Source organism: Acomys minous (assembly GCF_964271855.1).
Source record: "Acomys minous genome assembly, chromosome: 16".
In the NCBI taxonomy this organism is placed as follows: Eukaryota; Metazoa; Chordata; class Mammalia; order Rodentia; family Muridae; genus Acomys; species Acomys minous.
In genome coordinates, this window is record NC_140498.1 from 37,054,529 (window position 1) to 37,341,559 (window position 287,031).

The window sequence follows — 287,031 nt, forward strand, 5'->3', positions numbered from 1 at the left end:
CAGTTTTGAAAAGGGGTTTGTGTTTCTGATTCAAGCTCTTTCCCTAGTCAGTGGATGGCCTGAAACTCTGAAAGTGGATGAAGAAAAAAAAAAGGGGGTGGGAGGGAAACACTTAAAAATACAAACATAAGAAAGAATGTTCTCAATGTAGGCGCCGCCAGGCTCACACCTTTAATCCCAGCACTCGAAGGCAGAGGCAGGGGGAACCAGGCCAGCCTGGTCTACAAAGCAAGCCCAAGACAGCCAAGACTACACAGAGAAACCCTGTCTCAAAACAAACAAACAAACCCAAAATAAACCAAACTAAATGTAGGCACATATACAACACAAACCTAAGACAAATGTCCGTGGTGAACATTACCACAAAAGTTCTCAATAAAATACCTGCAAGTGTAGGGGGCTGGAGAGATGGCTCTGAGGATCCAGCTTTGACTCTCAGGACCTATGTGGGCTCTTGCCATTTGTGACTCCAGTTCGGGGGACATAATGTATTTTCTGGCATCCATCGGCACCAGGCATCCACATGGGCCACAGACATACATGCAGCCAAAAATAACCATCACACAATAGAAAATATATTTTCAAAATACTTTCCAGCTGAATTTCATGACACATTAAAAAGATCATTTACTATAACTGTGTTGGTTTCATTCCAGGGACATAAGGGTGGTTTAACACACATAAATTGATAAATGTAATCCAGCATTATGTCCCATGATATGACTCATGGGACACAAGTCATAGCATCTCAGCAGTTGCAGAAAAGGCCTTCAACAAAGCCCATCACCTGTTTGTGAGAAAATCTTTACAGAAAGCAGGAGCAGAAGGAACACTCCTCAACATAAGCAAGGCTATTGGCATAAAACCTAACCCAGCATCATGCCTAATGGAGGAAGGCTGGGAGTGGTCCCTCTAAAACCGGAAGTGAGCGATGAGCATCCATTCTCTCAACTCTTATTAATACAGGAGAGGAGGAAAATCTAATGCTCCCGGGTTCCTTCTTGGTTGAGAGCCTTTAACTGCTGAGCCAGCTCTCCAGGCCCGATTATCAAACATGATCTTATACTTAAATGACAGTAAAGACTCCAAGAGCCAGGAAAATGGCTCATCAGTAAAAGGCATCAGTCATTCTTTTTTATAAAAATAAAATCTAGCAGTGCATGGTGGTACATACAGACAGGCCTGACTTTGAGGCTAGCCTGGTCTATATAGTGAGTTCCATGCCAGCCAAAGCTATACAGTGAGACCCCATCTCAAACAAAACAAAACAAAACAAAAAAATTATTAAAAACTTTTTAGACCTGGTAAACACAGACATCAAAGTACCAGGAATCAAAGCAACATATAGCCAGGTGGTAGTGGTGCACCCTTAACCCCAGCAAACAGGAGGCAAGGGAGGCAGATCTATGTGAGTTCGAGGCCAGCCTGGTCTGCAGAGCCAGTTCCAAGATAACCAAGGCTACAAAAGAAACCCTGTCCTGAAAGAACAAAAACCACAAAGTAAAACAAACAAAACAAAACAAAAAGCCTAACATATCAAAATGACATACATCAATAATAAGCTTGTTGAGACATAAATAGTAGGAGGTGTCCCATTTACAATAGCAACAAATAAAATACATTTGACCCAAAACTGGCATTTCTCATTTCTCTCTCTCTCTCTCTGTCTCTCTCTCTCTCTCTCTGTCTGTCTCTCTCCTCTTCCTTTTCACTCCCCCTCCCCCCACCCTCAGAGCTGAGCTAAATCCCCAGCCCCCAGCTCTCATTTCAAAGGGAATAAGAAACAGGTTATTCTGGAACTAAACATGAGTGATCATGATCTGGGAACACAGATTCAGGTTACCTCAAACAGCTGCTGCTAGCTGACCACATGCTCCAGCCATGGCTGGTCCTCTACCTGTGACCCTGCTCAGCAGGCTGTGCAAAAGGACAGAGAGGAGAGAGAAGATAAAGAGGCAAAGAGGCAGTGTCTCTTCCTCCCAATGGATTTGTACTCTTTGGCCGTCATCTCTCCAGTGTCCTCTTTCCCAGGTCTGTTGTAGATCCCACCCACAAAAGAATATGCAGCATTTGTTTTTGGATACCTATCTCAGCAATCCCATCTATGTTGAGGGACTCTCTCCCTTTTCAGGGCTGAATAGTATTCCATTGTGTATCCAGACCGCCTTTTCTCTCTCCATCTATCTATTGATGGGCACGTATGTTGGCTCCTATTGTGGAAGAAATGTGATAAGCGTAAGAGTGTGGACACCGTTTTGACAAACTGATGTCAACTCTTTTGGGTCAATACCAAAGTGGGATTACTATATTCACGGCAGTCTTTTTAAAACTGCTGAGGAGGCCTTTTCAGTTCTACAGCTTGCCTTAAATTGGTGATTGTCTCACCTGAGCCGGTTTTGTTTTGTTTTCTCTCTTGCAAAAAATAAAAAATAAAACCAATAATACCCCACAACAGCGAATTAACTCTGTAGTCCTTTAATTCGCTGCTTCCTGTGCACAAGCCAGAGGGACGCCTTCCAGCCACAGCAAAGTCTACTTTACCATAAGGCATTTATACTCCTGCCGCAGCATCCAGGTGTGATGAGCCCCTCTGACCACGCCCCCCTGACCACGCCCCTCTGACCATCAGTGACTGCTCCTGCTGCCACCTGGCCGGCGTGCTCCCATTCTAAAACCCCACCCACCCAGAGTCCATCCCTTCGACGTACCAGCTCCACGTGTCTTAAGTAGTCCTCGGAGAGCTGGGTGCAGGTGACCTGCTAAGGAAACTCTCCCAAGAGAGACTGGAAACTGAGCTGGAGCCAGAGAGGAAGGGAGAAGACAGAGCACGGAGTGGGGGCAGCCGCAGCCTGATCCCACAGGGAGCTTTAGAGTGCGGACCACGCCTTGGGGTTTGTCCTGACTTGTTGCCTTTCAAACTCCCACTCCACTGGGTCCCTGGCTGAGCCCCATCTCACGGTGGGTGGATGTCAGTTCCCAGGCACTGTTACCTCTTGGTGTCTGTGGGCAAAGTGGCCTTGGTAGCCGCAAAGCAGCCTTTTGAAGAGAGTCTGCTGGGGACTGCTAAGACAAAAGCCACAGAAAGGGAATCTGGGCTGCAGTGGATGGGGTGGGGGTGGGGCTCAGTAACAGGACCTGTGCCTGAGGCTCTGGGTTCTCTGTCCTGCACCACGAGTGGGGAAGCACACACAGCGGCTACCACATGCTCTTTTCTTTCCTTCCCTCCTTAACTGCCTCTCTCATCTGCAGTCACAGGGGAGCCCCAGGTGCAACCTAGTGAGGGGGAGGGGGGGAAGGACTGTTATCCTGATGGGCTGGGCACCCTGAGACCTCCACAGCTGGAAGGTCGGGCCTCATGTTCTTGGTAAGTCTCAGGGGGCTATGCTCTCTGAGGTCAGGAGGTGGAAGAGAACTCGCTGGAAGATCTACTGTCTTGGAACGCGGCCTCCTCCGAGGTTGCTCATTAGAAAGGGAGGACCATATGTTCGCTCTGATGTGTGCTTCCACACAGGTGGAGTAGTCGAATGCCATCAGGCGGATAGGCAGCCTGTTCTGCCCAGTGACTAGAGGGGGTCCAAACGGTAGGTTTAGTTGAATATTGTTGGGCCATGCTTTTCTTTTATTTATTTATTTTTTTCTCTCCCAGAGACAGGGTTTCTCTGTGTAGCCTTGGCTGTCCTGGACTTGTTTTGTAAACCAGGGTGGCCTCGAGCTCACAGCGATCCACCTGCCTCTGCCTCCGAAGTGCTGGGATTAAAGGTGTGCGCCACCAACACGCGACTTGAGCTATGCTTTTCTTTAAGGGGAAAAAAAAAATCAGTACAGGGATAGAACTCAGGGCTGCACACATGCTAGGACAGCATCCTACCACTGAGCTCCCTCGCACATAATAGGACCGCACTCCGTCCTGGCCCGTGCTTTCCTTTCACACTACAAGCTTCCCGTTGTAACTCAAGCTTGAACTGGGTATAGAAAAGTTTCAAATACAAAGGTAAAATCTGGAAACTGGATTTGACTATTATCACCATCATAGTTTACGACACTTGGTTCTTTTAAAAATCTTTTGGTTTCAGCTTTCTGCTGAAATTTTCAAGTCATCTCCTGTCTCCTGGAACACAGCGAGGAGCACAGCACTGTGGTGTGAGGCGGGGCCAGTCCAGTATCGAGAACTCCTATTGGCCTGTATTTTCCCCGCCCCTCTCCGCTAGTCCCTCCCCCTCCCCCTACTTCTCTTCCTTTCCCCTGCTTGGATGAACTTCCACCACCAAACGCCAGCCCCAGCCGTTTGAGTTCAGGAAATGGCTTCACAGAGCTGAAGAGACGGCTCGGTGTTTAAGAGCACTTCTTGCTCTTGCAAGGGGACCTGGGTTCATTTCCCGGCCCCACACGATGGCTCACAGTCATCAGTGACTCCAGTTCCAGGGCATCCGACGCCCTCTTCCGACCTTGGTGGCCATCACACACGCACGCACGTGATACACTTGTAAGCGTGCAGGCAAAATACTCGTGCACACTCAGATGCGCTCGACAGGCCTGGGGTTCCTCTCCTTGCGCTTATAGGCCTGGAGACCTGTCAAAAGCTCAGCTCTGCATTTCTGTTGCTCTTTCTAGGCTTGGGAACCCATACAAGGTGAACCACCAACCCCCTCATGGGCCCCCATCCCTGCTTGAATCCTGGCCAGCAAGCCCTTCGTTGTTGGTGATCTGCATACGCCTTCAAGTAGAATTGTTCATTTTACCCAGCAAAACCCGCCCCCCCCCCCTTTCTGTCTCTGTGTGTGTGTTTTTGCAAGACAGGGCTTCTCTGTGTAGCCCCGGCTGTCCTGGAACTCACTCTGTAGACCAGACTATCCTTGAGCTCAAGAGATCTGCCTTCCTCTGCCTCCTCCTGAGGGCTGGGATTAGATTGATGTGGATGCTAAGAACTAAACTCAGGTCCTCTGAAAGGGGGAAGTGCTTTTAGCCACTGAGCCATCTCTCCAGCCCCTTGCCTAGACTCTAATTGTCCTCGGTCCTAGGACTGGTCTGAACCACCACCTTTTATGCCATTGCTGCCACACAATGTTCTGTTTTGATGGTTGTTAGCCAGACCTAATGGACACGTTGGGTACCACAGCTATATGGTGCCTCTGTATGCTGCATTCCAGGCTCTGCTTAAAACAACAACAACAACAACTCATTAATCATTAATTGCCTCAGGATCCTGCAATCTTTCCTTTCCTTCAGGTCTCAAAGCTCTGTGGGCCTGTACAGGTGTTTCAGGCTCTTCTTTCCCACTCTTCTGTAGCTCTTAGGCAAAGGCTATCTTGGCCTGGCATTCTGGGTTGGCCTTATGCTTCTAGGCCATTTGCTCCAGCCAGCCTTAGTGCATGTTATTTTGGAATATACCCATTTGTCCTCCAAGACAGTGTGGCTCTTCTAGAGGGTTCCCCGATTCTCCCGGGCAGTGTCAGCCAATGCTCTGCTTTCCCAAGCCTCTGTCTCCGCTAGGGTGAACACGCTAAGGGCAGTGTCCAGGAATCACTCAGTCCAGTATCTCTGGCACTGGGTGTTGTATGAGGGGCCAATTAACATAGGATTATTTCATTGCCCACGTCATCCACATCCCCTAATGCACTGGGAGGTTTTACCAGGCTCCTGAATTCTTGGAACTTGACTTTTCTGGCCCTTGATGGCAAGCATTAAGATGCCTGTTCATTTACACCCCCCCAGACAGTAAGCAAGAGATGCTGTGTTCCACACCAACAGCATGAGCTCAGAGGTTGTTGTTGCTTTGTTTGTTTCTGGTACTGTGAAATCCTTTGGTATTCCACCACAAATATAAAGTCCTTCTCAAAGTAATATTTTAAAATGTACAATGATGTAATCCCAGCACTCAGGAGGCAGAGACAGGCGGATCTCTGTGAGATTGAGGCCAGCCAGGTCTACAAAGAGAGTCCAGACCAACCAAGGTTGCACAGAGAAACCATGCCTTGGAAAACCAATAAATAAATAAATAAATATAATAAAATAAAAGTTTAAAGTGAGGAAAACGGTGCAGTATGGAGTGTCCGTAGCCTCCGCTGGTGACAATCACAAGCCCCGCTGCCAACTCTGGGTTGTTGCCCACCTCCACAAAGAAGGGAAATAATTTAAGACAGGAAAACTACAGACCACATCTTTTGACAACCAAAAGCAGAGCTGCCGAGAATTCTACCTATGGGTCCCAGAGTAAGAATACAAGTGATATTTTAAGAGGCATGGGCAGACAAATATAAACCAGATTTCTATTTGTCCTCCTAGAATTAGAGATGGGTCCCAGAGCCTTGCATGTGTCACCAAGCTAAATCTTTCCTGATAAACTTTTAAAGTACCGCAGACAGGGCAAGAAGTCAGGGCCAGTCGGAAAGAGGTGTGGCAGAGCCAGTGGCTGGGAGTCTACAGGTGTCACTCAGCAGCATTCCTGAGATTAGCCTGAAGCTGGCTCTACCCAAAATTCCCTTCCTCATCTTAGTTATGGAAAGAATTCAGTGCATTAAATGGAAACCGGGGGTGTTTGTCAATCAATGTTTGGCTTTAGATTAGAATGATATTGAATGGCCAGAGAGAATATGGCCTCCCTCCTCTCTTAACTTAAAACAGAAAGCCCAAAGCCTGACCTGATGGAGGAGCCATCTCCATACTCAGAGGATAAACCATTGCTGGGCAGACATGCGAAGCACACCTGTTTTCCCCTCCAGCCAGAAAGAACAACAACATACACAAATTATCTTGTTATTTTTATTAGAAGCATATTTACATTTTTTTGTTTGCAGAGAACAGTTTACAAAAATTATATATGACAGTTGGAAATGACATACACATTACTTCTATCCTTCATGAAGGGAAATATAAGTTAGTTATATTTACTCTGCTAAAAACATTTCTGCCAGTCCCTATACAGAAAATGTTAGCACAGAGCATGAGGAATACTGTGTGGGCCTTGTCAGCGGCAGGCATTGCACATGTGCTAAATTATGAGCCTGGGAGACTAGGCTAGACCCCCACCCAAAAAGGCACAGCAGAGCTACCACGGCTCAGGTGGCACTCGACATGGAAGCGACAGTCACACAAAGGACCAGGACAACATGAATGATGGGATGTCAGGAATGGTCCAAGATTTTCACCTGAACCACAAAACAGGCATTTTGCCTAATAGCCACCGTCAAGTTCCCTGGATGCAAAAAAAGAAAAAGAAAAAAAAAAAAAGCAGAGATTGTAAACAATGGCAGAAGCAGCCCTGCCCGGCCACTTGCAGGTGTGGCTCGCCCCCTTGCCATCTGTGGGCCCTACAGGTGCACTCTGCCAGTTTCTGTTTCCCAGCCCCCCTGTGCACCAGAGAAAAGAAGTCAATTGTTCCTGGAGACTGCTTGGTGTGAGACCCGAAGGCAAGCTGATGCTCGCTACCCTGAGAAACGATCATCTTCTGGAGGCTCTGTGAGCTTCTTTACTGCACGCAAGACCTGTTTTCCCAACTTTTAAGGCCCCTCCCTCCTAAACACCCGTTATCATCTGGGTAATTTTCCAGGGAATTGCCTCAGCATTGGGCAGTGATGTAGAGACCATGCTGAGGTCTCACCAGACTCAATGCCTGAGTACCCCACCCACCCCCTCCTCCATGCGCTCCCTGCCCCCATCATCGCAGGGAAGATGGCATCTTCATGAAGCATCTACTTTAACGGAGCACTTAGGCATCAGAGTCAAAAAAGATTTTGCTTTATCAGTGAACACAGCTGGGTGGAATAGCTGCTTTTCTGTATGGTAGCCTGGGGAGGGGGGCTCAGCACCTTGGGTGGCCACCTGAGCAACCCAAAGGCCCAGAGCCATGGAGGCTCAGCATTTGTTCCTGAGGGCAGGAAGCACGTCTTCCTGAAGACAGCAGTCCAATGGACCACCAGGCTTAGTTGGAAAGTACAGTGTGGACTCTAGGACAGGACAAGGGCAAAGGTCAAGGGCCTTCCCAAGGGTGCCTGCAAACAAGTGGGCGAGGGTGAGATTGGCACCTGTTAGGCAGCAGAAGTCAAGTGTGTGTGGGGGGGGGGGCAGTTTACCTTGCAACGCAGGACCCTGTGTGCAGCCAAATGAGTTGCAGGCTGACAAGTACACCCTGTGCGTCCTCAGGGCTGTGGTGCCAACGCGCAGCATGCTGCCACCAGCTGCTCCGCCTGACGTGCTCAGTGGCCCAGGCTCAGGCTCAGGAGGCAGCAAGCAGGTTCCAGGCCCCCTGGTTATAGGAGGCCAGGGCAGCAGAGGCAGCCTGGGCGGTGTCAAAGGGGCCAAGGTGTGTGTGTGTGTGTGTGTGTGTTTGTACATGCATACACACGCAGAGAGAGAAAGGGAAATGAGACAGGATAAGATGCCGGAAAACAGCAGACTGAACATTTCTGGGCCCCCTCTTCCCATTCCCTACCCCCACATACACGGCGTCTGTCATCAAGCACATAGGAAGCTTGGTAAAGCAGCGGAGGGAGGGTGCCCCTGAGAGTTAGCTGCGGAGAACCGAGGTGGCTGCTAGGGATGTTTCCAACACTGTGGGGAGTTGGTGGGAGTGAAACGAAACAAAACAAAAGCCCCACGAGGATTGCAATAAGGATGCGCTCTCAGTGACGTCATCGGTAGGACTTGTGCCCACAGACAGTAGAGCTGGTATTTTGGCAAACAAGAGGGGCACACTCATCCCGCCTGACCCCTGACCCCAACAGGCCAAATCACTTCCAGGTGATGGAAATCTGAATCTTGATGAGGTCATCCATCAGAGGCACTGGGGTGCTGCTGTGGACCATGGGGGCAGGGGGGGAGCACTGCAGGCTGGGAGGTGGTTCGGTGGTTCGAGCTGGCACAGAAACAAGAGGAAGAGGTCCTGAGTCACTTGTTCATAAAGGCTCGGAGGCCCTAGTGGCCATGCTGCCACCACAGCCCAGGGATGCGGGGTGTTAGGAAGTGTCCCCAGTGCTGTAAGGGAAGAACTTGCTGGCTCTGTTGGGTGTGGTGGGTCTGGGCTCTGCTTCCTCACTTAGTTTGAAAAACATTTCCTGTTCTCGCTTCTTCTGGTTCAAATCCTCTTCCAGGGCCTGTGGAAGAGAGGGCAGACGGTGGTCAGTGGGACGTCAGTCATTCAGTCACAGAGCAACAAGGCCTCCTCTGGACAGCTCCCACGCAGGCTTCAGGGACCGGGTGGAAGGTCTCTCCTTCCTCACTCTGAGGCAGGCAACCCCTCCGCCTGCCACGTGCCTTCTGAAGTGCTCCCAGGCCGAGGGCAAACCCTGAGGAAAGGCTTGTTAAGGGGTCTGGGCAGACTCTCCTGGTGGGAAAAGAGCCTGGTGAATAAAGAGAAGCCAGGGGAGAAGATGTAAAAGCAGGAAAGAGATGACAGGAGGACAACACGCTCCCCGCATCAGGACACTGCCTGCTGGTGTGCCTCTGCCCCTCTGAGGGTTTGACCCTAGGATATGGGAGGGCGTGGCTAAGCTCCTTAGGTAAATGGGGCGGGGGTGGGGGTGGGGGGGGTGGGTGGGGTGCTTTCCAGCTGGCAGGCAGCACAGGAGCTCCCCTTGGGCACATGCTTATTCATCCAGACAAACAAAAACCTACCAGAAAGACGTTCCAAGGGTGCTCACACAGGCGCACCAGCCCAGAAAGGAAGTGGGAAAGGCCTGGAGAGCAGGCGACTTGTTGGAGGGGAAACTGGATTTATGTAAAATCACCACTTAAAGGCTAGCAATTAGGACACAACTAAACAGGAGAGATGGCTCAGTGGGTAAGAGTGCTGTCTGTTCTTCCAGACGTCCTGAGTTCAATTCCCAGCAACCACATGGTGGCTCACAACCAGCTATACAGGGATCTGATGCCCTCTTCTGGCCTGTGGGCAGAGCAATCATGTATATATATATAAAGAAAGAAACAAAATCTCCTTTAAAAAAAGAAAGAATAGCCGGGCAGTGGTGGCGCATGCCTTTAATCCCAGCCCTCAGGAGGCAGAGGCAGGTGGATCGATGTGAGTTCAAGGCCAGCCTGGTCTACAAAGCAAGTCCAGGACAGCCAAGGCTACACAAAGAGACCCTGTCTCAGAAAAAAGAAAAAAAGAAAGAAAGAAAGAAAGAAAGAAAGAAAGAAAGAAAGAAAGAAAACAGGCAATGAAGGTGCATGCTTTAGTCCCAGCACTAGGGAGACAGAGAAAGGCATATCTCTGAGTTCGAAGCCACCCTGGTCTGCAAAGTGAGTTCCAAGACAGCCAAGGCTACACAGAAAAACATGGTCTTGAAAAACAAAAAACAAAGACAAAACCTCCTGAAAAATATCACTGTATTGGCTCAATGTTGCATTTGTAAGCCACAGAGCCCAGTAGCGCGTGAGCCTCCCAGTGGTGCAGCGTGTGAGCCTCCCAGGGGTATACCGCATGAGCCTGTTGGAGGCAGCACCCAGGGTTCTGCTGCTCTTTAGGTACGAGGTGGTTCAGTGCACACCCCAATTTCAAAGCTAGGAATAGCTGAGCGGCTGCACCCCAAAACTGCAAGATGTTCCAAAACTTGAAAACTCTGAAGTGCCAGTTTGATGTCATAGTGAAAAACACGGTTCTGACCTCACAGAATGAGTCTTGATCAAAAGGTAGGTATACGAAAAAATACCTTTTGGCTGTGTGTAAGGACCTAGGGGATACAGCCGAGTTTGTCTAGACTTGGGTCTTGCTATGGCGTGTGTGTGAAATGTCAGCAGAGGCTCCTGTGCCTAAACATTCACTCCCCTCAAGCTGGTGGGGTGAAAGGCGTGGCCGGTGAAGCTGGGGTCATTTCTGTCATCTGCCTCTATAATGCGACCAGCGCCTCAAACTCCAGTGTAGCCAAAACAACCCTTCTGTCCGGTGTTCTACCACAGGAGTCAAGCCAAGTAACTAACGGGCCTTGTGAGAAGTCTCGTTATACATATGCAAATACCCCAAACTCTGGAGAAACATCTGAAACCCCAAAACACCCTGGCTCCCTGCTGAAGGGGTGCGCAGCTTGTGGTGCTGAGCAGGGATCGAAGGCTGCGTCTCAAGCCCTGCTGTCCCCTGCCCACCACAAGCATTCTTCCTCCAAAGCATTCGAAAGCCACCGGCAGCAGCCTGCCTCCTGCTGTGTGCCAGATAATAAGCACTTAAACATCTTTTTTGAGCATATCGTACATGAGTACTGTATTTCCCTCATTTCTTCCATGTCCCCCATGTGGTCCCCTCTACTTCCTCTCACACCATGGCCTCTTTAGTTATCACTGTTACATACGTACACACACGTCTGTAAATGCTGCCTGTTGAACCCACTTACCGTTGCCCATATGTAGACAGAGTAGAGACAACTGCCTGGGGTTAGACAGCTTCTCAGGGGGGCTCGTGCCTGGAGAAGACTCATTCTCAGCAGCCATTTAGTCACCTCTATCTCTTCGTCTAGACTGAGGCCCTGTGAGATGTCCCCCCTCCCCCCATGCTGGAATGTCAACTGGTGCCAAGTCTTGGGGGGGGGGGGGAGCGGCTTCCCCGTCCAATATGGGAGGCACTATGCTATGCAAGCCAGAGTTCCTACTGCAATCCACAACTGCTGTCCTAGGGCAAGATGGGCCCTAGGGTAAAGAACGGGTGCTTTCTAGTCACACTCACTTACACATGGGTAATGAGGCAGACGTAGCCCACAGGCAGCAACCTGCTAACGCTAGCTTCTACAGACACACTTTAAGACGCAGGTGCGATTTCTGCATTTTATAGACTAGAGAGGCAAGTTGAGGAGGGAGGGCAGACAAGCCCTGAGGCCTCGCTCTGCCCTCACACTGACCCTAGCAAATCAGGAAGTCTGCACTCACTTAAAAGGAAGCCGGCTGAATTCCGCTAAAAATACTCCATAGGGCATGGTATAAAGGGGGAGACAGAGCTCAAGGCTGCTGAACTTAGCTGAGAGCACAAAGGACTATGACCTCTGGGCCACCACGCCAGCAGCAAGTCAGGCAGCTGTGATGGAATCCTGCCCCCAGGCAGAGTGTAGAGCCAGCTCTCTAAGCACACGCCTGAGAGATCACCTAAAGTCACAGGCAGCGGCTAGGGGAGGTGACTGCTCACTTCAGACCCTTAGGATGTAGCCAGGAAACAGCCGCCCAGAGGCTGTTCAGGCAGGTGCGTGTTCACTCCCTACGGGTTTAGAGTCAGAAGTTCCAGCAGGCCACAGCTTGCCTCCTGTCTAGGTACAAAAACCCTCAGGATGCCAGGCCACATGGGGCACAAGGGCACCTCTCTCCTCAGAGTTAAAGGATGACTATACTGGGCCAGGAAGTGGTGACACATGCCTTTCTGCCCCCCCCCCCCCGTTTGTTTGTTTGTTTTGTTTTTCAAGACAAGGTTTCTCTGTGTAGCCTTGGCTGTCCTACCAGGCTGGCTTCGAACTTACAGCAATCCACCTGCCTCTGCCTCCCAAGTGCTGGGATTAAAGGCGTGCACCACCACACCTGGCCTGGTGGACCAGCCTGTTCTACAGGACTACACAGATACCTCTTGTCTAAAGAAAGACAGAAAGACAGACAGACTGACTGAACGAATGATTGAATGAGTAATGTGACTCTGCCTTTGAGATGTGCTGTGAGCTGATGACTCTACAATCTCAGCGCTGCTGTGACCACACTGAGGCCTGAGGCCTGCAATGATTAGCTGTGTTAGTTATTTTCTCATTGCTGCAGACGAGAGCAACTAAAGAAAGAGGAGCTTCCTTTTGGCTCCGTTGGAGGGTACAGCCCATCATGAGAAGGCACGTTGGCAGGAGCACCAGGCACCTGGTTATCCTGTGTCTGCAGTGAGGGCTCTGTATAGACCTCAATGTCCCAGGAAGGCTTCCTTCTTCAGAGCCACAGCTTAAGAGAGCCCAGCCCAGCCTGACTCGGGCCTTGTGAGAACCTGGAGAGACCCCCAACTTTTGAATCCTATTCCTATAGCATTTGATAAAGAATGCAGTTTAAACCGCTCTGAGTATGGCTGTGATTATGGCTTTGGTGCTGGGGACACAACCCAGAGCATCATGCATGCTAGGCAGGTGCTCCCCCCCCTCCCCCATACCCCCTCCCCCAGAGCTCCACCCCAGCCTCAGCACAGTGATTTACACATTAGGAAACCAATTCAGAAAGTAAACTAGCTGACTGGCACTGGCCCTGGACCTCACAGAGTGACTTCCTGAGAGAAACTGCCAGCCTGGTGCCGTGACTGACTGAGGCTCACGGCCTGCCCTCTGCTTCCACAGGGCAGGGTCCTCCGCCTCAGGTGCATAGGGACCAGTGTAGAGGGCTGCCAGTGTCCGGCACAATGGGTAGCTGGGTTCCCCGTCTCTCAGGAACAGACCAACTTTAGGGGTGCCACGAAGCACGGGTGCAGAAGCAGGAGGCTTCAGGTGTCCTAGGCAGGTTCCCGTGGTGTGTCACCCAGCAGCCCAGTGCAGTACCTTTTTGCGAGGCCGAAGCTTGTCCCGCCATTCCTTCAGGCTCTGGTTATGGCTCTCATCCAGGGCCTTCAGCTTCTGGGTTTCATGTTCCACCAACAGGTGACACTTTTCGTTCTGGAACAGGCAGGATAGGGGTGAAAGTAAGGAGGCGGCAAAAAGCCTGGGTGGCCAGACCCACTGCCCCTTTGAGGGCGCTGCCACCACAGGCTTGTTCCGCCTTTGCCATTATCCACGGGCCTGCAGGTGGTAAGACACCTGCACCAAGCAATGCCTGGAGGACTGTTCCAGAAAACTACTGGGAGCAGCATCCATGGGTGGGCACACATGCCGTGGTGGAGGCCAAAGGACAACTGTGTGGAGTCGGTTTTCTCTTTTCACCTTTGCGCAGGTTCTGGGGATCAAACTCAGACTGTTAGGCCTGGGCAAGCACTCTGGTCAGTGAGCTTCTGTGAACTTTTGACATCGCCTAAGTTGTCTGGGCTTGTAGAAAAGTTCTAGGCTGGTAAGATGGCTCCGTGGGCAAAGCCTGACAAGTCGAGCCCAGTCCCCAGAACCTACTGTGGAAGGCCGACAGAACTGGCCCCCAAAGGTTGTCCTACAAGCAGCACATGTGCGCCGGGCATGAACTTGCCCAAACTCACACACGCACACAAACATATCATAAGTAAATAGATTAAACTACAGCCTGGAACTGCTGGTCCCAAGCCATCGCCCACTGACAGTTTTCAAATAGCAAGACTGTAGGTGTGTGGCACCGTATCTAGCTACACTGGGGCTTTTTTTTTTAAGGCAGCCCAAGCAGACTAAATCTGAGTATATAATTACTGACCTACAGAAATTATATGTATAACTGTGCACCGTGTCTAATTACATATCACATGACATGTGCAACTTACATGTGGTATCTCTGGCCTTGTGTCATTTCTTCAGGAGACATCACTGGTGGGGAACATGGCTGAGGCTCTCCCCACCTCTGTTATAGGCTCAAAGTCATCTGCTTTATACATTTTACCTCAAATCTATGTAGTAGGTACGTGTTGAATTCCTGCAAGGACTCAGTCCTGTTACAGGAACGTCTAAGGCCTTTTTTATTTGGCTACTACAGGCCTGCAGGTGGGGAAGAAGAACGTCCCCTCAGAGGGGTTTTATTTGGGGCCTCAAGCTGAAAGCTCCTGGGAGTTTATAGATTAGTCTCGTCAGGAATACTTAGGGCAGCGCTGTGTTCCTGTGACCATGGTGTCCCTCTCTGTGGGTCTCTGCCTTGGGGAAACTGAGGCATGGGGTTGCGTACCTGCAGCTGCTGCAGCTCGTTCATGTTGCTCTCGCACTGCGCCATCATGTCTCGCATCTGGTTCTCGTGTTTCTGCTGCTGCTGGAGCCTCTCCGCCTTCTGCCTCTTCTCCTCCTGCTGGGAGAACTGCAGAGAGGGGACGCTACCGCGGGTGCTCACCTGCACGGCTGGGCGGGGTGGGGGGGGCAGGGGGAGGGGGAGGAGAGGGGGACCTTGGCCTCCCTCAGCCTCAGCCACAGAGGCCCAACCTAGGGGAAGCCCAGCCCGCCTCAGGCTATGATCTCACTACTGAAACTCTTGTCCTGAGTGGAGACCCAGCCTCTGTCCTCACACTGGCAGGGACCTGACACGATGTGACATGTGTGAGGGCAGTACGTACAGAAACCACAGGGGCCTACGCCACGCAGGAGACGTGGATGGGGCACGGAGAATGCTGTGCATGGGATCGTGGAAGGGGCTAGCGCTAGACAAACTTGAACAAGGCTCCGTCTACCAGGGGAGGATTCTCCCGGGCTATCGAAACTTCCAGGACACGAGTGGCTTACACACTGGGCTGTGTCTAATATGCTTACTCCCTCCCACGCTGTATGAGGGCGGTCCTTACCAAGTTCGCCCACGCCCACTGCCCACGGCGCACCAGACGCGGCCCCACCTGCTTGATTTTCTCGCGCTGCTCCGAGGCACTGCCTGCGCCGCTGATGTGCAGACTCTTCTTGTACATGGCCATGCGCGTCTTGCCATCGCTCCTCTGGATCTTGGGTAGCCGCGCCTTCTCCTGCTGCTGTCTGATCTTCAGCTGTTCCACCATACGCTGGTTGTAGCGCTGCATCTGTTCCCGCTCCTGGAGGGACAACGAGCAGAGGTTGGGGGAGCTCGAGGCATGGAGGGCGCGCGGGAGCCGAAGGCCACCATGCTCGACACTGGAGCCCAGGTGCCAGCACGGAAGAGCTGTAGTTCAATTCTACAGTTCAATCAATGACATCCGTTCTTTACGTTTTTGTTTTTTTTTTAATTTTAAAGATTTATTTATTTATTATGTATACAGTGCTCTGCCTGCTTATACCCATGCAGGCCAGAAGAGGGCACCAGATCTCTTTAGAGATGGTTATGAGCCACCATGTGGTTTCTGGGAATTGAACTCAGGACCCTTGGAAGAACGGATAGCAGTCTTAGCCTCTGAGCCATCTCTCCAGCCCCCTTTTTTTCTTTTTACATGTATTTGTTTTATTGGGTGTGGGAGGGCCAAACATGAGACAAATTGAGGGAACTCGCTCTCTTCTTCCACTATGAGGGTTCTGGGAATCGAACCCAGGTCATCAGGCTTGGTGGCAAGTTCCCTTAACCACTGAGCCATTTCACCAGCAATGGTTTTTCTGTTCTTTTGACATTATAGTGTCTCTGACTTCTAATGCTTGAGTCACAGCTTTCTGACGTTGCAGTGGTGTGAAAACACGGCCATGCACCTGAACCCAAACTTGGAACTTGGATTGTTTCCTGAGTGAACAAAATCTACTACACTATTCTGAACACTGAGCAGTGGCAGTGAGCCACAGCTGTTTGTTTGTTTGTTTGAGACAGGGTCTCTCTGTGTAGCCCTGGCTGTCCTGGACTCGCTTTGTACACCAGGCTGGCCTTCAACTCACAGTGATCTGCCTGCCTCTGCCTCCCAAGTGCTGGGATTCAAGGCGTGCACCACCACCGCCAGCTGAGCCACAGCTCTGGTTGGCCACACGCTCCTGGGAGGAAATGCCCTACAGTGGGCGACTTTAGACCTGTGCTATTAAGCTAGGAGGCCCGCAGGGCATGTGGCAGAGGAGCATTTGTAATACGTTATTTGTCAATTAAGGACTGCTGCTGGGGATGGAAGTCCCCAACAAGTCAAGAAGCAGCATCTTTGAACTGAGGGTATTGGTGTGAGCGAGGGAGCTGCCTGCCTCACCCCACCCCTGCCCCGCCTGGGCCCTCACCGTGGCTGCTGCGGGCCCTGCTGGGTGCTGACATCAAGCTGCCCAGGCTCCCACCCGGCCTCACCTTCTCGTGCTTGCGCAGCAGTTCATGCCGCTGCAGGAAGTACTGGTCCTTAAGCTGCTGCTTCACCAGCTGATGGCGCTCCTGCAGCTGGTGCTCCTCCATCTCCCACAGGGCTGCCTCGCGGTCTGCGGAGGACAAGTCGCCCACACGGTGAGGAGAGCCGGAAGACAGAACAAGTCTCCCACCCCCACCCCACCCCGCCTGGATTCCTGCTAGGACTGAGAACCAACCTGCTGGGCTCAGAGCACCTCGGCTACCTCGCTAGGCCATATTGGCTGGTCTGAGGACAGCCATAGAAACTGAGAGCCAAAGACTTAAAGAGAGGGCAAGCCCCAGCAGCCCGGGAGCAGTGGGCTGCGGCTGGACTGACACTCCCACCCCCAGCTTCTTCCTCCACCGAGTGGCACGGGCACACCCCAAAGAGAGAATGTTCTTAGGAGACATCGCTAAGGAAAATCAATATAACACCCCTTCTTTTTGGAGGGGCAGAGGAGAAGGGTTCTGAGGAGAGCCTGTGTGGAGATGACTGGGGTGAGAAATCCCATGAGGAGGCAGGTCCTCACGGACACTGCGGCTGGAGGAGCCATGGCCTGGGGCATCACTGCCTTTCTGTTGCCTCTAAGTCGTTCGGGCTGTGGGAGCCACTTAAGCAGCATCAAGAGACCAAGAAGCTCAGTACCTGTCTCCCGAGCGGTTGCCTATTCTATGCACTAGGATCATAGGAGGAGCTGTCTCGCAGGGAGAAGGTGAGGACGTGAGGTGTGGCAGCCAGCACGCAGTGGGGCAAGCGGTGGCCACACAAGCTGTTGCATCTGCCTGCCACGCCTGCTGTGGTAAGTGGTACCCTTCCCTCATTGCTGACTTCCCTGGGAGGGCTGCCTCTAGTCCCACCATTCAGGGTGACTCTGGACCCCACCTCGGAGGAGCTCTTGCTTCCTGCTGAGGCACTCTCGCTCCTTGTCACAGATCTCCCGCCTGTTTTCTGTGGTGAGCTTCTTCATGGCCAGCTCCAGGTCGTTCTTCTGCTTGGCTACAAAGTCCCGGTCCTACAGCAAAGGGACAGTGAGGCCTTACACAGACATGCCTGGGTGACTCAGTTCTCTTCCTCTCTCTGGGAAGATGAGGGCCCTGTCGGCCTCTCCTCACCAGCCTTGGTTGGTTTGATTACATTGTTTCTGTGTGTGAGTGTTGTCTGGCGTGGGTGTATATGCATCACATGTGCCTGTGGAGGGCCGCCTGGGACTGGCGTTATCGGTGGTTGGGGGCTGCACGGCATGGTTGCTGGGAACCAAACCCAGGCCTCCTGCGAGAGCAGAAAATGCTCTGAGCTGCTGAGCCATCTCCCCAGCCCCAAGCCCTGTGTTTTAAAAAGTTATCTGCTCATACTAATTGTATGTGTGCACAGGTACAGTGTGCCATTTCCGCACACGTGTGCCTGGTGTACTGAGTTTGGGGGATTCATATGCCCATCACCTCAGGTAGTTATCAATTTTGTTGGTGGTAAAACATTGAAGACCCCCCCAAAAGAAAAAAAACACATTGAAGACCCTCTTCTTCTTGTTATGTCACCCTTCTGTGCTACTGAACACAAAACCTGTTTCTTCCACTAACGATCAACCCCACCCGGTGGGAAGAGACAGGTTATGAGGTGCACTGCCAAGAACAGGAAGTCCCGCCCCCCTGCTATCAACTCTGCAGCATGCCCTTTCCGAGCTTTGATTTCTTCTGAAAATGGAAAACCAAAGAACTCCTACCCTAAGGTACAAGGTACCCCAAACACTTGATCATACCATGTCAAGCACCTGTAGACCTGGGCTACCACTGTTTGCACCCAGGGCTGAGGAGACAGACTGCGCAAAGACCCCACAGTGAAGAAAATGGGAACATTCCAGTGATGGGGAGAGGCTGGACCAAAGGTTATGGCCAAGCTGGGAGGGGCCAAAAGGGCTGGGCAGCAGCAGGCAGAGTCAGGAGGTGGGCCTCAGCGTATGCATGAAGGGGGAATGATCTGAGGGAAGAAAGGGTGACAGCCAGATTTGGATTTCATATCCACAATACCCGCTGGCTCCGAAATAAAGAAGTGCAGGGAGAAGCAGAGGGAGTAGCTCTGAAGCGGGGAGAAGCAGGGGGAGCAGTTGTGAAGCTGGGAGGAGCAGGGAGAGCAGCTGTGAAGCTGGGAGGAGCAGGGAGAGCAGCTGTGAAATTGGGAGAAGCAGGGAGAGCAGCTGTGAAGCTGGGAGGAGCAGGGAGAGCAGCTGTGAAGCTGGGAGGAGCAGGGAGAGCAGCTGTAAAGTTGGAAGGAGCAGGGGGAGCAGCTGTGAAGCTGGGAGGAGCAGGGAGAGCAGCTGTGAAGTTGGGAGAAGCAGGGAGAGCAGCTGTGAAGTTGGGAGGAGCAGGGGGAGCAGCTGTGAAGCTGGGAGGAGCAGGGGGAGCAGCTGTGAAGCTGGGAGGAGCGCTACAACAACGGTGGGACCCAGCAACACTGAAAGATTCACAGGTCCAAAGACTGGAGAAATATGGGTGCCTAGATGGATGGAAATGTGCAGTGTGTGTATATGTATAGCTGTAGTGTGTGTTTAGGATGCATGTATGTATATTGTATGCTATGTGTCAGGGTGTGTGGGTGTTGTGTGTGTTTAGTGTGCTATGGGGAGGATGTGTGTGTTATGTGTATGTCTGGTCAGTGTGTGTGTTTGTGTGTGCATGTGTGTGCATCATGCTTCAGGAAGATATGAAGGAGTGGAGGGAAACAAGAATGACAAAGGGGGGGGGGCTGGAGAGATGGCTCAGAGGTTAAGAGCACTGCCCGTTTTTCCAAAGGTCCTCAGTTCAGTTCCCAGCAACCACATGGTGGCTCACAACCATCTATAACGAGATCTGGTGCCCTCTTCTGGCCTGCAGGCTCACATGCAGGCAAAGTACTGTATAAGCAAACAAACAAACAAAAAGAATGACAAAGGTTCTGGCCTCTCAACAGGGCAGAGGCAAGTTCCTCCTCAGGACCTAAGAGCAAAGCCACCTCTGGGAGTTCAAGGCCTTGATGTCTTTTAGATATCAAGGCAAGCAGGTGACATCATTGAATTGACAGGGGATGTGACATCCGATCAACCTTGCAGTAAGGCAGGCAGGACTAAGGTGCAGGATGCAGTGGCCAGAGAAGACAGGGTTCACTCAGAGAGAGCACTGGCAAGCAAGCAGAGAGGACCAGACAACGATGGGCTGGACGTAAGCACTCAAAACAGAAGGCGATATTCAAGCAGCAGGCGGGCAGGCGGTAAGAGGGGGCCAGGCGCCGTCGGGGGTTCCCGAGGCTCAGTGAGCGAGGCTGGGGACTCACGAGCAGCTGCTTCTTCTGTGAGTGTTCTTCCATCTTGTGCTTCATGCTCTCCTTCCGCTGCTGCCGGGGCAGTTTCTCCACCTCGCTCTTCACCTGCAGCAGACACGGCAGAGGGCGGCTCACACCGCGGCCCTTCCCACCCTAGCAGCACCGTAAGCATCGACCGCACAGATTCGCTGTCAGTATCTAAGCTCTCCAGTGTCAGTATCAGTTTCAATTCCTGAGATGTTTCTGCTTCTGTGGGAGCCCTGTCCGTCTGCTATGATGCTGTAGTCCCTAAGGTGTAGGTGGGCTCGCTCCTTCAAGCCACCCCTCTCCCCCTGCCCTGACGCAGGGCTCTAGGCTGGAGCAGGACCTAGTGCATTCTACACGTACTTGGCCAACAGGGATTGGCTCAGGGGGAGCACGTTGCAGGGGCCATTGCTGAATTGCTGGGGGAAACTGGTCTCTTCCCTAGGAGAGGATGTAAATCTCTCCAGAGTGGGGTCTGCCCAAGATGACAGCAACACAGGGAAGGAGCCGCGCTTTTAGCCTCTTCCTAGCATCGCGCTAGCCCCAGACCCGCACAGTGGAGTAAGAGAAAAGACATCCATAACTCCCCCAGGGGCCTCGAGTTTCTGGCCTGAGAACCAGGAAATGGATGGCAGGCAGGCCCAAGGCTGGGGGTCAGTATCACAAGGAGAACACAGGAAAATGGAAATCCTTATTTATAGGAATGAGTGTCCCAAAAGCCTCAGGTCAGTCCTGCGTTGAACAGCACCGGGACAAAGCCAGAGGACGTGAGAAAGGTAGGGCGGGTCTTAAGTGAACCTAAGAAGGCTGTGTACCGACTGAAACAAGAAGAAACGTACAGGGTTGCGGGCCCTGTGTAACTTAAGCGCGCGGCACCATACCTATTCCAAAGGGACTGCTGAGTGGTAAGGCATGCACATTGCATTACATGCTGGGAGAAACCGCTACACAGATTACACAAACAGGCAAATATTTAAACCGACTATGAATTAAAGTGGAGTGCTAAAAATATCCAAGCACTCCAAAAGAAATTAGGCAAGAAAAGGGAAAATAGAGGAACAAAAACAAGAGGAAGAAGCCGAACACAATTCCTCACATGTAAACAGCAGAAATGGCCCATGTACAGGAACAGAGACCTGCAGGCTGCATTTTGGAAAAACAGGCCAACTACATACAGTCAGCAAGAGACCAGTGTTACTCAACAAGTTAGAAGGGGAAACGATGTCTTTAAACTTAATGTTTACAAATGGGGTGTACTTGTGTGTGGTCTGTGTGGGGGCGTGCTCTTACACACTTGTCTACACAGTACCTTCCTGTACTACTTCTCTATCCGGCAAGGCCAGATGTGAGTTCTGGGGTCCCCTACAAGAGCAGTGTTTTCAACAGTTGTATTATTTCTCCAGCCCCACAAAATCTATTCTATGGAAACCCTAGTTAAGAAAAGGCAGGGACTGGGCAGTGGCGGCGCACGCCTTTAATCCCTGCTCTTGGGAGGCAGAGGCAGATGGATCTCAGTGAGTTTGAGTCTAGCCTGGTCTACAAAGCAAACCCATAACAACCAGGGCTCTGTTACAGAAGAAACCCTGTCTCAAAAAACAAAACAAACTAGCAACAACAAAAAAAGTCAGCGCCAAATCAACGCTCTTGTGCCAATATCAGGCTTAGTGAGGAAACACTGCACATGTTCCTCTTTTTTTTTTTTTTTTTTTTTTTTAATTTTTGAGACAGGGTCTCTCTGTAGCCTTGGCTGTTCTGGACTCACTTTGTGGCCCTGGCTGGCCTTGAACTCACAGCGATCCACCTGCCTCTGCCTCAGCCTCTGAGTGCTGAGATTAAAGGCGTGCGCTACCACGCCCAGCGAACATGTTCCTCTTGAGACTAGGAACAAGGAGGAGCTATTTCTGCTATTTCTATCCAACTTCCTGCTGGAACCGGAGCCAGCATAATAGGGCAGTAAGAGGCACATCAAGTGAATAGAAGAAACGAAACTGTTTCTGTCCATACAGAAGACCACAAAGAATCTACCAAAAAAAGAAAAAAAAATCCTATTATAAGACAATAAGGCTAGACATAAGACCACTGCACAAACACAATATATCTCTACCCCCTGAATAATTAGCTAAATTGATACTTTTTAATTTTTTATTATTGGTGTTTTGCTTGCATGCATATCTATGCACGGATTATGTGCCTGGTACCAACAAAGGCCAGAAGAGAGAATTGGGATCCCCCCAGAAGTACAGTTACAGACGGTTGTGGGCCACCATGTGAGTGCTGGGGGAACTGAACCCAGGTCCTCTGGAAGTACAGCAACTGCTCTTAACTGTGAGCCATGTCTCCAACCTCCTAAAGAGATAATTTTAAAGTATCTTATGAAAGCACCCCCAAAGTATAATTCTAACAAAACAAGGATGGACATGTGTACTAAAAATTAAATGTCATTAACAAAGAGAAAGTAGGGACTGGGCAGTGGTGGCGCACGCCTTTAATCCCTGCTCTTGGGAGGCAGAGGCAGATGGATCTCAGTGAGTTTGAGTTTAACCTGGTCTACAAAGGCTTTTAGGTAGCTATTAATGGCTTATTTCCAGTGAGAACCAAACGTAGTTTTGACCTAGGAAGTTGTTTTAAGAGTTCTCTAACTTGAGCCTGGAGAGATGGCTCAGAGGTTAAGAGCACTGTCTGCTCTTTCCAAAGGTCCTGAGTTCAATTCCCAGCAACCACATGGTGGCTCACAACCATCTATAATGAGATCTGGTGCTCTCTTCGGGCATACAGGAGTACATGCAGATAAAAAAAAAATAAATATTAAAAAAAAAGTTCTCTAACTCAGGCTGGGCGTGGTGGTGCATGCCTTTAATCCCAGCACTTGTGAGGCAGAGGCAGGCGGATCACTGTGAATTCGAAGACAGCCTGGTCTACAAGGTGAGGCCAGGACAGCCAGGACTACAAGAGAAAACAAAAAACAAACAAAAACAAAAGTCACTAACAAAAGTTATCAAAGAATATATATGTATATAAAATGTCTGTGGGTAGAAGTTTCAGTGTTGTTCAAATGGTCATGCTACCCAAATTGACCCAAAATCCTGGTAAGGTTTCTTTACAGGATCGGCAGGGTGATGCTACACTGTGTATGGAAAGCACAGGGTGATGCCACACTGTGTATGGAAAGCACAGGGTGATGCCGCACTGTGTATGGAAAGCACAGGGTGATGCCGCACTGTGTATGGAAAGGACAGGGTGATGCCGCACTGTGTATGGAAAGCACAGGGTGATGCCGCACTGTGTATGGAAAGGACAGGGTGATGCCGCACTGTGTATGGAAAGCACAGGGTGATGCCGCACTGTGTGTGGAAAGCAGAGAGGTGGCTCTGGCAGCGGCTTCAGGACACAGGACCATGGATGTCAAGGTTTACTAGAGCCTAGCTTCACAGACATGAAGTCCTGGTGAGGGACAGACAGATGAACCCGTACGCCATACGGAGCCAAAGAGCACCAGACCAGATCTGTTTCTATACAGTCAACTCCTTTTCTACAAAGACAACTTAGCAGAGGAAGGTGGGTATTTCCAACACACAATGCTGGGACGGACATCTCAAAGCAAACGCTGAGACCATCCACACCTTATCCCTTACAGAAATGCAACTCAAAATGCTCTCATGAGGATATACAAAGCCCAACATGGTAAACTGCTAAGACACTGCATCCCATAGGGCTGTGGGAGGATTTCTTGGCTTCCTAAAAGGCGCATGCCTTTAATCCCAGCACTGGGGGTGGGGGGGGGTGGGGGGGGTGGGAGAAGGGGACAGGAGGAGTAGGCACAGAGACAGTCGGATCACTGTGAGTTTGAGGCCAGCCTGGTCTACAAAGGAAGTCCAGGACAGCCAAGGCTACACAGAGAAATCCTGTCTCCAAAACAAAACAAAACAAAACAACAACAACAAAAAGAATCACCCCTAAAAAACTATTAGGCTTGCAGGATAAGCCTTGGGCTGAGAACAAATATTTGCAAAACAATAACTCACTAAGTAACTGTCGGAATTCAGAAAAACAAACAAAAAAGCAAACCAATTTCCCAGCCAAATAAAGGAGCAAAAAAAAAAAAATTTTTTTTTTAACAAGGAGGCAAATGAAGAGATGCGTGTCAATAGTTACTAGTTATTAGTGACATGCAAACCCAAAGAAACAGTGAGAAGACGCCACCTCATACCCATCAGGGTGCCTAAAATAAAACAGTGAAGTTGACAAGACCAAGTTCTGGGAGAAGTGAGCAACTGGACTGCTCATGTGTCATTGTGGAGACAGACAGGATCCAGAGCATCTGTTGGGGTGCTTAGTGTGTCTCACACTCTCTTCCACTTGCTAGGTCTCTGCACAATGGTCTTGGGTGTTGCAGGCTGAGTCCGGTCCCATGTTTTCCGGCCTCTCTGCTTTAGGTAGAATTCCTATCTGCAGTGTTACTGACTCAGGGGACGTGAGAGAGACGAGGTACTGTCCTGTGCATTTACAGGATGTCAATAGTGTCACAGCTGTGAGAGCAACAAACTGCCCTACTCCATCCCCCAGCTGAGACACCCCCTAAAATGTGTGTAGACCCTGCCGATTTCCCAGAGAGCTGGGAACAGTAGACTGCTGGCTCAGAATCACAGGGTTACATAAAATTCCTAAAGGAATAGTTTATCTGTGCACCTCTGTATTAGGTATGGCTTCCAGTCCCAGCTCAGCGGCCATGAGTGCCCCCAATGCAACTTAAGAGCTAGACCCAAAACTGTGCTTTTACAGACTGATTGCTTTGTGGGGCCGGAAGGTTAAAAGTGGCAATTGAGCACAGGGTCTGAGTTTTCTGTTAGAGGCATGGAAGACACTAGAGACATTTTTACATCTGGGGATGGAGGGAAGAGGCAAAAGAAGAAGAAGAAAAGCAGAGCCCTGTGGGGCCATTTGGCAAAGAGGCAGGCCCAAGGACTCATGGGACCATTTACACACCAGCGGGACCATTTATACGCCAGCGGGACCTTTTATATGCCAGTGGGACCATTTACACACCAGCACCGCTCTATGGCAGGCACGGCAGAGCAGAGCAGGAGAAGGAGTTCCACCAGGCGGCAGATAAGCTACATTCCAGGGCAGTGAAGTTACCGACTGTGCTGGCATCTCATTTTCCCAACCAGAAAAACAATCTCGTTTTCACCTAAGAAGTCCCCAGGGCTTGTGCAGGGCTAGGGAACTCTGAACCATTTAATAAGCCGAGCTTTATGACAGGGACACTTTCTGAGAAACAAGCCATTGTACAGTTTCATTAACTTGCAGACCAAGTAAAAACCTTCAGGGAAAACCTAACGAAGCGGCTTTCCCTTCATCGCAGCTCCCTGGGCCAGCACCAGCAACAGCAGGTGCATTGCACTGGAAATTACCAATGCCCCAGAGGGGAGCTGAGGGTGCTCGGCATGGCGTGTGCGGGTTAAACGCAGAGCACACCGCCATATGGAAGCCCTAGACCTGTGGGAGCCCCTGAGTGAGGGGGATGTCTACGTGGCTCGCTAAACTCACTGCTGGAACCCCATGGAACTCTGGGAAAGAGACAGTAAATGTGAGTCCACACTCCCCAGGCCACGGCAATCAAGTCTCTGACCTGGAAGAACAGTGCCAGGGACACGAGCTTACTAAACGGCAGTGGCCTCCTGAGAAGCTAAAACCACGTAGCAGTCAGGCTGCTGCTTCTTCTTCCCAGGAAAGCTTCCAGATAAAACAGCCAAGGAAAACAAAACGAAACATGTACAATGAAACCAGGAACTTCAGTGTAACTCAGAACTGTACAGCATGCACAAGGGGTTTCCTCCGCAGCGAGGCAGGGAGTCACAGCGCAGCCTGCCTCTGCACAGGACACCGGGTCTCAAGAGCGGCCCACAGCTCCTGATGCTGAGGAAGCTAAGGGCTGGACACCCTTCTGTAGACCCCCAGGAGGCAGGGAGGCGGGTAAGCAGCCGGCAGCACCAGTGCTCCAGCAGAGAGCAGCCTGCCAGGGCAAAGAGTCTGGGAACCCAGGTCCTGTCATCTCAGGGTCAGGCATCTGGGTACCTCCTCCCCTTACAACTGAGGGGAAGAAGACACCCCAAAGAGGGCAGAGCACAGGGGATGGAGTGTACTGGGCTTCCCACCTCCAATTTCAGGGGCCACTATCGCTTTCATTTTCCCATGCGCACTCTCTCTCTCTCTCTTTCTCTCTCTTTTGGTTTTTCGAGACGGGGGTCTCTCTGTGTTAGCCTTGGATGTCCTGGACTTGCTTTGTAGACCAGGCTGGCCTCAAACTCACAGCAATCCTCCTGCCTCTGCCTCTCCAGTGCTGGGATTAAAGGCGTGTGCCACCACATGCAGCTCCCATGCTCTCTTTCAGCTAAGAAGATGTAAAAAGCAAGTCAGGCCAGGCGGTGGTGGCGCACGCCTTTAATCCCAGCACTCGGGAGGCAGACACAGACAGATCTCTGAGTTTGAGGCCAGCCTGGTCTACAGAATGAATTCCAGGGCAGGATATCCAAGGCTACACAGAGAAACCCTGTCTTGATGAAAACGAACAAACAAAAAAAGAAGCTGACAGAAACCACTTACAAAGGACCCAATGGGGGCTGGGGGTGGAGGGAAGCTAACACAGGAAGGCGGCACCCCTCCCCCCCCCCAAAAAAAAACAGAGAAAGGACAACTGTCATGGCTTCGTGCCTGGGGCACTAGGCCCGCAGTGTGGGCTGCCCCAAGGACTTGGGATCAAGGACTTTATGCAGCCCCTCTCTTAGGAAGGGGGGCAGTGAGGGCTAGTTTTATGTCTTTGACGCAGCCGGAGCTATTTGGGAAGCAGGGACCTCAAATGGGGAAAACGCCTGCCCCACCAGAGCGGCCTGTGGAATAGCAGGTGGGACCTGTGGAATAGCAGGTGGGACGTTTTCTTGATTGATGACTGATGTGGGAGGGGAGGGCCCGAGGGAGGGCCTAGCTCACCGTGCTTGGTTCTACCCCTGGGTCTGTGACCCTGGGCTCTATGAGCAAACAGGCTGGGCAAGCCACGAACCAGCCAGTAAGCAGCACTCCTCCACAGCCTCTGCATCCGCCCTGCCTCCGGTCACTGTGCTTTGCCACAGCTGCAGAACCCTAATCTGAGGGGCCAATCCTTAGAGCAGCTAGTCCCTGACGCGGCCCTGCCCCGCCCCCAGCCAGGTCCCGCCCCAGTCCTGCCCCGCCCCCAGCTCGGCCCTGCCCCGCCCCCAGCCCTTCGCCACCTCCTTCTTCATCTGCTTGAGCTGCTCTTGGAACTTGGTGTAGTCCCGCTCCTGTTCCAGGCGGATCCGCTTGGCTTCCTCTCTGCGGCGCAGGCTGTGGTCCTGCTCCATCTTCTCCACCTGCTGCTTCTGCTGCCGCTCCAGGTTCTCCAGCTCCATGTCATAGAATTTCTTCTTGGCCTGGAAGGCGCACAGACTCAGGCCTAAGTCCCAGCCCTGCCACCCTTTGCTGTGTGACCCTGGGCAAGTTACTTAACTTCTCTGTTTCCTTGTCCAACCTTGCAGGGCTATGGTGTGGCACTCCACAGAGGGGATTTTCTCTAGAGGTGATCCTATGGTACTCAGGTTCACTGTGATTTACCCAGCCTTCTACAACACTCTCCCACCCACATTAAACGCTTCTGGTCTCCTCTCACTCACGTTGATTTCTTGTTCAAAGCGTTTGTGCATTTGCTCCAGCTGCAGCTCGTGCTTGCTGCTCAGCTGCGTCTGGTTCCGATGTTCTTCTTTCTGCAGAAGCCGAAGCTCCCGGAGTTCCTGGCGCCTGAGGATTAACAGGCACAAACATTTCCCAGTAAGAAGGGAGCCTCTGAGACCACAATATTCACAGCCTGGGCCATGGAATTATGGAGCAGGATCCCACTGACTCAAGCAGAGACATAAGCAGGATCCCACTGATTCAAGCAGAGACATGATCAGGATTCACTGACAGCATCCTTCATATATAAAGAGCATTTGCAGATCAATAAGAAGGAAGGAAATCACCACCACCCTCAAAAGTAGTACATACCATGAACAGACATAGAACAAACAAGTGCAAAAACAAGAAGAAACTTTACAGTTATCTATGATATGAAATGAAGATATAAAAGAAAATATTTCATTAAATGGACATGCATATAGGGGAATGTGCTACTCATATTAATTAGTAGAACACGTTGGAAAATGCTGGCAACCCCTTTATGCCTTTTGGCACCCTAGTTTCACTTCTGGACTTAATGGGGATTTTAAAAAATATTTATTTATTTGTTTTGTATACAGGCCAGAAGAGGACATCAGATCCCAGTATAGATGGTTGTGAGCCACCATGTGGTTACTGGGAACTGAACTCAAGACCTCTGGAAGAGCTGTCAGTACCTTTAACTTCTGAGCCATCTCTCTAGCCCCCCCTTAAGAGGATGTTTTTAACAATGTCATTTATGGTTAATTTCATTCCACTGCCTCAAGATGAAGGAAATGTCTTTAGGACATCCCAAACTATTTCTATTATGGAGGGCTAGACGCTTCCTCTAAAGCAGTGATGACGTCTGCACAGCCCTGGCCTCAGGTGCTCTGAGCCTCCTCAGCGCCCGGCAACCAGCGGTCCCAGGAAGCCACAGCGCACACTGACTCTCTGCTGTGCTCCTTGTCAACTGTAGACTCAGCACTTGCAGCTCATCTGCCAAGAAACACTGTTTCCTCACGTGCACGTGAAGACTAGGGTGGCCCAGCGGGGGCTGTTTGAGACACTAGAGTGTGTGAAGCCGCGCGGGGCAAACGGCCTTGCCGTATACCTTCCCTCTCTGTCCACTACCTCTCCTTCTCATGGACATCCTATCCCTGCTCCCTGCTGGAGGGAGGGGCCGCAGCCCGAGCCTGAGCCTGGTGGCCTCGGACTGTCTCTCACCTCCAAGCCAGTGTTTCCCTTCTACAGCCAAGACGTACACTGTGGCCAGAGAAACTGCCCTGACGGGACATCAGGGCCCGTCACTATGTGTCATTTCCTTTTCTGCTGTGCCTAGAATCTTCCACTCTTCCCTTGCAGCTAACACACCTCCGTAGCCTGGGTCCTGCCCCCCTCCCCTTCTGGCCTGGCATTCCAAACTAAAGTTTTCTAAGACCCTGATACAAACCAAGAGGTCACCCGTCAGGGCCTCAGCAACTACTGATTCCCTCAGCAGCCTCCTAGCTCTGGGGTGTTCACCTCATCTTTCAAGCTCACCTCGGGGTGGGGATGGTGAGGTCCCTAACAACAGCCTTTGCTCAGCGCAGGCACTCACTACTGCGTCACCCCCTCCTCCCCTCACAGCGTGCAGCACAGCAGAGAATTAGCCTGAGTGTTGTGTTTGGGAGCCATAGGTAGAAATTCAACCTGGAGGGCAGCTTCATGTATCTGGATTTCTATTCCGTCCCACCTGGAAGATGACGCATGCGTGGATAATTGGGCGGAATGAGGATAAATGGTAAGTGAAGAGGCGGGTGGATGGATGGGACTAAATAGGTGATAGACAGACAGGCAGGCAGGCAGGCAGGCAGACAGACAGACAGACAGACAGATGGGTAGATGATGGGTAGGTGGACTGTTGGTAAAAATTGAACCATTGAGATTTTGTTACAAACAGTGGACGGACGGATGGCTAACTGGGTGGACAGGCAGAAGGGCAGGTAAATATAAGGGTGGGTGGATGGATGAACGCATTGATATGTGGAAGGAGAAAGTAGGTGAGCGGGTAGGCGGCTGTGGATCGATGGGTAGGCCAGTGAGTGCACGGCTAGGGATTAGGTGGCTAGGCAGAGGCAGAGGCCTGGAGACGTGGGACTCTAGGTGGGTCACTGGGCATGTGGAGGAGCGAGCAGATGGACAGAAGAAAACGGGTGACAGACAGACGTGCACAGATGGATGTGTGAGTAGATGAATGCAGGGGAAGGGGTCTCAGACAGCCCCCCCCCCGCAGGGCCAGTGTCTAGCGCCTGCGGGGCACCCACCCAGCCCCACACCGGTGCGCCCCTGGACTTGCCTGAGAAATCGCATCTCCTCGTCTTTCTTCTCATCTTCGCTGATGATCTTGGAGGTGGTGATGCTCACCTCCACGCCATCCACCACAAACCGGCGCGTCCGCTTCAGGGTCTTGTTGTGTAGTTTGGAGCCCTGGCAAGGAGAAATGTGCCCCAAACTCAGCTAGAACCCCACAGTGGAGAGACAGGGTGAGGTCCACAGCCTGAGCTCACGAAGGATGTGGCCAGCCGCTGTCCCCCTTCTGCAAGCTTCCCAAACGAAGCCTAAACGGCTGGACTTTGACCACCTTCTTTCTGCTGGTCTCAGACTGCAGACGCCACTCAAGGCTCTTGACCCCGCCTGCCCCCCAAGGCCTTCTTGCAAAACACAACTGGATATCAAAAGGAGCCGTGTGGTCATCCTCACTGGCCACTGCTGGCTTTGCGACCCTGGGAAAGACCCTCGTCTTGCCTGAAGCTCAGCTTTCTCCACTGTCCAGGGAGTATTAAACCACCTTGCCTCCCAGATAGCCATGATGGCCGGATGAGGCACACGGCAGCACCAGCTCGTGGCATGGACTTATGTCTGCCAGTCATGATTGCAGACCGCAATCCTTATGGCATTTGGTGGCCTCTGCTGACATAGCTGAAGTCCTTAGGCAGCTGTGCTTGTCTGGAGCTGTGTGGGACCATCTCGGCCTAAGGTGATGGCATATGGAGGTCCTTGGAAGTGCTTGGCTTACATGAGGGCTTAGGGAAGGGCCTGCAGTGGTTTTCTGACAGCTTCTGTTCTGCTCACTTCCTCTGAACTTTCTACGAGCTCCAAAGGCCCTTCCTACTAGAACCTCATCCTCTAACATGGCTCGAAGGTCTTCCAGCCCCTTCAAGAGAGCGGGCATGCCAGGGTGGCTAAGAGGTGGTTCCTGGCTCTGCATGCTTATGCCCAGCATGCCTCGCCTGGGCTCTGGGCACTTGGTGCCTTTAAAAAATTTTTTTTTCCTCTAATGGTGCTGGGGACTGAGTCCAGGGCCATGTGCACGTAAGGCAAGCACTGTACCATTGAACATCTCCGGCCTCACTTTGTGCTTTTTAAGGAAGAAGTACAAGACCCTGTTCTAAATAAGATGGTGCTTCTACATAAAAGCCCCTCCCACAGGCGGGCAACTACAGCTGATGAGACTCTGTGTCACTTCTGAGGAAACAAGAAACTGCCTTGGACACTACTGCCTGGCCGAGCTGCCTCCGCCTCCCAAGTGCTGGGATTAAAGGCATGCGTCACCACGCCCCGCCCTAGGCCGAGTTGCTTTCTCCTCTAGCGGCTACTGTGGGGCTCTTGGCCGCTTCCACCTTCACCGCCTTGCTCTTAGCAGATATGTGAGTTTCTACTGTGTGTTTTACACTGAGTAAATCTTGGAAGACAACAGAGAAATGCAGTCACCCCCTCTGTCTGATCTCCTAAATCGACCTGTTTGGGGGTTCAGGTAGCCAATAGTAAGTTAAGCAGTATCGCAGAACTGCTGGGGCAGACAAGGGGGCAGCTAGACCCATCCTAGCTGGCGGAGGATGAGAGGCCTAAAGGACACAAGCCAGGAGCCCAGCCTGAGTCTCACTACTTCCCTGCTTCCACTCCACACAGCCTTGTGCCAGCTGCCAACTTCTGTGAGTCTCTGCTGCCCATCTGGAAACTGTGGGGGAGGGACAGCCCTTCAGTTCTGTGTAAAGAACTTTGCACAGAGTGGCTATAGCCACTTGGTGTCACCCACTGCCAGACAGGAGGCCAGAGAGGACTGGGAAGGTACGATCAATGAATCTACCTGTCAGCCACTGAGCACAAAGCTGACCCCCAAGCAAGGGAACTTCCACTTCTGGAATGTTCTTTCTCCAATTTTACTAGCCCCTTTAACTAAACTTCAAAATTTAAACCCAAACAAACCACATAACATTACTGTCTTACATGACCAAAAATATATGGGGGGGGGTTAAGTTATGAAGTGAGCTAATTTTTTTTTTTTCTCGAGACAGAGTTTCTCTGTGTAGCCTTGGCTGTCCTGAACTCACTTTGAAGACCAGGCTGGTCGCGAACTCAACAGCCATCTGCCTGCTTCTGCCTCTCAAGGGATGGGATTAAAGGCGTGTGCCATCATGCTCGGCTAACCAAAATCTTAAAGATTCAAACTCATGAGCCATTTAAAATAAGAAGTAAAGAGACTGAGGTGTGTGTGAGGGGTGTGAGGGTGATGGTGTGTGTGTGTAGTATGTGTGTACATGTATGTGTGTGTGTGTGTGCGCGTGCGTGTGTGTAGTGCTTACCATTCACCAGGATCTGTGTTCACCCCTAACACCTCTCACCAATAAATACTCAAATCAACACAATGTTAAGCAGCTTTTGAGAATGGAAACAGGAGTATGGCACACTGGCCAACATGCCTGCTCTAACCCTCAGGGTGACAGGTGACCTTACCTTGAGAGACAGTGAGCCCGTTTCTTTGTTCAGTGACAGGTCAGCAGACAGGGAGGTGCCATAGTCCCCGCTTTCCGAGGTAGACAGGTTGCTGCAGTCCGAAGCCCTCTTAGAATGGCACGGAGCCACAGAGCTGGGGAGCTCCAGGCCACCATTGGCCATCTTCTCCCCACCCAAGGTCTCCAGGGCACTGCTGTTAGGCCGGCTGGGGTTTGCCTTTGGGGACTTGCTAGCTGCAGGACCAGGGCTCTCAGCCTCGTCAGTGACTTGTTTCTCTTCGGCCACCTGGATTCTGGCATCCATGGACAGTGGCCGGGACTTCCGGAGAGGAACAGGCACCTTTAAGTCATTGTCACTCGTGGGCACCACGTCTGCGGGGCTGGTGGTTTGGAGGGCTCCATCCTCTGGGGGTTGGCTGCAAGGCCCGTTCACAGGCTCCTGAGGCTGGCTGGGAGGCAGCGGGGCAGAGGGAGCCTGGAGAAGCTTGTCGGAGTTGAGGCTTGGCTGAGATGCGTCAGCAGATTCCTGAGTGTGGTTGACCAGGGGCTAGGAGAGAGTCAAGGCTGAGCTGCTGGGGCTCCAAGGCAGTAGTTAGGGCCCACTGGTGACAGGCCAGCAGAGAGGGACAGGGGCCACAGAGCCTAGTCCCCACTCCCCCACAGCCTCTCTTAAACAGGCTACTGGCAGGGTGAGGACTCTCCTAGTTGCAATTTGACCTAATCGCTGCTCCTGTCCTGTGAGGCAAACAGGCTGCGGCCAGCTATAAAGAGGCCCAGCCAACTGTCACAGCATGGGGAAAATCCCCCTTTCTCACCTGAGGCCAGGTCAGGCCCCCTAATTTCTCAACACACACTGGCAATCTGATTTTTCTGGTTTTTTGTTTGTTTGCTTGTTTGTTTGTTTTGAGACAGGGTCTCATGGAACTCAGGCTAGCCTCGAATCTGCAGTGTAGCTGAGGACAGCCGTGACCTTCTGATCTTCCTACTCCATCCCCAAGTGCTGAGGTCCCAGGTGTGCACCACATACCAGTTTTATGTGGTGCTGAGAAAGACCCCAGGCGTGTCAGGCAGCACTCTACTGACTGAGCCACATGCCTGTCTCAGTAATTTGAATTTTCACATGGTATCCTGATGAGTTCTAGACGGCAGCTTACTCACATTAAGGAATTACATAAAGTGCCAAGCAATCCCACCTAGGGGCTGGATTCAGCCAGCTGCGCCTTGTATTTTCGTTTTTTGTCAAGGCACTGGAGTACTGCTATAACGAAACCAAACACTCATTTCTTGTGAATAGAAAATAAACGCCTACAGGAAGGTGGGAAGGAGGCTATGGGACCTCCTCCATCTGAGTGAGAACCAAAAACAGATTTGCTTTTGTTTTTGTTTAAAATTTTTACAACGAAGCCTAATTCTAATTAAATTTTTAAATTAAAAAATAAACAGAGCCACTGGGTGTGGGGGTGCACGCCTTTAATCCCGGCACTTGGGAGGCAGAGGCAGGTGGATCTCTGTGAGTTCAAGGCCAGCCTGGTCTACAAAGTGAGTCTAGGACAGCCAAGGCTACACAGAGAAACTCTGCCTTGAAAAACCAAACCAACCAACCAAATAAATAAATAGAGCCAGGTACAGCAGTGCACACCTGTAATCCCAGCACTCAGGAGGCAGAGATAGGCAGGTCTCTGAGTTCAAAGCCAGCCTAGTCTACCTAGTGAGTTCCAGGCCAGCCAAGGACATATACTAATACCTTGTCTCGAAACCCAAAGATAAATAAATAAAAAGACAATAAATGTGGAAGGCCTGGCGTTCCGCTCCATGAAAATGCAGCCCTGACATACTGGGATCCCTTTAGGGTGAGCAATCCCCCAGCAGAAGCTCCTGGATTGACCTGTGAGGCCAGGGGCCCTAGGGCAGCTCTAGGTCCTGCACCCTGGAGAACCTGAATCTGGCCAACATTTGCTCAGCCTCACCTGGGCGTGGGTGTTGGGGACTCCCAGCCAGTTGGCCCCGGGAGGCAGAAACGAATCCTTGCCCAGCCTCTCTCCCGGGGCGGGGCGGCTGTGGCCCATCCTCCTCAGCCCCCAGACTTACTGCAGCAGCATCCACAGCCTCCTCCTCTTCTCCATCCTCCTTGGCATCCTCCCTGGCATCTTCGATCTCCTCCATCACCTCGGCCTTTGCCTCGGCCACCAATTCCCGAAGAGCCTTGTTACTGGTGACGCCACTGACAAAGGGATGCTGAGGAGAAGACACACTCGTGTTAGAGCCGTTTGGGGCCAGTTGTGGGACAGGAGTGGCAGCGGGATCTGATCCCGAGAGGACCAACTGGGGTCCCAAGGCAACAAGTGAACCTGAAGCTGGAAGCGGAGCTCAGGAAGTCCTGCAGGTAGAGGGAAGAGAGGAGTGGCCCCCAACTCCATGACTCAAGCCCAGTGACCCTCAGCATGCCACGCCTCCTCTCTGAACCACAGCCCCTCCAGTTCCAAAGGACAGACAGACAGATGGTCATGTGGAAACCACGGGGAACCACGAAGACGGAAGGAGACAATTCACGTGAAAGAGCCTTGTAAAGTCAGGGTCCAGCCCATGTTTTTCCTTGGGGTGGAGGCGGTGCCATTTGTGTGTTTGTCATGTTCTTTTTGACCCATGCTTCCACTCTGCTAACCCTCGGTTGCTTTGTTCCATCCAGTTCTGTTCTTTTTTTTTTTTCCCAGTTTTTTGAGACAAGGTTCCTCTGTGTAGCCTTGGCTGTCCTGGACTCACTTTGTAGACCAGGCTGGCCTCAAACTCACAGCGATCTGCCTGCCTCTGCCTCCATAGTGCTGGGATTAAAGGCGTGCGTCACCATGCCGGGCCCTTGGGGGACCTTTCTAAGAGGGGAGGAATTACATTCCAGCTGGGACCCAGGAGATGTGGCGGGGGAAAGTTAGGGGAAACTCCAGGCACAGAGTGTTAGGCATAGGCACAGCTTTCAGAGCCCCTGAGCTGGGCCTGGGCTTGGAAGGTGGAGGAAGCGCTGGAGATCAGAGGCTGTGTCTCATAGACAGGCAGAGGGTGCAGGGAGGGAGCTGGGGCAGCATGCACAGCCCTGGGCAGTGGGGAGCCATTCCCTGTTCATGCTCAGAAGCTCTTACTCAGTAGCATGTGACTCTGGCAGCTGAATGTTTCCAGAGGTCCCAAGCAGGCACAGAGCTAGCCAACAGGTCACCGGGATGGGCAGGGCTAAGTGTGCAGACTAAGGGACACAGCCAAGTCACCTGGGATAAAACCCGGCTCCCATTGCCAACCTGGGCAAGTCAAGAGACCCTCTCTGTGCCTTAGTTTGTTCATCTGTGGAATGGGGACAACAGGTTGGCTGTTCTATGTGTTATAGTGAGTGTTCAAAATGGCATCATTCCCACTAGCACCACCACCATTACTATTATCACCACCACCATCACTACCACTATTACCATGACTACCGCCACTGCCGCCACCATAATCCATTATCATAACCACTATCACTGCCATCACCACCATCATCACCACTACTGCCATCATCTCCCATCATCACCATCTTCACCACCACCATCATCATCATCAGTGCCATCAGCACCATCATCTTCACCACCACCATCATCACCACCACCATCATCACCACCACCATCATCACTACCATCACAACCACCATACATAGCCGCCATCACCAGCCCCACAGCTGGAGCAGAACAGTCCGTGCAGCCGTTTCACAGTCCTAGCCATTCCTCTGCCAGAGCACAGTTCTCTGAGGAATGACAAGAGCCAAGGTCGCCAGAGCCTCTGAGCTCGGTAACACATGACCTGAGCAGGACACCCCAGGGCACTGCTCGGCAACAACTAACGAGGACGTGGCAGAAACCAGCAGTGCGGGCCAGGCTTCTCAGAGTAGAGGCTTTCATCGGGCACCCCACATATTGACCAAATTAGCAGCTCTTGAGGAGAACCATCTGCTCAGCCTGCCTGGAGCTCAAGGTCCCTAGGAGGAGGAGGGGAGGGAGGACAGCTTTTCACGGAGGGCCAGTTAAGCAGGGCAGCTCCCTGCAAGGGGCCCTGGGCAGGTGGCTGGTATGTGGGCAGCCCAGCCAGGAGGACCAGGCCTTGATGTGTGTCAAAGCTCTGAGAGACAAGGAACAGGCAATGTGGCCTGTGCTACATCAGTCCACCGCCTCTAGGTGGGAATGCAGAGGAGGTTTTCTAACTCAAATGCTGGGACCCTCAGAGGGCTGGGCCCGGGAACTTGCCAGGGTGGGCAAACACCAGGCAAACACTCCATACGCTGCACCAGGCATTCATGACCCTACAGAAGGGCACGTCAGAGCTGGCCTCACTGTCTAGCCCTCCAGGAAGAGGGATGGCTGCTCAGAGCCAGCTCTGCTGAGGGGTCCAAGCTGCCAGCACGGAGGAGGCAGCACAGAGCTTGCCAATTGGCACCCCTCTTTGGCCAGGATTTCTGCTGCCACTGAAACAGATGCCCTTTCCAAGTGAGCCTATTTTCTCTCTATGCACTGAGAAACCACTAGGGGGGGTGCTCAGATAAAAAGTATGCCCTGCCTCCACCCCAGGCTGCACCCTTTCTCTTTGTTTCTGTCTTCCTTTCTTCTTTTCCTTTTCTTTCTTATTTATTTATTTATTTATTTATTTTTTGGTTTTTCGAGACAGGGTCTCTCTGTGTTAGCCTTGGCCGTCCTGGACTCACTTTGTAGACCAAGCTGGCCTCGAACTCACAGCGATCCACCTGTCTCTGCCTCCCGAGTGCTGGGATTAAAGGCATGCGCCACCATGTCCGGCTTTATCTTTATTTTTATGATTTATTTTTTTGGTTTTTCGAGACAGGGTTTCTCTGAGTAGCCTTGGCTGTCCTGGACTCACTTTGTAGACTAGGCTGGCCTCGAACTCACATCAATCAGGCCAACCTCTGCCTCTGAGTGCAGGGATTAAAGACTTACACTACCACGCCTGGCTCTTGTTTCTTTCTTTCTTTTTTGTTTGTTTTCTTTTCTTTTTTGTTTTGTTTTGTTTTAATCTTATTTTTATGTATGTGTACAGGTGTTCTGCCTGCCTGCATGCCTGTGTTCTATGCATATACAGTGACTGTAGAGGCCAGGAGAGGGCAATAGATGCCCTGGAACTCAAGTTACAGACAGTTGTGAGCTGCCATGTGGATGCTGGTCATTGACCTTGGGCCCTCTGGACCAGCTCTTAGGCATTGAGCCATCTTCCCAGCCCTCCTTTGGGCCTTTTTCTTCCCTCCACTCACTAGAAGCAGCTTCCCCCCCAGAAGCGGTCAAGAACACAGACTTCAGACCCAAGTCACTAGAATGAGGAGCCTAGCTGTCACTTGCAGCTGTGTGACCTCGTGCTGGGGGAGGCTCTGGTCTGGGCCATGGCAGCACACAGGGAGCTTGTTTGCATGGCAATAGGAGTCAGAGAGTGACATAAATGGGTGTGTGTGACCTTGCAAGCGATACCTCTAGTATCCTGGCCACACTGTACCCCTAAAGGTCCCACAGCTTCCACCATAACACCCCAAGACAAAACCGGAGCCCCCTCCAGCTGCCAGGCTTTGCCCATCATAATGGACTGAGACTTTCCGAGGCTATGACCCGAAATAAACACGTCCTCTATGATGCCTTTACCTGATAAGAAGGGCAGGTACCAGCCATGCCAGCTGAGGAGCTCTGCTGTTTACACGGTTCCTCTGAGAACAGACTCGAGTTTGGCACAATAACCAGTAAACAAGCCATCGTCTAAACGAAGGGCACGGCAGCTTTGAAAGTGGTCCCATTGGGCTGGAGAGATGGCTCAGTGGTTAAGAGCACTGCCTGCTCTTCAAAGGACCTGGGTTCAACTCCCAGCACCCGCATGGCAGCTCACAACTGTCTGTAACTCCAAGATCTGACACCCTCACACCAATGTACATAAATTAAAACCAAATAAAAATATTAAAAAAAAAAAGAAAGAAAAGAAAGTGGTCCCATGGAGGTGGTGCGCCTTGGACCTGTTCTGAAGGCAAAGGGACTAGTACCCATGATCACAGACAGGTGGAGAGAGAGAGAGAGAGAGAGAGAGAGAGAGAGAGAGAGAGGGAGGGAGGGAGGGAGGGAGGGAGGGAGAGAGAGAGAGATGAGCAGCCACTACAGAGTGCGCCTGAGGAGGGGTCTGAGTGCTCTGCGAGGCTGTGGCGGGGCTGAAGTGGCTCTGGGCATCTAAGGAGCTGCAGAGACAAGGGTCAGGGGTGGACTGAGCTGGAGATTAGAAGCCAGGGGGCCCCACAGGCTGCCTTTGGCCATCACAGAGAGCCCCAGCGCTAACCACACTCATCGGTTGTACGAGGTGGGGTGAGTGAAGGAAACAAGACAGGGAGTGAGCAGTGGGGAGAGAAGGGGCAGCAAAGGCAGATGCCAGCCAGGGTCGGGTGACAGGAGTGACAAGGCCTGAGCTCACTGCTACCTCCCCACCTAGGAAAACTGCTGTGGAACCATTAGAAGAAAGCGGAACAGGTCATGCCGAGAATGTTTTTCACATGAAGAGCGTTACACACACACTCTAACTGGCTATCCATCTGACCAAAAGAGAAACTGAGGCACAGAGACAACTGCTCACACCCCAGGTTAGGTTAGCACCTGCTGCAGGACACTGGCAGCGGTACATCTAGGCAGATGAATGCGGACTGCACCACCAGTCCCCAGGAGTGGCTGAGCCACAAGAGATACAAAATGACGGAGGGCAAGAGCACCCCAGAAGCAATAGACACAGGGCCGAGGTGTCCACAGCCAAGACCTGCACCATTGCTGGCATTCCAATCAGGGACTCTCCTTGGAGCCCAGTGTCCTCAGGTCTGGAAGAGCCGCGCTGTGTTGCTTCCAGCCTAAACAGGTGTTGGAGGAGGAGCAGCAGGTCTGAGGGAGCCTGGGCAAACTGAGGCAGGGCTCCTCCCCTCTGTCATTCTCCTCTGGGCCCTGTGTTCTCTCTCCCACTGCATACCGAGAATCTCCTGGCAGACACTGCTTCAGCTAGGAAATGGAAATTCCTGGCTCCGGCCAAGGATCCGGGCTGCCATGTGGGATGGGACAGCTGGTCTCTGCCCCAACAGTGTCAGGAGGGCCGGATGCCCAAGCACAGGAGGTGCTGTTTGCAGGAAGCAACTGGCCCCAAGTGGCTTTGGAGCCTTTGGGTCTGACACTGACAGCAGCCCCATCCCCCCAAAACAAACACAACTTGCTGGAGGTGGGCCTTGAGGAAGGCCACACGTTCCATTTTGAAACAGAAGTTTCAAACATTAAGGAGACAGAAAGGAAAGTCGGAACCTCCCAGCGGGTAGGCCCACTTCTGTTTTGCTTTGTTCTTGTCTTTGAGACAAAGTCTCTCTATGTAAGCCTGGAACTTGCTATGTAGACCAGGCCTTAAACTTGCAATGATCCTCCTGCCTCTACCTCCCGGGTGCTTGACTGACAGGCGTGGCCCACCACACACACCTAGCCTCTGCTTAATGTTTACTAATTCATAGACCACATCAAGACACCCCCCCCCAGCACAGTACTGCCCAGCTGAGCTTAGCACCTGACTGCTTGTCATTTGATCCCCACAACCCCCCCTCCAAGCCAACTCTAACAAGCCCCACTTACCTCCAGCAGCTGTGTAGCAGTGGGCCGGGTTTCTGGGTTCTTATCCAATGCTACCTTCAGAAAGTCTCGGAACTCGGCAGACCTGGGAGGGCAGGGGTGAGAAGTGGGTCGTAGCACAGACGCCGTGTGCCCAGCATCGGGTGTTTGGAGACAAGAGTCCATGCGACACCCTTTTAATCATGTACATCACTGTCCAGATCCGGACACAGAAGTCTAAGAGGAACCCAGACCGGCTAGGGAATGAACACGGAGGTGTCAGAATCCCGAACCCAAGTCCCCAGCCCCAGCCCCAGCCCCGAGCCACGTGGCTGTTGGGGCTCTGTTTCTGTGTCCCAGGACACAATGGGATCTCATCCTGGCTAATTGGCCTTGCTCGCATATCTAGTATACAAAGTTGGGGCGGGCAGTTCAGAACGCCCGGAGATGCTCCACCCCCAACCCCACTCTAGAGCCTGCGGTGCCAAGAGTCAGATGCTTCCCCGGGACACCCCAGGGGCGCCTGCCTCACGCCCTCACATGTCTACAGCTCCCCAGCAGTCCTCTCTGCTTACCACTTGGAGGGTGTGAGCAGCGTGGGAGGGTCTGACTTGGCAATCTTGAGCAGGACCCGCATGGGGTTGAGCTCGTGGTGTGGGGGTTCGATCTGCGCCATCTCGATCAGCGTGATCCCCAGGGACCAGATGTCAGCCTTGTAGTCATAGGGGGCGTCCTTCATGGTCTCACAGAGCACCACCTCAGGAGCCATCCTGAGCCAACCAAGGAACAATAAGGGCTAAGAATTGGGCCCCTGCGAGTGCTGCTTGTAGCCTCAGGGTGTGGTACACCACCAGCACCTCATTGGAGGTTGGCAGCATTTGAAGCCGTGCTTTGAATTACTGGCATCCCATTGTCTTCCTCAAGGGTCTTCAAACAGCCCCTGCCACGGCCCGCTGCAGTTCCTGGAGCCTACCACAAGGTGGCAGCAGCAATCCAGAACAGAGTCCTGGGGAAGGGGCAGGTGGGTGAGGGCAGAGGGGGAAGGTTCCAGCAAAAACAAACAAGGTGGGATGTTGGGGTAGACAGAATAGAACAGCACAGAGAGAAAGGGGGATGGGAGGGGGAAAGAAAGGAATAACGGGTGGGGTGGGAGAGAAAGAGTTAAGAGTAATAAGCCAGCAAGGAAGGGGCTGAACACTGTGGCAAGTTGTAATAACAGAACACAAAGCCATCAGGGGGGAATTGAGTAAGAGAGCTACGGGCTTGGGGCTACACGTGTGGGAGTGTGGGTGCTCAGCTCCACACATGTGCCCGCTGAGGCCAGAGGCAAGACTTCGGGTGCCCACTTCTACCAGAGAGCTTTCTTTTTATAGGTGTTTTTACTTTAAGTTATAGCTTTTGAAAAAGGATGAGACACAACAGGCGAGAGAGGCCCAGGATGATTTCTCGTGAGGCCAGGGAGGGACCAATACACATTGTTTTCCTGCCCCGACCCATAGCCCAGCACCTAGAATGCAGCACATGTGTGAACAAACCAGGAACTGAAGTACCTTTTTCGTTTACTAATGGGGTGCTTTCTACTGTAACCCCGGTTCATGGATGAGGCGTGAGGAAGTGAAGCCGATTGTGCTAGGCACAGGGGTCTCCAGAAGTAGACTGCTGGACCCACACCCAGAGGGCTGGCCCTGGGGGCTCTGAACTGGCCCCTGGCTCCCACACACAATCCACCCGGAGGTAACCATGGGGTGCTGGGCCTGCCAATCCACTCCAACTCACCAGTAAGGCGTTCCTATGAAGGAATCTCGCTTTTGCAGAGTTTTCAGATTCTTGGCAGACACACCGAAATCGGCTGCAAGACAGGAACCTCAGATAAAATCGCTGAGAGATTCTTCGCCACCCTCACCCTAGGCGAGGACCCAGGGATCCAGCAGCGTGTGTTTTTCTACCCAACAAACGAGAGTTTTAAAATTAAGCCAGGCAGTGGTGGCGCACGCCTTTAATCCCAGCACTTGGGAGGCAGAGGCAGAGGCAGGTGGATCGCTGTGAGTTCGAGGCCAGCCTGGTCTACAAAGTGAGTCCAGGACAGTCAAGGCTACACAGAGAAACCCTGTCTCGAAAAACCAAAATAAAATTAAACTAAAGTGAGCATGCTCCTGCAGCAGGCACCTTGTCAACAGCTGGGAGTATGAACTGGCCAGCCCCTATCACAATAGCCTTTTTAAAAAGCCAGACACAGGACGGGTTAATGGCGCACACCTATAATCCCACCACTGGGGAAGTAGGCGGGGCTCTGTGAGTGCGCAGCTAGCTGGTCTACACAGCAAAACTTTCTTTCTACCGCCTGAACAACCTCCCACACGGTTTTTCAGGACAGGGTTTTTCTGTGTACTGTGATATCCAGCTGTCTCGTCCCCCATGATACAAGGATGCCAACCCTGGACTCCTAAGAGCTCATTTGGGGGGGCTGTCCTGAGGATTAAACTGGCCCATTCACAAAATGACTCTACTCCCAGCCCAGGTCATCATGAGTTGCTCTCCATAGAGGAGCCCCCAGTTACTGCGGAGGACAGGTCTCCCTTGAGAATCATCTGAAGCCTCTCCTGGGAGTGGCCATGAGGCAGCTCTGTAGTCCTAGGTAGTGCAGACTAGACAGCAGGGTGTGTGTGTGTGTGTGGTGTGTGTGTGTGTGTGTGTGTGTGTGTGTGTGTGTGTGTGTGTGTGTGTGTGTGTGTGTGTGTGTGTTCCTGAGAGTCTACCCTCTGCAGTAGGTTGTCACTTCCCAGGGCAGGACCAGGGCTGCTAAGGGTGAGGTTCAGACATAGGGGAATCCTCGGCTTGCTTGGAATGTGGTCCCTCAAGAGTTCGAATGGGGATTGGGCTTTCCTTCCCGCTGGGTCAGCCTGGGTACCCGTGATCCTGTTTCCCCACAATCAATCACTATTCCTGTCTCCCGGGGAGACGCTGGTTGAGACCCTGGGGTGAAGCTTCCAGAAGTTGGCCATTCCACTCCCATGCCAGGTCCCTGGCTGGGCCTTGCCACGCCTTCTTCAAGAGGGAAGGGGGATGGGAAACCACCAACCTCCACAATGACAAGCTGGCCCCAGGGCCATCCGGAAGCAGGCACCACATCAACTTTTAGGGTAGCTGTTATTCCTTCCTCTTCACAAAAAGGGACCCAGTGTGGAGGGTGGGGTGGCTCCTCCCAGCAGCCTAGGACCTCAGCCCTGGGCACCCATGGTTTGGGGTGTATATGACCTGTGCTGGAGCACGTGAGGGAGTCCCCTGAGCAGGTGGACAGCTGTCTTGAGTTAAGTCAGAAGGCATTTTGAGCAGCCTCCTTTCATAAAAGCATGATTCTCTTTCTCCGTTTTAGAATACGTTAGAAACAGGGAGGCAGGGGCAAGAGACTCCCTATGCTAGACTGGAACTTCTATAGAGACACCTTTTTCCCGGCCCACAGCTCTAGCCCTGACAACACTCCTGCAGCAAGGCACCCAACAAGCTTGTTGAGGGAACATTCTCATAGTCACAGCTAAGGGAGCACACTCGCAACTAAGGGAACACAGTCACAGCTAAGGGAGGACAGTCACTGCTAAGGGAGCACACTCGCAACTAAGGGAACACAGTCACAGCTAAGGGAGCACAGTCACAGCTAAGGGAGTACAGTCACAGCTAAGGAAGCACAGTCACAGCTAAGGGAGCACAGTCACTTCTAAAAGAGCACAGCCTCAGCTAAGGGAGCACAGTCACAGCTAAGGGAGCACAGTCACAGCTAAGGAAGCACAGTCACAGCTAAGGGAGCACAGTCACTTCTAAAAGAGCACAGCCTCAGCTAAGGGAGCACAGTCTCAGCTAATGGAGCACAGCCACAGCTAAGGGAGCACAGTCACTGTTAAGAGAGCACAGCCACAGCTAAGGGAGCACAGTCACTGCTAAGGGAACATAATCACAACTAATGGAGCACATAGACTTTGTTGAAAAGTCTTTACTCATGCAGCATTGTCCCGCACTCCACGGCCTGGCTTTCCATGGTTTTGGTTACCTGCTATCCACCCCAGTCTGGAACTATTACTTGGGACTTTTAGAAGTAAGTTGTTAGTCTTAAATAACATCCATTATAGTACATAATTATAGTTCTATTTAACCACTAAATATTATTGTTAATTTCTTACACCTCTATTATAAACCAAATTTGCCACTGGTATGTATGGGTAGGAAAAACATATTATGTAGAGGGTTCTGAGCCACCCATACCGTCAAGCCCCCATGTGGGCCTTGGATTGTGTCACATATGTATAAGCAGGGACTACTAGATGTGTGGCTTTTTAATTTTATTTCACATGTATGTTCATGTATGTTGTCTTGCATGTATGTATGTGCACCCCTGCATGCCTGGTGCCTGTGGAGTGAGAAGAGGGTCCCCTGGAAGTGGAGTTACAGGTGTTTGTGAGCCGACGTGGGGGTGCCGGGGACAGAACTAGGTCCTGTGGAAAAGCAGTGTTTGTTCTCAACCACCGAGCCATCTCTCCTGCCCCAATTCTTTATTACATTTTATTATTTTGGCCTCTGTATGGGGAAGGGCAGGTGTCATGGTGTGCGTGTGGGGGTCAGAGGACAAACTTGCAGGAGTCCGTTCTCTCCTTCCACCGTGTAAGGCCTGGGGACAGATCTGGCATCACCAGGCTAGGCAACAGGTGCCTGGGCCAGCAAGCCGCCTTCCCGGCCTCGCTGTATGCTGGGGGCAGCAACCCCTGGTTCTGGCTATAGCTGTCCACAGACACTTAGAATACAGACAGATGCTTCTGGAGGCATCACTCGGGAGACGGACAAACTGGAAGCAAGTGAACTCACAGCTGGAGCTTGGTTAAGTCATGTGGCTCCTCGGCTATGTAATAACATGTAGCCGTAAAGAAGACACGCAGCTGCAGCTGCATATACCCGACCAGAAGTTAACCTGTAACGCTCTGAGACATAGAACACACACAGCATGATCCCAGATGCATTTAAAGAATGACATCTGTATATTACGTGTACTCAGCGGCACCCAAACTCATAGATGGGGGGTCTGGGTGGGGGCAGGGTACAGAGGTCCTTCATCTATTTAGTCTTGTTCTTTTCACAATTTGATCCTTGAAGACATTGTTGACGGAATGCACTGTTTTCACGCTTTAGAAAATAGCAGTGCTACTGTTTCCTCTTATGTAAAACACAGGATGTGGTGAAGGGGGACTTCGAAAAATGCTGGGGGTGCACATGCTGGGAGCAGGAAGAAAGGAGCCAACGCAGTGTGAGCTACACGAGACCCCACGGCCCAGGAACTCCCCACAGGAGGCTCCCGGAGCCGGCACGCTCCTCCTGAAATGGCTGGCTGGAAACATGATGCGACACACTTAATATCCAGTCCAGCGCTGTCACCGGTAGCCTGCCTTGCCTGTGTATGAAGTAACGATGCCTGTGAGCAACACTTGAGGATATGGGGAAACGGCGGATACTGTTGGATTTTTAAAAGCAGATGGCAGCATTCTGTCAGGCACAGAAAGATGAAGTCACCGTGGTCCCACTTAACTGAGGATCTCCCAGTAGGAGGGTACGTGAAGAGGAGCTGGGAGGGAGGATGGTGCGTAGAGGGAGCCAGGGTGGGGTGGGGTACGCCAGAGGGAGGAACTGTGAAGATGGGTACACAGTGGAGCCGATAATGTTTTAAGGACTACAGCTGCCAACAACTGACTGACTCAGAAATCAATTAGCAGGGCTGGTGGCACACGCCTGTAATCCCAGCACTCGGGAGGCAGAGGCAGGCAGATCTCTGTGAGTTTGAAGCCAGCCTGGTCTATAGAGTGAGTCCAGGACAGCCAAGGCCACACAGAAAGACCCTGTCTGGAGGGGTGAGGTGGTGGGGGTGGGGGAAGAAATCAACCACTTTTAAATGTTCTTTAAGAAACAGTGATAACCATTGAGATGTAACAAGAATAAATTAATAAAGGAGAAAAAAAAAAAAGAAACAGTGGGCAGCTGAGGTGATGGCCACAACAGTCACACTGATCACTGTTACCCGGCACGCCCTAAATGTGTGTAGTTCTTGTGTTTCAGTTAAAAATATTTAAAAAGATAGTCTAGGGGCAAGAGATGCTAGCGAAAGTGCTTCCCTCTGCCAGCATGCTATGCTTAGCGTGCCCTGGGCTTGAGTCCCAGGTCTACACCAATATAAAACTGAACAAAACTACGTAGGTATTAACGTCCCCTGTTCACACTTGGGTCACTTCTGACTTCACTACTGAAGGTGTCATGATGAATACCTTGCGGATCATGAGTGTGCCCTACCTCCCCATGAGTGTGCACCACCTCCCCATGAGTGTGCCCCACCTCCCCATGAGTGTGCACCACCTCCCCTCCCCATGAGTGTGCCCCACCTCCCCCATGAGTGTGCCCCACCTCCCTCCCCATAAGTGTGCCCCACCTCCCCTCCCCATAAGTGTGCCCCACCTCCCCTCCCCATAAGTGTGCCCCACCTCCCCCATGAGTGTGCCCCACCTCCCCCATGAGTGTGCCCCATCTCCCCCATAAGTGTGCACCACCTCCCCTCCCCATAAGTGTGCCCCACCTCCCCTCCCCATAAGTGTGCACCACCTCCCCACGAGTGTGCCCCACCTCCCCTCCCCATGAGTGTACACCACCTCCCCCACGAGTGTGCCCCACCTCCCCCACGAGTGTGCCCCACCTCCCCCACGAGTGTGCCCCACCTCCCCTCCCCATGAGTGTACACCACCTCCCCATGAGTATGCCCCACCTCCCCTGCCCAGTCTCCATCTCTTTCTTAGAGACCTCACGATATGGCCCTGGCTGGCCGGTAATTTGCTATGTAGACCAGACTAGCTTTTAACTCTAGTTGGGATTAAAGGCAAGAGCCATTAGTCCCAAAGACTTGAAGTACTTTTTTATACATGTATAAGTATCTTCTCTTGAGGACAAAACCATTTCATGTGCGCACAGGAAAACAGTCAACTGGAAATGTTTGAAGATTCACAAGAAGCTCTGTTCCTTTGACCCCAGGTGATCAACCCAGGCACAAGACCCAACACTTTCCCCTCAGAAGCCAGGAGTACGGAGAGAATTAGGTGTGGGGTGGGGGTGGGGGAGGGGGTGGCCCCATGACAACCTGGCACAGTCACCTATAGCCCGAGGGCTCCTGACACAAGGCATGGTGAAAACTGTCCCATCCAAAAACCCTATGGCAGTAGCCAGGCTCCTCATGGGACCACAGGGAAGCAGGCTTAGAAAAGGTTGTGCCCTGCTGGACCAGGGGTGGGAAAAGGAGATTGGAAGCTCCTGTCGGCCCAGGGCTCCCACGTCACCTTCCTCAGGATCCCGGATGATAAGGTTGCAGCAGTCAGTGGCCCAGCTAGACTCATTAGCAGGATGCTTTTCCTAATTATAGGATGAATTTGCCCTCTGAGGGGGAGAGGTGTCACGGCAGCGACAGTACCAGGAAGGGAGATGACAGGATGCTAATGTGATCATTGACACACTGCTTCGTTCCTCTAGGCCTCAGTTTCCTCACCTGTTACACACCCGTTTTATCCAGACAAGAAACCAGCAGGACTATTCCACCATGGCAAAGCTTTCTATTTAATGTCTGTCTGTTTGGGAGCAACTATATATAGCCTCTTAACAAAGCCTGTTTGCTCACGCACTCCCTATCAGCTCCAGCTTATTGCGGACTTTTTTTTGTTTTGTTTTGTTTTGTTTTGTTTTGTTGGCCTCTCTTCTCCCCACATCACCCCAAATCTCAACTGCAGAAGCAGTCTCCTGAGCTTGCTTCCTGCTCTGCCCCCTCATTCTCACATTGTCTTACAGGCTGAGAACAATGATCTGTTTCTGGGGCAGGCAGGGTCCTCTCTTCCTCTGGAAAGGCCATCTTGCCAACCATTGCGCTCCCCTGCCCCTCCCTCCATGCCAGAGACTGACTACAAGCAGGGCCAATCACAGCACCCACTCCTTGGGGAGGTGGGGCAGAGTGCCAGGCTGGGCCAATCAGAGCCTTTCACTAGCATTACCGACACCACGACCTCCAACAGTGTCTAGCTTATTGTATAGGTGCTGGTGGGACACGTAGAAAGGCAGGGAGGCCAGGAAGGCCTAGCAGGACTCTGTGTGGCTCTAACCAACCGCGTACCCCTGGCTGCCTCTTTTTCTCATTTTGGCTCCAGGAGACAAGAGCTCACTGACTTCACACACAGGAGATGGGCTTACGTGTTCCCCAAAGAGGCCACAAAATCCCCCTCTGTAAAATGCAGCCAGTGACCTTGGAGGATGAAGAAGCTACCAGGTATTCAACAGTGGCCGACAGTGCAGCTGCCACCGTACCTACTTAATTGCAGCTCAGCTTTTTGTGGTTTTAGTTTGTCAGCAAAACATTATCAACCTAGCTCTTTAAGAGTCAAGAGAGAGAGGCCGGGCATGGTGGCCCATGCCTTTAATCCCAGCACTCTGGAGATAGAGGCAGGTGGATCACTGTGAGTTCGAGACCAGCCTAGTCTACAAAGCGAGTACAGGACAGCAAGGGCTACACAGAGAAACTCTGTCTTGAAAAACAAACAAAAACAAATAGAGAAAGAGTCAGGCTGGCTGGTTTTATGGCAACTTGACACAAGCTAGAGCTATCTGAAAGGAGGGAACCTCTATTGAGAAAATGCCACCGTAAGAACTCATTGGGCCTGGGTGTGGGAGTGATGGCCTCCACCCGCTTGCCCTCACCACATGTGGCCTTCAGGAGAGCTGGCCCTGTGCCTCAGCTGGACAGCACAGAAGAGCCACCGCTAGTGGGGTGGGGGATGGGGTGGTGGTGTAGGCGAGCAGGCCCAAGTAAGTAGGCCCAGTGGGCGTGAGCTAGGGAAAGCTGCCCCCCTCCCCCACATCTGCCCTCAGATGGAGTGGGTGCAAGGGTGAGGATGCCTTCCCTCTGCTCGCCTCTTGCCCCCTTCGGCAGTCAGGAGAGCCTGCCCCCAAGGGCATGAGAGAGGGAGAGCTGACCCTGCCTTCTGCTGATGGTGATGGCAGCACTGGGTGGCCTAGCAAGCGCAGTGCTGGAGAGCTCGGCCTGGTGGTGCAAGTAAAGACAGCCCGTGGGCTGACCAGCTCAGCTACCAACCAGGCCCAGACCCAGAATCTACATTGTCTGTGAAAGGGTGGGAAACGTGGAAGGGCTGGTCCTGCTGTCCCAGAGCTGCAGGATCTCCATGACACAGGATAACCGGGAGGAGTCCCCGTGAGGACCCAACACTGATGCTGTCACAGAAGCCAGCGGTCTCCAGCCAGACTCATTGCAATGAACATTTGCAGGTGAAATCGTGTGGATGGAGGGATGTACTGTGGGAAGTACTGGTTTCCACGATGTTTTCTATCATGCGTTTTGTCTTGTTTATTCCTGTTTGCGCAGGGGCGGGGAGGCTGCAAGGGGGGAGGGCGGATAGAGGAGGTGAGTGGGACTGAGGTGCTTGATGATGTGACACAAAGAATCAATAAAAAGTTATGGGGGAGGAAAAAAGACCTCAGTGTAGGGCAATTTCTTTTGTTGTTGTTGTTGGGTTTTTTGTTTGTTTGTTGGTAGACAGAGTTTCTCTATGCAGCCTTGGCTATGCTGGACTCACTTTATAGACCAGGTTAGCCTCGAACTCACAGAAATCTGCCTGTCTCTGTCATCCTGAGTGTGCCACCATGCCTGGCTTGTAGGGCATTTCCTAATTAGTGATTAATGAAGCAGGCCCAGCCCATTGTGGGTGGGGCCATCCCTGCACAAGTGTCCTGGGTTCTATAATAAAGCGGGCTGATCGAGCCATGAGGAACAAGCCAGTCAGCAGCATCCTCCATGGCCTCTGCATCAGCTCCTGCCTCCAGCTTCCTGCCCTGTTTGAGTTTCTGTCCTGACTTCCTTCTGTGATGAACAGTGACGTGGAAGTTTAAGCCAAATAAACCCTTTCCTTCCCCGATTGCTTTGGTCCTGGTGTTTCATCAGAGCAATGACAACCATAACTAAGACAGACTGCATTCATGTACCCTTTAGTACAATGACCCTGAGATAACTCCTGCTGTCATTCCTCCCTGTTGCCGACGTCCACTGCCTAATTCATAAATGACGCTTTGCTGAAGGGTGTGTGTCTAGGAAGAACCTACTCCACAGAAGGTTTGGTGCTACCCGGGGTTCCAGGCAGCCCCTGGGGGTCTTGGTTAAGACCCCAGACCTATTCTGCTAGAGCAGGAGTCAGGGGTGCCAGGTTGAAGTGAAGATGGGGGTGAGAGGCAGGTGACTGGCTCCCTGCTGAGCCACTAGCCAGGCCCCCAGCGCGGCAAAGGGCCTTTGAGTCGGGATCCCTAGGTAACCGGACCGACTGAGCAATGACAATGCGGACATGACTGTTCCGGACTTGCTCACGCTGGGCGTCTGAACTGCTGGACCACTGGCTGGCACCTCAGCCTGGCCCTTGAAAGACCATGGAAGTTGTAGCATTTGCCTCAGGTCCCACAAGGAGTGCCCGGATGTCAGATCTCAAACAAGCCGTAGTTCCTCCCAGGACCCTGGGGCTACGCTAAACCTCTCTCTCCCAGGGGCTACGCTTCGGCTTCCCTCCCCTTGCCTGGTCCCTACACAATTCTTGACGTCTCTCCCCTGGCTCCTGTACCGATCTGGTTTAGCCTGCTGGCCACGCTCAGTCTGGACTCCTCCCTGGACCTGCGTCCCTCCCTTGTATCTTCAATAAAAATCCTCTCCGTACTTCAGTGTCCTCCTTTTCATTCACTGGGTGAGGCCTGCAGGGGTTTGGAGAGTGGAGGCGCTCATCTCTTAGCAGCCCGCCATGTTTGCTGGCCCTCTCAGCTGTGTGGGCTGACAGGGCGAAAAGCTTCATGAAGCGACCCCCACCCCCACCCCCAGTCCATGAGGCAGCACTTTGAGTGTGGAAAGCCAGGCTCAAAAGGGGTAGGTGACCCAACTCTGATGGGACAACATAGAGAGATCCTCTTGTTCCAGAGGCCACACCCTGACAATATCCCAACGTCCTAAGGCTGCAGATTCTCTTTCTGAACAAACACAATCCAACTGTCAGTACAGAATGGCGCAGCTGGAGCCAAGCCAGACTTGACAACAGAGGAACCTCAGAGGCCGGAAACCCGAGACAGCGGCAAGTACTCATCACAAGGCAGGAACAGGTGCCCAGCATCTGCCCAATGTGACACTGCTGTCATTTTACCCCTTCAGTCACCATAACCCTTCCAGAAGGATCCACTGTTATACCCTCTCTGCTGATAAGAGCCGGGGTCTGAACCATTAACACTCATCTTTGGACCACGCAGTGGAAGTGGCGGAGGCAGGACTTGAACCAGGCTTGTGGAGTCTGGCTGCCATGCTTTGCAGCTCACCTATTCTCTCACATAGTATGTGTGCAGATGTCATCCCCCACACCCTTGCCAGGGAGAAAGAACAGACAAGCAATTCTTCCAGGAAGCTCTGAGTTGTACAAAGATACGGGGGCAATGAGAGAGGCCTCAAACAATCCCAAGTCAGGGGGAGCCCCTGGCTCTATTCTTGCTAGCTGTGGGTCCTCTCTGAGCCCTCTGCCAAATGCTGCAGAGCACACCTCCGCTGACTGCGCCCTTTCTGCCTCCACCCACAGTTCTCATGGGGGCCCCATGGCACAGCTTATGTATCCCTGAAACACCAAGACCCTCACTAGGGAAAGTGAAAAGGCTGACACGTCTATCCTGGAAGGACGAGGCTGAGAGAGGGGAATGGAGCAAGGAGCTAGTATCGGACATTCCTGGGCAGTGGAGCCGAATGCTATCACATGAGCCAGAACCAGGGTGCCACTCCCTACTGCATGAGCTCTCTCCGCCCACCTGCACCCAGCAGCCACCAGGATGCACACAGAAGCGTTGCCAGGCACCCTGGACCAACATGGTAGATATGTCCACATAAAGAAGTCAAAAGTGCCGGGCGTGGTGGCGCAAGCGTTTAATCCCAGCACTCGGGAGGCAGAGGCTGGTGGGTCACTGTGAATTCGAAGCCAGCCTGGTCTACACAGAGAGACCCTGTCTCGAAAAAACAAAAAAAAGAAGTCGGAGGTACTTCCAGGCTCTCCCCACCCCCCACCCCTCCTGTGCTGGCGGACTGTATGATAAGCATGTGCTACCCATCACATGGCGGAATTACAGGCACATTAGTCAGCGGTGCTGAAGGGAAGATGAGGGGCCAGGGGCGCTCAGAGCCACACCTCTGGAGAATGACAATGGGGAACAGTGGAAGCAGCGGGCACACATGTGACATTTAGCTACAATCTTACAAAGAAAAGGTGGCGCACGCCTTTAATCACAGCACTCGGGAGGCAGAGGCAGGTAGAGCTTTGTGAGTTCAAGGCTGGCCTGGTCTACAGAGCAGGACCGCCAGAGAAACCCTGTCTTGAACCCGTGCCTCACTCTCAAAAAATCAATTCTGAGCTGGGTATAGTGACACATGCCTTTAATCTCATCACTCAGGGAGGCAGAGGCGGGTGGATCTCTATGAGTTTGAGGCCAGCCTGGTTCACAAAAGTGAGTCCAGGACAGCCAAGGCTACACAGGGAAACCCTGTCTTGAAAAACAAAAACAAAAGCAAAAAAGAAAAATTAATTCTGATACTTGGTTTACCTTCTATCACACTCAGGGTTGTATCTGTGGATTCGACCAATAGTGTACTGAAACCATTCAGGGGGAAAGCAGCAAGGTGGCTCAGCAGGTAAAGTGCGTACATATGGGGCCTCTCCCATTTGAGTTTGCCAACCTGGAAGCTAGGGCCAGGGTCTGGTACCATGAGCTATGTGTATTCCACACGATGCTGGCCAGCATCCCTGGCCTCCACTCATGGTTCAAGCCACGCCTTCACCCCGTTGTCTCTGTGCTGCCAAATGTCCCCTGGTCCTGGCTCTAGAATGACATGTGGTCCAAGGCCAGGGGAAACACTGATGGTACCTTGTGCAGGGGTAGCTGTGTGAGTGAGGACCCCACACTCACTACCAGGCCTAGGCCCCACCCCGTTCTGCTGCAAAGGCCAGGAGCCGTAGCCAGGACACCTTGAGTCAGATACTGCTTACCCCGCAAGCCCTTCTTACCCAACCGGATGTCCCCCTCCAGGGTCATAAGCACATTGCCGGCTTTCAGGTCGCGGTGGATGATCCTCTTGCTGTGCAGGAAGTCGAGAGCCTCCAGCATCTGGCGGCACACAACCTGAATCTGGGGCTCGGTGAGGCCTCGATCCAGCTCTGGAAAAGAGAAGCACTCTTGTCAACTGCGCAGCACTCGCTGGGCCAGCACCAGGCCCTTTCCTGGTTGATACCCTGACCCTACCACAGCACCAGCACCAGGCTCTTGCCAGATCTGCACTACACTGTCTCTAGCACAGCAGTGGGAGCATCGCCAGGAGCCTGTTGGCATAGACACCAATCCTGGCCCCATGATGCAACCCTGGGGCTGACACAGCTGTCCTCCCTAGTGCACGGATGTGGTCACCAAGGCTCAAAGGGGCTACTTGCTGAAGGTCACTTTAGAGATCCAAGGTGTTAGAATTCAGCTTAGCCCACTGAGACGCAGGACGTCTGTGGGCAGGACTCAGGGCATCTTGGTGCCTTTTGTTGTGGTAACTGGTACAGAAAGGGTGCGTGGTTTTGTAGGTTGGAAGTCCCAAGAGCATGGCATCACCTTTGAGGTCCTCATGCTGTGCCACATGGTGAGACAGCAAGTGTGCTAGCGTGCCACCAATGCCACCACAGGGGCTGCCTGACAACTCATATTACCCTATTTCCTCCCTGAGCCCTACCTCCAAACTGTGTGGGTGAATCTGAGGGTTGAGCACATGGGCTTAGGGGGACACGCTCCAGCCACAGCACGGTGAGTGCTTGTCACGGGCAGGGTCAGCTTTCTCTCTACACCCGGAGAGAGGAAGGGAGGCAGAGCGGGAGGGAGGGACTAGTCAGAGCTGTCAAGGAGTACGATGCAGGACTCAGGGCAAGTCCCGAGTCCCCAGAGACTTAAGACAGACTTACCCAGCATGATGGCATCGACAGCTCCCCCGGGGCAGAACTCGATCATGATCTGTAGGAAAGAAAGCAGCACCATGAGCCTGGCCAAGCCATGCACCCCAGTGCCTGTCCCACTTGCCCCTCCTGCTGGGGACATGTCCACCTGTCCCTCTGCTCCCCACATTCATTCACAGGAGCCTCTGGTACCCAGGGAGAATGCCATGGCACTTTATCTTTCCAAGAAAAAGCAAGTTGGGCTGGAGAGATGGTTCAGTGGTTAAGAGCGCCACCTGCTCTTCCAAAGGTCCTGAGTTCAATTTCCAGCAACCACATGGTAGTTCACAACCACCTGTAATGTTATCTGATGGCCTCTTCTAGCCTACAGGTGTACATGCAGAAAGAACACTCTATACATAATAATAAATAATTAAATATTTAAAAAAAGAAAAAAAGAAAAAGAAAAAGCAAGTTGTCACCAAACATGCAGCTTCAGCAATGGCTTCTACAGCCAGGTCTAAAGCCCCACATGGCCCTCCAGCCAGCCCGGAGCCAACCCTGCTTCCTATGCCCATTCTACTCCCTAGGCTCTAAGTCCAAGAGCCTCAGAGAACCTCCTTACCAAAGCCAAGGTGGCTGCAGCCTCTCAGAACCCTATGCCAAGGCCACCTGCCACAGCCCTGCCCCAGCTGACTCAGGCCATGAGAACATCAGGGCCTGGGCGGAGGGGTGGGGTGGGGGGCTCAATTAAAACGAACAGCAGAGGCCCAGAATGAAGTGTGTCCTACCAAGGCCATATAGATTGGTGGCAGATCCTAGACTGGAGAGCAGGCGGGCTTTTTAACCCTTAGGGCAGCTGTCCATCCGTCCGTCCATCCATTCATCCATCCACCCACCCACCCACCCATGCATCCATCCATCCCACAGACCTAACCTCACACCTAACAGGTGGTAGGCCTGAGGAAAACAAGCAGTAGCTAGTACAAGGGACCAAAGAACAATGCACAGAGGATCTCTTCCTGGAGCACTCTCATCCCTTTCTTCCTGGAGCACTCTCATCTGCTCCTCCTGGAGCACTCTCATCCTTGATCCTCCGGGAGCTCTCTAAGCACATCTTTGTCACCTTCCAGCTCCCGCTTCAGTACCTGTGATGGAACCTAACACAGAGACCGACCATGGGTAACAAAGAAGCTGGGTCTCTTTCAACAGGAAAGATGCATCCAGCCATGACCCAGGTGGCCCCACCAGCTCTACCACACAGGGGTGGAAGGCACTGCAGGGCTATGATGGATCCTGCGCCTGACCTTCTAGGGCAGTGGTTCTCAACCTTCCTAATGCTTCAACCTTTTAATTCTGTTCCTCATGTTGTGGTGCCTCCCAACCACAAAATTATTGCAACTTCATAGCTGTAATTTTGCTACTACCATGAGCTGTAATGTAAATACCATGTTTTTCAACAGTCTTAGGTGACTCCCACTAAAGGGCCATTTGACCCCCAAAGGGTCATGAGTCACAGATTGTGAAGCCACTGTTCTAGAAGCTTCTGGATAATGTAAAGATAATGTTCTGGAGACAGCCACAACAGGTCCACACCCCAGGCCTGCATCTCCACATGGCACCTTCAACCATCTGGACTCAGCTCAGCTCTAAAAGGGACCACTGTGGTCCTTGCCCCTGGCTGTGGTCGATCACTGGGCTGTACTGAGGGATGAACCGTGCTGGGCGCAGGCACAGAAGGTCCCATAAGGCTGGATTGCAGTCCTAGGCTGCCAGGTGGGGCTCTGATCTGGGCTGGCAACATGAGAGGTGCCAGGTTTTAGGAGCAGCAGACAGTCCTGACCCATCAGCCCCACCACATGCCACAAGAAAGCTGCCATGGAGAAAGGGCACTTGTCTGCTTGCACACTACCGCCCACAGGAAGGGAGGATGTGGCTCTGAGACAGCTAGGTCACCCTGCCCTTCCATCAACAGCAAACTGTCCTCAGCTTCCCCAGGGCTACTCTCTAATCTGACAATAACCACCCCCCCCCCCGGAAGTAGTCATCTGTAGAACCAGCATGCAGAGAAGAAAAACCACCATCACTTACCCATCTCTCTCTCTTTCACTCACTCACTTACCCACCTGCTTACTCACACCCTCATCCCCCCCACTCACTCACCCACCCACACCCTCATCCCCCCATACTCACTCACCTACACCCACACACTCACTCACCCACCTACACCCACACACTCACTCACCCACTCACCCACACACTTACCCACCCACTCATTCACAAACTCAGTCACTCACCCACTCACTCACACACTCTCCATTCACCCACTCTCCCACCCACTCTCCCACTCGCTCTCCTCCTAAGCATCAGAAAACTGCGGTTTGGGCCTCACAGCACCTGCCTGTAATCCTTACCAGGCCCACAAGAGGCCTGGGGGTTCCTGTCAATCACTGGGAAGATGAACCATAGAGCACAGGGGTGGGAAAGAACAAATCCTAGTCACCATGAAGGACCGTAGTGAGTCAGGTGGATGGCACACCCCACCCCTCTCAGGAAGGCCAAGTTGATGCCCCTGGTTGGGGATCGGCCAATATAAGCTGCTACCAGACTCCTCTATGGAACTTGGGATCTAGCTTATTCTATTTGTTTTCAGACAAGGTCTCATCACGTACCTCTGGCTGACCTGGAACTCACTACGTAGACCAGGCTGGCCTTGCACCTACAAAGATCTGCCTGTCTCTGCCTCCTGAGTGCTGGGATTAAAGGCGGGTGGCATCAAGCCTAGCTGTTTGTTTCTGAGACTCCATGAAAGCTATATGTGATGGTTGGTTTTAGTTATCACTTGACACAATCACATGAGAATCACAAGGGAAGAGGGTCTCATGAGGGACGATCGGGTGGCTCTCGGAGGACTGTCTTGACTGCGTTAAATGAGGTGGGAAGAGCCAGCTCACCTCGGGCAGCGCCATCCCGTTGGCTTGCCTGCACTGTAGAGGAGTGGAGAAGGCGAGCCGAGCCCAAGCGTGCACGTGACCAGCTGCTTCAAGTCCCTGCTGCTTTAACTTCCCCACAACGACAGCGGCTAACCTGGAACTGTGAGCTGAGGTAAGCCTTTCTCCTCTAAGTGGATACATCAGGGTGTTTTTATAGCAGCAATAGGAAGCAAAATCCGGACACCGTCCTTTCTTCTTACCCAGAAAAATGAGTAACAGGGCCATGTCTGCCAGCAGTCAGGCTGACTCCCAACGCCCCCAGAAGCTTCTGTGGGGCTTCCTCACCACCCATGGGTAGAATATTCCAGAGCCACCTGCCAGTCTCTATAACACAGACGACTATCGACTTGTAGAGTTACCGCAAGGACTGAAGGGGTCTGCCATGCTGTGCACAGTAACAGGGCCAGACGCCCCTCTTCTCTGACAGGCATCATCAAAACAAAGAGTCACAGTCCCTTTTGACATTCCACGTAAGAGACTGTGATACCGGGACTCTTCCCCAGTCTGTTTTCTTGTCTGCAGAACGGCCCTGAGCTCCGCCTCCAACATCAGCAGGAACACAGCAGTCCCTGGCTGGAGGGCCCTGCAGGGAAGTCACACTGCTGTCCACACTTCTGTGGCACCTCGGGACCGTGGCTGCCCATAAACATGGGTTTTCTCAGAACCACAAGCTATTGGCACACCCTCAGGGTCATCACGAGGCAGATGAGAAGTGGCCAGGCCCAGGCGGGGCCCGTGTTCTCAACTGTGACACCCATTGCACAACACTCAGACACAAGGTCCCACACACATTCAGCCTTCGGAGACCAGCCCTGGGAGGGCAGTGCATGCTGGGAAACTGGTTTTCTTCCTCTTCTGTAGTTCGGAGCTCTCAACTCCTGTGCTTTCCCTTTATCTGCTGTGAAGCTCAGAGCGGGGCTGGCCTCCTTAGCTCTAGCTTGAGTCTCATGCCTCCCTTGAGTTTCTGGCCTTTGGGAATTTAGGGATTATCCTTCAGCTTGTTAGCCCAGGGATGTAAGAGCACAGACTATCAGTTCCTCTGGGCTTTCACACAACTACATGGGGTTCAGTTAGTTTAAAAAAAAAAAAAGGCCCCTTCCCTCTCTCTCCTCCAAAACAAAAAAGTTTTAAAAAGTAACAAAGTTTGCCCTCTAACCTACTGGCTGGCATTCATGGAGCTGGCCAACCTTTGGGTTGAAAAATATAAGGAATAAACATGTCTGTGACTGTCATTTTTCTTATCATGGTTCAATACATCATAACAACTATCTACCCAGCATTTGCACAGGATCAGGGCTTGTGAATTATCTTGTGGGATCAGCCCTCAGCCAAGCAGGAGTCACTCTAGGAGTGCAAGGAGGGACCAACACACACTAATGTATTCATGTACTACATCGTAAACACCCTGCAGGGAACACTAACTCATGGGTGACTCCACGGGGTGCTAAAGGCTCTGGTAAGGCTAGACAACATGCCCAGTGCAGAACACGTCTTCATCACAGATGTCAACTCAGAGCCACTCTGTGCTGGAGGCCAAAGGCTGAAGCAAGCAGGAGGCGGGGGAACACTACCTTAGGCTAGCAAAACTCACAGCTGAAAAAAAATCAAAGTTGCGGGGTATAAAAATCATGTGAAAATCATAGAAATGCTGCTAGAAAGAAAGGAGAGATGACACAAGAGAAATGGAAAGGCACCCAAGCACACTGATTGTAACCTAACCTTGTTAAAACGTAGCACCACCCAGTACTGCCTACTCACTGCCATCACAGGCTCGCCATCCTCTATCCATCACAGGCTCATAAATCTTCACCAAGTTCTAATAATACCTTTTACAGAAACGAAAAAACTCAGCCTCAAGTTCACAGGGATTGTCAAGGAGCCCTCAGCAGCCGAAACGACCTTGAAAATGGGAGACCACACCTAGAGAGGTCTCGCACTTTCTGAACTCGGCCTCAGCTAAAAGGTTGAGAACCCAGAAGTCTTACACCTTTAAAACATAGTACAAAGCTACACAAATTGCTACGGTCTGGTAATGGCACAAACAAGCAGAAAGAGGAACAAAATAATGAGAGCCCAGAAATGATCCTTCACACAGATGCTCAGTGCCCTTCAGCGAGGGCGTCAGAGTTGGGGTGCCCAGTCTCCTCAACAAATGGGGTTTGGAAGCTGGAGAATCAGGGAAGAGAAAGAAGCCCGACTCTCACTTTACACAAAGATTAGTGGAAACTGGATGAATGGTTAGACATAAGCGGAAACTGTAAAGGGCCTGATAGAAACCAGCTGGTCTTGGCAGTGACTTCATAGACGTGACAACCAGCTATAGAGGCACTGACTGTGACTAGAAACCAGCAGATGGGTCTGTCCGATGCAGACGCTTCTGTGGAGCAGAGGCCACAGAGTGGCCTGTAGCCCAGGGACACACCTGCCAAGTACAGTCACTTCCTAACAGGCTCATCTCACACACAACACATTGAGTTCCCAGAATCCAGAAGCAAAAGAAACTCAAGCATCCCAACCAAGAGTGGCCGGGTCAGGAACTGACATGCCTCCGAAGACAAACAAGTGTACAAGCAAGTGTGTCATAAACACCAGGAGAGCCGGCCGGTCAGACTGCTGCTATCGAAGACAAGGCCATCAGTTGCTGTGAGGGGATAGAAAGGGTGCCTTGGTCCACTGCAAGTGGGGACACAAAGTGCCGAGGCTGCTACAGAACACAGCATGGAATCGCATGGTGGCCAGAATTCAATGGGCAGAGGCAGGGGGGTTGTGTGTTCAAGGCCATCCTGGGGCTTCTCAAGAAATACAAAATGGAACACAGAATCCACTTATCCAGCTGGGCATGGTGGCACATGCCTTTAATCCCAGCACTTGGGAGGCAGAGGCAGGTAGATCACTGTGAGTTCGAGGCCAGCCTGGTCTACAAAGCCAAGGCTACACAGAGAAACCCTGTCTGGAGAAAAAAAAAGAATCCACTTATTCAACATTTGGGCATTTATCCAAAAGAATTGGAACCAGGGCTCCAAAGAGTTGTTAGCACTCCCAAGCTCACTGAATTCCAATTCATAAAAGGCAAAGTGTGGACACAAGCTATATGTCCATGACAGATGTCACATGGAGTATGTCAGATACCAGAACTGTTGGCTTCCAAAGGAAAAAAGTCTGCAGTATGGCAGAGGGCAAACATGAGCCCTGAGGCTGTGACACTTGAGGGAGGAAAGCCAGAAGCAGAAAGATAGATACTGTATACCCAGGGACCCAGTACTGACAACACAGATCCAGGAGAGAAGCCAGCTGCCAATCAGTGGGCTCCAAGCTGCAGTCAGCTCTGGAGCCTGTTGTCTGTACTGTAGCCATAATCAACAATAATGTATTCTACACTTATAATCTTGTCAGGAGGGCAAGTCTCTGAAGTCTCTCTCTCCAAGGAAGGAAGGAAGGAAGGAAGGAAGGAAGGAAAAAAGGAAGGAAAGGAGGTTTAAAAAACAAGGAGGGCTGGAAAGATGGCTCCATCAGGAAAGTGCATACTGTGCAAGCATGAGGCGTAACATTCAGATCCACAGCACTCATATAAAAAAAAGTGGGATGCTGTGACAATCGTCTATAAGCCAAGCACTGGAGAGACGGAGACAGGAGGATCCTGGGGCTTTCTGTCTAGCCAGTCTAGAAGAATCAGTGAGTTCCATGTTCAGGAAAGATCTTGTCTCAATAAATACATACATACATACATACATACATACATACATACATACATACATACATACATACAAATAAATAAAGGTGGGTGAGTGAGGTGTGGGGTAGTTGACCTCTGACCTTCATGAGCATGTGCACAAGAACACAAGCGCACACACATAAGCCCAGAGAGTAAAACAACCAAACCAAACCAAACCAAAGCCGGCCTCCCCACGCAGAGATGCATGTGGCAGTTCCACCGAGGGGAGCCCTTGCTGGATGCTTGTCCCCTGCACGGCTGGTCACCTTCTTCAGTATCTGGGCGACCCCAGTTTCCTTGGCAACCTTGCTTGAGGGCACCTAATGGGAGGCTGTGACAGCAGCCTGGTGTCAATTGTTTCCTTGTCAGGCTGAAGGCCAAGGAAAGTGGAGACCACGGCAGATCATGCTGCCCTTGGTTAGGCTAAGCAGCTGTCCTGCGGCCAGGCTCTGGGGCCTCTGGGCGCCACTGCTTTTGTCATTTGTGAATGGAGATTCATGGGGTTTGGGCCCTATACCAGGCACCGTTTCAGGCACAATGACAGAACAGAAACAGCCATGAGGGGCCATCTTGAACATTCTTGGGTAGTCTCTCATCACTGGAAGAACATCTTAGCACCCACAGGCCACTCTAAAAGAGCCTGCCTTCCCAGATAGCATCCTCTCTGCTGCCCAGGAGCCAAACTTCTCCCGAGCTGTGCAGGTGACAAATGCCCAGTAACTGTGCAGGACTGAGGGAGCTCGAAATGAAAGCTCCCACATCTCCGTGTTACTCCCTTCCCTAACTCAATGCTCACCCCAAGCAGTTGGCCAACTAAATCACAGCAAGTTCCAAGTGCGCAGGCCTTCCACATGCTGCGTCACTCCATCCCAGGTCCCACGCTGGCTAAGCTGGCCAGTCTCAGTTTCCCCTTCCATGACACCTAACACAGCTGGAGTCCTTCTCTGATGACATCCCCTAAGCAAATGCTCTGCGTAGAACATCACACTCGCTCTTCATCAGATACCGCGACAGACGCTGGCATCTCAGTTGGGGGGTGGTGTTCACTGTAGCAGGGAGCCAGGACACACCCCTGACATACGGTAGGTAGGTGCTGATGACTGCCATCTGTATGACTAGGGTTAGAAGAATCTCAAAGGCAGGTCATGCAAATAATAGTGACAGAGGCAGAACCAGGATGGGGTGAGGTGGCTTCTGTGAGAGATATAGTGAGTATTCATCCCCTTCCTCAGCCTCAAGGAGGAAGTCACAGGAAGTTCAAGTCACAGGCCCTGGGTCAGTGAGGAACAGAACCCTAGGCCTCTTGGCTCTAACCCTTGGGCCCTTGCACTGCACACATAGACTAAGGAGGCTGCTCATTCAGAGATAAGGGGCCAGGATGTCCCAGCCCAGATAAGAATGGTGGCCATCCCAGGGCTTAGACATTAACTTTTACAGTACCCAGAGAGCCCTGCTAGGCACTACCACAGCTCTAACCATACCCCAGAGACAACTGAGTCACACACAGTCCAGAGGTGCGCCACCACCCCACTGACCTGCAGAGCTATGGGCCTCCATACTCCATCCATGGCCTTTCCTGAGACCACTACCATATACCAGCCAGGAATAGGAGCTCAGCTGACCAATACATGTAAAACTCCTGAACACAGCGGGGGGGGGGGGGGGGAGTTCTGAATGTGGCCCCACAAAAGGCCATTGTCCCACTACAGACTACCCTAGCCCTTTCCCTGCCTGGGTCTCTGTTTCCCCATCTGGAAAACGAGGTTATCAAAATCTATATGACCTTTGTAGCATCAACATTTTAGGTCTCAGGGTGACTGCAGTCAGTTTTTCACAGAACAAGAGTCTGTGTTTGTGAAAGGTTGGTGTCGTCCATTTGCAGAGCCCGGGACTTGCCTATCAGTCTGTGGGAATCTGGCCAGAGCCCGGTGGATAGAAATCTACTGATGTTAGAAGCCTTTACTGAATGGCACCGTGTCTATACAGAGCCCACACAGCTGCCCACACAACTGCAACCCTCTAGGTGAGTGGCCACAGGGATTCAGTGGGAATGCTGGGTGAGTGGTTGTTCTCAGTTTAGGCAACACTGACAAGGAAAGATGTCTCTGTGTGTTCAGTACAGATGACATTGCAACCATAGGCACAGAGGACTAGTAGTACATAATTAACAAGTGTTTGTTGAATGGCTTTAAGACGTCCAGAAATTAGGGCAGACTCACTGACCTGGGGCTATGCTAAGCATTTTATTAGCATTCCTTAAGCCACAAGCAGCCATCTTTACCACTAGCTACCGTAGAGATGAGAATACAGAGGTCCAGCAGGGTAACTGCCCCAAAGGCATGAAGAGTAAGGCATAAACTCAAGCTGGCGGTGACTCTAAGACACAGGGACAGCTGAACCCTGCGACCAGCCACGGACAAGCCACCTTTCCTCTTTGGATTCCTTTGTCCCTGAGGAAGCAAGGCTGGTGGCTGCAGCTGGTCCCCTGTCAAGGGCTGGGGGGACTCCAGGCTCTCTGACACAGTACAGAAGACAGAAACTCCTGGTTAGTAAACCAAAGCATGAAGGAGGAAGTCATAAAGGCAGCCTTAAAAAAAAAAAAAAGCAAGATCAACACAAACCCAGCACAGTCGTCAGCTGCCTGTCCCTGTAGGTGGAGTCCTTGTACCTCCCCACCTCTGAGTATCAGGCAAACAATGTGGCCATTGAGTAGGGCGCCCACACCCACTAGGCCTCCTAGGACCAGCCTTGTTCCTCCGTGCCAGGTCCACCCACCACCTTGCAGCAAGCTGGGCTTAGGAATGCAGCTTTCCCCCAGGCTGGCAGCCCTGGAATGAACCTGAGTCAGAGACAGTAATCTGGGTTCTCGAAGGCAAGCAGGGGTGGAGGTGGCAGTTCTGTGATGTCACTCTGACCTCAGCCACCCCTACTCCACGTCGCTGAGGCTCCAAGGTCAGATGGAACTGAGGTGAATCAACTGCAGGCACTCCTCACTCCCAGACTGGCTAGTCCAGAAGTGGGGGGGGGGGGGGAGGGGCAGGGGTTCAGGCTCAGAGTCCCCTGAGCTGCAGTCCTGGCCATTGTGCAGGAAATGTCAGAGCTCGGCTCAGGCTCTCTAGGAAGGGTCAAAGGAGTCCCCTTTCTGCAGTGAGGATTTAGTCTGTCTGTCTTTCTGTCTGTCCACCATTTCATAAGGCTAGTCAAGAGCAGTACTGGATCCAAAAAGGAATAAATCAGGGTTGTTCACAGGCATGGCCACCAAGGACCCAGGACAAGGATTTGAAAGCCTTCAGACAGGGCACACAGGGCAGGAGACACATCAGAGGCCAGAGCTGGCATTCCCAGCTCTATAACTGACTGAAGGCTTCCTAGCTCCGGATGCCTGAGAGGTAGGCTGGGTTAGAACCAGAGAGGGGTAGGAACAATGGGGGTAGTGGGTACAAACGGATAACACTTGCCAGCTCAAGAGAGACAGAGAGAGGTACGCAGTGACTGAGCACTATGTGAACAAGGAGTTGTGCGGTCTTTCCACATCCCCAGGGCTACCGTCCTTCCTGGAGCACACAGTCTTCCGGAGCCAAAGCGCCTACGTGGCCAGGGTATGCCCCGGGCCTTCACGTGGAACATTCTAGTCAGCCACTAGCTCCTCTCAGAAACTGCAACCTCACTCATCGAGTTTGGGTAACTGTGGAACCCCACCTCCAGGTCACAGTCAAATGGGTGACACAGGGGACACCTATGTCTGGATGCCTGGTGTTCGGTAAGTGTACCAAATACAGATGTAGTTAGTAACACTCAAGCGGCATCCCCCAGCGACCAGCCCAGCTATGAGCCTGTGTTCCCAGCACCTAAAACTTCCGGGCATGCTGCAGCTGAGTCTGTATGAACAAATGGCCGTTGAATGAATCATGGCTCGGCCATGCTGGGGGTAGGGTGTCAATGCCAGGAGACTAGCCTATGGAATGCCGTACCCACATAGGAAGTTTTACAATGGGGCAGAGGTCACAAGGGCCACAGGGTAAAGGTTCTCTCAGCGACAACTCCGCTGAGTCCTCCAGAGAGGGCAGCAGGGGAGTGGCCGGCCAAAAGAGGAAGCCTCAAAACACAGGAGAGCAGAGGCAGTATCCCCAGCCTGGCTTCCTGCCTGGGGTTGCAATTATGGGTCCCTGTCAGGGCCAGCAGGAGCCCTGGGGGAGGGGGAGTGAAGGTAGATAGGCCCAGATGGGGGGGACCCCTGGGGTTAGAACCACAGTCCTTGTGCCAAGACAAACATCTGGGAGCTCCCGCATAAGGTGCTGCCTTGGGAAGGTGCATGCTAATTTAGGGAGGTGGGACAGCTAGGCTCACCCTTTCCGTAGGAAGCGACACACGACACACCCCCAGGCCAGCATGGTCCTTCTAGAGAGCAAGGGTGACGGCAAGGCTCACAAGGACCCACTGGCCTTTTGCTAGGCCCCGCCCCTTCAGCTTCTCCCATCTTTTACAGTGTCACCCTTGGGACCAAGTCCTAGCACTTGAGTCTTCGGGGGACAAAACCGCATCCGAACTTCTGGGGGGGCCCATGGTGTAAAATGGGGCTGGCAGAAGGAGATACACCTGCCTCAGAAGGCAGAGGTGCCTGTGTGAGCACAACACATTCAGGAGAGGGACAGGGAAGAAGGGAGGGAGGGAGGGACGGAGGGACGGAGGGAGGGAGGGAGGGAGGGAGGGAGGGAGGGAGGGAGAATGGGACCCAAATGGTGAACAGAAGTTAGTGATTGTCAGGGAGCCCAGAAAGGGCAGGCCCTCAGAGCCCACGCCAGGGACAATACACTCCTAAGAAGATTGCTCTGGCCATTCAGATGGTCAGGGATCCAGAACTAAGAATTAGAATAATAAAGCTGGGTGCCAGGTGTGATGGTGCACGCCTTTAATCCCAGCACTCAGGAGGCAGAGGCAGGTGGATCACTGAGTTTGAGGCCAGCCTGGTCTACAAAGCGAGTCCAGGACAGTCAAGACTATACGTAGAAACACTGTCTCAGAAAACAAAACAAAACAAAATACAATAATAAAAGGGGCAGGCTCATTCAACAGTAGACGGGATGGATGCAAAGGGGCAGCCCCAGGTGCCCAGGAGTTAGGGGATGGGATTGAGGGTAGGTCACTCTTTGCCAGATCACCGAGGAGGAAGCAGAGCCCTAAGGGTCGGGGTGGGGAGTAGGGGAGTGCTTATCAATAGGCCTGAGACCTAGCAAGCCTCTGGGCTCTTGACTCCAACCCAGCATGCCTCGGGACACATGGAGTGGCTCTTTCTCTTTCATTCATACTGGCCTGCCCTGTGAACTGCGGTGGGGGTGTATTCGGTCACCTCAGACAGCTATCACTCTGTGTGCTTAGAACATTCAAAGTCCTGTACTGTGACTCGGCACTGTGTGCAGATGCATACATGGCACCCCCAAATCGCCCAGAAAGCCCGTGAGCTGGCCACAGCCTACTTGGGACCCCCTGAGGCAGGCCTCCAGGCTTCCAGTGCGTCCAGGCCTGAGGAACAAGCCCCGTGGGAGGAAATGGCTCCTGGCACTCTCTTCTGAAAATGTGTCCCCTTGGTCATCTTTATTCACCCTCAGCTTTGGTGAAAAAACGTGAGATGAAAATGTTTTGTTTCCTCTCAGTTCCACCCTAAGAGAACTGGTGCAGGCCCGCACTCGGAACAGGAGCACACAGGGGGGGGGGGGGGGCCCTGGGGGCTGTGGCCACGCCAAGTCTATCTGTGGCCCTCGTGGCCTGAGGCTATCAGCGTGTGCCCTTGCTCCATAAAGGGTGTGTCCTCCCACAACAGCAGCAAAAGGCTGTGTGGAGGGACTGTTGGCTCTCACCCAGGGTCATCCATCCATGGATCCTTGGCAGCATCTAGTGACAACTTGGGATGCTGTGTCTCAGACGGAAGGTGCCAACCTCCTCCCACAGTCAGGACAGCCCAGCAAGGCTCGTCTGCTCCAAACTGCTTCCAATTGTCCCACAGCTGAGAGCAAGAAACCAGGGGGGGGGGGGGAGGAGAGGCTACACAGCCTCACTTAGGTCCCACTCTGCGGCCCCACGGGAAGAAGTGGGTGGGTGGCTTCCAACAACCAGTGTCCTCTTCCCACATGCATGTCTGAGGAAGCCTCATCAGAAGGTGCCACAGCTGAAAACATAGGGCCCCTGAGCAATGAGAAGTGGGCTCCACGCGGGAGGGAGGAGCATGCCCAGGCTCACTCTGTCCAGCCCGTAATGACGCGGGCAGGTCACTCTGGTCCATCACCATCCCAGCCAAAGAGAGAAGCCTTGCAGACCTGGTGTGGCTTGGCCCCCACCCCCCCACAGGAGAGCGGAAGTGTCACCTTGCACTGAGGCTTCACTTTGTCTTTCCTCAGTGTCTGCTTGCCCTCCAGGGGGACCTCTGCTAGACTCCAGCTGAGGCAGGACCCAGACCAAGGCTTCATAAGGGCAAAGGGCTTGGCCACAGCAAGCGTTTTTTGTTTTATTTCTATGGCAATGAACCCAGTTTTTCCACTTATGGTGGTGGTGACATGAAAGCTTTTTTTTGGGGGGGGGGTTTCAAGACAGAGTTTCTCTATATAACCCTGGCTGTCCTGGAACTTTCTCTATAGACCAGGCTGGCCTTGAACTCAAGAGATCCACTTGCCTCTGCCTCCCCAGTGCTGGGATTAAAGAGATATCCCATCATGCTTCTTTTTAAATAAGTGTATTTATTTCTTTTTTCTTTTCTCTTCCTTTATTTCTTTTGTTGTTTGTTTGTTTGTTTGTTTTTTAGAGACAGGGTTTCTCTGTGTAGCCTTGGCTGTCCTAGACTAGCTTTGTAGACCAAGCTGGCCTGGAACTCACAGCAATCCCCCTACCTCTGCTGGGATTAAAAGTGTGCCCCACCACGCCCAGCTAAATACGTATATTTATTTAATGTCTAAAATGTGAGATATCAGGCAGGAGTGGTGGCGCACATCTTTAATCCCAGCACTTGGGAGGCAGAGGCAGGCAGATCTGTGAGTTCGAGGCCAGCCTGTAACTCTGTCTCCAAAAACCAAAAACCAAAACCAACAACAAAAAAACCCCACTAAAATGTGAGATATCTTTTTTTCTAAAGTTCCAAGTACTCACACTGGGAAGATGGCTAATTGCAAGCATGAGGTCATCTTTGCGCTAATAAAAAGCTGGGGACAGTGCCTGTAACTCCAGTGCAGGAGGGTGGATGCCTGAAGCTCAGAGGAACCAATGAGATCCAGGTTTGGTGGGGGTGAAAAATGTCACCTCAAGATTAAGGTTGAAAGTGACTGAGGAAGATAAATAAAATCGACCTCTGGCCTACACTACACACACACACACACACACACACACACACACACACACACACACACACACCACACACACACACACACACACACACACACACACACACACACACATCCTCACTGCTCTCCTGCCACAGGGCTACCTGGCTCACTGCTGAGTTTGCAGCCCCTAGAACAGGCGCTGGGACAATCTAGCCCCATCTCCTTTCACTGGCTGCTAGACTCCAGCTGAGGCAGCTTCTGTCTGGTCCTCCACAGCTCCTGCCTCAGGGCCTTTGAACTTCCTATTGCTGCTACTTGAGTTTTGCCACTAAATCTGCAGAGGTCTGCCTCCACCTAGCCTTCCGGTATCAGTTTAAATGTCTGCGCCCCTCCCGCCCCTCCCGCCCCTCCTGAGCCCATCCCCAGAGACCTCAATCAGCAGCACTTCCCCACTGGATTTGCTCTCCCTCACTGACCATTGCTCAAGTCCTCCCACACAGTCTGTGTTTAGAGTGTGTTTCCACACACAGACTGGGGACCTGCCAGCCTGTGTTAGTGACACTGCGTGGCTCCTGATGCTGACCTGTGGAGGGAACATTTACACAACAGAATGGGGATTAGCTAGGAGCCACACTGTTCCCTCCTCAGGGGCTCTGTGTGGTGCGCATCCCAGAGCACAGCCCCCCACCCCCCAGGTGCCTGGTCCTGCAGAGACTGCCATCTGATTTAGGGGTGGGGTGGGCGGGGATGATTATGAGGTCAAGGCTACACGGGGTCAGCCCAGGGTAGATGAACTGGGAAGGCAGGGGCCTGTCAATACAGTAGCCACCCAGGGAGGAAAGTGACCATCAGCCATTGTACCCAGCGAAGTTAAATGTTCAAATCCACTCAGCACAGTGACTGGACATGTGGAAGATTTGCAAGGGCACGTGGGGATGTGACTTTTATGGGGATTTTGTAACATCTGACTAGATAGAGGGTTTCCAATGAAGGGTTATAAACTTTAATTTTTAAAAATGTGCTGTAAGGCGGTGGCGGCCCGGTGGGTTATCCTGTGTGGGGCAAAATGGAGCTCGAGGCCGTGAGTAGGTGCACCAGGCCGGTGAAGCCAGCTGTCTTCCCAGCCCTGCCTGTGGCGCTTCTGGCCACCCGCATGTTCCTTACTGCCTGGTTCTTTGTTTACGAGGTCACTTCCACCACATACACACTTGTTATCTACAAAGAGCTCCTCGTCTCCTTGGTGGCCTCCCTCTTCATGGGCTTTGCAGTCCTGTTCCTCCTGCTCTGGGTTGGCATCTATGTGTGAGTCCCCAAGGGTACCCACCAGGGAGCTAGCTCACCAAGTCCTTGCTTTTGTAAATTAACTTTTTACCGTTGCTACATGTGTCCCACCTACTGTTTACAATAAAGGCAGATGTATGACCAAAAAAAAAAAATGTGCTGTAAGGACAGAATTTGAAGACAGAATAAAAAGAGAGAAATGTCTTGCTAATAATATATATATATATATATACACACACAGACATATATGTATATATATATATATGTATATGTATGTATGTATGTCTTTTTGTTTGTTTGCTTGCTTGTTTGAGACAGGGTTTCTCTGTGTAGCCCTGACTGTCCTGGAATTCACTCTGTAGACCAGGCTGGCCTCGAACTCAGAGAGAACCACCTGCCTCTGCCTCCAGAGTGCTGGGATCAAAGATGTGCACCACCGCGCCCAGCAATAACTTCAATATTGGTCATATGTCAAAATGACCTCTTATACTAGGCCAAACACGCCCCTGTCCCACCTCCAGCACCCACAACAGCTATCAGAATGGGCGAAGGCACAGGGAACAGAGTAGCCACAGCTCTCAGAGGTCTGTGGCCCTCCGCTCCAAGGCAGGTGGAGCTGGGGGATTTCCCCACCACTTGTACCATCTAATATTTGAAAGCAGAAGTGGAGATGAGGGTCCTCTAGAGGGATTTTGCTGGGGTTGTAAATTCTGGAAGAAACTGCTCCCTTTGTAGAATGGCAGGAAGAGGCCTCAGTCCTGGAAGAGAGGTCCTTCCAGCCTGTGCGGGATGCAGGAGCTTGGCTAAAGGCCAGCTCCTCAACGCCCATCCTCGAGCAGCCCTGACTGGTTCTGTTACACACCTACATGGGAGAGCTGGCTCCTGAGACCTCACAGGAAGCCTGGGCCGCAAGCCACCCCACAGAAGTGACACCACAGCCGGTGTGGCCTCCAACCTTCAATCTCAGAACCACACATGCAGGTCCCTGCACTTCTCCCACCTTGCCTTGCTCCAACTCCTATGCATCCTGCAAGACACAGTTCAACTGCCCCTTCCCCTGAAGCTGGTCCATGCTCCACATCACACGCACAGTGGCTGGTCCTACTCTGAGCTGCTCCTGGGGCAACCCAGTGCCTTACCTCTTGCCCCCAAAACTTGACCTTGTTCTACAACTCACAATGTACTTCCCCTGAGCAAAACTGCAACTGGGCTGCCAAGGTCTAAAATAGATGTTTTCAAACTTAAACCACCATGACTCACCCCGAAGGCTCTCAAACTACAGGCTGCTGGCAGCACCCCAGCTATGGTCGGGGAGCGCCAGGTGGGGCCCCATCACACATGACCGTGGGTCCCAGGAAGTGCTGAGGCTGCCGACCTCTAGAGATCAGGTACACAATCTTCACCTTGGCATCCAGGCCTTGCACAAGATGGCCTCCAATCATTGTAGCAGTTGCACCTTTCCCCAGGGGCTGCCCCTGTCCAAAAGCAGCAATGTGCCGGGCATGGTGGTGCACGCCTTTAATCCCAGCACTCAGGGAAGCAGAGGCAGGTGGATCTTTGTGAGTTCGGGGCCAGCCTGGCCTACAAAGTGAATCCAGGGCTACCAAGGCTACACAGAGAGACATTGTCTCAAAAAACAAAATAAAACAAAAACAAAAACAAAAACAAAAAACCACAAAAAAACCAAAAGCAGCAATGCCCCTAGGCACTGAACTTCTCAAAAGAAGTCCTCACCTACACTGAACATTCTATAAAGCTGACTGACTGACTGACTGACTGACTGACTGACTGGAACACTGGTGAATGGGGGAGGGGGTTGAATGTCACAGCTCCAGAGTCAAATTCTCTTAGGTTATCTTGGCGCTCTTAAAAAGTCATTTATTGCCATCCCTCCCCCACCCGTGTGAGTGTGTGTGTGTGTGTGTGTGTGTGTGTGTGTGTGTGTCTGTTGTGTGAGATCTAATATCCTGTGACTACTGCACAAATCCTTTTGGAATGTATAAACAAGTCCCCAGCTTTCATGAACCCAAAGCTAAGAATGTTGTCAGACAGCATCTGAGGCCTGTAGGAGAGATTTCCTCAGTTTGCTGAAATTGCCGGCCTGCTGTTCCCACCAACCTGTAGATGATGGATAGGGGAGGGATGGGTAAGGGAGGGAGGGAGGGATGGAGTGATGGCGGGAGGGGAGGGCTGGGGAGGGGAGGGGTGCATAGAGTGGTGGCAGGGATGGGTACACATGGGAGAGATAGATGTAGCAATAGTGGGAAGAACAGAAACAATGACTGTGGGGGAGGGGCAGATGCAGTGATGGTGTGGGGGAGGGGCAGGTGCAGTGATGGTGTGACAGGGGCAAGTGCAGTGATGGTGCGGGAGGGGCAGGTGCAGTGATGGTGCAGGAGGGGCAAGTGCAATGATGGTGGGGGAGGGACAGGTGCAGTGATGGTGTGGGGGGGAGGGGCAGATGCAGTGATGGTGGTGGAGGGACAGATGCAGTGATAATGTGTGGGGGAGGGGCAGATGCAGTGATGGTGGGGGAGGGACAGATGCAGTGATGGTGTGAGAGGGTCAGATGCAGTGATGGTGTGAGAGGGACAGATGCAGTGATGGTGTGAGAGGGGCAGGTGCAGTGATGGTGTGGGGGAGGGGCAGGCGCAGTGATGGTGGGGGAGGGGCAGGTGCAGTGATGGTGTAGGGGAGGGGCACATGTGGGAGGGACAGATGTAGTGATGGTGGATAGGTGGGTAGGAAGATGATGGACAGATGAATGAGCCAGTGGACATTCAGAGCACATCAGAAGCTGCTCTGTCATGCCAGTCTGGAAACAAACACTGAAAAATGTAAAAAAATTCTCACAAAGAAACTCCCAAACAAGAACCAAACCACTAAGAGGCCTTCGCAGAGCTGCATGGTGGCAGCCCACTGCACTGGAGGCTGCGGTCTCTCTGGATACAGAGCAAGCCACGGCTCTCCTTACACACTCTAACTTATTTTAAATCTCTATGTATGAAAATATCTAGGAAATACATTTTGAATATCACCAGTGGGTCCTCTGGCCAAAAAAAAAAAAAGAAAAGAAGAAAAAGAAAAAGAAAAGAAAGAAAGAAAGAAAGAAAGAAAGAAAGAAAGACTCAAGTAGTTTTCATTTTTTGCTTTCCCCATTTTTCCATTTTTCTTCAATAACTATCCCAGTGACATCAGTCTTGTTTCTTCTTTCTCTAACTGCTTAAAAACAAGCATTCCGATGATGATGACAATGTGTGTGTGTGTGTGTGTGTGTGTGTGTGTGCAAGCTGAGCACAAGTGCGACAACGCACGTATGGGCAGAGGACAGTTTGAGAGTGACTCTCTCCTATCCATCCGCAAGTTCTGGACTCGGGTCATCAGGTGTGCACAGCAAGCACCAGCCTGCCCTGGAAAGCCAGTTTCAAAGCTGCTCCAGAGTGTTAAGAGACTCCTGTGGCTCAGCTGCCGCATCTTCTGTTGAATGTGTGAAGAGCCATGATGCCCTGAAACACAACCACAAAAAGTGGCTCCAGTAGCTGGGTGCAGTAGTGGCACATGCCTTTAATCCCAGCACTTGGGAGGCAAAGGCAGGCGGATGGCTGTGAGTTCGAGGCCAGCCTGGTCTACTGAGCTAGTTCCAGGACACCTAGCACTACACAGAGAAACTCTGCCTCAAAAAAAGAAAAAAAGGAAAAAAAGTGGCTCCATGACCCGAGACAGAGAAAGCATGGAGTCTGGCTTCATCTGCCTTGACCCTTGGGCTCTGAGCAAGAGGTCTGGCTCTCCACAGCTCTGTTTCTTCCTCTGGAAAAGGGAGGCCACCTGGTGACTCTCCCTTATCCTGCCCCACCTCCAGGGTCCCAGGTGACAAGGGACAGAACAGGGCTTTAAAATCTGAAGTTGACTGTGTGGGCTTTATTTTGCTACTGCTGCCCAAGGGGCTGCTCCAAGAAAGACTCAAAACAGCAAAAAGAAAGATACAAATGACTAGATGGTGAGGGTAGGGGAACAGGGGTGATAGGGGATGTGACATGGGACAGAGCCACAAGTGAAAGGGCACAGAGCCCTGGGTAGGGGGGAGTTATGCCATGGCCTGTATGTGTGTACCCCAAGATGTTAAGCACTGGAAGCTTGGCCCCCACTATAATGATGTTACCAAGAGATAGAACCTTTAAGAGTAGAGACTGGTCATGAAGTCACCAGAGCCATGCTTACAGAAGGGACCGATGAGTAATGACATCCTTGCTAGGACCTGAGGCACTCACCGGCTCGTAGAAAATCACCACCATGTGATTTTCTGCAACAAAACCCTCTGAGATTCCAACTGACCTGAACCCATCCAGAGAGCCCGGCCAAGCCTGATGCCACGGCCCTAAACCTCCAGATCTGTGCCAACTAAATGTCTTGTGTCACGAAGTCCCTCCTCAGACATCTCATAGCAATGGGTGCTACAAGGGCCAATCCCCTGTCCCATGGCCACTGACTTCCTCCTGCTGGCTTCCATTCCCGCCTATGAGGTGAAAGGTCACAGCCTTGTAAACTTTCCCTTTTCCTAAACAGCAGGATCTCTGTCTCCAATGAACCAGGTTTCCTCATTTCGCACCAGGAAGTCAGGCGCTCCCTCATTAAAAGCCAAGACTCTACTTCCTCCCACTGGGCACGAAAACTGACAAACTATCACTGGCCAGTAGCAAGCACCGAGGTGTCCTGAGATTTAACTAGACATGGGAAACTCTCCAAACACACCAAACCACCGCAGCAGTGGGTACCACGCCTAAAGCATCCTTCTAGTGAATGTACACCTCTATCTAGGCCACCCCTCCTGCCTGCGGGGGCAGGACAGGCTCACACAGCCCCCGTGATGGCGGAAATGCCTGGCACCTCAGGGCCCTCAGCCATGTCTCCAAATGTCTGCAAGATTCTGACACTGCCAGATGCACTCAAAATTTACTTGAGATTTGTTTTTGGTTTTCTTGTTTGTTTGTTTTTTGGATTTTTAGAGACAGCGTTTCTCTGTGTAGCCTTGGTTATCCTGGACTTGCTTTGTAGACCAGGCTGGCCTCGAACTCACAGTAATCCACCGGCCTCTGCCTCCCGAGTGCTAGGATTAAAGGTGTATGCCACCATGCCCGGTTACTTGAGATATTTATTTATTTATTTATTTTAGTTAGTTTTGTTTTATTTTTCAAGACAGGGTTTCTCTGTGTAGCCTTGGCTGTCCTGGACTCACTTTGTAGACCAGGCTAGGCGAGAACTCACAGAGATCCACTTGCCTCTGCCTTCAAGGTGTGCACCATTACATCTGGCTGAGATATTTCTTGCACACATGTCACTTTGAGGGGGGTGTGTGTGCGCGCGCGCGCACACGCGTGCGTTAGTGGGTTGAGGATGCAGCTCAGTGGTAGAGCACTTGCCTAGCATTATACACAAGGCCTGAATTCAGTCATCACCACTGGAAACATCACACACACACACACACACACATACACACACACACACACACACACACGAGACAGAGAGAGACTCGGCAGAAAACAAGTTTAGCAAGATGCACATTCTAGGGCATCTTGCTTTTGCCAACTGAGAGGTATAAACACAGCGCAGGTGGATGGCAGGGGCATCTCTGCGGGGCAGCCTCATCCTATAAAGCCCATGAAGTCCCTTGACGCTTGGCAGGAGCCGAGGACATAGAAGTAGGAGATCTGTGAGTCTCGCAAATGACACCAAGATCCGCACTCAGGCGCCCTGCCCGGCCCAGGCCAGGCTTCTGGGCGCTCATCCAAAATTTAATCAGTCTTGGAGTGTTCCATGTCCAAGTCACCTCAAGGTGAAAGAATTCCTTATGGGGTTCCGTGTTCAGGCTCGAGAGGATGTCAGTCCTACCACACCCAAAGGCCTCGCCAGGGGAGCCTCCCCAAGTCCCCCTGCTGAGACAGTATGAAATCGGAAACTTTCTGTGCATCAACACCTTCTGGACTCCTTCGGATTTCTCAGTGAGGGAAGCTCATCCCTCCGCTCACAGATGGTTACGGACAGGCCCAGCTTTCTTTGCTCATATACTGAACACTTTTCTGTGGCCTCCGTCTGAGTGTGAGAAGTGTGACGAGTGTGGGACTCGGAGGCCAAGGGCTCAGAGCAGTCGACTTCACCTCCTTGCTGCGACCTGACCCACACAGCAGATACTAATAAGCAAGCTTGGCGGGCCTGGGGAGGCCTGGGGGGGGGGGGGCCCAGGCTGCTACGATCTTACCCATAGCTTCCCGTCATAGTAATAGGCCCCCAGGAGCTTCACGATGTATGGGTGGTCGCAGGTGGCCAGGATCTCAATCTCCACGATGTAATCTTCCAGCTCCTCCTCGCTCTTGGTCTCGATGACTTTGGCTGCTGCCAGGGCACCGGTCTCCTTGTTTTTGGCCTGCAAAGTGGAGAAACGGAAGGTTACAAGGCAGGCTGAGCAGAGGGCGGCTCCCCGGGCCCCACACATGTGTAAAGACAGAGGAAGATGGCCAAGGGGGCAGTGACACTGGCACAGACACTTCCCAGTAATGGCCTGGTCTATGTGGTGACTTCAGGCCGGCCAGGACTATATAGTGAGACAGTGTCTCAAAAAGAAGATAAAATAACAAAACAAAACCTTGGCACAGGAACAGCTGTGAGGACTCCGTGGCTTGAGGACTTAAGGACTGTAGGCCTTGGAGAAGCTAATGTGATAAACGGGATGTTAACTCTATTTTGCCAAAATTCCAAAAAGAGAGAGGGATGACATGTGAGTAATGAAGGCGGTGGCACCACTCCACCTCACAAGGTGCCCTAGAAACAGGTCACAAGATCCACCACTCCCTCGGTACCTCCCCCAAGCTGCTAAAGATGCTGTTACAGGCTTCAGCCTCTCTGACCTGGGGCTCATGAGAAGCGAGGTCACGGTGCTGACAGAGGACACACCTTGTGGTGACATGGCCCTAGAAGCCAGCAGCTGCTTGTCACCAAGCGCAGGGGCAGTGGATGCTCCAGGGCTGAGCACTCGTACCCCACCTATGCCTCCCTGAGGGTGCCAAGCCTCATACCCACTCTGACCATCTTCAGCCCCTGGATGACAGCACACATTCACTCACAACCAGAGCCCAGATTGTGGAGACGGGCCTGGATTTGCACCTGGGCCATCCACCTCCACAGACTCTCTACAGTGTCTAGACCAGTCACCTCCAAACTCCCTAACGCTGCGACACTTTAATACAGTCCCTCATGGTGTGGTGACCCCTCCAACCATAAAACTGTTCCGCTGCTACTTCGTAACTGTAATTTTGCTAGTGGTATAAACAGCGGTGTAAATAGCTATGTTTCCCAACAGCCTTGGGCGAACGCCTGTGAGAGGGTTGGCTGACCACTAAAGGGGTCTTGAGAACCCCCGTTCTAGACTACACAAGTTCATACAGTCTCCAAGCACAGAGATGCTCTAGAACCCGATGGCTTTTGCTATGCCTCGGGCCAAGGCCCACATAGGGTGACCACACACTCAGACAGCTCCGCTCTCCCTGGCCTCACGATTCAAGGTCTGGATGGAAGGGTGGCACCTATCCTCCTGAGAGGGGACGAGGTGGCAGCTTATGATGGGTGTGGCCCAGGAAAGCACCACCCAGAGATGGGGCCTTTGAGAAGGAAGTGGTGCGGGGCATGCAAACAGCCTGTTCCTGTCTATTGTCAGCTCAGGTCTCCCTGTCTAAGCTGCTAAGAGCCCCGGGTCCCCTGCAGCAATTACAACAGCTCCACGTTTATGGGGGACAGTTTGCTCATCCTTGGCTTGCGCTTCTTCTTAGGTGTGTTAACTCAATTCCCATCTCAACCAGCTTCCAGGGCGGGGCAGTTATCAGTCCACGTGCAGAGGAGGGGACTCTGGGAAAGGCCCAAGAGCAAAAAAGCAGGGAGCAACTGGACCTCCAGAAGCTTGCTTCCAAGCCTGCTGCACACTCCTGATGACCAGACTTCTTCCACCGAAGTCCTTTTCAGACTAGAGATCATGAGACCTCCAGCACTCAGATGAGGAGCCCAGAATCAGAAGTGTGTGTGTGTGTGTGTGTGTGTGTGTGTGTGTGTGTGTGTTGGTACGGGTCCTTTTCAACTCAATTTTGAATGTTTGTTCAGAACACCTTAAAAATTCTTTAAAAGCCGGGCACCGTGGCACACGCCTGTAATCCCAGCACTCAGGGAGGCAGAGGCAGGAGGATTTTGAGTTGGGAGACTAGCCTGACTCACTGAGTTCTAGAACAGCCAGGGCTACACAGAGAAACCCTGTCTGGAATACCCCTCCCCGCCAAAGGAATCCATGATGAGACACACAGCTAGTCAGTCAGTCAGTCTGTCAGTCTGTCTGTCTGTCTGTCTGTCTGTCTGTCTGTCTGTCTGTCTGTCTCTCTCTCTCTCTCTCTCTCTCTCTCTCTTACCACCTTTCAGCGCTGAGGGTCTGGTGAAGAAGGTTGTATGTCACCTTTTCCTGAGTTCCCTGGAAAAAAGATGTTTTCCTGTAAATGTGGAGGAACGAAGACAGTTTTCCGGGAGCGCACAGACTCTGCTTTGCCCTACACTGGAAAAGCATCACTGACCGAAGGGTTGGGTCTCCAGCAAGAAGCCAGTGTCAACACCGAGACAGCTCACTTGGTGCCCACTGCCTTACTCAGATTTCAGAAGCCAGAACCCATTAGGGAGGGGCCATGCAGTGACCGTGCCAAAATCAAATTCCTTAAGAGCCTGGCTGAGGCAACAACCTGTTCCCAAAAGGCAACAGAGGATGTCGCAACAGAGGATGGAAAAACAAACAAACAAACAAACTAGCCAGCGCACCAGTGCCACCCAGACCTGGAAGGCAAATGCCGCTCTCAGTCAACAGAGGAGGCTGGGATTCAGACAGGCATGTGAAGGCCAGGTCTGTCACAAGCCTGAGTGCTCTGAGCACCACCAAATCACTTCCAACATTCAGTAGCCATGAGCTAAAGACGAATGAAAGGCACAGACAGTACCAACCACTCACAGCAAGGGGCCTTGACAGGCGCAGGCAAGGAGCATCACACAGACAGGGACGCGGACACTGGCCACCTGCCTACGTAGTTCCCAGACAGCAGGATGGAGGACAGCACCGTGATCTTGGCTTGGGTCTTGGGTTCAAAGAGAAGGCTGTGCATTCTAGGGGCTACTTGTTTCTGTCTGTCTGTCTGTCTGTCTGTCTGTCTGTCTGTCTGTCTGTCTTACCTATAAGAAACTGAATGGTCAAGTAGGGTGGCTGTAGTACCAACTGCTTGGGCGGCAGAGGCAGTAGGATCACTTGAGCCCCGGAGCTCAAGCCAAGCCTAGCCAACAGAGTGAGACTCGGCTCCATCAAAAGAGAAGCCATACGCTCAGAGGGTTGAAATCACAGCTCAGGGCCATATGGCTGAAACTAACAGGACGCAGGTCTCTAGTGTTTCAAAGTCTTTGAGCCCAACTGCTTTCACAATCAGTCCTGTCTGGGGCTCTGGTTCCCTCTATACAGCTGGAGGGTGAGGCACGATGCCCAAGCTCTCTCCGTGCTATAGGGAGAGCCTGGAGAGAGAGGTGAGGGTCTGAACAAATGAGGTGCACCCAGAAGTGAGCAGGCAGGAGTCTCATAAAACACAGCATCGAGGCTTCAAAAGCCCGTGCCCACCAGTTCTAAGGTGAGGCCGGAGATGAGGGGGATCCCTGCCCTGCCGCTCGCTGGCGGTCTCTAAGCTTGGAGCATAGCCCACTGAGAGCAGACACAGTGGCCACTTGTGTTTTCTGGCCCAGACACTCTGTGGGAACAATCCTCCCGTTGTGACAGCCTGGGGCCCAGCCTAGAAGAGGTGGGGCCAACCCTCCCAGCCCAGCCTTGGGCCCTGCCCTACCCTACCCTAGGGGTACAGCAAGCCAGTTCAGGAGCTGGGCTGGTGGTGGGGGTGGGGGTTACTGAAACCTGGTAGCATGAAAGCCATCAGAGGGCAGGCCCCAGACCCTCCCCCTTCTTTGGCAGCCAGCTGACCACTTGGTCCCCTCCCTTTCCAGGAAATGGCTAACACCCCAGAATGCAGCCAGGCCTTCAGCCGCAGTTCCTGAACGCTAAGTCCCCATCCACCTTCTTCAGAGAGGGAAACTGAGTCCATGACAAAGACTGCAGAGACCCAAGCCTGAGCGCAGTGAACAAAGGAGAGTGGGGTGCAGAACACACAAGGGCCTTGGAGCCTCTGCAGCCACCTGGAGTGAGTCCTGGGGCACCCTGTTCCCATTGTTCCTGCAAAATTCTACTGTCTTTGAGAACTGCCTCGTTCTCAGTCCAAGGATCCAGAAGGACTGACTCCCACCCTGGTCAGGTGCACATCCAGGCCCAACCAGTCAGAGCCAAGCCTTGTCACAGCTACTGGTTCAGGGATGGGCATGTGAGCCAAAATGGGCAGACTGTCCCTGACTGGTCTCTTGTCTGTCTGGGATTTGTGTGTGTTTGTGTGCGCGCGCGCATTTTTTAAAGTTTACCAGAAAAGCAGCTTTGGCTAAATTGGCAGTGGAAGGGTGGGGCACTGTGGAGACGGCCCATACCTTTCCTCTCCTGTGCTGGGACCTAAGGCTCATGCATGCTGGGCAAGGCCTCTGTCACTGAAGTACATGCTTAGTTTTGCATTGTGTCTAAGGTAGCTTGTTTTGGGGGGCCACATGTATGGTGCGCGCGCCTGTGTTTCCATGTGTGCAGACACACGTGTTTCCATGCATGTGAAGTGAAGGTCTGAGATTGACATTGGGAGCCTTGCTACATCACTCAGAGCTCATGGTTTTGGCTAGTTGATCTAGCCAGTCTGGGCCAGGGGACCGCCTGGCTCCAATTCCACAGGCTGCGACTACTTTTACATAAGTAGCGTGTGGTGTGGGTCCCGACTCTGGCCCTCAAGGCTGCACAGCAAGTGCGTATACCGAGCCACGTCACGTTCCTGGCCCTGCAGCACCTGCTGTTACTGTCTGGTGGTGCTGTAGACTGAAACGGAGGTCTTTCACACACTAGGCAAGCTGTATCCTCATACGGGATAGTCCATCTTGTGTCCTCTTTAGAGTCCACTTTAGAGTGAAGACAACAGGGAAAAAGAGCCCACAGAGGGAGCGCTGAGGACTGCACAGCACTAGAGCTGGCTGCCCTCAGTGGCGCTGCCCTTAGGTTTCTGGGTTACGGGAGACAATAAACTCCCCATGGGGGACTCACGTCATTCGCTACCTAAAAGGAAATGAGTCTCTCATCTGGGGGGGATGCTCCCACAGACAGCGGGCATGTACGGAAGAGTTTTAGCACCAGCCACACGTGTAACGAGGGCCATTTCCACTCCCACCCTGACCACAGAGGGACGTTGACAAGATGACCGGGGGAGATAAGCTGAGACCCGGGCACCATCGTGGAGAGTACGACCACGGGCAAACCGAAACCACAGGGCCATCTTGCCAAAAGAACCCTCTAAAAAATTGAAACAGAATGCTATACACTCATTAAATTAGCAAACCAAGCAATAATGACAGAGGCCAGTGACTATCTACTAAAATAGAAGTCTTCCTTACAGACGAAACCAACAGCTTCAGTCTCCCAAAAGTAACCACTGGCCAGAATGCTCTGTTTTATTTTGTTTTGGAGACAGGTTTGAAATACCTCTTAAGCCTACTGTCCCTCCTCTTTTGGGGAATTTAGAGCCAAGATATAATTCAAGAAAGTCAACAAAAGAAACGTACAGGGTCACACTCGTAGCCCGTAACAACGGAAATGAGGCAGGAGTGGCCTAAATACTTGATGGTGAGATAAACTATTAAATTGCTTTAATGAGGCATGAGCAACCCCTTAACACCGTAAGTGAGCGACCCAGCAAGGAGGGAAACCAGCTAAGCCGCAAGAGTAACGAGGCAAGATAATGAAACCGCCCTTGGGAAGAGTGCATGCCTACAGACTGAGATGGGGGGTGGGGGGAACAGGTCACGGAGAACGGGCGGTTTCCACGCCATGCCAGATGGCACTTATGCACAGGAGTCCCGTGAGAGGCGGGGAGTGGAAAGGAGTCCCCAGGACAGAAGGCGAGCACATCGTCCCCAGGTCTGGCCTTCCAGGGTCTTATAGGCTGGCAGAGGCAGGCAGCCCGAGCTGTGTTGTCCAGATGGCTGCTGCTAAGCTACCTAGGGAGGTATAAATGAAGTGAAACCCGAGTTCCTCGGTGGCATTTGCCATGTGGCAAATGCTTCCTGACCAACAAGAGATGGCTGCTGCGCTGAACACAGCAGACATCCAAAGCAGCCTTGTCTCCGTGGCGGAGCGTTCCGGTAGAGACTACACTCAGGCTTTAACTCCCAGCCTCTGTAGTAGAAAACATCCTCTTGAGCTGGGCGTGGTGGCGCACGCCTTTAATACCAGCACTTGGGAGGCAGAGGCAGGAGGATGGCTGTGAGTTCAAGGCCAGCCTGGTCTACAAAGTGAGTCCAGGACAGCCAAGGCTACACAGAGAAACCCTGTCTCAAAAAACCAAAAAAAGGGGGGGGAGGGGGAGAAAGAGAGAGAGAGAGAGAGAGAGAGAGAGAGAGAGAGAGAGAGAGAGAGAGAGGGAGAATATCTTCAATGCCCCAGACTCTGGAAAAGCTTTTGTTCCCCCAGAAATAGAAAAAGGGGCTGGGGGGGGGGGTGCACAACTTTAATCCCAGCACTTAGAAGGCAGAGGCAGGCGGATCTCTGTGAGTCGGAGGTTAGCCTGGTTTATGAGCAAGTTCCAGGACACACAGAGAAACCCTGAGAGCCAGTCCCTAGACACACAGCTGTTGCTGAGGTCTCCTAGCAACCTGGCTGGGGTCAGGCATGAGGAAAGAGTTCCAGCTGACCTGTCCATGAAAGTCCGTGTGTGGGTAAAGGCTGAAGTCTGGGGCAGGCAAGGCTGAAGGTTTCTACTTTCCTGTCTGTGCATGCTGGCGGTTAGGCTGCCCATGGGTCAAACGCAGTTCAGGCCCCTAGGACCTGCGGGTCTTGGTCTGGGTCACACACAGGATGTTCAGAATGGTGATAAGTGCCGGGCGGTGGTGGCGCACGCCTTTAATCCCAGCACTCGGGAGGCAGAGGCAGCCGGATGGCTGTGAGTTCGAGGCCAGCCTGGTCTACAAAGGGAGTCCAGGACAGCCAAGGCTACACAGAGAAACCCTGTCTCAAAAACCAAAAAAAGAAAAAAACAACCAAAAAAAAAGAAAGAAAGAAAGAAAGAAAGAAGAAAAAGAAAAAGAAAGAAAGAAAGAAAAAAAGAAAAGAAAAGAAAGAAAGAGGGTTTTGGTTCAGGGAGTATGGAGGGAACCAGGTTGCAGAAGAACTGGGTATATATATGCAAGGAAAAGACACCAATACCCACAGGAAGGGGACCAGGGGCAGCAGACCTAGAGGCTAGTGTGTAGCAGGAGTTGGGATCAAAGGTTGGCAAGCCCAGCAGACAGGAAGAGGCAGGAGAAAGACCAAATGGGAGTAGCAGCCTTGTGGCCTCGGGATAATAAGTCTTATAGCAGGTCCTTGGGAGCAGGGCGCTGAGCACTGGCCTTGACCAGCACAGTCCCAAGAAGAGTGGAGATGGAAGATAAAAAGAAGACCGAGAGAGAGAGAGAGAGAGAGAGAGAGAGAGAGAGAGAGAGACAGAAAGAGAAAGAGACCTGTCCCGGCTCACACAGCTAGAAAGCAGCTGTCAGGACTTGAACTTAGGCAGGTCTGGCTCTCTGCCCAGGTCTTTGCCTTAGTAGCCAACCATCTCCAGGGTCTCCAGACCAACAGCACTGGGCCCCAGCCTTCCCCCACCATCTCTTGCTCCACTGCCTACAGGCACGGACACTTGGAGTGGCTTCCTGAGGCTGACCACGTACAGCCTGAGCTCTCCGGCCAGCACTCTGGCCCCTGAACCTTTGTTAGCGTTTGCACTGTAGGCAGCTGGTGCTACGGTCATGTGCAACTCAGGTCGGAGTTGGCTGTGAGTTATGAAGGCCGAGCCCATGTCTGATTCCTCTCAGCCTACACCCCACAGAGCCTGGCACAGGATGGCCAAGGAATGGGGTGGGGAGAACAGGGAGGGAGCCTTGAAGACAGATGTGAGTGAGGACGGGTGGACGGGTGGGTGAGAAGGTGGAAGGGCGGCTACAAACGAGTGGTGTGGGGGCTTGAGTGGGAATGGCCCCCACAGGCTCCTATGTTTCAGTGCCTGGCCCCGAGTTGGTAGAACTGTTTGGGAAGGCTTAGGAGGCGTGGCCTTATTGGAGGAGGTGGGTCACTGGGGGTGGGCTTGGAGGTTTCAGAAGCCCACATCACTCCCACTGAGCTCCCTCTATCTCTGCCTCCTGCTTGCGGGTCAGATGGAAGCCGTAGCTATTGCTCCAGCATCGTGCCTACCTGCCTGCCTGCTGCCACGCTCCCCACCACAGTGGCCACAGACTCTAATAGTCTAGAACTAGGACAAGGTGGGTAGGAGGATGGTTAAGCAGACAGGTGATGAGTGCACAGAAAGGGGGCTGGAAGGCTGTGTCTGTGCTCACTACAGAGCAATGAGATAGTCCACTTACGAGAAGCCTGGGAAGTAACAAGACTCTCCATCTCCTCCTGGCCCTCCTGTCATCCTGGTCTAGATCTGGAAGATGCCACCTGTTTGCCTGAGAGGAGCCAAAACCCCTGGCTGGGCCAGGATACACACAGTTAACAAGACCTGCCAAGTAGAGAGAACCACTTCCCCATCAGCAAGTGCCCTGCCAAGCTTTAACTCGATGGCAAACAGGCCAGCCAAGTTTCAGAAGTGACACTTGAGGACAGCGGAGATTATGCGGCACAAAAAGCAAAGGAGTGACAATCCCACAGATGTACCTTCTACACCCCCAGGGGGAGATGCCTGGTGGGCCATCCTGGCACGGCCAGGAAATGCTAAGCCTCCAAGACCTTTTGGCTCGGGACCAAACCCAAACAGGATCGGCCTCAAAGATACCAAGCCGTGGCCTTGGCCGAGGAGCCAGCCAACCGGTCCAACTTGGCCCGGCATGTGGGAACCTTTGGATCCCAGCGTTGCAAACACAGTGAGGAATACAGCCCCGAGTTATCAGCTGATAATGGAGGGGAAAGTGGCCATGGGCTCTGCCTCCTGGGAAGCAAAGCTCCCATCTCTACCAGGTTGCCTCCTGCCCGAAGAAAGGACGCGGGGGGGGGGGGGGATTGGGGGGGAGAGTGTGCTGTATTTTATAATAACGTCTCATCTAATCCCTACACCTCACGGGTCCTTTGAGCCACCTTATTTTCCCATCTCAGACCCTTAAGAGTTATAGTCAGCACGATGCTGATGTGTTTTGGTTTGGCTTGGTTTGGGTTTTTGAGACAGGGTTTCTCTGTATAGTCATGGCTGGCCTAGACTTACTTTGTAGACCAAGCTGGCCTCGAACTCACAGCTATCTGCCTGCTTCTGCCTCCTGAGTGCTGGGATTAAAGGCATGCACCATCACCCGGCTACTGCGGGGTTTGTTTATTTACTCAACAATACCTTACATGTCGGTTTTATTATTCTAAAAATAACATAAGTATATGAAAAAGAATCTTAAAAATAGAATGGCACAAAAAAAAAAAAAAAGACAGAGTCTCAGAGACACTGTTATCTGCACCCTGTATGGTTGCTTCTCCCATCCCTCCACAGCACAGCCGTCCCATGCCAACTCTCCCAGCTGTGTGACTGCAGCGGATTGGAGTGGCCATTGTGTTCCTCACTGCCATTCTACACTGAGGACATGAAGGCTCCTGAGACCCCCGGGAATAGTGCTTAGAACAGGCCCAGCCCAGGTAATAAAAAAAGGATTAAAAGGTACACTCTAATTTCTTTACATTTAATTAGGGCACAATAATTTTACGTATTCATAGGGTTCTGTGAGACTTCTCATTGCATGGGAAGTATATGACAATCCAGCAGTCTGCAAGTCAGTCACTTCAGCCACTTATCATGGCTGTGTGTTGGCAACATTCAAGTGTCCTCTACGGAGCTAGGTGTAGTGGCACACAGTTTGTATGTATGTGTATATGTATGTATGTATGTATGTATTTTGGTTTTTTGAGACAAGGTTTCTCTGTGTGGCCTTGGGTGTCCTGGATTTGCTTTGTAGACCAGGCTGGCCTCGAACTCACAAAGATCCGCCTGGCTCTGCCTCCCCAAGTGCTGGGATTAAGAGGCGAGCATCGCCATGCCCAGCTAGGCACACACTTTTACAGCCAACACTCAGGGGGCAGAGGCAGGTGGCTCTCTGTGAGTTCAAAGCCAGCCAGATATACATAGAGTTCCAAGCCAGCCAAGCACCATAAAGTTAGACCCTGCCAAAGAAAACAAAAACAAAATCACACACACCTCCTATGACTACTTTTAAATGTATAGCCAACTGTGGTGCTGCCTGTACTCCCCGGCACCGGGCAAGCAAATGCAGCAAGATTGTGATGTGTGCATGCAGCATGCACGGACCCACCCACGCACAAAGCATTACCAGCAGGCTCTCCTATCCAGCCTCTCTCTATACCCATTAGCCATCCTCTCTCTACCTGAGGAGAACACCCTGGCTCCCAGGCACAAGCAACCACCATCCTTCCCTCTCGTTCTAAGGTTAAGTCCTCTAGTGTTCACATATGCACGTCACCAATGGCCTCGAAGCACAAAACCCTGCCACCATCATCTCTACCTCCACCAGACTCTGCGGGCTAGGCCAATACTGGCACATAGGGCCCTAAGCACCTCATTAACAGCGACACCCAGCCATGGCCTCCGCCCCCTTGGATTTCCTGTTGCCTCGGAAGGTAAGGGGATCCCCTGGAGGAGAAACGCCTCAGAGAGAACTCAAGACTCAGAGCAAAGGTAGGTAGACTCCTAAGAACAAACAGGGCGGCATGCCGGTGCAACGCGGCCACCGTGTCATAAGCACACCAGCCTGGACAGCAGCATCCGCTTTAGAAGGCCAAGAGTAGCCAAGAAAGGAAAACAGAAACAAGCAAGCCCCGACACTGGCCCCTCTTTCCAGAACAGTCTAGCTACCTCTCTGATGTCCAGGTGCCCTCAGCCACCCTAGACTTCCTCACCGTAGGGCAGCCACAGAAGCTCTGGTGGCCTTCTAGTTGGGGTTGTTTGCTGGGCCAGGGATGGAGGCTTGGGCCTCATGCACGCCCACTCCAGCCCCAGGGTGGCCTTTTTTTATCTCGGGCAAATCATGTTTACCTTCATACCACAGAGTTCAGTAAACACAGGCTGACCCTAGGAACCTTCACTGACATCTAGCCAGAGCAGCCGCAGCACAAAGGAGGGCAGGCAACGAGGGACCTCCAGGGAGTTCACCCGTTTCCTCCCCAGGACTCCACAATCATCTCAAATCTAGGCCCAGGCTCAGCACCACAGCAACAACAGTTGTTTTCACTGCTGGGCTTCCCCATCTCTCCACCTCCCCTTTATTCTTGCTCTGGTAGGAGCCAAGATGGTTGGTGGTGCACGCCTTTAATCCCAGCACTCGGGAGGCAGAGGCAGATCTCTGTGAGTTTGAGGCCAGCCTGGTCTACAAAGAGAGTCCAGGACAGCCAGGTCTCTGTGTAACAGAGAAACAAACAAACAAACAAACAGATAAATGAACCGTGACAATTTAAACAAAAGAATCACTAAGCTATGGAGGAAGGAAAGAGAAAAAAAAATGCAACAGGGGGAAGCAGAAGCGAAAAGGGAAGAAAGAGAGGAGAAGTGGGAGGTGCCTGTGGAGGGAGGGCAGGAGGCCCCTCGGGGTGTATCTCCCCGTGACAAGTCCTGCCTCCCAGCCACCCCACCCACCCACTGGGGCCCAGGAGGGTAACAAGAACCTTCTGCATCTTCTGCCCTCGGAGGCCCCAGCCACTTCCTCTGCAGTCCTGCCCATGACCACTTCCTTTGTAGGGGAGGCCACTGTGAACACCCACTTGACTTGACGCAGGCGCAGAAAGATGGCTATGCCTCTAGACACAGAACCCATGAGGCCATGAGAAAACATCACAGGGAAGCAACCTTCTTGGCCTAGCATGACCTCTGGCTTTCCTCCTGCTCTCTGTAGGGGAAAGGTGCAGGGCCCTGGCCAGAAAGACCTGGGGTTAAGTCCCAGTCCTGCTATGGGAAGGCGGTGTGACACTGAAAAGGTGACTGGACATGTCTGGGCCTCTCCCGTATCACGAGCGGAGTGAGGGGCTATCCTCTGCCTTTCTGAAGGGTAAGAGAAGCCAAAGTGGTGGAGACCCACAAGGCTTGAGACACAAAGGTGGTCAGGGAACTCGTCTCCGAGTTAAACGTGCTTGTGCTCTCAGTGACCCGGACTCGGACCCGGACTCTGGTGACTGACCACAGGCTGTCGCATTTCATCCTTCAAGGACCCTGTCCAGTGACAGCATTACCGCTACCTTTGCAGTGCCTGAAAAGCAGGCAGAGGAAAACCATTTTCTCAGCCTCGCACAGCCCAGGTCGAGCAGAGCCAGGGACTCCCCCCAAATCCTCGTCTCAGCCTGTCTCTCCTCTCCTTTCTCCTCCTCTCCCTCAGCGAGCATCTCCTTTGCAGACTGCTGTCCCTGCACTAGCCACTTACCAGTCCTAGGCTCTGACCTAATGCCCCAACCACACTTCAGGGAGGGAATTCCACCGCCCCACCGGGCTGCTCTAGTCTCCACGCGCTGACCAGGCTGACCTAATCTTCATTCTTCCTGGGCTAACACAGTTGGGGCACAGGGGACCTGGCTGCATCCTCAGGCAAGCCATTGCCCTCTCTGGCCATGGCCTTGTCCCCTTTCTCCCACACACAGAGGGGTCCTTTCTGACATTATATATGCTGATTTGGAGGTTACGGACAAAAAAGACATTATTTGAGATCAAAACTGCCATGTTTAACTTCCCTAGATTGTCACTCAAGGCTCCCTTGACTCAGTCCCTACTATAACCTGAATGTCTGTGTTCCTTCAGAAATCCACATATGAAAATCCTAACTCTAAGATGACAGCATTAGAAGATGGAACCTTTGACTCAGTAATTAGGTTATAAGGACAGGCCTTTGTAAATGGCATCGGAGTCTTGATAGAAAAGTAGACTTGCCAGCGAGGCCAGCCTGGTTTACAAAGTGAGTCCAGGACAGCCAAGGCTACACAGAAAAACCCTGTCTCAAAACAAACAAACAAACAAACAAAAAACAAACAAACAAAAAAAGTAGGCTCAAGGCCCTGGCTCACCCACCCCTCTACCATGTGAACACACAGTGAGAAGCCAGGTCATCAGAGCCTCGATCCTGGCCTTCCCAACCTCCAACACTGTGGTCATAATTGTCTACACTTTATACAGCTGCAGCATACAGCTATGTAGACCAAGGGACTAGCAGACATAACCTTGCCCTGACAGCACCCAGCCATGCCCAACTCAAATGCTCAAACCCACGGACCATCAGGAAGAGAGAAGCACCATGAACCAGAGATTTAAGGACCCAGGGCTAGGCCAGCTCCGTGGTGCTGAGCACCGGAAATCAAGTGTGTCTGCACAGATGCACGCTTGAGACCAGAAACTTCAGAAGAAATCTAAACATCTCTCTGCTGATGTCTGCCAGGGGCTAAAATGACCACTGTGCTACACAGTCACTCTTTCTAGTAGCCCTGTGCGGCTCCTGTGGTCTGTGGGACATTTCTGGGGACAGCAGCCAGGCTCCCCTGCTCCTACAGATGTGGCCCAACAGGAACACAAACCAGAAGCTATCAGTCAATGAGATTCTCCCAGAGGAGACACCCCACCCCATCCCCCCACACACTGATCTTCTATGAGCAGTTTCCAGGTTTCAAATGCTGAGGTCAAGTGGCATCAGGTTTAGCCTGAGGGAGACCACACAAGCCACCCTCAGGCCGCCAAGCTCCAAAGCTGGCAGTGGTCAACCTGGGTCTCCATGCCTACCACTCCTCTGCCCAGCTTCCTTCTGGCAGCTTCCTGCTCACTCAGGCTCTGTGGTCCCTGTTGACGCTCTCTTGACAGGCAACCCCCATCTCACAGTGACTGCTGGAGGCTGCCCTCCTGCTGCCCATTGGTGCAGGCTAGCCTTCATGATGGCTCTGCGGGTGGCTATCTGATCAATTCCACTAACACACGGGGAAACTGAGGCTAAGAGGCAAGCCACTCACTTCTCCCATCACACCTTTGCTAAGTGAGATAGCCAAGATTTGAACTCTTATCTCTCTGGTGTCAAGGTTCAAATCTTTTCTAGAATACACAGAGGTGGCAGATGCAACTAGCTCCTCACTTTTGTGGCTTCCATCCAACCTTGGGATAAAACCTTTTTTTTTTTTTTCATGTACAGACTTTTTTTTTCTGGTCTTGTGTCCCCAGTGATGCACAGTGGCCACTCACACAGCAACCATCAGTGTCATAGGCAGTAGAAGTTTCCAGAGATGATGGAGAGAGAGTGGACAGGAGGCTGTGTCAATACTAGTCCCGCTTTATATGACAAAATTGAGCTTGTTCAGGTACAGGTATTGGCGACTTTACTGCCAGCTGAACCGTACACATCATCTATTTAACTGGAGGGCTCGGCCTCCCAGGGAGCACAAGGCAGTGGTCAGGATAGTCTTGGTGGACATGACTTGGTGGGGGCTTACTGACACGTGGAGGAGAGTGGGCACAAGCTGGGGGTGCTGCCATCTACAAGGCATAGGCAGGCCTACAAATGCGAACTGAAGTTTCCAGGGAGGAAGAGGGTGGGGAATTAGAAGGGAGGGGCACTCAAGGTTCTGCAAGGCCAAAGGGCTAAACTTGAAAGTTAGGGAGAATTAAAATGTTGCAGACGACAGACAAATTATCTTGGGCTATTTTCAGTCCCTTTGAGAACTGTCCACTGCCATCCCTGTGTCTAACCTACATGCCTGCAACTACCAAAAACCTTTAAAAGGTATTCTTTTTTGAGACAGGGTTTCTCTTGTGTAGCCCTATCTGCCCTGGACTCTTTTGTAGACCAGGCTGGCCTGGAACTCACAGAGATCTACCTGCCTCTGCCTCCTGAGTTCTGGGATTAAAGGTGTGCCATACTACGCCCGGCCTAAAACGTATCCCTAGCTGATTGCCAGACTTCATCAACCCCAAAGCCAAGAATGTCCCCAGAAACCATCTGAAGCTTGGAGCAGAATCCCCCTGTCCCCTGCTTTGTTGTGACCCACCAACCTGTGGCTCCACCAATACACTGATAATGACTTTTGTTCTGTGACTAATGTGAAATTTCATGTGAACACTCCCACAGTGCAGCAGAGTACGGGGGGCGGGAGACCAGGATCTGTGTTCTGGGCACTGCATTCATGTCTGGTCCCAGGGATTACTTGTTCCCTCTGAGGTGAGAACTGTGTTTTTGTGTTGACACAAGGAAGACTAACCCTGACACCAACATCAACAGTGCTCAGGCAGGAAGCCCAGGTGGTGACACAGCTGAGCTGCAAGAGCCATACTCTTTCTGCCTTGTCCTCAGCTAAGTGGTAGTGGCAGGACAACACTTTCACATAAGCAGCACCCAGAGTGTCAACAACCATAACCTATCCTGGCACTGCCTGGGAGGGGGCCAGGAGTAAAGCTAGTCCTCCCTGCGGATGACGCCTCCTTTGCACTGTGGACTGTGGACGTCTCCTCACAGACACAGCTGAGGCTCAGAGGAAGCCACAGGGGCTTGGAGAACAAAGCGGGTCACTATGGAACATAAATCCTACTGGCCTCTGCAGCAGCTGCCCTAGAGTACCCCCACAGGATGGTCCTGGGGGTTTCTTCCTCATCTGGGTAACCGCAAGAGATGGGGGGGGGGGGGGTTGGCTGAGCATTAAACCTTCTCTCATCTAGCCACACCCACCTAGCCACACCCACCGTGGCCTACTCTGAGACTGCTGGAAAACATCCAGTGTGGCGGGGCTGACCAAAGCCAGCTGCAATGCAGGTCTGTAAGCAGTAGACCCTTGCCAGGTGCCCTCTAGGGACACAGGGCGCCTTGATGACGTGTGAGGAATGGCTCACAATAGCTTGGACTTGAGTTTAAAAATACTAGGCTGAGAGGAAATAAGGTTACTGCCTAGGGGCAGATCTCTTTCCGGGAGTAGGAGCAGAAAGGGCCAGTGGGGGCGGAGGAGGAGGAAGAGGAGGAAGAGGAAGATACAGGAGGTCTTGGGCAGCCCCGGGGGAGCCAGGCGGAAACCCAGCTTTCCAACTCTGAGAAGCAGCAGGGAGGTGAAAGGAGAAGGGAAGGCCTGGCCTGGCGAGGTGGAGGCGTGGCCTGGAGGGGTGCAGGCCTTCAGCAGTGCTGGCCTGGCTCCCAAAGCCAGCAGAGCTGAGGGCACCTGAGGTCTGGGCACAGCTGCCAAAGTCCCCTTACTCTCTGGGGGTGCACAAGGACTCTGGGGTTGGCTGCTGGCAAGAGAAAGCAGCAAAGGACCATCCATCAATTTATCTCATTGTGTTTTCAAATTACCCTCAAGCCTGTAACTCAGGCATTCCTATCTGGGACTCTGGCCTAAAATTGCACTTAAAACATAGGAAGAATTCTCCAAACAAGCTGTTCATCAGCCTAAGCAGCTCTGCTGCGATGCTAACTTTTATTCTTTTTTTAATCCCCGAGACAGGGTTTCTCTGTGTAGCCCTGGCTGTCCTTGACTTGCTTTGTAGACCAGGCTGGCCTCGAACTCAAAGATCCTCCTGCCTCTGCCTCCCGAGTGCCGGGATTAAAGGAGTGCGCCACCACACCCGGCTGAATGCTAACTTTCTTTTTTTTTTTTTTTGAATGCTAACTTTCAAAGTGCCATTTTTGTTGTAAGGCCATTGACATGCCAGGGAGCAAATTTATCTCAATGCTAAAGTTGACTTGGCTTATGTGGGGGGGGGGGAGCAGATGACAGCTGATCAGAGCAAGTCCAAGGAGTGCAAAATGCATGAGGTCACCCCCAAACATAGTGCGGGGCATACAGCAGGCCACCTGCACCCCTTCCTACATCCCTTGCTGACTGCCACATTATAGGATCTTACCCACACCAGGTCAGCCCGCACAGCCTGTGCTTCTGAGGATGTGTGTCTTACATTACAGAATACGTAAAGCATCCCGTCCCTGGCAGGACAAGAACTAGTCCATTGTGATTATTTATTATTTGGTTTGTTGGTTGGTTTAGTTTTTCTTCTTTCTTTTTCCCCAGACAGGGGTTCTGTGTGTAGCCTTGGCTAGACTGGGCTCACTATGTAGACCAGGCTGGCCTTGAACTCACAGTGATCCGTCTGCCTCTGCCTCCTGAGTGCTGGGATTACAGGTGTGCGCCACCACGCCCAGCTCAGGTTTGGTTTTTTTCAAGACTGGATTTCTGTGGTAGGATGTTTGTCTAGTGTGCCCAAGGCTCTGGACTCAGCACTGAAGAATCCATGGGACTCAGGGTGACTTTGTGTTTCTTTTACTTCCCCCACTCCTACCATTTTGGTTTTTACAAATTAACTTTTAAAAACTTAAAGACCAGCTAGGCGTGGTAGGGCACGCCTGTAATCCCAGCACTCAGGGAGGCAGAGGCAGGCAGATCTCTGTGAATTTGAGGGCAGCCTGGTCTACACAATGAGTCCAGGACAGGCAGGGTTAACACAGAGGGGCCCTGTATTAAAAAACAAAACAAGCCAGGCATGGTGAGGCACGCCTTTAATATCAGCACTGGGGAGGCAGAGGCAGGTGGATTGCTGTGAGTTCGAGGCTAGCCTGGTCTAAAAAGCGAGTCCAGGACAGCCAAGGCTACACAGAGAGACCCTGTCTCAAAAAACAAAAACAAAAAAGAAAGAAAGAAAGAAAAACAAAACAAAACAAACTTAAAGAACCAAAGCAATCTGCAGAAAGTAGACACTAGCTCACACTAGCCTGGCCTTTTCAGTGCCAGTCTCCATGGCTTCTCATAGCGCCTCTGTAGCAGGCTCTGCTGAGGGCAGCGCTTTCCACTACACAGACTAAACACTTCCTCTCCTCTCTACACCACCCTAGAGAAGATGACTGTTCTCGATAAGAACTCTGAAAATGTGTCACCCATCAGCCTTGAGTAATGAACTAGAAATGATTTCTTTCAGAACCGCGACTTCGCATCACACAGGGACGCAGGGACGGGGTGAGAATGGCCTTCACGCTGGACTAAATCAACCCTCTTCTCTCAAGGGGACAAAGCCTTATCAGAAAGTGGAGGGGAGCCTTTAATCACAGGCAGAGGCAGGCAGATCTCTGAGTTCAAGGCCAACCTGATCTACAGAGCGAGTTCCAGGACAGCCAGGGCTACACAAAAAAAACTCTGTCTGGAAAAAAAAAACAAAAAAACAAAAGCAAGCAAGCAGAGGGAAAAGCACGCCACCCCCCCCCCCCATCTCAGAGCCTGTGGATACACCCACTCCCGTGGGTCAATGCGAGCCCTCTCCACTATCATGAGGACAAGAGCCTTCCAAGACTTCACAGGCTAGGGGAGCCCCAAGAAGGTCCCTACCACAGAGGCTGTGGAAAGAAGCCCCACTCTTCAGAGGGCAGGGGTGGGAACAGGCATCTTTCCCCACCCATGGCCAACTGACAACAGCTGGGCCCAGTCATTTAACTAAGAGGGAATTTCTGTCTCATTCTGCCTCAGTGACCAGGTCAAAGAACCAGGAAGTGAAGAGGGGTCATGGCCCTTAATTTTAGGGGCCTTAGTTTAAGAGAGAGGGGTTAAAAAAGGAGGGCTATGTAATTTCTCTGGGAGGGGCCACGGACTTCAGGACAGGCAGGCTAGGGACAGAGCACTGTGAATGGGGAATATCTTCCTGAGCTGGAGAGGAAGGAAAAGGTATTCAACTAAAGCCTGGCACTGTGGATTCTAGTCCCTTCCACCCTATGGACTAGCATAGTCCCACATACATGAACTGTAGTTAGAACGACATGACATATGCTAAGGCCAAGGTGGCAACACAGACCTGTCACTCAATAATGGTGACACATTCTGACAAATGCATCCGCAGGGGATTTTGTCACTGCAGGAGGTACAGCATGCATTTACACAATCCTAGATGGCTTCCTTCGCCGGGCTCCACAGTCTGCTATGCATACACCACATACGCACGGTATAACCCATGGTTTCAGGCCTTTGTTGAACAAAACATCACAAAAGTGAGGGCTGAGAAGATGATTTCATTGATAAGGGCTTGCCTCACAAAAAGGAGCCTGAGTTCCAATCCCAACCCTCACATGAAGAGACTAGGTGTGGCAGTACAAAGCCTGTAATCCCAGGGCCGGGGAGACAGAGGCAGAAACACTTCCTGGGGCCTGCTGGCCAGCTCAGTCTGTGAACTCCAGGCTGGGCAGAGACCCTGTCTCAAAAGATACAGTGGAGGGTGATTCCCAAAGAAACCCAGTGCCAATCTTTCTCCTCCATACACATGTGAACACATGTGCCCGGGTACCTGCACACTTGTGGGCACACACACACACACACACACACACACACACACACACACACACAAAACAAAACGAACAATATAAACTTGCCACACCCCTTTAATCCCAGTACTTGGAGACAGAGGCAGGTGAATCTCTGAGTTTGAGGCCAGCCGGGTCTAAAAGTGAGTTCTAAGACAGCCAGGACTACACAAAAAAACCTTGCCTCAAAAACAAAACAAAACAAAACAAACACAAACAAAAAACCCAGAAAATCCTTAAACACAAAATGAAACGAGGCAGGGCAAACTAGAGACAGATGAGGTCCTACCAGCCTTGCTGGACACTTTTACACAAAACTTTAAAACGCTCAATTGTGTTCTAAAATAACATCACACAGTAGGTCCGCAACTGTGACAGTCACTTGTTATCCTCATCGAGCACCCTGTGCTGTAAGTCACCCTACATGCTATATTCCTATACATGTGAACCGCAGGTCTGCCTCTGTCAGCATCACCACAAACGCGTGAGTAGTGCGCTGCACACAAGGCACAGCACGGCACTGCTCAACAGGAGTGTTACAGCTCCTTTACAGTCTCTCGGGACTATCTTTGTCTCTGTAATCCATCACCAGCCCTGACAAACTGTCCAGGGGCACCAGATGTCACATGACCCTCTTGGTCTCCCACTCCCTTATCTTGCCATGGAGCCATCTCCCAGCTTTGGGAACTAGGGGCATTCTTCAAAGGGCATGCACCAAAAACAACAACAACAATAACAACAACAACAAAACAAAAACAAAACCAGCTGGGCATTAGAGACGGAGAATCAGGTGGGGAGCTGACCTAAGCCAGTGGCCCTCACAGTGGTCCGGACACCTGTGCGGCATCAGAGAGAGCTGAGAGCCTGGGGTCCATCACTAGGAAAATGCAGCAGGCGAGCAAGGACGTGAGGACAGAGGAAAGGGTGGACTGGCCTGGTAGCCCTCAAATACAGGAAAACCCCTCAGTCAAAGGGCAGCAAATCCATTCAGGTGTAATGTCAGGTGACCTCTGCCTGACTCTCTCTCACCCGGGAACTCTGCTCCAGTGGGGGTTCCTCGGCCCTCTAACAGGAAGTACAAGCCAAAGAGGCGGTCTCCACCAGTCTGACTCACGTCCAAACTGCCCCTGCTTGGGAGTCTCAGGAGCATTGTAATCTGAAGTCGGACCTGACTCTTAGCTTATTTCGGTTTGGTTTGGTTTGGTTTGGTTTTCTCCAGACAGGATTTCTCTGGGTAGCCCTGGCTATCCTGGAACTCACTCTGTAGACCAGGCTAGCCTTGAACTCAGAGATCTGCCTGCCTCTGCTGGGATTGAAGGTGTGCTCTACCAGCCCGGCTGAGCATCTTAGTTTCTAGCAAGCTTCCCGGTGATGCTAACGCATCTCTCTTAGAGAGCTCACTTCTGGGATGAGGCTCTAGCCCCACGGACAGTGACGTAAAAGCTTAGGAGGGCAGCTAATGGCAGCTAAAGTAGGGGAATTTCCGAATAAAAGTAGGGGATGCCAGGTTGCAGCGGCCAAGCTATGTCAGAGCAAACGGATCCCAAGTTGGGAGACCAGCCTGAGCAACAAGACTCCATAATGGGGTAGGTGGGAGGGGGAGACGTTTTCCTGGAGGAAATGAGAAAAAGTGGAGTCAAGATGTACGAGTTAGGTATCTTGAACAACAACCCAGGCACTCAGAACTGGCTCTGAGGACCAAACCCCAGGAGCTGTCCGTCTGCACACGTGTCTATAAGGAATCATCTCTGCCCCACCCACTCCTCCACACAGCCTCTGCTCTGTCTTCCTCCAGGGGAGAGGTAACTGCAGACAGCGAGCCTCCGGTGACTCAGGCGTCCAGAAGCCAAATCTGTGCCCTGCAGCTGCAGTCACAGGACCCTTGCTCGCCTTCCGTTGAGCCCTCTTGTCTCACGCTTGTCCTCGCTCACTCCCTCTGCCTTCCCCGAGTCCCTGTCGTAGGCTCATCTTCAGGAGTCTCCCAGACTCTCATCAACTCTCCCAGGCACAGCGCAGAGCCTAAATATTCCCACAACACTGGTGTAGCCCCGCTTTAAAAGATGTGTCCCTATCACCATGTTCCCGTGGGTGCCTCTGGTAGCCCCCTGGGACGCTGAGGTCCTACAAACGTCCCTTTGTGTCCTGTACGGGGCACACAGGAAGTTCTCGGAAGCAGCTATGTGGGGGTCAAGGGACTCCCAGGACCCGGCAGAAGCAGCAACCGATACCCTCACCTTGTACACTTTGCCGAAGGCGCCGTCCCCCAGCTCGCCCACGATCTCCCACACCTCGTTGGGATCCAGGTCCCGACGGACGTGTTCATATTCACGGGATTTTCTCTTTTCGAAGGTTGATAAGCGCAAGATGCGACGGAAATTGGCGAAAGCCATGCTGGGTCCGGAGCCCGGCAGGAGGACTCGCGGCTTCGCAAAGCCGCCCTCCCCGCAGCGCAGCGCCGGCCGAGTGCTGCCGCGGCCGCCGGGAGCTGCCGGAACCGCGACCCGCCCGCCCCGCCCCGCCCCCTCCTGGACCCGCCCGCAGGACGCCCGGCACCCGCGCGCGCGCCCGTCCCGGCTCCACCTGCTCCGCGGCGCCCGGAGACCCCTCAATTGGCTGCGGGAGCTCGCGGCTCCGCCCGCGCCGCGGGGCACTCTGGAGACTGTAGTCCGCTGGGTGACTGGCCCGTGGGCCCGTTCGCCTCCCGGAACCCCGAACCTACCGGGTTCGGCTGCCCTCTTCGCAACGGTCATCGGTGCCAAGCTGGTACATCAGCGCTCAGAATGCGCCCGCAGCGGCCTCGCTTGCCAGTTTACGGCGTGGGACGCCCGTGCCCCTCGCCCGGGGGCTCACTCGGGTTCTCTGTGCCCCTCACCCCAAGGTTCACGGGGTCCCAGGGGACCCTCGCTTCTTACGCGGGCCTTAGGCACTTGCTACCTGCCTCCCAGCGCGCAGAAGGCAGAGCCCCGGGGCTGCGCGTCCCCCAATCCAGGCTTTACCTGCTCCCGCCAGCCACAAACTGCCAGGACTGAACAAGAAACAAGAGTCCCTTTAGGACCTATTAGGCTTCCTTGTAGGTTAGCCGATATATTCTTTATTGAGTTAAACTTTCTAGTTCTTTTGCTGATGGGCGGGGCGGGGGGGGGGAGAGCGCGCTCCGTTAGAGATAAATGCGGAGGCGTCTCGGGGGCCAGTCTCCTCCATCCTGGCGGAGGGACCTTCATTGCTCTACCTTAGCTGCCGGCGTCCTGCAGATTGCAAAACGCCTTTCCCTCGTATCAGAACCTGGGTTCCAGTGCAAAATGTAGCTGCAGGGCCTGTGAGGATGACCCTCCCCTCCTGAACAAGTGAGTCTCGAGAAAGCCTTTAGATCGTTGCTCCCTTTCCTCCAAACTCTTCGAAAATACTCCTGGAGCCGCGCAAGCGTCAAGTGCGGTTTCCCACTTGGAAAGCGAGCTGTAGAGTGAATGTGATGCCCCCGGGGATCCGTGCAAAGGACGCCCCAAACAAAAGTTGTCCCAGTTCCGACTGTCCCCGCCACTGACTGAGTGGGAGGGAATTTTATAATTAAAAGAAGGAAATGTAATGCAAAACTGTTCTCGTTGAGTCAGCCAGTGAGCGAACCAAAGTATAAGTCTGGCATTCGGTTCAGTGGGTCCCGCGGAAGTCTGTGCAGCTACACCGGGTGGATAGAGGGTCAGAATGCCCTGACCAGTCCCGGGAGCCTCAGAAGAAAACAAAGTAAGAATAGAAAAGTCCGTTAAAAAAAAAAAAAAGTCCACGGTACGTGAAGGAAGCCAGACCCAAAGACCGCATGAAGCATGACTTCATTTATCTGACCGGTCCAGAAAAGGCAACGCTGTGGAGAGTCGGTTAAGGTTTGGCTCCTGCTTCCAGACCTGGGGAGAAACTGGAAGGAGCGATGAGGAATCTCACTGGCGTGATGAAAATGCCCAGAAAAAGAACTACAGTGGCAGTACTACAAGTGATTTGGGAAATTTGTCCCAAATCACGAGTGACTTTTGTTTTTGTAAGGTGTCGGGAGTGGGAGGTGGGGGGAAGTGTAAATTATATAGCAAAAAGGCTGCAATAAAAGGAGGTGCAACAGAACCAAAGCTACTTTGACACTTAGGTTAGGTGAGCTTTCCCTTCTTCTTCTGTCTAGCTACAGGGCCTCACACTGGCCTAGTGATGAATGACGACAGCAGCTGGGTTGTGCCCTTCCCCCACCACACTCTCTGGAACAACTTAAAATACAAACTAGGACGTTTGATAAATCGTGCTTGATGTATATATATATCAATTTGGAGTGGAGGTGTTTCGAGACAGGGTTTCTCTGTGTAGCCTTGGCTGTCCTGGACTCACTCTATAGACCAGGCTGGCCTCGAACTCACAGCAATCCACCTGCCTCTGCCTCCCGAATGCTGGGATTAAAGGTGTGCACCACCACTCCCGGCTGTGTATATTTCAATTGATGAGTCTGTTTTGATTGTTGTATTAGAAGCCTTTCTGTTTCTTTGAATCAGAACCTATCGGTAGTGAGAGTTTTGGTTTATCTAAAAACCCAGTTATGAGGCCAGGCTTGGTGGTGCATGCCTTTAATCTCAGCACTCAGGGAGGCAGAAGCAGGCAGAGCTCCGTGAGTTTGAGGCCAACCTGGTCTGCAAAGTGAGTGCAGGATAGCCAAGCCTAAACAGAGCAACCCTGTCTCAAACCACCCCCAAAAAAACCCCAAACAACAACAACAACCCAGTTATGTGATTATGTTTTAGGTTTTTTTGCTTTTTTGTTTGTTTGTTTTATGAGACAGAGTTTCTCTGTGTATCCTTGGCTGTCCTGGACTCACTTTGTAGACCAGGCTGGCCTCGAACTCACAGTGATCTACCTATTCTACCTGCCTCTGCCTCTGGAGTGCCAGGATCAAAGGATCAAAGGTGTGTGCCACCACACCGGCTTATGTAGTTTTTTAAATGTTTTAGTTTTAAATATTTATTTATTATTATGTATACCGTGTTCTATTTGCATATGCACCTGCACACCAGAAGAGGGCATCAGATCTCATTATAGATTGTTGTGAACCACCATATGGGTGTTGGGAATTGAACTCAGGACCTTTGGAAGAGCAGGCAGTGCTCTTAACCTCTGAGCCATCTTTCCAGCCCTTATGTTTTAGTTTTAATACCAGGTGTTGGAGAAAAGGCTGCTTCACAGCAGGTGATTATGATTTGCCTTGTGCACACTATCAGGGGCGTGATCATTGCCAGCTGCAAATAGTTTAATTCGGTGGACTCAGGAGAAGGTATAAATGGGAGAATCTCCCCCCCCCCCCAAGAGAGCCTGTGGTGGTTGCTGCTCCTCCTGTGGCTGCTGGGTCATCCTGCTGTCTTTGCTAGTCCTGTTTTGCTGGATATTCTGACAACAAAGACTGGACTTGCCTCAAGGAACTCTATATCCCTAATCATCAGGAAATAGCCTTCAGTGGCCTAAACCTCCCCCCCTTTCCCTCTAACCTGCTTTCTCTCCTATCTAGTGTTGAGGGGTTGAGCTATAAGAACCCAATAAAGGCCTGGTGTGGTGACGCACGTCTTCAATCCCAGCTCTCAGGAGGCAGGGGCAGGGGGATCTTCTTGAGCTCGGGCAAGCCTTGTCTACAAAGTGAGTCCAAGACAGCCAGGACTATTACACAGAGAAACCTTGTCTTGAAAAAGAAAAAACAGGGCTGCAGAGGTGGCTCAGAGCTTAAGAGCACTAACTGCTCTTCCAGAGGTCCTGAGTTCAATTACCAGCAACCATATGGTGGCTCACAACCATCTATAATATGATCTGGTGCTCTCTTCTGGCCTGTGGGTGTACATGCAGGCAGAGCACTGTATACATAACAATACACAGATAAAAAGATTTTTTTAAAAAGAAAAACAAAACAAAAAATATCCCAATAAAGTAGATTTTAAAAATCCACCAATATTTGTCCTTTACTATTTTTGTGTTGTTGGGTTTTGGGGGTTGTGCTGTTTGAGTCAGGGTCTCTATGTAGGCCTGGATGTCTCGTAACTTGAGGTTGGTCTCAAAAATCACAGAAATCCTCCTGCTTTGTGTGTGCCTCCGTGTGTGTGTGTGTGTGTGTGTGTGTGTGTGTGTGTGTGTGTGTTATGGAGGACAACTTCCAGCAGCTGGCTCTCTCCTCCCACAAGTGGGTCCTGGGGATTAACTCGGGCCTCCAAGCCCTACTGAGCCATCTCACTAGACCTGAATTTTTAAAAATACTCTCCTGTTGGGCTTAGATATTGAAAGTGTCTTCTCTCAACCTTCCATCCATATGTTAACTTTGCTGGTGGTGTCTCCTGTTGAGCAAGTATGTGTAAGATTGATGTGATCCACTGCTTTTATCTCACCTGAGTGTCGTATTTCCCTGCCACTGAGGATAGAACAGAACACAGGACTTTGTACATAAGAGACATGCTCTGTGAGGGAACTACACCCCCAGGTGAGCTAAATTTTTTTTTAATTAAAAAACAATTCAACTTGCCAGGTGGTGGCTGCGCATGCCTTTAATCCCAGCAGGCAAATCTCTGAGTTCAAGCCAGCCTGGTCTACAGGGTGAGTTTCAGGACAGCTAGGGCTACACAGAGAAACCTGTCTCAAAAAAACAAAAACAAAAACAAAGAAATCAACTTAAGGTGCTGGAGAGATGGCTCCTCAATGGTTAAGAGGAGATTCAGTGCCGGGCATGGTGACACACATCTGTAATCCCAGCACTTGGGAGGCAGAGGCAGGCAGATCTCTGTGAGTTTGAGGCCAGCCTGGTCTACAAAGTGAGTCCAGGACAGCCAGGATTATGAGAGAAAACCTGTCTCTAAAAGTAAAAAATAAATAAATAAATAAATAAATAAAAAAGAGGCAGATTTTATTCCTAACACCCACAGGGCAGTGCCCAGTCATCTGTTACTCAACTTCCATGTAATGTGACACAATCTTCTGACCTTCCCAGGCACTGCATGCAGGCAGTGCATAGACATACATGCAGGGGAAAACACCCATGCACATTCAAAGAAAAGCATCTTAGGCCAGGCAAGGTGGCACACGCCCTTGATCCTAGCACTCGGGAGACAGAGGCAGGTGGATCTCGGAGTTCAAGGACAGCCTGGCCTATCAACGTCCACACCAGCCTGTCTCAAAAGAACAACAATTGAGCTCATTGAGGCTTAATGTACCCAAAATAAAAATGCTCCCCTTAAGGTTCACAGTTCACGAGTTTGACAGTCAGCACAGTCAGGGTAGAGAATGTTTCCGATGCCTCTTCGGGCAATTCCATTCCCACGCCTTTCAGACATGACTTCTCCAGTGCTGGAGATGAAAGCCAGACCCTTGCCTCAGTGAGGCAGGTGCTCAGGCAGGCAGGAGCTGCAGTGGCTTGTGGTTAGCCTGTTTTAACGAAGCCTGTTTCTGAGGTTCGTCATGTTGCCTGTGTCCATGGCTCGTTCATCTTCATTATTAGCATTCTCCTATAGTCGTTAATACATTGTCCATTGGTGCTGAGGGACAATTGCTGTGGGGCTCCATCCATTTGGTTCTTTGTTTGTTTGTTTTGGTTTTGGTTTGCGAAACAGGGTTTCTCTGTGTAGCCTTGACTAGCCTGGGACTCGCTTTGTAGACCAGGCTGGCCTTGAACTCACAGCGATCCACCTGCCTCTGCCTCCCGAGTGCTGGAATTAAAGGCGTGTGCCACCACTACCCGGCTCTCGTCAGAGTCTTTTTGTGGAAATGATGGCGTTCAGGACATATGGCTGCAAAAACACTTACTTTGTCCAGCTTCATCCAATGGGTCCCCACTCTGTCCCTGAAGGAAGGGACATGGAGGCACAGAGATGCTGAGAATGAGCTGAAGTGGCCCCTTAAAGCCATCAGGTAATCCTTTCTGACCTGCAGTCACACTTCCCTACAAGTGAGTTTCCATTCTTCACCAAACCTAAATGTTGCACAAACGCATCTCTTTCTTTGTGTCTACAGTCCCTTGTGAGCACTCCCGTTCACATACAACCTAACTAGCCGTCGTGATGGTGCTCCCCTGCCTGTAACCCCAGCATCCAGGAAGCAAAGCCTGGGCTACACAGTGAGCTCCAGGCATCCTGAGACACAGCAAGGCCCTGTCTCAAAAAATTAAAATAAACAACAACAAAAAAAAAACCCAACAAGCCAGGCAGTGGTGGTGCATGCCTTTAATCCCAGCACTCGGGAGGCAGAGGCAGGTGGATCGCTGTGAGTTCAAGGCCAGGCTGGACTACAAAGTCAGTCCAGGACAGCCAAGGCTACACAGAGAAACCCTGTCTCGAAAAACCAAAATTAATTAATTAATTAAAATTAAAAACCACACGTCAAGTAAGCTGGGCGGTGGTGGCACACAACTTTAATCCCAGCACTCAGAAAGCAGAGGCAGGTGGATCTCTGGGCTACACAGTCTCAAAAATAAACAAACAAACCGAACAAATAAAATGCAATAAACAAACGTGTGCCATTTGCTTATTAATCTGCCTTTGATTTTACTAATTTTGTGGAAAATTTTCCACATCAAGTGACTCTCTGCTGCCACTGCTGGGGTGTCCTACAGGACCGCTTAATTCTGACACTGGGAGTTATCATAGACCCCAAGGTGAAGGGATCTGTCTTGAAAGATAGCCACCCCCCAACACTCCAGTCATAAGTCCAGGGTGTCACCTAGGTTTTTGGCCAACCAATCATAACATCAGAGGTTCCCATGAATTATAAATTAGATAGAACTGTGTGTATGGACACATGTATGTGTCTATCCCATATGCATGTACGTCCATGCACATATATATTTGCATATAGACAGATAATCAAGTATGATAGGAGTGTTGTGGGCTGGAGAAGGCAGTCCAGTGCCATGGCGCACACACACACACTTGTGTATATACACATTCACACAATAACCAATAACATTTAAAAACACAAAGTGTGGGCCAGGTGTGGTGGCACAAGCCTTTAATCCCAGCACTCTCAGGAGGCAGAGGCAGGCAGATCTCTGTGAGTTCAGAAGCAAAATTGTAAGAAAAAGAAACATACAAATGTGAAAAATGAAAGGATTTACGAAATATGATAAATGTAGATCTGGTGGTTCCTGATTGAAATAGCTCTTCAGACCTCTCTGTCTCTCTCTTTGGTTTTCTTTTTTGTTTGTTTGTTTGTTTGTTTTTGTTTTTATTTTGTTTTTCAAGACAGGGTTTCTCTGTGTAGCCTAGACTTTGTAGACCAGGCTGGCCTCGAACTCACAGCGATCCCCCTGCCTCTGACTCCCGAGTGTTGGGTTAAAGGTGTGTGCTACCATGCCCGACTTTTTTTTTTTAAGATATATTTATTATTTATACAGTATCCCACCTGGATGTGTGCCTTCCTGCCAGAAGAGGGCACCAGATCTCATTATAGATGGTTGTGAGCCACTATGTGGTTGCTAGGAATTAACCTCAGGACCTTTGAAAGAACAGCCAGTGCTCTTGACCTCTGAGCCATCTCTCCAGCCTCCAATCTTGTTTTTGTTTGTTTGTTTGTTATTTGTTTTTGTTTTTTTTCTTTTTTATATTTTTAATTGAAAAATGAAATCACTCATATTACATTTCAATTGCTATCCCATCCCATGCATCCTCCCATTCCTCCCTCCCTCCTGCTTTCACCCCATTCCCCTCCCCTATGACTGTGACTGATGGGGACCTCCTCCCCTTGAATATGATGCTAGGGTATCAAGTTTCTTCTTGGTAGCCTGCTATCCTTTCTCCGAGTGCCATTGGGCCTGCCCATCAAGGGAACATGGCCAAATATGGGGGACCAGAGTTCGTGTGAAAGTCAGTCCAGTCCAGGAAAGAGAGTCCAGGACAACCAAGACCACACAGAGAAACCCTGTCTCAAAAACCCTGTCTCCTCTCCTAATCTTGTTTTTAAAGACAGGGTTTCTCTGTGAAACAGCCCTGGCTGTCCTGGAACTCGATTTGTAGACCAGTCCAGCCTTGAACCTACAGAGATCTGTCTGCCTCTACCTCCAGAGTGCTGGGACTAAGGGTATGTGCCATCATTCCCAGAATGCTCTTCAGACTCCCAAGAAACCATTAGGGAAACGCTGACTTGATATTTAGGGTGTTCAAGGGGACTGACAATCTACAGGTGTGATAAAGTTGAGCCCCTCCCCCCAGTTTTTAGAATATATACTCAAATATTTGCCCATAACTGTTTGGTCTGAGACTTGGTTCCAAATAACCCAGGAACTATGATGAATGAACACAGAGGAGGAGGGCCTGGTCTGAACTGATCACTGGTGACCTGAGTGACGAATGTTCCAAGCTTGAGCCTACTGTGTTCTCCTCTGGACACGCCTGGGACAGTCTATTATGAAAAAAAGAAAAAAAAAACAGAAGGAAAACAGAGGTGGTTGTGCTAATCCAGCCTCCTGCTTTGACTTCTGGCTCACTGTTCTTTGGTCTTTTAAAAAATTCCTCCTCAGCCGGGCGGTGGTGGTACACACCTTTAATCCCAGAACTAGGGGAGGCAGAGGCAGGAGGATCTCTATAAATTCAAGACCAGCCTGGTGTACAAAGACAGTCCAGGACAACCAAGACCACACAGAGAAACCCTGTCTCAAAAAAAAGAAAACTTCCTTCTTGAGCCATGTGGTTGCGCACGCCTTAAGTCCCAGGGCTCAGGAGACAGAGGCACATGAATCTCTGAATTGGAGGCAAGCCTGGTCTACAAAGTGAGTTCCAGGACAACCAGAACTACACAGAACCCTCTCTCAAACAACAACAAAAAAAAAATCCTTACCTGAGCATGGGTGGTGAACACCTTTAATTCCAGCATTAAGGAAACAGGCAGGTGTATCTCTGTGAGTTCAAGATCAGCCTGATCTACATAGTTTCATGTGGGCCAAGATAATAGTATCTGTGTATGTGTGTATACATATATATACACACATATATGCATATGTAATTTATATTTATATAAAATTTATTTATTCATATAATTCAATATAATTTATGTTAATATATTTACATATAATTTATATATATAATTTAAACATTTATATAGACATACATTCCTTCTCTTTGGCTTTAAATTAGTATACTTGTTGGAGGATCTTTCTGTACTTGTGTATGTGTGTTTGCACTTTTCTTCCTAATGAGCATATACCATCTAGGTTGGCTCCCAGACCCGCTTTGGCACTCGGCTCAGATGACCCCTTCTCGTCTAAGCAGCCTGTGATTAGAACGGCTGCTTTAGGAGTGGAGGAAAAAAGCTACGAGAAGTCAGGAGGCATCCACAGCGAAACTGGTGAACGGTGAGAAGACACATCATCCACACTCCCATTGTCCTCTCCAGGTCTGCCAGGTCATGACGGAACCCCATGCAACATTCTAGTTCTGAGGCAGAAGGCTCCATTTCGTGTCAGGTAGCCAGAGTCTCTGGCTGGCTGAAAGTTGCCAACATGAAACTGAAGCACGGGTCTTTTCTGTGGTACCTTTACCTGGACAAAATCTACTGCTTGTTGTCTTTGAGAAACGTGAAGGCCTTGATGGAGTACTTTCACCTTCTGGATGCTCATCACAGGAACACTTTGAATGGTCGGTCAGCCGCGTAATGTCATCGTCCCCGTCTTCTCCCCCTCCCCCTCCCCCCCAATCCCCGCCCCGTCCCTGCCTCCAACCCCAACCGAAAACTATCTCTTTCACATTTACTTCATATTGTCAGGGAAACCTAGAGAGGAACTGCCAATAGAGCTGAAACTGAAGGCACTTCAGTGCAGGGGATGAAAGTACAGGCTCTGGGGGCGACCTGCGCTCTACCCACAATTCCTTGGGGCTTCGATGAGCATGCCATCTCCTCCTTCAGGCTCAGTTTCTTCCTCTACCCTCTCGTGTCTGTCCTTGCCCCCACCATCCCGCACCACTGTGAGTCATGTCCCCCTTGTGTCCCCTCCTCTGTCATTCCTCTTCCTCCCCACAGGGACCTTTCCCACTTTCATGTTATTTTGTTTTGTTTTGTCTTTGGGTCTTTGGGACCCACTGATTTTAACCAGGTTTGTCTCTGTCTAATGGTACTTGTGAGTTACCAAAAATATTGCCCAAGCCGGGTGTGGTGGTGCACGCCTTTAATCCCAGAGCTCAGGAGGCAGAGGCAGGCCGACTCAGTTGCAGAGTAGATGGGCAATATTTTTATTTTTGGTTTTTGGTTTTTTAAAATTTTTTTCTTCCTCGCCCCCCCCGCCTCCCTGCCCCCCCCCACTCCCCCACCTCCCCACCCCCCCCGCAGATAGGATCTCTCTTTGTAGCCTTAGATGTCCTGGACTCGGCTTTGTAGACCAGGCTGGCCTCGAACTCACAGCGATCTGCCTGTATCTGTCTCCCAGAGTATTAGGATTATAGGTGAACCAGTTTTTTGGTGTTTTTTTTTTTTTTTTTTTTTTTTTTGGTTTTTTTTCGAGACAGGGTTTCTCTGTGTAGCCTTGGCTGTCCTGGACTCACTTTGTACACCAGGCTGGCCTCGAACTCACATCAATCCACATGCCTCTGCCTCCCAAGTGCAAAAATAATTTTTTTATTTAAAAAAAAAACAAACAAAGCCAGTGTGGTGGCGCACGCCTTTAATGCCAGTGCTTGGGAGGCAGAGGCAGGAAGATCACTGTGAGTTGGAGGCCAGCTTGGTCTACAAAGTGAGTAAAAAAAAATAATTTTTTTGTTTGTTTTTTGTTTTTTGAGATAGGTCTTACTATGTAGCCTTGCTTAGCTTGGAACGCAGAGATCCATCTGCCTCTGCCTCCCGAATGCTGAGGTTAAAGGTGTGCGCCGCCACAGGCAGATCTTCGGTGAAGATTTTTGATTCCATTCAGTCTTAAAAAAAAAAACAAAGAGTAACAAGGGAGGGGCTGTAGCTCGGTAGTAAACGTATTTAGCATGGGTGCAGGCGCCAGCGCTGCAAATAATGAAACCAGAACAGTGAACTGACGACACCTTTTCCTCGCAGTGTCATGCCTCGCTGTCCTGTGTGCATACAGATGGGCAGAACATGTGATACAGTCTTCCTCCTCCCAGATAAGACAGTGTCTGGCACCAAGGTGTCCCTCAGAAAGCTAAGCCACACTGTCTCCCTGGGACATTTATGGCACAGAGTCTTGTCTCCCTAGTAACCAAATAATTCCCCAATGACACAATGCCCAGGAGGTCCAAGCCTGCTATCTGATTACCAAGGGTAGAGACAGTGACCTGAAAGAGGGGCAGCACAGCTTTACGATTTGCTTCCTGAGAGAACAACTCCAGGCCTTGGGGACTTGGGTGGCCAGAGTCATCTTGCTGCAAAACAGCATCGATTCCATAGCTACAGGGTCCCCCAGGGCACATCTCCAGGAGCACCTTACCATCTCTACGAGTGTACAGTAAGATGCTCTGAGGGTCCACACCTGGTGGGGCACACAGGAGGAACCGGAAGTGGCCATGAGGCCAAAACTGACATGTGACTGTAGGCTCATTGTGCTCCGGCTTCCTGCTTCCAGCGGGATATTCCAAATGACATAGGTGACCCATTTTATACACTCAGTGGAGCCCAGAGACAGTTTCTGGTTGGTCTTCTCCACCCCCCCACCCCCCACCCCCACTTAAAACATTTTCAAATCCAGGCATGGTGGCACACACCTTTAAAGCACTCGGGAGGCAAGAGGCAGGTGGATCTCTGTGAGTTTGAGGCCAGCCTGGTCTACAAAGTGAGTCCAGGACAGCCACGGCTGACACAGAGACACCTTGTCTCGAAAAACCAAACCCCCCCTCCCCCCTAAAAAAAACAAAACAAAAAACCAACCAACCAAACACAAAATGTTTTTTTCAAAAATATTTTATGTGTATGTTTGGCTGCATGTATGTCTGTATACCACTTTTGCCCTTGGAGGGCAGAAAGGAGCATTGTGTCCCCTGGACTCAAAGCTATAAACAAATGCGAGCAGTCATGTGGGTGCTGGGCATTGAACTTGGATTAGAGCAGCCAGTGCTCTTAACTGCTGAGTCATCTCTCAGGGGTGTGTGTGTGTGTGTGTGTGTGTGTGTGTGTGTGTGTGTATGTGTATGTGTGTGTGTTTGTGTGTGTCTGTGTATATCTGTGTCAGTGTGTGTGTGTCTGTGTGTCTATGTGTGTGTATATCTGTGTGTGTATGTCTTTGTGCATCTGTGTCTCTGTGTGTGTGTGTATCTGTAAGTATGTCTGTGTGTGTCTATGTGTGTGTGTGTCTGATGTGTGTATACGTGTATGTCTCTGTGTGTGTGTGTGTCTGTGTCCAGGACAGTCAAGGATACACAGAGAGACCCTGTCTCGAAAAAACAAAACAAAAACAAACAAACAAAAAAATTCAATTCTGCTTCTGAAACAAGATAACAGAAGAGCGACCAGAGATGCATTATGATAGCAAAAACAGAAATAAATGTGGCTGCAGATGTGTGCCCGTATGTGTCTGTCACTCACTCCTAGTACCAATAGATTATTTACTTACTCAGTTTTGAACTAGAAAGAGAAAAAGGTGTGCCTGACTTACAGTTCCAGGTCACGGCCCATCACTGTGCTGCTCCCGTCTTGCCCCAGCTGTAAGGCCGGTGAGTGGGATGACAAGAGCCTTCCTGCTCTATAAGTTGCAGTACTTTCCTTGGCTGTGTCTGCTTGAATGAGTTAACTAATGCACAAAGACGTGGCTTCGCTGTCATATGTGCATGGCCTTCCCAGGCTGACTCACATGGGAACCCCAACTCTGCCACTCAGACCCCACAGTCCACCATCAGCCACGTCACACCTGGGAGCACACACACAAGACCCCCAAAGCAGTTGATGTGCTTGCAGTGGGTGCCACCACCTTCCTTGTCAGGTTCTCAGGGTTTGCTGGGACCTGACACCCAAAAGTGCTTAGCATACAGGGAAGGCTCCCTGCCCCCCACAGCCAGAAGCCTTTGTTGTGAATGAGCATGAACACTCTAGAGGGACTCTTCTCATATGAGAGCAGTGACTTTTAAATTTCCCATTCAGATGAAAAGAATCATGGGAAATTTTGTAAAAATTTATTTTATGTATCTGTGTGTGCATCGTGTGTGTGTGGGGGGGCACATGTGTGCACTGGAAGGTCAGAGGCCAACTTTGGGTAGTCCATTGTCTCCTTGCACTTTTACATATGTCCTGGAAATCAAAACCAGGTCTCCAGGCTTGCATGACAAATGTCTCCTGGCAGAGCCACCGCTCCAACCCACATGCTAACATCTTTAACAAAGAATAAAGCCTGCCTTCTTCTATCAAAGACCACTCTGTCACTCATCAGCACCTTGCCTGTCATTGGTGACATGTGCAAAGTCATCGTACCTGGGGTCAGGAGCCAAGCACTGAGCAGCACCATAAAGTCAGGCATGTAACTCAACAGGTCAGTCAGCTTCCATAACGCGACACACTGCTTTCCCACAGCAAGGGTAACGAAAGGCTTGAGTTGTGGAAGGTTTAGCATGAAGCCAGAAATAGTATTGTCATTTTCCTTCCCAGTACATCTTCCAATGCTACTGTATTTTTTTCCCCCTTCAAGGCAGGCTTTCTCTGTGTAGCCTTGGCTGTCCTGGACTCACTTTGTAGTCCAGGCTGGCCTCGAACTCACACCGATCCACCTGCTTCTGCCTCCCGAGTGCTGGTATCAAAGGTGTACGCCACCACGCCTGGCTTGCCACTGCATTCTTATGCGCCTCCTGATCCAGTGTATCAGGACTGCACTGAAACAATCCATCTTGTCTTCCTCTCCTCCCCTAGATGTGCTGTTCTTTCATTTCCTCCAACACGTGACTAACCTGAAAGGCACACAGATCAAGATTATATTTGACATGCTGGACTGGGCGGCTATAGGAGAGATTGGTTTTGACCAGTTCTATGTGTTGGTTTGCATACTGCTGTCACATGAGGCAAGTACCGGGGTTGCCCTGGGGCAGGGGCAAGGGTTGGGCTGCCCCCTTCTTGTTAAAGCTGACAGTGATGGTGAGCACAGTGGAACACATCGCTACAAGGTAAAGGGGAAATTCATTTTTGGTTCCTAAATAGACCATCAACCTGGACATTGCAGTGCCTTCCTGACTTCTCTCTGCAGCTGCCACCTGCCTTTGGCCCTCCCACACTGCCTCTCACTGTAAGGGAAATGTTGCCCCTGCCCACCTTTCTTGGCCTACCTGTCCTCCATTGGGCTTCAAAGCACCACCAGCCATCCCAAGTACCCTGCTGACTCCTGACCTTGGTCCTTTGGCTCAGAGAATTTTCTGTGTTCCACCCTTTTCATGACACATCAGCTTGTGCATGGTGGCAGTTAAGCTTGTGAATAAGTAGAACTGGTCCTTACGGAAGGTTCCCGCGAAGCAGGGCCTTACGTGAGCCTTATCCCTCCTTTAGCCCTTTCCCCAAGTTTGGGAGTTTGCCTTTTGCTCTGATCTCTCTAGGGAATGTTTTGTGGGCTATACAAACCTTGGTGTAATAAGGGTAGTACCAATATGTTCACACACTTCTCTCAAAATAGAACCATCTGGAAGATCAATTTATGTACCGCCATGCCCGGCCAGTCTTTGACCTGCTAGATTTGGATGGGGAGTTGCAAATAGGTGCAGAAAACTTTGACATGTACAGATTTCTCTTCAACATTAAAAAGCAGGAACTCCGAGACCTTTTCCGTGACTTTGACATCACAGGTGACCGAGTAAGTGCAGATTCATGAATTGTGGGGCACAGGGCCACGCCCTACACCAGTGGTGGGGATGATATGGAGGAGGCCGGCAACAGGCCGGGACTAGAAGAACCGAGATAAAGAGGGTCTGGCAGAGAAAGGATTGGCTAAGTGCCACATCATGTGGCAAGGACACACAATCACAAAGCTTTCAAGGAGGTAGACTACCATGGCATTTATAGACTTGGATAAGCAGAAATTCTATGATAGAACCAAGTAAGAAAAATCCTGAAAAATCCCTGGGAAGATGGCGATTTCTGCCTATGTAAAGGGAAGCAGACGACCACAGTGGGTGACCCACGACAAAATGACCCTGTTCCTATGGTCTGCAACAGTCTTGACTGTTCCTCGGCACTAGGCCACAGTCAGCCTGTAACTGCCCTAACTCCTACACCTTTAACTTTCCAAGAGTCCAAAGTAACACACGGTTACCACCTTACTAAACCTTTTTGTAATATTTTTCTCCCTCTCCATAAAAGCTGCTTAATTACAAGGAATTTAAGCTGTATACAATCTTCTGCACTGACAAATCCATAGACAGGAAGAAAAGGAGAAAAGAAAGACAGGAAGAGAGAGAGAAAGAGAAAGAGAAAGGGAAAGAAAAAGAGAAGTATTATCACCTAAAGAAGATGTATTCATCTAGGCTGAGCCAGAGGAGTCTCCTATGATACACAAGTGAATATAACTAAATAAAATTAACATGGTCACACTGCCGTAGAGCATCAAAGTGTTTATCTTTAATGTATGTATGTATGTATGTATGTATGTATGTATGTATGTATGTAGACAGGTATGCATGTATGTATGCATGTGTGTAGACAGGTATGTATGTATGTAGACAGGTATGCATGTATGTATGTATGTATGTATTGAGACAGGGTCTCATAGTGTTGCATGTCCAACTAGGCCAGACTTCTCCTTAAATTTTAAGCTAGCAAATCCTGTTTTTGTTTTTTGTTTGAGACAGTGTTTCTCTGTGTAGCTGGGGCTGTCCTCAAACTCACCAAAATCTGCCAGCCTTTGCCTCCTGGAGTGCTGGGATTACAGGTGTGCGCCACTACGCCCAGCAGGAATGTTTAATGTTAATCATAACTGCACTCTAAATTTCTTAGGAATAAGGTAGAAGATTCAAGAAACAGCATTTATGGCATTCTAACTAACCTCTAGGCACCAGTGAGTTTGAGGGTCTTCAATACCAGATATGATAATATCATAATCAAACCTGGTTATGGCACCGATGTGCAAGAATACAGCTCACCTAAGATCCTTATCTGCAAGTCAAACTGGGAATCATGAAACCAGGTTACTGTGAAACCTCATCAACAAACGGGGGACCTGGTTAACACGTTTTTGAGCAGGATTAATGCGACTTCTCCCTATGGTACCACAGTGAGACGGGAACCAGGAAAAACTAGACCCCAGGTGGTTACTTCAGTCCTTGCTATAGAGATAGAAAGGACTTCCAGGTAGACTGGGACATTATGCACCTTGCAGGCTGGTACTCCAAAGTGGTGGGGGTGGGGGGATGAGGGGGAGAAGCCAGCCTGAGAAGGGCCAAACCAAAAGGTCTCACCACTAAACTTATTTTTAGTTAGGTTTTTTTTTTTTTTTTTTTTTTTTTTTAGGCAGCCTAGGTGGCTTTGGTCACGGGACAGCTTTAGGATCTAGGTGCAATTCTTAGGAAAGATACTCCAGAGGTCTCTCCTCACAGAGATGGTCTTGGGCTGTGTAAAGGATTAACAACTTCTGGAGCAGACGCAGCACTATATTTTACTCAGGATGGGGGAGGGTGGGGAGGAGAGCGGAGAGCTGAAGAGTAGGTAGTTATTTGCAACAGGGGAGTGTGTGTGTCTGTGTGTGTGGGGGGGACTGTAAGGGTATAATGAACACAACAGCAGAGCTATTTTTAGATATTAAGTGTGTGTTATAGCACATGTCGAAGTCAGGACAACTTGTAGTTGGTTCTGATCCTTCCATGTAGGTTCTAGGGGTCAAACTTAGGTTCTTAGGTTTTGGAACAAGTGCCTTTACCTGTTGAGTTATCTGACATCCCATCATTCCCTTTTAAAGCATGTTCAAATCGGCACTTGGGAGGCAGAGGCAGGCGGATTACTGTGAGTTAGAGGCCAGCCTGGTCTGTAAAGTGAGTCCAGGACAGCCAAGGCTACACAGAGAAACTATGTCTTGAAAAACCGGAAAAAACCACAACAAAACAAAACCTAAAATTCAAACAAACCAGTAAACTAATACTGTGTTGGGACTAGGAATACAAAGAAAACAACCAATCCGAGCCTGCTTTGTTCCATGGAGTTTTATTTTAGATTTACGTAATGTGTGTATTTTGCTCACATGCGTGTCTGTACACCATGGGAGTGCTAGCTGCCTTCGGAGGTCAGAAGATGGCATTGAAGCTGGAGTTACGGGGAGTTGTGAGGAACCATGCTGGTGCTGGGGATTGAACCCACAAGAATAAGTGCTTTTAACTGCTGAGCCATCTCTCCAGCCCCTGCTTTTTTTTTCCCCCCTAGTGACTTAAATGAGTCAATAGGGCCTGGCATGTGTAAGAGTATGACATGTCTGGGGTCCTGGGTTCCATCCTGTGTGTCAGTGCAGTTTTCACACTCCATTACACTCCTAGTCACTGGGTAAGATGCTGGTCTGGTGAAGGTTCCAGCCTAGGGACACAGGCAGATTCCTCCACATCCCTGTCAGCTAGAAGGACCTTAAGTGGGCACTAGCTTAGCAAAGTAATGCTTGGTTCTCACGTCTCCTCCCCATCCTAGGCCTCATGCCTCAAGACTAGGCAAGGCCAAGTTGACTGTGTCCAACCTTTAATGCATCACTCAAGCTCTTGCCACAGAACTAGAGAAGACGATCTAACAGGCCACATTACAAGAGACCCCAACAGCAGTCACAGAACACTAGCTGTCTCCAAAGATGGTATCAGCTGGACTCCCTAAGTAAAATATATCACAGATGGGACCAGCTGAGTGACGGCCATTTGTTAGGACTACCTTTCCCCCACCACGGCCAAGATAGATGGAAATTACCAAGTAGCTTCAGGAAAAGGGTCCATTGTCTTGCTCTGTTCCTTACACACACACACACACACACACACACACACACACACTCAACAATGAATAAGTGAGAGAAAACTAAGCAAGTCAGTATCCATTGGAGTGGGGAAGGCCCTTTGAAGTAACCAGAGGCCATAAAAGGCAAACAGATTGTTAACTCACTTATATAGGCCTGGCTGGCTGAGAACTCACTAGGTAAACTAAGCTGCCTCCCAACTCAGTTTGCCAGGATTAGAGGTGTGTGCAACCACACCTTGTGGGACTCAGATTTGACTAGGAAACACTTGAAAATTCTGCACACACACAAAAATAAGGCACCCCCCCATTGTTTGGGTATGTGAATGCAGAGGTCAGAAGTGACACTGGGTGATTATGACTGTCAAGGTAGGTCTTTCACTGAAGCAGAAGGTCCCCAATTTGGCCCAACTGGCTGAGTGTGGAACTCCAGGCCTCCTGCATGTCCTCAGCAGTACAGCAGGCAGTACTTAGCCACTTTCAACACCCAGGCAAACCTGTTTAGACCAGCGTTGCTGAAGCAGAGCTCTAAGTGGCCGGTTGCATGCAGTGGGGCAGAATTTGGTGGTCATGATCTCACCACTGGCTTTAGAGAGAAAGCCTCCCACTTCCCCACAGGATGTGAGGGACTGCTACTGTATGAAGGAATAAAGGCAAAGACAAAGAGAAAAGTGGAACTTTTTTTTTATATATAAAAAAGCACAAAACCCCTACATACTAAAATTATACACATCAAGTATTGATTCAATCTTACATCAGTCTATTGACAAGTTCCAGCACCTAGTTTTTTTTCTCACCACACCTGGAGGATCGTTATTCAAAGTATATGTTCCTTTAAAATAAAAACAAAAATTCTTAGAGAGGACAAACCCTCAAAAAACAAACAAGACCTTTGACCAAACATAGGTTGTTGGTGATAACATCAAATTCCCTTTAGAAAGGTAACAGGTTTAAACACTCTTTTCCAGTTGATAGACTTTGAGAGATATGGTTATTCAATGTGACAAACAAATCAGCCTTCTTGATGGTAGGGCGATGCACTGAAATACCGTACCCCTGCACATGAGAACGTGAGCCATCCTCCTTTGTTGTTAGAGCTGTGTGCTCCTCCTGAATTTGGACTCAGCCACCATCAAATCTAAATTAGGTGCAGTCACCAATTTAAAAATGAACACTTTAGAGAGGGGGTTAGAGTTCTCAGAAACATGTTACAGTATAGAAAAAATTTAACAGGTTATAGGAAATTTAATTCCACTTTAACATTACATTTTAAACTAGCTAGCAGTTTCATTTTGCCACTAAAATCATGAATGGTGTTTTACATCCAATAGTTATTGGAGGTTTGCTATTTCCACACTGAGAAGAGCAAAGAACCTTCTTTCATCTACTGCTCATACCTCACAAACTCTCAAAGATTTAGTGTGGCACATGTTAGCCCCCTTGAGAAAGTGTCTTACTATGTAGCTCTGGCTGGCCTGGAACTAGCTATGTATTCTGGGCTGGTCTCAAATTCTGAGATCTGCTTGCTTCTGCCTCCCACGGCCTGGGATTAAAGACAGGTCCTACCATGGGCAGAAGAATCAGCATTTAAGAGGCTCCAGATTAAATACAACCTTTGGCAGCTTTCTCCAGCCTTCTCCAGAGAAGGAAATGCTGGTTCAATGTGTCCATCCCTTAGCCTTGCGTACAGACAGTGGTTAGTTCATCTTTGCTGGGAAGGTGCAGGAAGAACGCTGCCCCTCCACAATGACCAGTGAGAGTGAGGTGAAAATACTCCACACTAGAGCCAGGTGCCACCACCTATTCTCACCAGTATTGTTTAAGTGACACTAGTAAACTGTCACACTTGAAAGTTTTGAACTGGAATTTTCCTCAAGGCTGAGACTAGGCACAGGTTTTCCAGGAAAGGCAGAGAGGGCTTTACTCACATCCCCTGCAGGCACGAAAGAGGATTGCTTTTAGAATATTCCGGAGTGGAAGCAGCTATACTCCATTTCTGTGTAGCCTGGCCCAGAAACATAAAGGTGGGGCCAGTCAGCTCCACAAATGGCCAAACAGAGCGGCAGGACCAGTGAAGGCATCCCACAGAAGCTAGCTGTCAAGCCCAGGTGCCAAAGACATTTTAAAATTACTGTGCAGCAAGACGAGACTTCCCAACTGCTTGACTGAATTACCGCCCAGTGTGCCAGGGGTGCCTGCTGCCAGCTGGACCGCAGCAGAACTGGGTGGATGTGAATAAGGACCATGACTGGGAGGGGAGGGGAAGCAACACTGACAACCCCCAGTCTCCACTGCCTCCTGATGGTGCAGGAATACAAACAGAGAGGGACAAAACCCTCTGCTCTTTTAGGTTCCATCAGAAAACAAAACAAAAACCCCCAAACAAAATACAAACAAAACCGAAAAAGGTTTGTTTTATAACTGTTATTGATGGTTCTGGAAATATAATTTGACATATATGTTAAAAATTCTGTATCCAAAAGGTGCTTGGTGCTGTACCTGATGGGTCTGCTGTCTGTTTACACTCCAAATCATTTAAATACAGCCATTACATAGTTGATACATGTTTTAAAATAAATGGTTATCTATTTCTTAACTGCCTTTCAAATTAGAAATTGTAATTACAGGAGTCTCAGAGGCTGGCTCTGTGTGTTTTATTATATTTGTTGGTCTCCATCACAGATGGAATTTTTCACTGGTAATTCCTCAGAACTAAATCCATTCATAGGGAATTCAGAGCAGTGAAAATAAATTTCACGCTATAGAATAGGAAATAGTAACAATAAAAAGGAGCCAAGGGATCTAGAGAGCAGGAAGCCCAGCTCAGTTCTCCACTGGTGTTGGGTTTTGCACAGGCTGGCTCACTATAACCTGCACCACATAGTCTTTGGGGATCTTCAGCTCCTCAAGCTTCATCTTATCGGTGAGAGGCCGCCCAGAGAAGAACCACCGCTGGCTGCCTGGCTCCACGCCCTCTGTGGCGTGCAAGCGCCTCTTCATGTGGAACACCGTGTCTGTGCTGCGCACCACAAGCTTGAGGTCTCTGCCTGTGGAGAGGCGCAGACGGAGCTGAGATTCATGGCCAGAGTTGGGAGGCGGCTCAGGGATGTCCAGAGTCTCTATGTCACTCTTTTCCTCTATCATGTTGACTGGTGGTGCCAAGCAATAGACGGGCAGCTGGTATCGGTTCCCCAGCTCATCGTAGCACTCTGTCAGTGCACCTGCAGAGAAAGGGGGTAGGTGCAGTTTCAGTGAGTGTGCTTCTACTCAGTGCAGTCAGCCTCAACCCACAGCACTCTCATCTCAACCTCTAACAGGTATGCTGCTCAAGAACCAGTAGGTTAGGGAAGAGAAAGCTCCTAAGAGGCTCAATCAGGTGGGGGCCTGTTGAGTTTATCGCTGCAATCCCCACTCCCTCACTGCAAATATCAGGAAAACTTGTGCGTCTACCAGCAGCAGCAAAAGAAACCACACACAGTATGCATCAGGTGTAGCTACACCTATATGGACATTAAAAGTCTAACAATACTATGAAAACATTATACCTACAAGTTGGATTCACTAGATGAAACTGACTTTTTCTGAAAAGAATACTCTCCCGAAGCTTATGAACAGAGATAATCTAAACATGCCCTATCAAGAGAAATTGAATAAATAATAACTTTTTAAAACAGGAAGCATATTAATAATAATAAAAAAGCATGAAGCACCAACTCCAGATGGGATCAACGGTGAATTCTGCTGAACAATAAATTATAACAACCTATTTTCACAAGACAGAAGAGAAATTTCCTAATTCATTCTATGAGACAAACATTACCTTAGTGCTAAAGGAACAAAACAAATACCTCTACAGACTAATATCTCATGAACAGACTGAAAAATCTTCAACAAAATATTAGGTAAATCAAATACAACACTATAGAAAAAACTATATGCCATTCCAAGGCAGACTTTATTCTAAATATTCAAGACTAGTTCAACCTTCAGATATTACCTAATTCACAGCATTAGGTTAAACAAGAAAAAAAAAATCAGCAAGGTGTGGTGGTGCACGCCTTTAATCCAGCACTTGGGAGGCAGAGGCAGGTAGATCACTGTGAACTTGAGGCCAGTCTAAGTCTACAAAGTGAGTCTAGGACAGCCAAGGCTACAGAGAAACCCTGTCTCAAAAAAAATAAAAACTTAAAAAAAACCCCATCACATGGGATGAAGGAAACCACTTGGCAAAATCTAGTACTTCTTCCTGATAAAAACTTTTAGTAATATGGGCTGGGCAGTGGCGGCTCAAGCCTTTAATCCAGTACTTGGGAGGCAGAGGCAGGAGGATCTAGTTGAGTTTGAGGACAGCCTGGAACAGAGGGAGTTCTAGGACAGCCTAGGCTCTGCAGAGAAACCCTGCCTCAAAAAACCAAGAAAACAAAATAAAACATAATGAATAGTTTGTAGCCAGGCATGGTGATGCATGCCTGCAATCCCAATACTCAGGGAGGCAGAGGCAGAGGCAGAGGCAGGTGGATCTCTACAGCTCAAGAAGGACAGAACAGAAGTGTCTTGTAGCAAATACAACTGTCTATGCTACTGGTTCTCAACCTTGTTAATGCTGTGACCCTTTAAAACAGTCCATGTTGTGGTGACCCACAAGCATAAAATTATTTTTGTTGCTACTGTTAACGTTGTAACTGTTGCTACTGTAACTGTTGTAATGTATCTGCTATAAAGGCTAGTTGATATGCAGCGCCTGAGAGAAGATCATTTGACCCTCCCAAAGGGGTTGTGACCCACAGGTTGAGAACCTCTGATCTATGCAGAAAAATCAGAAGAGTCAACAAAATGGTCTTGGATCCAATGAGCGTTCAGATTAAGGTTAATGAATAAAACCAGCTGCTCCATATGCAACAGTAAAAGGGTGGTATCTGAAATCACAAAACCATGTACATTAGCACACCCAATGTGAGACATGTAGATAAACCCTAACAAATGTGTAAGACCTACAAGAAAATGATAAAATGTTAAACCAAAGGACTAAACTGAGATGGTCTCTGCACTGAGAAGATGGTATTATTGAGATGTCAGCCAATTCTTCCTCCATCTACAACTTAATGCCACTCTTTATTTTATTTTTGATACAAGGTTTCTCTGTGTAGCCTTGGCTGTCCTGGACTAACTTTGTAGACCAGGCTGGCCTCAAACTCACAGTGATCCGCCTGCCTCTACCTCCCAAGTGCTGGGATTAAAGGCGTGCGCCACCATGCCTGGCTCTTATGCCACTCTTATCAAAATCCAAGGCTTTTTTTTTTTTTGGGTAGATGCTGCACAAACTTCTCTAAACTGTACATAAGGTTAAAAAAAAATTAACTTAGGACTGTTTTATGGTAAATGTATAGTAAGATGGTGTGGAGCTGGGCATGGCAGCCTGTACTGTAATCCTAGCACGTGGAAGGGTGAAGCAGGAAGACTGTCATATTTGAGGTTAGTTTATACACATAGTAGGCTATCCAAACAAACAAACAAACAAACAAACAAACAAAAAACCCTAAAAAACCAACACTCAAACACAAACATGATCAACAGAACAGCTGTAAATCCAGAAATAAGACTCACACAAATACCATCAAGTGATCTATGTAAAAGAAACAAAGCAAATGAAGGATAGAAAAGACAGGCTTTCCAAATAAAAGTGCTGGTTTAATGAGCCATCAAAAAGTAATCTCAATACAGAACTTACCTTTGTCACAAAAATTAACTCAAAATATACCCTAGGAGGACAAGTGGCTCAGTGACTTGCCACCAAGCCTGACAACCTGCGTTTACTCCCTAGATCCTACACGGTGGGAAGAGAAAACTAACTCCTACAAGTTTGTCCTGTGATCCCCGTAAGCATGCCATGGCACACAGGAGCTCTCCCTACCTCCACACATACACATACAAAATGTATCACAGACTAAATGTAAAACACAAAACTATAAACTAGAAGACAGAAATCTAAACACTGTTGCCTTGGCAATAACCTGTGAGATAATCACCAAATATACAATCCATGAACTGATTTTCATCCGAAAATTTAGACTCTGCTAAAGATAGTCAAGAGAATAAAAAGACACCTACAAACTGCAAGAACAAATTCAAGACATATTGGACAAAGGACTGTTAGACATAAATACATAGAACTCTCACCAGACAGTGCATACTTTTAATCTTCACACTCTGGAGGCAAAGGCAGCTGAATCTCTGTGAGTTTGAGGCTAGCCTGGTCTACAAAGAGTTCGAGGACAGCCAGGGATACAGAGAGAAACCCTGTCTTGAAAATCTAAAAGCACTCTCAAAACTCAGTAATAAGAAAACAACTCTTTGTGAAGTGGGCTGAAGGCCAGGCACAGTGAAGAGACACACTTTGTAGACCAGGCTGGCCTGGAACTCAGTGATCCACCTGCCTCTACCTTCCTGAGGGTTAGGATTAAAGGCATACAGCACCGTGCCTGGGCTCTCAGCTCAAATATTTAATAAGACTCTTCACAAAGATGAGCAGGTGAAAACATACATGATAGCACATCACTAATTAAACTAATCATTCTACAATGGTCAAAGTACAGAGTTTCAGCTGGGCACTATGGTACATGCCTGTAATCCCAGCACTCGGGAGGCAGAGGCAGAAGCAGGTGGATCTGTAAGTTCGAGGCCAGCCTGGTCTACATAGTGACTCCAGGACAGCCAAAGCTGCACAGAGAAAGTCTGTCTTAAAAAACCAAACCAACCAAAAAACCAAAACTACAGAGTTTTGAAAATACCAAGGCTGAGGAGACTAAAGCAATAAAGATCCTCCTTCACAATTACTTTGGAGGACAGTTTGCCCCACCCCCTACCCCATTCCCTTCTCTCTCAATAAAATTCTTTTTTTGTTATTACTTTTTTCTTTCTTCTTTTTTAAAAAAAATATATTCTTGGGGCTGGAGAGATGGCTCAGTGATTAAGAGCGCCACCTGCTCTTCCAGAAGTCCGAGTTCAATTCCCAGCAACCACATGGTGGCTCACAATCATCTATAATGTAATCTGATACCCTCTTCTGCAGATAAAGCACTCATATGCAATAAATAAAATAAATAAATCTTTAAAAAATATATTCTTTCCCATTCCAACTTTTCTCAGGTCCTCCCTGGAAACTTCTCTTTTGATACAAGGTCTCACTATGTAGTCTGGTTGATCCCAAACTCACTATATATAGCCAAGACTGGGCTCAAACTTGTGATCCTCCTGCCTCTGTCTCTCAAGTGTTATGATTTAGGTTTACACTGCCACATTCAGCCTCCAGTCTGGCAATTTACTAGATGACCCAAAGGAAGCAAAAACTTGGGTCCACTCAGAAACCTGTATACAGAAACAAGCAAGTTGTCCTTTAGTGTGTGAGTGAATAAATTATGGAATATAGCAATGGATTTTACTCTGTACTACAAAGAAAATGAATTATCACAACATGAAAAGGTATGTAGGAAACAGTACTTAATACTGACTGAAAGAAGGCAGTTTAAAAGGGCTACACACTGTCAATGAATCAAAGTATCTGGTATTCTGGAAAAGGCAAAAGTAGGAAGATATTAAAAACAAAGGGAGGGGGGGACAGGAAAGAGTGTTTTCAGACAATTGAGCTACTACTGGCAAACAGATGCCATCATAAATTTGTACAAACCCAGAGCGTATACACTGATGGTGAACCTGATAATGATGTAAGTTATGTGTTTTGGGTGCTAATGATGTGACAATAAAGGTTCACTCATTTCAATAAATACACCTTTCTAGGAATGGATGCTGATAATGAGGGAGGCTGTCAATGTAGGGCGAACAAGAGGCTACCTTAAAAAACAAAACAAAAGCAAAAACCAAACAAAACAAAAAACCCAAAATGCAGTCTGTACAATTTGGCTATGTGCTATGAACCTAAAAAACATTCTAAAAAACAAACCCATTGTCACAAAGAAAAAAAAATCCCTAATTGTTCAATTTTACCAATGAAGAATCAGGAACCAAATGCTGGAGTGAAAACCTGCTAGCTCAGAGAGGCAGAGAAATCACCCTACAAAGCAAAAAGCCAGAAACCAAAAGCTCAAAGCTAAAAGCCCAAGGCCACAAGCTTGCTAGCCCACCCAACAGCCCAGAAGGAGAAAGCCAAAAAACCTTTTTCTTCTCTAAGATGAATCTTCTCTTAAAGCCCCTCCTTTCTACTTAATCCCTGTCAGCTGGTCTCTCGATCCACCTCTTGACCTAGGGTTAACTTTATTAAATCCTGTGTACAGAAAGCTCTTGGATTAAAGGTGTGTGCAAAGGCTGAACTACACCAAACAAAAGGCAAGTCTTTACAGTTCACAATCTTGGGATTCACAATGGGATCAAATATCGTGCAATACAAATCTATTAAAGCACACATACAAAAATTATACATGAACTGGACACTGTGGTGCACACCTGTAATCCCTGCACTCTGGGGGGCAGGGGCAGGAGGATCAGTAGAAATTGGAGGCCAGCCTGGTCTACAAAGTGAGTCCAAGACAGCCAAAGCTACACAGAAAAACCCTGTCTCTAAAAAAACAAACAACAATGACAACAACAAACAAAAACAAAGGAAGCAAAACAACAAAATAATTATACATGGGGCTGAAGCATGGCACTGAGATTAAGAGCACTGACTGCTGTTTCTGAGGATCCAAATGCCAGTTCCCAGCATCTGGAACTCTAGTTCCAGTGGACATGACTTCCTCTCCTGGCCTTGGGGGTATTACATGCACATGATGCACAGACATGCAGGCAAAACACCCATACACACAAGGGGGGAAAAAAAGAATAATTTAAAAAAGACATCTATAAGTTGAAGACATAAAAGTAGACGTGAGGCTGAGTACTGAGGACTAGTGGGAGGGTCGTGCATGGAGTACTGAGGAAAACATGTTCAAAGTATATTACCTGCATGAAATCAACCTAATGTAATCCTGTACAAGACATACAATATTAGTAAGCAGACATCCAGATCACATAATTAAACATGACTTAATTTCATCTTTAGGGTATAGTTACATGGAAACTGTGTATTAATCAATAAATAAAAATAGTATTTGTATATATTCTAGTCCACAGGTGAGCATTATCCCAGACCAACTTCTCAGAACAGACTGAGTCACTGTGGCTGATGTCTTTTGAACAGTATCTTCTTATTGCTCTGCTCCTAAGGACAAAGTCCCTCCTGTTAGGAGTATGCATGAGAGCAATGGCATTCCAGTGTCTGCAAGCACTTAGTTAACACCACGGAGTACGCAGCACATCATTGGTACTAAGATGAGAAGGCTGTGAGTCAAGCTTGTCCTGATCCACAGGAGCCTCTGATCAAGATGAGTACACAGAACATATCCACTGCAGATAAGCACAGACAGGCAATTCTGAAAATTCAGGAACTGCTGCAGAGACATCAGAAAATAGAAAAACACCTAGATTTGAGCTGACAGAGATATGCTAAAGAAATGGGTGGTTTTTGGACATCACTTTAAAGACACTCAAAGAAAAAGAAGAAGAAAGGAATAATGATATGAAAATAGGAGTAGACACAAGTAAATAAGGAGTACACACCAAGTGTCCTGGCTGACACAGATCTGGGACAGGAACTCTAGGCAGCAACAGTGAGGCCCAACAGTGGCTAACACAGGCAGAGGAGATGCTCATTAGATAGATGTTCTACTGCAGCCCAAGTGATGTTTGTTCTAGCTTCTAGGGTTACACAGGTGACCAAGACAGATTATTTTACCAACTATGTGAAGAATAACAACTGAGTGGAATCCTGAGAAAACTATTCACACACCTACCTGAATGTAGAACTATTCATAGAGATCAGTGAGGGGTTAGAATGGCGGAACAAAAAGAAAACTCACCTAACTGGAGGAATAGAGACAAACCCAGAAAGGCTCTTTGTCTAGTTTTTAATTTAAGCTTCAGCCTCAGATCTGACAGACAGGAACTAACTGAAGAAGCACAAAGGGACAAGTTAGAAAGAGTAACCCCAACTCTGCAGTAATCCCCAATACATACTCTTTTAAAGCATTAGCACATTATGTCACTTTCTGTGTGAGTACAGTTATCTGAAAAGATTAAATTACAGGGTTCTGATAAACACTTGTATATCATTTTTCTGTTGCTGAATGAAACTGTACTCCTAAAGTCCCAAAGAATGGAGATATTAGCATACTTCAATATGGTAAAAATTATGGTACAAATTTGGCATTAAAAGAATCTACTTCCAAATGGAAAATAAGATCAGTACATATAAGGTTTCAGGAAACAAACAAACAAAACCAACCTATTCACTTAAACACTTTGGAAGATAGAGATGTTTGCCCAAAATCCATACTTTGTTATCACAGGATGTCACTGGAAAGTAGTTACTCAATCAGAGACACTGTATCTAAGTTTCTTGCCTCTTAGCAGGGCAATTAAAATATAATTACATCAATCCCTCATTCCTTCCATATCCCCCCCTTAAATGATGACCTCTTTTCTTTTGAGATATATATATATATATATAAAATCTACTGAGTCCCTTTAGTGGTTTATGTGTATGATTTCAGGGCTGATCACATTCTACTAGATAACCAATTAGCTAGCTGCTAGGTGCCAGCTGTAGCTCTTGGGAGAGCAGGCCCAGCAAAGTAGAGCTGGACCTGGTGGTGTGGAGATGGGTGAGCTGGCCCAGAGGGCATGAGAGCAGGAGAGACAGTCCTGCTAGTTGGGGCAGTGCTGGAGAGCTCACCCTGGTGGGGCACGAAAACTGGTGGGCTGACCAACTCAGCTATCATTCAGGCCCAGATCTAGGGCTTAGATTTGGCCCACTCCAAATCTACCCCATCTATGAACTGCTGGAGCTTGTTAAGGGCCCGGTCCTGCAGATCCAAAGTTGCAGGATCTCCAGTCACAGGGTGACAACAGGATATCTGAGAGGAGTCCCAGTGAGGATCCAATGTGGATGGTGTGGCAGAAGCCAGGGGCTTTGAACCAGACCAATGACTCACTGCAATGAACATTTGCAAGTAAAGATATGTGGACAAAAGAGTATACTGTGTGACACACTACAGCTTCTACGAGGAGATTTTTTTTTTTTGTATTTTGTTGTTTTATTTGGAGGGAGTTGCAAGGGCAGATATGAAGGGACAGGAAGATGAGTGGGATTGGGGTTCATGATGTGAAATTCACATAGAACCAAGAAAAAGTTAAAAAAAGAAAGAAAGCAATGAAGAAAGAAAGAAAGAAAGAAAGAAAGAAAGAAAGAACGAACAAACCAACTAGGGGCACCTCCCTGAGGAATTCTCCCTCTCTCAGCAATGATCAGATTCTTTCATAGGATGGGGCACTCTGAGATTTCCCCTTTCACATAAGCACGCCCATTCATACTATCAATGTTCAGATCTTAGGTAGGCAACCAATTTCAATACATGCACTTAAACACAAAAGCACACACTTCAGAATATTTACCAGTCTTAGCCATAAGCATGTTATATATATGTAACAAATACCTACAACTATAGCAGAAAGTAAGTCTACTGTACATATTTTACAGATGGGAAAATTGATAATGAAGTAAGTTTTATTTAGAGCTACATAGCTAGTAAATAATAATGAAATAATCAGTAATTAGATTCTTGAATAAATCTGCAACATAAAGGTAAGAGCACACAGCTTATTATTATGTTAATGAGATGGTAACTGGAAGAAATAAATGAACTCAGAGGAAAACGAGAGGCATGACAAGAAGCTAGTGTTCTAAGCACAACCTAATAACCTGACAGTATTTACCAGCAAGTCATTCCAAAAACAGTGTGCCCACTCAGAGAAGCTTCAGTGCTATACATAGTGACAGCATAGGCTCAGTACTGTCACTGTCTGGTCTACAATAATTAAAAGCAAGTATGAAAACTGGAGCAATGAGGCATGGTGTGGTGGCACATGCCTTTGATCCCAGCACTCGAGGTAGAGGCAAGTAGATCTCTGAGTTTGAGGCCAGCCTGGTCTACAGAGCAAGTTCCTGGGTTCTGTACAATAAATAGCCAAGGCTGTTGTATAGAGAAACTTTGTCTCCAAAAGCAAAACCAAAAAAGCAAAACCAAAACAAAAAGAAAAATTGAACAATGAAAGACGGAAAGGTTTTCTTGAAGAAGCCCAGAGTTGGACTGGGAAGATGGCTCAGTGGGTGAAGTACAAGCACAAGCACAAGCACAAGGACCTGAGGGTTGGTTGGTTGGTTTTTTCAAGACACGGTTTCTCTATGTAGCCCTGATTATCTATTGTTGACCAGGCTGGCCTTGAACTCACAGAGATCCACCTGCCTCTGCCTCCCAAATGCTGGGATTAAAGGTGGGAGTCACCACGTTCAGCAGGACCTGAGTTTTGATCCCAGAACCCACGTAAAAGGCTAGGCTGACTCTGTAAATCAGTGCAATGTTCCTCAAAAAAAACCCAGAAACAGATCTAGTATGGTCCAGCTATATACCCAAAGGACCCCATTGCCCACTACAGAAATAGAGATGTTCATCCATTTTCTCATCATTGTTGTATTTTCAAGAGCTGGTACATGGAATCAGCCTAGATGAGAAGAGGAATTTTAATTCAGAACATGGCTGCTCTACCAAGAGATCACATCCAAAGACCTTCTAGGTCTATGTGATCTGGCTGGAATACAAACACGCCTTTAATCCAGGAGACAGAGGAAAGGAGATCTAAATTCAAGGCCAGCCTGGTATAGAGCAAGTTTCAGGTACAGGTGTAGTAAGTAGTACAATGCCTTTAATCCCAACAATGAAGGTAAAGTGAATTTGTAAAAGGAAGCACCCATGCTTGAAAGTGATGTTTAGTTGAGTAGCAGAAAACGTGATGAACCAGAGAAAGATTTGACAGAACAGGACATGGCCAACTCTCACAAGAAGAGAGAGGAGGACTGGAGAGATGGCTCAGAGTTTAAGAGCACTGTCTGTTCTTGCAAAGACCCTGAGTTCAATTCCCAGCAACTACATAGTGGCTCATAACCATATACAATGAGATTTGGTACCTTCTTCTGGAGGGTAGTCACACATGTGGGCAGAGTATGTATAAATAAATAAATAAGTCTTAAAAAGAAAAAGAAGAGGAGAAGGAGGAAAAAGAGGAGGAGGAGGGGGAAGCTACTTAAGGGAGCTACACAGAATGAGGGAGAGAGGCGGCAGTTTTACCAGAGTTTTACAGAGAGAGGTAGCAAGCTAGACTGTGGTGAAGACCTAATGAGCCAGATAATGAGAAAGAGCCAGAAGATTAGAACAGATTGCTGGAGTTAGTTTGAGGCCAAGCAGAGCAATTCAGGGGCTGAGAGAAAAGCCAGATTGAGTAAGTCAGATGGGAGAGGAGTTTGAGCCAAAACAGCTGAATTGAACCAGCCATCCCAGAACTTAGAACAAGAAAAAGTGAGCTTTTAAAGGAGTAAGTCTCAGAGGCTGAAAACACTCTAGGCCTAGGTTAGACTGTATAGAGCATCAAGGACTAGGCCTAAGTTAGTAAACGGTGGCAATAAGCCTCCAAAATAACAGTTACAACAGAATAAAAGTTCTGTTGCATGGATGTCCATCAGTTGATGAATGGATAATGAAACCAAGGAAATGATAAAGCTACAAAGAAAGATAAAATCATGAAATGTGTAGGTAAATGTATGGAACCTGGAAAATATTAGGCCCACCCCAGAAAGACAAAGAGGATAACCTCCCTGGCAGTATTTATCCCCTTGGCCAACTGTCTCTGCCAGGTCCTTCCTACAGTAGGTTTACTTTCACTGGTCACATGTTCTTACTCCTATGAGGACAATTTTTAGCTGTGTGTTGACTTGGAGCACCTGTAGAAGCCAGAAAATTAGAAGGGACCACTGGTGGGCACCCAACATAGATAGACCTTGGGCCTCTGCCTACACATATGCTTATCTGTTATCACAGAAGGCCAGTTGATTACACACAGGAGGAAGACACTTTCCAAAAGCTGATTTAGCCCTGGCTGCATTAGAAACTTACAGGTTTCCAACACTACCCTCTAGCATTGAAGCTCAGCTCATCCTGCAATTCCTCACTATTTTCAAAGTTTTAGCCAGGCTTGCTTACATTATTATGGAGTATCCACTGCAGACTTTTTTTCCACTCACAAACATAGTGTAGGACCTGGCAGACAGTGGGTCATCAGGATAAATACTTGCTAGGAAGGGAGGGTATGACACCCTCTTCTTCAAGTCAGGAAGCACTGAAGGTTCCCCATGTTTGGCAGAGGCTGCCAAGTCATCACTTGTGTAGTGACTTCTTACACAATATCCTGAAAGTGTTTCTATCTATATTTTATCTAGATCATTAGCTTAGATGTTTTACTTTCCTTGGTCAGCTGCCTTCTCTAGTTGTTTTCAATTAGGCGTCACCGTATTTCATTCACTACAGCCAATTTTACCTCTGTAATACTAGCCCTTGGGAAGTGGTGGCAGGAGGAGCAGGAAAGACCAGCCTCAGTTACATGCTGAGTTTGAGGCCTGTCTGGATTGCATGAGACTGTCTCAAAAAGACCAAGACAAACAAACCTATCTCTAGAAAGATAAAGAAATTACACTGGTTGCCAAATAATAAAAGTAGCTTTATTACATGCCATTATGCCTAACACTTTACTGTTTCAAGCAGTCCTTGAGGCTGAAAAACAACCTTGTAAAGGCCTTGCTGAGTGTGCCTTTATGCTCTCATTCCATAAGAATGTGGCTCAGGGTTAAGACTTTTCTCACCTGAGAGAAGACTTTGATAGCTACATCCAAAACTTAAAAGCCAATTTCTTTGGGTCACAAGATGGCTAGGCAGGTAAAAGCACATGCTAGACTGACAACCCGAATCTGAACACTGGGTCCCACAGCTGAAGAAAATAACAAACTCTGGAAGTTGTCCTTTGATGTCCACATGCACTATGACACACATCACCATCCTCCGGTAATAAAAAGTAATGTGTAAAGATAAAAAGTGTCTTGATTGTGACTATGGTTTCATAGTGTATACATGATAAAGTGAAAGTATACATTTTACATACCTGTTTAACTTAAGTTCTCAATAATGTCTGAAAATAAAAATATTTAGAACACATGGTAACATGAAAAAAAAATACCTCCCCAAAGTAAATAAGTAAACAAGGGGCAACATTTTAGAATGCCAAAAGCTTCCTCCCCCACCCCCCCAAGACAGGGCTTCTCTGTGTAGCTTAGGCTGTCCTAGACTCACTTTGTAGACCAGGCTGGTCTCCAACTTACAGAGATCCGCCTGCCTCTGCCTCCCTGAGAGCTGGGATTATAGGCGTGCTCCATCGTGCCTGGCACTGCTTTTTAAAATTTTTATCACCAAGTTTTATCATATAGTTTTACCCATATCCCCAATATTAATTTCTCTGTTCTAACAGACCTAGGAGGCTGAAATTCTACCTTTTTTGTTTTTAATTAACTTATTTTTATTTTATACGCATTGGTGTTTTCCCTGCACATATGCCTGTGTGAGAGTGTTACATCCTGGAGTTTCAGACAGTTGTGAGTTGCCATGTGGGTGCTGGGAATTGAACCCAGGCCTGGGAAGAGCAGTTGATGCTCTTAACTGTTAAGCCATCTCTCTAGCCCTCTGGAATTCCACTTTTCAATACTCATAAATTCCTATGTTAAAGAAATGCCTCAACAGTTTAGAGTGGACACAGATAAAGAAATGAGAACACCAAAACCAAAGAATTCAAGTAAGGAAATGAAACAAACATTGAGGAGTCAAGTCACCCCCCTCCCCAGGAGTATCAAGGACTAAAGTAGTAGTGCATCTGGTATGAGGGACAGGGTCTCTACTCATAACCAGGTTTGCATGTAGAACCTAATTTGGGACAAGCTGATTATCTCCCCAAGGATTATAGTACCTTCCCCTCCCTTTTTTTTCCTTAAACAACAACAACAACAAAACAACAAAACAAAAAAAAACCAAGGTTGCTATAAGGATTCAAAAACTAAACACATTCAAAATTGCCTAGTACAGACAAAAACCCATGGAAAACAGTAATGTTGGTTCTCTCTCATTGGTTTTAAATTTCAAAATTACACACTTGGGAAAGTATTTCACAAGCAACGATGTAATAAATGGATCACAGCTTTATGAAGTAACTTATAGCCCGTTGCTTCATCCTGCATGGGCTTCTCTACAAACCTGAATCACAATGTTAAATGGCCACTAACTCCTTCCACCAGTCCTTGGGAGCCGTCTTCAGCACCTCGGGGCTGCTAACAAATACAGCTTCTCTCCCTAAGTACACTGTACTGAGAATCTAGCAAACCTACCAGCTTTGTCAGCATCTACTGAACCAGCCAGCAGGCCTGGCAACTAGGGGGACCAGGCTTAACAACTCTCCTGGGCAAGCAGAGGTGAAAGTGGCTTAGCTAAACACATGCGCTGAAGGCACATGGTAGTCAGACCAGCATGAACCATTGTGTAGCACTTTGCTTCATTTCTACAAGGGACATTTAACCTTTAGTTCCAGGGTTTCGCTTCCTTACAGGGGCAGAGGCGCGGGTCAGAAGCACTTGGATCTGGTGTCTACTGAAAGCCCAGCAGGCCTTAAGAGAACTGCTGCTCCCTCGGGGTGTGAGAAAGCCTGCTTCTCCCTCCTCACCCCAGGACAAGCCTCCTGGCTCAGGAACAACCTCCCACCACAGCTATTTTCAGACCTTATCACTCTAATTCAAGAAAAAGCAAGACAGTACCAGAGGAGCAGACACATTCACAGTTTGTAACACTAAGCCTTCTTTGTTTTCTTGAGGACAGGAAGAAGAAAATGATATATCATTTATAATTAATCAGTCATCAGGCAGCTGAAAGGCTGCTTCATTTCTAAACACTACAACAGCCAAGCAAAAATCATCAATAAAAACAACTCTCTGTATTAGTTATGCTTACATTCCTTAGGACCTTTAAAGAAACCAAATTTCCTGTTTTTTGTTTGTTTGTTTGTTTTTGTTTTTAAAGATAGGTTCTTGCAGCCAGGTGAAGTGTCACATACCAGTAATCCCAGCATAGGGGACACAGATGCAGGAGAATCTCTGTGAGTTTGAGACCAGGATGGTCTGCAAAGTGAGTCCAGGACAGCTAAGGCTATACACAGAAACCCTGTCTCAAAAAAATAAAACAACAACAAAAGGTTCTTGCATGTAGCACAGCCTTTAACAAGTGATCCTCCCAAGTGCCAGGATTACAGACATGTATCATATCTGGCCCTTGACCATTTCTTAAAGTTTCTGGAGGTGTGTGTGTGTGTCCCCTATTTATACTGAATTGTGTATACCTTGTTTTAAGGCAGGCCAAAGTATACTTCTGGCTAGATGTGTATCACTACATCTGGTTTTTTATTTTATTTGGTTTTTTGAGATAGGGTTTCTCTGTGTAGCCCTGGCTGTCCTGAGCTCACTTTGTAGAGCAGGCTGGCCTTAAACTCACAGCGATCTGCCTGCCTCTGCCTCCCAAGTGCTGGGATTAAAGGCATATGCCACCACGCCCGGCTACTACATCTGTCTTTAACATGGGTTCCAGGGATCGAATTCAGGTCATCAGGGTTGCTTGACAAGTGCTTTTATCCACTGAAGCATCTCTTTGGTTCTTTTGGGTTGCCTTGCCCCCTCACTGGCTGAAGTATTCTGGAGAGCGGGACCTGCATCTCCCTTGGGCCATACAGTGGAGCTGGCTCTGAGGGCGAAGGCATGGGTGAGCCAGCCCGGAGGGTGTAGCAGGAGAGCTGTCCCAGAACTTCACAGATTGCAGCACTTCGGAGAGTATGCCCCAAACCCTGACTGGGCAGCACAGTGGAGACATGGGTGCTGGTGAACCAGTCCCTGACTCCTGCTGATGGTTGTGGCACTGGGTAGGCTAGCCAGAGCAGTGCTGAAGCAGAGGTACAGATAAAAGGAGAGCTGACCAGATCAGCTACTACCCAGGCCCAGATCCAGGGCTCTGAACTGGCCCACTCAGAACTCTGAATCATCTTCAAAGTGTTGGGACCCCTGAAAGGGCCAGTCTAACCCTGCAGGATCTCCACGATATAGGGCAACAACAGGATAACTAGGCGTCCCAGTGAGGATCCAGTATTGAAGGTGTCACAGAAGCCAGGGACCTTGAGCCTGACCAATGACTCATTGCAGTGAACATTTGCGGACAAAGGGGTATACTGTGGGGCACATTACAGCTTCCACCATGAGATGTTGTTGCGTGTGTGGGTGGGGTGGATATGAGGGGACTGGGGGATGAGTGGGACTAGGGTACTCACAAAGAATCAATAAAAAGTTTTTAAAAATTGAATTCAAAACAGGTATTTAAGGTAATTAACTTTTTTTTTTTTTTTTTTGGTTTTTCGAGACAGGGTCTCTCTGTAGCCTTGGCTGTCCTGGACTCACTTTGTCGACCAGGCTGGCCTCGAACTCACAGTGATCCGCCCGCCTCTGCCTCCTGAGTGCTGGGATTAAAGGCATGCGCCACCACGCCCGGCTGGTAATTAACTTTTTAAAACAAAAGATTATTATATAGACAGTGTTCTGCCTACATATACGCCCACACACCAGAAGAGGTCACCAGATCTCATTTTAGATGGTCATGAGCCACCATGCTGGGAACTGAACTCAGAACCTCTGCAAGAACAGTCAGTGCTCTTAGCCGCTGGGCCACCTCTCCAGCCAGGCAATTAACTTTTCATTTATTTGCTTTTTCTAGACAGGGTTTCTTTGTGTAGTGTTGGCTGTCCTCAAAGTCACAGAGAGGCAATTAACATTTTTTGTTTTTTGAGACAAGGTCTCTGTGTTAGGCTTGGCTGTCCTAGACTAATTTTGTAGACCAGGCTGGCCTCGAACTCACAACAATCTGCCTGCCTCTGCCTCCCCAGTGCTGGGATTAAAGGCACGCACCACAACGTCTGGCCTGCAATTAACTTTTTAAAATACTGTAAAAACTATGGAGGAAAGGTTCTTTTATAGACAGAAGGCTATGAGAAGGTGGACACAGCCAGGTCAGGATCTGTAAGTTAAGGCTAGCACAGGAAATTTACCTTTTAGTGCCAGAGTCCAGTATGAAAAAGTAAACTCAGTTTACTAAGTACCTCGGTAGGTAGGTCAGGGATTACGATAAATGACTCACATGTATCATGACACTGAACCAATGCAACAACCCAACCAGACAGATGGTTACCACGGTCCACATATGATAAAGAGAACTGACGGTTACAGAAGGGATTTGTTTAAAGGCAGACAGCTTTAATTATTACAGTAAAAGCACAAATGATATCAAAACCTACCACTGAGTAGATCTAAGTAAAAACATCCAATAAAGTAGCTGAATTTAACTGATGGCAAACTAGGGATATATGACAGAACTTAACTGAGAGACCTACCCAAGAAATATCACTGATAAGCTTCAGAGAAAACCAAGGAAACACTCAAGGGTATCAGTGAAAAACATTATTACCTACAAGTCTGTTACAATTTATTTGAGAGAGGCATGCTCAGACATCATCATGGTTTTTCCATGCTTATGAAGAATATATTTCTCTCTCCTATTCCCCCTCTTCTTTCCTCTCTTGTTTTTTCCACACAAGGTTTCTCTGTGCATCTCTAGCTTTCCTGGAACATGCTCTGTAGACCAGGCTGGCCTCAAAATCAGAGTCCTCTGCTTCCCAAGTGCTGGGATTAAAAGGTGTGCACAACCATACCTGGCTGCAGAATTTATAGGCAGAATGGGGGAGTTGATGTTCCTCTAATAGTAACAAATTTCCAGTAGTTCCCCGAGATGTGCTGGTTGATGGGGCTGCCAACAAAAAGTACTATTGTTGTTTTAGGTTTTTGAAACAGGGTCTGTCTAGGTAGTCCTGGATGTACTGGAACAGCTAAGTAGACCAGGCTGGCTTCAAACTCAAAAAGATCTGTGTACCTCTGTCTCCTGAGTGCTGTGATTAAAGATGTGTGCCACCATGCCTAGCATAGCAACATTATTTTTCTTTTTTTGAGACAGGGTTTCTCTGTGCATCCTTGGCTGTCCTGAACTCACTTTGTAGACTAGGCTGGCTTCGAACTCATAGAGATCCACCTGCCTTTGCCTCCTGAGTGCTGGGATGCTTTAATCCAGTGTGTGCGCCCAGTTAAAGAAGGGTTTTATTTGTTGTTTCTTCAAGACAGGGTTTCTCTTGTAGACCTGGCTGACCTTGAACTCACAGAGATCCATCTGCCTCTGGCTCTCAACTGCTGGGATTAAAGGCGTGGGCCACTACCGCACGGCTTGGAGTGATCATTTTTACATGTGTGGGAAAAGTAGGTGTCCGATAAATGTTAGTGATATAAACCCATGTTAATAAGCTCTCATAATAAATAACAGGCTGTCATAAAACAAGGAATGCTTCTTAGAAACATGACTAATTAGAGTAAAATGGGGATTTGGAAAGTGGGCAAGGCTATGAGTAAAACATCCTGTATTGGACAAAGAGTCAAAGACATTCTGTAGATGATTAAATTACTACAGCACTTCTCTCTACAGATGAACACAGTAAAAAAGACCTGGGGAAAACAATGGCAGAATAATAATGAACAGAGAACAACAGTAAATGTAGGTGGTTAACATCCTGTATATAGGTCGGAAAAACAACCTAGAAAGCTATTAACTTGAAAAGCTAAAGAGAAAAACACAAATACATAAAGAAAAAAAAAAACAAAAAACAAACAAAAAACACAACAACAACAACAAAGCAAAAAAAAAAAAAACCCAAAGAGTACATATATAAAACTAATACCTAAACCTCAGCATAACACGAAACATTTAATGTTTCAAATCAAGGAGATCATACAAAAGTGAGCACATGCGCACAAGTCTAGCATCTCTGTGTCCCTGGATACATATATATTACTTGCCTAAAGCAAGAAAGGTTTCTTATAGGGCCTAGGCTAGAGTCATGGAGAAGTATCCTTAAAAACTTTGAAGTTCTGACTGAAAAGATGGCATAGCAGTTTAGAGTTGCTGCTGCTCCTCCAGGACATGGGTTTGTTTCCCAGCACTCACAGGACAAAAAACCCATACATAAAGTAAAAATAAGTACAACTTAAGAAAAGATGTTTACTTTGCTTTTATACATGTGAGTGTTTGCCTAAAGATGTGTATGTATGTATGTATGCATGCATATATGTATGTATTAATTACATGCAGTGCCTACAGAAGCCAGAAGAGGGCATCAGATTTCTCTGGAGCAGGAGTTACAGACACTTGTGAACCACAGAGTGGTTGGGAATTAAACCCAGATCCTCTTCAGCAAGCACTGAGCCATCTCTCCCATGGCCTCCCCCTCCCCCCCCCAAATGAGACCTAAACTTGAAGGTTTAGGTCTGCTCATGCTAAATGATGGGACAGCATGATGACTTAAGGGGCATCCATGAAGTCTCTGCACTTTATAAAACCTAAACTGAGACTGCCCAGGAGAGTAGTTGCAGCTGATGGGGATGTAGACTGCAGAAGAGAGAAGCAGACAAGGGAGCTTGGGGCTTCTCTGTAGAAAGAACTAAGTCACATAGAAAAAGAGAATACAGTTTATCCACATGTTCTCTTTTCTGAGATTAAAAAACATAAAAATGAACCAAGTCACAAACTACCATCAGCTGAAAGATATAAGAAGGAAAGAAAAGAAAAAAGAGGAAAAAAAAAAAAAGGAGGAAAGCCGTGTTTTACTATAATGTAAAAGAATTAGAGTAATGCGCAGAAGAAACACAGAAGCTTCTCCCCAGGTGGTTTCACTGCTACTGGAGACAGTCATCAGGACCCCAAACCTACCATGTGGTAGTGTTATATTTGCACCATCAATGATTGCCTGTGCCAGTTCATGGTCATTGCTTTCAAAAGCGTGTGCAGCAGCCTTCAAGGCATCCCAGATCTCCTTCCGGCCTTCAAACGCTGGTGCAGTGTCCCAAAATTCATCCCTCTTGCTGCGCAGTTGTCCATCTGTCATGGGATAATCGCTTTTCCATTTTGGTTTCTCCTTTTTCAAAGGCTGGTTACGACCTAGAGCAACTGAAAAGAGAAAAGGCTGACATCAATATCCACACACCCAAAACCCCAATTCTTTGCAGGGGGTTGGGGGAGAGAAGGTTATGTGGTTGTATTCCTGTTTTCAATTCTTTTACCACAAATAAGACATTTGTATATTTGCTGATTTCTGGTTGAAATTCTATTAATCAATCTGGAACAAATGGAGATAAGCTAGATGCAAAATTTTCTACATTTTGTTTGTTTTTTGAGACAGGGGTTCTCGGTATAGCCTTGGCTGTCCTGGAACTCCTTCTATAGATCAGGCCTTTCTTGAACCCAGAGATCTGCCTGCCTCTGCCTCCCAAGTGCTGGGATTAAGGTGTGTGCCACCACTGCCTGGCTCTTTTCTGCACTCCCTTCTTTCTTGAGACAGTTTCATACTGTAGCCCTGGATAGCTTCCAACTCACAGCAATTCTCTTGCTTTAGTTTCCCAAGTGGTAGTATTATAAGCATGAGCCACTGTAACAGGATGCATAATTTTCAGTAAGTCAATAGTTCTTTTTCATTCAGTATATTTCCAAAGGATGATTAAAAATAATTATAGGTCAAGTGTTAGTGGCACATGCTTTTATTAATCTCAGCACTTGAGAGGCTGAGGAAGATGGATCTCTGAATTTGAGGATAGCCTGGTCTACAGAACTATTGCCAGGACATTCGGGACTACATAGGGAAATTCTGTCTTGAAAAACCAAACATTATTTAATTAATTAATTTTAATTAACTAGCTACAGGAGATTTGGGAGATGGTTTAGTCAGTAAAATGCCTGTGGTACAAGCAGGAGATGGAGAGGAGACAGGCAGATTTCTGGAGCTCACTGGCCAGCCAGTATGGACAAAGCAGTGAACTCCACATTTAGTGAGAGATCCCATTAAAAAAAAAAAAAGTCAAGTGGAAAGTGACTGAAGAGGACACCAACAGTGACCTCTGGCCTTCACATGCACACACACATACACACATACAAAGACTGTGGATGGGGAACATTAGCTCAATTGATGAAATACTTGGCTCTGCAAGTATTAGGACCCAAATTTAATCCCTACAAACCACAATTTAAAAGGCACATGTTTATAATTCCAGATTTGAGAGGTAGAGACAAGCAAGTCTTTGGGGTTTGCTGCCAGCTAGCTTAGCCTATTGGTGAGTTCTAAACTAATTAGAGACCTAAAAACAAGATAGGTGGCTCCTGAGGCTGACATCTGGCCTCCTCAGGCACACATTTGCACCACTGCCCCATAAACATACATACATACAAGCAGGTGACCCGCCTGGTCTACACAGCAGAGTTCCACGAAAGCCAAGACTACAAGGAGAGAGCCTGTCTCAAAACAAAAAACAACAAACAAAACCACAAGAAAAACTAAGAGTTCTGTACAATGGGTAACTATAAACAATATGGAAATTTTCTGAACAAAAGTTCTATTTTGTTCATTAAAACATTCGCACACACATGCACATACACCAACACCAAAAATAGTAGTATTCACCAGAATGAATGGCAGATATTATAACAAATCACACTGGAAAGTAAATGGTGTGAAATAGTTTGAATCTCAGGATCTTTGGACATATAAAGTCTGGAAGTTGGAACTGGGCAAATCCAAAAAGACAAAAGGCAACTTTTCAGTGTTTAAGGAAAACGAACCAGACCACCAAATTCAGGAAGAAACTGATTAGAGGAATGCTTCCTCCTCCAGTTTCTCTTCTGAGAGCTCAGAATGCCGTCCTCTGAAACTCAAGCAAAAGCTAGTCTGTAGAAAAGTAGTACACAGGGATGAAATTCACATTTGCTTTCTTTTTTCTTGGAGGAACCAGGAATCAAACAGGTAATACTGGGTTGATGCAAAAATCTCTCAACCACAAAGAACTGAAAGAATAGTCATGCCAGCTAGACAGCGGCAGCGCACACCTTTAATCCCAGCACTTGGGAGGCAAAGGCACGAGGATCTGAGTTCAAAGCCAGCTTGGTCTACAGAGGTAGTTCCAGGACCTACATAGCCATTCCTACCTATGGATCTGTAGCATATATTATGACAGGCATTAAAAAAAGCTTACTAGACAGAAGTAAAAAGAAAATCAAACCATGATGAAAAGATAAGAAATGTTAGGAAAGAGTGGGCGGGTAATAACTGACAGTGCAGTGGGAAGCAGGGAAGGTATGCATCATAATTCATTGTTCCATATTTAGCTGCAGAAAGAATATCTATTTAAAAGAACCTAAACCCTTTCTAAAGTATGCATAAATTTAATGACCCTCCCCTTACTGGCCTAGTCTATGCAAAATAAAATGACTCACCAGGAGTGGTGGCACATGCCTTTGATCCCAGGGAGGCAGGTGGATCTCTGTGAGTTCAAGGCCAGCCTGGTCTACAAAGTGAGTCCAGGACAGGCCAAGGCTACACAGAGAGACCCTGTCTTGAAAAAATAAAAACAAACAAGAACAAAACAAAAACAAATAAAAATACTCTAGCCCCTGGGAAATCTCAATCTTTCCCAGGCTACATTCCTAGGGGAGAGGGCTAACTAATATGGTAAAATACATTTGGTTTGACACACAAATTGATGTTTTGGCCCTCTAATTTGTCTTAGTGTAATGCAAAGCAGGCAAATTCTAAAAGGATAAGCATAACAGTAGGAAATCCAATGTACTTAGCAGCACAGCTGGAAATAAAATCCATGTCTCCTTATATAATCAACAAATAGGTATTGCTTATTCTAGATGACATTATACTTGTGTCTCTGAGGTTTGATTCAATTTTGAACAATTCAATCTGTAGTAATGGCTTTCCCCTATATTTTTCAAATAATACTGGAAAGTAAAGCTAAAGCACCATTCTCATGAGGTATCTGAAATATGTCCAAAACCCACGATTTACCCACTGGTTCCACCAAGGAAATGCACAGGTAAATTCCATTTTCTGCTACGGTATCCTCTACATGCGCCAAAAAGTTTATACTCAACACTCAGTTCACTGAGCAGGAAGTAAAGAGGAGGGCATGGTAACAAGGAAGCAGACTCAGTGTGCCATCTACTAGGATAACACAGCAGGTTGACCCGAACAGTTCTAGACTCTCACATAGTGTAAATATTCTCAACATGTCACTTGGCGTAGTTTCTCTTATCATTGTGATTCTCAACAAAACCTCTACAATCTATCTAATCAGGGGAACTCCAAAACGAGATCAAAACAAAACAACTCAGACCTCAAACTGAGTATGATGGCACCCACATACAATTCCAATTACCCAGAAGGCTGAGACAGGAGGATAGGAAATTTGAGTCTAGCCTAAGCAACACAGCAAGACCCCAGTCTCAAAACAAAGAAACAAAAAATCCAAAAGGCTCCAGCCAGGGATGGGGTGTGGTAGCCCACACCTTTAATCTCAGCACCCACGAGGCAGAGGCAGGTGGATCTCTGAATTTAAGGCCAACTTGGTCTACAGGGCTGAGTTCTAGGAAAGCCAGGGCCACAGAGAAATTCTGCCTTGAAAAACCAAAAACCAAAACAACCCCGCCCCCCATAAAGGAGGTTCTCAAATACAGAAAGCCAATAGAAAAACAAAGAAAAACAATTCTTACATATGTGAAATACTTTCCTTACCTATGTGAGGTGACTTTATTTCTGCGGCTCATATTTGTACTAAGCATAACACACACACAAACACACACACACTGATACATTTATGTTGGTTAAGGTAGCCATCATTTCAAATGTGTATTGCCAAAAAGTTCCACAACAATTGCTCTGCAGAAATAAATAAAACAAAATAAGTATTCACCATGAAAATATGAAATATGCTCATCTCATTTATGTCTAGGCCTCTGAACCATAAACATACATATTTGATATTTGTATCATCTGAGTGCATAACATCCACTATTAAAATGACCAAATCTGTGACAAACATTATTATTTTGGAAAAGTCACAGATTTTTGACTTCTTTTTTTTTTTTTTTTTTTTACATCTATGAGTGTTTTACCTGCATGTGTGTGTGCATCGTGTGTGAGCAATGCCCACAGAGGCTAGAGAGAGTGTTGGAGCCCCTGAAACTGAGGTTACAGACAGTTGTGAGCTGCCATGTGGGTGCTAGGAATTGAACTCAGGTCCTCTGGTAGAACAGCCAGTGCCCTTAACCACACAGCCATCCCTCTAGCCCTACAGTACAGAATCTTCACTGCACCTTAAAAATTTCATGCTGGCTTCAATAGAGTACCAAAACAAGTAAAAAAGAGCTTTACAATAACCTATGTCAGGGTTACTGCTTAATATATCATTAGTTAAATTGGAAAAAATAAGCTTTTAGCAAATTAATTCAAGCTGTCCTTTCATTAAAACATGAAAATGGCTTGGGTGGCTAGTGACAGAACCTGGGTCCTCTGCAAGAGCAGCAAGTGTTCTTAACTACTGAGGTATTTCTCTAGCCCCTTTCCTTATAAACTTTAAACATTGTTTTCTCACTCTATAATGTATTTAATACTAAAAAGCTAAAGGCTTGCTTTTCAGATGGAACTAAGTAGCATATGACCTTAAATATATTTACTATACAGCTAAAAGCATTTTACTACAAATGCATTTAGACATTGTTTATAAGAAACAATTATCTCTGGGGACTGGGAAACTAGCTCAGTTTGCTGTGCAAACGTGAGGACCTGAGTTTGATGAAGAACTTATACAAGAAGCTGTGAATGATATAATACCCTTGTAATTCTAGTGCTGGAGAGATAGAAACAGAAACAGAGGCTCACCAGCCAGTCAAGCTGACCTAATTCCAGGCCTAAGAAATGACATCTGATGATGATGATGATGATGATGATGATGATGATGTGGTGTGTGTGTGTGTAAGGAGAAGGGCAAGGGGAGGAGAAAGAGAATCAAAGATCTTAAAAATGACTCATGATTATCATTATTTCCTTCCTTTGGGCCTTCTTTGAAAAATCCCTGACTTAATGTTTAGGACTCATCAGGTAAGAGAGAGACCACAAACTTAGTCAAGATAAAAATACCAAGATATGACTGGCAATACTAGCTGAAATGAACAGAAACCTGGAAAGCATCAAGTTCCCTAATCCAATGCCTGGGGCTGGGGAGGACTATTTAAAGAGATCTTGATCAAAAGACAAATTACCGTCTCAAGTAATTTTCAAGTATTTAAAGCAGGGAGAACCAAGAAAGGTTCTGCTCCTATGTGCTACTGACTAGAGCACCAAAAGCATAAAAACATAAGGAAAAGACTCTTGCCACTTCAGAGCTGAGGACAGTGCAGAATTCTGACAGCAGATTTTACCACCCTCCCAGAGCTGGCAGGAACCTGCAACCCCCCCATAGGTCTTAAGAGGGGAATGACCTTGACAACATCTAACAATTTCTTACTCAGCCCTACTATAGCCTAGCAAAGCCAGCATCAGAGTCTTAAGATAGATACGAAACAGCTGATGTTGTATTTATTTATTTTTACTGTATTTGTTTGTAGGTTTCTCTGTGTAGCCTTAGCAGTCCCGGAAGTTAATCTGTAGACCAGACTGGCCTAGAACTCATAGAGATCCACCTGCCTCTGCCTCTCAAGGTGCCTCTGCTGAGATTAAAGGCATGTGTCACCAACACCAGGCTGCTGTTCTTATTAATGTTATTATAAACAAAGATTTTGTTAAAGAAGAAAAAACATAAAAATAACATCAACTCTGGATTGGAAATGTCAATATAAGCTTATGACCTAAAGATGCTATCTCTTTGACTAAAGGCCTGGAGTGACAACCTAGCAGAGCTAGGTAATAACTTGAGTTCCAGAGCTTAATTCTAAGTGACACCCTCAACTTAAAGGACACACAGCAAAGAAAGTTTGGCACACACCAAAGAAAGTTAAACCAAGCACTGCGCCTCAGTGACATCAGTATTTGAGTACTTTCACACACATACAAAACTGCAGAAACCAAAATCCTGTGGGTAGTGTGTACAGCACTCATCTCTGAGCCTGTAATCACTCACTATTGGGTCTATATGATCACCTTAGCGTCTCATTGTTATTGACTGTTTGTATCCCTTTGAATTCCTATGTAAAGCCACAATACCAAAGCATAGCATCTAGAGGAAGAACCATTGGGCGGTAGTAAGTTCATGAGGATGGGACCCTCACAGACAGACCTGTTAAGAAACAGAAATGACCTAAAAACATCTTAACTCTTAAGATAGACGTTTTAAGTTGACAGAGATGAGATATGATAGATATTGATTCTCATTAAGAATTTTAGAATATCAACATAAGGAAAGATGTTTTCTACAAAGTTGCCAAATACAATTAGCCAAAATACCATGAATGTAACATTTACATAATCCCTGATTGTTCTGTGGTTCTTTTGGCTGTATGTAATTTTTAAATTTATGTGTAATAATATAAATGTATATGCCAAAATAAAATCTTTAGGGGGGGGGGAAAGAAAGAGACAGAAATGAGCCAGGTGGTGGCAGCATATGGGTTTAATCCCAGCACTCAGGAGGCAGAGGTAAGTGGATCTCTGTGAGTTCAAAGTTAGCCTGGTCTACAAAGTGAGATCCAGGACAGCCAGGGCTACACAGAGAAACCTTGTCTTGGAAACACCAAGAGGAACTTTACTACTAACCATCAAATCAGCCACAACCTCAATATTAAAGATTCCAATGTTCAGCATTGTGAGAAATAAAGTTCAGTAGTCACCCAGTCCACAGCATTTTGTTACAGCAACCTGACCTGACTAAAACAGACTGCCACCAGAAGCAGGGCACTATTGTAACAAATACCTAGCAACATAAAAGTGAGCATTTCAGTGCATACCTTTAATCCCAGCACTCAGGAGGCAGAGGCAGGTAGATCTCTGATTTCAAGGCCAGCCTTGTCTACAAAGTGAGTTCCAGGGTGGCCAGGGCTATATAGAGAAACTCTGTCTCAAACCACCACCTCAACCACCACCACCACCACCACCACCACCACCACCACCACCACCACCACCACCATCACCACCATCACCAGAAAAAACCCAAATGAAACAAAACCCAACCACCAAAACCCCTAAAAAAAAAAAAAAGTAGAAGTGACTGCATAGAAGAAGAGCATTGCCACTGTAACAAAACGCCTAAGAAAATAGACATATGAGAAAATGTGTGTTTGGGCTCACAATTTTGGAGGTTCCTGCCTAGATCCTTTGTGCATGTGAACAGGCCCACACTAGTGGAAGCACATGACCCAGTCCTAACTGATCATCTCATCCTGAGCAAAGAGGCAAGAAGAATAAGCAGACTGCCAGGATTCCTCATCAAGGTCCTGAAAGACCTAAAGGTCTCCACCAGGTCCTATGCCCTCCCTAAACATCACCCTGGAGATGAAGTCTTTAAGATGTGAGACTTTAAGAAGACATTCAAACTCTAAACTACAGCAAAGATGTTTTAGGTACATGATAGAAAAAGCCAGTATCACTAAAAAGGGTCTGCTAAAGGCAGTTCTAAGGAGTGTTCTATAAGAAAAGAGGGGCTGTCAGACGGTGGTGGTGCACACTTTTAATCCCAGCACTTGGGAGGCAGAGGCAGGTGGATTGCTGTGAGTTTGAGGCCAGCCTGGTTTACAGAGAGTCTAGGACAGTCAAGGTTGTCCTAGGGCTATGCTGAGAAACCCTGTCTCGAAAAAACGAAAGAAAGATAGAAAGAAAGAAAGAAAGAAAGAAAGAAAGAAAGAAAGAAAGAAAGAAAGGAAGGAAAGGAAAGAGGAGCTGACCACATCGCTCATTAAGGAAAGGTGATTGCTCAATCCCTGGGACCCATATGATAGAAAGACTGACTCCTGGAATGTGTCCTCTGACCTCCACATGAACTGTGTAAAGTGTGTACCATACCTCTACCCACACCCCCATACTCACAGTGTGTGTGTGTGTGTGTGTGTGTGTGTGAGAGAGAGAGAGAGAGAGAGAGAGAGAGAGAGAGAGAGAGAGAGAGAGACAGACAGACAGACAGAGACAGAGACACAGAGAGAGACAGAGAAAATAAATGTAATAAAATGTGAAAGAAAGAAAGAAAATCTGAGGTCCTTCAGGTTCTAGAGAAGGTTTGAATAGTCACAAAAAGGATAGTGACAGAAACATGGAAAGTAAATGCCACTGTAATGACACGTCAGATAGAAACAAGAAATCTGTTACTGGACTGGAACAAAGGTGACCATGGTTATAAAGTGGCAAAAACCTTGACTGAACTGTGTTCACACTTTAGTAGGAGCAGTGAACTGGTTATTTAGCTAAGGTGACTGCATATGTATGACTGAGGGAGCACCTTCATCTCCTCTACTGCACATAATATAGAAGGAAAGAGAATAAAGACACAATGTTCAGCAAAAAGGGATCAGAACCCAGAGGATTCACAAAACTCATTGCACTCAACACTCATATTACAAAAACAAACTGGGTGGGTACAGAACAGCTTAGCCTTCAACAGGCCAAACATTCTGTATGCAGCTTTGAGTTCCTACTTAGGTATAGCTTTTAGGTCTGTGTCTAATCTCCTACATATTCTCGTGTTCAATGAGCAGCAAAACTAACCAGGCTCAACAGTAAGAGCCGAGCAACAGAAAGGAACTGTGGGGAAACACTCTCTATGGGATGGAGCTTATGTAGGACAAAGTCTAACTCAGTAACAATACTTCAAAGGGTGCTTAATTTCATGTGGTAAATTGCAAGATTACCTTTTCTTCCTTCCAGTTCTTTTTTTGTTTGGTTTGGTTTTTCAAGACAGGGTTTCTCAGAGCAGCCCTAGGTGGCCTGGAACTTGCTTAGTAGTCTAGGCTAGCCTTGAACTCAAGAGATCTGCCTGCCTCTATCTACCCTGAGTACCAGTATTAAAGGTGTGCACTACCACACCCAGCTTCCTCTTAGTTCTGTTAAAATATCCTTGGACATCTGGTATAGGCCAAAAATGTAAGCCTGGCTCTCCTTTGTTCCTAGGGCCATAGGCCACCAGTCCCGAGGAACATGGGAACAGGAGTGATGAACTGGAAACTGGTGACTACGAACATGACTGGAAATGACCTCCTGGTATCAGCTTTGGGGCAGCAGATCAATTTTATTGGGTGAATGAAAGTTATATAGAACTTTGGGGGAGGGAGTAAGGATATCCAGGGTGGGCAAAGGTCATTGGCTGGAGGGCTAAGGCACTGAGATACTGAGATGCCACATTTGCACAGGGAAGCATTTCAAGAATCCCAGGTGCTTGCTGAAAGGGTTCTAATCAGGAGAAAGGGAGTTGGACCAGTAATTTCCCTAAGGGCTTTGTGACATTTCTGAGGTAGAGGGTGTAGGGGCCCAGGACCCCCAGGCAAAGAGGAAGCTTTCTAGACAGAGGGCATCCTCAATTTTCTGCTGAGCTCAGTGCTTTCCTTAGCAGGAGGGTTTCCCAACCGAATACCATTGAGGTTTATCTTTCTCACTGACTATAGCAAAAATCTGGGACAAAACGCAAAAAGCAACTAACTGAAAGTTCTGAAAAGTTGATGATAGTGACAGACAGGAGCCAAACTTAAAGACACATTCTCACTGGACTGCTTAGTCTTCCATTTATCATTATTTTCTCTCTCTCTGATTTGACCTACAACAGTTTCATTATGGAAATGCAACAAGATGGACTAAACTATGAAAGAATCTAGCTTCTGGTAGAGTAGCCAGAAAAGGAATTCTTAGAATAAAACGAGGGGCTGGCCAGCCTCAGATTTAGTGAGAGATTTATTTTTTATTTTTTTAAGATAAGGTCTCAAGTAACTCAGGGTAACCTGTAACTTTATATTACATATGTTCACTATTATGCCTGATTTATGCAGTACTAGGGACTAAATCCAGGGCTTGCTCGTGCTAGATAAGTACTCCACCAATTAAGCCACATTTCCAGCTAAACACCTTAACTTAAAATAACATGAACTGATTGAGGATACCAACCTCATGCATACTGCACACTAGCTCAGGTAAGTGCAGATGTGCACACACCACACCCACACTTGACAGGGTGGTCAGCAAAAACTAAATGAGAAAACCTGCTTTTGAGACAAAGCAACCAGGAAAAAAAAAATACAACATGAAGAAAGTGGGGGTTCTTTTCTTCTCTAACCTTTCACCATTTTCTTTCATCATGTTGCCCTAAAAGGCATGTAGGAAGTAGTTGAGGGGAACCTTTTCCACTTAAAAGGTAGAGAATACTGGCCTTTGGAGAATGGGGAGACGGATGGATGAATGGGCAGATAGGTAACTCCACAATACAAACTGGAGAATAACCTAAAATTCTGTGTTTGAGCTGAGGTAAATTTCCAATTCACCCTGATCTGCGCACGCGCGCGCGCGCGCGCACACACACACACACACACACACACACACACACACACACTGGCAATAAAGCAGCACAGTAATGGCTCAGATATAAACAAACTAGCAATTACCAGGCTGGTGCTGCTATTAAGCCTAACAAAGGCTTTGAAAAGCAAATCAGCATCAGAACAACTAACACAGAAAAAACTCAGTCTGAAGTAACCAGGCTGAGGGTGAAACAGAGCAAAGCAAACTGATATCTTCAGGAAATGTAATAAAGACCTAGACTCTCAAATGTTCAGGGTATCCAGGAAACAGTCGAGTATTACTCAATACAAAATAAATATGTGACCAATTTTCAAGAGAAAAGATGATAAACAAATGGAAAATTCTGAGATGATCCAGATGTTGAAATGATCAAAGACTTTAAAAGTTACAATCCTGTTTCATGAGACTAAAACCAAAATGGATTAAAAAGTTCTTCCCTCTTCCTTTGTTTTAGTTTTTGAGACAGGTCTCACTATTATGTAGGTCACACTATCTTTGAACTCACCATTCTCCTGCATCACCCTTCTTAGTACTAGGAATACAAGCATGCACAGGAATACAAGAAGCACAAAAGAAGTTCTTTGCAGAAGCAAACTATCCTCAACAAACAAATATAAATTCTAGAAATGAGGCTAGATGCGGCGGTGCATGCCTTACATGCTAGCACTTAGGAGGCAGAGGCAGGTAAATCTCCCAAGTTTGAAGTCAGTCGGAGCTACAAAGTGAGACCCTGTTTCAACAAACAATTAGACAAATAAATCTAGAAATGAAAAATACAGCACTTAAGACAAGATTACCCCTAGAAGGCAGGAGGACTTAACTGAATGTTCTCTAACAAAGAAGTGTAGTTGAAAGAATATTTAGGTGTGCTGGACAATTTTGCAGGGCCACACTACCCTGTCCCATTCTTGCCTGAGGAGTTAACGCCAATGTGAAGCATGCAGGCTGAAATCACAGCTTCATGCTTCCTGTATCTTCAAACTTTTTATGAGACCAGGGAAACACCAAGCAGGTCTTAACCTGTTAAGCACAGAGATCAGTGTCTATCTACATTGTTAGTTGGATTATTTAATTTTATATTCTGTAAGAATGGCCTGCAGTTGTCAAAGCAGGCACATGTGTTCAACAGTGACTTCAAGGTTTGAGGCAAGGCTGAGAGAGAAATCTTATGAGTTCATCTTTGAGTTCAAGGCCACCTTAGTCTACAGAGCAAGTTCCAGACAGCCAGAGCTCCCGTCTTGAAAAAAATAAACAACAACAACAAAAAAGAAACTTGGGGGTTCTTTTTGCCCTTATATTTCAGAGTTCCATCTTAAGGACACCATGTGGGCATGTGGTGAAAGATGCATAAATATCAGGTGAATGTAAAGACAATATTAAAAATTCTTCAAGATGTATTTTGCTGGCTGCTTCTAGTAAGAAAGCCGTTTCATCATCTGATAGGACTGACCTCAAGCTTTTGGCTAAACTAGACCAGAGTAATACTGTCTGTATGTACCATGAGGGGTAAAATAAGGGGAGAAACTCATGAAGGATAAATGTCTACCCGACAACCTGTGCAGAAACTCACCTGATTTTCTTCCCCAACACCACTCTCTGTCCCTTTTGCCTTTTCATCACTCTCATGACAAGTTCAGAAAGCTAGCAGCCTTCGGGATCCCCAGCAGCACCCCTTGACTGGAAGGTGCTGTCCTGGCAGAAGTGGTGTTCAATCTCTAGAGTTCATGCAGTGTCAGCAGTAATCCAGTTTCTTAGTGGTCAGGGAGGGATCCTTTGTCCTTGGCTTCAAAAACAGACTCTGATGGTAGAGAGCTCTACTGGAACACACTCATGAGGAGTAACAGGCGGGTTGCAGACATCCTGTGGAGTGATCTCCTGGCTCTGGAGAGCTTCCATGTCAACACTATTTGAGAAGACTGTTGCTTTGGGCTTAAGGTGATAATAGAACAGTTGCTAGTAAAATACAAGCTGCAAACCCCGACCCAAGTTATGCATTCTGCTACTATTACAAGGTATTAACCATCTTTTCTGCCCTCAGTTACTGTTTGTCAGCAACAGAAGAGCCTGCATCAAACTGGGGTCAGCACAGATCATGGAGTATCAAGCCACATACTAACTAAGGCAAAGGACTAGCAAGGAAGAGCCATTACCTGACAGCTCCATGGGAAGTTATCTTTCCATTCCTCAGATCTCTTTGGCATTTAAGAGGAGACAACTGACCATTTTTGAGCAGGCAGCCACTGTGCAGTCTACGGTCTCTGAAACTGCCATGGTGGATGCTAAGGTCTCAGCTAGTGAACACTCAGCAGATACAAAGCACTACAAGTCCTGTCTGGAGGACCAGACACAGAACCACGGATTCAAGAGAATATACAGTAAAGTTGTTGGATTTTTAAAATTTTTTTTGGGGGGGGGGAGATGGTCGGATGGACAGACACAAAACCAACTAATTTGGATTAATTTTTGGGCCAGAGACAGCACTCATTTGGGAATCATCTCAGTAGATGAATTTGGAGCCTTGGGGTGGGGTGGGAGTGGGGTCACACAGCTCTCATGTGAAAAATGGCATCACATATCACTGCCTGTGGGGAGCCACAGAGCCCTTTGTAGACCCCCGCCTCCACATGGCGCCTGGCATGCAGCCGGAGCCGCCTCGATTTAAACAAACAATCCCTTATTTGAAAAAGGTCCGCTGCTCGCGAGCCTATCAGTGCGTGAGACGTGGCTTGGTGTGACTGGCTGTTTGGGTGGTATAAATGAGCGTGAGGGGAGTGGCTGGGGGGATTTTCAGAAAAAGAAGGCCTGAGTAAAGCTGCTTAGGAGAAGAACCGGTGGTCGCATCTTTCTTGCCGGTCGAGCAAGGCGGGGCAAGTGGTGGCCCGTACGGGGACCCGACTCCCCCACCGTCAAGTTCAGAACTCCAAGTGGTCAGGGATTGCCAGCGGGTAAGTTCCTGGTAAGTGGAGCTTACGACCCCTGGGGAAGGGGAAAGTCCTCGGGAGGGAGCTAATTCTTAGGTCTCCAGGAGGGAGCCAATAAGTGAAAATATGGGTGAGTCACAGTCTCCTCCGGTTTTCGCTGCTCTTCAAGAGCTGTTAAAATCAAAGGGAATCAAATTAAAGAGTAAAACTTTGGAAACCTTTCTATCAGAATGTGATACCGTAGCCCCCTGGTTTGCTGTATCGGGTCAACTAGCCTCCTCGAGCTGGGACAAGTTAGGGAGAGATCTAGACTTCGCCTGGGAACAAGGCGATCTGAAAGGAGGTATAAGACCTATATGGAGGCTGGTACGCAGTTGCTTGGAGGATACCAGATGCTCACAGGCTCTGGAAGTAGGGAAACGGGCTTTAGAGCAGCTCAAAGAAGAAAGGTCTTTGAAGTCAGAGAAAGGGGACACATCAAGCGACAGTTTAGATGTGGAAGAAGATACTGAGGAATTAGCAGAAAAAATGGAGAGGTCCACCTTGTATTCAGACCTGACTCCATTTAAAAAGGGGAAGTTGCCAAAGGAGGAAGTGACTAGAACTGGTGCGGAAGTTACCATGCCTCCTCATTACATTCCTAATCCAGGGCCAGAGGCAACTACAAGCACTCGATCTCTCTGCCGGCAAGTTTGGAGGGACGTTAGAGCTGGTGCCTTGGGTTTTCCAGTGTTCCAGGATGCTCAGGGACAGCGCTACCATGAGCCCCTAGAATTCAAAATTGTGAAGTCCCTTGCCGAGTCGGTACGTGCCTATGGCATTTTGGCTTCCTTCACAGTGGCGCAGGTTGAAGCGCTGAGCAGACACTGCATGACGCCCACGGATTGGGGTAGCCTCGCTAAAGCCTGCCTCACTCCTGGTCAATACCTTGATTTTAAGGCCTTTGTAATAGAATTTGCCGCTGAACAGGCCGCCGCTAATGCTGCGGCGGGAAATCCAGCCTGAGACAGGGACATGCTTCTAGGACAGGGCCGATTTGCAAATCAACAGACAGGGTATCCAATGCAAGTGTATGAGCAGATTAACCAAATTGCCATTAGGGCATGGAAGGCCTTACCCAATAAAGGGGAGGTAAGTGGGAACCTGACCAAGATCATCCAAGGTACCACAGAACCGTTTTCTGATTTCATTGCCCGCATGGTTGAGGCAGCAGGGAGAATCTTCGGGGACCCAGATGTCCCCATGCCCCTGGTTAAGCAGCTAGTGTATGAACAATGCACAAAGGAATGCCGTGCTGCCATCACTCCTTATAAGGGCAAGGGAATAGAAGCCTGGATGAAAGTTTGTCGAGAACTGAGCCGCTGGACTGGCCGCTGCAGTAGTACAGCTCTCGAGAGGAAGGAAGTCTGCTCCCCCTGGCGCTTGTTTCAAGTGTGGCAAACATGGACATTTAAAAAGACAATGCCCTGAGAGAGGAAGTGGACAGGGAGGGGGAGGAAACACTCAACCGAGACAACCAAGTTTGTGCCCCAAATGCAAAAAGGAAAACCACTGGGCAAGTGAGTGTAGATCGGTGAAAGATATTAATGGTCAGCCTTTGACACCTGGCTATGGTGGAGCTTGTCCAAAAAATGGACAGCGGGGTCTACGTCCCCAGGGCCCGCAAATATATGGGGCCGTGGACAATGGGAACCAGGAAAGCTGGGAGGAGGAGAGGTGGCCATCTCTCCGTCGTCCCAAAAACCACGGAGAGACACTTCGGGTTCCGCAGGGTTGGACCTCCGTTCCATCACCAGACTTGTATTAACCCCCCAAATGGGTGTCCAATTAATAGAGACTGACTTCAAAGGACCCCTGAAGCCTCAAACAGTGGGGCTCTTGATTGGGAGGTCCTCCACTGCTCTCCGAGGGTTAATAGTACATCCAGGCATCATTGACCTCGATTATTATGGTACTATTAAGATTATGGTTTCCTCGCCTCACGGTATTGTGGCCATATCACCAGGCAATTGCATAGCACAACTGGTGATTCTCCCTAGTCTACATACTAATTTTCCATCAGCTAAACAAGAGAGAGGAAAGAAAGGTTTTGGGTCCAGTGGAGTTGATTTAACTTTCCTCTCTTTGCAATTGGATAAGAGACCGATTTTGGATCTGTTAGTGGAGGGTAAAAGAATTTCAGGGTTGCTAGATACCGGAGCCGACCGCAGCATTATTGCCAAAAAGGACTGGCCTACTGCTTGGCCCGTTCAAATTTCTTCACAGATCTTGCAAGGACTGGGATATGCCAAAGCCCCTGACATGAGTTCCACAATGCTAAAATGGCAGGGTCAGGAGGGTCATGCTGGAGAAATTCAGCCCTATGTCCTTGACCTGCCGGTCACCCTATGGGAAAGAGATTTATTACAAGACTTGGGCTTTAGACTAACTAATGAATACTCGAAAGAATCACAGGGAATAATGAACCATATGGGTTATCATCCCAGTTTTGGCCTAGGAAAATATCTCCAGGGACGGCATTCTCCTATAGAGCCAAAACAAAAACAAGGGAAAGAGGGTTTGGGTTTTTCTTAGGGGCCGCTGGGGAGGGGACTCCCATTACATGGAAGACTGAGGACCCTGTATGGGTTCCCCAGTGGCCACTTTCCTCAGAGAAATTACAGGCAGCCACAACCCTTGTTCAGGAACAGCTTAGCTTAGGACATATTCAACCTTCTGTGTCACCCTGGAATACCCCCATTTTCGTTATTAAAAAAGAAGTCTGGAAAATGGAGGCTGTTGCATGACTTAAGAGCTATTAATGAGCAAATGCAAGTGATGGGACCAATTCAGTGTGGGCTCCTGCTACTTTCTACCCTGCCTCAGAATTGGCCCATAATTGTTATTGATATCGAAGACTGCTTTTTTTCCATTCCTTTAAATGAAAGGGATTGGGAACGTTTTGCTTTCACAGTTCCTTCTTGGAATCATGAAAAGCCAGATCAGAGATATGAATGGGTAGTGTTGCCACAAGGTATGGCTAATAGTCCTATGATGTGTCAGCTTTATGTAGGACAAGCTATTGAGCCATTGAGGAAAAGATAGCCCAAATTAAGATGTATCCACTATATGGACGACATCCTTCTGGCACACAATGATGAAACCCTTTTGCATACAGCTTTCTCCGAACTAGACCAATTGCTGCGACAAAGGGGATTGTCTATAGCCCCTGAGAAGGTACAACAAGACACCATAGTGAGTTATTTAGGAGCAAAGATTCTACCAAGACAAGTTTGCCCCCAAAAACTGCAGTTACGCCTGGATTGCCTACATACTTTAAATGATTTTCAGAAATTGTTAGGTGATATTAATTGGATTAGACCTTATTTAAAGATTCCAAATTATATCTTAAAGCCATTATTTGCAATTCTAGCGGGGGACAGTGATTTGAATTCCCCTTGACAATTAAATGAAGAAGCACGAAAGGCTTTAGATAAAGTTAATCAGGAATTGCAGAAAGCTTGCCTAAATAGAATAAAAGAAGGAATTCTCATTCAAATGTGCATTTTACAAACATCAGACCAATCTACAGGAATTCTATGGCAAGATGGACCTTTATTATGGATCCACCCAAAATGTTCTCCTGCAAAAACTATAGATCATTATCCCACAGCCATTGCAAAATTAGCCATGGAAGGCCTAAAACAGAGTTTACAATTCTTCGGTATGGTCCCTGAAAGAATTATTGTCCCTTATGATAGTCACCAACTTCAAGTTTTGTTTGCAACAGTTGATGAATGGGCTATTTTAAAAACTAGTTTTGATGGGTATTTTGACAATCATTATCCTAAACATCCATTGATGACCTTCTTTAAGGTACATCCAGTAGTGTTTCCAAAAATTACTCAATCCCAGCCCATTAGTGGAGCTGTTAATATCTTTACAGATGGATCAAAGACCGGTTGTGGGGTTTTCTTAGTTGAAGGTCAAAAACCAATCCTCATACAATTCCATCCTACATCACCTCAACAAATTGAGTTGCAAATTGTTTTAGAAGTTTTCAAAAGACATCCGGAACCCTTTAATTTAATCTCTGATTCTAATTATGTTGTGAATCTAGTAAAGACCTTGGAAGTAGCGGGGAATATCAGTGATAAGAGTCCCATTTTTGAAATAGTCAAAGAATTGCAGACAATAATCAGGGAAAGACATAAACCCTTTTTTGTACAGCACATTCGAGCTCATACAGGTCTTCCTGGTCCTCTGTCTATTGGTAATGATGTAGTTGATCGATGCATCCGCATGCAATTTGCCTTCATGGCCTCTAGCTTGGAGTTAGCAAAAGAATTTCATTCTAAGTTTCATGTTAATGCCCGGACCTTACAGGCTGAATTTCACATAACCCGAGCGGATGCTCGAGAAGTGGTGCTTCTGTGCCCACAATGTGTTATCCATCACCATCCTCCGTCCTATGGGGTGAATCCTCGTGGGCTTCGGCCGTTACAAGTTTGGCAAATGGATGTAACTCATTTCGCAGAATTTGGAAAATTAAAATATGTGCATGTATCAGTGGATACCTGCTCAGGTATCATTTTTGCTTCTCCCTTGACAGGGGAAAAGGCTTCCCATGTGATGACCCACTGCCTTGAGGCGTGGGCTGCATGGGGGAAACCACAACAACTAAAAACAAACAACAATGGCCCTGCTTACACAGCAGCATCTTTTGCTTCCTTTTGTGAACATATGGAAGTGACATTAAAACATGGATTGCCATACAATCCTCAAGGACAGGGAATAATTGAACGCACTCACAGGACCTTAAAGGAATGCTTAATAAAACAAAAAGGGGGAATAGGCAATGGCCGCACCCCGAAAGAAAGAATAGCTTTAGCCCTGTTTACTTTAAATTTTTTAAATCTGGATATAGATGAACGATCCGCTGCTGATCGCCATTCCTCCACTGTGCCTTGTGGACAAGGTTTGGTGAAATGGAAGGATGTCTTGACTGGTGTATGGCACGGCCCTGATCCAGTCCTGGCGTGGGCGAGAGGATCTGTTTGTGTTTTTCCCCAGACAGCAACCGACCCGGTGTGGGTTCCGGAACGCCTCGTCCGTAGGTGCCATCGAGATGATCTTCCTGTGGATCCTGTGGATGATAACCCTCCTCCCGCGCATTCATAGTCGGGAACCCCAATGGGGGATACTGTCAGTTTTCCTGAAGCCGATGCCGATTCGACATGATGCACAAGCTTTTCCCCGTTTATTTACCTCAAATGCTAGTTTAGAATTGCTCTTTGTACCCTTGGAAGAGCAAATTGGCCCCCCTTTTTGTTCATCCTATATAATGGTAGTTATGATGGTTCATGAAAATTATACCCGAGCCGCTAATCTAAGTTTTTATCAGATCAACTCCAGGGAAATTGGTCAGCCATTCTCGAACAGACACTCAACCACCTGTGTATCGTGACTGCAGCTATTAATTCCACGTGCGTGGACCTGTCCCTTGCCACGAGCTTCTCTTCATGGATGGCGGCAGCGATGAACCACCTGAAAGAGTGGGCGGGAGCCCTGGGGTTCTTGATGCTTGCAGTATATGTGGTATGCTTTTGGTGTATTTGTTGTTTACGTGTATCTCAGATGCGTACTCAAGTAATGATGGCTCAGGCATTTGCAGCAGTTGAGGCGGGGCAATCTCCACAAGTGTGGTTGTCGGTCCTGAAGAACTGATCATCTCGTCATGCTCAGGGTGCAAGGCAGAGCACTGCACAGGAGGTACACTGATTGCAGTTAATGGCCTCCTGGGGAGCAAGTCCTACTGCATGTGGGTTGGTACCCCAGAACCCACCTCCAGAAAAAAGGTACCAGATGGGTCCAGTGCTGAGCCAAGTGAAGGGCTTTGGCTGAGTACTGTTGTACATCAGTGTCCATTCGACAGGACGGGTTCAGAACTCAATCTGGTGGAGGGCTTAGATTGTGGGCTGTAATACATCAGTGTCCTCCTGGAGATCAGACCTCTACTCTCACCTGTTGCGTCAGTGCTAATAAAACAAAAGGGAGGAACTGTGGGGAGCCACAGAGCCCTTTGTGGACCCCCGCCTCCACATGGCGCCTGGCATGCAGCCGGAGCCACCTCGATTTAAACAACCCCTTATTTGAAAAAGGCCCGCTGCTCGCGAGCCTATCAGTGCGTGAGACGTGGCTTGGTGTGACTGGCTGTTTGGGTGGTATAAATGAGCGTGAGGGGAGTGGCTGGGGGCATTTTCAGAAAAAGAAGGCCTGAGTAAAGCTGCTTAGGAGAAGAACCGGTGGTCGCGTCTTTCTTGCCGGTCGAGCGAGGCGCGGCAACTGCCATCTGTGACCTTGTCCAAAACACTGGTTTCAACAAGGATGACCAGACTGATATCAATAAATTCTTTGAGACACTCTGTCTGCAGTAGTCCTGCTCAGAAGGAAATGCCTCAGCATATGCATAATTTACAGATGTCCATAAGTGCACCAGTCCAGGCTCACTTGGGGAGAATTTAGTTTTTATCGCTCCTGATACCACATAGGAAAGGTTAAGTTTATGGCTTCTAAGATTTGTGGGACTTCCACCGGGCGTGACGGCGCATGCCTTTAATCCCAGCACTCGGGAGGCAGAGGCAGGTGCATTGCTATGAGTTTGGAGGGCCAGCCTGGTCTACAAAGCAGGTCTAGGACAGCCAAGGCTACACAGGGAAACCCTGTCTCAAAAAAACAAACAAAAAACAAAGGATTTACGGGACTTTATGTTCAGAATTTATCAACGCATATCAGAATCACCATGTGTGCGTGAGCACGCGCAAGTGTGTGTGTATGTGTGTCTGGGAGAGGGAGAGGGAGGGAGACAGAGACATAGATGCCACCATCTCACAATCTTCACAAAGGACACCTCAGTTACTTTTAAATTCTGAAAACTAGTTAAAAACTGTTAATTCAAACACCTCACTGTTTTCATTCTATTTCTTTTGTTTATTGTTTTATCTTTTTATTTTTGTTTTTCCAAGACAGGGTTTCTCTGTGTAGCCTTGGCTGTCCTGGACTTGCTTTGTAGACCAGGCTGGCCTTGAACTCACAAAGATCCACCTGTCTGTGCCTCCCAAGTGCTGGGATTAAAGGCATGCACCACCACTGCCCAGCTTGTTTATTGTTTTAAAAACATGTTAGCACATAGTATCTATTTAAATTACCACATAAAGTAGAAAACAGACTTTTAGAGGAAAGGTTTAAAGAGAATGGGGAACAAATGAAGTTGATGGAAGCTGGGCATGGCAGTACACACTTTAACCACATCACTCTGGAAGCAGACACAGAGGCCAATATCTGTGAGTTTGAAGCCAGCCTGATCTACACACCAAGTTCCAGGCTACTCAGGGCTATAGATGAGATTCTGACTATAAATAAATAAATAAATAAATAAATAAGTTGATGGAGGGGCCATCATGATAGTTCAGCAAGTAAAGCACTGGCTGCCAAGCTTAACAATCTGAGTTTGATCCCCAGGACCCATGTGAAGATGGGCAGAGAGAACCAACTCCACACGCTGTTCTCCAGCTTCCATACATGGGCTGTGGTACATGTGCATGAGTACAGAATCTGAGGTTGACAGTTTGATTCTTAGCTACTTAACATAATCTTACCTTCTAACCCTCTGCTTTCTAAACAAAATCCACCTTACCCTGACAGAGATGCATGCATGTACACAAGCGTGCGCGCGCGCGCGCACACACACACACACACAAAGTTCCAAAAATGTTTTAAAGAAAAAACTCCCTCAAAACATTAAAAATAAAAACAAAAACAACACGAGCATCTGAGGCCTGGGACTGTAGTTCAGTGGTAGAAAGCTCTTTTAACATGCACAAGGTCTTAGATTTGAGGCACAGCACAGGAAATAGAGGAAGAGTCCTGTATATATAGCACTGGAAATTCAGATAGAAAAGATGACACTGGTATTTAAGAGAAGCATGTGCATGTGTGAGAGCTGAGGCCTCCTATGTGTGAGACACATTTAGTTTCAAAAAGCTCAGTGAACCCCAGAGGGAAAACTGAAACTCACAAGTAGGGCTGGGGAAGATACTGAGCAGCAAGAGCACTCACTGGCTGCTCTTCAGAACACCACATGGTGCCTCAAAACCATATGTAACTTCTCTCCTAGGGAATTTCACACCCTCTTCTGGCCTCCATGAACACTAGGCATGCGTGTTGTTGGTGCGTAGACACACATGTACAGAAAAAACCAATACACATAAAATAAGTAAAAATTAAAAAAAATCACAAACACACACACCATAGCCAAACTACTGAAATCAAAGCTGAAGAGATGTTGGATCAACTAGAGCAAAGTCATGTGCTGAATGACAACTGAAGTGATGTGGACGTTTAGAAAGCAGAGGTTAGACGGTAAGACAACGTTAAACAGCTATGTATCAAACTGTCAACCTCAAATTCTGTATCCAGTGAAACTATGTCCCAGGTTGGACAACAAAATGAGGAGAATTTATTGCTAGAAGAGAGCAAAACAGAACAATTTAAAATTGTTAAGAGAAGTCCTAACAATTAATGGGTAATGATAGCAGAGGGATCGAGGGGTTCAAAAATAAAGGACAAGTAGCCAAAACCAAATTATATGAGAATATAAAAATGAATTTCCTCCTTTAGCTATAAAAATAGATAGGAGGGCTGGAGAGATGGCTCCGAGGTTAAGAGGCTGTTCTTCCAAAGGTCCCGAGTTCAACTCCCAGCAACCACATGGTGGCTCACAACCATCTATAATGAGATCTAATGCCCTCTTCAAGCGTGCAGGTGTACATGCAGGCAGCACATTGTATATATAATAATGAATAAATAAATCTTTTTAAAAAATAGATAGGAATGCAAAAACAAAAACTACCAACATCAGTGTAAGCCACGGTGGATGAGTAGCCAGTGTCTTTTTACAGTACGATGGCACACAAACTGTACAAAATTTTAAAACTTGCGGGGGGAAATCAATGCAAGCAATGTTTATGAGGGGCGGCAGTGGTGGTGCACGCCTTTAATCCCAGGACTCGGGAGGCAGAGGCAGCCAGATCTCTGAGTTTGAGCCTGGGTCTACAAAGTGAGTTCCAGGACAGCCAAGGCTAAACAGAGAAACCCTGTCTCAAGAAACAAAGACAACACAAAAACATCCAAAAAAGGAGAAATGTTTATGGCTTAAAGAAGCCAGTAAAACTGAAATAAATTGTAAAATTGCAAGTTTAAGTTGACTCAACTGTACACCATCTACAAGAATCTCCTCTAAACATGCTGACACAGAAAGGCTAACACTAAAAGAACAGAATACAAACATTAACACACACAAAAGGAGGCGTTAGTAGCTGAAGTAGATCTTAGAGCATGGGAGCACTCCAGAGATAAATGCTGAGTCTACTCGTCAAGAACACAAGTCTTCATAAATACATCACCCAACATGGAAGAACCAGGAGAACTAAAGTAGGAACAAATCATCCCACAGTCACACTTAGAGACCTTAGCATTCGCATCAGTAGCACCGGAACATTATCAATCAACATGATGGAGCATTCCACCCAACTACAAAATAAGAGTTTGTTTTTGTTGTGGGGCTTGGGGATTCTGTTGAGACAAGCATGGTCTTATGCAGCCCAGGCTGGCTTCAAAGTCACTGTGCAGAAGAGGATGACCTTGAATTTCAGACCCTTCTATTTCTACTTCCCAAGTGCAGGGACTATAAGTGTGCATACCACTGTGCCCAACAGAAGCTAAGTTCCTATCATATGGGCAGAGACTCACCAACACAGATCCCTACTGAGTCAAACACTAAGATGGAAATCATACAACATATTTGTTCTTTAGCTAAGATAGAATTGTTAGACACTGGTAATGACAGTTATCTGCAACTAGGCATACACCTGCAATTCCAGCACTTGGGAAGCAAAGGCAGAAGAATCAAGGCCAGTCTGGGCTACATGCGATCCTGTCTCAAAAGAAAAGAAAAGTTTCTCTGGAAAAGCTCCAAATGCATTATAAACCACAGGTTAAAGGAAAATTTAAAGACACATGGCATGGAATGAAAAGGAAAATACAACAGACCAAAAATGTTAAGTATGTTTCCCAAAACACTATTAGTGTCAAATCAGTAATAGAGCCAAAGGATAGGTATATAACTCAGAGGTAGAGCATTTGCCTCCATGCACAAGAGTCTATATCTGATCCATACCACTACAAAAGAATGTGTGTGTGTATATATACACACACATATACATATACAAATTAAATCAAAAGCAAGCTTAGAAAGCAATAAAGAACAGAAACCAGAAAATTAAAAGCAGAAAAATAATAAAACAAAAATCAATAAAACTAAAAGCTAACTCTTTGAAAATATTTAGAGAATCAACAAACTGCTAGACTGCCAGACCAAGAAAAAAATTGCCAGTATTAGTAATGTTAGATTGGTGTCATTACAGACCCTACAGAAATTAAAGGATGATAAGGAATCTTTACTCAGGTTGGCATAATTTGGTGCTAAAGCACTTCTCTGGTACAAGCACCAAAGCCTTTGGTTCTGCCCTCAGCACTATGCACGAAGCACTTGGTTTGATCCCTAGCCAGTCCCACATTTCACACAGGAGTGTGGCCACAGGACAACCTTGGGTGTCATTCCTTGCAGAGACCAGGTTTCTCGGTTCTGGTCTGAACTCATCAAGAAGGCTAAATTGGCTGGGCAGGAAGACCCAAGGGTCCACCTGTCCCCCCACCTCTCTGGTACTGGTATTAAAAGAATGTTCCACTACCACATCCAGGCTCTTTTTAGATGGATGCTAGGGATCAAACTCAGGTCTTTCAAGCATACTGACGCGTCTTGTGTGTGCGCGCATGTGGAAGTCATAAATTGGCATTGTATGTCTTTTTTCCCCCAAGAAGTAAGTATGTATGTATGTATGTATGTATGTATGTATGTATACAGTGCTCTTCCTGCATACATACCTGCATACTAGAAGAGGGCACCAGATCTCACTATAGATGGTTCCCAGCTACCATGTGGTTGCTGGGAGTTGAACTCAAGACCTTTGGAAGAACAGCAAGCACTCTTAACCTCTGAGTCATTTCTCCAGCCCTTATGTTTTTCTTAGGTCACTCTCCAATGTATTTTTTAAGGCAATTATTTATTTTCATTATTCATCTTTTATGTATAAGTGATCTACCTGTACGTACACCTGCATGCTAGAAGAGGGCATCAGATCTCATTACAGATGGCTGTGCGCTACCGTGTGGTTGCCTGGAATTGAACCCAGGACCTCTGGAAGAGCAGACAGTGCTCTTAACTGCTGAGCTGTCTCTCCAGGCCCCAACGTTTTTTTTCTTTTGTGGTTTGTTTGTTTGTTGTTGTCATTGTTGTTGTTTTGAGACAAGATCTCACACTACCCCTGGAGCTCAATGATACAGCTAAGTTGGCTGATTAGTGAGCTTGGGATTTCCCTCTCTGCCTCCCATGCCTGGCTTTTTTGTGTGGCTGCTGGGAATGTGAGTGTAGGCTCTTGTGCTTACACAGAAATACTTTACTAACTAAACCATCTTGCTAGTCCTTTCTCAAGTTTTTTTCTTCTTGTTTGGGACAGGTCTCAAACTGTAGTTTAGGCTGGCCTAGACCTCACTATGAAGCCTAGGCTAGCCTTGATCAAGACAATCTTGTCTCAGTCTCTCAAGTGCTTAGATTACAGGCCTGAACGAGCTACCACATCCAGCTTAAATTCTTAGTTCACAGGTAACTATTTTTAGGCATACAGATACACACACATTTATACCTATTTCTATGCAGACTTTGTCTCTTCGTAAGAAATTATGCCAGTCCCTTACAATCACTTTCAGAAAACAAGCCAAGAAACCTTCCCAACTCAATTTCTAAGGCCAGCATTACACTGACAACACAACACAAACATGTCTCACACAAACAGATTCAAAGACAAAATAAAGCCCTTGCTATTCCCACAGAATCTGAGGACTTACTTCCATAAATGTGCACCACCACAAACACTAAGGTCTGCAAGCTGAAGGAAAATAACTGATATCTAACTCTGCAGAGCACAATAAGTAGTTAATGATGTAAACACATATACGAGGTGTGTTAAGTCATTATGTAGAGGCTGCAGAGCTGGTTACACAGTCAAGAGCACTGATTGCTCTTCAGAAGGACCCCAATTTGGTTCCCTGCAACCACTTGGCAGCTTACAATTGCCAAGTTGTCTGCAACTCTAGTTTCGGGGGATCTGGCACCCTCTTCTGGTCTCCATGGGCACTGAGCATACATAACATACTTGGAGACTAACACACAATCATAAAATAAAAATAAAAAACTAGCATCTCAATCTTCTTAGAACATAATTAAGTGAAATCATCAGGAAAAACAAGGACTTCCAGAAACCTGCTGGTCCATAAATGCAATGAAAGCTCTACAAAGCTGTCAAAATAAACTTTTTCATTACTCTGCACACCAGCCAGAGACTTGTACCAGCACACTAATCTTCTTATAAGAGTGCTATTGTTCATGCTATCACACCCCAGACTCTGTCTTTTTTCACTCACTGCCCCGAGACTCCAGTAACAGGTACAAAACAGAAGACTAGTCTTTCTAGGCCCAACTTGCAGTGAACTGTCATTATTTAGCCTATCTGGAAGTTCTTCATAAAATGCCACTCATGAAGCTTCTTTAGTGTCTTCTCTGCTGTGTGAGCAGCTTTTTCTCTGTAGACGTTTGTCAAAAATAAGCAGAAGCTGAAGGTACAGCTCAGTGGTAGAACACTTGCTTCACATGTGGGAAGTCTTGGGTTTGAGAATTAAAAAGCAGCAGCTGTTTAACATTGAACCTGTTGGAGACAGGGAGACATTTAGGTCAAATGTGAGGCCAGGTGCCAGGCATGGAGGTGTATATCTGTAATCCTGCATTCAACTGAGAAAGTAAGATACTGAACGTGAGGCCTGCTCAGGCTTGCACAGCCAGACTGTCTTCAAACGATAAAAACAAAACCAAACCCCCAAAACCAAATTAACTAATGATAGGAAATGAGATGTCCAACAAATCTAAACCTCTATGTGGGATTCCAAAAGGCCAAACACAGTGCCCACCCAAGACAGATGCTCAGTAAAAATCAGAAAAAGTTGTAAGCTTCTATCTCTGGCTGGTGTTAAGGCTCAAAGAAAGTACGAACCACGGTCTAAGGTAGAGTATAAATTACCTGAATTTTAAAAATTGTAGCTTAATATTAACCCAGAGCCTTTCATTAAAGAAAGAGAGAAAGCTGGAGGGTGGTGGTGTACGCCTTTAATCACAGCACTTGGGAGGCAGAGGCAGATGGATCTCTGAGTTTAAGGCCAGCCTGGTCTACAAAGTGAGTCCAGGACAGCCAGGGCTACACAGAGAAACCCTGTCTCAAAACAAAACAAAGATTAAGGGAAAAAGAATGGAAGACTTACTGGTTTCTGGTGTGCCAGAACTACCCAATTCCTACATGTGAGCTAGTCTGATTTTTAACTACTTGGAGCCAGATGCCAACAAACAGCCCTAGCAAGATAAACATGTCTAGTCCAGAAAGTAAACAAAAGCCCAACATGTCCAGCAGATATGTGTGTTTGCATCAGCACCTTAGACTTAGAATCCCAGGCAAAAGAAGTGTGACCATCAAGTACACATCGAATAACAGATGGGGAACAACCCCCAAAACAACAAGCCATGCTGAGGGATGGGGAAAACACAAGGAAGGGCTGACACCTACTGGTGAGTAAACACAAACTCAACCCCAAAGGTACTTGAACTCCAGTGGGACACTGCAACCAGAGCTTGAACTGGGATTGCAAATGGCACCTCTCCTATCAGCACAGTTCACTGCAAGAAGCATCACAGGGAGGGGTTAGAAACCCATCCTAACAAGGAAGAACTACTGTCTAACGCTATGATATACCTTTATCTACTATTTTCACTGTTTGAAATGTTTTAAAACCTTCAACCCTGCATGAAATGTCTCTAAGTGGTTTTGGTTTCAACATCTTGTTTCTGTGCCCAAGCTAATCTGTACTCTACCATTCTTGCTCTCCACAACCCTTGTCCTTCCCTTTTCATTTCCACCTTGTTCTCCTCTATCCCTTCCCATTCCCTGCCCTTTAGGCTTTCAATTGTAACACTCCATAGCCTGTAGATTCTAACAATACTTCCCCTCCATCATCTAATTCCCTCTTCTGGTGTTTTCTTCTCAGATGATACAGCACTATCTTTCCTTGCTCAGACTCCATCCCTTCCACCTCTGACCTCAGTAGTTCACAGTAGTACCCAGTACTCAGGCTTTATAGTAGTTACTGCAGGTAAGGTGACTGTTTTTAATTGTCTGTTTGATCAATGGGCCCAAATCCACTACTGTAGTCAACTAAACTTCTACTTTCAGAGTGGTGGTGGAGCTATGCCGTGCTCCCTGAGCAGATAAACTGAGGATTTACCTATTGAATACACTGGGCAGCATAGTCACCAGAGAACTTCAATTCAAAGAATGCTGCTGATATAAAAAGCAAACTCAAACTTAAGAAGTGGAAAGCTCACTAATTCGAATTAGAAACAGTAGAAAGTCTTACCAAGAAAATATTCCAGATGAACTATCTCAGTAAGCTACATTTATAAAATATGAATCAGTAACAGAGAGAAAACTGGAGAACTCATAAACATACAGCATCTAGAGCAATGACTCTGCAATTAACAGCACTTGCAGCTCTTGCAAGAGGACCTGGGTTCAGCTGCAAGTACCCACACAGCAGCCCACAATCATCTACAACTCTACTTTCAGGGAATCCAACGTCCTCTTCTGGCCTCTGAGGGCCGTCTATACATGTACTTACATTCATGCGCAGGAAAACAGCTATATACTTAATAAAAATAGGTGAATTCTTAAAAAAAAAATAAACCTACATGAATCCATTTACTCATTATAATAAAACACCTGGGGCAAACTAACTTTATAAAGAAGTCTGTTTGGTTGATTGGTTGGTTTTTTTTGAGATAGAGTTTCCCTGGACTCGCTTTGTAAACCATGCTGGCCTTGAATTCATGGAGATCTGCCTGCCTCTGGAGTGCTGGGATTACAGGTGTGTGCCACTGTGCCTGGCTATAAAGAGGTTTGTTTATCTGGGAATTGCAACTCAAGAGGCAGAGGGAGAGGATCACCACAAGTTCAAGGCTAGTCTAGTTTCACAGTTCCAGGCTAGCTTAGTTACATAATAATACCCTGCCTTAAAAAGAAAAGTTTATTTAGTTCAGTTTGAGAGACTCAAAAACATAGAACCAGTGTCATTGCTTAAGTGTCAAACAGCAGTAGCACATGAGAGAGATCATCCGGAATACAAGGCAGATAACAAGTACACAGCCAGGGGTCCTAACAATTCACTCTTTGGAGAATTTGTTTGGGAAACCAACGTTCCTTTTCTAGGGTAGAACCTCACTACAGACCTCTTAGTACACTAACTTTTAAAAAGTCCCACCAAACTTGGGACTAAACTCCTAACACAGGAACCCTTTTGAGCCAAGACCATACCCTAAACCACAGCAACAATAGGTAAAATAAGCATGGAGATGAGTGAAAATCAAAGCACAGTAACAGTAAATAAGCAGTGATAAGAAGCTGTAAGATGGCTCAGCAACTGTTTGCTGCTAAGACTGATAACCTGACTTTGATCCCCAGAAACTACAAGATGGAAGGAGAAAACCAATGCCCTCTTTTGACCCCCATGGATTCCTGGACACATGCAGTGCACATAAACTCACACAGGCTGACATGTGCATACATATAGGTAAATCTTCTCTAAAAAGATGACTTGTGATTTTTGAATAAGCTGTAGACTGAAATACAGAAGACAGACTGTGACAACTCATGTCTCATTTACCCTCAAACATGCTGAGCCTGCTGTCACTGAACCACCCTGAGCTCTTCAGGAATAAGCAGGACTGCTCCAGAGGGAATGTCCCTTACTGCTCTAGTTGTTACATCTGGGTAAGCAAGTAGTGGCTTGCCATAAAGTTTTGGTTTTCTCAGAAAAAATAGTAGCAAATAGAGAGCCCTTACCATCCCACTAAATCTCATGATAGCCTTACTGTAACTTCCATTTAAAAATTAGTGAACCAGAAAGTTTTCTTTTTAAGCTTATTATTGAGAGATGACTGGAAACAACTTTAAAGATACAAAGTACTTGGGTAGGGATCATAACCACGAGAAATAAGACAAATTTCACAGGACTGTTACAAGTATTTAATATAATTGTGTTGTTTTTCTTGTGACTATGACAAAATACCTGACTGAAGCAACTTAAAAGAGAAGAGGTTTGTTTTGGTTCAGTTTCCAGGTCTATCAGTCCATCATGAGAAAGCACGTGGCTAATGGGGACGGAGGCTGGAGCTTGCAGAGAGTGCTTATAACACTGTACATCAAAGTGCAGAAACCAAATCTGGGTCTGGTGGTCATGCCTGTAATTCTAGCACTTGGAAGGTTGAGGCAGGAGGACAGCCATGAATCAGAGGCTAGTCTGGGCTACATAGTAAGTTTCACATTAGCCTGACAACAATGTGGAAACCCTGTCTCAGAAAAAAAAAAAGAGGAGGAAGAAGAGGAGCAACAGACACAAGAAATGGAGGCCAGGCTCTAACACTTAAAAGGCTCCTGCCCTATGATCTACCTCTGCAAGTAAAGCCCCACAAACCCTAAAATAGCACCACCCAGTGGGTAGTAAGTAATAACTAGATAAGCCTGTAGGGATATTATAGATCCAGTCATAATAACTATATTCCTGATATTTCAAGCTGGCAATCCTCTTGTCTCAGCCTCTTGAGTGCTAGATTACAGCTGTGAATGAAATAATGTTTTCAAACTATTAGAATAGTGCCCAACAAATAAAAAGCAACACGCCCAACAAATAAAAAGCAACACACAAAATGTCCAACAAACTTTTTTAGAATATGTGCACTGAAGTTGTTCTACTCTGGAACATGTTCATCTCTTGTTCTGGAGCTAACCAATTAGGCTAAAGTGGGCAGCCCACCTCTCCCGCTGGGATTACAAGAAAGCACCACCAGCCGGGCCTAGAGGCGCATGCCTTTAATCCCAGCACTCGGGAGGCAGAGGCAGGCGGGTCTTCGTGAGTTCGAGGCCAGTCTGGTCTACAAAGTAAGTCCAGGCCAGCCAAGGCTACACAGAGAGACCCTGTCTCAAAACAAAACAAACAAACAAACAAAAAAAAACCACCACCATGGACAGCGTTTTTATATGTTTGGCAACTGGACTTAGGTCCTCATGCTTGCAAGGAAAGCACTTTACTGATTCACACTCCCAAAAGCCCCATTAAATGTTAAGAATTTTAAAAAATCATATAGCTGAATGATATTGACTCAATCTGAGTTCCAAAGTTAGACTACTAGTAAATTAGATTACTCTACCTTACAGTTTCTTAATGCTAAGGATGGCCCAGGAAACTATCAATGACCTAAAAACAAAGTGCTGCCAGACAGCACCTGCCAGCTACCAGGAACATGTTAGTGGCTTGTACTGAGCCCACCAAGGAACAAAATTCTAATTGTTTCCTAAGATAGGCATTGTAAGTGTGCAAGGTTCTTGAATCTGAAACTTTCTCTGTTTGAAGAATTTCAATGTCTGTTAGAGCTCTAACAAGAACATAGATAAATATATTCACTTGATGTTGTATTCACTTGTCAGTCCTGAAATGGATTTCTAAGTGCAATGGTACAATGCTTGCTTAGCAAACAGAAAGCCTTGTGTCTCAGATCCAAGCTGTAAAATAAATAAATAAATAAATAAATAAATAAATAAATCTCTACAATGACAATAAAGCATTAGCCTTAAGTTCTCATGTTAAGCAGGCAAAGAGGTTACCGATAATTTATATATATCATATGCATGATGCATATATATAACATACACATATATAGTATATCTAGATCTATATGGAACCAAAGCTTCAATTACTCTTTATCTAAAAGGAAAAATGATTTTATAAGTGGTTCAGTGTAAACATCTTCCCAAGTATTGATTTAATTTAAGCAACATTACAATAAGCTTTTAGGCTGTATCAAGAGTAAATGCAAAGACATAATTAATCAATATTTTCCTATTAAAAATGTATTCAGGCTGGCAAGATGGTTCAGCTGGTGAAGTGCTTGCCATGCAAGCTTGAAAATCTAAGTTCAATCTCTAGAACCCATATAAAGGTGGAAGAACTGACTCCATGAAGTTGTCCTCTGATCTGCCACATAAGCACTGTAGCATATACATGCCCATACACATGGATTATATACACACAGGAATAAAATAAAATTTTTATAATATATAGCATTCTGAGATTACCTGCAAAATATCTTGTATTTCCTACTTATTTTGTAAATCAGAACTCTCTGTAGAAACTGGATTTTGCTCTTCATCCTAATTTTCTCCCCTAAATATTTTATCTGAAAATTTACCTCCCCCTGTATGTTGATAAATGGTGAAATGCCCTAAATCTAACAGTATTCATCCTTGCCTCAAGTTTTAAAGGCTACTTTCACCATCAAAGCACAAGTTATGTCACTATCATTTCTTTCTTGGAATGAGGACCATATACTATAGGAAAAGTTTATTTTCAGTTATGTATTTGCCTTACATTATAGCATAACTTTGCCAGGACCTTTAGTATTACCAGTGCATAGAAAGCAAACAGACACCAATACCATTTTTCACCCTAATAACAGTTCCAGTGTAGAAGTCTTCTAGCTTCAAACACTTTGTTTAAACATTTACTTGTGCTGGGCGTGGTGGTGCACGCCTTTAATCCCAGCACTCAGGGGGCAGAGGCAGGCAGATCGCTGTGAGTTCGAGGCCAGCCTGGTCTACAAAAGTGAGTCCAGGACAGCCAGGACTGTTACACAAAGAAACTCTGTCTCAAAAAATATGTATACTTTTTATTTGTATTTTATGTAAAGACTGTTTTGACTATATATCTATATGTACACCACGGACATTTCTGGTGTCCAAGGAGGCCAGAAGAGAGTATTGAATCCCTGTGAACTGCCATCTGGGTGCTGGGAGCTGAACCCAGCTTCCCTGCAAGAGTATCCAGTGCTCTAACTGCTGAACGCTCCATCCAGCCTTGCTTTATTTCATTCCACTAAGAGATCAATGGGCTGGAGAGATGGCTCAGAGGTAAAGGGCACTGAGTGCTCCTCCAGAGGTCCTGAGTTCAATTCTCAGCAACACATGGTGGCTCACAACCATCTATAATGGGATCTGATGCCCTCCTCTGGCCTGCAGGTGTACATGCAGGCAGAGCACTGTATACATAATAATAATAAATCTTGAAGAAAAGAAGGAGGAGGACAAAGATTAAGGAAGAAGAGGAGGAAGAGCGAGAAGCTACTCTTCCCACATGGAACTCATGTCAAGAGTGTACCCCCTCAGTTGATGTTTATTCTGGGCCCTGAGCAGCCAGTGTCTCAGGTTCCTCTTCACTGCAACATTCTGTTACATGCAATGGCACATACCAACTGGTGCATGCCTCATCACAGTGCTTGGGTGTGGTAGGAGCAGAAAAAGCAGGAGTTTGAGGCCATCTTTGTTTACACAGCTGGAGGCAAACCTGGGCCCCATTTTTTTTTTTTAATTAAAATTGAACTAAGATTTGTTTGTTTGATTTTTCAAAACAGGGTTTCTCTGTGTTCAGATCAAAACCTCTTTGTGCCTCTGTTTCCTCCCCCTATAAAATGGCAATAGAATATCAATCTTTCTTAAAGTCCAAGGGTTCTTGCAAAAAATCTAGAGAATACACGGGAAAATTCAGTATGTACACCTCACATATTTGTTAATTATATTAGAAAGCAACTAAAAAAATCATTGTTTTAATGACTTCAGTGTAAAATCCACTCACTTAGCAAATAACAGGTACCTACTACTTATAAACTATCAAGTGTGTTATGGATACACTTAACATGTATCCACCATAGGCAATGAAGGAAATTTTAGAAGGTAAAAGAACAAAAGTTGTGGCATATGATACTAAATATCTTATATAGTACGTTATAGCTAGAATATTAGTGAATCATAAGCAATATTATATCATGGTTTTATTTGTATATATTGTCCCCTAAAACAATTCTCTAAATATTTACATGAAAGAATGTGACCTAAAATGAAAGAGCTAGCTAGGCCTGGTGATACGTTCTTGAGAGCCTAAATAAGGGGTTGGAAAGGTGGACACATAAAGATCCTGACTTTGAGACAGTCCTGAACTACAAACAAGATCCTACCTCAAAAACCCTAAATAAATAAGTAAAGGCAGGGGATGTAGCTCTCTGTAAAGCATTTGACAAGCACACATGAGGCCATGGTTGAATTCCCATACTGCATTCATAAATAATGAGAAGGTAAAAGACCAACTCTGTCTTTAAGTTAATTTACATTCAGTGTCCACAAAATGTCTATGAATATGTGACCTATATAAGAGAATTAAAAAAATAAAATAAAAAAGAAGAAGAAGATAGTATCTCAGGTACGCCAGGCTGGCTTCTAGCTCCTGAAGTGGCTGAGGATGACCTTGAACTTCTGAGTCTCTGGCCTAGCTCCTTAGTGTTGGGATTATCAGTATGTGCTAGTTACCACGTCCAATTTTATACAGTGCTCGGGTTCTGAGGATCAAACCCAGGGCTTTGTGCACAGTGGCTGAGCACTTTACCACCTGAGGTATATCCCCAGCCTGAGCATTATGAACAGTGCTTTCATAACTGTTATGTACTCAGCATAGGGTACATATGAAGACTGAATTTCTACCACATTTAACACAAGCACAGAGTTAGCTGAAAGGCAGCTGACAAGAGTCCACTGCTCTACTGAACTAGGTGGGTACAAGTATAATTAACTTTCTGTCCATAGCTAAAACAGGTGGAATCATCACTAGGTTTGCTAAGGATGACAAAATAATACAAAACAGAACACAAAATAAGCAAAGAGACCCCAACAAGCAAATAAGATCACTGCTTCCTTGTCAAATGGGAAAACTTATCCCAGACTTAATTACTGTGGGGAGAGTCTCTAAAAGATAATGGACTTTTGTACAACTAAGGAACTAGCTAAGAAAATAATTTCAAAACCCAAATGAAATAAATCCAAGTAGAAAGCTTTTCATTTTTCAAATAATAATTAAGTCACAACTGTCCACCTGCTACATTACCTATATAGCCAGTGCAGCTATCCTAGAGCCTACAAACTTGAGAAAAACTGATAAATAGGGCAAAGTGCTAACCTCATACAGCTCCTAGAATTCTAAGAGGAAATAAATACATTTTTTTAAAAAAACAAAGTCTCATGTAGCTCAGGCTGTTCAAACTCGATATATAGCTTAGGATGATCTTGAACTTGTTTCCTCTTGTCCTCACCTCCTGAATACTGGGATTATAGGTATGCACCGCCAAGCCCAAGGTTCTGTGCATGTTAGGTAATGTAAGCATTCCACTAACTGAACTGTATCCCTCAAATAAGTACTTTTAAAACCAATTAAAATATATTGTGGAAGGACAGCAGGGTGGCTCAATGGGTAAAGTCATTTGTGGCCAAGCCTGATGACCTGAGTCCAGTGCCCAGGAATCACATGGAGGAAAGGAAGGACAGATTCTACCAAGCCTCTGATCCCCACACATATACTGTGGCACATGGGTATATCCACATGCACACATGCAGGCATACCCTACACAACTCAAAAAACTCAAAAAAATGTAATTTAAAAAATACAGCCAGGCTTGGTGTTATATGCCTTTAGTCTCCACACTCAGGAAGCTGATGCAGGAGGATCCCTCTGAGTTTAAGGCCAGCCTGGTCTACAGAGCAAGTGCCAAGACAGCCAAAGATACACAGAGAATCCCTGTCTCGAAACCCCCCTTGCCCCGAAAAATTTTTTAATTTTTCTATCTCTGACTTCTGAATGTCATTACTATACCTACCCAATGTAATAAATGTAATGAGGACAATGGTCTGGGCGTGGTTAGTGGCATAGGCAAGTGAATGTCTCTTGAGCTCCAGGCTAGCCTGGGTGAAACCCTGTCACAAAAATCAAAACCGAACCAAAACAAATCAAGGTACCAAGCTGGGTGTGGTGGCGCACCTTTAACCCTAGAAGTCTTGAAGGAGAGGCAGGAGGATCTCTATGAGTTCAGAGCCAGCCTTATTTATAGTGAGTTCCAGGATAGCGACTACTACATAAAAGACTGTCTTAAAAAATAAAAACAAACAAACAAAAACACCAAAACTAAACTAAAAGGAAAAAAGCACCACATCATTTCTATTTCAAGTGAAAACAAAAACAAAACAAAACTGCCCGGGCGTGGTGGCGCACACCTTTAATCCCAGCACTTGGGAGGCAGAGGCAGGCAGATCACTGTGAGTTCGAGGCCAGCCTGATCTATGATGTGAGTCCAGGACAGCCAAGGGTACACAGAGAAACCATGTCTCAAAAAACCAAACCAACCAACCAAACAAACAAACACTACAAATGTCTTGAGAGAAAAAAGCCATTCCTTACTCACTTGGAAGGTAGAGCTCTCATGACACACCTCTGACATCCTTCATTTCATCTGAAGTTTTATCCACTCTTCAGAAGCCATGATAGGGTTTTGACAAGCACAGCAGACAGGACACCTCTATACTCTCATCTGATCTAGTTCCTACTCCCCATCCTCTCTGTCCTCAGTGCTGGGATTTGAACCCAGGGTCTAGACTATGTTAGGTAAGCACTCTACCACTGACCTATATTTCTAGCTTTGGTTCCTCCCCCCTCCACCCCCAAGACAGGGTTTCTCTGTGCACCCTTGACTGTCCTAGACTCATTTTTGTAGGCCAGGCTGGCCTTGAACTCACAGCAATCTGCCTGCCTCAGCAGGTGCTGGGATTAAAGGTGTGCACCACCACCGCCTGCCTGGTTCCTCCTTTCTATGCCACAGACAAACTTGTCATAGGCCTCTAATCGATCAAGGACTTTCCATGAGATACAAGTTGTCTGAACTTCCTGAGGTTAAACATAATACAAGCTTTCCTCAATTATAGGCAAAGAATAGTTTGCCTCTGAGAGGAGAAAAGTGAAGCCAGGAAGAGGTAAAGAGGGTAAGCCTCACAGTCAAGTTGCACTCCAGTTCATATCATAAATAATGAAGCAACTGCACTTTGTGAAAATACATTATGAAGCCAAAGTTGCTCTGGAAGAGAAAGACTGTCTGAAGGCTTGTACCTTGTCAAAGGCCTGGGGAAAGTGAACTGGAGGCAGGGGTGAAAAGCTTCCAGAATCTGTAAAAAGACTGTATTAGTACAGCCACTCATAGCTAATTTTAATGTTTATCTTTTGTTTGCTTGTTCAACATCAGTCTTCTTAAAATCTAAACAAATTTGGTAGCATGTTTCTCTAAATTGAGTAAACCCCTTAACTGTCTTACTACTTCAGTAATTTTAAGAAACTCTGAAATTCTTAATATATAATAACAACATCCAACATATTATACTAACGTCATAGTAGAGAAAAACTTAAATTATGTAAAGATTTTCCTTAAGATCATGTCATATGATTTTTTTTCTTAATGTCATAAGATTTTTAAAACTAGCTCAAGGGAATAAAAGACACAGTCTCCGCAGAGATTCCTCAGCATAGCCTGGAATACTTTCTATCACAACTGTTCCTTTTTTGTAAAGATAGGGTTCTTTTTGGTAGACCTGTTTGTCCTGGAACTTCAGATGTCTGCCTGCCTCTGTCTCTCCAGTGCTGGAACAGAGCTGTAATACGAAGCTCCACAAAGCCCAGTTTCAAACATCAGGGCCATCATGAGGTGGAGTGGCTTCTACTACTGACCGTGAAGCTTCTCTTGCCTCTATACACATGGAACTTAGGGAACTCTGCGAACATGCTGCTAACTGCAGTGCAACTAACACAGCACTTGAGTATTAGGTTCCATCAAATGCCACTGCAAGCTCAGATGCATCTGTTCAGTCTATGTCCATACCAACATTGCAAGAAAACAAACAGTGCTTAGGAAAAACAAGATGCTGTATGATCTGTGGCATCCACTTCAACTGTTGAATAAATCTCAATTTACTGACTGTAAAACTAGGATAAGGCCAGCACTTGGGAGACAGAGGCAGGCGGATCACAACAGTCAAGGCTACACAGAGAAACTCTGTCTCGAAAAACCAAAATAAATAAATAAAATAATAAAACTAGGATAAGGGCTGGAAAGATGGCTCAGTGCTTAAGAGCACAGTCTTATTCTTCCAAAGGTCCTGAGTTCAAATCCCGGCAATCACATGGTGGCTCACAACCATCCATACCCTCTAATGTCCTCTTCTGGCATGCAGGTGTATATGCAAATAGAGCACTCATGTACATAAAATAAACAAATAAAATCTAAAAACAAAAAGAAAACCGGGTGTGGTGTTACATGTCTTTAATCCCAGCACTTGGAGGCAGAGACAGGTGGATCGCTGTGAGTTTGAGGCCAGCTACATAGAGAAACCCTGTCTTGAAAAACCAAAAACCAAAACATAAAACAAAAAAACTAAGACAAAGGGAAATTAAATGCTGAGCCCGGCATTTAACACCTAAAAAGAAAGATCACTGCTAAAGAAATTTGTTTTAATTTACTGATATTATCCAACATGTTAAGAACTAAGGAGCTGGGAAGTCACTTAAGGTCATAATGAAAGGAGGGTTAAGTGGATTCACTCAAGGGTCTTCATCACATTATGTGGTCCTATAAAACAAAGTGCCTGTTCTAGAGGCTAGTAAGGTCTTTGAGTTAGGCACTAGTACTTTCTTTCCAACCCCATTATAAGAAAATAAAGATGTGTGCCACAAATGTACTGGAGCCTCAAGCATATAGAACTAAACTCTCTGTCAAGTGCAGCTTACATTTTAAGAGAAGTGCCATAATATTAAAAAATAACCACAACAGATTATTTGGAGTAAGGGCACCACTGGGAAGCAGTGAATGGAAATTGTGAGGATGACAGATAAGGGCTTAGAGACTTGGTCAATAATGCAAATTATGCTAATACTGAAGACAGTAGAGAAAATGGGGAGAGTGTCAACCCACTGTAGCCTGGGTACGTTATTACCATCTTGTTAAAATTAGGTCTACCTAATTTCTAGTTTTTATTACTCATTAATAATATTAATTATTAACAATCCCTTATCAAAATCAGACCTACCTAATTTCTAGCTTTAGGAAAACCACAGAGACTAGAGCACAAGAAAATAAAAACCCAGGGTCATAGACAATCCTAGACTCTAGTGATCCGTCTGTACGACTCTTTAAAAAGTCAATGCCAAAGAGAGGAAAAGGGGTGCTTCTAGATTTAAAAAGACTTAGGAGAAAATCTTTTGTAATGCCTAAATACCAACAGAATTCAGTTTTGGGGGTAAAAGTTATATAAAGATATTTGGAGAGAAAGTGGGGACTCTAATTACAGACTACATCTTGGTAAACATGGAAGGATAAATAGTTCCAAGTTTTAGGCATGATCATAGTACCATGGCAGAAACTTTATTTTTTAGAGGTGCATGGTGGGAATGTATAATGCCTCGCTTACTTTCATATCATTAAAGGAAAGGAAAAAAGGCACATCATCTAATGGAAATACAAAGAGGCGAGGATGTGTCTCAGTAGAGTACTTGCTTAGCATGCTCACAGACCTGAGCTTTATCCCCAGAACAGTATGAAACTGAATGTGGTGGGGCACCAACAGTCAGGAGACAGAGACAGGAGGATTAGAAGATCAAGGTTATCCTCAACAACACATCAAGTCACAACCAGGCCAGGTATGGACAATGAGACCCCTGTACTCCCAAAAAAGAAATACAATTTATAATTTGTCTAATCTAGGTGGCAGACAGCAAGCAAAAATGTGACTGGAAAGATGGCTTAGTCAGTAAAACACATGATGTTCAAGCATGAGGACCTAAGTTAAAACCCAAAAGGCATGTAAAAAAAAATCCAAGGGCAGCAGCCATGTCTATAATCCCAGCCCTGGGCAGATGGAAACAAGAGGATCCCCAGGGCTTGCTGGCTAGCCAAGTCAGCTAGTTCCAAGTGCAGCAGCAGACCCTGTCCAGAAAACAAGAACTTTGTATTTTACCTCTCTCCTCACATACTCTGAACTCTAAAATGCCTAATTCTTTCCCTAGGCCAGTCTCATCTGCACAGAGAATACCATTCTGCCACTCATGGAAACTCCTTGAAAGACAAAACAAACAAAAATCTTTCCTTTTTTCCCCCCTTTTTTCTTTTTGAGACAGGGTCTCACTATGTAGCGCTGGTTGCCTTCAAACTCTACGAGATCCACCAGTCTCTCTGCCTCTTAAATGCTAGGATCAAAGGTATGTGCCACCATGTCTGGCATTAAAAACAAACTTCTTATACCATCTCTGTTTTGCAGCTTTCTGACCCTGCTCCCTGCTATTCTTTTAACTTGCCTAACGTTTTCATTGCTGTAGAGATTTTTAAAGTCTTAATTATTTAAATGTATGCCTCCTCCAGTAACCATAAGCTAGTTGATTATCTCAGAGCTGGTCTTGCTTGCAACTCTGGTTACACAGATAGCTTCAAGTACACAGTCAGAATATGGAGACCTGCTATTTTATTTAAAAGTTTCAGGAAAAGCCAGGCATAGTCACATATGCCTACAGAGTTAGATACCAGCCTGGGCAGCATACAATGACCCTGTCTGAAATAAGCTCTTGAAAGAAGCATCTTAACTTCCCTAAGAAATAAAATGCCTATGCTAAGTTAAGGGAATACAGCTACATAAACCAGACACAGCCCACAGGCCTGGATGCTATATGAGTCCATCAAAGAAGCATATCCTAGTAGATAGCAAGTCCAGTTTACAATAAACACATAGTCATCAAACCATTTTCCAGAAATGGAACGCTCAATCAGAAAAGCCCCAAATCACTCCATCATTCAGTCACAGGGTAGTACTTCAGCTGGAAAATGCTTACTCCATGTACACAAGCCCTGGCTTAAATCTCCAGCACCACAAAACAAAAATATCCCTCAGCCAAGTCTTGAGGAAGTATTTATAAGATCCCACACTCAAGCCAAATTCATGCAGTTAAATACTTCAGTTTCCTTAGATGTCTAATTTAACAGAAATTCCATTTCAGAAAGCAGCTGTTATGGTTGGAATATGCAATGTCCCCTATAGGCTTATGTTAAAGGCTTGGGCCCAGCTGGTGGTACTATTTTGGGAGGGCGGGGAAACTTCAGGAGATCGGGCCAAGAGGGAGAAAGCAGGTCACCTTTGCCATGACTTACCTTGTTCCTTCCCTTCTCCTCTCTGCTTCCTGTCTGCCATGAGGTAAACAGTTTCTTTTACACCATCTCATTAACAAAGATGTTTCCTCTCAACTCAGGCCCAAAGAAATGGAGCAGCCAACCATAAACTCTAAAAGCCTGAGTCAAAATGAACCCTTCCTCCTTGAAGTTATGTCACAACAATGCAAAAGTAGCTCTAATATGGGAGCTATGGTGGAAAAATTTTTACAAATTTTATTATACACATGCAAAATATGGTATTTTATATTACAACACCCAATGTAAGCTCAGCAATATTTAACCTCTGCTCAATGTCAATACATTAAAAAACAAAACAAAAAGCCCTTGAGCTAGAAAGATAAGCTCAGTGGGAGAAGCTCTGCACCACCTGACAGCACAAGCCTAGTGACCCAAGTTCATTTCACAGAACTCATATACAGATAGGAAAGCTGACTCTACAAAGCCATCCTCTGACCTCCACACATCATCCACCCACATAATAATAAGTAACATGATTTTTTTGCTAAGTGTAAGTCAAGTATCTAATGCAAGAATAACACACGCTGACTGCTTTGGCCAGCATACAAGCGCCTTTAAGTAAAAATGCATTAGAAATTTTCAACCTACTGTTCCTCAATTCAATCGTGAGGACTTGGTGGTAGCCTAGTACTGCCCAATAAGCAGACATATGGTAAGGATTGTGAGAGGACAGGAAGATCAGGTGTGGTGCCCACCAAATAAAGATGGTCTGTGGTAAGAAAAAAAAATTTCACTGAACTCATAATGCCCAGCTAGCTTGACTGTATTCCTTAACCTAAATCAACCCAGCTCTTTCTTCAGCAATAATTCACTTTGCCTAAACTCAAAACACATAGCTAATTTATTAATGCAAAAGTTTATTAGTAGTGATTAGCACTTAATAATCATTTTCATTAAATACTGCCTGAGCAAAGTGCTGTTAGAACTAGCTGTGAAAGCTTTAATTACAGCAGGAAAACCAAGATTCTACTAAAAATTCCTCCATAAAGAAGGGATCTATTGAAACAAAAACAAAACAAGCCAAACCAAGTTGGGAACACACACACTTACCACTCCCAGACTAGAACTTCTATTAAGAGGTTCTTAAACCAGGTGGTGGTGGCACACACCTTTAAGACCGGTACTTAGGAGGCAGAGGCAGGTGGATCTTTGAGTTCGAGGCCAGCCTCATCTACAGAGTGAGTTCTAGGACAACCAGGACCACACACAGAAACCCTGTCTCAAAACAAACAACAACAACCCCCCAAAAAAGGCATACATACATACAGCATTGGCTCAGGGAAACCCTGCCTAAAAAGAACTTAAATAAAGAAAATCCCTTTCAGCATTGGATCCCAACTATTCCTCCAATTGGGATGTTCTCTCTTCCAGTGTATGCATGTCCTTTTGGTATTTTTGTTTGTTTGTTTTGGTTTTTCGACACAGGGTTTCTTTGTGTAGTGTTGGCTGTCGACTCACTTTGTAGACCAGGCTGGCCTTGAATTCACAGTGATCCAGTTGCCTCTGCCTCCGGAGTGCTGGGATTAAAGGCATGTGCCACCATGTCCGGCTTGTTTTTTTGTTTTTAATATAAGATTTATTTTTATTTTATGTTCACTGTTCTGCCTACATGTATGTCTGTGTGAGGGTGTCAGAAGCCCAGGAATTACAGATGGGTATGAGCTGCCACGTGGATGCTGAGAATTGGAAGAGCTACCAGTGCTTTTAAGCACTGAGAAACCTCTCCAGCCACCACCCCCAACCTCCCCAGCCCGGCCGCCTTTTATTTTTTTAAGCCAGACTCTCACTGAAGCCCAAGCTGGTCTTAAACTTGCTATATAGCTGGAAATGACCTCGAAGTCCTGATTCTCCTTTCCTCATGTCCCAAGTGCTAGAACAGCATGTGCTGCCACCAGAGCCGAGGATGGCCCAGTGGTTAGAAGAACACACTGCTCTTCCAGATAACTTAAGTTTGAGTCCTGACACCCACATCAGGCACATCCCAAACACCTGAAACTCTAGCTCCAAAGAGATCCAACACCTCTACAGGCACCTGTGAGCACACACACATTTTGCCCCCCAAGACAGGGTTTTTCAGTGTGTAGCTCTGGCTGTCCTCAAAAATCACAGAAGCTGGCCTGCCTCTGCCTCCCAAGTGTTGGGATTAAAGGAGTGCACCATGGTGCCTGGCCTAGAACATGTTTTGAAAACTAGCTTCTTCCATATTCTGAATATTGTTGATTTTTTGTTTTGTTTTGTTTTTGAGACAGGGTCTCATGTAGCCTACAATAGACTCAAACTAGCTACACAGATAAGGATAAACTTGAACTCCTAATCTCCTCCCTCTACTGGAGCGCTGGGATTACAGGCCTGTGCTACCACACCCAGCTTCTGACCACTTAAACAGCTTCTCTTCCTAGCCCCATGCTGCTGAGATCACTTTGTTTCCTTGCTATTCCCACAGCACATGTGGTTACAGGACAGTTACATTATTGCCTATACTGCACTGCAGTTGTCTCATGTGTGCATATTATACTTCCCTAAAAGGATTATGATCCCTTTTTTGGACCAATGCCTTTGTTGATCCCCCAAAAATCATCTCCTGATAAAGAAGCTGAAGTGGAGTTGGAGAGCTCAATAGTTAAGCTACCTGGCAAGTTAATTCCACCTGTAGCCCTTTTCTGGCCTTTGCCAGAAGCAGGCACACATGCAAAGCACGCGCGCGCGCGCACACACACACAACATGCCAAATAAAAATAAATATTTTTTTAAAAAAGCTGTAGTGGATCCAGGAAGAGTGTAGCATACTCCTCCCACCCCAACATTCAGAAGGTTAAAGCAGAAGAATCCAGCCTGGACTACATAACAAGACCCTGTCTCAAAATGGCAAGTGTTGAGATGTAGCTCAGTGACAGAGCTTCATATGTGCAAGGCCCTGATTTGCACTGAGGGAAAAAAAGTTCACGTGAGTTTATAGAAAAGACTAAAGTGCTAATAATCTTCCAGATCAAAGGAAGTAAACCTCAGAGTTTCCTATTCCTAACTGAGAAGATAAAGTGTTCCTTGATGGACTAATGAATTACTGATTATAGAACTATGTATTTATTCATTATCAAGGGATAGCTATATAAGTATATTTAAAACTCAAAAGTAGAAGCATAGACAGTAAGAGAAAATAAATTAGACTTTATTAAAATTTGCACAAATGTATTTGATATAAAGATTCCAGCATCACAGAGGCAAAGGACTTGAATAGATATTTTCCACAAACTATATAAATGGCCATTAAGTACATAAAAAGATAATAAATAACAGAACTCATCCAGAAAGTCAAACCAAACCTCAAGGACATAGCATCTCACAAACCTCTAGAGTTGTAATATTCTTAAAAATGGAAAATAGCAAGTGCTGGTGAAGAAGGAGAGAATGCAGAAAGACCAGGTAGGAGTAAAACAGCACAGCCTCTATTAAAGAAAGTCTGGCAGGTCCTCGAAAAGATAATAGAATTGTCATAATCCCCAAGTACTTCTACTTCTAGGTATTCTTTTAAAAAGAAATAAAAATAGTTATCTATACAACTGAAGTTCACAAATGTATTATTTGCACCAAAGTGTAGAAACAACTCAAACACAAACCAACAAATGGCTAGAGAGAAAATGTGTACATACAATAGAATATTATTCGATCATAAAAAGGAGTAAATACTGACATTTGCTACAAGATGAGCCCAGGAGAGATTATGCTAAGTGAAATAAACCACAAAGGAAAAATATTATGAGATTGCATTTATATGGAAACATCCTGAACACATTACGAAAAGCTATAGTTTAAAAAAAAAAAAAAGAGTACATAGGAGGGCATGGTGGCACATGCCTGTAATCCCAGCACTCAGGGAGGCAGAGGCAGTCAGATCTCTTTGAGTTCAGGGCCAGCCAGGTCTACAAGGTGAGTCAAGGTCATCCAAGGCTACACAGAGAAACCCTGTCTGGAACGCCCACCCCAATGTACATTATTAGTTATCAGAGGTTGAAAAGAGAGAGGAGAGAGACTATTATCTGAAAATACTGTGGCTATAGATAGTGATGATGGCTATATAACACTGTAACTGCACTAAAAATGGTTACCCAGGTGCCATGGCATGCTAATCCCAACACCCAGGAGGCAGAGGCAGGCACATCTCTGAATCTGAGGCCAGTCTGGTTTCCAGAGTAAGTTTTAGGACAGCCAGGGCTACACAGAAAGACCTTGTCTTGAGTAACAATAACAAACAACAACAAAAAAGGGCTAATACCACATTTTATGTGGTATATTATATGCTGATTTCCTTAAAGAAAAAAAGAAAAATAAGGGAGGCACTTTAGTTTTAGTCCTGAATAAAAGATTCTCACCGCTGTTATAAGCTACAGGACATCATTTAATTTCTTCAGGCTTCAATCTTCACTTACAATACAGAGCTGACTGACATGGCCTCTATTAATCCCTTAGCACAGGCCTTGTTATATAATAAATACCATATAAACGGTAGATTTCATTATTTTAAAGTCACTGCTACTCACTGAGTAGGTGTCTGTAAGGCTGCTATAAATGGGTATCTGAAAGACTCCATGATGCAGAGACATTCTGAAGTAATGATAAAACCAGCACACGTCCAGCATTGACTGGCTTCTTGAGAACCTAAGAACCTGCAGACAGCAGGACCAGTTCTCTTGGGGTGTCACTCAAGAGTTCACTGAGGAGATGAACTAAGAAAATAAGCACACTGGATGTATTCAATTAGTTGTAATGGTAGTCTCCATAAATATTTATTTCAAAAAATCATAAAGGGGCTAGAGTAAAGACTCCTGAGTTCAATCCCTGGGACTAATATAGGGGAAGGCTGTATGTGGGTGTGTACACGTACACACACACACACACACACACACACACACACCCCTCTACCTACCTACTGGTGTTAAGTACCAAGTCCAGCTTCACACTGGCATCATTAAAAAGAAAACCTAGAGAATATGTTATATTAAAGGGGAAATAAAGTCACAAACTGGCTATGGTGGCACACATCTGCAATCCCAGCATTCCAGGAGGCAGAGGTAGGCGATCTCCATGAGTTCGAGGCCAGCCTGGTCTTCAAAGTGAGCCCAGGACAGCTAGGGCTACACAGCGGAACCTTGTCTCAAAAAGCCAAAAACCAAAACCCAAAACAAAACACCCCCCCACAACCAAGGAAGACTCAAGGAGAAGGACAGTTTGGAAAACACTATTAGATAACCTTAAGCCTGTAATAGACCCGTCTTGTTTAAAACTAACCCTCCAACCTGAGTTCTAGACAAGGTAGACCAGGGGAAGAAGTACAGATATGAATGACTCACACAATAAGACAAATTCCAGTGTGAGAATTAAGCTATCTCTATAGTGTTATGTTTTCTAAGAGTTCTCCAAATCCCTTCACAAAAGTAATCTACCTAATAAGGCTTTTTGGATAATTTTCTACTCATAGTAAATATTTGGATCCAGAAGCAAAAGGAAATTATTTTAAATCATATTTATTATGAATTAGTGGACTTTTGGAAAGGCTGGAGCCATTCTAAAATGATGGTGCTCACACAGCACTACGAATGTTAACTGAAGCTGCATTACATCCTTACTTCATGTTAATAAGAATGTTATAAAACTCAATAACCCGATTAAAGCTGCTAATGTTTGAAAAGCTAAGATCTTTGCCAACACTCTTAGGAAAAAGCCATTCCCTTTCAAACAGACAAGAAAAGAGAACTGCTATCATGGTAACCTGAAACGCATAGCAAAGTAACAGTCTGTTGGGTTTGGGTGCTAAGGTTTTGCTATGCAGCCAGGACCGGCCTGGGACTTAAGATCCTCCAGCACCAGCATCCCGGGCTCCACTGTCAGCTCTTACCTCTCATGACAGTAATGGAGAATAAAGGATTCCAAAATTAAATTCCAGAAAGAATTCTTTTATTCTCCACAGACCCTTTTCTTCTGCTGGCTACACCAGGGCTTTCCCATGTTCTTTCCCCAGGAGAAAAAGGAGGTACTCCCTTCTTTGTAACTCTTGTTTCGTTTTTTGAGACAGAATTTCTCTGTGTCACAGTGCCCTGGCTGTCCTGGAACTCAATCTTTGACCAGGCTGGCCTCAAACTCACAGATTCACCTGTCTCTGCTGAGATTAAAGGCATGTACCACCCACGCATGGCTGATACTCCCATAAATAAATAAATAAATAAATAAATAAATACTTTTCTTTAGAAAAACATACCAGTTTATGGTCCAGAAAATTTAAGCAATGAAAGAAACCAATACTATAGCTAACTAACTGGACGCCACTGGCATTAATTATCTAAAGCTAGGGTTTCATTCATCTAACAGTCCATGTTAGTAATGTGATTGGATCCTAAGCTGCACTACCAACAGGGTTAAATTGGTTCAATCTCATTACAGAATAGAGGAATGTTATCATGTTAGCATATGTGAAAGTTAAACTGAATGCTAGTAAGTACTAGACTACGTAACTAAAGATCACCTACCCCACCATCTGCCCTTAGCCCAGTGTTTTTCATCACACCCTTTCTATGCTTGGGTTTTGTTGTTACAGAGGACCTCACCAAATAAACGGTCTGTGACATGAAATGCACTACAAAGGAGTACATTTCCATGGGCTACTTTTTCAAGGCCACCTTCACTGAATTCTCTATTTGTTCAGCATTTAGTGTCAGAGATTTTCGTGAAGTGACATGGCTAAACATCACCTAAAACGGGAAATTTCTAGTACAAAAGATGGGTGCACAGAATTTAAGGGCAGAGCTTAAGCGACAGGGCAGGATCCTGGTGTAAGGTGCGAAAAGCTGTGACCCCCCCACCTATTACCAAGCAACTAAACAACTTAAAGATCTGCACCCGATTTGAAGGCATCCAATATAAGGTTCGAATCAAATCAAGTTATCTTTGCCATTGCCCGGTGGTGGCTCTTTTCTTCAACGTTCTAACTTCTACATTCTATATAACGAGTGGGCTCGGCGCCTTCAGGGTCAATTAAAAGTAGAATTAATCTTACTGTTCCAACTACTAAGAATGGAATTAAGAGACCTCTCATCACGGTTACGACAACCGAGAAGTGCGAGCCGCGTTGGAAAACTTTTACTCAAAGCACTTAGACTGGGGTACTTTTATCCTGCACGTTTTCCTTTTACGTAAGACACATCGGAATTTGACTAGTGCGCCCCGACGGCACACTGGGCTAACGCCCCTGGCAGCAGCAGAGAGCCACGTTTTCCTCGGGCCGATCCTCTTCCCACCCCCTCCTCCTCCTTAAAACACTGCCCACGGCCACTTGAGACTTCCCTAGCCCAGCTCTAGAAACCAGAACCAACCGGGGCAGCTGTCATCCGAAACTCGGGAAAGCTGAGCCCCGCCAACTCCGCCGACGCGGGAAGGGCTTGGGGGTGCGGCGGGGCCCGTCGGGGGCAGTCCGGGCTGCCGCCCCTCCCCGGCCCCACGGGCCGCCATCCTGCCGCCGAGTAATTCTCCCCGGTGGAGTGCCCCCTGGCAGGTCTAGGCCCGTGGCCCCCCGCGTGGGGCACGAAGCGCGTGGCGGGGCCGCCGCAGAGCAGGAACCACAAAGGGGCGCGGTGTCGGGACAGGTGGCCGCCGCCGCCGCGAACAATGGGGGGCCGCGGCCGCCCCCTGGCGCCACCTACCTCCGGTGCCGTCAGAGTTCTCGTTGAGGCTGCCCGAGGAGTCGTGCTGGGCGCCCACGCACCCGCCCATGGGGCCGCGGCCGCCACCTCAGGGCGCTCGTCCCGGCCGCCGCCTCAGCCTGCTCCGGCGCCGCCGCCTCGGGCCAGGCGCCGCTCTCTCGTCGCCCAGCCTCCGCCCCCTCGCCGCTCCTCCCACCGCCTCGCCCGGCCCCTTCCTCCGCGCCCACCTCTACCTCAGCCCCCGGGCCGCCCAGCCCGCAGGCCGGGCCCGCGTGCCTCCCTCGGCTCCCGCTCAGCCCCGCCAGGCCGGGCTTGACCCATCCCGGGCGGGCCGCAGTGCCCGCTCGCCCCTCGCCTTCCTGCGCCCCCCGCTCCTAGGCGAACCCCGCTGCCGCCGCCGCCGCCGCCGCCGCCGCCACCCGGCAGCCAGGCCCCATCGCCCCCGCCCGCGGCGCCGCCCTCAGCCCGGCTCGGCCTGCGCTCGGCCGGCCCGCCTGGAACGGCCGCGAGGGGCGGGGCTGCGCGCTGATTGGCTGCAGTCGCCGAGGGGGCGGGGAGTTCCGAGCAGAGCCGAATGGAGCCGAGCGCCCGAGGCCGAGAGAGTAGGGGGCTAACTGAGGTGGGCTGGAAAGAAGGGGGAGGACCCAAGTGAGGATGAAGTGGCGGGCTCCGGGGTGGGGCTCCCGGTGCGGCGGGTAGGAGAGGATTTTGAGAGGGAGTCGTAGGAGACTCCAGGTCCTGGACGGGCCGGGACGTGATTAGAGGAGTTGGCCTCACCGCAAGTGCCTGCACCCCTTGCATTTGTGGAAGCACCGTGCTAGCCACCGAGTCTGGGCGTCCCTTGCCTCCCGGTCCTCAGCCCCTGCCATCATTGTGCCCACTTGGTAGGGGTGTTGTCAGATTGCGCAGGCCTGGTGTCCCGTTCCCGGAGCAAAGGGGCCCCCGGTATGTGTGTCCTTCCCACTGGCTTCATTTTACAGACAATACTACTACTATGGATCCTGGCGTTAGACATCTTAAGTCGTCCTTAGAACAAAGTCAAGTATTAATATTCTGTTTTTCATAAACTAGAATTTGGTACATTGACCACGCCCAACATTCTTGGCGGTTGCCATCCCAACGTAAGCCAAACTGTTAATGGACCCTTTGGAGTTCGGCTTCTTGCCATGGCGCCTTAACATTTTTATCGGCTTGCTTGGGTCTTTGAAAGCTTTTTTTTCTCCCCCTACGCTGTTTTAACTGTGTTCCACTTTTATGCCAGATTTTCCTTTTATAAAACCCTAGGTCAGCTTTTGCTTAGCGTTAAAAAAAAAATTTTTTTTAAAACGAAATACCTAAGAAAGAGACACTCTGACTTTTAGGATTTGCATTTAAATATATTCTCGTGCACTGCTGGTGGGAGTGTAAATTGGTTCAATCTTTTTGCAAAGGTTTGGCAGTGCCAATCAGCAGCTTTAAAAATGTTCATACCTCTTGAGTGGGGGTTATTTCACATCTGGGAATCTAGTTCACAGATAACAGTCCAAAATAAGATTTGGGGCCTGGTGTTCATTTGATAGGCAGACAAAAATGAAGGTCAAACAAATAAAGCTTTGCATTTATATGAAAGCACAGAAATGTCTAAGAAATAAAAGTCCACTATTTTGGGCTTAATGGTGAAGAATTAGCTTTACCCTCATTGTAGTCCTGAACGCTAGCAGGAGGGGGAAAGCTGTATACAGTTAAATGTTGTTACAGATTTTCGAAGATTGCTTTTCCATCAGGGAGGGACTGTGTCACAAAGCCGTCGATCTGATCATCCCCAGCTGAATGTTCACATTGTCAGACACTTGTCACTTTATCTCTTCCCTGAAGGAGAGTGGCTGCCTGAGTATTTGCAAAGAGATTGCTTTGTCCTGAATTTCACTCCAGAAATCGCAGCAACCAAGACTTCTACGACGTCTATTAAACAGATGGTAGGCACCCAAATGCTAAGGGCTTTCTGCTGAGCAGTACGCTGGCGCGCCAGCAAGAGAGAGCAGCCTTGTGGAAAGATTCTTAGCAGTGCTTGCTTGCCATCCTGCCTGCATCTTAGAACAGAGACACATGTTCCCAGGAGCGGAGTCATGTCGCCTTAACACAGCCCCAGCTCTGCTATTAACTTCCTGGGTTGGAGTCTGGCTTCCGTCTTGTACTCCCTGTATGGCTTGAACAATTTGTAGAGCCCAGATGTCCTGCCTGTAAAATGGGGCCAACAATAATGCTCCAAGCTCTGTAGGGGCACTCGATCGACTCTTTTGTTTACTTCATGTCGTGCATCACCTATCTAAATTCATTGACTGGGTTAGCCCAATCCATCTAATACCTAAGAAACACGTGTACACATTTATATCTCTATGGGCCTGTGAATCTCTAGATAAATGATTGGTATATATATTCTTTTCTTTGAGGTAGTCTCACTGTGTAGTTTTGGCTGACCTCACACTCACAGAGATCTGCCTACTTCTGTATCCTGAGTGCTGGGATTAATGGCATCGTGGACCATCATGCCCAAGTCTGTGTGTGTGTGTGTGTGTGTGTGTGTGTGTGTGTGTGTGTACATCTGTGGAAGCTAGAAAAGAACTCTGGGTATCATTCCTTGAGGGTTGTCCACTGGATTTTTTTTTGTGCAGGTACATGTGAGTGCCTATAGGGGCCAGAGGCTAGTGGTGTGTCTCCTTCTCAATCTCTCTCCACCTTGAGGCCCATCTCAAAAAAAAAAAAAAAAAAAGTGAGGAAAATGGAGGAAAGACAAAAGACATCCATTGTCAACCAATGTTCTGTTCACATGCACATGCAGACACACAAGCATTCACCCACTCTAACAACTACACACACACAACATACACTCCCCCTGCAATTTTTAAAAGCAATAATTTTTTTAAAAAATTAAATCCATGGCCATATGTGTTAAAGTTTTTTTTCCCCTGGACTCTCAAATGTTGCTGCTCTGTGACACCATCTTATTGTGTGAGTTTTAAGTTGTTGATTTTTATGCCATGGTTATTCAAGCACAGTGGACTTGAGTACCGTAGCTTCGCAGTCAGCTTTAAATGTGGTCCTTTTCTTTCTTGTTTTGAGATGGGGGGCCTTTTGTTTCATTCTATGTCTCAGGCTAAGCTCCAAGCCCCAGCCTCCCATCGTCACCCCCCACCCCTCTCACCCCCCCATCCCCCTACCCCGCTCAGCCTCCCATCGTCACCCCCCACCCCTCTCACCCGCTTAACCCCCAACCCCCCACCCCGCTCAGGTCCAGAGGAGCTGGACCTACTTATGTTTGCTGCTGCACATGGCTTGTTCTTTTCCAAGATTGTTTTGTTTATTTTGGGTGCCTTGGGTTTCTGTATGAATTTTCTGTATGAATTTTAGGATCAGCTTGCCCATTCCCGGAAAAGCAGCAGCTGGGATTTTGATGGGAACTGCATTGAGTCTGTGTGTGCATGGCGAGTGCCCAGATACTGCCATTTTGACAGTTAAAGCCTTCAGTTTGAAATATGGCTATTTTTCCCCGCTTGTGTCTTGAGTTCTTTTCCATGGCTGTAGTTTTCAGTGTCAGGTTTTGATTTTTTTGTTAAATTTACTTCGAAATCTCCTTTGCTGTGCAGCTGTAGATGGACCTGTCATCTTTTATGGATGATTCGTGGCAAACGTGTAACAATTGATATAAAGCATCTTGCTCATGGATGTGGCAATGTGGCAAAACTCACTTATTCTAATCGTCTTTGCTTCGTGTGTGTTTGGGGCGTCTGTGCTGTGATATGTTTAAGATTGCTATGTCCCCCCCACTGCCATCTTCACTCAGCCATTTCCAGGAGAACCAGCAAAAGTGGAGAGGGGGTGGGGAACGGAAGAAGGAGAGAGAATGGGGTGCGATAGTGGCAAGCCTCGGAATGGAGTCAGTCTCGAGGGCAGCTTGTGACAGTCAGCCCCTCCCCCCACCCAGAGGTTCTGTCTGATTCAGTTGGTCTGGAGTGGATCCCAGCAGGCATTTACTGTTGGAGTTTGGGCCACTGATGGACTTTTAAATGTCCTCGCCCTCCATGCCAAGCTGTGTTTGGCTTGAGACGTTTTTCTCTTGACCATTCATTCATTTCTGTAAGGCCCAAATCTACAAGATGCAGGCCATTCCTCCACCTCGGTCTTTTCTCCCACACAAGCCACGGTCCAGCCCCTTTCCTGTATTCAGGGGACATATGCAGGGAATCTCGCTTGCCCTGGCTCAGCTCCTGCACCCGCTCCCGCAATGCTTTGACTTTATGAAAGACAAAAGGGACCTCCAAATTGCTGAGGAATGGCAGACAGTAAGAAACAGTCATTGTGAGCAGGCAAATGGTGGCGCTCCAAGGCCAGCGTGGTCTATAGAGCTGGTTCCAGGACAGCCAGAGAGAAACCCTGTCAAGAAAAAGCAGCAGCAGTCACTCCGTAGGTCTGAGCCAGCTTGAGAAGGAGGCCCCCTACATAGCGGGCCAGATCTTGGAAAGAACATGGCTTGGTGAACTAGCAAAGAAGTTTCTGATGTGCTTCGCTAGTGGAAGTTGCTGGAAACCCCTCTCTCTCCGGACTTGCTGGAGATCTGGCGCTTGATTATAGAGCTGCTTTTAATAGGCTAGGCCAGGCTCAGAGAAGCTGCCATCGCTGAAGAGCCAGCTTCATCGACTGCTCAATAGAGGAGCTCTCTCGACCACGAGGCAGGCTCTGGAGAGGCTGCCCACATCCAGCTATCTGGCCACAGAGAAGCCCCTCTTGGTGTGGAAGCCTGGGCGGTAAGAAAGTGAGCAAAAGGCACAACCTCCTGCAGTGTCTCTCTAGTGCCCTCTACTGTCAAAGCTAAACATTTCCACAGAGCAGACAAGCAAGAATTTAGACCTGAGATGCTATAATTTATTCTCTGTGTAACAGCCCTGGATTTCCTGGAACTCTGTCTTACAACTCTGTAAGCTAATTGAAAATTAAAATTTAGCCAGGCATAGTGGCTGACACATGCCTTTAATTGTAACGGTCAGGATACAGAGGCAGGCTGATCTCTGTTGAGTTTGAGGCAGCCTGGTCTATATAGTGAGAACTTGTCTTAAACAACATCAAAGAAAAATATAAAATAAAAAAGAATTAGGAAATAAAAATACAGCCTTAAGAATGCATTGGAGTGAGAATTCTTAAAGTTTGGGTTTCTTAAACACACATGCGCGCACACACACACACACACACACACACGTACATGCACACGCACACACAGAACCAGACTAGGTGGCACATGCCTGTAATCCCAGCACTCTGGGAGGCAGAGGCAGAGGCAGGCAGATCTCTGTGAACTTGAGGCTACCTGATCTACAAAGCCAGCTCAGGACAGCCAAGGCCACACAGAGAAACCCTGTCTCGAAAAAACAAAAACAAAACAAAACAAATACAGAAATATTATAAGAATGTACTTTTGCTTTCCTCCCAGGTGTGGGGCTGTGGGGCTGCTTTGGACTCTGTGCGGCAGCTGACTATGAGTTACTTCCTGCTCTAGCAGAGGCGTGGTTTTACCAGCTGCAGATCTTTTCTGCAGTTGTGTGCTATTTGGAATTCTGGGAACTTTTCAGAGGGTGTATAAATGCTAGAGCCTCGCTAGGTGGGATGGGTGGTTGTGGTTTGTTAGTAGTCATCCTCAAAGAAAAAAGAAGAAAGAAACTAGATTCAAGCATCTCTCTCTCCCCTCTATCCTCCTTTCTCTCCTAACTAATGATAGGGGGTGAAACAAGGTTGGGGGGCATAAAGAGAGGGAAAAAGAAGAACCCACAAGTAGTAAAAGTCCAGTTACGGTACATGCCTTTGATCCCAGCACTGGGGAAGAGGAGAGAGGAAAAGCAGAAGTATTTTTTACATATACATTGATATTATTACACATATATACAATAAACTACCCACAGCAAGAAGAATCATGACACAATCAGGAATTATGTAAATGTTACATTCTTAGTGTTTTGGCTAGTTGTATTTGGAAGCCTTGAAGACAACATCTTTCCTATCTTGGTGCATCTAAAATTCTGAATGTAAATCAGTGTCTATCATATCTCATCATTATCAACTTAAAATGTTTCTTTATTCTTTGAGAATTTTATACATGCATATAATGTATTTTGATCCATCTATACCCCAGTCCTCTCCCTAACTTCTCCCAGATACAACTATTTTTCCTTTCTTACTTTTTTTTTAAAAAATGGTTTTTCAAGACAGGCTTTCTCTGTGTAGCCTTGGCTGTCCTAGCTTTGTAGGCCAGGCTGGCCTCAAACTCACAGAGATCCACCTGCCTCTGCCTCCACAGTGCTGGGATTAAAGGCGTGTAGCATCATGCCCAGCTCAGGTACAACTTCTACCACTAGGTACCCTTCCTAACTGCACGTCCTTTTCTTATCATTTTATAGCCCACTGATTCCAATTTGTGCTGCCCATATAGTCATAGGTATAAGGTCATCCCCTGGAGTATTGTTGATCTACTAGAGGTTGCATGGAAGGTAAACATTTTAATACTGTAGTAAGTCAAAAGCCATTTGAAAAAAATTCTAAATTTAGATTCATTCACAACCCCACAAACAAGGGTAAGTTCCAATCGATTACAGTTTTAGTTACAAAATAAAATATAAAACTAGATGTCTGGTGAGGACTATATGAAAGGGTGGCTGAACTCCTCCGCAGCTCAGGTGCAGGACAAGGCTATTAAAGTATACCACAGACCAGCTAGAGCAAAACCAGCTGATTCACTCGACTACAAAACAAACAAACCACACACACACACACACACACACACAAACAAAATTAAAACTTCTCACGTGATGAAAACACATCACAATTGAAAGCCAAACACAAGTGGCCAGCAGGGAGAAACTCTTGTACTTTGAATCCCACACAAAGGATGGAGTTTTCTAATATTTGAAACCCTTCAAAATCAGAGGGGAAAAAAAGATCCAGAGACACCCTGTTAAAAATTTGGCAAAAGCCACAACCAGGCAGCTTACATACACAACAAAACTAGAATAAGCTTTAAACATGTAACTCAAAATGAAAGAAATATAAGTGAATTAAAACTGCAGCGAGAGCTGAATGGCAAGAAGAAGACCCTGTTGTTTATGGTCAGTTGAGCTTCCCCAAAGGAGCCAAGACAATTCAGTGGGGGGACCAACAGCCTTTTCAACAAAGAACAGTAGGATAATTGGATTTCCTTATGCAAAAGAATGAAGTTGAGTTCCTGTATCACATCAGAGAAAAAAAAATTTAACCCAAAATGAATCAAAGACCTAAAAATAAAAGTTAAAAAGCATATGTGTCTTAGAAGAAACAGAAGGGTCACACTCCCTTGGACCCAGGGTTGGGTGATGGCTTCTTAGATGCTACCTAAAAAGCAAGGGGAGCAGTAGGTGCAAGCCCCAGTACAAAGAAGTCGAAAAATGCAGAAAAGATTAAACAAACAAACATGAATCAGCACCATCCAAAAAGGAAAGGGAGCACTGGGGGGTGGTAGCACACACCTTTAATCTTAGCACTTAGGATGCTTAGGCAGATAGATAAGTTCAAGGCCAGGGTTCCAGGGCAGCCAAGGCTACAGTCTCAAAAGGGGGTGAGGGTGCTGGAGAGGAGGCTCAGCAGGTAAGGTGGGTGCTGAGCAAGCACAAGGGCCCAGCAGCTGCACTGAAAGCCTCACATCTGTAACCCCAGCTTCGGGAAGGCAAAGAGGAACTGAATCACGGAGCTTTGGGATCCCTGAGAGACCTCGGTCAGAAGGGTGGAGGTTGATTAGGGAAGAAGTCAGGCAGAGGTGGAGCACACAAGTCCAGGACAGCCAGGGCTACACAGAGAAACCCTGTCTCACCCAACTCCCCCCCCCCCAAAAGATACCCAGTGTTGATCTCTGGCCTGCACACACATGAACACACGTGTACATTGGAGCCAGCAAGGACCCATCCACATGAGTACATATATTACACACATATACAAAAAAATTGTAAGTGGCGAGACAATAGGAGAAAATGTAAACGTTGTATAACCAAGGGTGGTTTGATACATATACTATGTAAAGAACTTCTACAAAGAGACAACACAGTGGAAACATTGGAGGATTTTGTTATGTTTTTTAAGGCAGGACCCCATGCACCTGTGGCTGGCCTCAAAGAGTCTGTGTCGGTGAACTTCTCATTTTCTTCCCACTTTTCCCTCCCAAATGTTGAATGTAAATTATTGAATTTAATTAATAAATACTTCTTCAAAAAAGGCATATAAATGGCCAATAAGGGGCTGGAGAGATGGCTCAGCGGTTAAGAGCACTGACTGCTCTTCCAGAGGTCATGAGTTCAATTCCCAGCAACCACATGGTGGCTCACAACCATCTATAATGTGATCTGATGTGCACTGTATACATAATAAATAAATAAATAAATCTTAAAAAAAATGGCCAATAAACATTTGAACAATTATTCAATATCCATAGTTGTTAGAAAAATACAAAGCAGGGGCTGCCTAAGAGCTCTGGCTGCTCTTCTTGGGAACCCTGCTTTGATCCCCAGCACTACATGGTGGCTCACAACCATCTGTCATTCCAGCTCTGTGACATCAGACACCCTCTTCTGGCCTCTGAGGCCACAGTCATGCATATGGTGCACAGACATACATACCGGCAAAACATTCATATACAGAGTAAAAAAAATACATCTTTTGCAAAGAAAAACATAAATCAAAACTACAATTGACCTACCATTTCAAACACATCATGACGGCTAATAGATAAATGGACAATACAACTATAAGTTGGAATTGGTAATTGGAACCCTCCAAACATCATTGGCATTAATGGAAACGGGTACAACTGCTTTGCAGAAAAGGTTGGCAATTCCTCAAAAAGTTAAATGTATAGTTGCTGCATGAACCAGCAATTCCATTTCTGTGTATATATATCCAAGACAACTGAAAAATATGAGTCCACACAAAAACTTATACATGAATATTCATAGCAACTACACTCAGAATAACCAAGAGGTGGAAAACATTCAAATGCCCTTCAAACATTGAGAGCTAAGCAAACGTTGTCTCACCAGTAACTCCAGCTGTGTATGGCACCACGTGAGTGAGCCTTGGAATGCCGCGCTGCGCCAAAGAGGTGAGTCACGAAAGGTAACCCATTTTATCTTGTATTCATTTACTTTTTGGCTCTTTTGAGGCAGGGTACAGGGTCTTGCTTTATAGTTCAGGCTGGTCTTGAACTTGTGATTCTCTTGCTTTCTTCAGCCTGCTGGCTTTACAGATATACATCACTATCCACACCTAAGACCACTTTCCAAATGACTCCATTGGTGAGCAGTGTTCAAAACCAGTCAGCTTGCCCCGCGGTGGTGCCATACACCTTTAATCACAGCACTTGGGAGGCAGAGGCAGGTGGATCTCTGAGTTTGAGGCCAGCCTGGTCTACAAAGCGAGTCCAGGACAGCTAAGGCTGCACAGAGAGAGATCCCATTTCAAAAAAGAAAAACAAAACACAAAACAAAAAACCAGTTAACTCTAAACAGACAAAACACAGATAGGTGGTTGCCTATGGCTGCTGAGAAGGGAGAAATGACCGCTAATGAGTGTGAATTTTTTTAACTTTTTAATTTTTTGAAATGTTGGAAATACCATAAAATTATAAAGCTGGCAGTGGTGGTACACACCTTTAATGCCAGTACTTGGGAGGCAGAGGCAGGTAAATCTCTGAGATTGAAGCCAGCCTCGGCTACAGAATCAGTTACAGGACAGCTGTGTTGAAAGACAGGCAAACCAAACCAACGGAACAAACAACACCCCCCCACATACACACAATTTGGGGGTAGAAAGAGGTTTATTTGGCTTAAAGATTATAGTCCCCCACCTAGGGAACATGAGGCAGGCACTGAAGCAGAAACCATGGAGAAACACTGCTTACTGGCTTGCTTCCGGGCTCCTGTTCAGCTTCCTTATACAACCCAGACCCACTTACCTAGGGATGTTACCACCCGGAGTGGGCTGGGCCTTCCTCCTACATCAGCATCAAGAAGATGCCTCACAGGCCTGCCTCCAGGCCAGTGTGACTGAGGCCATCCTCAGGTGAGGTTCCCTCTTCCTAGGTACGCCAAGATGAAGACCAGGATCGGCTGTCACCTATACAACACAGAAAAGCTACAAATATCATATTTTATACCTTACTTTTTTTTTTTTGAGACAAAGTTTCTCTGTGTAGCCTTGGCTGTCCTTTTTTTTTTTTTTTTTTTTTGAGACAAGGTTTCTCTGTGTAGCCTTGGCTGTCCTGGACTCCCTTTGTAGACCAGGCTGGCCTCGAACTCACAGTGATCCGCCTGCCTCTGCCTCCGGAGTGCTGGGATTAAAGGCGTGCGCCACCATTCCTGGAGAAGACCATATTTTAAAAGGAGAAAGTAAAACGAGTCTTTGCTTAGCGGTTAAGAGCACTGGTTGTTTCTCCAGAGGACACTGGCTCAGTTCCTGGGGCCACATGGCAGCTAACAACTGTTTGTAACTCCAGTTCCAGGGGTTCCAACTCTGTCACAAATGCAGGCAAAGTATCAATGTACATACAATAAAAATATAAACAACTTTTAGCTGGGTGTGGTGAGGCACACCCAGCACTCAGGAGGCAGAGGCAGGTTATTTGAGTTGACTGCTCTTCCAAAGGTCCTGAGTTCAATTCCCAGCAACCACATGGTGGCTCACAACCATCTACAGTAGATCTGATGCCCTCTCTCCTGGCATGCAGGTATACATGTAGACAGAACACTGAATAAATAAATAAATAAATAAACAACATCAACAACAAAAACCCAAACAAATCCCTGCAAAGTGAAAAGAAAATCTGTCGGGGGGAGCCTGGGTGGCAGGGCTAATGGTGGTGGAGCACTGGGGTTTGCCTGGCTCCAGGTATAGTGAGAAGCCCTATGACAGTTTTTGTTTTTGTTTTTTTTTTTTCTTATGATAGTTTTTAATTGTCAACTCAACACACTCTAGTATCTGTTGGGAGAAGGGTCCCTGAGAATGCCTGTGAGAGATTATCTTAATTACATTAATTGATGTGGGAAGACCTACCCGAGGCGAGCTAAACCATTCAGTGGGCTTGGGTGTTCTAGCTAGCTTTGACAACTTGATACAGCCTAGAGTTATATGAAAGGAAAGTCTTGGAGGAATTGCCTAGATCAGATTGGCCAGTGGGGGAGGGGGTGGTTTGTCTTGATTACTTTTAAATTTTTATTTATTTATTTATTTATTTTTGAGACAGGGCTTCTCTGTGTAGTCTTGGCTGTCCTGGACTCACTTTGTAGACCAGGTTGCCCTCGAACTCACAGTGATCCATCTGCCTCCCAAGTGCTGGGTGGGGTTACACGTGTGCACCTTGATTATTAGTTGATACAAAAGGGCTCAGCCTACTGTGGGAGGCACCATCCCTAGGCAGGAGGTCCTGAAAGCTTCCTACTCATGAGTCTATGAGTGAGCCAGAGAGCTAGCCTTGCGTATACTAGCTCGCTGCTGTTGACTATGGATGCACCATGGATAACCAGCAGCTTCAAGTTTCCACCATCTTGACTTCCTTGCAATGATGGGCTGTGTGTGCCTGGATTGTGATCCAAATAGCTATTTGCCTTAAGTCACTTTGCCAGGGTATTTTATCACAGCAACTAAGATAGATCCTATCTCAAAGGAATACAGCAGAGAGTGGTAGAACAGGACACCCAGTGTCCTCCTCAAGGGCGTGCATCTGCACACACAAGTGCACATATACCACACACATATACCAGATAAGTACACACACAAAATTAATTTTAAAAACAAGCAAAGCTTTGAAAAATTATAAAATTGGCCGGGCTGTGGTGGCACACACCTTTAATCTCAGCATTCAGGAGGCAGAGGCAGGTGGATTGCTGTGAGTTCAAGGCCAGCCTGGTCTACAAAGTGAGTCCAGGACAGCCAAGGCTACACAGCAAAACTCTGTCTTGAAAAACAAACAAACAAAAATTATAAAATTGATATCAGGCTATCTGTAGATGAGCTATGAATGAATTTCATGTTAGGCTCCATCTCTTCCCTTAACATATCTCGTTGTATATACCCAAATATTTCAAAATCCTAACTCCAGAGTGATTCTGGGTCCTAAGATACTCACCACGTATATGTATTACATGTCCTTACAGGCTAATTTTAGTAATTGTATTGAACGAGTTAAGTTATTTACAATCTCTTTTTTAAAAAGATTTATTTATTTATTATTATGTACACAGTGCTTTGCCTGCATGTACATCTGCAGGCCAGAAGAGGGCATCAGATTACATTACAGATGGTTGTGAGTAACCATGTGGTTGCTGAGAATTGAACTCAGGATCTCTGGAAGAGCAGTCAGTGCTCTTAACCTCTGAGCCATCTTTCCAGCCCCTATTTACAATCTGTCTGTCTGTCTGCCTATTATCTATCTATCTATCTATCTATTTATCTATCTATGTATATGTTCACATACACACAGATACACAGACACACACACACACACACACACACACACACACACACACACACACACCACACACACACACATACTGTCACACACTAATGATGGTAATGGCAGCTGCCCTCAACTGTTTGCTGTGTCCCAGAGCTGTGCAAATCACCCCAGCCCTGCTAAGAAGTGTATTCTTGACGCTAACCCTATGGCATAAGTACTGTCACTGCCTGTGTTCTGCTGGCAAAGATCTCAGGTCTCTTAACCTGTTTAACTTCCCCATCACACTGAGAAAACAAATCAGAAGCAGCCTAGGGCTTTTCTTGATTCCTTTTCTCCTCCTTCCTCTCTCTGCCATCTGGGGCTGTTCATGCAGCAAACACTGTGCCAAGTGTCTCCCAGAGACTCTGGAAAAAAAGCAGTAGCAGGAGACCTTTGCCACCCAGTCTGGTGGAGGTGACAGTCACATAAACAACAGGTTCACAGTGCAGTGTGATCCTAAAGCTACAGTTTCTAGAAAGAATTCTTGTCTTGCTTCCTTCAACACAAAGAGTTGGAAAGGTCTTATTTTAATTGTAGGTGCATTATAAAAAGGTGATCAAGTAATTTCAATTAAAATAAAAATCATTTCAACCATAGACTTTACCAAAATATTTCTCTCTTTCTCTTGGTTTTTCGAGATAGGGTTTCCCTGTGTAGCATTGGCTGTGCTGGACTTACTCTGTAGACTAGGCTGGTCTCGAACTCACAGCGACTCATTTGCTTCTGCCTCCCCTAATGTTGAATACTTATCTCTCAAGCCAGAAAAGGTGACCTAAATGGGCCTGTCCTGTTCACCTGTCACTTGAGGACCCTGAAATATACGTGTTGCCCCTGGCTGCCCGGCTGACTTCCAGAGAGCCACTTCCCTCCGCCTCATTTCCTGTCACATCTGGCTTCTGTTTGCATGGCTGTTGCTCTTCACACCTGACCAAGGCATGGGAATGAATCCAACATATTTTAAAGTACGGGCAGGTGAATGCGGTGGCATTTTCTTTTCTTCCTAGTTTTTTCACTCAAGCGCATGCCTTGGCGCTGAACTGTGTGCACGTGCGGCTTGTCAGTGATCTTACCATTCTTTTGTTCTAATGACTACACAATCTGTATTTGGTGTTAAATTGTCTTTAACAGCTCCTAGAGTGCACCAACTTCCCTGTCTCTTGACAAAGAGCAAGCAGGCCTCAGAGTCCCAACCTTTAATATGCCGCTAACCCCCTCGCTGGAACACGATGCCAGTGCCAGTTCATTTTCACCGTTACAGTTTTTTTTTTTTTTCAATCTATGGAGAGCTATACAAACTTTTCCAATTATTGTCACAGGTAAAAAGCTGCCTGTTAAAGTGGCACATTTAATGCTGAGGTTAATCAATTTAAAGTACAATATTAAAAAAATGTTGGTACAGTTGTGATGTGGGAACAGCAGTATGGGCCACTCAGGTCAAGTTTTAATAATGACACTGTCAGCTGGGCATAGTGGTGCACGCCTTTTATCCCAGCCCTCAGGGAGGCAGAGATAGGTCGATCTCTGTGAGTTTGAGGCCAGTCTGGTCTACAGAGTAAGTCCAGGGCTACATAGAGAAACCCTGTTGGAAAAAAGAAAGAAAGAAAGAAAGAAAGAAAGAAAGAAAGAAAGAAAGAAAGAAAAGAAAGAAAGAAAAAGAAAATATGGATACTTTCGTGCACTGGGCTTTCACCTTTCATGTATTGTACAGATTCCTTTTTCCTGTTTTGTGCCCCTCAGTCATTTCTCTCTCTCTCTCTCTCTCTCTCTCTCTCTCTCTCTCTCTCTCTCCCTCCCTCCCTCCCTCCCTCCCTCCTTCCCTCCCCCCTCCTCTGCAGTTGTCCTATAACCTCTCACAGTCACCTGCCCTTTGTAAGGGGCTTCCTGACTACATTATAAATACACCTTCCGTTCCCCAGCTTCCAGCAACACACTTGATCTAGAATAGACTCCAGAAAGAAGATGGTTGTTCTGCACTCCCAGGCAGGAATGGAAGTTCCAGGGTTGTTCACACAGGCTCTAAGCCCAGGCCCCTTTTTCCAAGGCAGCCTTGCTCCAGGAAGTCTGTCTGCCTTGAGCCTGCTGGGTCAGGGAGAGGAGGGGCCTGCATAGGGGCGCCCGCATTCCTAGCTGATGTGCATATAAGATGCCTAGCCAAGAGCATGTTCTCTGCAGATGTTACTGACTCCCTGTTGTAGGGGAGGGGTGAGTTCTGCCTCCGATGGCCACAGTACCAGGCCTCCCTCATAGGCAGACAGAGAGGTCTTTCTTTCTTTCGTTTTTGTTTTTGTTTTTTTCAAGACAGGGTCTCTCTGTGTAGTCTTGGCTGTCCTGGCCTCACTTTGTAGATCAGGCTGGCCTCGAACTCACAGTGATCCTCCTACCTCTGCCTCCCGAGTGCTGGGATTGAAGGCGTGTGCCACCACTGCCCTGCTCAGAGAGGTCTTTAGAGGAAGGCTTCCTTATTGGTCTCGCTGTCAGTAAAGCCTCTTGCTGTCTCTACAGTGTAGCTCTGTCTTCAGCCCAGTATGAAGGAAACTTTAGTTGAGGCTGAAACAGATGAATGAAGCTCATACTAGCTGTGTGAGCCTGTGGTCTGGTACCTACACTTTCCTGAAAGTGCTTTCAGAGGTAAGATGGAGAGCTCTAGATGGGGGGAATGGCTGAGCCCACAGGGTGCCTGTCACACAAACGCAAGGATTTGAGGTCAGATCTTTAGACCTAAGTCAAAAAACCAGGCATGGCAGCATATGCCTGAGGAGGCTGGAGACAGGCAGGTCCCTGAAGCTCATTGGCCAGCCGGACTAGCTCAATAGGTTTGTTTTCAGGTTCAGTCAGAAACTTTATTTTAAAAAAAAGTGCTCAAGAAAAAGACTGGGGTGGGTGTCTCAAGCCTTCAGTCTCAGCACTGGCAAGGCAGAGGCACTATCTCAGTAAGATGGAGAGGGCTAAGGGAAGACACCTGACATCGTCTTCTGGCCTCTGCACAAGTGCACCCAGTAGTATATCACACACACACACACACACACACACACACACACACACACATACACAAAGCAAGGACTTCCACAGGTATTTACACACTTTTAAAAATTAAGCATTATATTATTATTGTTGTTGTTGTTGTGTGTACATTGGTGCATGTGTGCTACAGTGTCCATGTGAATGTCAGAGGGCAAGGTTGAGAGCTGGTTCTCTCCTTCTGCTTTCTGTGGGTTCCAGGGATTGAATTTATGACATTACCTGCTGAGCCATCCTGCCAGACCATGTTTTATAAAGATTATATTATTATTATTATTATTATTATTATTATTATTATTATTATTATTATTATTAATTTCAAGACAGGGTTTCTCCATGTAGCCTTAGCTGTCCTGGAACTCACTCTGCCTGCTTTCCCCTCCCAGGTACTGGGATTAAAGGCACGTGCCACTACTGCCTGGCTTATTTTATTTTTTGAGACAAAATTCAGGCTGGCCTGAAATTCACAGATTCACTTGCCTCTGCCTCCTAAGTGCTGGGCTTAAAGTTCTGCACCACCACTACTCGGCATAAAATTTATTTTACTTTTGTGTGTGTGTGTGTGTGTGTGTGTGTGTGTGTTGTGTGCAGGTTGCAGCACCTAGATGCCAGGTGCATGAAATCCCCCAGAGGAGCTGCCCAACATGGCTGCTAGGAACTGAACTTCTATCCTCGGCAAGAGCAGTATATGCTCTTGACTGCTGAGCACCTCTCCAGCTCCCCTTAGCGTGTTTGTTAGAGTTTTATTCTGTAGCCCAGGCTAGCCTGGAACTCACTATGAAGTACAGACTAGCCTAGAACTCTTGGCAACCTGCCTGCCTCAGCCTCCCACATGCTGGGATGATAGGTCCGAGTCATGCACCTGGCATCATACGTGTATCCATAGCAGCATTAGTCATAATAGGCAAAAGACAGAAGCAACTCATGTGCCCAGTGATAAACGGCTAAAGAAAGTGTAAGCTGATGCAAAAAGGGTTATTATTTAGCCTTAAAAGGGAAGGAAATTCTGCTATGTACTACAAATAGATAAGACCATGAGGGCACTATTCAGTGAGATAAGCCAGTCACAAAAGGACAACATATTATTCCAGTTACGTGGGGTACCTGGAGGGCCAATGTGCCGAGACAGAAGGTAGAGGGGGGGCTGGGGGTGTGGGGAGGGAAGAGCGCAGAATTCTACTCAGTGCATATGGAATTTCAGTGGCATAGAAAGGCTTCGTGGATAGCCAGCGATGGCTGTGTCACTGTGCACGATGCCACCAAGCTGCCCCGGAAGCAGCCGAGATGGTTCGTTTTTAGTGTAATGTGCAACACTAAACACAAGGGATGGGAGTGTAGCAAGTTCATGAGCACAGCAGTTGGAGCGCAGTCCAGCCTTCAGCTCTCCAGGGTCCTTAGAGGTCACTACAAACCTCCAAGGTACGGGCTTCCAGGCCGCTAGAACCTCCTCTGAGGAACTTCTAAAAATGAGCATTCAGAGGGTTCTGCGGAAAATCGGCGAATCTGCTGTTCTTTTTCTTTCTTATTTATTAATTTTCATTATGTATACAATGCTCTGCCTCCATGTACAACTGCAGGCCAGAAAAGGGCATCAGATCACACTATAGACGGTCAGTGCTCTTAACTACTGAGCCATCTCTCCAGCCTCTTTTTCTTTCTTTTAATAAAATATTTATTTATTTTACAGTATTCTACCCACATGTGTTTCTGCATGCTAGAAGAGGGCACCAGATCTCATTATAGATGGTTATGAGACTTCATGTGGCTGCTGGGAATTGAACTCAGGACCTTTGGAAGAACAGTCAGTGCTTTTAACCTCTGAGTGATCTCTTCAGCCCCTGCTGTTCTTTCTAAATAGAAGCCCTCCCACCCCTGTCTAGGCTGCTCTCTCTGCTTGGGCAGGACATGAGCATGAAGGCCAGAGGCTTCAGACAGAGGCACAGGTGCCACGGGGTACTATGACACTGTAAATAATTAATGCTTAGGCCCTGCAGCAGCACAGTATGTGCTGTGTGGCATTCTAAAACCACATTCTAAAGCCCTGATGAACGACAGGGCTCTCATCAAATACATTTTGGAAGCAATGGGTTACATTTCACCAAGAGTGCCCCCCTCCCGCCCCCAGAGGGTTTCTCTGTGTAGCCTTGGGTGTTGTGGACTTGCTCTGTAGACCAGGCTGGCTTCTAACTCACAGTGATCCGCCAGCCTCTGCCTCCAGAGTGCTGGAATTACAGACGTGCACCACCGCGCCCAGCTTCATCAAGCATTTGATGGATCTTCCTCTTTGTCTTCTATTTCTGGTGTGTTCATGTGCCCAGGGGACGTGGAAGGCTTCTCATGCAAGATTAACCTGGGTAGCCTTGGCTGTTCTGGACTCACTTTGTAGACCAGGCTGGCCTCGAACTCATAGAGATCTGCCTGCCTCTGCCTTTCTGAGGGGCTGGGATTACAGGCGTGCACCACTGTGCACAGCTGATGTTTCTAATTTTTAGGCAGAACTGAGACCTCTGAAATATAAGGCGGCTTCCCCTTGTAGGTTTGCTTCTCTCTCTCTCTTCCCCCTCCCACTCCCCTCTTTAAATCATATTGAAAAGATTGAAGATTTGCCAAGGCCCAGGAAAGAGTCACTCCTGTTTCTGGGCAATGCCCAAATGGCTTCCATTCAGTTTTATTCTTCAGATGCAGTGACCTCAAGTCCAGACACCAGGGCACGAGGCCACAATCTCTCCTTCAGCCAGATAAAATCCACAAACACTCCACCTTCACAATGAAGCTTGAAACCAGTCAAGCATTTTATTATTTTAAAAAGAAGAAAAGTCTAATGATATACAGTCTCTACATGCTACAGCTAGGTGTTCGTCCTCTGCTCCTCACATTAAACACTCATGGGAAACAAAAGCCACCACCAGGATCTGTCCGTTGGCTTGGGGGGGTGTGTGTGAAAAGGGCCAAGAACGTGGGGTCCCCAGCACCATCTATGGGCGCCCCCCACACACAATGGGCCATGCTGCCTAGAGCCCACTGCGCCTGGAGGGAGGCTGGAAACAACCCAGCTCCTCAGTGGCCCTGAGACAGGAACCTTGTATGGCTAAGGTGACCGCAGTTTATCACACCCCCCTGATAAAAGAGGCACTACTAATAATGACAGGGCACAAAGGCATTGCAGGCGTAATACGGACACCTCCGTTGCACAAGGATTGCTTATTGCTGGTGCCTGGTGGGGCATTTTTGCTCTTAAAAGCAGAGACGTGAGAGTGAAGGCCACTGGCGATGGCACCGGGTCTGATCTTTTGAAGGATGAAAAAAAAAAGCTAAGCCCTCATTCTGAAGGGAGCAAAGGGGGCTTACTTGGGGGAAGGGGATGGAGACGGGAAGGAAGTGGGACACACTCACATATGAGGGGCTTGGTACCTCAACTAGATAGCACCGGAGACCAGGCAGAAAAAAAACCTCCCTAGAGCAGGGAGGTCTGGCCTGTGGGAAGGTTGCTCAGAGGGTGGCCCATGAGCAGGTGAGGAGTATGTCTTAACTGTGTAGCCCTGCTTGGGGGTCAGGCTAGTCCAGCTACTAGAGCCTTAGCAAGTTAGGAGCAGTTCTTTCTGGTAAAGGCAAAGCCTTGATACTATTTAATTTCCTATCATTCAGGCCACACCCCTCTGACTTCAGGGGATCTTTGGTCTGCAGTAGGATACGGCTGTCCAGCTGTCCGTAGTACACGGCAAAACCCTGAAGGAGAGTTTAGACAGCCAGTGAAGGGGCTGAGACTGCCACACTGTTCAAAGACATGGCAAGGCTTCCCAGGGTGCAGACTATGGCAGCACCGACAAGCCATGGACTCAATGGAGGGACAGGAGCTACGCCATTAATGGTCCTGTTTAACTGTGATGCTGGGGGTGGACCCTGGTGCCCCAAACATGCTGGCCAGTGCTTTCCGGCTGCACTGCGCTTCCGGCTGGCAGCTTTTAGAGGGTCGGGACAATTCTTCCTTCCACCCAGGGCAGATATTTGGTGATAAACACTGTCCTTAAGTCTTGGGGAGATTTGGCACCTGTTCTTTACTGAGGCACGTGTGTTCCCCCCCGCCCCCCACTTTCTACCCACTACCCAAGTTCCCAGTGGGTTCAGAAACAGTTTAAGGTCAAGAACTGTGCCATAGAAATCAACTCTATGGGGGGGGGGGCAGCCTGGTGGCAGAGGCTGAGGATGACTGTGAACACCTGGCATGGCTCTAGCCATTTCCTGGTGGGACATGGAGTGACTGCAGCACAGACCTCCTCCTGGCCTCAGCCTGGGGCCTCGGTATAAACACAGACGGCCAAGAGTGACTCTGGCCAGATTTATATAAGCAAAGCCTCTTCCTACCACTCGGCCATTTTCAAGTCCAGGTTTCCAGAGCTCAGGGCACTACACTTGCTCTTAGGTAGAAACAATGCAGTCATAGAGGCAGACAGCAGGGCCCATTTGGCCTGTGACCAGTGTTTGGCCAAGGGATTGTGAAAGAGATATCTAAATTCAAAGACTGGGTCCCTTAACTGCCCTCAAGGACCGTACACGTTTCTTTGTCGGTGGTCTGTACCTGGACAAGGTGAGATGTGACTACACTCTACACACCTAACTTTCTCCTTACATATTGGAGGGGTGGCCCTTGTCATCTCACAGCATTGATGTGAAGGTTAGTTCAGGGGGTGGGGCTGGGGTGGGGGACAGGTTTGTGTTGGTGATCTGATCTGTGATTGGCCCAGACATTGCTACCGCGGCTTTGGAAAATATCCAGGGCAGGGATGGAGGGGAGCCTGGTATATGCTCCTCCCCAGAGGAGTGACCACAGTCCTGGTTGTTGATAAGCTAAGACACAGGGCAATGGGATCCAGGTGAGTCACTGGCTCTGCAGATCCACTCACTTCCAGAGCAGTGATGACCACCACTGTGGCTGATGGAGCTTACCACAGAAAATTTCAGGCTGTGCTGGTGACCCAAGAAAAGGGCAGTGAACAGAGAATGCACCCTGAACACCTACAGTTCATGTCAGCACAGGGTCAGGACAAAAGGCAAATCCTCTGGGTTGCCCACAGGAAGGCAAGGCTGCTCTGCCTCAGCTGAGCCCAGGGAGGAGGCAAGGAGACGGGGTGACTTCTCTCGCCGAGCTGCTAGGCAGATTCAGTATCATTAGATGAGCCCCACTCACTAGTCTACCCAGCACCTGCGGCATAGTAGAGACTCGGAAAAATACTTGAAAAGGTTACAACAGAGAGCCAAATGCAAACAAGAAAAACAAAACAACAACAACAACAAAAAACCTTTGCCTCTTCAAAGGCCTATAAAACAGTTGCATGAAAGCTGTTCAAGTGAAGGTGTCAAAACTCAAAACAGAACAAAACAAAAAGCTATGAGGCTTCCTGCACAGTGGGGTGGTGGTGGTGGTGGTGTGTGCAGCATTGAAGTGGTGCTAAGACTCTCTCAGCCTCTCTTCTCCCTAACTGCAGCTTTCCCCTGAGGCTCTGGGCACAGACTAAGCTGGAACGACCTTCCGGACCTTCCGAGGGTGCCTTGTACCCTGGCCCAGGACGCTGTGGGGTGGGGTAGTGCTGCAGGCCGAGCAGAGGGGGGGGGGGCCCGGGGAGGGGGCGGGGCGCAGAAGAGATCTGCTTGCACAAAATCTTTGGCACTGCAGGTAAGATGCAAGCATCTTGGGAAAGGAGGCATCGTGGTTCCCAAACCACAGTAAAAATGAGCAGTGTGTGTGTGTGTGTGTGTGTGTGTGTGTGTGTGAGAGAGAGAGAGAGAGAGGTTTCTGGGGTACGTGTCGGACAGGACAGGGCTGCCTCCTCTTCTACAGGGTCTGTGGGATGGAATAGGGTTCTTCTCTCCCAACCCCACCTCTCTTTTACAGGAAGTCCGTTCATAGGTACAAGTTGCTCTGGGCTGGGAGTTAGTTTAGCTCCGCAGTAACTAAGTGGACCTCTTGAGGCCTCAGTTGTGTACTGGTCAAAATACACGAAGGGCTGCCCTGGGCTTCTCCCAGGGAGAGAGCACACTAAAAAGCAAACAGCTCTACACGAAGCCACAGCTGCCAGGGGCAGAAATCTGCAGGCTGGCTACTGTCTCTCTGTTTAGTTTGGCACATTCCAGCTGCTGGTCCCTGGCCACCAGAGCTCCCTTCAAGCTACATAGGGACACTGCCTCAGTTTCCCTTATTTCCCCTTCCACACATAGGGTACCAGCCTACAAACTCTGTGCCAGCTGCTAAGGAGTCAGGGCATACCCTGCCCTGGAGAAGCAGCTAGGGGTCCAGGGCAGTCACTACTGTGCCCTTGCTCATACCACAAGGAAGTCCCCCAGGCCACCTGCCCTGACACCCAGGTAACCTCCCGTTCTTCCCTCACTGGCTTGTTCTTGCAGGGGGAGGAGCAGAGGCGCTGAAATCAGGCAGGCCTGGACTTAAACCTCCTCCTGCCACTAGCTAGCGCATCCTGAGGCCAGGAGAGCCCAAGGAACATCTAGAAAATGGGTGTGATCGAACAGGGCAGGCTGGTTGAAGGTTAGACCACGAAGGCAAAAGGCCAAGGGCAGTTTGGCACCTACCGGGCAAAGAAGCGCTCTCAGACTGTGTGCCTTGTGAAGGCCCCCACCCCCCAATTTAAACAAGTATGGAGAACTCTTGCTCTAGGGACTGGGGGAGGTGGACAGGAATTGTAACTTAAAAGCCCAGGATGGACAGGAGGCTTCAGCAGTGAAGAGAATCCTGCTCTGTCAGGACTGATTTCCTGGTCGGACGGGAGGCAGGATGGCCAAGTGAACGCCCGGGACCACTACCTCTGCTCAGGACTTAGCCGCAGAAAGCCCGGAAGCTGATTCGTTTGGGACACAGTTCTCCCTAGTATCAGGCATTCTGGGAACAGTGAACAGAGCCACTATTAGGCTTCTAGAAACTCAGAGAAGTTAGAGTGAGTTGTCACAGGCTGTGTGGGCTTGTCCCTCTGTGCTACAATTGAGCACTCAGGTGCAGTCTGTTAGTTCTCCAGGTGACAACAGGTCTCTCAGTTCTGGAGGTCTGAGAGTGTCACTGTCCTGCTTCCGGGTGATAATACCATTGCCTAGGAGCACGGGTGCTACTACAGACAAGGATGCTGACGTGATTTCTACCTAGCAAAGGCTGTGGCTTTCAAGCCTTCTGGGGAATGCCAGCCACAACAGGAGAATCAGAGCCCAGGCTACAGGACATCTCTGCACCAAGCATTCTCCACCCTGCGAGGGACAAAGCCATAGCACCCCAGTGGCCGCCTTCCTTGAAATGGTGTGGAGACCGATAAATTAAGATGCGTATTAAATACGTGAGGGGGAGGCCGGCAGGGACGGCGGGGGGGGGGTCTCTGGGCAGGGTGGGGGAAGCTAGGGTTTCTTCCGGAGGTAGTTGGAAGGGATCCAGCCTTCCCAGGAAGCAGTCCCGCTAAGGGCCTGGCAGAACCACCAGCCACTGCTGCTCTTCTCCCGGACTTCAAACACGGTCCCTTCCCGGAAGCTGCTGGTGTCTTCGTCGCCTTCAAAGTTGGCCACAGCCACGTACAGCGAGTCCTTAGAGCCATCAGCATTGAGAAAGGAGGCGGCTTTCTCTCTGTTTTCTCCCGCCTTGCCAGCCGCGCGTGGCCCCAGCCCGCCTTTGCTTCGCATGTCATCTTGGCCCATCGATGAGTTGGAGAGGAAGGGTTTGGCTTTCGGAGGGACAAGGAGGGCCCGGCCTGCGGAGGGAGCGGCTCTGCTTTCTTCGCGCTGTGGGCCCCCGATCTCTGGGAGGGGCCTGCAGGACAATGGTGATGATGAGGAGGTTTTCTTGGGAGGTGGGGGTCTCCGAGGTGGGACCACAGGTCTTTGCTGGGTGGCTTCTTGGACAGGCACAGGCACAGGCACATTCTTGGGCCCGAGGTCTGTGGTCTTGGCTGGCCTAGGAGGGGCTCTGCAGGGTGACTCCTTTGGACTCAGTCCATCCTGTCTGCCAGACCTGTCCTGGCCACGGCCAGGTCCCTCCCCGGGAAGGAAGCTTCGGCTGAAGGCTGTGTCGTGGCCACCACCAGCATGGTGGCTTTCTCCATCCAATAAGGATTTTTCCTGGGACTTGGCGGGCCTGAGTTTGCTCCTGAGATTGTAGATGTCCACTTGGTCTTCCCCCTGAGCTGGCTCTGTTTTGGGGGAGGAAGGAGTTGGTTTGGGCCTAACCTGAGGTCTAGACTTCAAGAACAGATTCTGGGGCGTGGCTTCTACTTTCTCCTCGGGCAGCTCGGCTCTGGACCTGGAGATGGGTCGGAGGTTGGGCTTCTTGACTTCCTTGGCCAGCACCTTGTGGCCGCACTCTAGCCCCATGTCGTTTCTCAGCGGGAACAACTTGCTTTTGTCAGGTTTGGGCTCTGGTTTCCTGCTGTCCCGGGCCAGCGGGGCATGCTTGGCTGGAATCATGGGCAAAATCATGCCAGGGGTCTTAGGGGAGGAGCCCCGGAGAGGCTCCATCTTCTGTCTCTCCCTCTCCAGCAGCTCTTCCTCAGACTTGATGATGGACTCTTTGCGCGGAGGCAGGCTGGGCTTCTCCTCCTGGGTAGGGTCTGAGATCTCCTCGTAGCCTGCCGAGGCAGACAGGTCTGAGGATGCCTTTTTCGGAGTGTCCTTTCCTCCTTTCCAGTCTTTGGACCACAGCATCCCAGAGTCCAGAGCACCATGTGGTGCCTCGGGCAGGGGCCTGGAGGGCCCCACCGCTTCTGGACCCGTATTGTTCTCCGTTGCAGCTGCATCCCCAAGCCGGAGCTGAGTCATCTCATGGGGCAGGGGAGCCAGGAAGTTAGGCCTTGAGGCACTGCTGGTCTTCTTGTATTTCTCAATGAAGGTTGCGGGTGCCCATCCCTCCTTATCCTCCATCTGAATGTACCACCAACCGCTCAAGCTCTTTTCAATCACCTAGGAGGGGCACAGGAAATGCACTTAGTAGGTCCGATACCACGGCCTGGGGACCACGCCATATGAAAGAGCCCACATGAAACAGGTACCCTGGAAGCTGTACTCTGACTCCACATATTCTCCTACAAGGCCTGTGCTAGACCAACGTGGTGCTTTAAATGAGGACCCCCCCAAAGGCCCCCATTACGCTGGAATACCTGGTCCCCAGTGGGTGGAACTGTTTGGGAAGGATCAGGAGGTGTGGCAAGAGCTGCTAATGCCCGAACAAGCAAAAGTGCACCCTGTTCGCGACTGCGCTTGGTGTGGGTGCTACATTAGCGGGTCAGAGGGAAGGCCACCGGGAAGAGGATGTGCTGGACAGGCAGGACAGGTGGCCAGGGTGTTACAACACTCAGCAGACTAGGGTACAGTTAGTGGCACTGCCGGACACAGCTTCATCAGCAATTGAACTCCAATCCTAAGACTGCTGGAGGGAAGGAAAATAGGATGATGACGAAGAGAAGTTACCAGTGTGGCTTTGTTTCACTGACACGCAAGGAAAAGGAGGATGGTGGCAGAAACAGATGGCCATTTGGCTTTTTTTTTTCTTTTGAGACAGGGTCTCACTATGTAGCCCAGGCTGGCCAGGAGCTTTCTATGAAAACAAGGTTGGCTGCAGATCATTGGCTTGGACTGCTTCCACCTACTGAGCATAGGGATTAAAGGCATGCATATTCATGCTAGCCTCCCATTTGGGTTCTTGTTTTATTTTTTTGGTTTTTCAAGACAGGGTTTCTCTGTGTAACAGCTCTGGCTGTCCTGGAATTCACTGTGTAGACCAGGCTGGCCTTGAACTTGCAGAGATCACCTGCCTCTGCCTTGCAAGTGCTGGGATTAAAGGCGTGCACCACCACCGCTTGGCTCATTTGGGTACTAATTTTGTCTTCCCCCTGCCCCCCCTTCCCCCCCCCCCCCCCCAGAGCTGAGGACTGAACCCTTAGCAAGGACTGAGGCCTTAGCAAGCACACTACCACTGAGCTAAAACCCCACTCCCTGTTTGGGTTCTTATTCAAGATTTTGTTCGAAGAGAGAAGCCACTCGCTATGATGAAGAAAATAAATTCAAGGTCACAAGAACAAGAGAAAAGGAAAGAGCCTGGGCTTTAAAACCAGACAGACCTCAGTTCAAGTCCCTGCTCCACCCCTTACTAGCTTGTACCCTTAGACAAGCATTTAACCCACATCCTCTGAGTCTCATCTGTAAGACAAGCTGATATTGACCTTCCTGACCTCCTGTTGGGCTTAGTTATCAAGTAGAGAAGGCACCAAAGAAGTGACTACACCATCAGTTCCATCACCACTGCCACCCAACAGCCATCTGAAAACATGTTTGAAAGATAAATAGTGCAGATACCCAGTGTCCTGAAACTCACTGTAGCCCAACTGCCAGGAGCCTCTGGATGTGTCAATGAGAGCAAAGGCCTAAGATGACAGCGATATGAACCAGAAAGCAAAAGGAAAAAGGAAACCGGTGTACAGACTCATCACACCGAAGAAGAACTGGTTAAGCCCCAAGCTTTAGTGGCAAAATCATCCCCTCAGAAATCCACCGTGGGGTCTGTCAACGCGTAAAGCAGAAGTCTACAGATGGGTGGTGGCTATGACTCTGTTGAAGAATGCTTGGTGTGCTGGGCATGGTGCTGCACGCCTTTCATCCAAGACCTAGAGAGAGGCACATGCAGGCATTGTGAGTTCTAGGCCAGTCTGGTCTACATAGCGAGTTAGTTCCAGATCAGCTAGGGCTATAGTGCAGGGAGCGGCGGAGGGAGATGAGTGTTGGATATAAATTTGTCACCGGACCAGCTTGAGCAAGAATAAAAAAGGATCAGAGATGAAAAGGCTGTGATACCTTCATTAATGTCCCTGCTGCAGGTAGCAGCATTAGGCTTCCGAGCCCATATGTTCCTGAAATCCTGAGGGTTCTGGCCTATACTCCTAGCGGGTGCTTACTGCTGAACACTGGTGTTAGTAGAAACTGCAGGAAATACATTGTCAAAGGATCTTTATCCTTCTCCCTTGAATTTAATCTGAGGTATGTGTGTGGACACCAGGCCTATGCTCTGCCATGGAGCTGTGTCCCCAGACCATAAAAGTGGTGTCTTAAAAACTACATGGCGATTTTCAGCTCTCAGAGCCTACAATGTGGGCTTCTGGTTTCAAGATGGAATGGACAGATGTCTTTGCTTTATGCAGCACATTCAAGGAAAGAAAGCAGGCCAGCTTAGAGGGATGCAAGGGAAGAACCTCCTCACAGGTTCTCGGAGGGCACAAGGTGTCCGAGGGCACACTGGGCAGCACTGAGGGAGGTGGGGGCAAGAGCAAGCATGTGACTGGAGGACACCATATAAGCAGCCAGCGAGGCTGGCCTCTGTCCTAGGTCCTGTTCTTCTTGTACAGGAGACTTTAGGGAGCAACTGCGAAGGTGCAGGCTGGGGTCACAGAGATGTGACACTGCTCTGTGGTTGGCTCAGAAGTCTCCAGAAGCCAATTCACCTCTTGTGTGCAGTTCCACAGACTGGCTCACAGCTGCCTTGTCTTTTACTTAATTCTATGTCACATGTGCTAGGCAACTAATCTACTTCTGAGCCCTGGCCTCTGCAGCCAAAACATCACTGTGGAATAACTGCAATAAGTATCAGCAGCAACATAAAGAACTGACAACTGAGGAAAAAGATAGTCAGTGCTAACAATAGGACGTTAAGGTGTTTTTTGGTTTTTTTTTAAAAACAGGACGTTAAGTTAAACCACCATCCTTAGACAGATAGAGGAGAACATTAAATTAATCAAAGGCTAGGTGAGACAAGAACAAACAGCTATGAAAAAGAATCAAGAATGCCTGGAAATAAACATTTTTTTTTTTAGATGGGGTCTCTCTGTGTAGCCTTGGCTGTCCTGGAACTTGCTTTGTAGACCAGGCTGGCCTCGAACTCACAGCGATCTGCCTGCCTCTGCTTCCCGAGTACTGGGATTAAAGGCGTGCGCCACCACGCTCCGGCTTGAACATAATTGTTGAACGAAAACGAGGAACATATTGAACAGCGGAAGAACAAATTAATGAACTAAAAGACTGAGCAGGATGTCCTAACGATGTCCCATTCATCTTTCTGTGGTCATCTTAGATTGCTCATAATATCTACCATCTACAGACAAGTAGGTAGGTAAATAGATAGGTAGGTTGAAGTTATATTATATTGTTTTAGGGGGAAAATGATAAACCAAAAAGTCTCTACATGTCCCACAGAGGTGTAATCTCCACCCTCCCGCAAGACAGGGTTTCTCTGTGTAACCTTGGCTCTCCTGGGACTTGTTCTCTAGGCCAGGCTGCCTCGAACTCACAGAGATCCATTTGTCTCTGTCTCCTAGGTGCTGTGATGTAAGGCATATACCACCACTGTCCCACTAACCTTTTTTTTTTTTAATGCTCAGATATGATCCTGGGAACATGAGGAGTGATTGGATTGTAGGTATCATAGAGATGAACAGATTTAATCTCTGCCTCCTGAAGTAGGGTAGGAAGCATCTGGCCAAAGTTTACTCATGACAGAGCAGAGACCGGGGTGCCAGTGGCCAGATCACCTGGTTCTGTCAGGAGGCATCTTTGCTAGATTTCCCATCCCTGCTCTTTGCTGCTACCTACCCTTTTACCTACAGGCCTTCTTGACAGCATGGGGAACAGCCTTCATCCCTATGCTTGTGAGGACAAAAGATACACAGGAGAAGAGAAAGGACTTACCTTGGCTACCCAGGGACCAGAGTGCACATACAGAGAACATAGGGAAAAGACAGAAGAGAGCTGGGAGGCAGGAGATGACAGAAAAAAAGGACCATAGGACCAGCATATGGTCCATGCAACACTAATGATCCAAGTTTGAGCCTTAGATCCACGGTGTCGCAGGTCTGTAATCCCAGCCCCAGGACTCCTATAGCGAGATGGGACGGTGGGGACAGGGGAATTGGCCAGAGGTTCAAAATAAAGTGGAGCAGCAGAAATTATGAGAGACTCGGCCTCAAAAACAAGGAGAGAGAACCAACTTGTGGAAACTTTGTCCTATGACCTCCTTATGCATTGAGTGCCACAGGAGCATCTTCTTAAAAAGTAAAAAAAAAAGTGGGCTGGAGAGACGGCTCAGTGGTTAAGGGCACTGGTTGTTTTACCGGAGGACCCAGATTCAATCCCAGCACCCACAGAGGCTGCTCACAGCCATCTGTAGCTCCAGTTCCCAGAGTTCTGACATTCTCTTCTGCCTTCCACAGACACTGGACACATGTGATACACAGACATACATCAGGCAAAACATATAAAAATAAATAAAATTTAAAAAAAGAAAAGGAAACCCAAGCCAGCCACACAGGGCCATATAGTGTATAATTCCCACTTCTAGGGTTGGGGCGATGTGAAAAGCGCGGTGCTGGCCGATGGGGCAGAGTTCCTGCTAAGGGATCTGAACAGGAGTGTGAATAAAAACAAAACAAAACAAACAAACAAAAAAAAACAAAAAAAAAAAAACACTGAGCTGGCAGGTGCGCACGCCTGTAATCCTAGCACTTGGGAAGCAGAGGCAGGCGGATCTCTGTGAGTTTGAGGCCAGCCTGGTCTATAAAGCAAGTCCAGGACAGCCAAGGCCACACAGAGAAGCCACGTCTCCAAAAACAAAATAAAACAAAACAAAACAAAACAAAAGAAACCACTGACAGCTGGGTGCAGTGGCGCAGGACGCCTATAATCCTAGCACTTGGGAGGCAAAGGCAGGCAGATCTCTGTGAGTTCGGAGGCCAGGACAGCCAAGGCTGGTTCCAAATCCAAAACCAAAACCAAAACCAACAAACAGAAAAAAACCCACTGACTTGTACACTCAAATTGGCAAACGGTTTCCTATATGATGATGAAGATATAACCAAGTCTTAATAAAGCCATTGGCCTCATCTCCTGTCCCCTAGAAGGAGGTAAGAAGAGAGAGGCAGCGCCTGAATGAAGAATGACAGTGGGCGTGCTCACCTCCACCTTCAGGCCGGCCTGGAAGCTGATGCCGTCTGGGATTGTGGTCTGGAACTCGGCAATGGTATAATACTCTTCTTCCACCTGGGGCGGGATGGGCGGCTTCGGCAGGTTGAGGCCTCGGGGCTGGCAGGATTAGACACAGGGCTGACTGAGCTGGGGTGGCAGGAAGGAACTAGGGGTACACAACATCAAGGGGTGCTGGGAAGCCCAATTAGCTTCTTGGTGGGGGGACTTGACTATTGCCTCTTCGTTGAGGTCTCCCTGGCCCTTCAGTTTTACAGTAACAAGCGACATGAGGCGTCTGGGGCACGATGACACATGCTACCCAGTGAGGCACCGGACATGTAATGAAGAAATGGCAGATATTTTCCCCAAAGCAACCCGTTTCCAACTCTCTGTGATCACCAGTGTCTTACAGTTTAAATATCTGTACACATCCTGGGGATAGGATCCAAGTTCAAACACAAAATACATTTATGTTTCATGTATATTTAGCCTGGGTAGAACATTTCGTGGTGTTTTTAGTGCACCTGTGTTTTGACCGTGATCTGTCACATGAGGTCAGGTATGGAATTTTCTTCGCACTTTTGGTGTTGCACTGGCACTCAAAGTGTCAAGATTTTGAAGCATTTTGAATTTTTGGATTAAGGACACTCAACCTACATTGGGTTGCTGTTGTTAAAGACAGGTTTCTCTGTGTAGCCCTGGCTGTCCTGGACTGGCTTTGTAGACCAGGGTGGCCTCAAACTCACAGAGATCCACCTGCCTCTGCCTCCCAAGTGCTGGAATTAAAGGCGTGTGCCACCACTGCCCAGCTACATTGGTTTAAAAAGTACCAATAGGCAGGGCATGGTGGTGAAAATCTTTTCCCCCAGAACTCAGTTAGGTAAATCTCTGTGAGTATGAGGCCAGCCTGGTCTACACTAAGAGTTCCAGGCTAACCAGGGCTATATTGTGAGATTCTGTCTATACATACAAAAGTAAATGAATGAATGAATAAATAAATAAATGGACCTATAGAGTTAAAAGTTAAAAGTGGGCCTGCTTTGAAAGTACTGAGACATGTGGGGTCTGGTAGGTGACCCAGATAGGGCTCAGGCTAAGGAGATGGGGCCCCAGGGCAAGTGTGCACTTACAATGGTCATGTCCCGGCGAGGAGGGGGTCTTTGCCTCATCTTTGGGGATCCTATGAGAAAACAAGACTTCATTCACATGCAAGGTCCACAGACAGATTGCCAGTGGTGGGAGCCAGGCGAGGGGTCCCATCCCTCCCTGCTCTGTCCAGCAGCCACATATTTGTGTTTCTATGAGCCTTTGTGAGAACAGCCTGGCTGTGCTCTCCACATGCTTGGCTTGGGGCTCTCCATCAACACGGCCTTCCCTGGATCGTCTCTATATGGGAACAATAGATGAATGGCACTGATCCTCAAGTAATGGGAGATTGTCCTCGCAGGGCAAATAGCATGGACTCAGAGCTATACAAAGTTGGGCCCGGCATAGGACAAAATTGCTGTTTGACTCTGAGCCATCAGTTTTTTTCCCTGTGGAACAGTCTAATGCATGCCTGTCCCTCCCCGGGGTAACCGAATTATTTATTTCCTCATCTTCTATAATATTAGAAAATCTAAGAGTCTTAGTCGAGACATTTAGTGCCTCTACAAGGACTCCCTTGCAGCTTGGTGTTGCCACGTGACTAAGCCCAGTGGAAAATGAGGGAAGGTGGAACATTCTAGTTATTTCACTTCCTCCTGTCTTTCAGGGGCTGGACAATGATGGGCCACACTGGATGACAAGGGTCATAGGAAACAGATGTATGAGACCCAGATCCCTGATTGCATGGAAGCATCATCTCAGTTGTAGACACAGACTTGCTCTATTGGGCAGAATGAAAATTACTCACTCTCACTCTCTCTCTCTCTCTCTCTCTCTCTCTCTCTCTCTCTCTCTGTGTGTGTGTGTGTGTGTGTGTGTGTGTGAGCTGCGCTGTCTGGAGCAAGGGTGGGTGTCACTCACTCTGCTGAACATCACCATCTGGCCCCAGGTGACTTTCAAATCCCTCTGGTTGTGCATGTGTTTGTGTGTATGTGTGAACACACATGTGCATGGGTTTGTGTGTGTATATGTGTACATGTGTGTGTCGGGGGAGGAGACTTTGATTTTTACATCTGAACATTCTAACAAAGTCACGTTTCTTCAGACTTTTGTTTGGTCCCTACTATCAGTGGACTATGTGCTTGACCATGAGAGACTAGGATCACAGGGCTCGCCAGAAGCCCTGCCATGGCCTGTGGCACCCATGAAGCTCTTGGTTGCACCTAGGATGGTGCAGAGAGCATGAAGCTCAGGGCAATGCCCTTGTCTTTCTGTGGGGGAGTTGGAGTTCTTCCTCTACAGGCCTTCAGGACCAGCAGGGGATGTTGGGCACTGTGTTGGGATCACAGTTCCCAGCACAATGCAGACATCTGTGAGTAACCCTGCCCTGGGTGTGTGGGGAATATGCTTATGAAAAGCAAAATGGGTGAGGCACTGTGCTGGAGGTAATCCCAACACAGGGTCAACTTTTCTCCCTCTGGTTCCTGTATGAGGTCATGGAGGAGACTGGAGGGGTAGAGGCCTGGGGTTCAGTCCCCAGTCCCACTGTTACCAGGTGAATAGCCTTGGTCCCATCACCCACTTCTCTGACTTTTATCTGTAAAACAAAGAGCATTTATTTTTATCTTCAAGCTATCAAAAAGATAGCTATCAAAAAGGGACGCTGTAAGGAAGGAGGTAGGTGCTCAAAGCTCAGATAGACCTCAGCTATCCAGAGCATGGGTGGGTGTCACTCACTCTGCCTAACGTCACCATCTGGCACCAGGCGACCTTCAAACCGGACATCTCTCTGGTTGTTGAGCGGCTCCTTCTCCCTGCCCACAGCATTCTGCTGCCGTGAAACACCATCCAGGTCGAGGGCTGCTGAGTGAGCAGATGAGCTGGGGCCCAGCTTTGTGGGCAAGGGCTCCCCACTGCTCTTCTTCAGGTAGGAAGCAGGGGCCCAGCCTTCTTTGCCCTGGAACCTGAGAGGAAGAGGAAGGATTCCAGTCAGGTGTGGCCTTGGAGTCAGCGGGGAAGCAACACTTCTCTACATCAGGTTCGGGACGGTGGGACAGTGACTTCTAACTGTCGCGGGCCAGAGGCTACCTATAATTCACTGCCCTCTGATGATGCCTAAGCCCTCAGCATGGCCTTCCAGGCCCTCCCCACTTGCCGCTCTCAACGGTCACCCGTCCCGCATAGCCCTTCCACTTGCAGTCTCCCAAATGCACCACTGCTTGGCACCTTCCCCGCAGCACTGCTCTTGGTGGGGCTCTATCTGACAAGCTTCTCTCTCTCTCCCCCTGGTGGCACCTGCTCCCCTTCCCAGGCTTTACCTAATGCCATTGAGTCTTCTTCTGACCCTCAAATGAGGCCCAACCTCCACAGTGGCCCTCTGGCTTCTGCATGCTCTGCACGCCCAAAAACCGCACAGTGCACCTGGCTATGATTTCCCGACTCCTAGTTAGACTATGAGCCTTTGGGTATGAGCTACTGGTGAATTCAATGAAGGAACCAAAGGCCCAAGTGGACAAGCTGCCAGTGGGCATATCACGTCTTGGGCAAACAGTGGTGAAGCTTTGCCTCAGAGCTGTCCCTTTACCGTACTACTGTGATGACGACAACAGTCATGGCAGTGAGAGCCAGCACTCTTGGTACCTACTCTGTCAGTCCTGCCCTAAGCAATTTACAGTCATTAGTATGCTAGGACCCAGCCAACCTCAGCAAAACAGACTACAGATTTAGCCCCCCAACCCCCACCTTCCAGGAAAGCTTCTTGTGACACCACCGTGACACCACAACACCCCACATCCCAAAGACTTTGCTCCATGCATTCCAGGTAAGGGATCTGTTTTAAAGCCAAGAAGCCTGAGACCCACTTGTGCTAAATACCTCACCTGAGCTTGGACTCAGATTTCTTTCTTTCTTTCTTTCTTTCTTTCTTTTTTTTTTTTTGAGACAGGGTCTTTCTGTGTAGCCTTGGCTGTCCTGGACTCACTTTGTAGACCAGGCTGGCCTCGAACTCACAGCGATCCGCCTGCCTCTGCCTCCCGAGTGCTGGGATTAAAGGCCTGCGCCACCCTGCCCAGCTGGACTCAGATTTCTTTTCCTTTCTTTCTTTTTTTTTTTTGTTGGTTTTTCGAGACAGGGTCTCTCTGTGTAGCCTTGGCTGTCCTAGACTCACTTTGTAGACCAGGCTGGCCTCGAACTCACAACGATCCACCCGCCTCTGCCTCCCAAGTGCTGGGATTAAAGTTGTCCGCCACCACTGCCCGGCTTGGACTCAGATTTCTTAACCTGTTCTTTTTGGCCCTTTCCCAGCAGCACCCCTCTGCCCCCACCCCAACTCCTGGTGCACAGCCTCGCACTGACAAGGCAGGGCTGTGCGTCGGTCGATATAAAGACACTTAGAGGTGAATGATGCAGTTCCACGTTGGCTGCCACTGAACTGAGGAATGGCACGGACTCTGACATACCCGCTCACTGTCCCTAAAAAGGGGTAAGTGAGCAGGATGTTTAATTCTCACATGGCAGAACTTGGGTTCCATAACAATAACCAGAGAGGTCTGTTTGGACCTGAGGACTGCTGGAGGAAGTGCACACTAGCTCACGAGAGCCCACTGCAAAGACACCTTCTGAACTCCACATTTAGTGGCATCACATTGGTGGCTTGAAAGTGGCCACAAGACAGACGTTTACTCCATGGAAACCTGCCAACCCCACACTAGGAGCTACTAGTGCCTCTCCAGATAGGTGCCTGCACCTTTGGGGAAAGAAGGATAGACCCAGCTGACTAGTTGTGATATACAGTTGAGCCAGATTTCATTAAGAATTGCTTAAAGGGCGGCGGTGGTGGTGGCACACACTTTTAATCCCAGCACTCGGGAGGCAGAGGCATGTGGATTGCTGTGAGTTGGAGGCCAGCCTAGTCTACAAAGTGAGTCCAGGATAGTCAAGGCTATACAGAGAAACTCTGTCTCAAACAACAACTAAAAAAAAAAAAATCGCGTAAAGAAGCCAGGAGGTAGGGGCACAACCTTTGATCTGAGCACTCAGGAGGCAGAGGCAGGTAGATCTCTCAGTTCAAGGCCAGCCTGGTCTACAGAGTGAGTTCTAGGGCAGCCAAGGCTACACAGAGAAATCCTGTCTCAAAAAGGTAAAAATAAATAAAGAAAAAGAAAAAGAATCACTTAAAAAGCAGGTACGGTGGCACACACCTGTAATCCCAGCACTCAGGTGGCAGAGGCAGGCAGATCTCTGTGAGTCTGAGGCCAGCCTGGTCTACATAGTGAGTTCCAGGACAGTCACAGCTATTCAGAGAGGCCTCATCTCAAAAAGAAAAGGGGGTGGGAAAAAAAAAAAAGAACTACTTTAAAAACAAAATGGCCTGGGTTTCAGTAAACAAAACAAAACAAAACAGGCCATTTGTAAATGGAGGCAAATTTACGAGATGGAAATTTGTCCAATTACGCATTTGTCAAACTTAAAAGGTCCTCTAAGAGAGTCCCTCTAGTTTTAAGTGGATTCTTGTTTTAAGTGGAAAAAGCTAGTTGACGATGCAATACAACTCACATCCCCCGGCCATCACTGGCACAACGCCACGGCACAGGCAGCACACATGGGAGCGGGCTTTGGGAGAGGAGGGTGTTCCGGTACTTCCCTGCTTCGGATGATCCTGACAACTGCCTCAAAGCCGATTCAGGTCAAGACCCCCTCCCCCTTGCACTGCAGAGCCACGAGTTTCCAGGGCACATTACTCTGTCCAGGACACATGGGACAGCCATGTGTCATTTCCTGGTGGGGCAATGTCTGAGAAATGCTCTATTGTCTTCTGCCCTGCACAACGCTAGTGTGCTTACACAGACTTGACAGAGTATCCCACCACACACCCAGAACCCACACAGCCACGGGGGGGGGGGGGGCAGGGGGAGGTGCAGGCAGGCACCTGATCTTCCACCAGCCTTCCAGGTTCTTCTGGAGGACCTCCACCACAGCCCCTCTCTCCAGGTTCATTTCATCCTGGTCACGAGCCGTGTATGGGTAGATGACTGTGTACTTCTCCTCTGCAGGGACAAAGGGTGATGCAGTGAGGAGCAGATAGGAGGAGCCAGGATGCTGATTATAAAACTGCTATGACAAAGAGACTCCCAGTGAGCTCTAGAGGCCCCAGTCCCTCTCAGCATCTCAGTCTATGCCTCCAGGTCACCCTTTCCAGGAATTACCTTCTAACTAACAGGACCTTTATTATTGTCTCAAGCCTGTTTCCTCTGGGAGAGTCTGAACTCCATGAAGGCAGGGATTGGTCCATCCCAGTCAAGTCTTTGTCTCTAGCACTGGAATGGGCCTGGAAAAGCTGGTAATTGTTTTAGGGATGAGCCTCTGTTTAGGGACGGAGCACGTTCTGAAGCCCAAAGCAGGCATGGGATGGGACCTTGCTCACACAGTGAGTTAAGCGGCCCCCACCCCCCCCCCCACGCCCCGACCCGGCTCCTGCTAGTTCTTGCTGGTGGAGACCAAGAGTTCAGAGATAAGCCGAGATTGCCACCAAGGAGGGGTCAGAAAGTACTTCTCAGTACCTAGATGGTGACTTTTTATTGGCCACACTACAGCCCCGATTCAACCACGGCTGGGTTGCTTCCCGCCCCACTCTCCCCACAAGCCACAGACAGCACCATCCTTACAGCCTACACCCCTCCTGCTCATTGGCAGACCCTGGCCAGGGTGCTCAGGAGAGTGAGGGAACAGCTCGTATTTCCAGTGTTAGCTCTGACTTCTAACACAGACACATGGCCATATGTCCCAGAGGAGTCCAGCAAGAGGAGAGGGCTGTTCTTAGGTCCCATGTCAGTCCATAGGTGAGTCACTGAGCCATCCGTGGCCTAGTGCTAATGTTTCTTGGGAAAACACTTGAGGCATCTGTTGCCAGTCAGCTGCTGCAGAGGAGGTGGGGAGCACACAGGCGTTTATTTATTTATTGGAACGGCCTGCTGACCGCCCTGAGGGGGCTGCGCTGGCTGACTGTGGCACACATCCTGTGTCGTGCATGGTCAGCTAGTTCCCCTTGTGCTGAGTCAGCAGGCACCGGGCTGGGATAGGAAGAAGGAAGGAAGGATTCTGTCAGCCTAGCACAGTGGTTTCGTGTGGTCAGGGTGGGAAGGGGGCACCCCACTGGGGTCCTGAGTACATGTAAACCCATGAGCCCTGGGTCCCCTCAGCCTCCGGCTAGGTGGGGAGGGCGTTCTCAAGCTCTGGGATGCTAGAGATGCTGAGACTCCAGCCTGAGCTCAGAGGATGGACAAGTGGTACCTGTCCTGCTGGTGGCTCGTCCACATGCCATAGGGGTGGCTGAGCCCCTACCTTCCAGAGAGGGATGTACATGTGACTCTGGCCTAGCCAAGGTTCTGCAAGGCCTGGCTGTTGTGACTGGCTCAGGGATGGCACACAGTGGGAGGACCCAGCTTGTGTTGAAGGAGAAGCAGTTGTACTTTTTGGTGACTGCCCCTGACAGGTGCCTGGGACTGGTGTCCTGAGGAAAAGAACCGTGTGAACGAAACAGAACAGAAGAGGAGTGGCTTTTCGGGGATATGAGCCAATGCTTCCTTCTTCCTCTTCCTCCTCCTCCTCTTCTTTTTTAAAGATTTATTTATTTATTTATTTATTTATTTATTTATTTTACATATACGAATCCTCTATCTGCATGAACACCTGCATGCCAGAGGAGGGTATCAAATACTGGTATACATGGTTGTGAGCCACCATGTGGTTGCTGGGAATTGAACTCAGGACCTTTGGAAGAGCAGACAGTGCTTTTAACCGCTGAGCCATCTCGCCAGCCCCCCTTCTTCTTTTTTAAAGATGGAGTCTCATTATGTAGCCCAAGCTGTCCTCAAACTCGTGATCCCCCTGTCCCAGCCTTCAAACGCTAGGATTACAGCTGTGAGCCACTCACCACCAATCTGGCTTTTTATCGGGTTGTGGTGGCTTCCTCCTGTGACTCAAACAAGTCTGGTAAAATTAACGGGGGTTGCCTAGTCACCATCACAGAAGACCCAGGCACCCTTTTAAACTGGCACCCTTCCGAGTCCCGAGGCCATCAAATACCCGAGGCCCACTTCCTCCCCATCCCGCATGCTTGCACACACAAGATTGACAAGACCATGTTTTTCACATGCAGCAGGCATGGGCAGTCCCTGAGCAGCAGGGAGCTCATGCAGATGCAGAGGCTTGGCTCCAAGCACCAGATGCTGAGAGATCTCCGAGGGTAGGCACCTTGACGCCAGCTGATGGCATACAAGTCCCCCAGAGTCCGGCGGCGACCCACAGACCGGGGCAGAGAGCAGTACCTCCAGGAGACTGGCCAGGCAGCATGTGGAGGGAGGGCAGAAGGCAGAGTTAAGAGGACTGTACTCCCAGAGGCGGTAGGCCTGGGAGCGTCTCAGAGTGACTCCCTGGGAGGGAATGACCTGAATCTACTCCCAGACCCAGGCATCCTGGAGAGGACACGCACCAGTAGTCAGTCTATTCCGGAGAATGAATATACTGTGACAACTGTCACAGTGGAAGGAAAAAAAATATGCCTAAACCTTTGGGGAAATGTGCTCTTGCCTGTCCTCAAGTTGTGTGGCCCTGAGCAAATCTCGGCTTTTCTGGGTGTGGCTCCACATCTGTGAAATGGTCAGCTCCTACACAGGCATCCCACCACAGACTGTGTAAGGGGACAATAGTCTGCTTGCAGGGTCCCCCTTCCCTTTAATCTGAGCTCACTCTGTGGTAGCCTGTGCTAGCTTGGTATCCAGCTCCTGAAGGGGGGTGGGGGGGGGAGGGAGGCCACTGAAGCAGAGCAAACAAACTTTATAGAGTGTCACTGTAATAAACTAAATGCACAGCCGCATGCAATCTTTGGATGTGTACATTTGGGGGGGGGGAGGTCTTAGATTCTCCTCTTGGCCCCCTTTTCCAACATACCTGATTTAGCTCTGTGCTCAGAGCCATCTGCTGAAAGCCAACAATACTCAGCCCTCAGGCAAGATGAGGACATAGGCCTCATTGTTCCCACATTCAGCAGAGAAGGCGGGGGGTGGGGGTGGGGGGTGGGGTGGGAGTGGGGAGGGTGGGGGGAAGGACTTAGAGAGGTGTCCCTGGCCCAGGACCATTCCGGATGTGACAGAGGGAAATTCACACTCAGGGCTGGCAGCAGTCAGTCTGAGGGTCCCCTAAAGGGGTGAGGCCCCAGCTTTTGGCAAGGCTCACCTAGGGTAGCTCTCACAAGCCCACACGGAAGTACAGCCTTGCCCTATACTTCTGATTTCATCCTGTTTACAGGCTCTGGGTCCCGGGCTAGTGAGCTGTCAATCCCAGAGCAGAGACTGCGAAGAGGGCGGAAGCTCCTTCCTACCTTCCTCGGGTTGGAGGGAGAACTCATCTTGGACCCCATCCTGGCCCTCGAGGCAGGTTGCAGGGACCCAGCCTTGCTCTTCAGCAGTGCTGACGAACCACCAGCCTGCAAGGAAGAAGAGGCCAGGGTGCTATCAGTGGGGCAAAGCAAGAGTGTAATAACCCAACTGCCCGTTGGCACATGAGGGACTGTTCTTGGGGTACCCGGAGGGCAGCAGATCCTCACATATGAGCCCCTTATATAAAAGGTATAGGACACACTGGGGACCCACCCACACCCCCACACCCCTGTAGACTTTAGCCCGTCTGCAGGTAATGCCTGCCAATGGGATGTCAAATCTGTGAACAGTTAGGTTGTACATTTAGTGGTCATGACAGGGAAAAGCTCTGGACAGGGTCAGTACAATTGCATTTTCCCCCTTGATTACTTTCTATTCATGGTTGGTTGAATCCAAAGATACAGAATCCACAGGTGTGGAAACTGACTGTATATTCTGCCATACAACAGATAATATTGAGGATAGGCTAGAAAAATTTACTAGTTCACTAGGTAGAACGTAACTGCCAATAGTAGACACTAAGTGCTAAAAATAAGTAAACGATTAACTTGCTCCTAAGCCTGGAACAGGGGTGACGGGGGTAGCCCTGAGTGAGAAGACTATAGAACATGCGCCATTGGCGGGGTGTGCAATGGCCTGCTCACCGTACTTGCATTGCTTGATATAACCTTCACGTTATTGCCCTCACTGTGCAATGAAGAAACCGAGACACAAAGAGGACAATAGAGGTGACAGTGTACATCAAGCGTGTGGCGGAGCTGCGCTCTGTGTTTGATCCTAAAGGCACAGGCTTCAAAAGGCACTCGGTGCACGTCACAAGGAGTCTGGCGGCAGGCAGGCTTTACACGCGTACCACGTGCTCTGTGAGGACGGGCTGGTGTGGGCCCAGCGACCTCCATCTCAACACGCCTATGTTCTAATCCCTCAATAGCTGTGGATTCTACATTTGTATTTACCAACCGTGAAATTGAAAAAGAAAAAAAAAAAACCCTAAAAAAGAAAAACCCTCATGTGTACTGAATCCATAGACTCTTAACATTACTTTCTAAAACCAGCGGTTCTCAACCTTCCTAATGCTGGGATCCTTTAAAACAGTTCCTCGTTTTGTGGTGACCTCCAACCGTAAAATGATGTCATTGCTGGTTCAAACCTGTAATTTTGCTATTGTTATGGATCGTAATGTAAATATCTGATATGCAGGACATCTGATATGCGACCCCAAAGGGGTCACAGCCTACACTTCTCTAAACAAACAGTAAAAAAAAAAAAATCTATTCACACTTACATTACACGAAGCACAATGTCACCCAAAGAGGATGCAAAGTGTACAGAGGCTGTGGGCAGGTCAGAAGCAAAACTTCTGTCTGCTGAAATCAAGGGCCAGAGAGCTATCTCTTCAAGATGCCTTCCTGCCTCACATCCTTCCTAGCATCCCATCCCGGGGACCCTGAGAATGCGCCCTCCTCTCTTCAGGTCCCCTGGTATCTCCTTGCCATGCAACCTGCATGCATCTCTCTCTTGGGGCTTAAGAACTGTGGAACTCCAGCTCTGCGGCCTGTAGAGACCTGGGGGCAAATAGTGTGTCGCTTGGAGCCTGGCTCACTCAGCTATAGCACAGGGATTATAGCAAGAGGATGTGTACTTTTCAGTTTTCACCCACGGTCACTATCCCCACAGCTCTTGTGACTTAAGTGCCTATAACACTCCTGGGATACTTTAGGCCTCAGGAGATTGGGATGTGGGCTCTCTCTGTCCTTCTCCTGCCTGACCCTTGCATCTGCCTTTTTTTACTCAAGGCAGGCATGGAAGCAAGGATTTCCCTCCCCCAAGGGAAAGACATAGAAGCTAAAAATATCCTCTAATCCTTTCCACTTTGGAGCGCCTGGCTATAAAGAAATTAAATTATCTGACCTACTTTGATAGTAGATTATAAAATCCCATTTTGCAGGAGTTCCTACCCCACACTCGGGAATACAACACAGGCCAAACCGAGTCTGGAGGAACAGGCCTCGCTGGCTTCCCCACTGCCTATTAGCATTTGATCTGACCCCTTTTATTTAGTCACGGGTCAACCCAGCTGTCAATTGTGCCTCTGCAATGAAATCTCTGAGAACCCCAGGGGTCTGGAGAGCTTGCTGAGCACAGAAAATCCTGGGGGTGGGGGTGGGGCAGCAGCCATAGAGGGTGTGGAAGTGCAGCGCCTCTCCGGAAACTTGCCTGTGCACCCCTTCTCCTATCCTTTACGGTATCCTTGACAATGACCCTGAAAGCATGTTTCCCCTGGTTATGTGAGCCACTTAATGGAGCCAGAGAGGGGCTGTGTGAACTGTGTTTGATAGTTAGCTGTGGGCCGCGCAGGCAGAACAACTGGGTTTGCACCTGGCTAAGGCAGTGAGGGATAGATTGCCTCGGGACTGAGCCCATGGGATCCAACACTACCACTAGGCGTGTGGAGTCTGGACAGAATTGCACTGACGGACCGCCAGCTGATGTCCACTGCAGAAGTGAGTGCTACTTGTGGTGGAGAGAAAGTGACCTTGAAAGAGTTAGAGCCCGGGACCCTGGGATGACGTTGGAGTAGTCCTACCTTCCAGGTCATCAAAGCTAATGACATCTGGATTGCATAATTATGGAGGCTTGCTGGCTAACACCAGCCTCATGACTAATGGAGACGTGACCTGTAGGATGCTGGAAACTTCTTCTTCCTGTATTTTTGGAAGCAGGGACTCTTCCTAGACTGCACAGTTAGGGTCTGGTTGGCTAATGCCGATGTCATGATTAACATGAGAAATTGTAACATCATCCTTCCACAGGTACGTGGACTTAACTGGCCATTGGGCTATCATAGAGCTTGGTCCCTCACAGCATGATGAGCCACTGGGGACCCTGTCGAGGAGAGGGGCTGCTCACCCACTGCTTTCCCCTGCGTGGTGTGATGGCTGCTCTGTAACTAAGAGAGGAGCGGGGAAGGGAACCGTTTCTGGAGCACATGCTGTGCGCCAATTTGAGGTTTAGGCACTCTTTTTTACAGCGCATCATTTACTCTTTCAATAGTTCTTTGACAGGTTTCGTGGATGACAAAACTGATGGCAAAAGACACAAAGTGACCCGGACGGATGTGCAGTATAGAGTCCAGGTGGAATCTAGGCTCCCTGTCTCAATCATCCCAGTGGATGTGGCCAGTGGTCCTGGGATGACAGGTGGGCTGAGAACACAGGCAGATGCCCACTTTCTCTGAACAGTCTCTCTCTGTAGCCCAGGGGAGTCAGGAATTGAAGGCCCCCATGTCTTCACTTCTTGAGCACTAGGATTACAGGAATATGCCACCTCTCTTGGATATGTGACCTTCTTGAGAACTCCCAAGGGAGACCAACAAGTTCTCGATGGAGCGCTTGGCTCTGTTGGTAGGTACTAGAAAACCAGAAGGCTCGCCCATGAGCAGTGGTGACACCTGACCCACAGGCTGCCGAGACAGTGGCTCTGGGGAGCCGGCCCAGGCTGGCCTGCTTCTTTGTTTTGGAGTTTCCACATGCTTTTGTTTGTGGGACTCTGTGATGGGGCAGGGTTCAAGGTGCGAGGAAGGTGGTCCAGGGCCTTACCTGACTCATTCTTCTCAATGATGTCCACTACTTGGCCCACACTGAGGCTGATCTCTGAGCTCTCTTGCTTCTGATAGTCTGCTACCACCACATACTGCTCCAGGACCATGGGGTCCACTGAGGTCAGGTCACTCCCTGGGGACAGCAAATGCCATCAGACATCCCAGCTCTGAAGGCCTTGGTTATAGACAGGGTTTGCCCCGTACCCCGACTCCTATCCTTGCATCCTCTCTTTCACTTGCTTACTCAGGCACCAAAGTTAACCAAGAGCCCTGGGGCTTCTAAGAGGTTCCAAGTGAGTAAGATGTGACATATGCCCCGAACCTGGATGCCTGGGGCGGGGGGAGGGGGGAGCTCAAGGGGATAGTTTGAATCATCTTGAGGTCACCATCCAGCCAGTCTTCTTCATCCTAAACCCCTCACCTATGAACTCAGAAGTCTCCTGGGATGCTCCACATAGTTTGTTGGGAATCACCAACACAAAAATAGATGACTCTCAAATAGCTCAAGGTAGGAAGAAGATAGACACATGGAGGATATATATTTATATACATACATACATACATACATACATACATACATACATACATACACACACACACACATACAAGAGATTAAATTATGTAAGTACCAGTTTGGAAATACCCAGGATGCCAGGATGGAGAATGACCAGGAAAGGCAAAGTGGTACCAGATGAGTGGTCAGCCAAGACTTCCCAAGCAGAAAGCAGAGACTGAGGGAAGGTATCCTGGGAGTAGGGGAGAGCCAGGGTAAGTGGGGTCTTCCACGATGAGGAAGGCCTAGGAGCCTTCAGGAATAGAATGAGGTTGGGGGGCCGAGTTCTGCCAGGAGGTAGGCCTAGCCCTGAGAGAAGTCCCCGAGGAAAGCACTGGCCTCAGGCCAAGGGCTTGGTAAGTTTGACCTTTTTTTTTTTTTAAATCCTGAGGAGTCAATTAAGGTTTCTATGAAGGGAGGGAATGGCAAAATTTACAGCTGGCCAAGTGACTCTGGCTGCCATGTGGAGAGAGGCAGAGGCTGGCAAGTGAGAAAGCACTCCGGCCTGAGGTGTGAAGTCGTTGGGCAAGAGGCAATGGTGGCACTGGGGCTGGGCAGTGTTCCCAGGAGGGAAAAGTGTGGGAGCAGCTTCCAGGCAGGCGGCTCTCCTGGCGTCACACCCTGGAGCTGTGAGGGCCCTCTGCCCACTATGACAGATGGGTATGCACACAGAAACACACCACAGAAGACTTAAAAGGGACATCTCAGTTCAGGGGCATCGAGGAGAAGGGGCCAGCATGGCACGTGGTAGGGTGGGGGTGGGGGTGGGGGTGGGGTGGCTCTGTGAGCAGGTTCTGGCCACTGAGCCAGAGTGAGGGGAAGGGCGAGAAGAGGTGCAGAAAGGATGAAGGCTGGCTGGGAAGGAGCCTGGAAAAGAATGCCTCTCATCATGGCAAACCTTTCCAGCATCACTGTGCCAGAGGTGGCCCTGCCTGTGACAGATAAGAAAATCCACTGGGGATAGTAAGTGGATTGTCTTTTACCACACAGCTGACTACGGACAGGGAGGGAGGTAACGTCTGAGGTCTGCGGATCTTCTTTCCTCGGCAGTTCCCGGGTCCACCCCAGCATCCAGCCAACGTGTGTCCCTACTGTGTATTTCTCAGAGCTTATTGTCACTACCCCCAGCTCTCTGTCACCCATCACCTCCTAACAGGCCGGCAGTCCACCAAAGCAAGAAAGCTACATTGGCTGGGGTCTGAGACAAGGTTCAGCTGACCCTAGCAGACCGTGACCCGGTCGAGAACCTCCTGCCGGGCTAACCTGGTGTGTTCTGTTCTTCCAGGGCCCTGTGCAAGGGGTTGGTGAGCCTAAGATGCTGGCTCTTTGGGGGGTTCCTAGCCACTGCAAACCAGGGTTCTTTTAAGTTCAACAGAGCAAACCAGAGTCCACACCGAGTAGAACCTGCCAGGAACTCCTCCTCATGGGAACCACTTAGTCTTAGTCTCCCAACTGGCTCCCCACTTTGCCAGCCTCAACCCGCCATGTTGTTCATGATTCTTCACATAGAGGGATCATCTTCCCCCCAGGCAAGGTTCTCACCTCACATAAGAAAAGCCCAATGTCTGTAAAGCCCCGCCCAATCGATTAGCCTGTCAGCCAATCAGAACTCATCCCCTTCCCCAAGCCCCCACCCCAAAGGGCAGAAGGCTACTGTTCTCATTATTCCGCAGTGAGGAGACTGCTGGTTTTTGCCTGGCTACAATGAACACTGGGGGAAAGGCCTGAGTCTTAGAGTCAGAAGTATGTGCTCCGTCCTTATGGACCGAGGCTTGCTCTGTTTCACCTGCTCACTTCTCCTGGCCTAAATGGACATGTCATGGCTGGTGCTACCACAGCCATCTCAGGCCAGCAGGTAACCTTGAGAACACTGGCCAGGCACGGCAAAGCAGTAAGGTAGGCCCTGGATCCTTGTTACTAGCAAACACTGTGCCGTATCTTTTGTGTTTGGACTAAGAAGAAACACTATTGGATCGTTTAAGCAGAAGGGTTATTTTTGTCATTCATCCTAAGAAGTGTTCTCCTGCCCCATAGCGCCTACTCTACCAGAGAAACTCTTAAATTAGGTGGGGTTTTTCTTTCTTTCTTATGACGCCTTGAATTTTTAAAATGATGAGTAATGCCAAAAGTGGGATTTTTTTTTCCCCCTTCCTAAGTTCACTAAATTGCCAGCTTGCTGGAAGAGTCTGTAAATAAGCAAGAATCAAGAAGCAGGGCTCTTGCAAGCCACCAGACGACCCGCTCAATTGTGGTGAGAGTGATCAGCATTGGAGGCCGCATGAGTCAAGTCTGCAGGAGCCAGCTGGCTAGCACTGGGCCATGCTGGGGACAGACAAGCCTTCTGGCACAGGAAATGCAGGGGTAAGGTCTGCTTTTAATTGAAAACTCTTTAAAATTCAATCAAGAAGGCCGGTTCTGAAATCAAGGCAGTGTCCACCAGTCAGACAATAAGGAGCCCATCAGGGTTCCGGGCCTGAGTGGAGGAAGGTGCCCCGTGTTCCAGCCAGTGGGGCTATAAATAAGCCTGAGCCCCATCATTGCAGGTGAGTGCTGTCAACCACGGTCACCGCAAATTAGGGCCTCGGCTCTCTGTTCCAGACAGGTCCCCTCATCAAGCCTGTTCCAAACGGACACTCTTATCCTCACAAACCAAAGCCGTCTCTCCCTTCCTCACCCTTCTTCTCCGGCTCCTGCTAGGGGAGTCTGCATACTCAAAGCCAGAAACTCCGAGACAGGCCCAGAGTGGCAGCTGCTCTCTGATCTTTGCTAAGAAAAGAAACGTGTCATTATCCTGGCGGAGGGCCACTTGCAGCTTTAGCAGGATGTCATGGTGTGGCCAGTGACCACTAAACCCCAAAGGAGAGCCGGATGCAGTCAGCGAGCACAGGGGGCTGAGGGAAGAGGGACAAGGGGTATGCCTTCTGTCCTCCTTTTCTGCTTTAATCAGCCTAGAGGCCTGTAAAGCTGGCCCAGGCCCTGCTCCCGGGAGGAGAAGCAGACCACAGCCCTGAAATGTGGCCCTGCTCCTGATGCTATAGCGGGCACCTACAGCCTTGCGTGATAACCCAACAGTATCAGTTAGGCGGTACTGTTAAAGTGTTTTACATGTACTACAATACAGACCCTCTGACAATCTTATAAAGCGTGCACGTGTGCGTGTGTGCATGTGCCCAGGGTCTTGCGCGTGTTAGGTGACTGTTCTACCACTGAGGCACACCTGAGGCCTGGATGTCACACACGAGGAAACTGAGGCAAGGCCATCAGTTTTCACTTCGGGAATCTTTGTTTGTGCCCCTTCCTCCCCATGCATGGAGACCCTCAAACTTCCTGGAGTTCAAGGACATTAGAAGCTGGGGCCCTGGAAGCTCTGAAACCCAGCCTGGCTGTGCTGCCAGGAGCATGGGCAGTGAGAAGAGCTGGGACAGTCGTTACTCATCTTCAGAATGCACCCCATCACCCCCAGGCCACCTTCTCTTTCCCATGACCACCTCTGCTAGAAGACTGGAATCATCCTGAGAAGAGAAAGAAAAGCTTCCTGCGTGAGAGAGGAGCCCAGCAGGGCTTGAGTGACAGGCGTCAAGCTCTGCCCAGGACAGTGGCCTGAAGGAAGCTTAAGTGGCCAGCCAGGACTGAGGCTGTCAACAGACCAGGGCCCAGATCTGCAGCTGAGTCCACCTCCCAGCCCCTGTGCATGATGTCTTCTCGGCTCAGAATTCCCTTTGCTCTTTGGAAAGCTTCACCTCCAGTCCCTGAGATTCAGGGTCCCCATCCTCTGCCCCTCCCCTCATCCTCTCTGCCTCCCGGCTCTGAAGGCTGTGAGTGTCCACATTGCTTTGTAGGAAGCAGATAAATGGAGGCACAGGACCCTCCACAGCATGGCTAGGAAGACACCTGCCTGGCCATGCCATAAAGGCTTCTCATCTCATCCACTGCATAGTAGTTTTGGCAAGGGATGAAAGAGGTTCAAATCCTTTTTTTTTTGGGAGCCAGGGATGGGCATTAGTTAATCAATCAATCAATCAATCAATCATCAGCTCATCCATCCATCCATCCAATCATCTACATGTGCCAACCACCCATCCATCTGTTCACCCACCCCTATCTGTCTGTCTATCTACCCACCACCCCATCCAACTACATACCCGATTACCATCCATCTGTCCATTTATCCCTCTGTCTATCCATCTGCTGGACTACTATGTCCCCAGTGTGGAACCCCACACCAGGCACGTTGCAGGAATGAATAGAAGGGGATGAAATATAAGCTTACCTGATTTCTTCTTCCCGATGTGCTCCCTGTGTAGGAGAGAGGGGTGAGAAAGAGCCAGTCAGCCCTTGTTAAGTACTGGGCTGAGACCCCATTAGGATGCTGACAGTCTCCTTCCCATGGCATCCTCAGGGACCCCACCCCAGGAACCCAGGCTTCTTCTAAGAAAGCCCCTCATTTTTGATTCTGCCCTCTTCTGGATCTAGGGACCAACGTTTCTCTGCACTTGGGGAGTGGAGACCTTAGTGAAGGGCCTCTGCCTACCCAGCCATCACACTCTGATAAGTGTGGTGGTGGTGATGGTGGTGGTGGTGGTGGTGGTGAACAACTGTGGGTTAGGGATGCTTAGCCAGGTTCCATCACCTGTTAGATGGGACCACTGTTTCCCACTTTCAGTGGCTATGAAGCCGCAGGCAGCGAGGCTCTGCAGGGGGCCAAGTCAATGAACTCTGGCTTAGTTTTCACTTTGCTGACTCAGCATCCCTGTGGGTCTGGAAGGATGGCAGGAGGGGACGAGGGAGCAAGTTGTCCCCTGGGGAAGTCCACGGACCAACTTACTCTTTGGGAGGATTAAGGTCCTCGGGTCTTGTCTCAAAAAACTGCAGCACCTCATCACACTGGGAGATGTAGGGGGGCAGCTGAATCAGGGCCTAGAGCAGAGACATGGGTGAGCCCCGGAAGGAGATGGTGTCAGGAACGTTGTCACCAGAGGTTCTCAAACTCAGGCAGGCATCAGGATGGCACAGGGGGATTTCTACTGTGTGGCTCAGGACCCACCAGAGCTTCTGACTCAGCAGGCCTGTGGTGAGGCCTGGGACCAGGCATTTTAACAAGCTTCCTGGAGATGCTGGTGCCTTTGACTTGGAGAACACACACACACACACACACACACACACACACACACACACACACACACACACACGCAGTCTCCTAGATGTATGGAGGTAATACATTCTGCTGGCATAAGAGCAAACATTATATGTTCATATTTACCCAATCCAGCCCATTACCGTACATGCTATTTGGGAAAGCGATACATCCACTAACAGTGTGAACGCCATCCTTTTCCTCTTTATCTACCATACCCTGCTGTCTGCCATCATCTCTACCACACAACTGGAGAACATCTGGAGTGTGTCCAACAAGAGCCTGAACCTCCCAAGTTGAAGCTGCAAAGCCCAACGATTTGGATACAGGCTGGATGTAAGTCTCCAGAGTGATGGAGCGTTAGCATGCCAGCCTCCCACAGGCCAGTTGCTAGCCACCTGGCAGAGTGGCTCAGCTGGGTCACAACAGAGCCCAGCTGTGTCTACCAGCAGGTAGTATGAAGCAAAGTAAGGGTAAAGGCGGGCACAGGCATTTGTTCTGTCTGCTGGTCTACCAGGCATGTTCTGTTCGTGACAGAGGTGGCTCCACACTAAATGAACACTGCAGTTCAACAGACATTCAGTTAAGCTTCCCGCCTCTCCAAGGTCCCAGAGTGAGAAAGATGGAGGTGCAAAGCGCTCAGTGTAGAGCTGCTTCTGGGCCATGATACTACAGACATGGAGGCAGGGGTGCAAACATATATGGGAGGGATTCACACAGCCCTCCCCCCCCCCCCCCCCCGCACAGAAACTTCCACAGCTCAGTGGGGCTCTGCACTTCCTAGCTTGCGCTCCCTGGTGCCTCTCTTGCACCCTCTGGCCTGGTGCCGCCCGAGCGAAGAGACGTGTGCCATGCCATGCATTTTCTGTCTAACGGTTCTGGAAATTAAACCTGTGCTCCAGCTGTGTCCCTTGCATCAGAGTGCAGAACACCAGGTTCGGATGGACACCGTGGAGGTGCACAGGGGACTCCAGGGTGGCACCTCACGTACACTCCTGAGGGCGTTTTGACCCTACATCCTTTCTCCCTCCCTAGTTATAAGTTCTTAGATGTGATGTGGCCAAATAAATACATCTTCTTTGTGGTCAGCGCTTTCCGAGTCTTTAAAGGTCCCTCTGTGCCTAGAGTCAGGGAGCTTTCATTTTGTGAAACCTTCATAGCACTGCCTCTTACGGTGACGACTTTGAGTTCTTGGAGGCGAGCCCACTGTGCCATGAGGCTGGGGTTAGCCATATCCCGCACTCCCTCCCAATATGGAGACCTTTTATGCAGGAATCCGGTCTTGCTTCTGTCAGTGTCAACCAGTGTAGCATGCAGGGTCTGTTTCTGGGCTCTCAATTTGTTTCCAATAGCTTTTCTATCTGGTACCAATTACGTGGATGATGGTAACTTTACACTAGGTCTGGCAGGGCACTTTCTTGTGTTTTACTACATACCTGGCAGGCAGGTTTGGGTACCAACAGTCCTTGCCTACTCCTAGCTGTCGGAGATTACCACTTTCTACTAAGATCAAGCTCAGTGCGATGGATACAGTTACCTTAAGTCAGCTCACAGTGTCCCCAATAGCTATCTAAGTGCGAACAACAGCTCATGCATCCAGAACTACAGACCCGGTGACAGAAGGGACAGTTTCATGTTCTCTAAGGAGGACAGGTCCTATGATGCTGACCCAGGGAATCTGGGCAATCAAAGTATCAACATGTTGGCTTTGTTCTGACTCATTGGGAATTGGGATAGCCTAAGTGGTTTCTTCCTTGAGGTGAATTCATGTTTTCCGTATCATCCCATGTCACAGACAGCCAGTGTCTCCGACGGCTCCAAGTTCTAAAATCACCTTTTCAGAATAAAAATGTCCAGAGGCTAAGGAAGCCCTGGACCTGAGTGTAGCTGGACTTGGAGGGAATTGAGTGTGCCAGGGAGAAAACAGGGCAGATGGTGGGGGCAGAGGAACATTCCCCAGCACTGGGGAAATGTACAGGCAGGAATTATCCAGCTGGGCAAGGTGACCCTAAGAACCTAAAGTTCTTGCCAGCAGGGCCTGGACAAAGGATGCTACCTTCACAATGGCAATTTCAGGCTTTATAGTTTTAAAGGGGAACATGAGAAATGTAGTTCTTCTGGGAGTTGGACGGTAGTAGCAAACTGCTTGTCCCTGCCCCCAAGCCTTCTGAAGATGACAGGAGGGAGGAGTTTGTCTGCCTGTGTTAATCTGTTTTCTGTTGCTATACCAAAGTAACCGAGGCTGGGTCCTTTAGGAGATGAAGGCTTATTTGGCTCACAACTGTGGGGCTGGCCAGAGAGAGCCCCTGGCTGTGTCATAACACGGTAAAAGAATATAGAGGAGACCAAGACCATCATATAGTTTTGATTTTCATAACAGCAAGCTCTCGAGAAAACTAATTTTTGAGACCAGCATTAAGCATGGTTAATGCATGTCTGCCACCGGACTGTCAAATATCCAGCATAAAACCCTCCTGAGCAGCCAGGCAGTGGTGGCACATGCCTTTAATCCCAGCACTTGGGAGGCAGAGGCAGGTGGATCATGTGAGTTCAAGGCCAGCCTGGTCTACAAAGTGAGTCCAGGACAGCCAAGGCTACACAGAGAAACTCTGTCTTGAAAAACTAAAAAACAAAAAAACACAAAAAAACCCCTCCTGAGCTGCACTTTCAACCCACATTCAGACCATAGCACTGTGACACAATCTAGACCAGATTACTTCAATCTCTTGCAAGCCCCCTCCCGCCAATACTGTGGTTATAGGTAACTGTGGGGTTTCATTTCCTCATCTACACAAGAGGAATATGGAAACCCATCCTGCATAGCCGCTGGAAGGATGCGAGGAGCTCATGTCTGACCAGGATCTGACGACTCTATCCCTTCCTGCATGCCTCCTGACCAACAGGGGCCATCTGTCCCAACACTGCCCCCTCTAGTATGAAAAACTTTCAGATTTGATACAGTATAATTTACATGCCATAAACTTACTCATTGCAAGTTCAGTATTTTAGTAAATTATAGCGTTCTATCCTCATCCCCCACAATTCAGTTTTAGAACTTTTCCATCATCCCAAACATCAAAATTGCAGTTCATCTTCCCGCCCACAGTCCCAGGGCCCAGGAAACCATTCATCTGCTTTCTGTGCTCACAAACCCGCCTTGCCTGCACATTTCACTCAGTCTTTTGCATCTGGTTTCTTTCACTTAGCATCATGATTCTGCGATTCATCTGGGTCATATAATTTACCCAGATTTAACTGCTTGATATCAAGTTGTAGACTATCCCTTACACTGGCTACCATGACATACTGTTGCTAGGAATGTTTGCATCCAAGACTGTGCGGACAAAAGCTTTCTCTTACGTACAGACCCAGGGCTGACTGTCTGATAAGCTTCATGGGGTGTGTTGAAACAGGTTCTCCTTAGGCACCCATGCCGGCCTGAAGTTTTGTGATCTTTGTGTCTCAGCCTCGCAGAAATGGCCCCATTGTTTCCCAGAGCCTCACTAATATCTGGCACAAGTGTCTCATGATAAATGCTAATCTACAGTTCCTCAATGGCTCACAATACTAAACTTCTCTTCATGTGTTTATTTTATTTGTTTATTTTTGAAAAACGTTCTCATTTTATCATCCTGGCCACCAGGGCTGGCCTTGAAATCACAGAGTTCCTTCTGCTTCTGCCTCCTAAGTCCAGGGATTAAAGGTGTGTATCACCATGTTTATTATAATCCCTGTCCCCTCTTGCGTGACAGTGCTACTGGTATTCTTCATCTGTCTTAAAGTCTTTTTATTCCGGCTTCTTCTTCTTTTGTTTGCTTGTTTTTGTTTCTTGAGACAGGGTTTCTCTGTGTAGCCTTGGCCGTCCTGGAACTTGCTCTGAGACCAGGCTAGCCTTGAATTCACAGACATCCACCTGCCTCTGCCTCCCGAGTGCTGGGATTAAAGGCGTGCGCCATCTCCCGTTATGAGTTCTTCATGTATTCTCAGTAACTCCCTTACAAATGTTATTTACAAATATTTCTGTGTCATATCTTTTTATGTTGTGGCTTGCTTTTCTTTTAGCAGAGAAGTTTGTAAGTAGGTTTGATAAAGGCTAACTTGGCCAAATAATTTTAAGGATTGTTACTTTTGGTGTCCCGTTAAAAAATATCATTGTTTAACCCAGGGCCATGAAGATTACCTCCATATTTTTTTCCTGGAAGTTTTACAATCTTGTCTCTTTTATTTAGGGCTGTGGCCCATTCTGTGTATGTGTGCACATACATGTTCATGTGTGTATGTGTGTAGGCATGTGCGGAGGTGAGAGGTCTACACGGCTGCCTTCCAATATCACTGTTTGCCTTATTTTTTTTTCTGAGATGATGTTTTATTGAACTTAGATGTCACCACTTCAGCTAAACTAGATGGTCTGTGAGGCCCTGAGTGTCTCTTTTCCCCTTCTCCCCAGCATAGGGATTACAGATGTGTGCTGCCACACCTGGCTTCTATGTGGATGCTGGGAATCCAAGCACATGTCCTCATGGTCCAGGGCAAACACTTTCCCCTCCAGCTCCTGTGACCACCCCCACCTTTGAGCTGATTTTTGCACAAAGTGTGAGATAAGGGCTCGGGGTCATTGTATTTTTGTATATATACGGAAGCTGTGGGTGGATTTGGGGGTGAAAGGAGGGCACCTCAACTCTAATGTCTCAGGGCATATAAAGTTAGAGAAGGATCTTTACAGAAGTAATTGAAGATTAAACAAAATCCTCAGGGGTGGGCCTTAACCCATATAAATGGCGTCCTTTTGGATTAGGGTACAGATACATAAAGAGACCATGTCCTGTACAGTCACAGAGGCTCCCTGAAAGCCACAGACACAGCCTGAGAGACCCTGCTGCTTGTGCTTTAGCTTTCAGAAGTGACAGAAAAACAAATGCTGCTGTTGTCACCAAGATGATTTGTGGCCCTGATGAACTAGGCAGTAGCTAGTTGTCCCACATGCTCATAAAAGAACAAAAACAAAAACAAAAACAAACCCTCCTTCCTCACCACATGGTTCTGGCACCTCCCTGAGCGTCAGTTAGCCTGGCATTCAGAAGCATTTACTCCTGGTTCACACACAGCATTGTCCACGGGTCTCAGGATAGTACCATGGAGTCTGGATTACTGTAGGGTGTGAGGAGCCTTGTAGGGAGTCTAAGAAATGGCAAGCATGACTTACCTTTCAAAGTCCTTTGAGTTTACACACACACACACACACACACACACACACACACACACAGGGCTGATTTCGTCTGCATTACCAAGAAGGCCACAGTATTTCTCTCTTTTTTGTTTTGTTTTGTTTTTCAAGACAGAGTTTCCTTGTATCTAGCCTTGGCTGTCCTGGAACTCACTCTGTAGACCAGACTGGCCTCGAACTCACAGAGATCCACCTGCCTCTGCCTCCCCAAGTGCTGGGTTTACAGTTGTGTGCCACTGTGCCAGCTTGAATAGCCCGCAGGATTTCTACAGGATTAAATCCAGATAGGAAGAAAAGAATTTCTTTTTTTTTTTTTTACAAGAAATGCTCTTTTTGCAACTCCTAGTCTGCCAACTCATAAGAAGCAAATGCCCGACGGTTCATTTAGGGGGTTGGTGGGTTGGCTGGTCGGTTGGAGCCAGGCTCTCACCATATAACCCTGGCTACCTAGAACTCACGGTATGGGATGAAGCTTACCTTGAACTCACAGAGAGTTTTGCTTCTGCCCCAGAGTGCTGAATAAAGGCAATCCCCACCACACCCAGCCTTATTCATAGCTCTCTCGGTTTCTCTTGGCAATGCTTTGTGGTTCAGTGTATAAATCCTGCACTTTTGGTTAAATACATTTTTAAGGGTTTTACTTTTTGTACTGGTGTGACTAGAACTCTCCGTCTTCCCTCCCTTCCCCCTTCGCGTACATGCTAGATACACATGTGTACGGGTGCGGATAAAAGCCAGCAGTCGGTTACAGGGTGCCTTTCTTGACTGCTTTCCACAGCATTTTTTTTGAGACAGGGTCTCTCATAGAACCCAGATCTTGCTGGCTGGCTGGCTTGGCTGGGCACTCTGACACTCAGGATACAGGCACTTAGTGCCACGCTCAGCATATTACACAGGTGCTCAGCCAAACTCAGAGCCTCATGTTTGTGTGGCAAGCACTTTACTGACCAAGCCATTTTCCCAAGCTCTAGTGGAAGTGTGTTCATAATTTCACTTCTGGATATAGAAACAACTGGTGACTGCATATGGCACCTGCATCCTGTGATTGCACCATGCTCGCTCAATAGAGAGACTAAAGGAAATGAAAGCATGCTTCCTACCCCACTAATCCAATCCAACCCAACCGCACCAAAAGGCGGGCCTCCCTCCCTCTGTTGCAGTGGTCAAGGAGCAAGAGGCCAGCTGCATCCAGCAACAACAGGGGCTGAATGCTAACAGGAACATTCACGCCAGGCGTAGCACCACCACACAGCCACTGAAAGTGGATTCAGGTTGATTCCATAGTAGCACGGGGGAATTGGTGTGCTTTGTTTTGTTTTGTTTCCCACCCTCCCATGAACATTTGGCACTCGGAAAGGAAAACCAAACAGAACACCCACGAGGGAGGATGCTGTTGGCATCTCAGCTTACCTTACAGTACTCATCAATCGGTATCAGGCGTTTGACGGCTACGTCCCGGATGTGGCTGCGGCGGAAGAGGATTTTGCCTGCAGGAGAGGAGAGGACATTCAGCAAGGTGAGGACTAGTAGCTTGCCCTCTGCCGCCTGGAGTGGCTGTCTGGGGGTGGGCCTGAGTGGTACCAAGATTCCTGGCTGCCCTCAGTATTTCTGGGCTACACCAGGAGATAGGTTGCGTAGCCACGCCCAAACTGAGCTCCTTAAAGGCCTGTTGCTCTAGTGCAACAGCTGGGGAGAATGAGCCTAATGGGTAGGAGGTTTTTAGGTTTTATGAGGCTCTGTGATGACTCTACACCCCAGCCTCACCCCCGACCCAGGAGTAGGTCAAACACGGTCACTATGCATATTATGGGGCTGCACCGTGAAACTGTGATATGTGCAATTAATGTGAAGTAATCAGGATGACTGGCGTGGCCCTCATCCCTGTTAGAAATATGCACGAGCCTCTCTACCGCCTGAAATGCCCAATTAGTAGCTGTCAGGCGCAGCCCCATACTGCGCTGTGGCAGCAGCCGTTGCTTCCCTCACCCGCTAACCAATCCCATCCTTTCCCAAGCGGGCTCCACTCTTGCTCGGCCCAGGCTCTGGTAACCACGACTCTATGTGTTCCTCCCATGAGGTTCCCCTTTTGGACTTCTGCATCTGTGTGAAAATCATGTGGAAGAGCCCCTGAAGGAGGGGCTCCCCCAAGCTAAGCCTGTGCAGCCCCAGACCTCAGGCTCACGGGTGGCTCAGAGTGGAGACTAAGCCTCCCTTCCCTCCTTCATGTCTTTGCTCCCCGTCTAAGGGTCTGCTAAACTTCCGTGCTCTTTGTTTAATGATGCTGTGCCTTTCTGATCTACCCATGCTTGTTAAAAAAAGAAAAGAAAAGAAACATCTAGAAAATAATGCAGTGACAGAAGACAGGCTGTTTTTTTTTTGTTCCTTCTCTAAGCTTTCCCATATTTGTTGCTTTTAGAATCCCACAGAAGAGGGGAACAGTGTTGACAGCCTGATGTCCTCAGTGGGCCATCCCCACGGGAACCCCGGGGCCAGCAGGCTCTGCTGTTTGCCCTAACACAAAGGAACCCTGTTGGGATTCTAAGCGGGACATCTTTCCCAGGGCAGAACTTGTCCCCAACCCTGGGAGGTGCTGAGCCTTTCCAGCTCAACTCCAGATCCAGCTGGTGGCCGTCCCATCTCCCGCCACTGTGACAACCAAACAGTCCCACCTCCTACTGTTACTGGCCTCTGCAGGTGGAGCTCTTCACACTCCAGACTCCACTGCAGAGCCGAGGCCTACGAACGTTCACGACTAAAAAGTGCTCTGGGCCTAAAGGAGCAGCCCTGGGTAGCGGATGCTTTCTGCCATTCATCTGTTCTTCAGAGTGGGAGAGGATCCCCTGGCCCAACCCTGACATTAAAGTGTTCCTAGTTGGCTGCAGTCTACATATCAGGAGAGGAGAGCCTTATACAGGCTTCTGACTATAAAGGTAGTCAGTGGGCTCAAAATATTCACAGCTAGCCTGGTGCTACAGCCAACCTACACCACAGGGGACAGACCTGTCTCAAAGCCACCACACAACAAACGAGCCTGTTTGGGTTAATTCTCATCCCGCGCGTCCTCCCTCAACTTGATACAAGCTAGAGTTATCCAAGAAGCAATCTCAAATAAAATGTTTCCATAAGGTTGGCCTGTAGGCAAACCTATAAAGTATGGGCTTGGTTAAACAATTACTTTGGGGGGGTCCAGTCAACTGTGGGTGGTGTCACACCCCCCCCCCCCCGCCGCCTTCCTGCTCCCCACAGGTGGCTGAATGAGCTAGGAGCAAGCCAATGAGCAGCATTCCTCCATGGCTCTGCCTCAGTTTCCCTCAATGACAGACTGTGGCACGGACATAAAAGCCAAACAAACCCTTTATTCCCCCGACTCGTGCTTCAGTCGTGGTGTTTTATCGAAGCAATGGAAAGGAAACTAAGCCAGAGACCAATGCTGAGAAGGCTTCACCCTGGAAGGAGCTCAGAGGGTTGGAAACTCCTCACTGGCAATGGAGGGAGGGACCTTGGTGACACTTTGGGCCAGGAGAAAATCCCATTAGGTGGTTACAGCCAATCCTTCCTTTGCTGTGCACCCGAAGAGCCAATCAGTGACCAGGGAGAGCAGGGCTTTGTTTTTGAGGTCCCTTCCACAACACACCCAGAGCCTGGCCCTTGGGAGACCTACAAAGGTCTCTGTGTGTCCCTAACGCTGTGAGAGAATGCCTGTGGCACTCCAGTTAAGAACATGTTGATCCTTTCTCTCATCCTTAGCTTTCTGGGGCCAGTCAGCCACATCAGAGCCAGGTTACGCTCAGGCCAGGCTCCAGGCAGCCCGGCCAGCAGGCTCAGCAGTTCCTAGTTGGTGGTGGTGGTGCCTCTCTGGTGTGGGGATTGCCTCATACTGGAGTAGAAAGGGTGTTCAGAAGAGAGGATGGATTCGGTGGGAACGGGTCGCTTTTGTTTTCCACGGTGGAAGAAGGCCAAACTGTAATTCTTACTTTTCAAGTTGCATCCTCTGCCAAGTTGGCCTTCCCAGCCCTTGCTGGGATGGAAAGTCCGCGCAGTCTGGCCCTCCTGTCCCCCCTGCCCCCCCCCCCCCCGCCTTTGTGCTAACATGAAACTAGCCTTTGTCTTGCTGACAAGGCAGTCTGGGTAGAGATCTGACCTCAAGAGAGGAGACCCACTTCCTGCCCGTGGCGTTGACCTAGAGAATAGCCCAGTGGTAGGCTCAGAAGGAACAGGCCAGAGGTCCTGGGGCCCCTGGGGATCCTAAGCTGGGAGTGGGCACACAAAGGGGCTAGTCCCTGAGAGCAGCACGTTCATGAATTCTTGCTAGAAAAGGATTACATAACCACAAAGGCTTTTAAGAGCCAGGGAGTGGGTCAGGCTCAAGTTCTCTGCCTTGGGAAGGTTCCGAGAGCTGACTTTCGCCTTTCATCCAGAAAAAGCCATAGCTTACTGCTCCCTCTCTCTTTCTTGAAGAAAGTCTGGCTTTTAGAGCCTGGCTGAACTTGAACTCTTAGCCATTCCAGGAGGACTCCAAAATACAAAATCAAGAACCCCCCCCCCCCAAAGGAAGGGCCCCCAACTCTCCTCTCTTATTGCTTTTCCTGAGAGCTTAGTCGCTGCCAGGAATTGACTTTTGGGAAGCAAAGTCTTATTTAACAGATGTGGGAATAGCGACTGGGGTGGGGGTGGGGGGTTGGAGGGAGGGAAGGGGCTGGGGCCGGTGATTAAAGTCACAGGGCTGAAGAGGTTTGACTCCAACGCATGTGATTTACAGCCCCGAGTTTTGGCTACTGCAGCTGGCACACGGGGTTCTCTCCACTTGGGGAAAAATTCCAGTGTGGTTGGTTGATGCTTTCCCAGTGGTGGGACTAAAAAAATGTTAGTTTTTTTCCCCCAAAGGGTTCTCTCGGCAGAAGGGGCCTAGCAAACACAGCTAGCCCAAGGCTCAACCCAGCCAGGCTGCTAGTGCCTGAGAACTTACTGACTGTGCCACAGGAGAAAGGGCACCGGTGTGACAGGGACCCAAAGGAGGAAGCTGGTGAGCTCTCCGAAGAGTAGATATCTGGGGTGACTGTCAGCGTGCCCATCAGATGTGTGTGACAACGGCAAGTAAGCAACATCCCTCAGCGACCTATCAGACATTTACACATGCGCATCGTCATTATAGGACCACTCTCACCTTTAAGGGGTGTGTGCGCACGCGCGCGCGTGTGCCCGTGGTGACAGAGATGGAAGCAACTCCAGGCATGTAGCTTGGAGCCAGCCACCCCTTTGTTTGCATCCCAGGTTTGCCATCTCTGCATGTGTATGTAGTTTCTCTGGGTCCTGGTTCCTCCTTTGTGACAGGGGTGTGGTACTGACCACCTATAGGGCTGGGAGTGAACTGGGGTGTAATGTGTGTAAATAACTCAGGCCGGCAGTGCCGACCTCCAGCGACAGCCGTAAGTGCAGGTGTTGGAACTCGGAGCGGGTTCTGTTCTGAGTAATGCCTCTTTCCCACCTGGAGCTTTGGCATTCCTCTTTGTAAGGATATGGGGGTTCTGAGTGTGTACATGAGTGCTAGACAAGACTGCACTATGCCCTGCGCAGCAGCTGGCTTAACACTTGGCACTCAAGGTGCTTGGCCCCGTGACCTGACTATGTCTGGCCCTAATCTGCAGAGTCTGCGAGTGTGATGGGATAGCCAATGCCTCACATTATCCTGGGTCAGCCTGGAAACCACATCAACCCTTCTAAGCAGACAGCACTCTTTGACAGGGAGGTTAAAGGATCTGAAGCGTCAGAAAATGTCCATGTCCCACCACTGGCCCTCGACGATGAGGAATGCGGGCAGCTTGCAGATGCTGGAGGCCCCCGGCTGATGGCCATCAAGCAGACTGCAGTGTGAGTGACACTTGGACAGGAGTTTTGCTCTGGGACCTTCGGGTAGGAGGCTTGGCCTGGCTAACACCTTGACTTGGGCCTTGGGAGGGTAAACAGGGAACCCAGCTGAGCTGGCCAAGGCTTCTGATCCACAGAACTTTGAGGCAATAATGGCTGTTGCTAACTTGTGACATAGGAATAAGAAACAAACTCAGTGGTTATGCTGACCAGCTGCTGACGGTAAACACCCCAAGCTCCGGCTCCCACATGAGAGCCGGGAGAAGCTGAGCATCCCAGAGGTCAGGATCGCGCCCAAGGTCACACGGCGGCCAGTAAACGGCAGAGCATCTGACTCCAGTGCCCATTCTTAGCCACTTATTCTGCCCTTGGCTGAGACTTGACAGTGGCTCTGTACTGGCTGGTTTGGGTTAGCTAAATACAAACTAGAGTCACTCAGAAGAGAGAACTCAACTGAGGAATTATCTCCAACAGACTGGCCTGTGGGAGTGTGTGTGTGTGTGTGTGTGTGTGTGTGTGTGTGTGTGTGTGTGTGTGTGTGTTTTATCAATTGTAATTGTTGTGGGAGGGCTCAGCCCACTGTGTGCAGCGCCCCCTCTGGGCAGTTGGTCCTGAGCTATATAAGAAGGATGCTGAGCAAGCCAGGGCAAGTGAGGCAGCAAGCAGCATTCCTCCATGGTCTCAGCTTCAGTTGTTGCTTTACCTTCCCCAACGATAGTCAGGTTGCTTTTTTAAAAATTTATTTATTATGGATACAGTACACTTGCAAGCCAGAAGAGGGCATCAGATCACATTATAGATGGTTGTAAGCCACCATGTGGTTGCTGGGAATTGAACTCAGGACCTCTGCTTTTTCACCGCAGGGTTTATCACAGCAACGGAAAAGCAAACTAGGAATGAAACGGCCCCACCCACAACCCCGACACCATGAGGTGGGGATGAGCTCATGTGCTCTTTTGGGGAATCAAGAGCTGCTCTTCCATGGCCGGGCTTGCCCTGCCCAAGCATGTGCACCTTACCCACCTGGGAGAAATGGGATGATTCTTTGCTTGGGATCCTTCTGTCCTCCTTCCATGGGGAACTTGTCCAACATCTGCATCTAAATGGGGGAGTCAATAAAAGCGGAAAATGCTTTACAATACAAAATACCCGTTGTCTGACATCTTAAAGGGATATGGGAAATTTAGAAGTTTGCTTTGCCCAGCTTTTCAGAAACCTCAGGCAATGAGGATGGGGGCTGGATCTGAGGCCCATGTGAAAGCAACTGTTTATATCCATGGCTTCCAAACTGCAAAAGCTCACAGTTGCAAGAGACCATTTTTAGTTGGTTTGCTTTTTTTAAAGATTTATTTTAAATTCTGTGTATATGCGTATACATCTGAGGGACATGCATGCAGGTGCCCTCAGATGCCAGGAATGTCAGAGGCTCTGGAGCAGGAGTTACAGGTAGTTGTGAGTCACCTCATGAGGATATTAGAAACCAAACGTGGGTCCTCTGCAAACAAGGGCTGTATGTGCTCTTAACCACAGAGCCACCTCTCCGGGCCACCATTCTTGGTTCTCCTAGAGTTTAAGCCATGGGATTTGAAATGTAAACAACAGCGTAACAACTTCTGTTTCACCAGAAATAGATCACTCTGCACTCTGAGAGTGACAGACGTGTTAAAATGCCCTCCACCTGACCAAGCCTATGTTTATGACATCACTCCATTCCTGACCCACTCTGAAATCCCCAGCCTGCTCAGCAGAGCCCAGTGCCTGGCCCTATATGCTGCATGCATGAGCCAGCCATGAAGACATGCAGAGCCTAGAAAATAAGCTTGTGATTGTGAAGCAGTGTATGAGACACTATGTAAGGGGCAGGGATAGAGGAAGGAGTTGGGGGCAGACAATAGTCAGTGAAAACCTGTGTCTCTGCCGGGCGTGGTGGCGCACGCCTTTAATCCCAGCACTTGGGAAGCAGAGGCAGGCAGATAGCTGTGAGTTCGGGGTCAGCCTGGTCTACAAAGTGAGTCCAGGACAGCCAAGGCTACATGGAGAAACCCTGTCTCAAAAAACAAAACAAAAACAAAACAAAAAACAAAAACAAACAAACAACCTGTGCCTCTGATATCTTAGAAAACAAAAGCGAAGCTGGGTGTGTTGACATCCCCAAACAGGTGGATCGCAGCTCAAGCCAGTCAGGGCTACATAGTGAGACTATATAAAAATGTATTTTAGAAAAAGAAAGAACCTAATGTGAAATCTCTAGCTTGGTACTCAAAGTCACAAGGATCTGCCACTTAACTCTTGTGTGCTCTGATGTCCCTTTAAAGGTGTTCTCTTTCAGTCCCCACCATGACAGCATATTACAGCACTGCGTTGTAGTTAAAGCTGGGCTGGGCTGTCTGCAGATGTGTCTACATTTCTCCACCAATTTGGATTGTACGTCCCTGTCCCTCTGAAGCGGGGCCCCGTCTAATAATCAGGAGCGTGTGTTACTTTGGGATGGAGGCTTAGGGCTGGATCACGGTTTGCTGCTCATTATTTCCCTCTCTCTTCTGACTTATTCCCCAACAGTGACTTCTCTGCCATCTGCAGTCCTGGTGGGAGGGCGCAGAGCCTCAGCAACCCTGCCCACATGGACCCAGGGAGGGCCTCCCCACAGGCTAAGCCAGCTCTCTGGCCCATGGCCTAGCTGCCCATAGGTGCTGCAAGCTGTCCTGATGTCTGGTGGGGTTGGTTTTTCTCTTGTTCTTGTTTACGGTTTTTTTTTTTTTTGTTGTTGTTGTTGTTTTGAGACAGAGTCTCACTATGTAACTCTGGTTATCCTGGAGCTAACTATGTAGACCAGGCTGGCCTCGAACTCACAGAGATCTGCTTGCCTCTGCCTCCTGAGTGCTAGGATTAAAGATGTGAGCTGCCACCACCCTGTCTGGTTCTCTGTCTGTCTCTCTGTCTCTCTCTCTTTGATGATGGGGATTGAACCCAGGGCTTCTCCACATGCTAAGCCAGCATAACACTCTGCCCCTGAGCTAGCTCTGGAGCCCCGAGATCACTTGTTACAGCAGTGTACCCCAATATATCCTAATTCACGTGTAGCCAGGACGCCGGGGCAGGTGGAAAGGGGTCCTGAGCCTGCCCAAGAATGGCTGACAGGCGAGAAGCCTCCCGACCAGAATGCTCGGGGAGAACATCACCCTAACTCCCCAGACGGTCTCTCCCATAGAAGGAAAGAAGTTTGGGAAAGTCCAGGAGGAACGAGGCTTCAGGGGGACTGGATCATGGTTTGCCATGAGGAAATGTGCCCACAGAGCAGGCACTGCATCTCACCCTGCATGGCATCTCAGCAGGGTATCCCCAAATCCTCAGAGCCCTTTAATGTGGACACCAGCACTCAAGGACCGTGAAGCCAAGAAACCAGCCTGGTGCCTGCAGCCCACGTGTTGCACGGCCAGAGCTCAGTGGTACTTTGTCATCGCAAGACCTTCCTTACCTCTGCCATGCCGAGAAGACACTGAGAGGGCAGGGGCACATGTGTCAGGCTGGATGGAGTGTCTGGCTTCTTCTGTGCTATTTTATTTTATGTGTGTTGGTGTTTTTGTCTGCATGTATATCTGTATAAGGGTGTCAGATCTGATGGAACTGGGTTTACAGAGTGTTGTGAGCTGCCGTGTGGGTGCTGGGAATCGAACTTGAATCCTCTGGAAGAGCAGGCAGTGCTGTTAAGCCATCTGTCCAGTTCCCTGGTGGGGCTTTTTGAGACCCTGTCTGCATGTCCACGCTGGCTACTGATTGTTGATACTGGCTAACAAATAAACACACTAGCTTAGACACCATTGGTTTAACCTCAGCTAAGTCCCCTTGGAGTAGACAGCTCCACTAGCAGCATCCAGCCAGCCTGCATGGCCATCTGCACCGGGCTGTGGGTAATGCTACTTTGAAACTGACTTGGGAGTAACTTAGTAGTCTGTTTTTTTTTTTAAATTGTGTTCCACACATACAAGATACAACACACCCTCTCAGCCACATCTGGGTGCACAGTTCCGTGGCCCTATGCACACTCACTCTGCAGGCAGCCATCTCCTCCGCCATCTCCAGAGCTTCCCATCAGCCAGAGCACCAAACGGCTCTTCATCCACCCTCCTGGTGAGCCTACCTTCTGATTCAGTTGCTGACTCTGGGCACCTGGCACAGGTGGAGTGAAACACCTGTCCTTTCCTCTCGGGCCTTACTCTGATCAGTGCACTCAAGGTTCAATCGTATTACAGCCAGTGTCAAAGTGTTTTGGCTTGTTTTTGGTTTTGTGAGACAAGGTGTCTCTGTGTAGCTCCGGTGACAGCTGTGACCCTCCTCCGGGTGGGACACACTGAACCTGGGGGATTCAGATTATAAAGGCTGCACAACACAATGTGAGGTGAACCCGTATCTGAGGTGTTTGTATATATATTTGCATATATTTGTGTGTGTATATATCTTGTGTGTGTGTGTACATGTGTGTGTGTGTGTGTGTGTAAAGGATTCAGGTGGTGCTCAAGCTATAGGAGACGAAGTGGCCATGAACCCATGAACTGGACTCCGAGGGCAAGTTCATCTTTTCAGACACACCCAAAAGCAACCCTCGGCCCTAGGGAGGTAGTTGCTGGATCCCTGCTGTTTGGGGCACATGACAGCCTCCTTTGATTGCTCCCACTTGTGAAATGGTCATGACATCAACCTCGAGCTGGCAAGGGAGGACTTAATGAGACAGCATTTAAGAAAGGCTTCTCAAAGTTCTAGCAAGGAGTACTTGATATTAATGCGCTGGTCTGCTGGGTGCTGCCCTGAGCACTCTGTGCACTCCAGCCTCATCCCCAGGGCCTCGCTTGGATGGCCACTCCCTCCGCAGCATCCCAACCGGCTCTGTAGGACTAGCTCGGGCTAAGGTAGAAACCAAAGCCCAGGGAGGCCAAGTGATCTGCCCGAAGGTTGGACTCACAGCTGGGGTTCCTACTCCAAGCTCAGGGCTCTTTTCTGCCTGCTCCGGCCTCATGTGAACAAGACAGATGACCAGATGTCAAGTCATAGTGGCGACAGGACCAACTTTTCTAAAAGGTCAGGAAGGTGAGTCCTCATTAAAATTTATTTATGGTGACAGTGTCTTTCTCCATGCAGCAGCTTGGGCCACACTCCTCCTACCCTGAGTAGCCTCTCTTTATACTATTGCCTCTGCTTAAATATCCCACACTACCTGAGAGGATACCCATGCCCTCTAGAAAACCTAGCAGCTGCCATCCAAGCACGTTAACTGGATGCTGATCCTGCTTTCTGGCCCTGAACACCTCATCCTATGGCCCAAGATGAGCTTAAGCCACAGGGCACGTTCTTTTCTCCCCCTGGGTCTGTCAATCCTACCAGCCAGTATCCACTTTATATTCAGCAGCCAAGGGCTGTTCTTATAGCCTCTGCTGGAAAAAAAAATGCTATACCTCACATATTACAAGCACATCATGGTGCTGATGTGCTGAAGACAGCCTGGGGCAGTGGCTGCTGCCATGTACCTTACTATGACACAGTGGACAGAGCCAAGTCCTTGACATGGTGGCCGTGGGTCCAGCTGCATCCAAAGCTCAAAGTCCTTGGATGTCTCTGCTCCATCCGCATGATGAACATGATCTGGGAGAATCCAACCTAGCCGGGGTTCCATCTGCATCACGACGGTCTGACAGAACCTGGACCTTGGGCCAGAAGCGGTGAGAACGGCACTAAATTCCAGCTGTCAAATTCCAAATTCTGGAACCTCAAGGAACTGGTAGCACATCCTCCCTTTATCTTTCTGCTGATTCCAAGCAGCCTGGGTCTGTCAGTCCTATCAGCCGGCATCCACCTCACATTCATCAGCTAGGGCTGTTCTTACAGTCTCCACTTTAAAAACAAACAAACAAAACCAACTATACCTCACAGACCACAAAATCCACCCTTTAGAATGTACCACTGGGCAGTTTTCTGTTTATTTACACAGTATGCAGACATGACCACCATCTAAATCTGGACCATTTTCATCACTTCCTAAAAGATACCCAACACCTACAAGCAATATCTGCCCACTGTCCCCTTCCCCTAAGCCCTGTGAGACTGCCCCTTCTGGACTCAATTGCCATTTTAACTCATAGCTGGTAGCAAATGCAGCAACAGAGAGCAGAGTGGCTAAGAGCATGGACTTTGGTATGGCACAGCCTCAAACCTGAGTCCTGTCGTACCAGCTGTGTGACCTAGGCAAAGGAGTGCACCTCTCTGAGCCCGGGCTCTTTCATCTGTGTGATCTGATAAGCCGGGGGTGGCTGGGCCCAGGGCTTCTGTGTTCTCTGCTTTTCTGTTACACTACACCAGCTCAGCTGCTCCTCTGCCAAGCCTCAGCCATCCCCCACAAACTCTGAGAGCCGACTCACTTTTAAATCAATCAATCAACGAGTCAATGAAGGCCATGTGCCAAATGGGACAGGGAACCACGAAACCATCTAATGTTGGAGTATCATGGCTCCACACAGGCTGGTCTCCTTGTCTATTCCTTCGGGACACCTGAGCTGAGTGGCCCAACCTCTCCTACCCCTCTGTGGTGGATATGGGGGTGAAGAGGCTGCTTCTAGCTTGAACCATACTCCTGGAATTACACGGCTTTCCCACCCTGTCACCACACCCATCTGGGAGTCCTCAGAACTGGATGGAGCTAGGCCTCTGGACAGCTTCGCCACGCCAGGGATGGCCAGCCGAGGCAGTCCATTCTGTTGCGGCAAACCCAATCATTGCTACACTGAGCTGGGACGAAAAGCTGACTTAAGTTGGGGTAGAAGCCAGGCCAACAAAAGCCAGGTGTAAGAAGCACAGGGTTTGGTTTGGGCATACTTGTGACCTGGACTTAGCAAAGGAGGTCACTGTGGGTGTCACATCCATGGACAGGTCCGGGGGTCAGGTGGAGGGAAGCAGTTTCTTTTCCATTAAAAGTAGAGGAGGAAATGGGGGCTCAGAACGTACTTTGGCAACACTAAGCTGAGACATGAAAAGGGAAAGCCGAGTCTTGAACTTGGGTCTGCCTTCAGCCTTGGGCCAGGCCGCAGCAAGGACTTCAAGGAACAGTCTAGCCACACGCCTCAACACGTCAGCAATTAGACACATTCACAGGGCTCCTTCCCACCCCCTCTCCTTGAGTCTCATCCTCCAGGTGGCACTCTTTGGGCCAGGGTCACCTGCCTCCCACTATAGCTGACAGTCCGAAGTGGAGACTGACCCTGGATCCTGGAGACACCGGATTCTCTCTGGACTCTGGAACTGACACCAGGGACCCCAGGTTGTTGAAAGACAGCTGAGAGACCACAGGTGCTTAGCAGGTCAGGCAGTGGGCAAGCAAAGAGGCTGGTCTTGAGAGTCCAATAGTCAAATAAAGCAGGTTGGTCCCAGGGTTCTGAGGCCACAAGACAGATGGCCGGGAGCTGGCCAGTGGACACTGGGCCCTTTCAAGACTGCGGCAGTGTTGGCTCTGTGTTCCAGGCAACATTCTGGTCTGCCCATGAGCCCAACCCACTCTTCTCGTCATGCTATTTGAGTGGGTTCTGCTCTGCAGTCGTAAACAACTCCTGGGATGACAGCCATGTCACTGCTGTCCCTCAGCCTCACTGCTCCTTGTTGGAGGTGCCAGGCTGCCAAGAAGCCCCTGAACAGACGCCAAGGCAGAGGTCCCAAGGTAGACGCCACTGCCTAGCACAGCAGCCTAGCAACGGGCCCACGCTGTGCCTCACCTGCGCTATCACTCATTTGTGTGAAAGGGCAGAGCAGCCCTGAATGCTATTGGTCACTTTCTCACGGGGCCATGTCACCTGCTCAGGGCACTGGATGGCACCGGTCATCACCACTGTCCCATGCCTTCTCCTCTTCCTGCTCATTTGAGATGGTCGTTAAATTATGTATTATGGGGCTAGGACAAACTCCAGGACTTGTGTGTTCAAGGCACACACACTTTGCCACTCTGCTGGATGCCACCCCCGACAGCAGCTTTATGGTTCGCCCTGCATCTGCCTCCCGAGTACTGGGATAAAAGGCGTGCGCCACCACCGCCTGGCTCCACAGCAAGTTTTACGGATAACCCTGCTGTTTATTTATATTCAGCTCGGTTGCAGCAGAGTGTCAGAAAATTGTAAGTGTATGTGACACTGCTAGATGCGGCTGCATGCTGTTGAACACAAAGCATCACGGATGAGAGCTCATTATGTTTTAAATAATTAAGTGACTGGTATCTCAATCTCTTCACATGATGCAGCGGCTCCCGGCTGTGTATCATGAAGGCATCAGAGACTGTTTTAGCTACACTAGAGAAGGCAGTTAGGAGCCTATTGCTATCTGCCCTCCTCCTGCTATCTGGACATCTTCCAGCTCCGGTCCACACTGTCAGGAAAAGCTTGGGTAGTCAAGGCTGTAGTCATGGATGCCTGCAGTTAATATTACTCAGCCCCTCGGAGAATCTGAGACTCCACTTCCGCACCCAGGCTATGCCCTTGATGCCAAGGGTGGAGAAGCAACCGAGGAAAACCCATTAGCTGTCATGGTGGAGGGCACAGAGCCTATGACATGCAAAGTGTTTGCCAGGACCTATGAGGCATTGTGGTTTGAGTAGGACTGGCCCCCATAGACTCATGTGTTTGAATGCTTGGCCCATAGGGAGTGACACTATTAGGAGGTGTGGCCTTGTTGGAGTAGGTGTGTGGAGTAAGTGTGTCACTGTGGGGACAGGTTTGAGGTCTCAGATACTCAAGCTATGCCCAGTGTGGCCCACAGTCTCCTTCTGCTTCCTGCTGATGCAGGTGTCCAGCATCATGTCTGCCTGTGTGCTACCCATGCTTCCCGACATGATGATGACGGATTAAAACCCTGAAACTGTAAGCCAGCCCCAGGTAAGTGTTTCCCTTTATAAGAGTTGCCAAGGTCTGGCTGGGCATGGTGGTGCACCAGCACTCGGGAGGCAGAGGCAGGTAGATTGCTGTGAGTTCAAGGCCAGCCTGGTCTACAAATCGAGCCCAGGACAGTCTTGAAAAACAAAACAACACAAAAAACAAACAAACAAAAAACAAAAAAGAAAGAAAGAAAGAAAGAAAGAAAGAAAGAAAGAAAGAAAGAAAGAAAGAGTTGCCCAGGTCATGGTGGCTCTTCATAGCAATGAAACCCAAACTAAGACAGAAGTAATTGTTACTCTTTCCTACAGAGTGTGAGCCCACAGTTGCTCTAGCCATTTGCAGTCATGTGTGATTGAGGATGAAGCCAACACAAAAGGGGAAGTCAGGTCAGAAGACGGAATGAAAGCCCTGCACTAAGCTGTGCCTGAAGCCTGGGAGCCGTCACCTCCTGGGATATTCAATTACCTGGCAAAAATATCTGAAGAAAACCTGATTTGGTTCTGTCACTAGTACAGCAAGATGCCTCTTGTCCCTCATGGATGGAGGCTTACACTGGACCTCACCACACAGTGGGGCAGAATGCACAAAGCTCAGTAAGCCAGGAACATCCCCAGTGTCTGTGGCTGACACTGTCTAAAGAACTTTGCCACAGTGTCATCTCCTGCAGGCCCCTGATGTCTCCAGCCTCCTCCGAGCTGTCTGCTTTTGGAGACACTGCGATGAAGCTCCCAGCCCGGGATTAGCATCTTTTCACATTAGTGGAGAAAGCTCCCACTGAGCTGTCCTCACATTATCTAGCTCACAGTGAGACTTGTGGTGCATTGTTCAATTGTTCATTTGTTCGTTCGTTCATACATACATTCTTTCACATACTCATGCGCTAAGTGAAATCATGCTATGTGCCACGCTTTAAATAAAAACATTAAAGAAAGAAAGAGTGGAGAAGATACAGTGACTGTCACAGTCTAGAGGAGACAGAGAAGCTGACAGCATCGATAGAGAGAACCTCACAGAACTGGGTGATGGTTCCTGATGAGCGGCGAACGGGGCTTCCAGAGGCTGGGAACTCTGGTGGCGGAGTTATGTGGGCCAATGTGTCAAGTAGGAGATCAGAGTAACCACGCACATGAGGGTCAGTAGTGTAAACGTTGGGGAGGGGCTAGGACTGGGGAGACGTGCGTGCAAGGTGCACAGACAGACTCAGCATCCTGGATCACAACATGGTCACTGTATAAAACTCAGTTCAACATGGTTCCAGAGCCATGTGTGGTGGCCTCCAGGGTGGCCCCCTTCAAGGGGCAGCCAACAAATACTTCTCTTTAGTTAAATGTGCCAAAACATAAGGCAGTCAAGGGCCTTGTGTTTATGACCCAGGTAATGGGTGTCCAGTTAGAGTCTAGATCATAAAATGACAAGTCTGTAAGGTCGCAGTGTAGGGAAAGTCCAATCAACCCTCTCTCCCACCACATGTGCCTACCTGAAGGTCGAAGAACTTGCTGTAGCGCCGGTAGATGGCCTCTGTGGTGCCACTGGACCACGTGACTCGGATGATGTAGACCTGCGGGGAGGGACAGAGGAGACAAGTATTAACCACGAGGGGATGACACGTCGGAACGCATCTTCCGGTCCAGGTGCCAAGAATGTCATTCCCACGGGACAGAGCAGGTAAGTCAACCTTTGAGATGTTCTAAACGGGGAATGGGCATTCCCTCAGGGGTTCATTAGTTCAGTGGGTTTGTTAGAAAAGTGAGTTTAGTCCACCTAATCCTCTCTCCAGCATCTTACATCTTCGGCCACGAGTTAAGCATCCCAGAGGCCCCTGTCAGACGCCAGCCCCTTGATCGTGACTTCCCACCTTCTCAGAAATAAACCTCTGCTCTCTACCAATTACCCACCTGTGCCATCCTATTACAACAACACAAAGCAGACTAAGACAGCCTTTCATCCCTGAGACTAGGGAGGTGTTTGAGCCAGGAAAACCTTGTGTTTCAATCTCAGTTTGGCCAAGGACCAGCTGGACCAGTCAGTCCTTTGCTGTCTGTAGGCCGCAGCTCCCTCCTTCCTCAATAGAAGGGGACTAATAGGCCTGGCCGGCAGAGCTGTGTTAGGGGTGGTACAGGGTCAACTTGAGGCAGGTGCTACTCTGAGCACTGTATGGATCCTGTCTCCTCCCCATGTGACTCCCTGTCAGAGCAATTCTTAAAACCTTCACGTTCATCAAGAGAAGCCATAGTGCTTGGACTCTTAACTTCTTCTATAGCCCGAGTGCTGAGCTGTCCTGACGTTTCCACCAGTGGGGACTCAGGCCAAGTCAGATGTTCCCTTGCGCCTCAGCTTCTCTGTCAACTGGGCTAACAGCACCCACTTCCCAGGCTAAATGGGGATCTAACAAAATCTAGGTCATGAATCCTCTTAGCAACCAGAGGACACATCTCTGACCTTGACCACGTGTCACAGGATACACAGGAAGCAGTGCACTGATAACAAGTCCGGGGAAACTGAGGCTTTTGCTGGCGGGAGGGCATATACCTCGGTGGAGACAGCAGTGGTCCCTGCTGGTTTTGGCCAGCACTGACTACCTCCAGAAAGCCTCCTCCATCTTGCTTAGCCCCTTAGAAACAGAGTGGTGACTTGGAAGGGATGACATGTGACCTGAGCTGGGCCAATCAGGGTCAGTAAGAGTCAGCCCTGGGACTTTAGCGCCAGCTCTTCACAGGAGGAGGCGCTAAGGATACAGTCTGGCCTCATCTGTTTCAGCTTGAAGCTATGTCTACAGACACGTGTTTTCTGGACTAATAATTACCGTTTGGTCCACAGAGAGCTATGTCTAATTATAATGAAAATTGCTTAATTACCATTTTTACTTGTGCATATTAATGGGGTAGGGTACGCATACCATGGCAGTGATAAAATCCAAGTATGTGAGATAAATGATTGATATATATGATAAACATATGATATATACATGTGCATATGCATACACACATATGCATATATACACACATACACATAGATGATAGTGCTGGGTTTGGAAACTGATGGAGATAAAGCTGAAGGAAAATGCAGAACTCAGCTAAGTTGGGGAAACTGAGGCCTGGAATATGATAACATGCCACCAAAGGCCCCAAAGTTTGGCTGGCTGCTAAAAACATGACCAATAAAAGTTAGAATAAAAAGAAAAAATATTAAGAAAGACAGCCAAATATTTTGTTTCCTTAAGATAGAAAGCATCTTCGCACACATGGAAAGCCTCCTCACGTATGATTCACTTCTGGCCTCCTGTTCCCACTCCCTACAGGAGGCCTAAGTGCTTTGTGGGAATGAACCCCTGCACATATCTGACGTAATGTTTGTAGGCACAGGCCAGACTCTGTCTCAAGGCTTGTCCCAGACTCTGCCTGAGGACCCAGGGTTGGAAAATGGCACACACCAGCTCTGCCACTGTAGGACACTCAGAAGGTGCTGGACTCTCCGGCTATGGTGCCTTCACTCTGGCATGGTGACAGCAGTCTCCTCAGGATCAAGTATGACAGTGAATAGCTATTGGCCTTGCCCGGCTGCCAGTGCACAGCAGGAGTGGTCAGCTGGCTTCTCCCACGCTGTGGTCATCCAGGCTCCCTTCCCCCTTTTTTTTGGCTTCAGTACCAGTTTCTCTTGGGGAGCTACCTCTTTGCTTTCTCACTGTTTTGCTATAGGGAGGCTTACTTCCCATGCCTGGTCAGCACTGCCTGACTGAGGCCGCAAAAGGGGGCTTGCACCTGATCTAAGCCACGCTAACACGATCCAGGATCCCCAGTAGCATAAGACTCTTCCCCTTGGTCCCCCAGCCGGGCGGTGGTGGCGGCATTGCGTCTTTAATGCCAGAACTTGGAAGGCAGAGGCAGATCTCCAAGTGTGAGGTCAGCCTGGTCTACAGAGTGAGTTCCAGGATAGAGGAACCCTGTTTTGAAAAAAAAATTCTTTTCCCCCTGAAATGTCCTGGCGGGGTGGGGGTGGCGTTTGGGGTTTGGGGGGATGGGGATTAGAGTTTGGGGGTGGGGTGTGGGGGGTGAGGGTGGGGACAACATTTGAAAAATGACTCCCTGACAAACACGTGCTGCATGGAAGAAAGGCAAGTGAAGACACAACATGTCCATCTCCGTGGGATGCTTTTTTAAAGGCCTCAGAACCCATGAGCAGAAAACAACCAACTCAGCCACCAGAGACATACATGTAAAAGACCTGCTCAGACACATTACTGGAACGAATAGATGATGCAACAAAGCCAGTGAGACGACGGCAGTGCCACCAGTGAGACGACGGCAGTGCCACCAGTGTGTTGACAGCAGTGTCACCAGCGAGACGACGGCAGTGCCACCAGTGAGATGGTGGCAGTGCCACCAGCCTGGAGAAAACCAGACCAATGACAAGAAAGCCCGCTACCACTTGGCGAGTGTCCACACTCGCCTGGTCCCCAGACTGTGGTGAAACCATCAGTAGCGGGTGAAGACCAGAAGGAAGAAGTGCCCTCGAAGTGCATGCTGGGACTCCTGTCTCTTCCTGCTTTTCTCTTCATTTCACGGCCAACTTGCTGCATCATACACTCTATGATGTATGCTATCATTAAAGATCCAAATGCAAAGGTGATAACTACCCTCGACCTCTAGAAATATGAGCCAAAGTAAGCTTTCCTTTCTTGTGGACTGTTTATCTCCAGCCTTTTGTCATAGTAACAGAGAGCAGCTCAACTGTGAATCTAGGAGCACAGATGAAATGAAAAACACAATGTTGGGCATGGGAGTGCTGCCAGTGATGCTAACACTTGGAAGTTGAAGTTGGATGATTAGGGGTTCAAGGCCAGCCCGGGGTACATAGTGAGACCCTGTCCTAATTGTCACTGTGTTAGCTTTCCAGTCACTGTGACAGAATGCCTGATATAAACAACTTAAGGGGAGAGTCTGGGCTCATGGTTTCAGAGGTGTCAGCCTTTCATAGAGAGACGGCATGGGGGGACCAGCACAGCTCACAGAGTGGTGGCAGGAAGCAGAGAAAGGGGAAAACAGGAAAGGTTTAAAGCAAGATATGACGACAGTCCACTTCAGAGTAGGCCTGCCTCAGAATACCACAGCATTGTAAATCCATCCAGGGATACAATGCATCCACTGGCCAATGGCCTCTCTGGAAACACCATTCAGAGACACCCAAAGGTGTCACCTAGGTGCTTCTCAACCCAGTCACAGAAGCTGGCATTTAAGATGAATGGTTACCATCATAGTGGGTAGGAGCAAATGGCAAGAGCGAGCGGGCCTGCCTCTCCAAACGACTCCCCCTCACCTCATCACACAGCCCTCTCCCCAGGACTTGCTTCCATTCTCTGGCTCCCACAGGGACACAGAAGAACTGCACCTGCACCTCTAGGTCACTTCACCAAGGCTCCGACACAGGTTCCTAGACGCTGAAGGAGTCTGGGCTCTGTTCCTTCCTCCTGGGACCTATGGGAAACCCTGACGCCACAGCTTCCACTTCTGGACCTCAGTCGGCTTGGAAAGAAGTCGTGAGTCTGGCCACATGCCTATCACCACACACCTGAGAGCCTGTTTACCTCTGGGTAGGGCTAGAGAGCACCCCAGGAGCTCTGGGATGCTGCCACTGAGAGGCCCTTGGCTGCTCAAGGATGCTGCTCAGCCCCACACAAAGCCACAGCCTGGAGGCACCAGCACTCAGGGCAGACATCTGCTCTGCAGGGATACAAATGAAGGCTGCCACAGCATGGGGGCCCAGGGAGAGCCTACCTTGATCTAGCTAGTGCTGGGGTCCTGATTCTAGGCCCTGCCTCTGGTTTCTAGTTTGCATAGTAGGGTCTGGGCCTTCCACCTTAGCTCCCTTTCTAGCAAGACAAGGGGATTTGTGCATCTAACAGAACTCCAGGGTTGCGTTAGACAAAGTTCGTACCCTGGAGTTAGTCGCCTCAGCTTCAGGGGGAGCCACAGTTGGCCTCTGTGCCTGAGGTTCTGCATTGCGGGTGGAAACAGTAACATGATGCTGGTCTGTACAGACCGTACACAGCTTTTTCCTTCTAGTCCTTACCAATACAATAGTCATACCAAAGGCAGGGGATGGGGGGATGGGGGTGGTGGTGGTGGGGGTGGTACACACCTTTAATCCCAGCACTTGGGAGGCAGAGGCAAGCAGAACTCTATGAGTTCGAGGCTAGCCTGGCTACAGAGCAAGTTCTAGGACAGCCAAGACTATACAGAGAAACTCTGTCTCAAAAAACAAAACAAAACAAAACAAAAAACAAAAAAACCAAGGAAACAAAACAAAACATCATACCAATACAATCTAACCCTGTTCACATGGCATCTCCATTGGTATTGGTATCGGCAACGTAAGTGACCTTACAGACACAGAAAGCACAGAAAAGGCTGTACATGGGTTATATGCAAATGCTGTGCTATTTTTTAAAAAATAATTTATTATAATGTATTCAGATTACATCCAGATTGTTATCTCCTTGCTTGTATGTTCCTGTTCCCACCCTCCCTCCCTCTTCTGCCCTATTTCCCTCCCCTAGACCTCTTCCCCACCCATATGACCACAGCCTATCAGGTCTCATCCAGATAGCCTGCTTCCGCTTCCTCTAAGTATCTGTGGACTTTGATACCAGTGGGAGGTGGGGGGGGGGGCTGGAACCAAGGCCTTGTGGATACCAAGGGATGGCTGCACATAATGTAATACACAGTTCATATGTATGTGTATGCATGTATGCATCACACACACACATCACATACACATATATGCACAGCTGCTCCTTGCCACTTGAGGCAGCTCTGCTCTACAGTGTGGCCAGCAGAGAAACACAGTTAGGGAGTGTCTTCATGTTTTCAAAGCATTCTTATCAAAAGATCAATATATAACTTCGTTGTTTATGTTTAAAGACCCTGTTAATATGTATAGTTGGCTCACACTGAGCTCATGGCCAGCAGCTCCCTCTCTCAAGCCTGATGGAAGCTTTCCCATGTGCACATGAGGCCCAGTGAGCCTTTCCGACCCAGGGTCTCAGGCTGTATCTCAGCCCCAGGCCTGGGACCATTTAAAATAGTGAAATCACCAACAAAAAGCACAAACATGTAAAAGAGGTGGCAAAAGGACACTTGATCCAGACACAAGAGCAGAAACAAGAGAGCGAAATGTCACACTGCTAACCTTGCTGAGAATGTCATGTACCCCTGGGTGATGTAAATCTTGACACCCGGGCAAACCCATGCCTATTAACACCCCCAAGAGCCACCGGTGCTGATTTGGGCCACAGATAAATGTCATCAAGCATACAAATTCATAAATATAAATAAGGACATATCTATACACAGATGTGTGTGTATGTGTGTATGTGGGTGTATATATGTGTGTATGTGTGTGTATGTGTGTATATGTGTGTGTGTATGTATGTGTGTATGTGTGTGTGTGTCCATGTAAACACACAAGCCAGTGGTATTCTGGGCTTGAAGGAGTCCATGGGATTTTGAAAAGTACTGTTCGTGACGCTTTCTCATATTTCCAGATGTTTTCAAGCTATACAAATGCTTCTCAATTTACAATGGGTTATATATTGATAACCACCTGAGTGGAACAACTTAAACAGAAAACGTACTGACTCCATCAGACCTCCCCAACTCCCTTGCTCTGCCATGCAGCCCACTGTGTGGAGTCAGCCATGGTGCTCTGTCATGTGACTGGCCGGCAGCTGTGGCTTCGTAATGCTGCAGCATCAGGAGAGTGTGCTTCAAAGCCACACGTTAGACTGCCACCAGTCAGGGGCTTCTGTATTGTCCAATGAGAAAAAAAACAAACATGCCACTTCCTGGAAGACACTTCCTGTTCTGAGCCCTAGACTAGCATCTTCTCACTTGGTCCCCAAGGCCACTTTGTACAAGTGTGTCCAGCGCCACATACAGGGTGGCAGGGTCTAGTGTCAACCTCAACTGGATTCTGCTGTGCAATCTGCACCCAGGACGTAATGTGTGGGGTAGGGTGTGATATCTGTCTCTGGGAACCTTTGTGTTCTCTGCAAAACAGGCCAAGGATCTGATTATTCTTACCTCCCCGGCTGATGGAAAGTTCCAGAAATGGAACACATGCTAAATAAAATCTCAGCTCAGGGATGAGATTTGCAGGAAATGTTCTCTGAATGCTGTTCTTCACCCTTACCTCCCTTGGCAAGTCTACACCTGGGCTGTGAGCCCTAAGGCCTTGCAGGGTCCCAAAAGAGCATGGAGGAACCTAGGCCCATTTCCAATGTCAATAACTAAAGGGTTTGTTCTTCCAAGAATAAAGTCTGAAGCCAGAATCCAGCTTACAGCCCTTTGGGAAATCAGAGCTGGGCCCCGGCAAAAGTAGGTGGTAGGACAGAGACAGTCAAGCCATCTCCTGTGGGACCCTAGAGGGTCAATCAAGGGATGCCTCGATACTGCTCAGCCACTAGCTTAGGGTCCAGCACCTGGTAAGGCCACAGGGAATGGACAGGCTATTCCCCAAGGCAGCCCGATCGACGATGGTTTGCTGCTGCTGCTGCTTGGCCCACACAGTGTTGTGATGTCAAAGGGTTTCGCCATGTGCCCTACACACGTGTTCCTTGGAGGCTTAGGGCAACTCCCAATCGCATTCTGCTTTGCAGGTCTATTGCTGGAGTTTCTAGGGGGTTCTGGGCCTGGCTTCAACTCCAGGCTGAGAGCAATGACTGGGGTGGGGCCACTGTGTTGGTCACAGGACAGTCACCACATGTCGGGGTGAAGGGGCCAGAGGCAGATGTTGACTGACCTTCCTCACACTCTTTCCCAACACTTTCTGGTCTCCTAGCACGAAGAACCACCACTCCCGGAGCAGGCCACACAGGCCAGGAGGGATTTTAAGCCAAAGTTTCTTAGTCCTATTCCTAGCAAATGTTACTGGTTTTCCATTTATGGCAGGCAGCTACAGTTTCCCTTTAAAAGTAGCTGAATTGTCTGAGTGAGTGCATGTGAGGAGCCGGGCTGCGCTGGGAATATATAGTAAGACAGTCTGTGGGCACAGAAAGCCTCTGGTGGTGCCTGCCGGGAGAGCGGAGAAGGAGCCTGGTCCTGAGTTCCCAGGGCTCCTTGGCATTCTCTCTGCACCCGGAGTCTTGTTGTCCATAGGCCAGTGGACGACAGTTCTAAAGTCAGAAGCACGCCCCTGCCTCTTCTGTGCCAGTGGGTGGTCTGCAGTGACCCGGGGGGGGGGGGGGGGACTAAAAAAAATCTAAAGAAAAGGCCCAAGTGAGACTGAGGCTGTTTCCCTACAGGCGGGTTTGAGAAAGACATAGCAGCAAGATGATGCTGTTCTTAATTAGCAGTGCCTGTCACGGGGGCAGGCTGGGCGGCGAAATGCTTGCTAAGGTCCAGACTTCACTGAGGGATTAACCCCCTCATAGGAACGCAGAGATTAACATCTTCAGGTTTATTTATACATCATCTGTGGGCTCCTCCAATGTCCACGACAGGGACTTGTCTTGCTTCTTGCAAGTTCTCTGCGATAACTTTTGGGCTTCCCACACAACGGCTTGCTCGGAGAGGAGAGAATCTGGAGAGCACTTAGGCCAGCTGTCAAACTGGCCTGTGAGAAGTCCCAGGATCCTGCAGAGGCCAAATGGGTGGGCCTCTGGACTGTCTACCCTGGTTTCCACAGCACATGCCACTTTTAGCTCTTCTATATGTAGGAGAGGGCGTAACCAGTGAACCAAATTGTTAGACACTGTGGATCCACGGGCATCCAGCCTGGAACCTGTAGACAGGGCCTGAGCTCTTGGCAGCCTGCAGCTTCTAAGACTTTAATATAGGAAACCCCTGCTTGAAGCTACCCTTTATTTTATAGTTAGGGAAAGTTGGAAGGGCCTGTCTCTCTGAGGGCCACGTAATCCACGAGGAGGGCTGGAACCAGAAGCCGGGACTCCCCTCGGGAGGCACTGGGGCTGGGGTCTTCCCTGTGGAATGCTGCTCTTGATCTCAGAGATCAAAAAAGGGGGGGGGGTGCGCAGAAGGCACAAAGAGCATCACTGAGAGGCTGTGGCTTCTGCCCACAGGCCATGGTCAGTTCAGTGAGCCATCGGCCCAGAGTAACTAACGCAGCCCTGCTCCGCAACCAAAGCAAGCTTCAGTGTGTGAAGCCCGGAAGTCACTCGGCTAAGGCATCCCAGGCAGAGGGAAGGCAGCACAGGCACTGGGAGGATTTGGTCAAAGGGACAGTGCTACGGTAAGACTTAAGGAGGGAGTCTGGGTTTCTACCACGTGGTGGGATGACCACGGTTAACGGTAAGTCGTTACGTGTTTTAAAACAGAGAGAAGAAAGGCTGAGAGCAGATAAAGAAAGGATAACCATTTAAGGCAACAGACACACCAGTGACCAATGTGATCGTAAAACAACGTACCCAAACATCACACCACTCTCCAAAATGTAGTTTAAAGTGATCCAGATAAACCTATTTCCTGTTAGGGAGCATTTAGGGATGTGTTTGTTTAAAGAGGCCGCAGGCCTCAGCCATCGAAAATCATCCCTAGCTGGGCATGGTGGTGCACGCCTTTAATCACAACCCTTGGGAGGCAGAGATAGGTGGATCTCTGGGTTCAAGGCTAGCCTGGTCTACATAGTAAGTTCCAAGACAGTCGGGGCTATGTATAGAGATCATGTGTCAAAAACAACAACAAAAATCATCTCTAAAACCTAAGTGGGTCCCTTTAAAGCTCCCATCCAAGTTGAGAGAGCCAGTGAGGAGCTTCGCTGCACAGTGTGCTGTACTGGCCATAAGGCTGACAACAGAGTCAGCGGGAAGAGAGAGAGAGAGAGAAAGTGACAGAGAGAGAGAGAGAGAGGGAGGGAGGGAAGAAGGGAGGGAGGGAGGGAGGATGGGGAGGGAGGGTGAGAAGGAGAGGGAGGGTAAGGAGGAAGAAAGTGGGGCTGGGAGAAGCAGGGGTGGAGGACCACGGTGCAGGGGAGTGAGGTAGCTGCAGCTGGCCTCATTTGGGCTTGAGCTAATAGGAAACATGATCCCACAGCTCCTCCTGGAGACCCTGGGTTCCCTTTGGTTCCGGATCTGCCAACTCTCTCCAGCTGTCTGCCCAACATCTGGCCTATGTAGGTCAGCGCCTCCAGCCTCTTTCTGAAACTGCAAAACGCTGCAGTTTGTTTGATTTCCCAACACCCCACGGCAGCCCTGCTCCAGGAAGTGCTGAAAAAAAAATGTGGATTTCTCTTAAATAAAAACACGTTCAATTTATTCCTGGATAGGAATGCCGCCAAGCTCCATGATGCTAGGAGGGAACACTGGGTCCTGGGAGGGAGGGAGGGAGGGAGGGAGGGAGGGAGGGATGGGAGGGAACACTGGGTGCTCAGGGGGTACTAGGAGGGTACAGGGAGGCAAGCCAAGGTGCTGCAGGGCAGGTAAGGTCTGCCCTGCATCTGAGCAGGCTCACGAACATGTACCACCAGGCCCAGCCCTGCCAGGGATCACCTGCAAGAAGGTGGGGTCACTGTGGGGTGAGACAAGGCAGGAGAAAACCCCCACATACTTGAGGTCAATTGCTAGGAGGCCACATTAGCTCCACCCCAGCCCACGGTCCCCCTCCGGAGTTCTCCAAGGCCCAAGCCACAGCTTTCCTTGTCCCCAAGTCAGCATTCAGGAATCACCAAACTTGGTGGCACCCCACAGCAAAAGACACTGGAGATGGCAGGCTGCCAATCTCTCTCCCTCCTTCCCTCTCTCTCTCTCTTCCTTTTTTTTTTTTTTCAATTAAGTGCATGGTTGGAATGGGGCCCAGACACCAGAGCCCGCAGTGCCCTACGCCAGTTAGCATGCTCCAGGTTTAGGGCTGGGTCCCGGCTGTCCGTTGTCCACTCAGCACCCCCGGCAAGACAGGGGCTGGTGGCTGAGGGCTGTGGTTACACCTGTATGCAGGTGCGTGGACCAGGAGGCAGCAGGAGGACAGGACTCTAAAGGGACAACTGGGCCCTTTGCCCAACATGCTACTCAACTTCATCTGGTCACAAGGCAGATACACACAGACCCGCTATGTGCCGACTGGGGACGTGGCCATGTAGACCAGAGAATGTCACATGATGGTGAGAGTGTAGGGACCTCGGCCATCTATGCCTCCTCCCCAGGAGCACATGTGACTTACTCTCCTGGGGACTCTTTCTCTGCCGTCTCTGGCTTAGTCACTAAGTCACCTCCCATTGGAGCCTTAGCAGACAGCCTGAGTTGGCCTCAATTCTCTGGGTTCCCTAGATGCCAGGGTCACCTCAGCAGGGCTCCCTCGAGCGCTCAGCTATGTGAATGGCTGTCACTCCCTCTCACAGGCACCTCCAGCAGCAGGGCCCAGTCTGTCTTACCACTGCTCTGTCAGACCCTGGGAACAGTGAGCTTTTAAAACATCCAATAGAAGAGAGATGAAAAGCCCAAATAGGGCTCCACGGTCAAAGACCACAGCAACTGTTCTCAAGCTCTGCGCCTGGACAGTCACAATGCTCCTGAAATGGCCGAACAGATAGCACAGCTGCCAAGGGCACTAGGAACAGGACTGCTTTGTGACAAGGAGAGTAGAGCCATGGGCTGAGCCTGGGGGAGAGCCTCGCTCTGACGGCTGCTCTGAGCAGTAGTGGATGAACAACCCTGAGACATGGAAACTGTACAGGAGGGTCGTTACACTGCTGTCAGAGAGGACTTGGGCATTTCTCAAGAGAGCTTGACTGTGCAGCGCTCTGCCCTGGCAGTGTCGTAAGAACTCACAGAGCAGCGGTTCTCAACCTTCCTAACGCTACGACCTTCTATCACAGTTCCCCATGTTGTGGTGACCCCCCCCATAATAAAATTACTTTTGTTACCTTATAACTGTAATTTTGTTACTGTTATGAATCATAATGGAAACATTTGCCTTTTCCGAGGTCTTAGGTGACCCCTAAGGGTCATTCAACCCTCAAAGGGGTCATGACCCACAGGTTGAGAACCACCGTCATAGATCACTGTCAGGTGTGGTGGTGCACGCTTTTAATCCCAGCACTCAGGAAGTAGAGGCAGGTGGATTGCTGTGAGTTTCAGGACAGCCTGGTCTAAGTAGCAAGTTTCAGGCTAGCCAAAGCTATGTATGTATGTTTGATGTATATATGTATTATGTATGTGTACACACACACACACACACACACACACACACACACACACACACACACACACATCTTGTTTCAAAAAGAAAAGGAACATTAGATCCAAAAAAGCCAGTGCCCAGACCAGGCAAATAACCCAAGGCTAGCGCTGTCCCTTCCGTTGGGCACACTGGGACCTCTATGTGGTGAAAGCCACGTTAGCAGAAGTTAGAGTACCCCAGAGCAGAGTACCCCAGAGCAGAGTACCCCAGAGCAGAGTACCCCAGAGCAGAGTACCCCAGAGCAGAGTACCCCAGAGCAGAGTACCCCAGAGCAGAGTATCCCAGAGCAGAGTACCCCAGAGCAGAGTACCCCAGAGCAGAGTACCCCAGAGCAGAGTATCCCAGAGCAGAGTATCCCAGAGCAGAGTACCCCAGAGCAGAGTACCCCAGAGCAGAGTACCCCAGAGCAGAGTACCCCAGAGCAGGGAAGCCAGCCCACAGATCTGGAGCTATTCTAGCTTGGGCGCACATCTTTTTACCTTAGGGGACCATTCAGGGCCAAGGGCTGGAGCTGTTACTGGCCTGGTGAGGCAAAGCACTCTGCTGAAGGCTGGAAACACCGCTGGCCTGGGCCCGTGGCTCCAGCTGAGCCGCCAACTCACACATGATTGCACACATCTGGCCCGAGCGGCACGGGAACTTTCCAGTGGCAAGCAGCGGTGCTGGCGCCAAAGGCCAGGCTCAAGACACCAACCTGCAGGCTGGCTTTCTAGGAACTACTCCAGGGCAGGCACTCAGGGCTTACTGAAATCTTGAAGACTGCCAGGTCTTAGAGGTGCCTGGGCAATGTGAGAGGGGTTGAAGACAGTTGGGGCTGCCCTGTGTTGACAGGGCTGCCCAGGGCAATGGATCTGATGACAGCACCCACTAAGTGTACCACACAACTACTTCCTTTACGATAGGCCACTGCCTTTGGACTCGGGGAGGGTCAATGGTTTACCCACAGTCACACAGCCATATGTGACAGACCCGGGACTGCTACTCAGGTTGTGTGCGGCAGACACCTAAAGGGCCTAGCGCAGTACCCAGCAAGCAGCAGCTTCTTAATGGAGAAGATCTTAGTAGAGTTCCTTCATGGGCCATGGGCCGTCTAGGCACTGTGCAGAACACACGAGGGCTAGTTTTGCTAGTGGCACCTGGGGACACTTTCTAGGTCAGAAACAACTACTCTAGGTTTTGAGGAGGCAATAGGGTCTTCTATATGGTAGCTACACTAAGGACCCCTCCTCCTAGGAAACCAACTCTGCGGGGTGGTATGTACAATCTACCCCGTTCTGTAGCAGACAAAAAGTGATGTTCTACAGGAGGGCTTCAATGCCACTTGTCCAACGTCACACGGGGACTGACTGGGGGAGGGGGTCATCAGAGACAATGGTCTGGATTCCTTCAAAAACCCGAAATGCTGAGTCATCTCACAGTGAGGGACCATCTCGCCCCGGCCAGGCAGGAGACTACCAAAAAAAAAAAAACAAGAGGTGACAAATGCTGGGCAAGCGGCAGACAGAGAAGGTTCTCGCATGGCTCGTTGGGTGTGTGTGTGTGTGTGTGTGTAAACCAGTATACGGTTGGTCGTGGAAGATAAGCATGGAAGTTCCTCCACTCCAGAAACAGAACCACCAGATGACCCGGAAGTCTGCTCCTCCAGAGGAGGTGGGAGCAGTATGCCAAGGAAGCAGCTGGCCCCTCAGGATCACTGCAGCGCTGTTCACGACAGCCAGACAGCGGATGAATGAACAGGTGAGAAAACGTGGCCCGTGCGCAATGGCACACGGCTACAAAAAAAAAAAAAAGCCATGACAGCCTTGATGGAGCTGGATGACACTAGGCTGTGTGAACGAAGTCAGGCACAGACAGTTCCGCCATGACTTGACTTGCACGGCGTCTCAGTCAGGGTCGCCACTGCTCTGAAGAAACACCACGACCAGAGCAACTTGAGGAGCAAAGGGTTTGTTTCAGCTTACACTTCCAGGCCCACCGCTGAGGGAAGTCAGGACAGGGAGTCAAACAGGGCAGGCAGCTGCAGGCAGGGGCTGATGCAGAGGCTGTGGAGGGGTGCTGCGTACTGGCTTGCTCCTCATGGTTTGCTCAGCCTGCTTTATTGTAGAAACCAGGACCACCAGCCCTGGGACGGCATCACCCACAATGGGCTGGCTCCTCCATCAATCACTAGTTAAGAAAATGCCTTGCAGGCTTATCTACAGGCTGATCTTAAGAAGGGCATTTTCTCAATTAAGGTTTCCTCTTCTCAGGGTGGGGGGATGGGTGGAGACAGGATGGTAGCTGGAGCTAGGGTAAGACTGGACAGGAGGGAGGGTGCCACAGGGCAAGCATGGTGGGTGTCAGGTGATTATGTACTTTGAAGAAGCTACAAGGAAGGATTTGGACCATTCCCACCCAGCAATGCTGGCTGTCTGAGGCGATGGACACAGTAGTACCCTGATCCGGTCACCATACACATGCATGTTCAGACGTCAGCATGTACCCCATGAACATGTGTGACCATTATGTGTCAATTAAAAGAAGAATACCGAAAACAAGACAAAACAAAATCCTGCCTCTTAGCATCTGGCCAGATGGTGTGGAGTGGCCGGGAAAGGTGAATGACATCGCCATGGAAAGCTGAGCGCAGTGCTGGCAAACAGGCACGGCCTGCAGGATTCATGTCATGAGCCGGCCATGGCCTGCCCATGTTTACTGTCCCTGGTCATTTTCAGAAGTGACCGCTCAGCGCAGGGCGAATTCAAGGCCAGCCGAGGTCGTGTAGTGAGCTACAGGCCAACCTGAACTATATAGAAAGACTGTCTCAAAAATGGCCGCTCAGCAAACATGGCAGGGCTTAAGACATCAGAATTCTGCACTCGCCAGGCCCCTGTACCATGTGGCTCCAAGCCCTGCCCTCTGGCTGCCCAGCTGTGTACCCTGGGTAAGTCCTACCCCAGCCTGCGTTCCACCTCTGAAACACAAGGTGGCGTCTAGCCAACTGCATGCCCAGTGCCTGCACACACACGGTATTTGGTGAAGCTGGTGATTGCCCCACTCCATTCCACCTATGAGAGTGACCTAGAGATTCATAGAACTGAGCCCAGAGGCCCCCATCCTGCCTGGCACCTCCCAAAACAAGAAGAGCAATGGGACCTGACAAGGATGTCACCAGGGGAGATGTAGGCTGGGGTGGCACATAGCCAGAGAAAGAAGCCGCTCATGGCCGAGCTGGCCACCCCCTCCACCATATGGCATCGCCCAGGCCCAGACTGCTATCCACCAGTGGTCGTTCAGACAAAGGCCTTCCTAAAACAGACCTGTGGTTTGTACCCTAAAGGTCCCCAACTTGCCACCATGGGACCTTGAAGAGGTGAAGCCTAGCTCCAGATGACAGGGTCTCTAAGAGGTTAAGTTGTTCTGCCAGGAGTCCATTAATTCTTAAGAACAAATAGTTATAAAGAGTAATTCTTGTTCTCTGGTGTCCTGTCCCGCACCCATGATAGCTTCTGACATCTACTGGGACAGTAGAGGCCCTCGGCACTGCTACCACATTACCTGTACTTTTGCTATTTCCACAGCTCTGCGCTAAAGAAACTTTCCTCTTTTTAAGTTATTCAGCCTCAGGCATTTTGTCACAGAAATAGAAAACTGACTAATACATACAGCAATTAAGCTAATTCCTCTCTTCTGTAGGGTCCCTGCATGCCTCCCTTTAAAGAAAAAACAGCAAATACCATGGGTTTGTGTTTAGTGAGTAAGACTTTAGTGTTGGTCAGATCCTGTGCTGGATGAAGTGGTGCACACAGAGGCGTCCTCCTCAGGCATACCAGGAAGCCTCTTTTCCTGTATCACGTATTTGTAGCTCTCAGGGGTCAGGGTCTGTGAGTACAACTGGTCACCCATGTCCAGCCTTGCGCACTTCTAACCTGGTGGACACAGATGCTCTCCTCCCAGTTAGGGCTCTGTGTGGACTCCTATGCCTTCCCACACTGTTCTCTCCTCTTTGGGGAAAACTGGATAGTACATAAAAACAGGCAATATCATGTGAGTGCTGACCGTATGCCAGAGGCTCCGCAGGGAGGTGCACAGGCTGACGTTTCTATTTTGCAACGAGGGGTACGTGGGGAGGGTGAGGAACCCGCTCTGTCTGGAAGGCAATAAGCAGGCCTAGGAACTGCAGAGTCTGAGGCCTTAAAACCATCCACATTCCCACCCACTGAGACAACACTCTTGGCGCGCTCCCCAGACCCTGTCCCGGCACAGAAAGGCTTTGCTAATGAAGCTCACACACGGCGTATGTGGCCATCCCTCACCATCCTCAAGGCGTGGCTCTGGGCCCTCTCCAGATCCTCCCATCCACTTCAGAGCACCAAACACAACACGCACACTATGGAAACGGTTGCCATTTACGTTCAATGCAGATGTGACCGTCACCCGTACATTACATTCCGGCAACGTGCCCTCCCTCTCCAATATTTTCTTTCTTTCTTTTTTCTCCCCTCAATACGGCCACACACACGGTTGGTTCCAGATTGTGGACAGAATTGTGGGCACAGAGGCCAACTGGACGGTTCATGTTTTTAATTTGCATTGGGTTGAGCATTTCACTAAAGATGCATTGAACAAACCGCTTTTTAAGAGCTCAAGTTCACAGCAACGCTGTCTATGTTGTGGTAGTTACTTAGCTAGTTTGAACAGTTTTAATGCGGATGAGCTGAACTTGCCAGTCCTTACAGAAGCTGAATGATCTGAACGTCCGTGAACTGGACCCTTGGTCCATCCAGAACATGGACTCGTGTGTAGTCATTCGAGATCGGCTGTGTACTTGGGGCTGCTGGCTTAAAAAAACCCCAGGCCTTTAATCCCAGCGCTCGGGAAGCAGACAGCCAGGCTGCATGGTGAGAACCTGTCTAAAAAGGAACAAAGAAAAGAGAAGCATGTCGCTGGTCAGAAAGCTGGAACGTGCTGGTGAAGGCACAAAAGGGAACCGGCTGCAGGCGGCACTCTGGTCACCACACAGGCCTCGGCCCTCACACAGTGTGCTCAACAAACTGTTGATCCTTAGAAAGAAAATAGGGAAGCACTTCTTCAGCCCTTCTATAGGGCAGGAAGTGAACTAAACCCTTTCCGTGACTGAGCCACCTCAGACAGCATCCTCCCGTCACTTCCCAGAAGAGAGAACAAGCACAGAGAAGGTAAGTCACCAGCTCCAGGTCACAGAGCCAGGTCAAGCCTCTGAGGATTGGGGAGCTTATTTGGTAAAGCCATGGAATTTACAACTCCATCTTTAAATGATTAAAAAAAAATCAATAAAATGCATAGGATTCCAAATGAAACCGAGTCAAGTGCTATCTAGTAAAAATAAAAAGCAAAACTGTGAATAGAGGGGGTTGGAGAGATGGCTCAGTGGTTAAGGGCACTGACTGCTCTTCTAGAGGTCCTGAGTTCAATTCCCAGCAACCACATGGTGGCTCACAACCATCTATAATGTGATCTGATGCCCTCTCCTGCAGAAAGAGCACTCATATACAATAAATAAATTAATTAAAAAATACATTAAAAAACTGTGAATAGACATATGTTTATTAAAGGTTCTAAAAATCCTATCCATAGGTCATGTGATAGCATGACTTTAAGCAATGATGAGGACCAAGGAACTATTAAAAATATGATGGAAACTTTAGTGAATTAATCTGGAAATACAGCCACATCGTGACAGGCTGGAAGGCACTCTCAAGAGAGCTGTGAACACTGAGACCTGGCCCTTGAAGTCCAAAGCCCATGCTGAGGACCCTCTACTAGATGCATTTCCTCCCTCACAGTGACTGGGGTGGCCAGGCCTCTGACCCCAAGCCTGTCCCCTCCCTCCCCCCCCCCCCCCCCACCGCATCACAGATACACTTCCGCAGAGGTGACCTCTTTTAGGACAGCTCATCACTGCCTCTCTCTGGCCCTGAGCCACCACTGGCCCAGGGGCAGACATTAAGCCACATCTGTGTAGCTGACTGGAAGCCAAGGGTGGCCCAAAGCCATAGCTGCTGATTCACACCTTGGCGTGAGGGGAGGAAACAGTGACGCCACCTCTGGGTTCTGGCTTGTGGGCCAGCACCGTGGGCGGAGGTCCATGAAACTCTGCCTAACTAGGCAGAACTGAGCACACCAACTTTGTGTGCTTTAAGGCAGTCCCCCCTCCAGTGAGGGGTGGAAAGCTGTTGGTACCCATAGTTTCAGCCAAGAGTGATCCTGGGAAAACAGCCTCACCTTTCTAACGGCCTCACTTTCCACTTGTGTGAAGCAGCTAGGACAGTAGCCATGTGTCACACATGTATTGGTGTCCCCTTCCCAGTCCATGATTCCTCTTTTCAACCCCAGTGCCCTTTGACCTTTGCCGCTTACTACTTGAAATAAAAGTCGGGTTGTCACTCAGGAGTATCGCACCTCCACTTGGCAGATGGTCAGGTGATCTGGCCAGTTGGATGCTTCTGGAGATACTAGTGTCTCTTCCTATTTCATCAGAGATGGGAAAGAAGCAAAGCGGTTCACCTGGCTTTATAGATTTCTCTCTGGTTCAGGTTACTTAGCGCCCCCACCCCCACCCCCATTTCTAGCAACCCAAGAATCTAGTGGGTCAACTTTCTATTCCTGAACACTGCTGCACAGATTCAGTGGCATCAGGCATGAGACCACGCAGGTCATATGAAAACCACTCAGGTCAATGACAGCTAGTGTCTGATATTATAATAACTGGCGATAAAAATATTGTTAAATTCTGGAAGTAAGACAGACACGGTTATTAGCACACTGCTCAAATGTCAGAATCTCAGCGGTCAGAATCCCAGAGCCAGCCTTGGTTCCACTGTCCACACGGGCTCTGCCCTCTTCCTGCTCCTAGGATGCAAGCAAGAGATCCAAAGACCATCTTCCCTCCACAGATCAGCTTCTCTCCAAGGACCAGCTTCTCTCTGGGGATCAGCTTCTCTCCGAGGAGCAGCTTCTCTCTCTACTCAGTGGCTTTCATTGTGCATACAATCTGTGCAAAGCCCATATGTATGATCCCAGATGCCCAGGTCTCTTAGTTTCCTCCTGTCCATGGCTTCTATCTCCACTCCTCCCCTCTCTTCTGCTTGCCCAGTCTCTGCCCCTCTTCTCTGCCTAACCTTTCTTACCTTTGCCCACGGGGCATCACCTGTGCCATGCTCGGTGATCAGCCTGAGGCTACCTCCTCAGTGCCTGCCTTTTTGGAATCTAGGGCCAGGTTCTAGAAGCAGCCCCAGGCCTGCCCTCTTTCCTGGATATTGTCCCTGAGTTTTGGAGCACCTGGCCCCCTGGGTGTCTTATCCATGAATTCTCAAGACCCACTGGACTTCCCAGTAGGAAGGTTCTGGAGTGGTGTGTTTTCAGAGAGGTATTTCTGGCAACGCTGTATGAAGCACGGTGCGCAGTAAAATGTAATTTCAGCTAAGTGATGAATCACTGTTGAGTATCAGTTCAGCCCAGATACTGCGCATTTATCTGGAATTCACATTGTACTGGGTGTACTGTGCTTTCATTTGCTTGGTCAGGATGGGCCAGGACAGGGTTGCAGACGCTGGTCTCCCTCCAGCCCCTTCTCCCTGTAGCACGCAAAGAAGGCTTGGGCCAGCAAACAAGAGGTAGGAGCCCCGAAGCCTAAGTCTGGTGCAGAGGGGCCACAGCTTCTAGTGAAACTCAGTTTGCGGGATCCGGGAGGGACAGAGTCCTGGGGTGGGGGCAGCGACACCACCCCCCCCATCCACACACAGTACCACTGCTGAGTCGTTGAGCCACCTGTTCCCACGTTCAGCCAGCAGAGAAAGTATGCCAGCTTGGTGCAAAGTCTGGTCAACTTTACCACTCTTGGCTCCAGGAAAGGGACCATGAGGCCTGGGCTTGGGGACACTGCTCCAAGGACAGACACCCTCAGCATCTTGTGTTCCCAGGCATTAGGTACAAAAGCTTTTGAATCTTGCCAAAGCCACCGACATCTTATGGGCAGCAGTGAGCAAAGGACAGCAGCAGACCAGAGCGCCATTCCAGATGTCACCTGCAACCATCCAAACAAGCCACATTTCCCCTCAGCTGCCTCATGCCAACACCCACTGGTACACAGGCTACTCAGGAACTGTCATCTTCCCTTTCTGCAACTGTGGGACACAAAGGAAAGGAGGCAACTCAGTCATGAGAAGGAAGACCATCCCTCAGTTTTCCTCCAAGGAAGAAGGATGCTATTCTGACTAGTTTTATGTTAACTGAGCTTGACACAAGCTGAAGACATCTGAGGGGAGGGACCCTCAATTGCGAAACTGCCTCCCTAGTTCCCCTGGCATTTTCTTAATTTGTGATTGATGGGGGAGGGCCCTGCCCATTGTGGGTGGGGCCACCCCTGGCTGGTGGCCCTGGGTTCTATAAGAAAGCAGGCTGAGCAAGCCACGAGAAGCAAGCCAGTAAGCAGCACCCCTCCATGGCCTCTGCATCAGCCTCTGCCTCCAGGTTCCTGCCCTGTTTGGGTTCCTGCCTTGGCTTCCCTCAGTGGACTGTGACTCAGGATATGTAAGCCAAATAAACCATTTCTTCCCCAGGTTGCTTTGGTCATGGTGTTTTACCGCAGCAATAATAACCACAACTAACGCAGATGGGTACATTTGCAAGCAGAGTCCAAGCATCATGAATGAATGGTGCTCATTAGGGGAGTCCCCAGTCAGGCCTTTCTGTAAATACAGTAACTGTGCCACTTCCTCAGAGTAGGCACTGGGGGCGAGGAGCCCTCGGATATATAAAACGCCCCAGGAGCAGGGGTCAGGGTACACCTCTAGCTGAAGGACTTTTCCAGAACCCTGTGACCTCAGGGAACACACCAGAGGGTCTGCAGGTCTCTGGGATGCATGGGTTCGTGTCTCTCCTTAGCTGCAGGCACCATGAAAGGCCTGGGCAAGGTACCCAGGAAAGCTCGGCGCTGACCGCCCTGTGGGAGTTCACACTCACAGCTTTTGCTTTCTCAGCTCATGGCTGGGAAAGCCACAGGCAAGGCCTTCTTGTGTGGCAGGAACGGAAAAGAGCATCTGTGGTCAGCAGAGGCCCATCCGAGGAGGCCTTGCTCTCTGGGATAGGGAGGAATCCAGGGGGACTTCACAGGCCCACAGCAGGATATGCGACCTGCTGGAGCCACCACAGCTTGGCACAGCCTCTTTTTTTTTTTTAAACGAGCAGTCATTGGTTTTTATTTTCACTAGAAACAGGGCTATGTGTACACTGCAGAACATTTGGAAAACAGAAAAAAAGCACAGACAAGCAAAAAAAAAAAGTGCAACATATTTTATCAGCTCTATTTCTGGGTCTCTATGACTGGCCATTTCTACCCTTCGCTGGCAATCTGCTGAGAAGGGGCCTGAGCATGCGCCCATAGCCAGCTTGACTGTGATGCCCTGGCAGAAGCCGGGCACGTCTGTACCACCCTCGTGGAATTCTGCATGTGTAGGTCACCTGGATCCTGTTTTCTACTGATGGGCATTTAAGCAGCTGCCAGCCTACAACTATGGTAAATGGCAGCACACGTGGATGTTTCTAGTAAGACTTGCTGTTGTCAGGCTTGGACCAGGGCCTGGGTCTTCCATAATCCTCACACTAGCCTCCTCAAACTGGAGCTTCTAACAGCCATATTTTATAGACGGAGCACTGGGCACAGAGAGGGTGACTGATGTGACTGTGGTCACAGTCCGTAAGTGGCAGAGCAGGAATCTGGACCCACCTGTCTGGCTGGAGGTTCTCCACTCACGGAAGGGCACAGAGTCAAAGTCTGCACCCATCTGGTGTCGAAATCGTTTGGAGCTGTGCTAGCGCAGCCCCCTTCCACCTGCAGGACCCACCCAGGTTGTAAGGAGTAGCTGAGATGCCTCCCTTGGAGCAGGCCTGCCTGCGAGGGGAGGGCTGTGTGCCTGCACCTGCAGGGTGAGGGGACTGAACTGAACACAGCTGTTAAGGTCCCCCGGAAGAGCACTCTAAAGCCCTCTTGCTTGTCACCTGACCTGCACCCCTCCCCACCACCTATTTTCAGCCTCGAGAAAGCAACAAACACCAGCGCCCCCTCACCCTGAAACTGGGTTTCTCTGTGTAGCCCTGCCTGTCCTGGGACTCACTCTGTAGACCAGGCTGGCCTTGAACTCAGAGATCTGTGTGCCTCTGTTTCTTGAGTGCTGAAATTAAAGGTGTGCGCCACCACACCCAGTGCGACAGACACTTAAAAAAAAACAAGTCTCCTTTTAAAAGTACTGTAAGGGCACACTCCTGCTGTGTGACAGACACGGTACAGAGCCATCTGTAGAGGAGACTGGGCTGGCTCCTCATGCTGCAGCATAGTCACTCAGCCTCGGCAGGAGCCACAGGACAGGGTAGAGGAGGGAAGGCACAGCCGTGTGCTGTTGTTCTTCATGGCTACCGCTAGTGACTGTCATCAGGCCCTGAGGGTCAGGACTTAACCCGATGTCATTCAGCCACCATGGGAAGTGCCACTGTCAAGCAGCCTCCTGGCTCAGCAGTGAAGAGATTCAAAGCCAGGCTTGGCCTCCACAAAGGAAAGTTGTAAGTCAGCAGGGAATGTGCTAGTCGCTGGCAGCTTTCTCCAGCAGCATTCTAGCACCCTCAGATTCTCACAGGATCTTTTCAGGAGGAGCCACCTTGCTCACAAAGCTGGAAGCCCACATGGGGCGGGGTGGCCCACCGCCACGTGCAGAGCTTGCATCTAGGCGGGCTTGTCTTTAACTTTCATACTGGCTTCCCTGCTCTGAGGGGTTTCCATAAAAGGGGTGCCAGGGGTGGCAGAGGAGGGAAGTGGCTGTGGTTGTACACAGGTCCCCAGTCCACGTAGCTTGGTATCTAGAAGCCACCACACAACACAGAGGACAGTTTTAGCTTCACAGGCTATGGGTACCACGCACACTTTCTGACTCAGCGGACACCGTCTCTCCCAGCACCTGATCAGTGGAGGAGGGAGGCCCTGCCAATCTCTCACCCTGAGGACACTCCGCTCAGAGCTTCTTGCTGATGACTTGAATGCCAGCCAACTGAATGAACAGAGAGCGAGAGCAGAGAAGGGCCTAGAACAACACTTGGCATCTCAGAAAAGGTGGCATCAGTGAGCCACCTGAGGCCATGCAGCTTTGTGGTGGGATCTACAAGGCTGCCTGTATCGCCCGGACAAACACGACGTCTATCTCAGTTCCTGTGTAGTCTCTCTCCCTGCTGCGTGACCTCACTCACGTACTTGGGATTCTCCGAGCCTACGGTCTCCTCAGGGGGAAACTGAGAACACACCGATCTAACCACTCAAGGATTAGTATTCCAGATGTAGGAAGCGTTCACATCAAGAGAAGATAAAAGGCAAAACACAGCGAGCCGGCAGCAGAGGATAAACAGGCGAACCAGAGGAGGACTCTCAGCTGGCCAATGAAGGTACGAAAGGCCACTCGACCCATCGGCAAGCAGGGAAGGGCTAACAAGCACCGTCATGGGACACTAGCGTGTGGCAAGCAGCCTGACAGCAACTACAACGTCTGACAACAGAGAGGACTCAATGAGGCCCAGAGCAGAGAGAACCCAGGGACACGGCTCCCGGGGCGACATGCAGAGCTGAACACGCACCACGAGACACATCATAGTTTCTGTTCTGGGACTGTACACAGAACAGCCCCAACCAGGCTAACCTTGGGAAGAACAGCCCCGAGTCCCCCAGTAGGAGAGGACCGTTAGCATGGAGGGAAACAGCTATAAATGGGGTACTATGCAGCAGTTAAAAATGAACCGGGGCTTTGGTATTAACAGATCTCAACGGGGCAAGATTTTTATGATTTCAAAACATTGAGGACAAGACAGAGAAGGGGTTAGCAGGTAAAAGGAGGGGGATATTGATGGCAAATGGGGTGACAGAAATGATACAAAACTGGACTGGGGTAATGGCTCTTTAGCCCGATAGAGTTACTACAAGTACCAGTGCCCTCTTTGGTTACAATAGGTCACTGTGGTGGTATGTCAGTGATACTTAAACAAGAAGGCAGCTAAATAAAAAATAATTATCCCTATGAACCCGTTTTTTTAAAATTTTACGTGTGTAGACATTTCATTCTGAATGTATGTGCACCACATGTGCTCCTGGTGCCTGTGGCGGCCAGAAGAGGGTATCAAAGCTCCTGGAACTGGTGTTATATAAGGTTGTAGAGTGCTCTTTGGGCACTAGGAATCAAATCCAGGTCCTCTACAAGAGCCGCAAGTGCTCCTAACCGCCAAGCCATCTTTCCAGCCTGTGAATCTGCATGTTAAAAGTGAGTGGGGTCCGGGCATGGTGGTCTTTAATCCCAGGACTCAGAAGGCAAAGGCCGACAGATCTCTGTGAGTTCAAGGCCAGCCTGGGCTATAAAGTGAGATCCTGTCTCCAAAAACAAAACAAGGGCGTGGGAATGATAAAACAAAACAAAACAAAACAAAACAAAAAGAAAAATAAATGGAGGGTGTGTGTTGGGGACAGATATGATTAGGAGGGTGCACAGGGGACTCTGCACCTGTGACTTATTTCTAACACAAAGACAGAAAAGATCTGAAACGCACACAGGGCAGAGCCTGGCAGAGGCCGAACAAAGTCTCTGGACGGGGCAGGCTTTGTTCTTTCTGTGCCCCTGCATCACTGGTGTCACATGAGGGGAGCCTTACCACTCTTAAAGAGTTATTATGACAATGATACCCACACCCAGGGCTCCATGCAGGGTAGTTAGTATTGCTGTGGTTGGAGGCCCTCCTGCGCCCTTGACCCTGACAGCTGTCTCTCTCATCAGGCCCTGCGCAGGGGATTCTCCTGTATCGGCACAGGGGAGGGGATCCCAACGAGACCCTCAGAGCTTACAGGTTGCTAAGAAGACACTCCAGTTAGGGAGGATCACTCTGAGAAGCTCCCTTCACATTCATCCTGAAGGCCAGACTCTGAGTGGCACAGGCACATCAGGGGCTGCTCGGTGACAACACCATCCTTGTCCACGGGAGAAGGTGGTCTTTGTGAAGAGACTGCTAACCAGACATGGAGGTGGAGCAGGGGACCCGGCCCTGAGCCCCAGGCACTGTTGTCTAATTGCAGCCTCAGAACCTGTGACCCGGTGCCTTCCAGGCTCGGAATCAGGAGGACACAGCAGCCAGGACACTCCAAACTGATGTACACACTGCACTGTGGTGCCCCAACAGGAGTGGCACTGTCCTCCTGTTAAGGTCTGCATATGGTCTATCTACACACACATGGTCTGTCCGCACGCAAGGGTTTCTTGTTGGAAGCTTGGTTCCCCAGTGAGATGCTGAGACCTAAGAGGCGGAGCCTAGGGAGAGGTGGTTAGGTCATTGGCTATACAGCCTTAAAAAAAGTTTAAAGTAGCTCTCCAGAGACCACAATTCCCAAGGGCTCGTTGTTACAGAAGAACAAATGGGCCCCTCCCCCACCTTTCTGGCTTCTAGTCCCATCACACAATCTCTCCTTCTAAAATGCTCCCACCACGATGTCACCTACCACCCTGTGGTGTGGCCAAGAAGGTCCTTAACAGAGGCCAAACTGATGGGACAGACCAATCGTGGACCTCCAGCTTCCCAGTCAGCTACTTCAACCTCTTTATTTTACAAAGTAATCCAGCCTCAGAATCTTGGCTATCCAATGAAAAACAGACCAAGATGGTCCCCAAGGGGACATGCAACACTCCTCAATGCCTGGCCGGCCACAGTTTTTGGTTGTTACAACCAAGAGAGGGAAGCTGCTGTGTGGACGGCAGAAGCAAGGTTACTTCAGCCAGGCTGCCAACACCTGTCTCCAGACCCACTCCTTTCAGTGCTTGGGGACAGGTCTGCTGCTGCTGGCTTTGGGTCCCTCCCTGCCACCATAGCACCAACTTATCTGCTCCCCTGGATGGCTCAGGCTGCATTCATCCCCTCCTCCTCATCTGGGGAATCAAGGCTGGATGGCAGGGGGAAGGCCCCTTGTCACCGCAGTGACTAATCACACACACAGAGAGGAACAAGTTCTCAGAACAAGCTCCCACATGACTCCAGCACGTTTCCAATCAGAGACATAGACACCACGGGTCTACAGTTAGGAAACCCCCACGTCAGTCACACCACTGCTGCCCCCCCAGGAGGGGGCACCATCACCCCGTCTTACGTATGAGGACACAGTGACTTGAAGAAGTTCCAGTTAGCAACCTGGGAGCCCAAGTGCTGAGCCCCAAGCTAGGGTGCCACATAGACCTGGCTCAGTGGGCCCCCAGCAACTGGCTGAAAGCTCAGGGGTACCCCCTCAAAGCGGCAAACACCCTGGCAGGGAGAGATGGGCCTGACCAGACTCCCAGGCTTTGAGGGGACTTTGTCCAGGGCCTCTGTGGGTGTGCGGGCTGTGAGAAGAGGTGTGGTCCGACAGAACAGGCCTTGGCTTACATGCCTGCTCCTCCTCTCGCTGTCAGTCTCCTCATCTGTGAAATGGGTTCCAGAAAACCACCACTAAATGTGTGTGACGGCACAAGAGAGAGTGGATGATGATGCCCGGTCCTTGGTGGCTACGTCTATTCTGGTGTGCTTGGCTCACAGACCTGGTGGAAGGCGGCAGGGAGAATTCCAGACTTCCTCCAGTTGGTGCGTTGCTGAAAACTGTCCCACACCCAAGAGGCAACTCAACAGGCTCCGACAAGAAACCAAGATTTGGCAGCATTTGAAACAGTTAAGGGATGGGGGGATGGGGGGATGGGGGTGGGAGGGATGGGGGGTGGGGGTGTGGGGAAACCAAGACAATTTAGCTGAGCTCTGAAGCAAGGAAAACTTAGCTCTATTTAAAGATACCACAGGTCCAGGAAGCAGCCCCCGCTGGCTGGCCCAGGGCTGAGTAACTGAATGCTAAGCCAATAACAATACATGGGAACACAGAACACCCTTTCTTGTGGAGCGCAGTGGACTCCCAGCCATCTCCTTCCAGAATTTTATGGGCGACTCAGGGAAGGCACGAGTATCTGTCTGCTTTGTAAGAATGACTGTCTTAAACGAATCCATCCAAAAGGGGCTTTCAGGGAGGCCCTGGACAGCCTCTCTCCAGCCAACGCCCTTTTCTAGCCATTGTTCCTCTCTTCTTTGTTAGGACTTTTTTTTTTTCCCTCCCTCTTGCTTTTTTTTTTTTCCCCTTCCTGGTTAACTTCTCCAGGGTTGCCACAGCCAGCTGCTTCCAGCCAGGGACACCTTCCTCCATCTCCCCAGGGCTCCTCTGGATCCATCTGTCCTACTACCCAGAACCTCTGGGGTGGAACCAGGGCCACCTCAATCCCAGAAAAGGTCCCCAAGCATCCCTGGAGGCAACTTCCCACCTGCGGGTCACCGTGGGCCCCAGGCCCACCTTCCACGTTCGAGCACCCTCAAACCTCAGCCTTCCCATCTGCAAAATGACGCTAGGGACCCATTTCCCCCACACGTTGGCAGCTGCCCCCCGCCAAAAAAAAATCTCATTTCACAGAGGGGGTTACTCCTGGGGAAACTTTCCCACGTTGTTAAACGGAAGTTACGGGAAAGGGGCGCTCAACTGACCCATGCCCAGAAAGAGGAGGGGCTTGGTTGGCTGGTCCCACGAGGCTGGGTACCTCTGGGCAGTAGGGTGGCCTGAGGCCCCCCCCCCGCCCCCGCCTCCGTGGGTCTCTCTCCTGGTTCCTGTCTTCGTCTCCAGCAGCTGCTGGGGCAAGACTTTTCCAAGGGTGGGCAGGGCAGGAGCTCGCGAGGAGACGGCGGGGAGGGCGCGGGGAGCAGGGGCGAGCGGGGAGATGGTGGGGAGGGCGTGGGGAGCAAGGGAGCTTGGGGAGACAGACGGCAGGGAGGGCGCGGGGACCCGGGGCGCGTAACGAGCCGGCGGTGAGGGCGCGGGGCACAAGTTCTGCGCGGGGCTGGGGGTCGCCGCGTGGCGCGGGCGCCGACTCACATAATGCTTGTTGGGCACGCGCCGCTTCTGCACGTCCAGCACCTTCACCTCCACGATGCTGCGCCTCGGCGGCATGGCCGTTCTCCGTGCCCAGTGCCGTGAGGGCCGGGCAAGGCCAACGCGATCGGTGCTGCCGAGCACTAGCTGCCGCCGCCACCGCCCTCCGCGCCCCGCCCCTGCCCGCCCCCGCACCGCCCGCCCACCCCGCTTAAAGGGCCCGCCCGGCCGGGCTGGCCACGTCCGCCCGCGGGCCTTTGTCCCCCGCGCCCGGCGGGACGGCGCGCTCCGCCTTCCCCAGTCCCCCACCCCCGGGCGTTCTGGCCTGGTGACTCTAAGTCCACTCAACCAAGTAGCCCGCTCGAGCTCTCCATCCCAGAAATGGGTTCAGGGTGGTTGCCCACTCGCTGGGCATCCGCGAACCCTGGGCGAGCCAGTCGCTATTAACCCGATCGCTTGCCCCCAACCCTGGGGGCTCAAGGGAGAAGCGTCGGTTACTAGTTCTCCTAGGTTGACTGTCTGTGACAGGGAGAGAAAAACTGCAAAAATGTCCTTGCAGCCCTGCAAAGGGCGGCGAAGGTGAGCGAGACCAGGAGTGCTGGGTAGATAGCCCCTGACCCCATGGTGGACGAGTCCACACACCTGGCTCTGTACTCTTGTCCCTTTCGCAGACGTCTGTTTACAGTCTTAAACACTTGGGATTACGAGGGGGCCGGGGCGGGGGCGGGGGTGGGGGCGGAGATGACCAATCGCCTTTTACTGAGGCCAGTCTCCAGAATCATGGAGCAGGTGGGTTGAACCTATGGTTACCCCACACTAAGCAAATCAAAGCTACAAGTGGCTTCATGTCTTTTCATCTAGCGCCTCCTAGCATTAGCTGGGCACTCAGTAATTGACAGATGCTGAATGAATGAATGAATGAATGAATGAATGAACAAACGACGAACGACCAGACACGCATAACAGCATGGATAGAAAGTTCAGGCTGTAGGTCACAGCCACTAAGTAGGCGCTCCCCTCCAGCCACCTCCCCAATGATAGTCCAATTATCAGCCAAGGAAAATTTTAGGGGAGGGGTCTCTTCAGTGGAGGCAGGCCTTACAGGGCGCTTCATTTTGATTCCCTCTGGAACCCCTTCCATCCCATCGCCCTTTTGGCTCTCTTGCTCGCCTTTTCACGGCTCCGGCCTTGAAGGCCGTTCTGAATGGGCTGCCATAGCCGGAAGTCCTGTGCTTGGGTTCCCTTGGCTGCAGCGAGGCCCTAGCAGGAGGGGAAAGTCTGAGTAACCCTCCTGTCCCCCAACTCCATTCCTTCAGAATTGTCTTTACCAAAGGCCACGGTTTTGCACTGGGGCGGGAGGTGGGGGTGGTGGTGAATGCAGCCCCAGGTGCAGGGCCCTCTTTTTGGCCCCCTTGATGCTCCCCATCCCTTGCTAACCGGACTCTTCATTAAAGCTGTCCTCACTGACCCGCTTGGAGAGTGCCATCCTTTTGGGACCAGGGTCCTGCCTAGCCCAGTAGTTTCCCCAGACACCTTCTTCTCCAGCAGAGCTGCCACCCAAGGCCCCCTCTGGCCACACTGGAAATATGCAGTGTGGTGTCCTCCTCCTCCTCCTCCTGGCTTCTCCCACCCTCTGCAGAAGGCAAGCCTTCCCAACAAGGCAGAATCGCAGACTAGAATCTGGACGGGATCAGCCAGTCGTTCCCCCCCCCCCCCACACACACACTTCTTAGGTTCCTAGCACTTCTGGAGTGTCTAACTCTCTGATTGGGGGTGGCTGGCCTGGGGAGATTGTGCTGTCCCCACCACCATCACCACCTGTCTGTAGCAACAGTTATGCTGCTATCTCCCACACTCCCTCATCCTGCCTGCTGATTTCCGTCTCTATGAGTCTGATCACTCTGGGTCACTCAAGAAAGTTCAGCCTTGAATCTTTTCTCCTCGGGTGGGCGGCTGGCTTACTTCACTGTGTCTACAGGCTCATCCTCATCCGTGTTGCCTGCTTCAGAATTCCCCTCTGTTTTTTTTTTTTAAATATTTTATTTAGTTTATGTGTGCTGGTGTGAGCGTGTCAGATCTTGGAGTCAAAGACAGTTGTGAGCTGCCATGCGGGTGCTGGGAATTGAACCCAGGTCCTTTGGAAGAGCAGGCAGTGCTCTTTACCACTGAGCCATCTCTGTTTTGTGGCTGAATACCATTCCATTGTGTTCTCTACCCATGTTCTCTACTTGGGTGTCAGTGGTCACTTTGGCTGTTGCCACCTTTGGGCTATTATGACTAACGCTGCTGTATGTTGACATACAGATATCTGTTCAAGGTCCTTGCTTGAGGTCCTTTAGGGTTTATTCCGGAAATAGAATTTCTGGGCGACACGGTCATTCTACCTTGATTTGCTCTGTTCTTCTGTGGAGTTGCCCTCCTGTCTTCCTGGTGGCCGTGCCATTTTTACCACCTACCAGCAGCCCACAAGAAGTCCAGCTTCCTCCATTCCCCTCCCCATGCCTGTTACTTCCTGCCTCTTTGATTCTTCTTGACCACAGTCCCCCCAGTGACTGTGGTGTAGTGACTCACTGTAGCTTTTATTTGCATTTCCCCAACGACAGGAAAAATACCTGTTCAAACTCTTTACCGAATTCTGCACGGGGTGTCGGCGCTTTCCTCCTGCCTTTCTGACTCTGGGACTTAACCACCCTACACTTCTGGGCTTCTCCAAGCAGGCCGCCTGTTTGGGGTGGGGTGGGGACTGAACTGTGGGCTCGTGATGTGATTTAGGTTGTATCTTCACACTGGAAAGGGACACCCACGCTTTGCTTGTGGGGATGGCAGAGGACAACTGAGGTGGGGGAAAAACTCTCGACTCACGTGGGCAGGGGAGCCGACGAGGGCTCCCTACTGTGGTGCTTTGTCAGCCACATAAAACACTTCTGCAAATTTGGGTGAACCAAATCTGCAGCAGGAGGGGGAAATCCCACTTGGAGTCTACTCTAGTCAGCCAGCAGCCAGCAGCCAGCAGCCAGCAGCCAGCAGCCACCAGCCACCAGCCACCAGCCACCAGCCACCAGCCACCAGCCACCAGCCACCATTTGTGGAAATTTGTCAGTGAGCATGGTGCTGGCCTGGCACTTTACTTGCATATTGTCCTACTAGGGGACCATAGCCCTGTAAGATATAAGCTGCCCTTTCTGTTTCCTGATGATGACAATGATGGGATTAAAGTGGCATTTGCAGACAGTCTGACTCCAAACTTTGTGTCCGGCCTTCTCATCCACGGGTAACCATGAGAACAGCCACAGTCTGAGGGAGGAACTTCATGGAAACTATGTGCATTTTTGCGATTTTTCTCCCAGATAAGCTGATAACAGCTAAACTCTCCCTTAAACATCGTTAAGTCTCAGGTTTGACTTTAATCTATGTTTTTCTTGCTCCAAACCTCTTTTAGCTCCTGACCACACGTCCAGCCTCACCCCTACCAGTCAGCCCTCCCTCTGGTCCCCAAGGGCTGGGGAGATGGCTCAGGGATAAAGCACTGATTGTGCAAGCATAAAGACCCGAGTTTGGATCCCCAATACCCATATAAAAAAACGGAGTGTAGTGGCTCATGCTTGTAAGTTCCCCTTTGGGGTAGCACTCACAAGATAGGCAGATCCCAGGGCCTCGCTAGCCGGCCAGTCTAGCCAATAGGTGAGCTTCAGATTCGGTGAGAAACCCTGTCTCAAAAAATAAAGCAGAGAGGAACAGAGAAAACACGCGGACCTCTGGGCTCCAATGTGCACACACAGGCGAGTGCACCTAACGCATAGGGAAATATCACACATGCTATAGTTAGAGTCTGTCACCTTGAGTCAAACTTGGGACACACTTGGGAAGAGAGAATCTCAGCTGAAGAATTGCCTCCCATCAGATTGGCCTGTGCATCTGTCTGTAGGGCATTTCCTTGGCAGCTAATTGATAAGGAGGCCACAGCCCACTGTGGGCAGTGTCATTCCCTAAGCAAATGGGCCTCGGTTGTATGAGGAAGATAGCTGAGCAAGCCAGGGGAGCTAGCCAGGAATCAGCATTCCTTGATGGCCTCCTCTTCAGTCTGGCCTGACTCCCCTCAGAGCAGGATGGCCTGGGAGTGCTAAGACGAAATTAACCCCTTCCTCTCCAATTTGTTTTTGGTCACGGTGTTTTAACA

The 287,031-nt window shown here is 48.8% G+C and overlaps 5 protein-coding genes across 9 annotated transcripts; 2 read left to right on the forward strand and 3 right to left on the reverse strand.

The window, feature by feature from the left end:
• Positions 1-6,745: 6,745 nt before the first annotated feature.
• Positions 6,746-97,775, reverse strand: STK10 (serine/threonine kinase 10). 3 transcript variants are annotated; one of them, XM_084763367.1, is made up of 19 exons: positions 97,757-97,775; positions 75,812-75,976; positions 54,296-54,344; positions 53,366-53,515; positions 42,006-42,078; positions 40,805-40,999; positions 40,254-40,335; positions 34,702-34,848; positions 32,615-33,160; positions 30,177-30,307; positions 27,820-27,943; positions 27,400-27,579; positions 20,123-20,215; positions 17,702-17,831; positions 16,786-16,910; positions 15,407-15,595; positions 14,755-14,880; positions 13,464-13,577; positions 6,746-9,089 (listed from the first exon to the last, which is right to left on the reverse strand). In XM_084763367.1, exons 3-19 carry the CDS (start codon positions 54,339-54,341, stop codon positions 8,952-8,954), a joined length of 2,589 nt encoding a protein of 862 aa, XP_084619493.1. In that variant the 5' UTR covers positions 54,342-54,344; positions 75,812-75,976; positions 97,757-97,775; the 3' UTR covers positions 6,746-8,951. The 3 variants fall into 3 exon arrangements, with proteins under 3 accessions (XP_084619493.1, XP_084619491.1, XP_084619492.1); XM_084763365.1 differs by lacking the exon at positions 97,757-97,775 and adding an exon at positions 97,272-97,536; XM_084763366.1 differs by lacking the exon at positions 97,757-97,775 and adding an exon at positions 78,003-78,077.
• LOC311585678 (dolichyl-diphosphooligosaccharide--protein glycosyltransferase subunit TMEM258-like) lies at positions 69,077-71,181 on the forward strand. The gene is made up of 2 exons (XM_084761143.1): positions 69,077-69,841; positions 69,892-71,181. Exon 1 carries the CDS (start codon positions 69,344-69,346, stop codon positions 69,581-69,583), a length of 240 nt encoding a protein of 79 aa, XP_084617269.1. The 5' UTR covers positions 69,077-69,343; the 3' UTR covers positions 69,584-69,841; positions 69,892-71,181.
• An 8,667-nt stretch (positions 97,776-106,442) lies between the features above and the next one.
• EFCAB9 (EF-hand calcium binding domain 9) lies at positions 106,443-112,532 on the forward strand. The gene is made up of 4 exons (XM_084763375.1): positions 106,443-106,655; positions 110,848-110,996; positions 111,599-111,775; positions 112,282-112,532. Exons 1-4 carry the CDS (start codon positions 106,520-106,522, stop codon positions 112,468-112,470), a joined length of 651 nt encoding a protein of 216 aa, XP_084619501.1. The 5' UTR covers positions 106,443-106,519; the 3' UTR covers positions 112,471-112,532.
• Positions 112,533-115,561: 3,029 nt separating this feature from the next.
• Positions 115,562-185,819, reverse strand: UBTD2 (ubiquitin domain containing 2). 3 transcript variants are annotated; one of them, XM_084763376.1, is made up of 3 exons: positions 185,373-185,819; positions 136,764-137,000; positions 115,562-118,115 (listed from the first exon to the last, which is right to left on the reverse strand). In XM_084763376.1, the coding sequence occupies exons 1-3, from the start codon at positions 185,440-185,442 to the stop codon at positions 117,718-117,720; spliced, it is 705 nt and encodes a 234-aa protein (XP_084619502.1). In that variant the 5' UTR covers positions 185,443-185,819; the 3' UTR covers positions 115,562-117,717. The 3 variants fall into 3 exon arrangements, with proteins under 3 accessions (XP_084619502.1, XP_084619504.1, XP_084619503.1); XM_084763378.1 differs by lacking the exon at positions 185,373-185,819 and adding an exon at positions 182,220-182,813; XM_084763377.1 differs by lacking the exon at positions 185,373-185,819 and adding an exon at positions 148,940-149,298.
• Positions 185,820-205,606: 19,787 nt separating this feature from the next.
• Positions 205,607-283,020, reverse strand: SH3PXD2B (SH3 and PX domains 2B). Its single transcript, XM_084763368.1, has 13 exons — positions 282,858-283,020; positions 255,184-255,264; positions 245,830-245,905; positions 240,352-240,428; positions 233,409-233,500; positions 232,854-232,879; positions 228,029-228,163; positions 224,372-224,476; positions 220,922-221,039; positions 217,732-217,958; positions 216,039-216,088; positions 214,900-215,025; positions 205,607-209,865 (listed from the first exon to the last, which is right to left on the reverse strand). Exons 1-13 carry the CDS (start codon positions 282,930-282,932, stop codon positions 208,315-208,317), a joined length of 2,739 nt encoding a protein of 912 aa, XP_084619494.1. The 5' UTR covers positions 282,933-283,020; the 3' UTR covers positions 205,607-208,314.
• Positions 283,021-287,031: the final 4,011 nt, after the last annotated feature.

Excerpts from the sequence above, each read along its gene's own strand:
- EFCAB9 (XM_084763375.1), top strand. The coding sequence starts at position 106,520 with ATGAAACTGAAGCACGGGTCTTTTCTGTGGTACCTTTACCTGGACAAA. Across the intron at positions 110,997-111,598 it reads GCATACTGCTGTCACATGAG|AACCATCTGGAAGATCAATT; the intron begins GCAAGTACCGGG and ends CTCTCAAAATAG. Across the intron at positions 111,776-112,281 it reads TTGACATCACAGGTGACCGA|CTGCTTAATTACAAGGAATT; the intron begins GTAAGTGCAGAT and ends TCTCCATAAAAG.
- LOC311585678 (XM_084761143.1), top strand. The coding sequence starts at position 69,344 with ATGGAGCTCGAGGCCGTGAGTAGGTGCACCAGGCCGGTGAAGCCAGCT.
- UBTD2 (XM_084763376.1), bottom strand. The coding sequence starts at position 185,442 with ATGGGCGGGTGCGTGGGCGCCCAGCACGACTCCTCGGGCAGCCTCAAC. Across the intron at positions 137,001-185,372 it reads GAACTCTGACGGCACCGGAG|TTGCTCTAGGTCGTAACCAG; the intron begins GTAGGTGGCGCC and ends TTCTCTTTTCAG. Across the intron at positions 118,116-136,763 it reads AAATATAACACTACCACATG|GTGCACTGACAGAGTGCTAC; the intron begins GTAGGTTTGGGG and ends CTTTCTCTGCAG.
- SH3PXD2B (XM_084763368.1), bottom strand. The coding sequence starts at position 282,932 with ATGCCGCCGAGGCGCAGCATCGTGGAGGTGAAGGTGCTGGACGTGCAG. Across the intron at positions 245,906-255,183 it reads GCAAGTTCTTCGACCTTCAG|ATGCAGATGTTGGACAAGTT; the intron begins GTAGGCACATGT and ends TCCCCCATTTAG. Across the intron at positions 224,477-228,028 it reads CATTGAGAAGAATGAGTCAG|GCTGGTGGTTCGTCAGCACT; the intron begins GTAAGGCCCTGG and ends TCTTCCTTGCAG.
- STK10 (XM_084763365.1), bottom strand. The coding sequence starts at position 97,427 with ATGGCTTTCGCCAATTTCCGTCGCATCTTGCGCTTATCAACCTTCGAA. Across the intron at positions 42,079-53,365 it reads GGAGGGGGACATCCGGTTGG|CCGATTTCGGTGTGTCTGCC; the intron begins GTAAGAAGGGCT and ends CCTGTCTTGCAG. Across the intron at positions 17,832-20,122 it reads CACAGAAGAAGCAGCTGCTC|GACCGGGACTTTGTAGCCAA; the intron begins GTGAGTCCCCAG and ends CCTTTGCTGTAG.